This window comes from Leptodactylus fuscus, chromosome 1, assembly GCF_031893055.1.
Source record: "Leptodactylus fuscus isolate aLepFus1 chromosome 1, aLepFus1.hap2, whole genome shotgun sequence".
Taxonomy (NCBI): Eukaryota; Metazoa; Chordata; class Amphibia; order Anura; family Leptodactylidae; genus Leptodactylus; species Leptodactylus fuscus.
This window is the reverse complement of record NC_134265.1, coordinates 226,569,115-226,807,456: the sequence shown is the minus strand read 5'-3', so window position 1 is coordinate 226,807,456 and position 238,342 is coordinate 226,569,115. Positions and strand designations below refer to the sequence as shown.

The 238,342-nt window shown below is 42.1% G+C and overlaps 1 protein-coding gene across 1 annotated transcript; it reads right to left on the bottom strand.

The window, feature by feature from the left end:
- Positions 1-19,438: 19,438 nt before the first annotated feature.
- BMP2K (BMP2 inducible kinase) lies at positions 19,439-173,018 on the bottom strand. Its single transcript, XM_075284144.1, has 16 exons — positions 172,356-173,018; positions 118,675-118,793; positions 94,034-94,139; positions 85,763-85,905; positions 83,594-83,715; positions 72,377-72,458; positions 64,027-64,159; positions 60,574-60,677; positions 59,496-59,575; positions 53,686-53,846; positions 52,570-52,754; positions 48,608-48,703; positions 45,914-46,089; positions 39,836-39,996; positions 25,615-25,716; positions 19,439-20,948 (listed from the first exon to the last, which is right to left on the bottom strand). The coding sequence occupies exons 1-16, from the start codon at positions 172,525-172,527 to the stop codon at positions 19,552-19,554; spliced, it is 3,339 nt and encodes a 1,112-aa protein (XP_075140245.1). The 5' UTR covers positions 172,528-173,018; the 3' UTR covers positions 19,439-19,551.
- Between the last annotated feature and the right edge of the window lie 65,324 nt (positions 173,019-238,342).

The following is a 238,342-nucleotide window of genomic DNA, read 5'->3' as shown; positions in this document are numbered from 1 at the left end:
ACAGTTTTATGATGTGTTTTCTAACTTAATGAGAAAATGTACGGTACATTGTTGTGGCTTTTGTGGGTGGCCATAAATATGTATTGTTATACAGCAAAATGATTGCAGAACATCAGCATTTGTGTGTGTGTCTGTGTGTATTTTATTTATACAAAGCCCACAATTTTATTTTTCGTGTCATCTCATTTTCTCTCATACAGTCATAAGAAAATAAAAATATCTTTTTGATTTCCATGGTTTTACCTATCAGAAAGGGTCTTAAAGTTAGTTAAGTACAACCTCAGATACACAACAACAGATTCCACTGTTTCATTAGTTATTTACAAAAAGTGAAGCCAAAATCGAAGTCTTGTATGAAAACTAGGTACACCCCATGAATTAGTAGCTCGGAACCAACTTTCACATCAATGACTTGAAATTATTGTTTTTGTACGGTTGCCAATTTAGCTGAGATCTAGATTTTGACCAGGCTATTGTAATACTTTCAATTTTTTTTTTTCTTTTTCAGCCATGTTGTTGTAGATTTGCTGGTGTACTTGAACAAGTTTCGTCCAATACTCAGATGTTGGATAGGTAGCATCACACGGAACACTAGGTTACTTTGATATGCAGAGAAGTTCATTGTTGACTGTAAAGGGTCCAGGTCTTGTTACTGCAAAAAAAAGTTAGCACCCTTCCTCCACCCTGCTTGACAGCTGGTATGAGGTATTTGTACTGATATGCTGTATTTGGTTTTCACCAGATGTGGCGCTGTGTATTATGGCAAAACCATTTCCAATTTGGCCTTCACAGTCCAAAGAACATTGTTCCAGAAGTCTTATGGTTTGTTCAGATGCAACATTGCAAATTTAAGGCTAGGGCCCCACATTGCGGAAACGCAGTTTGTTTGTTTTTTTGTTGTTGCGGTTTTTTGATCCAACGCCAAGAATGGCTACAAGTGGAATCAGTAATATATAGAAAGCTCTTATACTTCTAACTTCTGCTCAATCTAGTCCTGGCTTTGGCTAAAAAAAAAAAAAAACGCAACAAAATCTGCAACAACAACAAAAAAAGCTGTGTTTCCGCAACGTGGGGCCTTAGCCTAAAGGGGTTTTTCTGGGGACTTGCTGTCCAGGTTCATTATGTTTTGAACCTTGGTTTTCTGTACTGGTTTTTGATAACCAGTTAGATCAGTGGTTCTCAACCTTTCTAATGCCTTGACCCCGCGATACAGTTCCTCATGTTGCGGTGACCCCATTCAGTTTGGAACACGCGTCCATAACGGCGTGCATTCCAGCTGAATAGTGCTGCTGCAGACAGTAGTGCGGCTTCTCAGTGGCTAAAGCCATCAGAAATATGTATTTTCTGATGGCTTTAGGCATACCTCGCAACTTTTGAAGATCAGAAAGAGGGAGAAAATATGTGGTGCTAATTTAGCTCCGCCCACTTTTATATTGACTCCGCCCATTCTCATTTGTTTTTCTTGTGCTCCTACACAGTATAATCCTCCTACAGTCACCCGTACAGTTTCATGTTCCCCCATCTCTGCCCAGAGCTTCATGTCCCTCCATCTCTGCCCCCAGTGTCATGCCGTCCCCCCTTTCATCTGCTCACAGTTTCGTGTCCCTCCATCTCTTTCCCCAGTGTCATGCCGTCCCCCCCCCCTTGTCTGCCCACAGTTTCATGTCCCTCCATCTCTGCCCCCAGTGTCATGCCGTCCCCCCCTTCATCTGCCCACAGTTTCATGTCGCTCCATCTCTGCCCCCAGTGTCATGCTGTCCCCCCCCTTCATCTGCCCACAGTTTCATGTCCCCCATCTCTTCCCCCAGTTTCATGTCCCCCATCTCTTCCCCAGTTTCATGTCCGCCCATCTCTGCCTCCAGTGTCAAGCCGTACCCCCCCTTCATCTGCCCCCAGTTTCATGTTACCCCATCTCTGCCCAGAGCTTCATGTCCCTCCATCTCTGCCCAGAGCTTCATGTCCCTCCATCTCTGCCCAGAGCTTCATGTCCCTCCATCTCTGCCCAGAGCTTCATGTCCCTCCATCTCTGCCCCCAGTGTCATGCCGTCCCCCCTTCATCTGCCCAGAGCTTCATGTCCCTCCATCTCTGCCCCCAGTGTCATGCCGTCCCCCCTTTCATCTGCTCACAGTTTCATGTCCCTCCATCTCTGCCCCCAGTGTCATGCCGTCCCCCCCCTTCATCTGCCCACAGTTTCATGTCGCTCCATCTCTGCCCCCAGTGTCATGCCGCCCCCCATTCATCTGCCCCTTCATTATGTTCCACCTTAATGTTTAAAAAAAAAAACACACTCACCTTCCAACGCTCCCTCGCTGCCCACTCAGTCTCGCTCACTTGTATAGTTGTAGTCGCGATGTGACGTCATCACATCGCAGCTACACATACAGAAGTCGCAACACAGCGTTAAAGCAGTAGCTGGCTGTTTCAGCTCCTGCTTTAATCGCCTGTGTTTTCAACTCATCGGCGTCCTCCGGGCGCCGATCAGTTGAAACCGGGACATACCTCCCACCGACCGGGACGGTTGGGAGGTATGTGGCAACCCCTGTGTTTTGGTCGTTCAACCCCCGCCGGGGTCGTGACCCACAGGTTGAGAACCGCTGAGTTAGATGATCAGAACCTGCACTTGGTGCCCAGTTCTTACTCATTGTGTTCAGTGATATTGTTTGTGTATATGGGAATGGCTTTACTATTACAATGGCTGTGTGCCAGCTCGCATATGCAAGTAATACCGTTGTGCACAAGGACGAGGGTGCCAGATGTTGGTCTGTGTCTGGACCAGTCTGGAAGACTGAGATTCAACACATAACAAACTCAGACAGTAAGTAAGGGTTCCTTGAAAACTACTTTAAACCATGCTGCAATATATTCTTTTTTTGGAAAGGAGATATTTTCTCCTGACAATCCTTCCAAACAAGCCATACTTTTAAAGCATAACTAAACATAAAACAACTTCTGAATTTCTGGCAGCATTTGTGTCATTTAATAAATGTCATAATACACTTTAACAGCTTTTGGTGTCTGTCCCTGCTTCTCATAGTGTACAAGCTTGTGTATAATGTAGAGAAAATAGAGTGTGGGGGGTACTTCAAACAGTTATGCCTGGCATTTTAAAACTGACAAGTATGACTTTTTTCATATGAAAGAGGAGATTATAGTTCATATTTCACTAAGGCGGTGGTTCGTAACCAGAGTTCGATCGAACCCTAGGACATATGCACGGTTCATTTTGTGTACCAGTAAAAAAAAAAAACCTCATATACCTACCATATTTTTCGGACTATAAGACGCACTTTTTTCCCCAAAATTTGGGGGGAAAAGAAGGGTGCGTCTTATAGTCTGAATGTGGCGGCTGGCATCCGCTGTAATAGAGAGGCGGAAGCCGGCAAGTGATAGACGCCGGGGCCTGAGACATCGCTGCGCTCCTCTGCCCTGCATGAAGCCAGCAGCGGGAGGAGTGATGCTACTCCGCTCCTCCGTGCCCCCGCCGCTGGCTTCATGCAGGGCAGAGGATCGTAGCGATGTCTCAGGCCCCGGCGTCTATCCCTCCCCGGCATCCGCCTCTCTAGTACAGCGGATGCCGGGTCAGTATCCGTGGCCCCTTCTCCCCCGGGGCCGGTCCCCACCGGCCCGTACCTGTAAAGTTGCAGGCCGGCTCCTGCGCGGCGATATCGCAGGAGCCGACCTGTTCGGGTGACAGCCGGGAGCCTAATGAGGCTCCCGGGCCTGTCACTGCTGTATTAGTATTGCGGCTGGGTCTATGACCAGCCGCCGTAGTACTAATATACAGAATGTCCCATAGACGGCAATACACTTGTATTGCCGTCTATGGGACTTGCGATCAAGTGACCGCAGGTTCAAGCCCCCGGGGGGGAATAAAATAGTAAAAAAAAAAAAAAAAAGCTTTAAAAATATGAAATAAAAGTTCTAAATCACCTCCTGTTTTTTTTTTCAATACAAGGTGATCTAAGCAATAGATATCCCCCAAAATGGTATAACTAAAAAGTACAGCTAGCCCCGCAAAAAAAACGCTCTATGCATCCCCGTACAGCTGCAGGGTCACCTGTCAATGTGGCCTTGCAGCTGTTGCAAAACTACAACTCCCATATATTAAATATTTTACCAGTTTTTGCTTCAAAATTTTTTTTCCCTATTTTCCTCCTCTAAAACCTAGGTGCGTCTTATAGTCCGAAAAATACGGTATGTCTTGAATTTGAAAAAAAAAAAAAATCATATTTGATTTATCACTAAAGAAGGGTTCGGTGAATGTGCATATGAAACTTTTGGGTTCAGTACCTCAAACAAGGTTAAGAACCACTGCACTAAGGATACAGTTCCACCTGTATTATCTCCAGATAATAAGAGATCTATTCAGTTGATAAGTCAGGATTCGGTGTTGCAGCTTCTGGTGTAATTTGAAAGGTGAATGTCTCGGCTTTCATATCCTACCAATATTGCAGCTATAGTTATAATAGAAACAGAGAGGACTATTTAAAAACACTGTTGGGGATTTTTTTTTTCTTTCTATGCTGCATATACTGTACTTGGGGGGATGGGGGGAGAGGATAGATAATAGATTAGCAACTGGTATAACCACCTCTAGAAAAGCAGAAATTTTGGTAGTTTGCTGATCCGGAACATTCAGGAGTGTGCTTAACCCAAAAGGGAAAAAAAGACATGATCTTAGAGAAGCAATTGTTTATATGAAAATCAAAAGCACTTTTCTATGTGGTGTAGAACCAGAGACACAGTATAATAGATTAATAAAGTATATTACAAAAATGTTCCCTGTACAATAGACTCTAAGACCTTCTAAGGACTACAGTACCCCCACCCCCGATGCGTAAAACGATGGAATGGTTTTCCTCTCAACTGTGTGTGTATATCATATATCATTATATCATATGCAATTTTATAATTGAATATGATTGCGTATATAGTTTTAAAAAGAAAAAATTGTGACTAATGAAATTGTGGTACAGATGTATCAGCTTAACATGACACAACGCATTAATGACACTGTGGCACAGAACTTTAAGGGTACGACCACATGGTACAGTCATGACACAGCCGCAGTTTGGACAAAAACTACACAGCCACTACATTGGCCATTACAATTCATTACAGACTGATTGAGAGTTTCAACTTCAAGGGATTTTCAAATTGAATTAAATAAGGCTAAATTGATGCATGAAATAAAAATAAAGATGTTTGTAATGTGAATCTTTTTTGATATTGCAGTTAGCATCTTACTAAATCCCATGTACTGGTTTGAAAATAAATGATTTTAAATTATATAATTATCAATATTTGTATAATTAATGTCATGCATAGTTTGTTGCATATTTGTGTTCTTAGGATTCCAGTCTCTTATTTCTTTATTTTTTGTAAATTAGAAGAGCTTCTATCTTCTATTAGAAGGCTGTCGGGAAGAAATTTGAGTTTGGTTGTGGAAAAAGAGGAATCAGAGTTGGTGGCTTGGCCTAATGACTCCAAAGCCATGGCCCTGTAAATGAAGATAGATCTCCTAATACAAGGAAAAATATCTTTGTACTGTGTTAGCCAGTGGATATGAAATACAAATCTCCTAATACAAAGCAGACTAGTGGCTGGGGATTGCTGCAGACAGAGTATAAGTAAATTACTTGGTGTGTCCATGTAGCTGACCTGTAGTGACTTATGGCCATGAAGTTGATGTGCAGGCTCTCTGAAGAGATTTTCACAGCGCTTATCTCCCCAAGGCTTGTCATCTTGCCTCTGATCACGGAAGCAGAAATTCAGGCATGGTAAGGTTAGACAGGGTAATTTGGAAAGGCCTCGGGTTCCTCTCCAAATTCTAGCCCATTGTAACCCTTTGCCTTTCTGCTGCAGGTTCACTCACTCCCGCATTGTTTCTGAAGATGATCATTGATAGTTCCGCACTACAGGTTCTGCAGTTACATAAGGAAGGTTAGGCAGATTTTTTATTTTTTTTTTGGAGGAGGGGGGGGGGGGAATTACGATTTCCTTGATTTCCATGACTTATTGAAAACAATAGTAGGTACATTCCAGAGAGAATTTCAAATTTCATCTCAAAATTAGCTGTCAATTGTGTTCAGTGAACATACCCTTAGGTGAAAAAAGAAAAATAAACCATTGAAATTGTCAAATTATCTTGCCCGTACTGGTTTTGAGGAAAATAAGCTATTATGATAGCAATATGGCTTTGGAGAGTATGATATAGCAATTAACTATAAACCGCTGTTAATGAATCAGTTTAATGGTATATTGCAGCAGCCTGTATCAGCCACCCCATAACAGTGTTATGACCATACCAGTACTAGACTCTTCTAATGGCTTTTCAGTGTTTTTATTTTTTTATTGTATTATATGATAGGATATTATACTGCAGCACGTCATCATTGTCGTATATTCCGAGACTTGGGATGTATACCTAGCTCCCTCAGAGCTAAAATTAGATCATATGGAAACAACATACTCCCTAAAGAAACCAAGATCACTAAAATTTAGTCTTATTCTAATATGTTAAAAACATCTCACAGCTAAACATTGAAAGGTGTGCACCTATAGCACCCACAAGTTTATAATATCTTCGTAAGCTTGGTTCACATCTGTGTTGGAGACTCCTCCACAGATTTCATCTGAAATCGTCAGAAAGAAGTCTTGCATAGGCCTTTTCTCTCGAACCCGAGAACCCATTATAGTCTATGGTGTCTGCAGGTAACTGCTTTTTTTTTTTTTTTTGCAGACTGTCCTCATACATAAAAAAAAAAAAAAAAAATCTGCCTGTGGAAAAGCTTTGATTTACAAACAAAAAAAACAACTTTGAAAATTGCTGCATGTCAATTATAACTACGTTTTTGCCACATATTTTGGCTGTGGCTCACTATGTGGGGCCTTTGCTGAAAAGAATAGGGGGTCTCAGTACCCAAAACTCCCAGATACTACCTTCATGACAGGAGATTTTTCTGCACGGTATCGTTTAACCATTAATTATATGCTGATACAATTATAAGGATTACAGATGTTCTCCTAAAATTCTTTGATGTGGCAGAGGGATCTTTATACGACTCTGTGTAGCATTTCTTTTTGTGTTGGTCATGGTAGTGGTTTTTGCCAAAGAAAATTAAGACCTTTATTTAAATTATTCAGTTTAATCTTAGGCCGCTGTTCACCTCAAAGCATGGCTCTGCAATGGTAGCAAATAAAGTAGAAATGGGCTAGTAGCAGTCAAACCAGTCCATTCCTTATGTATGTTATTAGAGGTCTAAAAATAAATATGGGCAGAGAATCTGATTTACAATAATTGTGTGTTACAATATGCAAATAATGCACGACTAGCTTGAATGGTGGAACCTCTTTTGTTTACATGTGGAAATAAAAATTGTATATTTTATATGTGCTCACTGATATGTGTCTAAAAGTATTCAACATTATTTTGTTTGTTATGGAACGACACACACTCACCATGCTTTAAGTATACCACTATTAAGCCTGGAATCTGAGATATACATGCCAGTAGCTAAAACTTCAGGTGTATTGCTAAATGGCTCATGAACTAGAGGAGAGAGTGGACTACTTCCTTAGGGTAAGTTCAGATGGAGTTTTTTTGGTCAGGATTTTGAGGCCGTATTCGCCTCAAAATGCAACCAAAAAGATGGCTCCCATTGAAATCAATGGGAGCCGCTCAGGAGTTTTTTCTTGTTCCGGCTCCTGGAAAAAGAAGTGAGATGCTCATTCTTCAGGCTGTTTAGTCTTGTGATTCAGCCTGAAGACACTCCCTACTCCAGACTAGGCCCATTCATTGGGCCTAATCTGGAGCAGAGTGCGCGGCTGGTGCAGTGCACCGACTTTCAGTCGTGGCTGCCTGGTTTCTGGGCCTCAACTTGAGGTGGCCTCAGGTTCTGGTCCAAAACACTCTGTCTGAACTTACCCTTAGGCCAGGGGTGAACCTGCCCCTCTCGCCGCCCGAAGCGAACGAGAGAAAGCCGCCCCTCCCGCTGGGGAGGGGTGGGGCTTAGCGCCATTCACAGGCATGAGAGCAGGCCTGCTCTCTGCCTGAGTGTGAGGGGGCGGGGCTTAGCACCGTTCGCAGGCAGAGAGCAGGCCTGCTCTCTGCCTGAGTGTGAGGGGAGGCTGCCGGAGCAGCGCTGCTTCAGCGGCCTCCCCAATCCACCGCTCCGTACTAAGCCAGTCCAGGACAGCTTGTCCTGGACTGGCTTAGGGGAGCAAAAATGCCGCCCTCCCTGAGGCCCTGCCATAGCGCCGCCTGAAGCGCTCGCTTCAGGTCGCCTCATGGGAGGTGCGGCACTGCCTTAGGCATTCTGAAAAATACATCCCTTTCACTGGGACTTAAGGATGAGCAAATAGTTTTAATCTTCTAGTTTAAAGTTCTATCTTGGGTGGAAGTAGAGAGGGGGGTTTGTTAGGGTTCTCCCCCCCCCCTTTTTAAATAAAAAATGTTTCTATTGATAAAGTATAAATCCTGTGTTTTTTTTCAGGCATTAATGTGAAAAAACTTGTGTAAAACTGGAGATATAGCCAATCCCCCAAATTGTCCAAGTGTTACAGCTTTAAAGAACTTTACAGCTTGTTTCCTATTAAAAGGAAGTAGATTGGAGAACATTTTTGTAATATACTTAGGGGGTGTTCACACTAGCACCGCTGTCCGCCCTTTGTGATTCCAACGAAAAGCTAGGCAAAACTGGTTTCTTAAAGCAAACAGCCGGTGTCTGTATGCAGGTTTTTTTTTTTTTTTTTGCATGAACACAGATTCCTGCATGTCCAACTTTGTGAATTGAAATGAATGGGTTTTCAAACTGACCGCCTGTAAGCCGTCCCCAAGCAGTTCTGCCTGGCTTTTTGACAGTCACAAAGGGTGGACAACGGCAATAGTGTGAACGCCTCCTTAGTTAACCTAAGATTAAATTGTACCAATAAACCAAACCAACACCAATGTAAATAACATTTAAGTGCTACAATTAAACCAAATGCATATAGTTTTTGCATTTTTTTTAAAAAAAATTTCCCCAATAAAAATATGTATTTAGAAATGTCATTTGAAAAATGACTCATTCCACACACAAAAAAAAGTATGCCTGTCAGTGGGGAAAAAAAAAAAAAAAGTTTTAAAAAAACTTTACCCTTTAATTACCATCTTCAGGAATGGTAATTTAAAATGGCTTCAACTAATCAATTTTATTCTCCGCTGTTTCCAGCGCTGTACTGATTCGCTTTGATGGGTATGCCCCACATTATTTCAATAAAACAAGTGTATTCAAGGGGAATGAAAAAGTATGTATCTTTATTTTCTAGGTGCTGTGTATGAATGTGTATACCTAGCTGATATTTTTCTAATTTATTGATCCCATTGTAGAAAGCACTGCATTTGTGACATTTGTACTAAATTTCCAAGTGTTTAATATTTTATAAATTGTAATTTAAATGTATTTCTAAAACTGTGTGCTTAATTACTGTGCAATAAATTGTATTTGATATAATTGCAGGAACTATTGATTTTCAGTGCTGCAAAACCATAATGTACACAGTATTTTTCTAAAGAAAAAGTATTGCTGTTTACAAAAATAAATAGGTCAGTTTTCCATCTTTGTATCTTATTGCTGGGATATTCCAGGACATTACATGCATGTCTAATTTTCTCTGCACAACCCCTTTAACTTAAAGTTTACCAGTGCATATGGCAGTCCATTGCATTTCTGTCTTTAGTGCAGTGGAAGTCAATAGGTACCTACACATGCCTTTTTTTTTTTTTCTTTTTTTTTTTTTTTTTTTTGTCTCCAGTATTTCATGTAGTGACAAAACTGACAGGAAAAATAAGACAGTTATTGTTCCACACTTGGAAGGTGAGAGGGGGAGACTCAAAAAAAAGAAAGAAAGAAAGAAAGAAAAAAAAGCTGCCTAGCAAGGTAGTATAGAAAAAAAAAAATCCAGTAATTCTATACCAAATTCTTCTTTGTTGATGAAGCATTGCAAGTCAAAGCTTGGGTTGTCCACTCACCTACACAAATGGGGAGAGCAGAGAATCCACTAATGGAAAAAAAAAAAAAAAATCTCTTAGGGACTTCCTGGGCCCCTCTTGCTGTGTCATTTTTGTATTCTTGTTGGGCCTGTTTTATCGGATTGTTTGTAAATGCAACCAAATTTTTTATGTAAAAAATATTCAACACCTTGGCACTACCTTGTCAGTCAGTTTTTAAGATCTGTATTTTGGGTATTGCTTCAGTTTTATGTGAAGTCATGTCAGTTGAATAAACACCCAAAACAACCCATTATAAACGGATGACAAAGTGAAGAAAAATATACGTTAAAAACAGTCATGTTTTTAATTTTCATTTTTTTCCCCACTATGTGCATATAACCTAAGCTTTATTACTAAATATAGGTTCAGGTTCCTTTGCAGAGTGCAAGGAGGGAGACTGGAAGTCTTGTTTTGCTGCCCCATCCTACTCCAGTCTATTCCTGTTTTAGTTCCATAGCATAGGGTCAATCAAGTGACCAAGAATCAGGTATCAGCAGGGAACTCAGCGGAATAGACTGATGGTATGGGCACAGCCTCAATAGAGAATACCTAGCTGCCATTATTTCTCTAACAAAGTTTTCCTTGCTTGATATTACCATGTGGGCTCCTACTTGTAAATATCCATGTAGGGAAAGGTGCGCACAACCATTAATAGGTGGAGCAGCAATTATGAGCAAGTACATTCTGTAGTTCTCATGGGTCAGTTTTTTTTTTTGCACAGTCTAGAAATGCACTAAGACCCAATGCTTAGCCTCCTGGGTACAGGGCAGGCACAATTTCAACACCAGATGGGACCCATCTGCCTCCTCCAGTTTCTCCACACTGGACCATTTTCCATCCTCAATTTTGCCAGGGCCATCTTGTCGAAAATCATAAACTTGTATGTTCTGCTCAGACCAGCATCTCCAACTGTGCCAGACCATTCTGCTGCTTCATCTCCTGAGGAAAATATGGATAAATTGGGCTATAAACAAAGTTGTCTGGCCTCTCGTTTTATTCACTAGTACAGTTGCCCTGGATGCATTAGATTTGCAGGAGTGTTTATCCTTAGGATAGGCCATCAATATTAGATCTGTGGAGGTCTGACCCCTGGGCACCCACAGGTCAACGGGACCAAGACAGCGCAGTTCACAGTATTGAAATAAATGTGGCAGCACTGCAGTACTTAACCTTGCTGCTACAGTTTGTGCGGCAAGTAAGCTGCGTGACTTGCCATATGTAAATTGGTTTGCAGTATTGTCTCGGTAATAGTGATCTATGGTGGTCCAAGGTTTTGGACCCCTGCCGATCTAATATTGATGGCTTAGCCTAAGGATAGGCCAATAATGTTAGAAACCAGATAACCCCTTTAAGAACTCATTCACGAAGTTAAAATAGAATAGGAGTCAAAAATAATCTGTCACTCCTATTAAAAGCACAGTACTCAGATATTTCAATTGGTGCCATGGATGTTGAATAGAGCAGTAATCTGCATGCAACATGGGAGCCTGAGATGCTCTGTTCTAGTGATTGATGGATGCCCCAGCAGTTTGTCCCACCTATCCACCATTTATCAACCAGCCATCAACTAAGTGACAAATGCTTTAGACCAGAATACCCTTTGAATTTTCTCTTTAAAGGGGTGTTCAAGAATAGTTATTGATGATAATATCAGATCTATGGGAATCTGACACCCTGCAGCATCACCAATCAGCATTGTATGCAGCCTCAAGTGCACAGACTGCCTGATGCAGGAGGCCCATTCTTAGAATATCATCAGTATTTACTCTTGAACAACCTCTTGATTATTTAAGAGCAGGGTTGGACTGGAATGTCTAGGGCCCACCGCCAGGGTCCCTTGAGATTAGCTGTACCAAGACACAGCGGCTAAAGGTAAAAACATAACGGGAGCCATCCTGCTCACCTGCCATACGATGTGCACCACAGCACTACTTAAACCCACTGCTACATCCTGTGTGGCAGGTGAACAGAATGGCTCCTAGAATTGTTATCATTACTTGTAGCCGCACTGTCCTGAAAAAGCTGATGTCTTCTTGTAACCTCCCAATACAGTATAGGGCATTAGTGAAGGGGACACTGAGGGGTGGAAATAGTGAAGGGGACACTGTATGAGGGGTGGAAATAGTGAAGGGGACACTGTATGGCCCATGCAGTAACCCATTTACTGGTCCCCCCACTATGGCAGCATTAGGTCAGTACTCACCTGACTGTTGTGACATCATGTGCGCCTGGAGCAGGAAGTAGCAGGAGGCATTGCAGCAGTCAGATACAGTCCTATGAAAAAGTTTGGGCACCCCTATTAATCTTAATCCTTTTTAGTTCTAAATATTTTGCTGTTTATAACAGCCATTTCAGTTTGATATATCTAATAACTGATGGACACAGTAATATTTCAGGATTGAAATGAGGTTTATTGTACTAACAGAAAATGTGCAATATGCATTAAACCAAAATTTGACCGGTACAAAAGTATGGGCACCTCAACAGAAAAGTGACATTAATATTTAGTAGATCCTCCTTTTGCAAAGATAACAGCCTCTAGTCGCTTCCTGTAACTTTTAATCAGTTCCTGGATCCTGGATAAAGGTATTTTGGACAAACAATTCAAGTTCAGTTAAGTTAGATGGTTGCCAAGCATGGACAGCCCGCTTCAAATCATCCCACAGATGTTCAATGATATTCAGGTCTGGGGACTGGGATGGCCATTCCAGAACATTGTAATTGTTCCTCTGCATGAATGCCTGAGTCGATTTGGAGCGGTGTTTTGGATCATTGTCTTGCTGAAATATCCATCCCCGGCGTAACTTCAACTTCGTCACTGATTCTTGAACATTATTCTCAAGAATCTGCTGATACTGAGTGGAATCCATGCGACTCTCAACTTTAACAAGATTCCCGATGCCGGCATTGGCCACACAGCCCCAAAGCATGATGGAACCTCCACCAAATTTTACAGTGGGTAGCATGTGTTTTTCTTGGAATGCTGTTTCTTTTTGGACGCCATGCATAACGCCTTTTTTTATAACCAAACAACTCAATTTTTGTTTCCAAAATGAAGCTGCCTTGTCCAAATGTGCTTTTTCATACCTCAGGCAACTCTATTTGTGGCGTACGTGCAGAAACGGCTTCTTTCTCATCACTCTCCCATACAGCTTCTATTTGTGCAAAGTGCGCTGTATAGTTGACCGATGCACAGTGACACCATCTGCAGCAAGATGATGCTGCAGCTCTTTGGAGGTGGTCTGTGGATTGTCCTTGACTGTTCTCACCATTCTTCTTCTCTGCCTTTCTGATATTTTTCTTGGCCTGCCACTTCTAGGCTTAACAAGAACTGTCCCTGTGGTCTTCCATTTCCTTACTATGTTCCTCACAGTGGAAACTGACAGGTTAAATCTCTGAGACAACTTTTTGTATCCTTCCCCTGAACAACTATGTTGAACAATCTTTGTTTTCAGATCATTTGAGAGTTGTTTTGAGTAGCCCATGATGCCACTCTTCAGAGGAGATTCAAATAGGAGATCAACTTGCAATTGGCCACCTTAAATACCTTTTCTTATGATTGGATACATCTGGCTATGAAGTTCAAAGCTCACTGAGGTTACAAAACCAATTTTGTGCTTCAGTAAGTCAGTAAAAAGTAGTTAGGGGAATTCAAATCAATAAAATGATAAGGGTGCCCATACTTTTGCACCGGTCAAATTTTGGTTTAATGCATATTGCACATTTTCTGTTAGTACAATAAACCTCATTTCAATCCTGAAATATTACTGTGTCCATCAGTTATTAGATATATCAAACTGAAATGGCTGTTGCAAACACCAAAATATTTAGAACAAAAAATGATTAAGATTAATAGGGGTGCCCAAACTTTTTCATAGGACTGTAAGTATTGGCTCACTGTGGCCTACAAGCCTGAGAGTGGTAGAGCAGGAAGCCTGTGGCTGTCTGCTCTACTAGTGGCAGAACCGGGTTGGTGGCGCCACTTCTCCATAGTTTTACGATCCAGTTATTAAACATCGCAAAACAGAGGAGAACCTGGCTGCATCCCTTACCTCTCCTGGCTCCTGCGCATGGCCTCTCTTCCTGTTTCAGCCTGGGCCCTGTGCGCTGGGCAGGAGTGGGGGGAGATAAGTGAAGAGCAGTGCGGGTCTGGTAGGAGACGGGGAATTTACTGCTTCCCCGGTGGGCCATTTCGACCCTGTTTAATAACAATAACTAGATTTGGGAAAGGTTCAATTATTACTACCAATTTACAGGTAGATTTGAAATTGTTTATAGTAATGAATGAGTTTAGGCTTATCTCTGCAGAATTTCTAAATATTAGACAGTTAGGGCCCCTTCACACGGAGTTTACGCTCCATGTATTCTGTACATTTTACACGTGTAAAAATACATGTGTAAAATGTAGTTAGCCGTCGAGTTCAATGGCATGTTCGTATAACGCGCGTTATACGAACATGCCATTGAACTCAATGGCTAACTACATTTTACATGTATATTTTTATACGTGTAAAATGAACAAAATGAGCGGAGCGTATACAGAATACACGGAGCATAAACTCAGTGTGAATGGGCCCTCAGCTTTGTTTTCTTCTCAGAAGAGTTAAGGAGTCTAAATATCTGACTACATTTGGCAGGACGGCAAGGCCCATCTAATTTGTATGATGTTTTCTGTCATAAATTAGAGGGAAGAAGGATGTTAGATGTCACAGGGGTGTGGCAATGGCATGTTTGCTTAGTCAAGTGTTTTATGGTGGAGTTGCCAGAAGTGGATTTAGGTTAAATTCTTACAGGTCATTCAGCATGCAAGTTATCTTATCTTTAAACTTTATTAACTTTATTAAGTATGCTGTCAATAGAAAGGAAGCCGAGATGGCACAAACTTCACCCTGAAGACCATTCATAGTTGCCTTGCACATATAGGTCCACCTTTACAATTGTGGTTACGTCTAGGCACTGGTGTAAACATGGCTCATCTTTGGTACATTTAGTTTAGGCTAAAGGGCCCACAAGACTTTAGTTGCGCCACTGACTGTATTACAGACTATTCCAGTAGGTCTGCATCAGCAAAAAAAAGTGACCCACTGATGCTCTGTCGCCCAAAGCAAGTAGAATGGCTTATAGTTGTCTGCTTTATGCCAAGATAAATAAATATATATAGAGAGGACCTTGTTACTTGTTGTAGAATCCGTGTCAGAATCCACATAGATAAAAACTAGAGATGAGCGAGTACTGTTCGGATCAGCCGATCCGAACAGCACGCTCCATAGAAATGAATGGATGCACCTGGTACTTCCGCTTTGACGTCGGCCGGCCGCTTAACCCCCCGCGTGCCAGCTATGTCCATTAATTTCTATGCGAGCATGCTGTTCGGATCGGCTGATCCAAACAGTACTCGCTCATCTCTATTAAAAACGCCTCTCTATAGAGTTCTATGAGTTCTGCTAGCTTTTTTTTTTTTTTCTTAGCGGATTTTTTTTTCCACTAGTGGGAAAAAAAAAAGCTTCCTTCAGGCGGATTCCGCCTGCAAAACCCAATGCAGTCAATGGGAGGCGGAAAATACATGTGGAATTGGCAAAAACCGCTAGCGATTTTTACAAGGTCCATACACTGTGCTGGAGGAAAAAAATAACTCCTAATTTTTCCTTGCCAAAAAACTCTTTGTGGATGGACCCTGCTAGCAGAATGCTAGTAGAAAAAGGAACCCATTGAAGTCAAATGGGAGGCTTTTTTTTCAGCACTGAATCTGAAGCGGATTCCACACCAAATTCAGTGCCATTTTTCTCTGTGTGAATGCAACCTAAGAGAGAGATTTTAACAGACCTGTTTAATAAGAGAGGTGTCAGCTCTTTATCTCTTGTAATAAATGTCTTCTATTAATACACCAGGTTTTCAATGTGTAAAATTCAAGCACCCACAATCTTTTTAGAACTATTTTATTTAAAAAAAAAAAAAAAGCAGGGTACAGTATACAATATTCTGCTTGTAATATGCCTAGTGTCACCCATTAAAACAGACATTGTACTAAATGCTATACCGTAAACACAAAAAGTCTGAGTGCCTTATTGCTATTTCCCTTTGCAAAACTTTACAATTAGAACATCTAAAACTGGACCTTCACTAGTCAGCAAATACTTTAATAGGAATACAGAAGTTGATTTCTCTATGTGTATCCTAATATGATAAAGCAATATAATCATTGTATTAGATAAATAGATTTTTTTCCCTTCAGTTATAATAAAACGTCACAAGGCTAGTGATCTAGCTATTGGTATTGACTATATTCTCTTCGATTGTGTGCATGTCCCTGGGCCATGATCGAATGACACGAACAGCAGACAAATGACATCCATGTGCTGCCTGTGCTTCCGCAGCCTCATTCATTGGGACCAGTGAGCACGGTCCGCAAAATGGACAGGAATAGGAACTGTCCTGAGTTTTGGTAACGGCTCATGGCCCCATAGACTAGACTGTGAAAATACATGGTAATGTGTTTGGGGCCATAGAAATGAATAGGTGAGAGTGCTAGCCATGAAAAAGACGGCTAGTACACTGACTGTGCACATGGTCTTGTGCTTCAGGTCTAAGTCATATTATAGTAATATGAACTTGATAATGGTCTATTGTTTCATCGAGATTGCCACATACTATGTGCAACCTGGTATAAATAGGCTATATCCCTACAAAGCTATTACAGAACAAAGCTAAATATGGCCATAGCATATATTTGTATAGTTGCCTGAACAGTGGCCATATTCTGTATACAGTCAGTCTCCACTGGTTTGTCCGATGAATGAGGTGGTGCTGAATAGTTTTTACAGGCTCCATTGAGCTTAATGGTCAAAATACACATCTAGCAGATTTCAGGAACTAAAATGTGTATTAGAGATGAGTGAACAGTAAAATATTTGAGATTCGATATTTGTTTCGAGTAGAGCCTCAATATTCGACTACTCGATCGAATATCGAATCCCATTATAGTCTATGGGAAAAAATGCTCGTTTCAGGGGAAACCACTATTCGACTAAAGGAGATTCACCAAGTCCACGAGTAGCAGGAAGAGAGTGTTTAGGAGGAGCCCTGTGCAGTTAAAGCGCACGGACCCCATTATATTTAACTGCACAGCGCTTGCAGTTGCGTTGATAAAAAGTCAGCTCCCTCGTAACCGCAAGCTGCCAGCTCTCCTGACTAGCAAGGACGAGCCTGCGGCCACTTTTAAGAAAGTTTGGCAACTTTGACACCATAAAACCAGGGTAAATACTATAATAAATCTCTCAATAAAATCAAGTGAATCTTTCTAATAAATTATTACTCTATGAATAATAGTTCATGAAGGGCAATGAAGTGGTGATGAGCTGATTTAAAGATTTTTTTAGAGGGGAGACACTGGTATTATTACTGTAAGTGATCCATTGTATAGGGATCTATGTAAACAATGAGAATGATGACAAATCTAAATCTTAAAACTATTAATCTATTTGCAGGATCCACAAGTTGGAAAACACAGATCTTATTCCACAGAAAGGATGCTGCAGTATTAGCATTGCACTCAAGTGTGTGTCACATTGTTCAGGTATCAGAAGTAAACACTGCTGCTATCATGGTACCCTGGATATTGACTAGAACATATTATGGTTTTCACATATCTTATTTACAATGATTCAATATAGACCAATGTATAAGCAGAAACCCTCCAGACAGCAACATTCCATGACTAGAAATGTCAAGATCTGTAGTGGTGTCAGCAAACTATACACAGTTTCCGTCCTTTAGTGAAAAATATACAAAGTTAGCAGTATACTAATATAAAAAAAATCAGTTTCCTTTTGGCAACATTCACGTTTTAAAGCCTCAATGTGATAACTTTACATCAATTTATGACATACTGTAGAGCTTTATGGAGCATGGCACAAATCATGGTTCATTATGACATTTTGTTAATTCTATATTCTAAGTGCTAAGTGTGGATGGTTAAAAGTGCTTAGTGAAACTTACCACATTCTATTTCCATACATTAACCTGCCCTAGAAGTTCTCTTAAAGGGAGTCTGTCAGCAGGAAAATCAGTATCAAACTAATGACAGTACCGCGCAGGGCGGGGTCTACACTTTCCAAAGATGCCTTTCTTATTCTGCCAAGCAGCTTCATTTTTGTGAAAATCAGCATTTTATTCTTCTGCAAAGTAGCTGAAAAGGGCTTTAGGGGCTTTTCTTCTCCTGCCAGGGCTGGTTAACTAGAGCAGAGAGGATATCCCCAGCAGGAAAAGAAATGCCCCTAAAGCCATTTTCAGCTAATTTGCAAAAGAATATCCCCGGGCACATGCTGTTTTATATACGGCTAGAAAGCCAGCAGTGCGCTGAATTCAGCCTTCTGTCAGCTTTCTTGTTATGTGCCCCGAGGCAAGAGATATTGGTGCAATTACCTATAACTCTTGACTGTCAGAAGGGCATTCCTGACAGTGTAGCCGGACTGTGAGGAACATTCCTCCTGACAGTACTTGTCCATAGCTCTGCACTGTCAGAGGGGGCGTTCCTTACCACCCAGCGATGACACTGAGCGGTTAGGAACACTTCCCCTAGTACTAGTCTATGGATGAGTACTGTCAGGAGGCAGGAGTAGTGTTCTTCACTGCTCAGCGTCATGGCTGCTTGGTAAGGAACAGCCCCTCTGACAGTACAGAGCTATGGACAAGTACTGTCAGGAGGGGCATTCCTAACAGCCCGGCTAGACTGTCAGGTACGCCCTTCTGACAGTCAAGAACTATCGGTAACTGCATTGATATGTCCAGTCCCGGGAAAGCCAACAGTGAGCTGAACTCAGAGCACTGTCGGCTTTCTAGCAGTACTGCGCGTGCCCGAGGATATGAAAGGTCCACTTTAAATGAAGTTGCATTGCAGTATAAGAAAGATGTCTTTGAAAAGCCACCCTAAAAGGTATTGTCATTAGTCTGATACCACTTTTCCTGCTGACTGATTCCCTTTAAACGTTCTGTCTTTGATTCTTGAAAAAGCACCACTATTATCAAAGGGCTGGTCTGGTATTGACATCTTACTTCTAATAATGGACAGCCCCTTTTGTAGATTTTACATGTCATGTACTGAAAAAGCCTAAGGGCAACTCAGCCTTCACAGTCTATTAGGATGTTTCCTCCATTTAGTGATAAACACAAAAACTACTATAAATGAATAGTGTTTTAAAAAAAGAAAAAAATCAGGTTCTGAATATGGTTTTGTATTCTGTATGTCCTGCCAACTAATAATTACACTACATCAGAATTGCAAGTAACAAGGAGGAATGTGTTCTCTTGTGAGACATATATTAAAGCTATCATATTTTTGTCATAGTATTTAAAATAAAAACAACAATAAAAATCTAAATGTTTCCAGACATTGTCTGGGTGTTAAAAATGTGCTAAATATTAAGATAATGCTTTTATGTTACTCAAGACATTTGTATAGTTAGATTTAAAAAAAGAAGTGGCATATAACATTATAAATAAGTCTCATAAAAATTGTCATCTACTGCTTAGAAGGAAAAGGGGCTGCACCAAATGGATCTAAATCCAATGGTTGTGATGGAGACTGCTGGCTTTGTTGTGTTACACTTTGTAACACAAGTTCAGTGAAAGGCACGGCACCAAAGTCATCCATTTTGGCATTATCGCTGCTAAGGTACGCTCCATGCAATGAACTCTGCCTTGGCCTGCTAGCTGCTGCTGGGTGATGATCTGCACGGTTATCTCCAAATCCATGATGTTGAGGTTGCCTCAGATCTTGAGGATGGAAGGGTTTGGCACCAAAAGGGTCCACCATGCTTTCATCCGTTTGTAAAATATTGTTACGATCTTTAACATCATTAAGGGAAATGCTAATGTTTTCCTTTGAGTCGGATATAGTAAGAAATTCATTGCTGCTCTGTGAGTCGCGTCTTGCTCCTTTTTTGTGCCGGCGGACTTTTTCCGGAGTGCGGTAATTAGGTTTGGCTGTCTTTTTTGTGCTTGATGGAGTGCCGTGGTGACGCTTTCCATTGTTGTTTGCTGGCTCCTGTTTTGTGCGTCTCTGGCGAGAGGATATTTTTTGCAGACTGCGTTGTTGCTTTACTTTTTGCTGGGTCTGGTTTCCAGTGATTTCTTCAAATGGCACTAAACCAAAAATGTCCTCCCCACTAGAAATGTTTCCTTCTTGCATTGGAAGAGGCTGAAAGGGTGAGCAACCAAAGACATCCACATTACCTGGTGAAACTGGAGACGTGACCTGGCAATCTTGCATGTCTAATTTTCGACTAAAAGGCGCTTGAGAGAATACATCAAACTCATCCTTCCTTTTTCCATCCATCATGATCGGGGCTGCTTCCTTTATGCATTGTTCTTCTGGAACTTTTTGTGTATTAAGACAATAAAATGGTATAGCCCCAAATGCATCCAGTTGTGGATTAGAGGGCTGTTTCAGGTTTTCTTTCCGAAGTCCTTTAGTGATATTATCCCTATGTTGGCTCTCTATGGCACACACTGGTTTATTTAACTTCACTTTAGAATTCTTATTTTTTGTGCGTTCATAATCTGAATCTGAACTGTGCTTTTCTTCCTCCTCTTCTTCATCTGAATCCATTAACAAAGGCCTCTGTCCAATGATTTCTGGTTCAGTATCATTGTCTTCATGGAAAATGCCTTGGTCCCCCTGTAAAGTTTCTTCATCTTCAGGATCATCATCTTCGCTGCTCTTAGGTGAAGGAGGGTCTGACTCAAAGTCGCTTTCAGAGTCTGCACCCTCTCTAGATGCCCTTTGAGAAGACTTTACCTGGACATTTTGCTGTTGCTTTTGATCTTTGAGGGACACATTTTGTTTTCCATTTGTGGCTGATATCTTGGAAATATCTTCCACACCTGCTAAAATGTCAGGTATCTTTCCAAGTGAACCTATAATAAAATAAAAAAATATTTAGAAAGGATATGACGCACAAATAATATGCAACTATATTTGTAGAAAGCAACGAACACTACTTATTCCAGGTATTTTAGAACAGACTTAAAGAATGTCTTCAATGAGCATTGTAACGGGTAAGGCCTGGTTCACATCTTCATTCAGTATTTTGTTCGGGGAGCCCGCTTTCATAATCAATGACAAAATTTACCACTGACACGAAGTACAACGTGTCACGAAAAAATAATCTCAATCACTTTGATAATTTAAAGCGTCTCAAATTTATTACCACATAAGGAGACACTTGTCAGATTTGAAAAATTAGGCCTTGTTGTTAACTTTTGGGCTGCGTCGGCAAGGGGTGAACTGCTACCATATTCCATTTTCAGTCCATAAAAAATGGTCAGGGTTTCTGAACTGTTCTTGAAGTTTCTCTTCTGATTTTCATAAATAACAGGATTTGCAAATACCACGAGCAGCACTAGCACTAGTACTTTTTAACATCTATGTTTGACAAAGGGCTAAAATAAGAGTATTGTGGGGTGGGTTTTTTTTGTTTTTTTTTTACAAATCATTGTAGTTCAAGTAGCAAATGACATCCTTGATTTCATGTGTGCAACTGAAAAAAATACGATGAAATATAAATGAAAACTAGAGTCAACATCTTCTGACAAGGAAAGGCTCTCACCACCTTCACAAGTTCAAGTCCTTGGCATCTGTTAATTGGCACAGCTACACTGATTCCAGCGCAGTTGGCATTTTTTCTCTAGCCCCCACTGTTTCCCAGTGCAGTTTGCTTTGGTGCCGGATGGGCTATTGTAATGTCAGAAGGGCAGTGTCAGGCAGGGAGGAGGGGGTATGACTCAAAGCTCCAATCAGAGGCAGCCAGTGCTGGCGCTCAGAGTCACACCCCTTGTCTGCTCCTGCCTGACACCGCCCTCCTGACAGTATAAAGCCTAAATAGCATATCAGTAACCACAAATAACAGTGTTAATAACTCAGGAACACTGGGGGTTAGAGGAAAAATTCCAACTATGCCAGAATCAGTGGAGCAGCTATTAACCAATGAGAAGAACTGGAGTTGGTCAATGTGGTGTAAGGTCCTCTTTAAATTTAGCAACTTTTTTCCCATAAATTACTATCGTTCAAGTAGCAAATGTCTTCCGCAAGTTCATATGTACGACTAAAAATCATGATGAAATATAAGTGAAAACAATTCAGACTCAACATCTGCTGCCAACGGAGGGCTTAAATTTCTCCACTTATAATCACGTCTGTAGCCTTTCAAGGACAATTGCTCATCCCTCTAGCTGCAGTCAGGGGAACATCTTTAATCATACAAGATCATCCCAATCTTCAAGGAAATGTTATGTTCTGATGTTCTTTTTCCCAACATCCGATTAAATCTGATTAATGCCTCGCAACCAGTAATTACATGCCTTCTGCTGCATCGTCATCTGGGGGGTGGGTGCAACAAGCTTTAGGTCTTCTCTCAATTGGTAACATACTGATACCATCTTTTCACAGCAATTGGCCACATGTCAGGCTCAAGGATTACTGAGACATTTCACCTAAATCTACACAATTTCTTTGAGGAATGGCAGAGAAGCATCTGCTCAACATTGCTGGAGATTTGTGGCATTGATGCTACCGTTTTCAAGACACACAAAGACTGGAAATTAAAAAATGTCTCTGAGGTTTATATTTTGTAATATAAATCTTTGATGTAGGTCAAGCATAAAATACACAAGATCATTAAGACGACTATGTTTTCAGAGGATTTTGAGCATTACGTGGTGAATTTTTACAATAGCCGACAAAATAAATGGGTTTGCAGAGGTATTTATTATCATGTTGTTTGTCACATGATAATAAATAACTGTTGGCGGAGGGGGTTCAGTATATGGAAAGACATCATTAACTCCGTATTGACTATAATGATGTGTTCTTCCTACAAGTTTTATACTAAAGCTCAGATTTTTTTTTCCTCTTATTTCGCATATTATATTTTTTTAAAAGTACAAAACATTAAAGAAATCACAACAAAAAGAAAACAGGAAAATTAAAACTGCAGATTTCTATAATATTAAAAATATTAAAAATAAAAGAAGTAATAGTAATATGGAGGTTAAAGAGACAATATAAATGCAGTGTAGACACAGGCAATAACCTGTTATTGCCCCAAACTAGGTTAAACAAGACTGTTTTAAGGATCCACATGCAACAGAGTTCAGCGAGAATCAAAGGTGGGATGCAGCTGGTTCTGCAAAAGACTTCCTGATCTACCACTTTCCATAAGAGGTATATGCCTGTACTTACCTGTTTGCTCCCCAATCTCTCCCACTCCTTCCTGAGAGACAGAGTAGGACCAAAGGGTAGACAGGTAAGTTATGAGCCTACACTTCCATATGATCTATACAGTGTCCCCTTTGCTGGTCTAGTGATGGGGCCATTATATTGTGTGGGGGCACTCATTTGGGCCATTTGGAATGTATGTGTGCAGTAATGGGACCAATACTTTTTTTGGAGGGGCATTAAAGTGAGTAGGACATTAGGGAGGAATATTATTATTATTATTAGGGGCCACTGCATGGGGGGACCAGTGAGACTGAACAGACACTGGTGGTGGACAATGGAGCGCAGGAGACCTGCAGATGCATGGTCTTTGTACAGCTGATCTGCCGCAGTCCTGGCCAGTGGCTTAACTACAGTTTTGTGGGCCTCGATACAAACTAAGCGGGGTGCCCTACCCCCATCCTTACAGCATATTCTTTATAGTGACATTTAGTGCTGCAATGGTATCTCAGATACTTGAAAGCAATACATCTATAGTACCTATAACTGTGGTTATCAAGAATATGTTGCGTGAGCAGCACAGTGCCCAGCATTGTCCTAATAGTCTAAGAGATCATATTATACTGTGTGAAGCCGTGACCCCTTCCCACTATTTGCATTGCACAGTATCTGTTTTATAATGTCATTAAGGATGGGTTCACACTAGTGCTCGGTTTCAGTCCTCAAGTGGACCCAGTGGACAGAAACCATATCTGCTTAAAAAACCTACGGAAACCCGCGGACCCCATAAACTATAATCCCATGCCCACTTTGCGTTTAAAACCGCAGTGCAAACACACTGCAATTTCCAAAATCGGCATGGTTTTGGTAATCGCAGCATGTCAATTATATCTACGGAAACACCGGCGGCTTTCCCATAGTTATAATTGTAACAGAAAGTTCGCGGAGGAAAACTCCACAAACTTTCTGTTTAAAGCGCTGCGGAAAGAACCGTGATTTTTCCCGCAGCGCTTTAGTGCTGCTGATCGTCCGGTGGGGCTTTAGCCCTAAATGGTTTTTATGGTGTTTTTTCAGTGGATTATACTATCTGTCATTTTCTGGCTTTGTCACGTCCTAATAGAATTTTACATGGGCATCTCTGGGGGGTCTTTATTAGGCCCCTGGTTGCCGAGTAAAAGTATTGGACGAAGTCCTACAGGAGGGAGCTGTCTCCCTCCAAAACCCCTTAGATGACATGGTCACTATTGACCATGGCATCTAGGGGGTTGAACATTGGGAATTGGCGGTTCGGCGATCCTGGGCATTATGAAGAGGCATTATTTTGCTGCAACTGATCTAGAAAGTGAGCTATGGTGGAATAATGGCTGTTATTAAACAACACAAACTTTGCATAAATTAATAACATACGTGATAAACTTTTTAATATAATTGATCAGACAGAAATGCGTCTTTCTGCTCTTATCAGTCCATTTTCCTGTTCCCCCATTCACTCTGAAAATACCTGCTTTATCTGTCTTGAGACAGACTGCAAGCCACATGACTCAAATTGTACATGTCTAGTGCTTCCTATCACAACCAATGCACATAATTCATAAGAGTACTGGTCAGCACTTTTTTTCATATATCCTACATGCTCCTGAAGATTTTGATGAGAACGTGAGAGTGGGCCAGTTATGGAGCAAAATCTCTGTGTGTATTGTATGGCAACTAGTCTCCACCCATCAGCTCAGGGAAAACTACAAACTCAAAATATAGCATGCAGAGACGTCACATATCTGGCCTTTAAATACGGCAGGCACTTTGAAGTTGGTATTAACCTTTCTAGACGGGCAACCAAACATTACAAAAAAAAAAAATGATGCCCAGTCCTCACCATGCCGGTATCCATGACTATGATGCCCTTATTCTTAAAGGGGAATGAGTATACAGACATGCACTAGCTTTCTTTATTCATTTCAATGGGACTGCCAGGTAAAGACAAAGTTCCGAGGTCCTACTGAAATGAACAGAGCGGAGGCGCCATTGTCTGTCCACTGCTCCATTCAGAAAGGTGAACAAAGCACCGCCATTCTAACGATTTATAAGGGTCATAAAGGTCAGACCTTCATCAATATGCAAGTTATCCCATCCTGTGGATAAGGTATAACTTGTTGATACGGGAAGACTCCTTCAGGACTCAAAGATTCATAGCTACCTAGTTTGCCCAAACATATTCCATTATAGATGTCAACAGTTGGAAAACAACAGGGATATCTTAAATTTCAGCTTGAGGTAAGAGCAATGAAGCCAATGTATTATATTACTTATGAATGAGCTCATAATATTTGTTCTAAGCATTCAGCCATTGTAGAAAACAGATGCACTTGCCTGAAGCAGTAATAAATGGAACAGAACCAAATGTATCTTCAGATTGTTTGCTTTGTGAAGCAGGAATTGTGACTGAGGATGGCCTGCACTCCTCAAGTTTATCTGCAAAGGAAAATGAAACATACAACAAAAAATAAAATAAAAGTGGAGGAATGCATGCAAGTCTGGAGAACATAAACCTAAACAAAAAAAAAAAAACTCCAAAGTTAGGGTTTCAAGTACAGAAAAGCCGTCAAAATGATACTACATCAAGAAGGAATTATGGTCAAGTAATCATTCCATGCTTATATTATACAAGGGTATCTGATGCTGAAGGCAAATGAAGGAAAGGGCACGTTTTTTCCACTTTGCTCACCAATGTGAGATTTGAGTCCATGTTGCATGTTTTTTTGCTGCTATGGAAAGTTTGCTGCTTTCTCTCTGGACTCTGTCAGCACCATCTATGTACCTGCACCCTGGGATGTATACCTGTGAACATGTACCTGCCTCCTGATGCCTGAATATGATCCTACTCCTGTACCTTGTGGCTTTACCCAGAGTACAAAATATAGGTTTACTGAGACATTCGCATGAACAAGACCTGCAGCAGGCTGCATTTAACTAACAGTCCAAATTATATACATGTAGGTTGTCAGTGGGTCATGCAGGTAACAGCCAACAATTAAAGGGATCATCCAGGGTCAGTTAAAATGGTCTACTTTTTTTTTTACTCAGAAACCATAAAATTATTGTCCATGGGCTGTGCTGTGTATTTTGGGTCTGAATTCTTAGCCTGGGTTCACATCTAGCTGGAGCTTCCATAGGAGAATATTTTGCAGAAAATGCTGAGAATCATTCGTTTTGAAACAGCAGACACTCGGTGGACCCCATTATAGTCAATGGGGTCTGCCAGTCTGAAGGTGTAATCTCTGTTGTAGCGGTCTGTCTGTCACTTCGGTTCTTCGGGCATGGAGCTACTGTAAACCTAGTGGTTAATTTATACTTTACCTTTTAAAGAGGCTCTGTAACCTTAACAGTTGCATTTCAAATTATATAAGAATTCTGGACAATTTCCCTTATATCTCTATAAAATTCCTTGAAAATATATCAATAAATTACCAACTGGGTGTTACCATCTCTTCATCAAAGGAGTGAGTCACTACAGTTAGCACAGACTGGACATTGTGCATGGACACCCCTAACTCATAGCGTCCAAGTACTCATAATTCTGGTAGGAATAACAGAGGTACAGCACAATACAGAATTACAAGAAAACAATGCTTCCCTATTAGATTATGGGAAATACAGTTATTCAGTAAAGCAGACATGTCATGTTCTCTAGAAAAGGAACACAAATTTGTTTCACTTATGCTGCATTTACTGTGGCAGTGTAAGGCTCCGTTCCCACGGAGTAACGCGCCGCTCATTCTGACACATAAACACGTGTCAAGGTGAGGCGCTTCAAAACAGATCCCATTGACTTCAATGGGTGCCGGCTTACGCGCGCTACCCATTGAATGCAATGGGAGGCTTTTTTTTTTTTTTTTTTTTTACCTATTGCTTTCAATGTGATACGCGCGTATCATACTGAAAGCAATAGGTAAAAAAAAAAAAAAAAAAGCCTCCCATTGAGTTCAATGGGTAGTGCGCTTAAGACCAAACCCATTGAAGTCAATGGGATTCTGTTTTACTGCGCTCACTCTGACTCGTGTTTACGTGTCAGAATGAGCAGGTGTGTTACTCCGTGGGAACAGAGCCTAAGGATGTAACATGCAGTTCAGTGGACTTTTCCTTATATGCTACAGTGATTGGCAAATGTCTTCCACTGTACAGTATAGGAAGAAAATTGTCAATCATAACAGAAGTACAGCTCATAAATAAGTTGCCTGTCTTTACATTATACTGCTCTCAGGATATAGCACTATCAGTACAGAGACACAGACAGAAAATGGGAAGGGATCTGATGACATAATGGGCTCAGAAAATTCTATGGTTAAGGAAAACCATATGTAGAAAATCATAAGCAACAAATGACTGTATACTGTACATAGGAAAAAAAGATTTAATCATAAATATAGATGAACATAGTTTAGGCAACAAAAACGTGCTCATTTTTGTAAATTATTAATATTTCTGTTCAAGCCATATAAAAGAAGAAATATCTATCTATCCTGCATAGATAACTTTAAAAAAAATAAATAAAAATTGCTGTGTCACTAAAGTATGAAAAATCAATTTGGGGCTGGAAAACCCCTTTATCCTCTTCAGCTGTTTTTCATTTGTACTTTGTAATGGTTCCATTTAATATTCTGTACAATGTACTGAGAAGCTGGAAAAAAAAATCCAAAAGGAGTGGAATTGGTGAAAAACTGCATTTGTGCAACATTCCTGCTAGCTTTGTTTTATGGTGTTCACTGTACAGTGCAAATTCTATTGGTGGGTAGGATTCCTCAGATACCAAATCTTTATCTCTCTCTCTCTCTCTCTCTCTCTCTCTCTCTCTCTCTCTCTCTCTCTCTCTCTCTCTCTCTCTATATATATATATATATATACAGTATATATTTAACCTCTTAAAAAGTGCAAAACTTTTCAAAAAATGAAAATTCTTGGAGTTGCTATATTCTGATACCTGTAATTTTAAAAAAATATTTTCGTGTACTGAGAATGCATAAGGCTTTTTTTTTTCTTTTTTTGCGAATGCCTAGTTTACTTTTTAGTTATACCACTTTGGGGAATCTCTGATGTTTCGCTTGCTCTTTATTGAAATTTTTATGGGAGGTGAAACAGAAAAAAAATGGCGGTTTGCCTCTTGATTTTTTTACCTTTATTTAAAATCTAGGAAAAGGGAGGGTGATGTGAATTTTCTATCTATCTATCTATCTATCTATCTATCTATCTATCTATCTATCTATCTATCTATCTATCATTAGCCCCCCTATGGTGCTTGAATCTGCAATCTTTTGATTCCAAGTTCAAAAAACTGCATTACAGTTGTAGACAAGCTTCAATAGTTATGTTCCTATGACAGGCCTGGCAGCCTTCATAAGGCTTTCAGCTGCCATAGTAACAGCATGGCTTCTGTGATCTTGCCATGTGAGAGCCATCTTGCAATGCAAATGTATGGCTGGTCCCCCCCGGGGGGACGTATTTTCACATGTCTACAACTAATAGCAATGCCCCGATCAGAGTTCACTATGATCACAGGCTTTAGCTCCCTCACTCTGAGGTAGTATTACAGCAGAGACCTGATGGCTATGGCAGCCGTTCTGCTGAATCATTTTTAAAGACCCGACATCTGTGGATGTCAGGAAGGGGTTAAGTGCATAAAATCTATATTTTATACCTTGTAATACTAAATCATCAATAAGACTTTAATTATTGGTATTAGATTTATTAGCTACTAGCGAATCCCATCCCACGGGGCAGTAAAATACGGCAATTTCCCTATAGATATAACTGAAGCAGAAATTCTGTAGAAGAAACCTCTGTGAAAAGCGCTGCAGGAAAAACCACGATGTGTTGCTGCCACGGTTTTTCTTGTAGCACTTTTTTTCTGCTGCGGGACGCTACGTAGGGCCTTACCCTAAGGTGGTTTTCTCAGAACAAACAAAAGTGGAATTCATTCAAAGACCAGAACAAAACGAAGTATCACTAGAAAGTTGTAATGGCACTTTTTCTCAGATTGGTTCCACTAATGTAGCTGACAAGAGGTAAAGTGGTGTGAACATGACAAACCTAAGCTTAGCGGACCTATCAATGCCCTACTCTACTCCCAAAGGTTAGCATAGTGGATCTGTTCGATCAAAAAAGCAACAGCAACACTTTAGGTCACCAATAAACATAGTTTTAAAGCATCCAGTTTTACCCTTGGTATTTTTTTTGTGATACCGGAGGCCCACTTTCTCAAGTTGCTTGGCATATACCCCTCCATTTTTAGTCAGTATAATTTATAAAGTAAATTGACTAAAAAAATGTAATAAAAAGGCTCAACACTCAACAAACAACAAAGGAAACATTTACATAAAAAATCCTTTTAATTTTCAGTAAAAATACAAGACAGTCACAAGTATTCTGCTTGCTATAACATATTATATTGCATTGTACTGTGCATGTCACTTAAAGCTATGGCTGATCTCATCTTTGCTGAGTGCTAACATACTCCAATACGACATTCAGTATTACAACTTTACAGCTAACAAGGCTGAGGTTACGTTTTGATATTTAGAATTTTTTTCCATTAAACCCAGTTTTTAAAATATATGCTGAAATGGAGGGGGGCAGAATTTGTCACCTTGGAAATACGCCCAGTCAACAGCTTCCTTAAAACCCTGTCTACCAGATCTAGAACTGTAAACCAAATGGAATTCTACAGACCTCTTTGGTTAATGAAACAACTTGTACTCCAGCCGCACTTTCCCAGTTTACCAAGGTCTGAACTGTTTCAGTGACCTATTCCTATAGTGTGCGTATATATATATATATATATATATATATATATATATATATATATATATACACACTCACTCACAGTACAGACCAAAAGTTTGGACACACCCTCTCATTCAAAGAGTTTTCTGTATTTATATCACTATGAAAATTGTAGATTCACACTGAAGGCATCAAAACTATGAATTAACACATGTGGAATTATATACTTAACCAAAAAGTGTGAACAACTGAAAATATGTCTTATATTCTAGGTTCCTCAAAGTAGCCACCTTTTGCTTTGATTCCTGCTTTGCACACTCTTGGCATTCTCTTGATGAGCTTCAAGAGGTAGTCACCTGAAATGGTCTTCCAACAGTCTTGAAGGAGTTCCCAGAGATGCCTAGCACTTGTTGGCCCTTTTGCCTTCACTCTGCGGTCCAGCTCACCCCAAACCATCAGTCATCTGGCGTAGCACCCCATAACTCTCCTTCTTGGTCAAATAGCCCTTACACAGCCTGGAGGTGTGTTTGGGGTCATTGTCCTGATGACAAATCTGGACTCATGAGACCTAACCACAGATTTCCACTGGTCTAATGTCCATTCCTTGTATTTTTTAGCCCAAACAAGTCTCTTCTGCTTGTTTCCTGTCCTTAGCAGTGATTTCTAGCAGCTATTTTACCATGAAGGCCTGCTGCATAAAGTTTCCTCTTAACAGTTGTTGTAGAGATGTGTCTGCTGCTAGAACTCTGTGTGGCATTGACCTGGTCTCTAATCTGAGCTGCTGTTAACCTGTGATTTCTGAGGCTGGTGACTCGGATGAACTTATCTTCCGCAGCAGAGGTGACTCTTGGTCTTCTTTGCCTGGAACGGTCCTCATGTGAGTCAGTTTCTTTGTAGCACTTGATGGTTTTTGCAACTGCACTTGGGGACACTTTCAAAGTTTCCCAATTTTTCAGACTGACTGACCTTTATTTCTTAAAGTAATGATGGCCACTCATTTTTCTTTACTTAGAATTTGTATTATGGCAAGAAAAAAGCAGCTAACAGTCTATTCAGTAGGACTATAAGCTGTGTATCCACCTGACTTCTGCACAACACAACTGATGGTCCCAACCCCATTTATAAGGTAAGAAATCCCACTTATTAAATCTGACAGGGCACACCTGTGAAGTGAAAACCATTTCTGGTGACTACCTCTTGAAGCTCATCAAGAGAATGCCAAGAGTGTGCAAAGCAGGAATCAAAGCAAAAGGTGGCTACTTGGAAGAACCTACAATACAAGACATATTTTCAGTTGTTTCACACTTTTTTGTTAAGTATATAATTCCACATGTGTTACTTCATAGTTTTGATGCCTTCAGTGTAAATATACAATTTTCATAGTCATGAAAATACAGAAAACTCTTTGAATGAGAAGATGTGTCCTTATAAAAGCATACAGCGGACAAAACAAAGAATAAGGGTAAAACACTTGTGAGATGCCTGCCTAGAGCACATTATTTGTCCTACTAGCTAAATTTGCAGCAGATTGTGTTTGCAGCCAACTAATGAGGATAACAGTTAAAGGGAATGATAGGAAAAAATTGGTTCATCTATCAATCTCAAAACCCCCACCGACAAGGAATGAGCATCTCTCACATTGAAGCTGCCCTCATTTAGAGTCAAATCTACAAACCCTCTCCTATAGTTATAGCAAAAATGGGATAGCGTCTCCAAAGGACCTAGATGCTAAAACTTATTTGGGCCTCTCCCTATAGATAAATGTAGGATAGCCCTCATTAGCATCCCATTCAGATACTGATGCTGCTTATCGCTATAGAGATTCAACCCACTCAGATGTCGCGGCAGATATCATAACACAACACGCTGTCAAAAGAGGGTTTCATGAGATGCATTCAACCCTAACAGCAGATTCCCCCATCCTGCGCTATTAGATTAGTTGATTCTAGGTCATATTGCAGGCTCTCTCATCATACTGCTATTCTCCTACTCTACGCGTTTCCCCAGCTTAATACCGCTGGTTCTTCAGGGGAAATGAAGTAAAACAAAAAAAAGCAGCAGCCTCATCGGCTGTCATATGGCAATGGCCATAATGGAACTGCCATTGCATCTCTCTAAGTAAGAGACCTAATAAATTTATGAAATGTGAATTACACAAATGTATTACAAACAATGCAAGGTAGAAGTATATGTAAATGTATTCTGTATGTAGTGCCAAGGTGAGCAGACAGTTTGAGTATCATACTCCTGCTTACCTGTTATTTAAATTGCTTGCATTGGAAAAAAAAATGACTTTTTATACTCAATGCAAAATGTTTTTCTCATTGTATTCATTGGAGGGGTCAGCACCATGGTTATAGACCTGGCCACTAGGAGGCCGAAACTAGGAATAACATAAGATGTCGGCTCTGCCTCTAGGCTATACCCTCTCCACAGACACTGTGCTAACCAGTATGTACTGCAGCAGCAGGAGAGAGACCCAAAGAAACAAAAAAGAACATGGAACCAATATCACCAACATGTCCTGAACCTGAAAACGACAGAAACAACAAGAACCTAGAAATCCCAATGAACACAACAAGAAAGGGCTTTTACGATGAGTACAAAAAACTATTTTTCTTGCTCATTTCATTGGCAGACACAGCACCATGGAATATCCTAAAGTAGTCACAGAGGGTGGGAAGTACACGGCCAAGCGAGCAACCTAGCGCACAACCACTTACAGAACAGCATGGTACTGGCAACGGCAGAAGCCACAGAATTTATGTGATAAAATTTGGTGAAAGTGTGGACAGGGGCCCAGGTGGCAGCCTTGCAGACCTGGGCGGCGGAAGCCTGATGCTGAACAGCCCAAGAGGCTCTGACAGATCGTGGAATAAGCATTCTCACAGAGGCAGCGGAATATTCTTGAGCCGATAGGCCTCCCTGATCGCAGACTGAATCCATCTGGAAATGGAAGTCTTGGTAGCAGCCAAGCCCTCAGGGAAAACAAACAAGGCGTCTGAAAGACGGAAGGGGTCAGTGGGAAACAAATAGACCCAGGCAGTGAAGGGAATGCTTGTGTGGGGTGCTTGGGGTGCCGAAGAAAAGACGATAAGATGAGGAGAGCAACAGCGCCTAAAAAGGTGCTGTTAAAAGACAGGAAGAAAAAGAAAAGGTTTTCTAAGCTGAACCAAGGTCTTCCCCTGGAGTTTCCCACTTTCAGGGGTTACTAAGAGCAAAGGAGATCTTCCTAGCACTGCCCCATGGCCAATAGGAAGGCCTAGGAGGAATCTAGAGGCACAGGAAGAGGGCAGCCTACCTGTGGCCTTGTCTCACCATCAAGACTGGGGACTAAAGTAGAAGCCACAGCCAGCGGTGGCACACCCCCTAACAAAGGTGTCAGGGGCCAGGAAAAGGCCATGACTTATTCACCTTATCCGCTATATTCATGTACTGCAGGCAGGGCAGTTGCTGATTTCAGCACCTTGCTGGAGGCCCATTGTCTCTCTCCCCCCACTTACTTACCAAATGTCTGTGTGTAGACTCACAGCTCCCTCCGCATGGAGTCTTGCACTACAGGAGATGATCGATCGTAATGGGCTGCTGCAGCCTAGTATAAGCAATTCTTGACTCGGCTCAAGGTATGTGCTGTGTTTTCTCTGTGTATGTGTGTGTACATGTTCTGTGTGTGTCTGTGTGCATACACATGTTCTTTTGTGTCTCTGTGTGTGTATACACATGTTCTGTCTTGTGTGTGTATGTATAGTAATATAGATTCCCTATGGTATCCAAACCAGAATTTCATATATATTTGCTTTGCTATGCTGTTAGTATTTACTGCAGTTTTGCATTACTTTTGTCAGGATGATCATCATTACATTGCCTAAGATTCCTGCTATATATGTAAATCATTAAGGCCAGATAAAAACTGTAATTTTAAAATGAATTGAAAACTCCTCAGCTAGATTCACATCTGCTCCAGCCTCTACATCATTTAGGTCCAGCAGGGGAGCCAAATACCGTACTTACTGATCCCCGTGTATTCCATATCATGTCCCTGTTATTGAATTCATGGAAGTCCTGACTCTGTTCAGTGGTAGCGATGTGAGACATAGGGCCCCCTGGAAGGCTGAAGGGGAAGCGGTAAGTAAGCAGCTAATGGCCTATTAAAAAAAAAAAAAAAAGGAGCAGCAGAGGCCCACCTGGCCCCCTATGGTCATGGGCCCCATAGCATCTGCTATGGCAGTATTTCCACCACTTGGGTATGCCTTATAAACTTGCCCAGGGCCCCGCTTTGGTGGACCTCACACATGATAGTGGGGTCACTGGCATTCTGGCCACTGATGAGGCAAGTGGGCCTTGGGTGACAGGTGAGATTTCAACATTTAGGACATACTGTAGATTTTGCATCAAATATCAGTTTCTCTTAATATTGCAATACCCAAAGTTGGTAAAGCACACAAACTAAAACTGCTCTGACTGCCGGTCTTTTCATTTAGCTCACCGTGTCCCTTCTTGCTATTAATTTGTAAATAGTCTGGAATAGGCATTTCACCTTTGGCTCCTAGTCACATTGTCCTCCATAAGACTGCAAACAGAACCTGCTGGCCTCTTAGCACCTGATTTTACATGTTCCAGTAGTCTGTTAGTTTAGTGCTTGCATAGTCCAACCTGCTCATATAGGGACACTTCATTTTCACAAAATAAATTGGATAATATATCTTATGTATAAAAAAAAAAATCAGAGTATACTAAATTATATATTTTACAAGTGTGTCTATCAAAACTGAGAATAAACACTAGATAAGTAATGCAATTATTTTTTGTATATAGATCGATGCATATTTGATGGTAATTCTACACCTTAGAATGCCTAAATATATTTAGTCCGATTTTATAAATATAGTAAAGTGATCAGATAAAGTATAATACAAATTGTTATTTACATTCAGTTCTATGATCAGCACTCTGCAAATATCAGATGGAAATGTGATAAGATGTAGTTTGCTGCCATCCTGTGGCTACATTAGCAAACAGCAGATCACCTAGTCCTATGCAATGCACTTTTTGTCTTACAATTAAGCTAAGACCATTACTTCTCTAGCAATGGGTGATGATTTCTTATTACTACATTTGACTTATAGAATTACATTTGATTTAATGATTAACATCACAATATTGCATGTTTATTCTGCATTTTAATTATTTATTTATGTCCACAGATGATGTGATTAAAATGAGCTGGAAATACATATAGATTATATATCATTTATATAGTGTAGATCATTTTAGATTCTTCATATTTTGTTATAGCTCAGTACAGTGTCAGTAGCTTTGTTCATAATTATTATGACGTGTGGAAATCCAACCAATAGGCCTCCCATTGATACAGACACCAAAGAGACCCAACCATGCTTTATGGGAAAAGGAATACCAAGAAAACCCTTCTGAAAACATTAAAGGGGCTTTATTATTGGGAAAAGTTATTTTTAACTAATCACATCTTTGCATAGCCTTTAGAAAGTCTATTCCACACTTTCCTTTAGTATGTAGATTGCCTCAGTGGTTTCTGAATAAGTCCATTTTTATTCATATGCTAATTAGACTGGTACACAATGCATTGTGCACCTCTTTGCTATTGTTTCCTATGCACAGGCTGATGACTCAACTTCCTGTTTGCTTCACACACATAGGAGATAAGAGAGATGAGTGCTACTGGGAACTTCCTGTGCTGGCTGGAAGCCCATTAGCATATGAATATAAACAGACTTATTCAGAAACCACTGAGGCAATCTACATACTAAAGGTAAGTGTAGAATAGCATTTCTAAAGGTTATGCAAGGATGTGATTAGCTAAAAATGACTTTTCCCAGTGATAGAGCCCCTTTAAAGGGATTATGCCACTAATAATCTCTGACCACAGGTGACAGATCTGCTGGGAAGAGCAGTGCCCAGGAGAATGGAGACCTGAAAGATTCCTGAAGGCTGCATATAAAAATAGCAGTAATGTGTGTAAGTGAATGGAGTGCTGGTCCTATATGTACACAAACACTCCATTCAGATGGAACAGTCAGGGAAGTTGAGGAGCTTCCATTCTCCTAAGTGGCACACACCCTTTAAAAGGGAGCCTAGCACTTGAACGCAGAACATCACCCCAACCCTACAGCCCTTGTGAAACAGTGCCTCAATTGCTGTGATATCGTCGTTTTTAGTCAATATGTAAAAGTGCTTTTTGGCGCAATGATGGTGTTACCACTTACTAATTCTGGAGCATTGCCCCCATTGCTCCAAACAGATCATTTGCATATTGACAAAAAATAGTGATAGCAGTGAAGGTACCAACTCACAAGGGGAAAACACTATTTAATTCAGGTTATTTAAGTCAATATGCTGGTGAGACTCCAGTTAATAGAAGTATAAATCCCTATACAGTCCTATGAAAAAGTTTGGGCACCCCTATTAATCTTAATCATTTTTAGTTCTAAATATTTTGGTGTTTGCAGCAGCCATTGCAGTTTGATATATCTAATAACTGATGGACACAGTAATATTTCAGGATTGAAATGAGGTTTATTGTACTAGCAGAAAATGTGCAATATGCATTAAACCAAAATTTGACTGGTGCAAAAGTATGGGCACCTCAACAGAAAAGTGACATTAATATTTAGTAGATCCTCCTTTTGCCTCTAGTCGCTTCCTGTAGCTTTTAATCAGTTCCTGGATCCTGGATGAAGGTATTTTGGACCATTCCTCTTTACAAAACAATTCAAGTTCAGTTAAGTTTGATGGTCGCCGAGCATGGACAGCCCGCTCTCAAATGATCTGAAAACAAAGATTGTTCAACATAGTTGTTCAGGGGAAGGATACAAAAAGTTGTCTCAGAGATTTAACCTGTCAGTTTCCACTGTGAGGAACATAGTAAGGAAATGGAAGACCACAGGGACAGTTCTTGTTAAGCCCAGAAGTGGCAGGCCAAGAAAAATATCAGAAAGGCAGAGAAGAAGAATGGTGAGAACAGTCAAGGACAATCCACAGACCACCTCCAAAGAGCTGCAGCATCATCTTGCTGCAGATGGTGTCACTGTGCATCGGTCAACAATACAGCGCACTTTGCACAAGGAGAAGCTGTATGGGAGAGTGATGAGAAAGAAGCCGTTTCTGCAAGCATGCCACATTTTGAAAGAAGGTCCTGTGGACTGATGAAACAAAGATTGAGTTGTTTTGTCATACAAAAAGGCGTTATGCATGGCGTCCAAAAAAAACAGCATTCCAAGAAAAACACTTGCTACCCACTGTAAAATTTGGTGGAGGTTCCATCATGCTTTGGGGCTGTGTGGCCAATGCCGGCACCGGGAATCTTGTTAAAGTTGAGGGTCGCATGGATTCCACTCAGTATCAGCAGATTCTTGAGAATAATGTTCAAGAATCAGTGACGAAGTTGAAGTTACGCCGGGGATGAATATTTCAGCAAGACAATGATCCAAAACACCGCTCCAAATCCTCAGGCATTCATGCAGAGGAACAATTACAATGTTCTGGAATGGCCATCCCAGTCCCCAGACCTGAATATCATTGAACATCTGTGGGATGATTTGATGCGGGCTGTCCATGCTCGGCGACCATCAAACTTAACTGAACTTGAATTGTTTTGTAAAGAGGAATGGTCCAAAATACCTTCATCCAGGATCCAGGAACTGATTAAAAGCTCCAGGAAGAGACTAGAGGCTGTTATCTTTGCAAAGGGAGGATCTACTAAATATTAATGTCACTTTTCTGTTGAGGTGCCCATACTTTTGCACCGGTCAAATTTTGGTTTAATGCATATTGCACATTTTCTGTTAGTACAATAAACCTCATTTCAATCCTGAAATATTACTGTGTCCATCAGTTATTAGATATATCAAACTGAAATGGCTGTTGCAAACACCAAAATATTTAGAACTAAAAATGATTAAGATTAATAGGGGTGCCCAAACTTTTTCATAGGGCTGTACCAATGACAGCTGCAGAAAGAAGTACAACACTTTATGGAATGGCTGTATAAAGGGTAGAGAAATTAAGAATTCTGATAATATGTAGATTAAAATCTAATTATAGGTATATATTTGTGCTAGGAACCTCCTATACAATATAATAATAAACTTTATCATTTCATTATTATATAATAACCATAATCTATAATAACCAATAACCATCCTTGATCGACATGGATAATAGATATCACTATTACTTATATATTAAAAAATAACTGCATATTGCTAATATATACCATCATATAATATTTGGTGAGAATCAGACTTCTGTAACACTTATCAATTGTAAGAATTAAGTGGTGTAACACTGTATCTTTACTAACCCTGCTCAGGTTCCCTGGCTACTCACCATGCAGAGAGCAGACACATGGCCCCATTCAAGCAGATGGGGCTCACTATATTTTCTAGCACAGCCAAGTGACTGGGAATACCGCTGTGCTAAGAAAACGTAGAAGGTTGGCAAAATAAAAATTACTAAAAAAATAAAATAACAAACAATGGAGGGATGTTATCATCTCTCCTTTCTGCACCTTATACCCCCTTTAAAGGGGCTCTGTCATTGGGAAAAGTCATTTTTAACTAAGCTCATACTTGCATAGCCATTAGAAAGGCTAGTCCACACCTACCTTTTGTATGTTAGTCGATTTAGTAGTTTTTGAATGAGCCCGTTTTTATTCATATGCTAATTAGCCTTCTCCATGCACCCGGAAGTCTCAGCGAGCACACTCTCTGCTTATGACTGTGTGAGAGCAGGGAGAGGAGTCACTATCAGCAGCAGCCTGTGCTGTACACACAGTACACAATGCTCACTGGAGTCTAATTAGCATGTAAATAAAAACAGACTCATTCAAAAACTATTGAGGCAATTAACATACAAAAGGTAGGTGTGGAATAACCTTTCTAAAGGCTACGTAAGTATGTACTTAGTTAAAAATGACTTTTCCCAATGATAGAGACCCTTTAAAAATGATCAGAATATGATGATAACCAGATATTCTGGGTACAATGGCCAGCCTTAGTGGTTTGCAATCTGTGCTTTTGCCACACCTACTGAAGAAAAGGCAAAACTGGCCAGGTAACTGGGGCTTGTGTTACAATATATTCCCTTTAAGTATCTATATATGTTATTTGTAAGCTTTGCTCATGCATCCCACTACCCAACACTTTAAGAAAAGAATTTCATGCAGTTGGTTGGGCTCTGGTTAGTGAATAGAAAGATACAGACAGACATCAAGTAAAAGGAACAGGTGCTGTTTGCTTTTGTCAGAAGCTGCTGACAATCTATAATATTTTGTGAGAGTAATTTTAATACTTCATGAGTCTAGGATGAAACTATCAGATTAGATTCTACTATATGCAAGCAATACAAACAAAACAGGAGATGAACAGATTTATTTAACATATTATGGAACACGAAAAGTGACTCTTACAGGCAGAGACATATCAGATAAACTTTGCAAACATTAACATAATGTGCAAAAGGGCCAACTCTTCTTTCAGGTATCGTCATAGGGCATCACTGGTCCGAATCAAGAAGGTAACAATGGTGTAAAAATAATAAAATAGGTAAGAGACGTTAATGTCCCTCCTTGTACAGTTCATTTATAATCAATGTCTTCTCTTAACAAGCCCTTTCCCATGTCTTTTAATCCTAATAAAGTTAGACACAATGTTGCCCTTCAGACACGTAGAAAGAAGTTGTATGTTAAACTGTGGTCCATAAGTCAGGGCAAATTCTGGCTGGGAGTTTGTGTGTCCAATATATTGTGAAGCAAATTAAGCCTTCAATGTCCCCTTACTTGATCTCAGCAGGTCAAATTCCCTGTCCAGCAACTCTTCTTCTGTTAACTTGGAGAAGTTATCATCACCAAACGGATTCCAGCCCGACATGTCCGGGGGGTTGTTGGGGTTCTGTTTTGGTAAGCTAGAAGTGGGTTCCTTCTCTGGTACACCTGCAGAGCTGAAGCATTAACATACACAGTTACAATAGAATGACAAGTTTTATTCAGAAATACAAAGTGAGAGTTCATGGATTTCAATGGCTGACTGGCATCCATAACTTATAGAAAACGCTAATTCCTCTAAACTACCCTTTCATTCAAGACTGTGAAAAGGTGGTGTGGGTTTTTTTTTTCAAAAAAACTAATAATAAATACCCACAGCTGTGTGTTATGTGTTTTAGACACTTTTAAGGTTTTACTTGAAAAGGCGGGGAGGCTTAACTGCAACTGGGCACAGTTTAAGATAAAACATCCTCTATAGCTGTGCAGAAATGATGCCACAACATATTGGTGATAAGTAAGCAAACTATTTGTAGTGTAAAAGTAGTGAAAATACTTTCTGGCCCAACTTTACGCCATTTAAGTATTAGACACGTTTAGTCAATTTGCTCCAATAGGTAGAGAAAAGTTGAACTGGTTAACAAATATCATTAATATATCCTGCGGACATAAAGAGCAGCCTCTGTGACTAGGTCATTCACATAAGGCAGCTTGTTGTAAATAGAGCCTTTATGTATGTATGTATGTATGAATTCTAAGGGCCCCTTCACATGGAGTTTACGCTCCGTGTATTCTGTCCATTTTACACGTGTAAAAATGCCCGTGTAAAATGTAGTTATTCATTGAGTTCAATGGCTATTTCGTATAAAACGCATCTTTTTGCGCACGTGCAGATGCACGCGAAAAGACGCGCATTATACGAAAAAGCCATTGAACTCAATGGCTAACTACATTTTACACGTGTATTTTTACTTGTGTAAAATGTACAGAATACACCAAGCGTAGACAGAATACACGGAGTGTAAACTCTGTGTGAAGGGGCCCTAACAGTCAGTGCTGACGTATCAGCTGCCATATTCCTCCTAGCAGCAGAGAACATACTTGAGAATAAAAGGATTGGTTATGTTCAGATTCAACAGACGGATCCTACAGACCCCAGACATCTAGAGAGTTGGGAGGCCCCCTTACATATTATCAAGAGGTTTGGCCAAGATTAATTCATTGTTTATGGACAATTTACCTGCTATTATAGTAGTTAATACTAAGAAAGGGCGGCCATGTGTAGAATGTCTTGGCAACATGTCTGATTAGGGAGTCCCAAAAAGCCTATTTTGATTTAACTCAGGAACAAGCCAATGACGATCACTTGCTAAAAGCCAAGATCCTAGCTCGCTTGAGAGTAACTCTCACTCAAAGCGGCTAAGGTGTTCCCAGTTATTTGATCTATATCTGGTGTGGAAATAGGTTCAGCCCGAGGCCTTGAATCCAGCTGAGTTTGTGGACCAAGTGGTGTTTGAGCTCTAGTTGAGTGGCTTGCCTAGAGATTTACATCACTGGGTTGCTCGGGGAAATCCCCAGTCTTTGAATCAAATGGTTGCTTTGGTTGAAAGGTATACCTCTACTCAGAACTATCTAGGTCTTTATGCAAAGTCTCAATTACTGGAACACAGAATCGAAGCTCAGTTAATATATGGAAAAAGTGGCTCTATCAACAGAAAAGGATCAGGGGAAGCTCTTCATGAAGAGAGGCTTAACGTGTCTAAGAAGACAACATCTGTTATGTTGTGTTGGGTGTACAGCCTAACCGCAGCAGAGAGGAAAGACTTCTGATAGTGACCGACTGCTTCACCCTAAGTGTGAGAAGGAACGCTCCCTGCTGCGGTTAGGGTGTACAACTAGTGGTGTAACTACTGGGGAAGCAGGGGTAGCAGCTTCCACAGGGCCCGGGACACTAGGGGCCCGGCGAGAGACGCTTCCGCTGCGTTTTTTTTTTTGTTTGTTTTTTCTTAATAGGCCGTTACCGGCTGGAGTTACTCCAGCCGGTAACGGGCCCTATTTACTTACCGATCCTGGCAGGGACAGGATCAGTAAGTGAAGCCGCAGGTCCCACAAACACAATTATTATACCGCGGGGGTCTTTTCAGACCCCCAAGTATAATGATCGGAGACCCGGGAGAGGTAAGATAACATAAAAAACTGTGTTACTTACCTCTCCGCGCTCCATACAGGCATCGGGCCTAGTTGTGTGACGTACCTGACGTCACTTGACCGGGACCTGCGTCCCAGGTCATGTGACTTCTCTGACATCATTGAAGATGGCCGACACTAAAAGGGGCAACATGGTGGCTCAGTGGTTAGCACTGCAGCCTTGCAGCGCTGGAGTGAAGGGAAGGGTTCGAATCCCGCCAGGAACAGCATCTGCAAGGAGTTTGTATGTTCTCCCCGTGTTTGTGTGGATTTCCTCCCATTCTCAAAAGACATACAATCTACATAAAAAAAAAAAAAAAAAAAAAAAAAGATGTCCGACACCACCAAGGTCTGCAGGGAAGTCGGGGATAGGTAAGTGGCAGTGTTTTTTATGTTTGTATCCCCCCTTGGTCTCCGATTATTATACTCTGGGGTCTGAATAGTATAATAATTGTTCATGGGTGTTTATTATGGGCATAATAGTGTGTGCAGGGGCCACAATGGGGCATAATACTGTGTGTGCAGGGGCCACTATGGGACATAATACTGTGTGGAGGAGCCACTGAGGGACGTAATACTGTGTTACGGGGCCACTATGGGGTACAATACTGTGTTCAAGGGCCACTATGGGGCATAATACTGTGTGCAGGGGCCACTATGGGACATAATACTGTGTGCAGTGGCCACTATGGGGCATAATACTGTGTGCAGGGGCCACTATGTGGATAATACTGTGTGCAGGGGCCACTATGGGGCATAATAGAGCACGCAGAAATGCGGGGGGAAAGGAAGGAGGGGGACCATAGTTCGAGGGGGGTCAAAAGTTCGCCATGGGGCCCCGCCATACCTAGTTATGCCACTGTGTATGACCAATGCCGGGCTAAGCGGAGTTCATTCCATGCAGAGAACTGAAAGATCCTTAAGTTGTGATATCCCTCCTACTATTTTTTTGACCTTCATTTGACCTTTGTATCTGTACCTACTATCAATGTAATGCTTTTACCCTGGAACTTTTGTATTTGTATTTTGTATTATTATTGTATTATCTATGCTGCTGTCACACACTGAATTTCCCCATGGTGGGACTATTAAGAGTTAGTTCACACAGCTTTTCCGCTGTGTGACTTTTTCAGCGCGGCTAGCCGCAACGGGATGCCGATGCACTGCATGGCATCCTGGTCCTGATTAGGCCCGAATGATTGGGCATGCTGCTCCCCCCCCTCCCCCGCTAACTGAGACAAATAGCGAGGGACTCCCATAGAAATCAATGGGAGACGTTTTTGCGTCTTTTCATACTTTGTGTGAACATACTCTTCTAAAGGATTATCTTTATCTTCTCTTCTCTTATCTGGGCCTGCCCAAAGCAGGGTTATAGATCGTGGTTGGAGGTGTCAGCTGTTGGTGTAGCGAGGTTCACACTGGGCAAAGACTTTCCTTGTTTCTGGCAGTTGTGAGATAGTATTCCAGATAACCCTAGAAAAAATACTATTCCTGGAAAAAAATTCCCTGCAGAGGGCGCCTGTCACAGCTGCCTAAAAGGAAGTGTGCACATAAGCCCCACATGAAAGATACTACCTTGGTGGTAGGCAGAATTTCACGGTCTGACTATCCGGGTGGGTCAGAACTGCATCCAGAGATACCGCTTGTAAGAATGAGTCCTGAGTGTGATGAGACTGTGCAACTTGGACTTAAGTCTAGTGAGCTAAGTGTTAAAAATATGTTGCATGTCATGGGGCCTGATGACGTTGATACACAACTGTTATGTAGTTATGTGATGAGACTAATGTAATGTCGTATTGTGAATATACAGTCCAGTCATATTAATGTGACCACGCCTACTTTTGACGTCAATGTTACATAACCAATCACAGAAGGCACGTGTCATCAGCCATCTGGGTGCACTCATCATTGTGGAAGGCACGATGGATCAGCACAAGTATGCATCTATCCTTGCAGACCATGTTCACCCCTACATGCAAATTGTTTTTCCTCAGGATGGCATCTATCAGCAGGACAATGCGACGTGTCAAAGCACGCTGTGTATGTGCATGGTTCGAGAAGCATCAGGATGAGTTTACGGTACTTCCTTGGCCAGCAAATTCCCCGGACCTGAACCCAATCGAGAATCTGTGGCACCACCATCGGGTTGTTTGCGCCATAGAGGTTCAACCACATAACCTAGCGCAGCTGGCCATGGCACTAGAATTGAGCGTGGCTCAACATCCCAGTGACCATCATCACAATATCCCCTCTCTTCCTGCACATCTTGCAGCGGTCCACTCTGCGAAAGGTGGTTATTCTGGATTTTGACAGGTGGTCACATTAATGTGACTGGACTGTGTAACTTACCTTTAACTTGTGACTATAGCATGCAGCCTGTTCAGGTATATGGTGAATGTCAACTAGCTTGTAAACCAACTGTAGCTAAAGTTAAAAAAAGGGGATTAGCTCAGGTGTGCCCCTAGAGCAGTGATGGCGAACCTTTTAGAGACAGAGTGCCCAAACTGCAACTCTAAACTCACTAATTTATCACAAAGTGCCAACATGCGAATTTAACCTTAATAATGTGCGGATGCACAATTGCGCACAATTACAGAACTGCAAATTACGGTCATGTGAATGGGGCTTTATAGAGCTTTCTGCTCCACTGTGACCACCACCCAGTACAATCTGCTGCACAGTGGCCCCCACACACTATAATCTGCTGTACAGTGACCCCCACACAGTACAATCTGCTCCACAGATGGGTGCCCAAAGAGAGGGCTCTGAGTGCCTCCTTTGGTACCCGTGCCATAGGTTCGCCATCACGGCCCTAGAGGTATATGGTATGTGTAAGCTAGGGAATAATGTTGCTTTGACTGTTACATGTGAAAAAGATGTTACAAGCATTATTGTCTGCTGAAAAGGATAAAAGGATACTGAGCAGTTATAAGTTATGTGAAATGCCTGATATGTCGAGTTGTGCAAAACACGTTTTTTCAGGAGAATGAAACTGAAGAAGAATGGGGGGGGGGAATTAGCTGAGGAGTGCCCCTCCTAGTAAGTGTGTCATGTGCTTTTGCTGATTGTAATGCAGAGTGGTGGAGAATGGTGTAAGTGCTGTTTCTGGTGAAATGAATATGGTTAGGCATGCCACCCAGATGTCTACTGTACCTATGGATGACAAGAACTTATCCGAGATGGTTGGTGGCAGGTCTGTGAGCTTGTGGTATGAGAGAGATGTCAAGTGGTGATTGTGGTCCACTTGTTATTGTGGGTGACTGTGGAGCTGAACAGAATAAATCAATAGAGGTCAATAATACTACAGCTGAGTGGTCCCCCCCGACTGTAGGCTGAGCTGTGAGGAACGCCATCCCAGTACAAGTCTTTGGAACGCACTTCTGACAGTGGGGAGATAACAGCACCAATGTCTCCACCACCGGGGCTCATACTAGGAAAGCTGACAGTGCTCTGAATTCAGCGCACTGTCAACTTTTTTACGGTATATAAAACCGCACATTCATGAGGACATGAAGGGTCGTCTTTAGAGATGAGCGAGTACTGTTCGGATCAGCCGATCTGAACAGCACGCTCCATAGAAATGAATGGATGCACCTGGTACTTCCGCTTTGACGGCGGCCGGCCGCTTAACCCCCGCGTGCCGGCTACGTCCATTCATTTCTATGCGAGCGTGCTGTTCGGATCGGCTGATCCGGACAGTACTCGCTCATCTCTAGTCGTCTTTAATGAGATATGTGTGATTTGGTCCTAATTTAGTGTGAGCATTGGGCAGATGTAAATGCAGTTCCCATGAATCCTTTCCAATGTTACCTTTTAGTATGTAATAGAAAATTACCTTTTGACTGTTTAGTCTGCTTTTACATGTGTACATTTAAAGCAATATTACAGTAAAAGCAATAAGTTACTTACATGTTAGTATTACACAGGTTTCTCATTGCTCCCAGTTGCTCTTGGTGGGGAGCAGCATATGATACTAAGGCTGGAGTGAACTCCTGAGGAGAGGTCAGATACTGAGGCGGGTGGGACTGGTGATGGAGCAGGGCTTGCTGCTGCTGCTGTAACTGAACTTGCTGATACTGGTGAACCTGGTTAGAAAAAACACATAAGCAAAACCATAAAATAAGCTATGAGTTACAGTTCTATGTTCTCTTCTTTAAAAGTATGTATTGTCTCATTTTTATTTTATTAAAAAAATGCCAGATATTTAGCACAGATTAATTTAATAATTTTTAAAGCTCAAAATCCACTGCTTTCCTTTAAGCAACTATTTCATTACATCCATCTCCAGGATCATATGTAAACAGGCTGAAACGTTGCTTTGTCTATCTTGCCACATTTATCAGATACTGATGATTATGCATCAGCTTGCTGCCTAGGTTTCAGACCACCTCTGCTATCTAACTGCAATGGCTAGGCTAATGACGTCAATCCATGTTTCCAGCTACCTTTCCTCTTCTCTTCATTGTGATTGATGGTGCTTTTTGTCAGTTCAAAGTGCATTGACCTGTTTAGCCCTAAGGCCTAAGTCAGTGCCTTTGTTAGTGCTACGTGTAAATCCAGAAATAAAAATTTGTAGTTTTGGCCTAACCTGTACATCGCACAGGCTAAGCCTGGTCAACAACTTGTCATTGAAACCAGGTGGTGTGAGGAGGACACCACCCTAAGGTTAAGGCTCCCATAGGGCATAAAGTTATTGCTCTTTTTTTCCACAGTGCATTTCACAGAAAGTCAGCAAAGTTTTCGTCTGCAGACTTTACTTTTTTTTTTTTTTTTTATAAATTCTTTTTTTGTAGTATATAAATAAATCAAACAAACAAACAAACAAACAATACAAAGACAAGCAGGCCACAACAACATGGGCCAGCAAACACAGCAAGTCTGCAGACTTTCTGTCCCTATTATACCGATATGGAAAACGCCAATGTTTCCGTATGTATAATTGACATGCTGTGATTTACAAAAACTCAACATTTTTTGAGATCGTAACATTTCCATTGTGAATATTTTTCTGCAGAATCTCATCCACCTTGCAGGTACTAGAGCCAAATCAAGGCTTTGAGAAAAAGCTGCGTTTTTCTTTTTTTTTTAACCCAAGACTGGATTTAGAAGTTGTAACTTCCCAGGTCTCTTTCCTTAGGCCAGCGGTCATGTGCGGTGATCTATGCCTAGGTCTGTCTGGAAGAAAATCTGAACAGCAGGACTAGACTGTGCTGGGAGAGAATGGAGCATCAGGAAAAGGAAAGTATGTTTTTTTTGGGGGGGGGGGGTTTCACCTTCCATGGCCTAATTTTGGACAAACACTTTAAGTTCATAGCTGTGTGAGGAGAAGCAGGGGATTTGAAGCTTTGTAACATAAGATTAAACCCATAAAATTTGACGGCCTCCCTCAACCACACCTTAGATGCCTTCCAGGCAGTGTGGTTGCCTTGGGACTCTTATTGCACTCTCCGCGGTCTGTGACTCCGTCCTCCTTTCCCTTCCCTCCCCCTTAGTTTGTTTTATTTTGCTACTGATTTGTTTATTGTTGGATTTTTTATGTTTACTTGTAGGTACCATTTTTTTTTTTAATAAAAAATTTATTAAATTTTTAAAAATTTAATAAAAACTACATTTAAAAAAAAAAAAAAAAAGATTAAACCCCAAAAATGTATGTTATAAAATATATCTTCTGAAAGAAATTGAGAGAAGGCAAGTGAGTCAAAGTAACTTATTCTTATAGATATAGTTGGCTTTCACAGACATAACTGAGGGGAAGGGACAAATTCATTACAGCCTTGTCATTTCTCTTGTCTGGGATAATGGAGTTGCTCAGATAGACAACAAATGTTAATATGATCACTAATGCCTGAAAAATTGTGACATTATATTAGAAAAAAGTGTTTGCCCTGCTTGGTCACGAATATGAGATGCTGAAAGATCACACAGTGAAGTCTAGAATAATATTCCATTGCTAAAAATCATCCCTAGTAGCTTCAGGTGTCATATCTGGTTATATCTTAAAAAACAAAGAAAAAAAAAAAAAAAAAACACAACCAAAACAGTACACAAATCAATGGGCACCTTATAATAGGCACACTAAACCTTTTTGGCCTGGAAGAGTCATTTGTGCTGCAGACTTCTCCGATCTCCTAAGGGTAGGTCCACATTACCATTAATCTAATCCATTAGCATGAGAGCAATGGACTTTAATAGGATTAGAGTGATTGATGCAGATGGAGCACCCACTCCAAATTAGACTCCAATGTAAAAAAAAAAAAAAATGAAATAAAGCTAATAAACAGCAAAAAAGCACTGATTTTCAATTCTACAATTCACACACTAAAATGCATATCTTAAACGAATGTTTAGCGGACGACTGGAGGTACACTTTAAAACATGGTGGGTGAGCATCACTAAAACCAGTGCAACTGCAAAATGGATCCCATTACCGCCAATCTGGTGGGTGCTTTCAGTTTCTGAGATTGGTTGCTATGGATTTCCACGTTTCCCTTGCACCATACTTTAATATATCCCTCGTGCATTTATGTGCTATTAAAAATAAACTTATTGTAATTTAGCAAAAGTAAAGCAACATAGTTAAGCAATGATGTTATGCGGACTTACCATAGCTGGATACTGAGGTGGGATTTGTTGTTGCTGGTATAGGGAGTGCATCAAATATTGTTGCTGTAGAAATTGCTGCTGAACTGCCTGTTGATACTGTATACAGTACAAGACATACTGGAGTTTAGGGTAGGGTTAATAGTGCACATATATAATGGAACGTGTTCAGACTCACACATATCACTATCTTCTCTTCAAACAGAAAGATATTTTTTGCTAACTAACAGAAGTATAACATATTTCCAAGTACCTGCAGGGATAACTGTAAGCATTACATATCCTTCCTTCAAGAGCTTTTCTAGGTCTCTAACATTAATTACCTTTTTTTTTTTTTTTTTTTTACAATGCCTTCTTTCCATGCCCATAGCCCATTTCCAGTGTTGTATTACCTAATGGTTATTCATAAATAGGTGGCAATGGTCAGTCTAAGTAGGAACCCCTTTTATGCTAGGTTGACACTAGCACCACCTCTCCATTGCTCTCTGGGTCTTCAATGGAAAATGGGACCATAGCCTTAAGAAGGCATAGGGACTGTTGATTGACAAATCAAACCAGTTAATCATAAAAAAAAAAAAAAAAAATAAAAAATAAATAAATGAAAAAAAAATCATACTTTAGTTACACAGCTTTAGAAAATATTGCAAGTGTTAAATCTTCTTCATAGAGTCACCAATAAACACTGCTAATTTTAAACTAAGCAGTGCTTTCTTCATATATGTATACAGACTGGAATTCCCCAATACATTCAGAATTCTGAAGGTGAGCCTTCTAATCGATTAGAGTCAGTCGGCCCATACAATCTCAGTTCTTAGAGGAAAATCAGGAAATTGCTATTCTAAGTGTTGCTAAGAGTTATTCACATCTCAGCCTTCCATGGATGAGATGGGGATAGCCCGGTCTCCTCCTCCCTGTTCAAGGGGTATTCATAAAACTCTACTAGGCGTCAACACAAAAACAACACAATCTTAGACCCGATTCACAGCTGCGTTCGGTATTCCGTTTGGAGAGTCGGCTTGGGGACCCCCCCAAATGGAATACCGAATGCATTAAAAAGTTGTGAGCAATGAAAACACACAGATCCCATAGACTATAATGGGGTCCATCTGTTTCCCGAGCTGTGTCCGCACAAATCATGCAGAGACAAAAGTGCTGCTTGTTAGGACGTGGATGTGAGTTCTAGGTGCAAATTCAAGTTTTGGTGATTTTTTTTTCAAAATAATTTGTGTCAGTCACAAACTTACATAAATGTCGATTATGGTTGTATAATCGTCAGGTCTGCTTTCAGGAAATACATAGGATTTAGGAGTACATTTTATATTTTGTGTAAACCCTATATTTTATAAGATACTTATGTACAGTGTCCATATTAGGACATCCTCAGATATCAGAGTCAAACATCAGATTAATGCTAGTTTACAGCTCTGATACCTGACTTCTGACATCTGATTTGTCTGACACCTGACTCTGACTAGTGACATCTAATACCTGACCCTGATACCTGACCCTGACACCTGACTCTGACAACTGACACCTGACTTTGATACCTGACTCTGACACCTGACCAGACTTCAGCAGCTTTATGAAGTTACCTCCCTCAGAAGCTCTGATTGGTGGAGATGCTGTCAATGACAATTACTGCAAGAGTCTCATCCAATCAGCTCTACTCCTCCTCTACTTTGTGCAGGACTTTTCTCTCTGATGATTTTTTGGTAAAATCTGCAGCAGGGTCTCCTATGGAAGATTAGTTGAGGTTCTTTGGAGCTTATTGGTGAATTTTTGTAGCGCAATGTTGTAGGTCCCGCCCCTTTACTGTGAGTCTACGCCCGTTTTTTCACAAGTTTTAAAAGTATTTAAAACACTTGATAAATGTGGTGCCCAACATGTTACAGGGTGTATTTGGTGAAAATGATACTAGAATTCTGGAGCATTTCACTTGATAAGTTTCCACCATTGTATGTGCTGGCTTGTATGTGATGTCTGAGTCTGACCTCTGAAAGAGTCACAAGTCAGGTATCAGGTCTCATCTGAGTTTCTCAGCCTGCAGCTCCTATATACACTGTATCTTCTACTCCTGCAGGGGGCTCTGTAATCCTGGCCAATCATTAGCAGGCATAGTGTATGTGCTGGCTTGTATGTGATGTCTGAGTCTGATCTATGAAGGAGTCACAAGTCAGGTATCAGGTCTCATCTGAGATTCTCAGCCTGCAGCTGCTATATACACTGTATCTTCTACTCCTGAGTGTCAGCAGGGGGCTCTGTAATCCTGGCCAATCATTGGGAGGCATAGTGTATGTGCTGGCTTGTATGTGATGCCTGAGTCTGATCTCTGACGGAGTCAGAAGTCAGGTGTCAGAGTCAGGTATCAGAGTCAGTTGTCAGGTGTCAGAGTCAGGTATCAAAGTCAGGTGTCAGTTGTCAGAGTCAGGTGTCAGAGTCAGGTATCAGAGTCAGGTGTCAGAGTCAGGTGTCAGAGTCAGGTGTCAGTTGTCAGAGTCAGGTATCAGAGTCAGGTGTCAGAGTCAGGTATCAGGGTCAGGTGTCAGGGTCAGGTATTAGATGTCACTAGTCAGAGTCAGGTGTCAGACAAATCAGATGTCAGAAGTCAGGTATCAGAGCTGTAAACTAGCATTAATCTGATGTTTGACTCTGATATCTGAGGATGTCCTAATATGGACACTGTACTTATGAAAATAATAATAATTCTGCATTCAGTTCTAGTAAATTTATGAAGATATGTGTATGCAGGGGTAGACCAAAGTGACATTTACAAAGTTTGCACATGTTGAGGTCATATGTAGAAAGTGTGGTGAATATAACTCTGCTTCAGTCACACTTCTATTCACAATATCAATTTTATGCATTTTTAATTTAAATTTTTTTTTTTTAAATAAAAATTCAATGAAAGTGCCTGTGTGTATATAAAGCTGTGTGGCAGTTTGACAGTGTGCAAGGTGTCTACTTTAAAGGGATTCAATCATTAAAAATGATTTTTCTCCCTAACACATAGGAATAGCTTTAAGAAAGGCTATTCTTCTCCTACAATTAGATGTCTTCTACGCGCCGCAGTTCTGTAGATATCCTTGTTTTTCATTGTAATGCAAATGAGTCTTCTCACAGCACTGGGGGTAGTCCCCAGTGCTCAAACAGCACTGGGGGCGTCCCCAGTGCTGTGAGAAAACTCTTCAGTGACGGCCTTTTCTTTATCTGGAACGCCCTCTCTGCTACATGTTCTTCGGATGGCTTCTTCTAGCTTTAGATGGCATGCATGCGCAGTCGGCTTTGCCATCGGGCAGAGCCGACTGCACATGCCTGTGGCCATTTTCTTGTGGCCGCTTACACAGTATGCTCGTGAGTACTATGTACACAATACTATGCTGTTTGAGCGCTGGGGACCGCCCCCAGTGCTGCAAGAAAACTAATTTGCATACTGTTGAAAACCGGGATATCTATGGAATGGCGGTGCGGAGAAGACTTCTAAAGGTAGGAGAAGAATAGCCTTTCTTAAGGCTATTCCTACATGTTATGGAGAAAAAAATTCAGTTTTACTGATTGAATCCCTTTAAATATATGACTTTGTTGGGTTAATATCAATTTTTTTTAATGTTGTAATTTAGTTTTATTTGTACATTAAAAGTGCGAAAATTGTCTTAACTACCAGAGGTGCAAAATGTCCAAAGTCTTCTGGCAGAAAGGGTTAAAGTTCTTGAAGTTCCACCTTCACAACTAGAGATGAGCGAACACTATTCTAAACAGCCGTTTCGAATAGCACGCTCCCATAGAAGTGAATAGAAGCGGCCGGCACGCAAACTTTGCCACTTAGCCCCCCACGTGCCGGTTACGTCCATTCATTTCTATGGGAAGGTGCTATTCGAAACGGCTGTTTCGAATAGTGTTCGCTCATCTCTATTCACAACCATTTTGTTGTCAGAATGAGTATGTATACACTAAACAGTAAAACAGACCTGCTTTATGTAGGCATCCTGGAGCAGTTGCTGCTGCTGCAACTGATGTAGCTGCTGTAACCTCCAGTCTCCTGGCTGAAGTTGCTGTAAAACTCTGTGCTGCTGTGAAGACTGCTGGCTATTTTCTTGGCCCAAAAGTGTGCTAGGCCCATTGCCAGGTCGTGGTGTTGCTGTATCTGTAACTGCTGCAAAGAGATATGACAAAGATTTAACGGGGTTGTGCAGTACTTTGAAAACATTGCTGCTTTGTTCTTTTCAGGAAGTGACATTGTGTCCATTGGTCACATGGCCATGCTGCAGGTCATTCATTTTAAGTGGGATGGAGATTTGGCATTGCCATGTGACCTTTACCCTATAGGAAGCCAGTGGATGGCAGAATGACACTGTATGCCATTCATCACAGACACTTGTTTATTGTACATGTCATGAGCTTTTCCCCAACATTAGAGATGAGCAAGTAGTACTCGATCGAATAGGTATTCGATCGAATACTACGGTATTCAAAATACTCGTACTCGATCAAGTACCACTCGCTATTCGAATGTAAAAGTTTGATGCAGAACCAGCATTGATTGGCTGAATGTTATACAGTCGGCCAATCAACGCTGGTTCGTCTCCTACCTTTAGAAGTCTTCTCCGTGCAGCTTCCCCACGGCGTCTTCCGGCTCTTCATTCACTCTGCCAGGCATCGGGCCTGGGCAGAGCCGACTGTGCATGTCCGCTTCTAGTACGTGCATGCGCAGTCGTCTCTGCCCAGGCCCGATGCCTGGCAGAGTGAATGAAGAGCCGGAAGATGCCGCGGGGACGCTGCACGGAGAAGACTTCTCGGAGGATCCAGCCCGACCCTCACTCGTGGACTTGGTATGTATAATTTGATTGAACGTTGCCTACCCCTGAAACGAACATTTTCCCCCCATAGACTATAATAGGGTTCAATATTCGATTAGAGTAGTCGAATATTGAGGGGCTACTCGAAACGAATATCGAACCTCGAACATTTTACTGTTCGCTCATCTCTACCCAACATTATTATAATTTTCCATTTTACTTTTAGAATTCTCCATTTTATAATGATATGATCTCAATAAAGATTTAAGAAAGAACAAATCCCCATACCATTGTGAATCTGCTGACTTGGCGCACTTTGCACTGCCATCTTAACAGGAGTTGCAGCATTTTGAATATTGAGCACCTTTGACTGGGCTGTACTGGAAAACGCCTTGGGTCTCTGTCTTGGAGCAATGGAAGTTTCCGTGGGTCCAAGTGAATCGGTTATTCTGTAACATGAAATTAGAAACACTTTGTTACATTTCATTGTAATACACGCTTTCATCTAGGGAACTGTAAAATTATTGACTAGTTGAAGAAATTTAATAAACTATAACCAGAGGAAGGCAATGGTATATAATAAAAAAACAAAAACAAACAAACAAAAAAATATAACCTCATCTCACCTGTTAAATTGCCCATCGATCCAGAGCCGTTGATTCCCTTGGGTCTTTATTTACCTGGCTACAGCGATGATGTTTCTGGAGCTGAAGCCAGGGACAGGAAGACCAAAGGGGATCAGTGGACCAATGAGTGGTTTAGGATCTTGGAAAAACCCCTTGAGCCTATATACTGGAGTACTGCCATGAATTAGATTGGATTGTCATGGTATCATTATAAGGAAACAAGGCGCTCTGAGTTGGGGGTGAACAGGGTAATGTTGGGACAACATGCTGTTTCTTCCCAGAATATTGGTATAGAAAATGCTGAGAAATGTAAACAAAAAGAAATGACCAGGAGAAATAATATTTCATTTATCTTTCCTTTCCCGCCGGAAAAGCCATATGTTCACCTCCGTCATAGTTACATTTTATATAGACCCATGCTATCTTGCAAAATGGGCCTGAACTGTGCCTCCACATGCCTCTCATTTTATACTGAACCTGTGTGTGTTGAATTAAGCACAAATCTGGCAAAAAAAACCCCATTCCATTTGATGTCTATGTGTACAGGTATACACCCATAGAAGCACTGTATACATCTATGTATGTATAGACTCCAACAGAGCCTTGTATGGTGACACATAGTCCTTCAGGTCTCCCTAGTGCTGCTATTCAGTCTATCCACCTAAACAATTCTTGTCCTCAACATTTATCTTTGTAAGCCACAAAAAAAAATTGCGTACACTAAACATAGTTTTTAAAATCTTCTAAGAATATATCAATCTAAACTTCCAAAGGTCCATTTTGTTCAGAAACAGGCATTAATCAAATCAATACTGAAATAATAGAACAAATATGTGCTGAGGAACAAAAAAAATATCCTTGTAATATGATTGAAGCAACTTTCTTTGTATGTGTAGATCAGGCTTTTATGAATAAACTATACGATATACTCATTTACTACCACAAGGTGGTGCTGTCATTCTACCTTCATATATCTAGATCTATAGCAGCGCTGACTTTTATGTATTGAACCCACTCTATAAAAATGCTCTACTTATTAACCTGTGTAAGTATTAGAACATCAGAATGGAAGAAATGTATGAAGAGGTTGCAGTTTCTACATCAATCTGTTGTATGTAGAATCACCATCTTGATAAATCTAATGGAATTTGTGTCATGTAAGATATATAGTACTTAGTAGAACATTTTAATTGTTATATATAAAATATAGATATATTAAAATGATATATTACATGAGTTCTAAATACCATCCAAGCTATATAACAGTGTTAGAAAGGGAAGCACCTTTAATACTACTACTAGTAGTCCAAGACAAGTGTCTGTAGCATTGCATGAGCATTCAGGGACTCCGTCTCTCCTTCCACTTGAAATATGCAGAGAGAAAAGTTCTGCAAGCAGGACTTTTCTCTCTGCTGATTTCGGAGAGAATAGCCTATGGGTTCTATGGGTTTACAATTTTTAACTGGATAGGGTTTGCATTTTTCGGTCCCCAAGTGAGCTCGGAGAACCTAAACTCGAACACTAGTGTGAACCTAGCATAAGACAGGTGCTAATCTACTATTATTAGTACCACTAATGGTACTATTACTACTAGTCCAATACAATTATCTGTAAACAGGTGCTCCTCTATTACTAATAATATTACTATTGGTTAGAGATGAGCGAACGGCGTTCTGCAGAGTTCATGTTCGATTGGATATCAGGCTGTTCGAGATGTTTGATTTCAGTCGAACACCACGAGGCAAACTCACTAAAAATTTGATTTCCCTCCCACCTTCTCTGGCACTTTTTTACACCAACTGCGCAGGGGAGGTGCGACAGGAACTACGACAACGTAGGATTAATCAGAAAAAGCCACTGGCTGCCGAAATCAGGTGACCTCCACTTTATATGAATGGTGGATTTCAGATTCGGTTCATATGAGACTGTGAACTATGTGACTGTGAGACAGGGATAGATGTACTGTCAGAGTTAGCTAGGAATTGCCTTTATTTAGGTAGGAATGTTACTCACACAGCTCTTTGGGGCTCTATCTTGTGGAAGCCCATTATATGCTAGCCGGGATCCCTGTCAGCTTGCATTATGCGGGAGCTGAATTTTCCCCATAGGAAAGCATTGGCCAGCGTTGATTGCCGGAGGTGTACAGAGCTCTGTCAACTCTGCTATTCCGGAGGTGTACAGAGTTCTTTCAACTCTGCTATTCCGGAGATGTAGCAGTAGTGTGCGGTCAACGCTGCTACATCTGAGATGTACAGAGCTCTTTCAACTCTGCTATTCCGGAGATGTACTAGTGCTGTGTGGTCAACGCTGCTACATCTGAGATGTACATAGCTCTGTCAACTCTGCTATATCTGAGATCAGACCACAATGGAGACTGCTGTGGACCGATCTTAGACTCCGCCTCCTCCGGCAGAACCAGTGTTGATTGGCCGAATGCTGTACACTGTACGGTATTCGGCCAATCAACGCTGCCCAATGCTTTCCTGTGGGGAAAAGTCAGCTCCCGCATTATTAGTGGCGTAATACAGGGACTTTGGTGTGTTAGATGCCCCCAGACATGCTTCCCCTGCTGTCCCAGTTGCATTCCCGAGGTGTTGTCATCATTTGCTGAGGTGTCATAGTGGACTTGGTGACCCTCCTGAGTCAAATATTGGTTTCCCCCTAAACGAGTATTTTTTCCCCATAGACTATAATGCATACCTCCCAACTTTTGAAGAACCGAAAGAGGGACAAAATGTGCGTCGCGGCAAATTTAGCCACGCCCAATTTTGTGTTGACTCCGCCCACTCGTTAATTTTTCATGTGCCCGCACACAGTATAATCCTCCTATAGTCACCCGTAAATTATATGTCCCCCCTCTATCTCTCCCCCAGTTTCATATACACCCTTCATCTGCCCCGTTTCATGTCCCTCTTCCATCTCTGCCCCCAGATTCATGTTCCACATCTCTGCCCTCAGATTCATGTCCCTCCATCTCTGCCCCCAGATTCATGTCCCTCCATCTCTGCCCCCAGTGTCATGCCGTCCTCTCCATCTCTGCCCCCAGATTCATGTCCCCACATCTCTGCCCCCAGATTCATGTCCCCACATCTCTGCCCCCAGATTCATGTCCCCACATCTCTGCCCCCAGATTCATGTCCCCACATCTCTGCCCCCAGATTCATGTCCCACATCTCTGCCCCCAGATTCATGTCCACTCCATCTCTGCCCCCAGATTCATGTCCCTCCATCTCTGCCCCCAGATTCATGTCCCACATCTCTGCCCCCAGATTCATGTCCCCCATCTCTAAACCCAGTGTCATGCCGTCCCCTCCATCTCTGCCTCCAGTGTCATGCCATCCTCTCCTTCATCTGCCCCCAGATTCACGTTCCACCTCCACATTAAACTTACCTTCTCCTCCGCTCCCTCGCCGCTCTCTGCCCGCCTCTCTCGCTGACACATGCGGCTGAAGCTGCTCGCGTGCTCGCTTCGCCGCTGCGTCTCTCTCTCGCTGATACATGCGGCTGAAGCGAGGAGCTTACCTGTGTCAGCTCCTCGCTTCGCCGCTGCCGCCGGCTCCTGGCTTGTACATCGCGTCTACAAGCCAGGAGCCGGCGGCAGCGAGGAGCTGACAAGTCAGCTCCTCGCTTCAGCCGCATGTGTCAGCGAGAGAGAGACGCAGCGGCGAAGCGAGCACGCGAGCAGCTTCAGCCGCATGTGTCAGGGAGAGAGGCACGCAGCGGCAAAGCGAGGAGCTGAACTGTGTCAGCTCCTTGCTTCAGCCGCATATGTGTTCAACTCAGATCTGCGTCCTCTGGACGCAGATCTGAGTTGAAATCGGGACATACCTCCCTCCAACCGGGACCGCGGGACATGTCACCCAAATCGTGACTGTCCCGCGGAAATCGGGACGGTTGGGAGGTATGTATAATGGGGTTCGATATTCGTTCGAACAGTCGAGTTTTGAGGGGCTAATCGAATCAAATATGGAACATTTCACTGTTCACTCATCTCTACTAAAGGTACTATTATTATTCATTTATTTGTATTTATTTATTTTTTTAAAGGGGCGTTCACACTTGCGCCCCTGTGCGTCCTGTGTGAGTCCGCCAGGTTTCTGTCCTATTTCCTAGAGAAACTGCATAGGGGACGGCTTCTCGGCGGTCAGTTTTAAAACCTATTCATTTGAATGGGTTTCAAAAGCAAACCGCCAGTGTCTGTATGGAGCCTCTCCGCAGGGGAAACAGTTTGTGATTTTACATGGACACACAGTCGGACATGCAGGACTTTGTGTCCGGTCAAAAAAACGGTTTCCCCGCAGAGAGGCTCCATATAGACACCGGCGGTTTGCTTTTGAAACCTATTCAGATGTATGGGTTTTATAACTGACCGCTGGGAAGCCGTCCCCTATGCAGTTTCTCTGGGGAATAGGACAGAAACCCAGCGGACTGACACAGGACGCACAGGGGCGCAAGTGTGAACACTCCCTTAGATGAGAAACAGGCAGTCAAGGGAGAGTGGAGAATATATGGGCAGCAAAGAGGTATGGTAGAAAGAGCTTTACCCTAATGAATTCCTGTCCTCGGTGTCCCAGATAACTAATTTGCATATCAGTAAAACAAGACTTTTGTGGGACTATGAGCATGAAAAAATAAACCGCAGATATGAGTGCCAGGCCCACATGTTTAGTTTAAAGGGGTATTTCAGATAGAACACGTTACTCTCTATCCAAAGGATAAGGGGTAAATTGCTGATCAATGGGGCTCTCAGTGTGTTTAGCACCCAAATTTTGACCAGAGGGCTAAGAAGCACTTGACTACCAATAGTGGTTCCCATTCAAGTGAATGGAGCTTAAGACCCTGTGCGAACAGGTGCTCTGGTAAAATTTTAAATAATAATTTAATAATAATTTAAATAGATGGCAGGCTAGATGGACCAGGCGGTCTTTTCCTGCCTTCAGTCTTCTATGTTGCTGTGTGCATAAATGTGGCTGTTTATGTGAAAAGGGCCCACACTGTCGATATGGAGTTCTTGGTATCATTGTAACGGTTATGGTGTAACATTGTCCGAAACAGCAAAAAATTTTTTATTGAAAGCACAATTGACATATATTTAAATAAAATTTTTGCATAAAACAAAATTGTGATTTTTTTACCCAAATATGTTTTGGACTATTTTCTCTATAATTAGTATCAACGATCTGGGCCCTTTTCACGTAAACAGCCACAAATATGTAAAACATGAGTATCTTTGTAGACTCAATGGTAAAGTGTACCACCAAAGCCCAATTCACACTGTTACTATGCCTCAGCCCTCAGTGTGTTATACAGAGATAGGGAAAGCAAGAAAAAAGGCAGGAGACTGACACCATATAATGGTATTATACCATACTACAGCACGTGAGAAACTTTAGTTTTGGGTGGTATGTCCCTTAAACAAGTGTAAAGCTTAATATTGTTTTCATTTTAACAAAGATAAAAGAAAAAGCTCACCTAGTTTTTATCTGAGTCTTTTTAGAGGCAGCCTCACTTGCAGTCAGGGGTTCTGGAAGAACTTGCGGGATTGTAGAATTCTGTAAAATAATTTTAAAAAATGCGTTCAGTACATTTATTGTGTTTTAAGGCTAAGGGTGGGTTCACACGATGTAACGTGGAGCGCAATCTGGCACATATACACGTGCCGGCACATGACGCGCTCAAAATGCTCCCATTCATTTCAATGGGAGTTAGGAACGTATACGCCGCGTTATTTTGCGCCCGTGATTTTGTGGCCGCAAAATAATGCAGTGTATACGATCCTAACTCCCATTGAAATGAATGGGAGCATTTTGAGCGCGTCATCTGCCGGCATGTGTATACATGCCAGATTGCGCTCCACGTTACATCGTGTGAACGCACCCCAAGTCTGCAGAGGTTTCCTCTGTGGATTTTCTGCTTCCATTATACCTATAGGAAAACTGCCAGCATTTGCAAAGGTATAATTGACATGCTGCAATTTCCAAAACAGAGACAGTTTTGGAAGTCACAGTGTGCTGCGATGTTTAAGCCACGTGGGGCCCTGGCCTAACTGTGGTTTTAAAATTAAAAGTTCATTATGGTTAGAATTGATGAAATCTAAATTGGCATTGCATTGGATCAATATAGATAACTTCTATCCTAAGCAACGCCGAGAGGGCACAAATACTAACTACAATCATATCGAGGGAGGGGAAGTCTCTTGGTGCTGTGCTTACAACTGGCTAATTATAGGCTGGGATCCTTCGTACTCATTTTGTTTTTTTTGTTTTTTTTCAATCATTTTCTTTTTTCCTTTAATTCAGTTTCTCTATTATACAGTGAAAAGCATGGCGGTATATGATTATTGGCTTCCTGCACTATGACTGTAAATGCTTCCTCGCCAGGTCTTCATTGTTAAATTCCTTCTAATCAAAAAAAAAAATAAAAATTAAGCTGGTCTTAAAAAAAAATATTCAGAAAATTTCACTGTACAAGATAAATGTAAACCGCTACCAAAATAAGAGAACTGCACGTTTGACAACGTATGTAAATTTTAACAATGAAACAAACTCACATATACATTGGGTACAGGACATTCTTTTTTGGCTAATTTGAAGGCAAAATGGGAAACTTGGTAGATGTCAGGTCTTCGTTCCTGGTCAGGCTCGAGCATGTACCCTGCAAGACAAATGCAAGATTACAGCACAGGTAACTAGCCATAAACAAAGTAATGGACTGTCACAATCTGTGTAGTATAAGCAAGTGCGTCATGGCTGTGCAGATAGTACAGATTATAGCAAGAACACCAAAACAAATGAAAACTATGCGATGCTGTACAAAAAAAGTCTCAAAATCTGGTTATGTCTGAAACATCACTGCTGTGACAACTTTAGAGGTTCACTAAACAATCACACTATGTTTTACATCCTGGACCTCTGTCCATTAGATGTAAGGAAGAGCAGCTGACAGCATCCTGGACCTCATCATGTCTCCTCAGTCTCTGAGCGGATAGCGTCAGCAGTAGGTCAGGTGCAGACATTGAGCACCAAGCCACGGCCTTCAAGTGTCAGCTCCTGCCCACCAGGTAACTGCTCTGCAAGTACAATCTAATTATACTATTCAACAGACTGAGCAGTATGGGGCGGGGGCAGGTTGGATTGGTTTCCTGCGTTGGGCACTATAATAATAATACCTCTCCACCCACAGGTAATAACTTTACTTATGTGTGGGCTATTAACTGTGGTGGTGTCCTTGTGTGACAGAATTATTACTTGTGATAGGGCCCCCCTCACCCAGTGTATAACATTACTTATGGGGGCTGGGCGCTATGCGGTACTATTACAATAATAGTGTGCCCCCACAGGTAGTAACATTATTTATCACATAGGTTATAATGCCCCCCCAACATAAACAATACAATAAGTCAGGAAGGGGGAGGACTATTAACCAATGTGGCAGGACCTATTACTTGTGGGGGAACTATTAGAGCCTGTTGACATGGAAGAATGAAGAGGAATTGAGGCAGACTTCCACCTCAAATTCCTCTGTATTTTCCATCATCCTTTCGCTCGCCTCAGATGAATGGGACTAACCAGTGGAATGTCTCGCACAACAGGTTCTGCGGCTGTACAGAATGCTTATGTTTTCCTCATGGAGGGAACATTGCTCAGGCAGCAGAATCGATCCCAACAACAATTATACCAAACCAGGCAAGTCTAGGCCTTTTAATAACCAGTGTGTGATGCTTAATTGCCCTATACTGGTGATGCAGAGGAAAAGAACACTTATTGCCATGTTCCTCTGTAGATAACTGGTCCCAGCAGAAATACATCCCACAAAGAGACTATTTTCATGCTCAAAATATCAGTCATACGTCAATAGGGTTCAGGTTCACCCATTTCAGTATCTATCTGATAGATCTTAGCCAGATTTAAAAATATTTTATAACCAACGCCACATGTATATACAAAAGATAAAAGTATAAGGCTACATGTAGACATAAAAGTGTTTGCTGTGAATTGTACACCATTATTGAAATGCATTAAATTAGCACTTCCGTGTTCAGTGTACCGTTCAGGGAGTCCGCTTGGGAATCCCGAGCAGCATACTGAACGCATTAAAAAGCAGTGAGCAATGAAAGCACATGGACCCCATAGATTATAACGGAGTCCGTGTGTTTTACATGTGGTGTTCGCACAAATAATGCAGAGAGGAAAGTAGTTCTTGAAGTACTTTTCTCTCCGCATGACATGTGGACACCGTGCGGAAAACACACGGACCCAATTATAATCTATGGGGTTCATGTGCTTTCATTGCTCAGTGTTTTTTAATGCGTTCTGTATTCCATTCAGGAAGGGAAGGGGCAGTCACACAGGCAGAATTTGGTCAGCATTTTGCATCAGTATTTTTACACCAAAATCAGAAGGGAAACCTTCAGAGAGAGAAAGTATGGAAAAGATTGTGCTTATTCTTTGTTCTGGACCCACTATTCACACATCTGCCCTACATTTTTTTTCTGCTCTTGGATTTGGCTCAAAAACTCTAATATAAAACCAAGACATGCGAGCAAGGCCACACTAAGACATGCATGTTTGACTCTGGTTAATAAGAAATGGAAGCGTAAATTGCAAAAAAAACTACAGTGTGTGTGTGAAACTGCCTTAACAAGGGCAAGAATTTTCAATACACTACATATTCTACTAGATCAGAGGTTCTCAAACTTATTTTGTCTACCGCCCACTTCGAGAATTAATTATTTTCTAGCGCCCCCCCAAATTTTTTTACTTTACTACATCTTAAGAATCACAATCGCAGTCATTATGTTAATAATTAAATTATGTGTGTCATGTGAAAATAAGACTTTCTGATGAGGGTAATGTAAAGAATCGAGTATTAAAAACTTGCTAATGACGCCACTCACAGTATTCACCACCACACGTACAGCACTTTACCTAGTCGCTAAATTCACTTGTTTTCGTAATATCGTCGAATGACATGACTGGCTGTGACATGATGGCGCATGCGCTTTTATATGAGGCAGCGGGCGGGCCTAGTACTTTCGAGAATGGACTAGAAACTTCTCGCTTCGCATTGGAGCTTACCGCCATCTATGGTACAGTTTGATAACTTTTGGACAGGAAATAGTTACTGTCTAGTCCCCTAGATGGCGTTACACGAGGAAACGCGCGTTAAGCGTAAAGGAGCGGTAAAGTTTGTGTTAAAAGCAAAAAAACAATTTTAAAGGGGCAGCCTCATGAAGCTTGATCTGCCTTCTAAGCTGCCTAAAAATCTTTTCTTCCTGTTTGCTCGCGTCAATTAGCCCCGCTCCAAAATTAGCGTGTAGCTCCACCCACCACATAGCGTGATCCTATAGGATGACTGAAGGGCCTGTGATGTCATCAAAAGGTCCTGTAGACTTGGATTTACCTTGTACGTAGTTTCCTAAAGGACCTGGCTCCTCTGCCCACTAGCAGCCTGCTCTATATAATAAAGCTTTATCCTAGTGAACAGAGAGACCAGGTCCTTTAGCCCAGTAGGATTTAGACTGCTTTATATAAGAAAGCAGCACTTATTCCACCCCCCCCCTCTATCTCACAGCAGGGAGCTAGGTGATGTGTATGTGATGTGTATGTGTGGTGCAGACACAGGCTGGCTCCGTACACTCAGCCCCCCCCGTCTCTCCCCCCACACAGCAGGGAGCTACGTCATGTGGCTTCCTCAGCAATGAGCAGGGGGCCAGGTGCTAGTGTCCATAATGAAGTGAATAAAGTAAGATAGTGGACAAACAAAGCAGTTTTGCTGAAGCAGTGTATTTAGGAAAAGTCTTAAATCCACATTAACAAGCAGTATAGATAGGATCCTTGTGATACCACCCCTTTAAATTAGCCATCGCCCCCCCTAAACTGCTTCAACGCCCCCCAATCTTCTCTGTGCCCTTCACTGCCCCCCTATAGGCCTCCAGCGCCCACAAGGGGGCGTTATCGCCCACTTTGAGAAAGACTGTACTAGATCAATAACAGGCACTTACTGATTAAACAATGCAACTTGTGGTCATATCGAGAATTGTCTGGTATTGTGAAACTCCCATCACAGATAGCAACTTGACTTTCTCCAAAAGGAAGGGTGAAAAAGCAAAGCTTGTATAATAAGCAGCCCAAGGCCTGAAAAATAAAATACATATACAATGATTTCTCAATAACAATGTAAAGTTACCAAAAGTACTGCTATAAATCTTCAAAAGCACACAAGGTAACAATGAGTAGCGATGCTAGGCAATGCGATGGTTATGCCAACCAGTGGCGTAACCATCGGGCGAGACCGCTCCCACATGGGTATGGGGCCTGTGGCCAGCTGGATATGGCCGGTGCTTCAGACCACCATGATAGCTATTGGGGAAAGTGGGTCCCCCCGAACAGAAACCAGAACACAGGTGTGAACCTAGAGTTACTCATAATCAGATTTGTTTTTTCGACAGCCAGAGTATCATTGCATGTTGTGGATGATGTGGATAATGCATTGATAAAAACGGATTGGCTATTTCTAGTGGGTTGCTGAGCAAACCCTGAGTGAAATCTGTTAAATCTGCTAACCCAAGTCTTAGTACTCTTCTAATTAGTATTAATACTGTCTCTACCATTTTAAAAGGAGTCTACCTCCACAAAATATCATCAAAAACCCTTATATGCTACTGTAGGTGACACTCTGAACATTTTTTTTTTGGGGGGGGGGTCCAAGTTGCTTCTGAGAAATACAACTTTTAAGTGACCTGGGTGCACTGAAGGCCTCATTTATTTTCAGATTAAGGCTAAGGTCCCACATAGCACGTCACAGCCAAAAAGCACTGTGGGGAAAACTGCGACGGAAATGCATTGTGGTTTTTCTCTGCAGAGTTTCTGCTTTAATTATACCTATATGAAAACCGCTGTGTTTCCGTAGGTATAATTAACGTGCTGGGATTTCCAAAAACGTAATGATTTTGGAAATCGCAGCATTTCCGCTATCTGCAATGTGTGGATGGGATTTACTTGATACTAAATACTTTGCAGAGTCTGTAAAACACAGAGGTTTTTGCCACGGCATTTCCACCGCAGCCTTTACTCCATGTGGGACCCCAGCCTAAAAGTTAATTTTCTCGGCAGGACAACTGCACCTTAATACAAAAGAGGTATGTACGATATGGCACCAAGTCCCCAGGATCACAGTGACAATAAGCTTTATGGTTATATTCAGAGGGGTATTACAAAAGAATACCCCTCTGTTTAGGCTCAGGCTAGGTTCACACCTGTGCATGTTGTACAATTGGAATTTTAGTCCTTGAATCTGCTTAAAAAATGTGAAGAGAGTCCTGCAAGCACTACTATTTTAAAATTTTATGTTCCCCTGAACATTTATCCCATTCCTTGCCTAAGCGTCTGTTCCATGTTTGGAAAAATATGGCTAAAACAAAGTTTGCTATGCAACCCAGTCTTTGTTAATTACTAGAGATGAGCGAGTAGTACTCGATCGAGTAAGTATTCGATCGAATACTACAGTATTCGAAATACTCGTACTCGATTAAGCACCATTCACTATTCGAATGTAAAAGTTCAATGCAGAACCAGCATTGACTGGCCGAATGCTATACAGTCGGCCAATCAACGCTGGTTCTTCTCCTACCTTTAGAAGTCTTCTCCGTGCAGCTTCCCCGCAGTGTCTTCCGGCTCTGAATTCACTCTGCCAGGCATCGGGCCTGGGCAGAGCCGACTGCGCATGTCTGCTTGTAGTGCGGGCATGCGCAGTCGGCTCTGCCAAGCCCCGATGCCTGGCAGAGTGAATTCAGACCCGGAAGATTCCGCGAGGACGCTGCAAGGAGAAGACTGCATGGAGGATCCAGCCCGACCCTCACTCGTGGACTTGGCAAGTATAATTTGATCGAACGTTGCCTACCCCTGAAACGAGCATTTTCCCCCCATAGACTATAATAAGGTTCGATATTCGATTCGAGTAGTCGAATATTGAGCGGCTATTCGAAACGAATATCGAACCTCGAACATTTTACTGTTCGCTCATCTCTATTAATTAGCCAATTTTTATTTTATTTAAAAAACAAAGGACATGTTTTCAACTCACATTTAATCAGTGAGGTGTGAATAATTACCAAAATGTAAATGCCACTAGAATACATGGACCCTTTACTGATGAAGTCACAACAGAACTCAGTTTGGTTGCCTTGAAAACAGGTTTCAGCAATAAATATGTAACAGCTGATCCATCTACAATGCCACGTGGAATCAGCCTTTGTGTTAGCAAACTTGATGGCAGGATCAGGAATCAGTCCAGCTGTACAGGGAAAAGCCGTGCCAGATCGACAAGGCTCTTAAAACAAATATTCACCATGTATGGGAAAGAACACATTGCAAAAACCCAAATAGGACTGATCTAAGAATATGTCACCTCTGATGAAATTACATAAATAAGCAGGCACTACTTAGCTGACTATGTCCAAGCTTTCCAAGGCACATTTATAAATTGGGAACAATGTATGAAAATGAAGGAATGTGACCTTTTAGTAACGTTCACTACATACTGCCATTATTCTTTTTTTTCCTGGATTGGCAAAGGGAATAACACTGGCAGCGATTTTGTTTGACTGCAAATGGCAGCACAAGATTATAATACTCTGAGATCAATAAGCAGCGATTTATAAAGAGGTGGCATTTGTACTTTTCATTTGAAGTGAAGGTCTACTTTTCATGTATATCTATTTTGAAGCAAAAAAACCCTATAGCAAAGGCTCACAGCGCTGTAATCCAAAGGAATACATTGGGGCCAGAGGTTGCAGTAAATTTTCTCCAAAAGAGTAAAAAAAACACTACTCTTACGATTTCTGAAAAGTATTCTGTAGCTACAAAGATGTATTTTTTGCCAAGCAAAAGGAATACAAAGTTTGCAGTAATGGAAATTAATCTTTTCGTCCCCTAAAGCCTTTAAGTTCTTTTATACTTAGCAATTCTCAGACCAATTATTGGGAACAGTCATCCTAATAACTGGCCCATGAAAATGTACAAGTAACGGGCAAAATACTTGTTTCTCGGCGATCGTATCATTTATGTATCATGAATAATGCTAGACTGTCAGCAGCACATTTTCCTGTGTAAGTAAGGCAATGTGCTGCCGAGAAATGCAAACCCCATGTAGTACCAATGATCTGCTTCCTTTATACAACAAACCAGTGGGCAATGATTGGGAATAAACATTTCTGAGGAACATCCATTACTGATCATTGCTGTGTAATAGGGCCCATAGCATACGGCATAATGAGGAAGGTCTCTACCAGGCAAATTCATTGGATTAAGAGAGCAATTGCAGAAATACCATTACAACAGAGCAAATAGGTATTTGAAGCTGCTGGCTTGAAGTTGTACAGAAACCTGTTATTCTATCACCAACAGTGCTCACAAGCAAAAATGAGTGAAGGGGGCCCAGACATACATGAAAACTAAATCTGAAAAAGTCTTGTTCACGGATAAGTGCCATACAGCCCTGGATGGTCCAGATGGATTGGTGGATGACCCACGGATAAGTGTCATACAGCCCTGGATGGTACAGATGGATTGGTGGATGACCACCATTTACCAACAAGGCTGCAATGTCAGCACCAGTGGTGCCGTTTTGGGCTGGAATCATAGGGAGAGAGCGTGTAGGCCCCTTTAGGGTCCCTGTAGGTGTGCACATGATCTCTTCAAAGTATATGGAGTTTATGAATGATCAAATTCTTCCATGGTACAAAACAAACCACTCTTCCTTCTGTAGTAAAATCATCTTCATGCATGACAATGTAACATCTCATGTATCAAAGACCTCATAGTCATTGTCTGCTATGGGCATAAAAGAAGAGAAACTCATGGTGTGCCCACCATTCTCTCCTGATAGGAGAAGCTTTGGAGTTTCTTAAAGCAAAAGATCTGAGTAGCTATTCTGACATCCTGCAAAGAAATTCAAGCAGAAACTATCCAAAAACTCGCAAGTTTAATATATGCAAGATGTTTTTGATTGAAATAGCTTTTAATTTGAGTGATGCTGGGTTCAGTCCGTTATCAGGTTTCCGCCTTCTGCATGCAGAAGACGGAAACCTGTCATGCAGAGTCCGGCCGTGAGCGCCGGTGAGCGTTTTATGCTCTCCACGGCGAAACCAGTTTTCTTAAACCGGACACAGAGTACTGCATGTCTGACTCTGTGTCTGGTTAAAAAAAAATGGGTTCGTCGCGGAGAGCATAAAACGCTCACCGGTGCTCACGGCGGGACACTTTTCAAACCCATTCAAATGAATGGGTGAGAAAGAGTCCTGCAGGTTTCCGTCTCCTTCCCTGTTTTGTGCAGGAAACAGAAACCTGCATAACGGAGTCCCGGGCGCAGATGTGAACGAGCCCTAAGGGTGCATGCACACTGAGTAACGCTGGGCGTGTATGAGAGCCGTACACGCCGGCATTACAGCAGACTGCCGAACACTTCCCATTCACTTCAATGGGAGAGCTCGTAACAGCGGCGTTTACGAGCGCTCCCATTGAAGTGAATGGGAAGTGTTCGGCAGCCCTGCTGTAACGCCGGCGTGTACGGCTCTCATACACGCCCGGCGTTACGTAGTGTGCATGCACCCTAACTGTGACCTCTTAATGTTATAAATTCAACAAATCACCATTTTCAGTTCTTTCTAAACTATAAAATGTTTAGAAACTGTTGTGAATAATCATTTGGAACAGTATATTTTGATTTTTAATTTGTGAAAAAAAAACGGTATCATTGGGAGTTTTGTTCAATAAAATTTGATTTATACCCTAAAAATTGAAGATTTGAACATTATACTGACTGTCATTTAAAATCAACCATTTAAGAAAAAAAGAGAAGAATATAATTTGCAGGGCTGGGGTCAGCACATGGCATAGTCGGCAGAACCTCTGGGGGCCCCCCGGCACTTGCCCACCCCAGCACTTGCCTGCCCCAGCACAGAATGCAGATCGGTGGGAGGTATGTCCCGATTTAAACTCAGATCTGCGTCCTCCGGATGCAGATCTGAGTTGAATACATACGCGACTAAAGCAAGTAGCTGTCACAGCTCAGCTCCTTGCTTTGCAGCGGTGCTCCGGCTAGTGGCTGTGTAAGTGCAATGCGATGACGTCACATCGCGCCTACAACTCTGTTAGTGACACTGCGGAGAGAGCGGCAGGGGAGTGTTGGAAGGTGAGTATACGTGTTTTTTTGTGTTAAACATTGAGGGGAACATAATGAAGGGGTCCCATGAAACTGGGGGCAGATGAAGGGGAGGGAGAACGGTATGAAACTGGCAGCAGAGATGGTGGGACATGAATCTGGGGACAGAGATGGGGGGACATGAATCTGGGGGCAGAGATGGGGGACATGAATCTGGGGGCAGAGATGGGGGGGCATGATTCTGGGGGCAGAGATGGGGGGCATGATTCTGGGGGCAGAGATGGGGGACATGATTCTGGGGGCAGAAATGGGGGGACATGATTCTGGGGGCAGAAATGGGGGGACAAGATTCTGGGGCAGAAATGGGGGGACATGATTCTGGGGGCAGAAATGGGGGGACATGATTCTGGGGGCAGAAATGGGGGGACATGAATCTGGGGACAGAAATGGGGGACCTTATTCTGGGGGCAGAGATGGGAGATATGAAACTGTGGGCAGAGATGGGGGGACATGAAACTGGGGGCAGAGATGGGGGGGACATGAAACTGTGGGCAGACATGGGGGGGACATGAATCTGGGGTAGAGATGGAGGGGGGACATATAATTGATGGGTGACTGTAGGAGGATTATACTGTGTGGGGGCACATAAAAAATGAATGATAATGGGAGTCAACATAAAAGTTGGTGGAGCTAAATTAGTGCACCGCACACTTTGTCCCTTTTTGGGTTCTTCAAAAGTTGGGAAGTATGCTGATGCCTGGCTGCCGTCAGCACCCCCCCTTCCCCTCCGCGGACTCACTCATCGCTCCAGGGCGTCTTCGCCGGCCGGATGCGTAGGTGACGCCGCCTGAAGCGGCGCACAGTGTCCCAACTCCAGCCTCCTACAAGCAAGAAGGACAGGACCGGGCTCCCTGCTGTTGAGTATTCTTCAGGGGGGAGAGGGAGGGGGGAGAGAGGGGGGGAGGGGGAGAGAGGAAGGGGGGAGAGGGGGGTATGGAATTGTCAGCTGTTTTTATTAGGGGGTTTCAGTACAGGCTGGGGAGAGCAAGAGCCTCTGCTGAGACCCTTTAATAGTGTCTCAGCAGAGAATGTGCCTAAGAAAAGTAACTACTGTTAAAGATCTAGCAAAACTTAGCATAAAATGTTTAAAATTGTTTAGAAGTTTACAACTTACAGAGAAGCAAATTTTTCAAAAGTTTCCCTGATATCTTGCACGTTCTCTATTTTGCACTAGTGTTTTTCTATGTAATATTTTTTTCTAACTAAAATACCGTATTTTACGGACTATAAGGCGCACTGGACTATAAGGCGCATTGCCCATGAGCGCCTTATAGTCCGTCTCGGTTCATATATAAGGCGCACCGGACTATAAGGCGCAGTCCGGTGCGCATTATATGTTATTGAAAGCGGCGGCAGGCAGACTTTGCCAGCGGCCGCTTAACCCCCCGCGTGCCAGCCGCTTCTATTGGAAGCGCTCGGCAGGCGAGGAGGGGCTCTATCAGCAAAATCATGCTGATAGAGCCCAACCGTAAAAGTTACATTAAACTACCCCCCCCCCCCCCCCCCCCCGTTTTAAAATAAAACCCTGAAACAGAATGTGAAACTTACCGAGCGGTGCAGGGTGGGCGGGCATTCAGGCCTCCTCTTCCTCCGATGTTCCGTCCTCCTCCTCCGGCGCTCGCTAACTGATAATGGCCTGGGCGCATGCGCAGTAGCCGTAGTAGAAGCATTATGATATTGCGCATGCGCCCAGGCCATTATCAGTTCGCGAGCGCCGGAGGAAGTGGTCAGGACATCGGAGGAAGAGGAGGCCTGAATGCCTGCCCGCCCGCCCTGCACCGCTCGGTAAGTTTCACGTTCTGTTTCAGGGTTCTGTTTCACGTCGGCGTGACAGCAGGGCTGCCGGACACTTCCCATTCATTTCTATGGGAGCCGGCATGCGAGAGCTCCCCATAGAAATGAATGGACCGCTTTTTTCCATTCATTTCTATGGGGAGCGCTCGCATGCCGGCTCCCATAGAAATGAATGGGAAGTGTCTGTCCATTCATTTCTATGGGGAGCGCTCGCATGCCGGCTCCCATAGAAATGAATGGGAAGTGTCCGGCAGCCCTGCTGTAACGCCGGCGTGTACGGCTGTGATACACGCCGGCGTTCCATAGTGTGAATGCACCCTTACGGTGCCTTTTATGTATGTATGGAAGCGGCACGCAGACTTTGCCGCCGCTTCCATCCATATATAAGGCGCACCGGACTATAAGCCGCACTTACAATTTCTGAGGAAATCGTAGGTTTTTATGTGCGCCTTATAGTCCGGAAAATACGGTATTTGGGTCTCTGTGGTACCTGCTGTTTTACTGTCGCCACATGATTTGCTCCACAAGGGGGCCGACTGAGGCTCTGTCGCCCAAGGGCCCATAAAAACCTGGAGCCGGTCCTGATAATTTGCATAATACTTTGGAAAGCAATGTTTTTGTAAGTCTATGTTTGCATGTACATTGGAGGCTACAGCTCAGAGTCAGTCTAAAACTGCAAGCATGACTTTGTAGTTTTTGCCATGACCATGACCAAACAAAAGATACCTGATGGATCCCTCAGGATCTGTTGTTACCTATCAGTAGAAAGATCTGTTTTAATGTTAGATATAATATGTCCTTGTTCGGAACAGGAGAACGGTTAAAAATAAAAAGTATGAAAGCACTCATACATGTGGACAAGGTGCAAATCTTCCCATTATATTTTTCCTCTTTGTTCTACTTTAGGTCTTGCCTAAAAATATTGATGATATAGTTACATAGTAGATGAAGATGGATGAAGACTTCAGTCCATCAATTCCAACCTGTAACCCTACAGTCCCCTAAATGTGTTGATTCAGAGGAAGGCAAAAAACACCATGAGGCTCATGCAAATTGCCCCATTTACGGGGAAAATAAATTCCTTCCTGCCTCCAATCTAGCAGTCAGTATAATATGGATCAGAATGCTGCTGTCTGAACAAGGCCTAATTCAGGTTTTATCTGTCAAAAGTGAGCAAATGATCAGAATGGCTTCTTAAAACAGTAGTTTGCAAAAGATAAAGCAAAGAAAGCTTAAAAATTAATACATCACAGGAGTATGAATGTCTTAATAAAAATAGCAGTACCTGTCAGTGCAACAAATGGCCCTCATCTATATTAATATGATCGGTTTCTTACCCATATATCAGCCTTTGTGGTAATTGGCTTTCCCCCATAAAGGTTGATCATTTCAGGCGCCCTGTATGAGAGAGTGGTGTATCTGAAAGACAGTTCAAGCAGAACCCATTATTGAAATAGAAATGACTGGGCTATATTTCTCAATTAAACCAATGGCACAGTAGCACAAACCAATTATCGGTATAATATTATTATTATTATTATTATTATAATATTATTTTTCATATTTTTTTTACTTTTAACAACACAACTTTGTCATGATTTAGTGTTCTGCCTCATACTATTGTACTTTGTGTCACACTATCTCACCATTGATGATCTCTGGTTCCTGTCAGTGTAAGGAAACATTTTCTGGCACATTAAAAACAGGCCATCGGTATAGTTTATAGACACAAGCTTTACCTGGGCAGCAGTTTTTCTGTTGTTGTGTTGTGTTATTGTGTGTAGTGTGCATACTGTCACTGCCTCTCAGCAACCACAGGTTATCTATTTCCATATCTGTTTAAAGTAAACTTTGCTTTATTTTACAAGCTAAGGGCATGTTCACACAAGACCTTCTGCGCTATCCCCATCAGACAATATTACACTAGCAGCGCAGATCTCTCTCAGGCACTAAAGTTTGCTACAGTATATTCTATAAGGTAAATGCATTCGGCTTTTTTACCTTAACTGGATACAAATTCTCAACCAACATCACAGGACCTAGCGGCATCCTACAGAGAATGAGTCAGTAACTATGGGGGGTCTCCAGTTATTTTGGCCAAAATAAGTAAGTTTCCAATCTGCATCCAAGGGTCTCCATGTCTTATGAGTCCCCAAACTAAAACTTTAACAAATTCTCAGCCGTGTAAAATATTAGCTATGAATGTTTTATTCTCTGTCTGAATAAAGACAAGGATGTTCTATTTCACTGACTACAGAAATAATGAAAATGGTGAGAAACAAGTGAAACAAAGTGTATAGGCAAGCTGCAAAAAGCTCTTGGAGCACCAGGTTTATGGCCATATAAAACCACAAGGCCATACAAAGAGACCAAATGAACATCAACCACAACATTACTCTGTATTTGCACCACAAGGTTAAGGCCACATATTGAGGAAATGCAACACTGTTTCTGTTTTATTTTTTGTCCTCATAGTTTTTTTTAGTATTTACAGTATACCCCAAGAAATTTTCAGTTCATTGTGTCCTTAATATTAGTATTGTGAGTTTAATCTGTGTTTTCTAGAGTATTTCCAAAGCAGTTGTTCCTCAGCTTTTTTTGTGCATCTTTTGTGTAACATGTAGCCATATCCTCAGGGTGGATCCACATGTGGAGAGGGCTCAGGAACTGAGCTCTCTCCACAAATGTAAAATACAGCCCGGATCTGCCACTAACTTTAAATGCCGCAGCCGCGCCATGGGCGCTGCCATCTTTGACCAATCGACACCCTCTGGATCGTCATCGGAGGGTGGCAATCAGTTGCCATGTCAGCTTGGAGCCTACTGAAGGCTCCCGGGCTTGTCATTACATCAACCGTTGGCAGTATGTAATAGACATGAATGGATTTTACTTTATGCTACTAATGTATTGCAGTGAATAGTATGAGTGATCAGAACCCCTAGGGTTAAAGGTCCTTAGGGTGTCTACATATAAAAGTAAAAGTTGAGGGAAAAAAAAAGTTTTTAAAAAGTGTAAAATAAATACTACTAAAAACACAAAAGTTCAAATCAGTTAAACAAACAATAAAATTAAAAACATACCGTATATACTCGAGTATAAGCCAAGGGGGGGGGGGGGGGGTTGGAGAGAAATGCAGCAGCTACTGAAAAATTTCAAAAATTAAAATGGTCGCAGATATCCTATATTTAGTAGACCGAACACTTTCAGACACAGGGATACCTAATGTGTATGTGTTTCACAGTCATTTTATCACAGTTAGTAATATGTCCTCGCTCTATCTGAAACTAAATCTCTCTAAGAATGAACTACTGCTGTTTCCACCATCTAATAGATCTGTCCCTGATATATCCATTGCAGTCTCAGGCCTTACTATAACTCCTAGGCAGCATGCCCGCTGCCTTGGGGTCATATTTGACGCAGACCTTTCCTTCACCCCTCATATTGAATCACTCGCACGTTCATGTCACCTCCACCTCAAAAACATCTCCAGAATACGCCCTTTCCTTACCAGAGATACACTAAAGACATTTATTGTCTCTCTGATTCATTCTCGCCTTGACTACTGTAACTCCTTACTAATCGGTCTTCCCCTCACTAAACTCTCCCCTCTGCAATCTATTCTGAATGCAGCGTCCAGGCTCATCTATCAGGCTAGACGCTACAGTGATGCCTCCGGTCTGTGCCAGTCGTTACATTAGCTGCCTATTCATTATAGAATACAATATAAACTTATCACCCTCATCCACAAGGCTCTCCATAATGCCGCACCTCCATACATTTCCTCCATCATCTCTGTCTACCGCCCAACCCGTGCTCTCCGCTCACTCAATGACCTAACACTTACATCCTCTATTATCAGAACCTCCCACGCTCGTATACAAGACTTCTCCCGAGCTGCACCACTTCTCTGGAATGCTCTACCCCGGACAATCAGATTAACTCCCAATTTCTACAGTTTCAAACGCAAACTAAAGACACATCTTTTCAGACAAGCCTATCACAATTTCTAACGTAAACCCTTCCGTACTAGAATTAGAATCCCCAAAATTTAACCTTCCTCTGTCCCCGCTCCCACATTACCCCACATGATATGATGTCTTTTCAGGCTAACTTTATTTGTCCAAGCTCCATCCACATGTTACAGGACACCACTAGTGACGGTTCATAAAGTTTTGTTTGTGTAATGACAGTAACCTCTACTACAAAATTGTCTGACCTCTGTATAAGCAATGCCGCCCCTGCTACCTCTTGTGTCACCCCCTCTACCTCATAGATGGTAAGCTCTTGCGAGCAGGGCCCTCAGTCCCATTGTGTGAAATGACGTTTTTTGTTATGTATCTGTCTGTATGTGAACCCTACAAATTGTACAGTGCTGCGGAATATGTTGGCGCTATATAAATAAAATGTATTATTATTATTTTCTACTTTATATGTATTCTAGGGAAAGGAGGGATTTAGAACTTTTTTTTTTTTTTTTAATTTATTTTTTTTAAAGCTTTTTTTCCCCCCACTATTTTATGGGAGATTCTATACATTACTATTGCGGCTGGTCATTGCTTGACTCGAAAGCTGTGGGGGGGTTCTCAGCATAAAAACTGTTGCGCTGCGTGCCTCTCTCGCTGACACATATGCGGCTGAAGCGAGGAGCTGACACAGGTCAGCTCCATTCTTCGCCGCTGAACGCCGCCTACTGGCTGTGTAGACACGATGTGATGACGTCACATCGCGTCTACAACTGTGCGCCAGTGAGGGAGAGAGGTGTGCGGAGAGCAGCGTGGGAACGTTGAAGAAGATAAGTATAATGTGTACTGTCTGAGGTGGAACGTGAAACTGGGGGCAGATGAAGGAAAGGACGGCATGACACTGGGGGCAGAGATGGAGAGGATGGCATGACACTGGGGGCAGAGATGGAGAGGACGGCATGACACTGGGGGCAGAGATGGAGAGGACGGCATGACACTGGGGGCAGAGATGGAGAGGATGGCATGACACTGGGGGCAGAGATGGAGAGGATGGCATGACACTGGGGGCAGAGATGGTGGACATGAATCTGGGGGCAGAGATGTGGAGACATGAATCTGGGGGCAGAGATGGGGGAGACATGAATCTGGGGGCAGAGATGGGGGACATGAATCTGGGGGCAGAGATGGGGGACATGAATCTGGGGGCAGAGATGGAGAGGACATGAATCTGGGGGCAGAGATGGAGAGGACATGAATCTGGGGGCAGAGATGGGGGAGACATGAATCTGGGGGAAGAGATGGGGGAGACATGAATCTGGGGGCAGAGATGGGGGACATGAATCTGGGGGCAGAGATGGAGTGGACATGAATCTGGGGGCAGAGATGGGGGACATGAATCTGGGGGCAGAGATGGAGGGACATGAATCTGGGGGCAGAGATGGAGGGACATGAATCTGGGGGCAGAGATGGGGGGACATGAATCTGGAGACAGACATGGAGGGGACATGAAACTGGGGGCAGAGATGGAGGGGGGACATGAAACTGGGGGCAGATGAAGGGTGTATATGAAGCTGGGGAGAGATAGAGGGGGGACATATAATTTACGGGTGACTGTAGGAGGATTATACTGTGTGCGGGCACATGAAAAATGAATGAGAATGGGCGGAGTCAACATAAAAGTGGGCGGGGCTAAATTTGCCGTGGCACGCAGAGTGCGCCGCACATTTTGTCCCTCTTTCGGTTCTTCAAAAGTTGGGAGGTAAGGGTACAGGGGGCAATGGAAAGATGTTAGAAGGTGGACGTGGGGGGGGGGTGATTGTTGGGGCATCGGGTGTGCGGCACTGCGGAGAGGGAACTGGGGCAATAATATATAATATATAAGTTTTTAGCTGGAGAACTACAAGGCACACAATACCTCCAAAGGTATGTGTGCTTTGTATTAATAATGATGTACTAGCATAGCAGCCTGTTTGGGGGTGGGACTTTCACTTTAAAGGAGTGTTCACATTGCGTTTTTGGCCTCCCTTGCCGGGATACGTTGGTAACCAGTCACAATCAGCTCCCCACTTATCCCTGCACGGAGAACTGCAGGCCCCCCTTTTTTTTAATGGCCAGTTCTTCGTGCAGGGATAAGTTGACAGCTGATTCTGACTGGTTACCAACATATCCTGGCAAGGGAGGCCAAAAACGCAATGAGAAAAAGCCCTGAGGATTTATTAAGAGGGCTCTTATAAATGGTGTTGGCTCTCTATAGGTGCTTTCACACATAGCAGATTTTACCTGCAAATAGAATCTGATTAAGCCTTGTAATGCTGCTAAATAAAGGGAAATGTAATACAGAATTGGTATGTCGCAAAATAAAGTAGTTTTAAAATGGCAGGGGTAGGGGGCAGACCCTTAGGCTGTATGGGGCCCCAAAATTCCTGATGGCGGCCCTGAGTGCAGTAAGGGGAAAAAAAATCAAAATAGGCAATTTTTTTATTTTTTTCAACACTTTTCCTCCTAAGAAAAAAATTCCTTGTTCTGCATAGAAAGACGCCATACCCAGCTCTATTCTTATAAATATGCAAAAGTTACAGGTATCACAATATGGCGACACATTTTTTTTTTCTATTTTAATTGCTATTAACTTTTTATTTTTTTTAAAAGTATCAAAACATTACAAATACTATATAGAAAATTGGCATCGCTGTGATTGTACTGACCCACAGAATACAGGTAACGTCATTTTAACCACACAGAGAACGCCTTAAAGAGGACCTTTCACCACTTTTGGGCACATGCAGTGTTATATACTGCCAGAAAGCCGACAGTGCGCTGAATTCAGCGCACTGTCGGCTTTCCCGATCTGTGCCCGGTGTAAAGAGCTTACGGTGCCGGTACCGTAGTGCTCTATGGTCAGAAGGGAGTTTCTGACAGTCAGTCAGAGACGTCCTTCTGCCTCGCAGCGCCTATCGCGCTGTGCTGTGGAGCAGGGAGGAACTCCCCCCTCCCGCTCCTGATAATGCTCGTCTATGGACGAGCGCTGTGAGCAGAGGGAGGGGGCGTTCCTCTCCGCTCCACAGCACAGCGCGATTGGTGCCGCGAGGCAGAAGGACGTCTCTGGCTAATGGTCAGAAACGCCCTTCTGACCACAGAGCACTACGGTACCGGCACCGTAAGCTCTTTACACCGGGCACAGATCGGGAAAGCCAACAGTGCGCTGAACTCAGCGCACTGTCGGCTTTCTGGCAGTATATAACACTGCATGTGCCCAAAAGTGGTGAAAGATCCTCTTTAAAAATTAAAACCATATGACATTGGGGCAAATTTGTTTTTTGTTTTTTTTTTTCAATTCCACCTCATTCTGAATTTTTTTTTCCAGCTTCCCAGTACATTGCACAGGATATTGAATGGTGCCATTACAAAGTACAATTTGTTTCGCAAACAATAAGCCATCATGTGACTCTGTGAACTGAAAAATGAAAAAGTTATGGCTCTTGAAACGTGGGGAGGGAAAAACAGAAATGCAAAAATGAAAATTGGCTTGATCTTTAAGGTTTTAACCTTTCAATGACTGCTGACACCACCAACTGTCTGTATACTACAAGCTGCCATTGTATTAAAAATGGCTTCCATTGGGAACATGACATTGTGGCTGCTCTCCATATGAGGAGATATAGCTGGAATCTACAGTATATGGGGAGCCTATAGCTGTGCATGGGGACACAAGTTGTAGTACTCTATAGGGGATATATGACTGGCACTATAAATGAATGACAGGTTGCTTGCACAGAAATTTGGAGCTATGACTGCATACCGTAGCTATGACTATTTGTATTCAGTAGCTAACACACTTTGGGGCTGGCAAAAGCAACTCAATAGGCAGAAGACAAATATATATCCCAGTATGGGGCAACATGGTGGATCAGTGGTTAGCACTGCAGTGCTGGAGTCCTGGGTTCAAATCTTGCCAAGGACAACAGCTGCAAGGAGTTTGTTTGTTCTCCCCATGTTTGTGTGGATTTCCTCCATCCCAGTATATATCTTAATCAAAATTGCGCCAAAAAATCTATCACATTATGTAAATGAAATACTTTGTGACAACCCGATAATTTATATTGGTGACAAAACTGAAGATACTGTACTGTTAATACTGAAATACTGCAATAGTGTTTCCATACAAAACTGTTCCAGCCAACAGACAGGCGCACTCAATGAACATTCATCAGCGTCAACATCAACATTATGTGACATGATGAAGACATGCTGACAAAGACACTGATGTCTGGCAAGGCTTAAAGAAAGCAAATGTGTTTTCAATTTTCTGCACTGCCCGAAAGAATCATTGAGAGGCCAGGCACGAAGATTTGCTGATAAAGCTACAGGACACCATTACTAAATATAGAGGGAAAAGAAAAACGAGACCTGGAAACTGCAGGTAGAGCACAAGTCACATCTGACTTGTCAGCTTGGCCTCTACTCATCTGCAAGTATGGTGTGAATGTGAAGAGGACAGTATCCACCAAATAAAAGTAGAAGGCTAGCGCCCCACATTGCGGAAGTGCAGCTTTTCTTTTTAAATTGTTGCAGATTTTGTTGCGGTTTTCTGAGCCAATGCCAGGAGTGATTGGGCAAAAAGGTAGACGTTTATGTACTGTACTTCCAATGTTTTTCCCATTCTTGGCTTTGGCTTAAAAAAACCTGTACACTGCAAAAAATCTAAGAAACCATGTGCCACAATATACATCAGCTTTTATACTGAAAGAGGTAGATGTGATATGTTCCTAGAAACATCTCTATGGAAAACAACACTGTAGTTCCAAATGGTTATTAACACACAATATAAGAATAAAAACACTATGGCTCTGTTACATTTCCATCAACTTTTACAATTTTATCAGAGGAGAATAAAAATAGAAAAAAAAGCCAAAACCTAAAAGCGCCCTATAAGGCTGCGTTCACATGGAGTAACATGCCGCTCATTCTGACACGTAAACACGTGAGAGTGAGCGCAGTAAAACAGAATCTCATTGACTTCAATGGGTTTGGTCTTACGCACGCTACACATTGAACTCAATGGGAGGCTTTGTTTTACCTATTACTTTCAATGTGATATGTGCGTATCACCTCTGCCATAGTAAACGGTTAGAGAGCAACTACAGTGATAAACATACATTTCTTATATGTGTCATTTTTATGGATTTGGAGAAAACCAATTTTGAAGTTGGTGCACTGAGGCTGGGCCTTCAGTTCCGTACTTTTGCCAGTCAGACCCTCTACCATTTCCTGCCTGCGTCACCCCGTGCAGGGAGAGCTGGTCCTCCCACTGCTACGACAACACCCATCCTACTTGAGCTGCAGTGCTCCAGAAGCTGAAGCCCCACCCCCAGTGCACCACCTGCTTCATTTACATAAGATTTCAAAGTTGTTTTTATCCAAATGTACAAAGCTGACATACATAACTAAGGTAGGTTGTTTATCACTGTAATGTGCTCTGTAATGCAGTAATGGCAGTTGAATAAGCTTTGGGGAGGTGATAGAGTCCCTTTAAAAGCGCAACTCCAGGTATAGACAATAGAGATGAGCGAGTACTGTTCGGATCAGCCGATCCGAACAGCACGCTCCATAGAAATGAATGGAAGCACCTGGTACTTCCGCTTTGACGAGCGTGCTGTTCGGATCGGCTGATCCGAACAGTACTCGCTCATCTCTAATAGACAACTTTTCATAATTGGAGTATTTTATATATACAAAACTTTAGAATATATTTTATTAAGGCGATTTGAATGCTTCACCACTTATTAAGCTCCTGCTTCATATTTCTCCATATTTAGCCTCACAAATACAACAGAGAGAGGTTGAGCAAAATCAGCCTTGAGAGTATAGTTTAGGGTATGTTCACACGGAGGTTTTTGCCTCCCATTTAATTTCAATGGCAGTCACTAGTAGTTTTTTTTCCGCTAGCGATTTTTTTCAGCTAGCGGAAAAAAAAAATGCGAGACGTCCTATCTTCACGTGGATTTCGCGACAGAGTCAGCTGCGGCGTCCGCGGCTCGAGACTCCCTCCTGATTAGGCCCATTCATCTGGGCCTAATAAGGACCGGGTTGCCGATGCACTGCATTGGCATCCTGTCTTGGCTAGCTGCGCAAAAAAGCCACGTGTGAACATACCCTGAAATGTTTATAATCAGACATTATCTAGTTATCCTTTATACATTTGTATCATGAGAATAATAAAGAGTTATTTAACACCATTTTGCTTTATTTGTACCTCTGGCAGCTTTGATGACTAATAAGATTCCAAACTTATCCTAGCGATTCTGCTCCTTCAACCAGCCAAGAAAACACCAAGTCCTATATTTATTATGTGCTTTTGTTTTGTATAGCACCGATATAGTATGCAGCACTGTACAGAAATGAAAAGGTAGAAGAATGGACAGAGGCAAGGTTGGTGAAGGTGGCCCTGACCAAGGGAGCTTGTATCCAAGTAGTAGGTAAACAGTAGAACACATAGTGTGAAATTTCTCTTTCTTTCCTTAAAGGGGAAATCCACCCAAAGCAGTGCCCAACCCTTTTCTGTGGTATTCTCTGAAATAAAATGAGTGATGTTTTGCCTAGAAAGTTGTGTCAGAGTTCAGTTACAGCAAATCTCAAGTATGATGTAATCTTCTCACGTGCGTTTAGGAGATCATTTCTTTCCTGGATTTCTCCATAAACATTTGCATTGGTGACATACTCTTACTTTGCATCACAGAGGTATTGCCAAAATCTTACAATATATCGGAACCTTGTATGCTGGGTTAGGGCAATCGTCTGAGACTCCTGGGAAGTCCCTAAGGCCTCAATGTGTAGGAATAACTACGTAGCAGTACAGACATCAATCTCATGTAGACGCCATCATTAAGTAGAACAAATAAATATTTTAGTGACTTAAAGTGAGCGCCCTTTTATTTTTGCACTGTTTTGCCAGGGGGTGTTTTGTGTACATTTTTATGATATACTCAAAAAACATTATAGCATATAAACTCAGTGGGGAGTGGGATTTTTATATCCATGAACTGTGTTTTAAACTAGTGATATCTCAGGTTCTGTTATAGCTCAAGTTCAAGTATATTAACCCCTTCCTGCCGGTGACATTTTTCAATTTTCGTTTTTGACTCCCCACCTTCCAAAGCCCATAGCTTTTTTATTTTTCGGTTCTCATATGAGGCCATATGAGGTTTTAATGTTTGCAGGACAAATTGTCCTTCATGATGCTACCATTTATTATTCTGTACAACTTAATTATAAAAAAAAAAAAAAAAAAAAATTCAGAATGGGGTGAATTTGAAGAAAAAGTGTTACAGCGCTCACTGTGCAGCCCAAATGACATGTCACCTGTATTCTATGCTTGTATACAATTCTGGGGATACCAAGTTTATATGTTGTAAGTTACATTTTGACCCCTTAAAAATGTAAAGCTTTGCAAAAAAAATTTTTTTCTAAAAGTCGCCATATTGTGACACCTTTAACTTTTCTTACATTTCTGTGTACAGGGATATATAGGGCGTCTTTTTTGCAGGGTCAGGTGGACTGTTTAGTTATACCATTTTGAGGAATGTCTATTGCTATGATTATTTTTTATTCAAATTTTTATCAGAGGCAAAACACTGAGAAGTGAAAAAACTGAGCTTTGGCACTTTTGATTTTTTTTCCCACTATGGTGTTTAATGTACAGGAAGAATATTTTTATAAGTTTGTAGACAAGGCCTTTTCAGACACAGGGATACCTAATATGTATGTGCTTCCAGTTGTCAGCTGAACAGGTCTGCTCCTGTAATCTCGGCCCACGGGAGGCAGCTTGCAACAATGAAGGCACAGGGCCGAGGGCTATTTTTTAATTTTGGGGGAGAGGTCCTGCTCTGCAATGCATACGATATAAGTGAACACTGATCGCGGGCATAAACACCAAGTTTCCACTGAGGCCACCTTCTTTAAAGGCCCACCACCCGCCGTACTGTTAGGGCGGATGTTGGGAAAGGGTTAAATGAGAATCCCAGCTTCCTTGTGATAACAAAACAAAGATTGAAGTACTAGCTATAACAGAACCTGAGATATCACTAGTTAAAGGGGGTCTATCATTGGGAAAAGCCATTTTTAACTAAGTACATACTTGCTATTTCACACATACCTTTTGTATGTAAATCGCCTCAGTAGTTTTACTTAAATATGAAAATATTTCACATTTAATGTTTTAAAATATAAAAATACATAGAAAAGACCCTTTTTAAAGTAGTCTGTCAACAGAGTGAAGCAGAGTAGAACCACAGTACAGTTAGATAGGTTAGGCTCACTGGACTGTAACATTTTTTTTTCTACATGAAAATTCATACCTCTGTTGCTATTAATTTATTTCACAATATGCAAATGAGCAATCTGGAGCACCTAGGGCAGCCCCGCTGCATCTACTACTGTGCTCCACAGTGCCCTAATATGCCCCCTCCCTTCTTTAAGTGAATGGTCTAGGGATATATGCTAAAATCTCACCTGGCTTTGACATTACATTCAGATTAGCCTAGATTTAAGTACAAGCAGTATCAGAAACATTTCAACAATTTCTCATTTACTTACTTTTTAATTTCCTCTTCTACAATGTTTACGCCATCTTTTTGGGGGTTGAGAAATCTGTTTGTTGCACTACCAAAGTCGCACAGCACATAATTCCCATTGTCATTTAACAAAATGTTCTCAACCTTAAATGGGAAGAAAAATATTGTTTATTTGACGCTGGTGGGAATGGTAATTGGTTTGCAATGAAAATTACATCCAGTGCACATAACAATGATTTTGTGGATACAATATAAAAGTAACATCACAATTAAGATCGAAAATAAATTTCTTACAAAGCAATAATTTGTTTAGAAAAAAAAATACACCATACTCCTCAACAAAATTCTTTTCTTGACAATTCATCATCAATTAAAAAGAACAGATGAGTTTCGATTTTCAATCATAAGCTGTTACATTCAGGGACAGATGCGATCTGGAGAGAGTTATAACACTATTTATAGGGCAGCAGGACTCCACTGAACCACAGTGTAAGCCATCTTTGTCAAATGCTGAAGTTGTGAAACAGTGGTGAAGTCTCTCAAGAGGAATACAGTGACTGATCCATGTTAAGGACACACGTTGCGAGCCGCAGCAAAAAAAGCACTGCAGGAAAAAACATGAAGGCACCACATTGTGATTTTTTTCCGCAGCGCTTTCCACAAAATGTCTGCAGAGGTTTGTAAAACAGCGCTGTTTTTACCTCCCGACATTCACTCTATGTGTGGGCCTAGTCTAAGGGTTACAGACTTGCTACTTTCAGTGATTTTAATACTTGAACAAAAAAATAGACCAGATAAAACTTGCTACCACATGCCTAGAAGACATTTACAGTTTACCTTTAATGGTAATTTCACAAGTGAATATAAAACATGCAGGATGTCCGGAAAGTGAGTACACAAAATGGAAGGGTGAACCTTAGCCGGTATATGAAGCGTTTTTTTATTAATGAACATGTCACCGGAAATGCACTGTTGTGGCGCTGCAGGTAGACCGAGATGTTGGTTTCCTATCCCTCGCTGTGCCATGTGAAAGGAGACACGAAGAAGAGAAAGCCCTTTAATGGGAAATCAGTTTAATCACTGTTACTTATGTAGAAGAACTGCTTAAAGTGCTCGCCGCCTGCCTCGATGCAAGCAGTGCAACACTGGGAGATAGATTGACATACCAGTTCACAGACTCCCGGCACGGTCCTCACTGCGACGAACGCAGCCTGGATGCGGTCCACGAGCACTTTGCAGATTGGCACAGGAATTGTGTACACAACGGACTTGACATGTCCACACAAGAAAAAAATCAAGTGGGGTCAAATCCGGCGAGCGAGGGGGCCACAGCACAGGTCCGCCGTGTCAGATCCACCAATTCGGCCATCGGTTGTTGATGTGTTCACAGATGATGCAGCCAAAATGGCCCATGTGAATCAATGCATGGCTTTTGTCAACAGAATGCCTGAAAGCGAATACGCTTACATTCACTGTGTCGGTCTACCTGCAGCACCGCCACGGTGCGTTTCCTGTCACTTGTCCATTAATACAAAATGCTTCATATACCGGCTAAAGTCAACCCTTTCATTTTGTGTACTTACTTTCTGGACACCCTGTATTGGTCCATTAATACTAAGGGCCTTATTCATACGTTTGCATATCAGCTACATGTGGCATCCATATTTTTCCCCAATGCCATACATCCCCATTCACTGCAATGTAGTTATTCAGAAGTTAGCTTTTTTGCATTACACCAATTAAAGTCTATAGGTCCTTGAAAAGAAACAGATGACATTTGTGTGTCATCTGTTTTTCATGGACCTCGAGACAGATAAAATATAGAAACTGAAACAAAAAAAGAAAGTTCACAAAAAACAAAAACGGAACAACCATGAAAAGCACACCATCCGTAAAAGATCAGGGTGGGGTGTCTTCCATGAATAGTCTGTGGAAGTGTGAGAGACTCAAACAGGTTTATAGAATATGCAAGGATAGAATACTTTCCTCGTGAAAACTTACAAATCACAAAACTTTTCATAAACCATCCAAGATTTGGTTGGTTGAGTCTGCTTTAAAATATTTCATTGATCATCATCAAGTATAATTCAATGAATTATGATTTATGCTTTCTATAGATCACATATCAAAACATGTGACATAAGTAACTGGTTGGGCAAAAGAGGAGATTTAAACATAAGAAAATTCTTACCTTAAGATCCCGATGTACTATTGGCGTTTTGCACTGATGAAGTCTGGCCACTGCTTCACAAGTATCACAGAATATCCTCAAAACTTCTGCCTCAGCAAATCCCGACTGCAACCTCTGATTCATTTGGTTCACAACTTGACCAGCTGGTAAAAAAAAAAAAAAAAAAGTAGACTTTTAAATACACCATTTTTGTGACAACATACCAAATGCAAAATATTACTTTATCATGTTGGTCAGACTGAATGTCTGTCATAATGATCTTTGCCTTCTTAAATCAGTATGTATTTTTTAGTTTGCATTGTAGGGATCTGTACTACTAAGGACAACTTTTACCCTCCTGATGATGTACATAAGTCCCAGTATTTTTTTATTTTTTAAAGAAATATTTCAACAGACATTGAATCAGCATAAAGTTCTAGAAGTTTTTCGCAAGGGAATACATTCCAACTATGAAATATTCAGCCGAAAGATGCTTAGTTTAACTCTTTAAAAGATCGTTGGCAGAAAGGTTGAAGGTTCCTAAGGCTCTAGTTTTTTTTAGTCAGTTCACAGACAATCGGTCAAATATAAGGACTTCTAGGCCTCTTCTATTGCAAAGTGGCCACCATTACTTCCTCTTGTTTGCATTACTTCCTGGTGCCATCAGCTATATACCATGTGGTTCCATACAGCTAACTTAATTGCTAAATATTACTGTATAATTGTAGATCGTGAGGTACCTTTAGGGCTCGTTCACACGGCAGAAAAGTTTTCCGCCGTGTGGTTTTTTTGGCGTGAGTAGCCGCAATGGGATGCTGATGCAGTACATCGGCATTCCGCTGATTAGGCCTGAGTGAATGGGCCTAAACAGGAGCATTTCTCAAGCCGCAGACGCCGCAGCTGACTAAGCCGCAGAATCCACGGCAAGATAGGTTATGTCACTTCTTTTTTTCCCGCTAGCTAGCTAGCGGGAAAAAAAGCGAGTAGCTCCCATTGAAATGATTCTGCTTCAAAATCCCCCTGCAAAAAAACTCTGTGTGAACATACCCTTAGGGCTTGTTCACATGGGGCTATGAAGGCTGATTTTGACAGCGGAATTTGCTTCAAAATCCGCCCCTTTACAATAGTGGTCTATGTAGACTGCTAGCTTTATTTTTTCTGCTAGCAGATTTTTCTGCTGGTAGAAAAAAAGAAGCGACATGACCTTTCTTCAGGCGTTTTCCATCTGAAGAAAGCAATAGAAGTCAATGGGAGGAGAAAAACGCGTTTCTTTCGGCCCATTCACTTTACGCAAGGGGAAAACAGCCTGGCGTTTTTTGAAGCATTTTTTTACAAAAAAAAAAAATAATGCTGTGTGATATGTTTTTATGCACATGTGAAGTTATTTCATCCTTTGTGACATTTATATACCGTGTATACTCGAGTATAAGCCAAATTTTTTAGCACAGTTTTTGTGCTGAAAAAGCCTCCCTCGGCTTATATTCGAGTCAGCACAGAATCTGTGAAAATGGACCTGTGGTATGGATTTTAAGCCTGTAGCATGCCAACACTATAAACTACAAAGGGGGAAATCCTGCAGTGTTTCAGTCCAGTGTGAACGTACCCTAAGGGCCCTTTTACACAAACTATTTGAGCCAAAGAATTAAGTCCATGTGTCGGATGTCTATGTAAAGTAAACTTGCAGCATGATACTAATTTATGACGTTGTAACCTTCACTACTGCCACGGCTCTACTGTCCTGTATTCACAAGACGCTGTCAGTGCAGGCCAGTAGAGCTGTGATAGGTATCATAAATCAGTACGATGCTGTAAGTTCAGTTTACAGGAGCTACGGATGGGCAGAGAAATACAGCTGACACATGGACTAAATTCTTAAGCTCAAATAGTTTGTGTAAAAGGGCCCTGAAAAAAAAAAAAGGAAGCATGTTCTATCCTGTCATGATCCATTCCTGGTGTTGGAATCAAAAACTGCATCAACAAAACCTGAACAAGTGCAGAACCACCCTTAGAAAATCATCAGCCTGCCTTGCAAATATCTTTTTTTACTACATGTGGATGGAGCAGGTGTAATACTATTAGGATATCACAAGTTTTTGTGGAATTTGATACAATTCATGTTGATGTTTGACAGTGTCCAGATAACCCCACTTCAATAGAGAAGCTGCTCTAAACTATGTTTCTTTAGCTTTAGCATCAGTCTTGTTCATACATGGCCATCTGACGGATTTTCTCAGCTCCTGTAGGAAGGAGTAGGTGGTTAGCATAACTTCCAATAGCTAGTTCATTGGCAGAGTACCTTTCTCACTGGAAGGATTTATCCAAACCACTGCACATTGTAGAGATTCAGCAACAGCACTGTCTCCCTTGAAATAAACCCCAAATTGGCCATAAACTTATCTGGCAATACTATTCTCATATTAATTGGCAGCCAAAAAAAGGTATTTAGGTCACAATTCATTTTAGATTATAGCCTGCCTTAGGTCAATTCATGTACTCTGATCTGACATCCAGTAGTCTATGTGCAGTCAAGAGTTAGTTAAAAACCTCAGAGGAATATTAAGATTGAGGACCCTTTTGTATTTACTATTATCCAATCATTCTCACAGTCTTCTAAGATACCTTACAGCTTAAATATACTGAGTGGATCTGTCATTTCAGAACTAGTTCAGTAGCCAAGATTTTAGAGCCCGTTTCCCACTTTAATATCTCTAGCTGTTGTGCTGGATCTCATCTAACTCACCTACATAAAAATGCAAAGCAGGAGCTTGTAGTAAAGTGTCTTGGGGATTCATTAAAGGAGTCTTGCACAAAAAAGGTTTTATCTCTAAAGGTGCATTTTACGTGGTCTGAAAGAGTTATGTGTGCATGGCAAAGGACGAGACAGGCATAACAAACATTCAGTACTTCACTGCTCATTGCATATAGGTGGAATGGCTTGTGTGCACAAATCATCAATCATATCATCAATTTAATGTATGACACTTTCTTATTTCATATCTATTCCACTGTGCATGTATTTAGCTGGGTCAATACTAAGTGCGTACACTGTAGGTGATGGTTGTAGCATTAATAGAGATGAGCGAACAGTGTTCTATCGAACACATGTTCGATCGGATATCAGGGTGTTCGCCATGTTCGAATCGAATCGAACACCGCGTGGTAAAGTGCGCCAAAATTCGATTCCCCTCCCACCTTCCCTGGCGCCTTTTTTGCACCAATAACAGCGCAGGGGAGGTGGGACAGGAACTACGACACTGGGGGCATTGAAAAAAATTGGAAAAAGTCATTGGCTGCCGAAATCAGGTGACCTCCATTTTAGACGAATAGTGGATTTCAAATCCGGGTCATATGAGAATGTGAACTTTGTGACTATGAGACAGGGATAGCTGTACAGGCAGGGATAGCTAGGGATAACCTTTATTTAGGGGGGAATGTTATTAAAAATAACTTTTTGGGGCTCTATCGGGTGTGTAATTGTGATTTTTGTGAGATAAACTTTTTCCCATAGGGATGCATTGGCCAGCGCTGATTGGCCGAATTCCGTACTCTGGCCAATCAGTGCTGGCCAATGCATTCTATTAGCTTGATGAAGCAGAGTGTGCACAAGGGTTCAAGCGCACCCTCGGCTCTGATGTAGCAGAGCTGAGGCTGCACAAGGGTTCAAGCGCACCCTCGGCTCTGATGTAGGAGAGCCGAGGGTGCGCTTGAACCCTTGTGCACACTCTGCTTCATCAAGCTAATAGAATGCATTGGCCAGCGCTGATTGGCCAATGCATTCTATTAGCCCGATGAAGTAGAGCTGAATGTGTGTGCTAAGCACACACATTCAGCTCTACTTCATCGGGCTAATAGAATGCATTGGCCAGCGCTGATTGGCCAGAGTACGGAATTCGGCCAATCAGCGCTGGCTCTGCTGGAGGAGGCGGAGTCTAAGATCGCTCCACACCAGTCTCCATTCAGGTCCGACCTTAGACTCCGCCTCCTCCAGCAGAGCCAGCGCTGATTGGCCGAATTCCGTACTCTGGCCAATCAGCACTGGCTAATGCATTGTATTGGCGTGATGAAGCAGTGCTGAATGTATGTGCTTAGCACACACATTCAGCTCTGCTTCATCGGGCTAATAGAATGCATTGGCCAGCGCTGATTGGCCGAATTCCGTACTCTGGCCAATCAGCACTGGCTAATGCATTGTATTGGCGTGATGAAGCAGTGCTGAATGTGTGTGCTTAGCACACACATTCAGCTCTACTTCATCGGGCTAATAGAATGCATTGGCCAGCGCTGATTGGCCAGAGTACGGAATTCGGCCAATCAGCGCTGGCTCTGCTGGAGGAGGCGGAGTCTAAGATCGCTCCACACCAGTCTCCATTCAGGTCCGACCTTAGACTCCGCCTCCTCCAGCAGAGCCAGCGCTGATTGGCCGAATTCCGTACTCTGGCCAATCAGCACTGGCTAATGCATTGTATTGGCGTGATGAAGCAGTGCTGAATGTGTGTGCTTAACACACACATTCAGCTCTACTTCATCGGGCTAATAGAATGCATTGGCCAATCAGCGCTGGCCAATGCATTCTATTAGCGTGAACTGAGTTTGCACAGGGGTTCTAGTGCACCCTCGGCTCTGCTACATCAGATTGCTACATCTGATGTAGCAGTGCCGAGTGTGCATCAGATGTGTAGTTGAACAAAACTGACTCAGCACTGCTAAGTCTCTGCATTCGCATAGGAATGCATTGGCCAGCCTTCGGCCAATCAGCGCTGGCTCTGCCGGAGGAGGCGGAGTCTAAGGTCGGACCTGAATGGAGACTGGTGTGGAGCGATCTTAGACTCCGCCTCCTCCAGCAGAGCCAGCGCTGATTGGTCGAGTTCCGTACTCTGGCCAATCAGCACTGGCCAATGCATTTCTATGGGGAAAAGTTAGCTTGCGAAAATCGCAAACTGACAGGGATTTCCATGAAATAAAGTGACTTTTATGCCCCCAGACATGCTTCCCCTGCTGTCCCAGTATCATTCCAGGGTGTTGGTATCATTTCCTGGGGTGTCATAGTGGACTTGGTGACCCTCCAGACACGAATTTGGGTTTCCCCCTTAACGAGTTTATGTTCCCCATAGACTATAATGGGGTTCGAAACCCATTCGAACACTCGAACAGTGAGCGGCTGTTCGAATCGAATTTCGAACCTCGAACATTTTAGTGTTCGCTCATCTCTAAGCATTAACATTAAGTGCCAGAAATGGACTATTAGTACAGCATATTATTTTGCCACATATTGCTTCTGCAACACATGTATTTGGGACATATTTTGGGACTGAGGTAGCTCTAAAAAAACAAAAAGTCTAGAGCTGTTAAGTAAAGTCTGTAAAGTCTGTTGAGGAGAGATGTGCAGGACACTAGCAGAACAGCAATATCACTGGTGTCCAGCACATCAAATAAAGTGCCTTACTCACAGCCAATGGTAAGCTGAGAAAGCTGAGGAGCTTTGTTATTAGTAAGGTGGCTGCAGCCAGCAGGGAGGGAGAGAGACAGCTGTGGAGGGGCCGAGGGGGATGTAGCAGCAGGAATGGCTATATTCAATGTATTTCTATATAGCACTCAGAATATCAATGGGACTACATCAATTACGGGAATTTGGGGGGAGGGAGGGGATGGCTTATCAAACTTACCTCTAACCCAAACTCCATATATAAACAATTTTATCAGAAATTTTATTCTCCTCCATTGACATAAGTGCGTTTCTTGCCCAATCCCAATTGAGTATCACAAATGCTAACACTGAAAGGCTTAATAAAATTATTGTAAGGTAAGAATTAGATAGGACTAGAGATGAGCGAACAGTAAAATATTCAATATTCGTTTCGAATAGCCCCATAATATTCGACTATTCGAACGAATATCGAACCCCATTATAGTCTACGGGGAAAAAATGCTCGTTTCAGGGGATCCCATTCTTCGTCATCAAGTCCACTATGACACCCCAGGAAATATTGACAAGACCCTGGAATGCAACTGGGACAGCAGGGGAAGCATGCCTGGGGGCATCTAACATGCCCAAGTCACTGTATTATGTTGGGATCCCTGTCAGCTTGTGATATGTGGGAGCTGACTTTTTCCCCATAGGAATGCATTGACCAGCGTTGATTAGCCAAATGCCATACAGAGTACAGCATTCAGTCAAGCAACGCTGGTTCTGCCGGAGGCTCGTCTGTGAGAAGGCAGAGTCTAAGATCAGACCAGAATGGAGACTGCTGTGGACCGCTCTTAGACTGCGCCTCCTCCGGCAGAACCAGCGTTGAATGGCCGAATGCTGTACTCTGTATGGCATTCGGCCAATCAATTCCTATGCCGAGATGTAGAGGAGCTGGCTGTGTGCTCAGCTCGGCTACTCAGGAGATGCAGCTGAGCTAAATGCACAGCCAGCACTGCTACACCGGAGTTGAAGCAGAGCTGGCCGTGCACTCAGCTTGGCTACTCCGGAGATGCAGCCAAGCTGAGCGCACGGCCAGCACTGCTACACCAGAGATGAAGCAGGGCTGGCCGTGTGCTCAGCTCAGCTACTCCGGAGATGCAGCTGAACTCAGCGCACGGCCAGCTCTGCTACACCGGAGATGAAGCAGAGCTGGCTGTGCACTCAGCTGCACACTCAGCTCTGCTGCATCTCAGATGTAGCAGAGCTGAGTGTGCGCTGAGCCCTGCTGCACACTCAGCTCTGCTGCATCTCAGATGTAGCAGTGCTGAGTGTGTGCTGAACCCTGCTGAACACTCAGCTCTGCTGCATCTCAGATGTAGCAGTGCTGAGTGTGTGCTGAACCCTGCTGCACACTCAGCTCTGCTGCATCAGAGATATAGCAGAGCTGAGTGTGCAGCAGGGTTCAGCACACACTCAGCTCTGCTACATCTGAGATGCAGCAGAGCTGAGTGTGCAGCAGGGTTCAGCGCATGGCCAGCTCTGCTTCATCTCCGGTGTAGCAGTGCTGGCCGTGCGCTCAGCTCGGCTGCATCTCCGGACTAGTCGAGCTAAGCACACAGCCAGCTCCTCTACATCTCGGCATAGGAATGCATTGACCAGAAATGATTGGCCGAATGCCATACAGAGTACAGCATTCGGCTAATCAACGCTGGTTCTGCTGGAGGAGGCAGAGTCTAAGATCGGTCCACACCAGTCTCCATTCTGGTCCAATCTTAGACTCCGCCTCCTCACAGACGAGCCTCCGGCAGAACCAGCTTTGATTGGCTGAATGCTGTACTCTGTATGGTATTCGGCCAATCAACGCTGGTCAATGCATTCCTATGGGAAAAAGTCAGCTCCCGCATATCGCAAGCTGACAGGGATCCCGACCAGATAGAGCCCCAAAGAGCTGTGTGAGTAACATTCCCACCTAAATAAAGGTAATCCCTAGCTAACCCTGGCTGTACATCTATCCCTGTCTCACAGTCATATAGTTCACAGTCTCATATGAACCGGATATTAAATCCACCATTCGTATAAATTGGAGGTCATCTGATTTAGCCAGCCAATTACTTTTTCCGATTTTTTTTCGATGCCTCCGTTGTCGTAATTCCTGTCCCACCCCCCGTGCACAGTTTTTGGTGCAAAAAAAAGCACATGGGAAGGTGGGAGGGGATACGAATTTTTAGTGTGTTTGCCTCGTGGTATTCGATTGGAATAGAATACCTCGAACAACCTGATATTCGATCGAATATATCTATTCGATCAAACAGTGTTCACTCATCTCTAAATAGGACTGTTGGCTCCCTCAAAAGTAGGAATGCACCAGAGCCAGACGCTTTATTGGCCCTTTATTCTAACAAATTCAAACACGTGTAACCACATCCTAAAGGGTGGTAACTTTCTGCCAGATATGCTTAGTGTTTTAAAGGTGATCACTAAGCTCAACAAAGAAAGTACCAACTCTACCAATTATTGACAGATCTCACCTTTAAATTTAGATATTAAGATTTTCACCTCCATATTAGCCTTACACTCAAATAGGCTTTATACCAGGGTGCCAAGCGCCGAATAATGTCTGTAAGCTAAGTAATATTGTATACGTAGCCCTATATGTAGGTATAACATTTAGTAATTTGCTCAGATGTTAAATTTACTTCTTTTGGGATGATATTTATTCTTGCTTTTCTTGACATGTCACGAGCTACATTTGTTGCTATTGCTGATATGTTATTATATGGTAATATCTTTCATTAAATACCTTTGAAACTAAAATAAAAAGGAACTGTGTGCTGCCCATATCACAGACAGCGCATGGCTTTGCATAATGGACAGTTCATGCTTACCTCTACAGTACTCCATAAGGATAAGGATCTCCCAAACATTATCACTAGCAGAGTTAATGGCACAGTCTAAATATCCAACAATATTCTTGTGGCCTGATAGCTCCTTCTGAAAAAAAATAAAATACATAATGTTTTAAAAAAATATTATAAACATCACAATAAGCATCATAAGTCACTACAAAACATACACTGGAGCGATACCAAATTGCACCATTGAGGCACAAGCAATTGTGTTCAGCTTACAAATTTTGACCTACTGTGACAGCTTGTTGTTCACACGGACATATTAGTACAGCATATTATCACATGAGGTGACAACCAGCTGAAGCAAAGATTTATTAGAATAATAGGTATTCCAGAGTTAATAACTATATTGACAGACACTAGAGCCCAGAGTGTATGAAGTCTTACGGTATGCATGGTTCTCTGCATTGTTAAAGGGATTAGATTTAAGCAAATTTGCCTAATGACATGTTGGAAAGGCTATTCTATCCCTACCTTTCTTATCTTGTATACCATGTCGTTTTTAAAATACAGACTTTATTCTTATATGCTAATTCTGTGCACAGAGGGGGTGTTCCTCCTGTGCTCCGAACACAGGACCATCATATTCAGCGTCCCACCTCCTCTGGCTGCTATGAGCCCCTTCATGTGACGTGATCCTTCTCTTCTTATCCTTCGCCGCATTAGCAACAGCACTTCTCACTACAGCACATGCAAATCGGATATCGGAATCGGATAGAATAGCCTTCCTAAAGGATATACCAACATGCCGTTAGGCAAATTTGCCTAAATCTAATGATAGAATCCCTTTAAATTGGTAGCCTCTTTCCAGCAAGTGGTGTATCTGGTACAGTAATCTTTACCATAATTTATACATAATTATTATATGAATCCTTTGTTTTCACAAAACAATGATAATATGAAAACCCGAATGTACATGGAACTCTAACAGATAAATGGGTTTGTACTTGGAGCTGCAGTATAAATTTGTACATTATATTCAATCAATAATTCTAGAAAACACACAAAATTCTAAAGCTTTTTATCTAGCTTCTATAGAAGCTGCTATACACATGGCATCATTTAACTAAAAAAAAAACAACACAAAATGCATTCTTCTTCAATGACATCAAACACCAAAGGCTAATAGTTGTTTTCCAGCCTCTAGGAATGATACAAAAATACAGGTTTCTTATGCCTGTACATGAATAGATTAAACATGAATCTAAAAAAAAAACTTACACAAAAATATGAATGTTTCCTAACAGCTTACACAAGTAGGACTCTCTTTTCATTATTAAAGGAGCTGAGGTAAGAGGTTGAAGGGATTCTATCATTAGAATCCCTTATTGAGGTAATACCACATCGGAATAGCCTTAAAGAAAAGCTATTCCTCCCCTCCCTTTATATTTCTGCTCCGCGCCGCCGTTCTGTTGATATTCCGTTTTTCCCCGGTATGTAAAGTAGTCTCCAAGACTGCACAAGTGGAACACCCCCTGTGCATAAATAGCAAAGGGGGCATCCTCTGTGCTGTCTGGAGACTCTCCAGTGACGCCTCAATCTTCTTCAGCCACGCCTCTCCACCACATCCTCTATATCGTCATCGCTGGGCCAAGCCTGCGCTCAGGATGGAAATTCTACGCATGCTCAGTCGGCTCTGCAATCGGGCTTTGGGCAGGGCTGACTACGCATGTTTATGCCGCTTACACGAGCGTTCTGTTACTTTAAGTGCCCATGGTAAAATGGCCGAAGAGACATACACAGTCAGTTCTGCCCAAAGCCCAATGACAGAACCAACTGAGCATGCGTTGGATTTCCATCCCGAGTGCAGTGTGATGACGACATGGAGGATGCAGCAGAGAGGTGTGGCTGAAGAAGATTGAGGCATTGCTGGAGAGTCTTCAGGCAGCACAGGGGACACCTTCTGTGCTGTCTGGAGACTCATTTGCGTAGCGGGAAAAAAACAGAATATCAACAGAACAGCAGCGTGATGCAAAATTATAAAGGTAGGGAACAAATATTAACTCAAAAAGGCACTCTAATGATAGAATCCCTTTAAGGAGAGTAGCAGTACAGTACATACAGCAAATTTTCCCATCTATCTAAACATGCATATAAACATCAATATTTTCTGTGTGTCTGTCGATCTTATTAGTTATGTAGTTATGAGTTCTGAATCATGCCTGACACTTCCCTTCTAAGATTACAGAGCTGAAATAGCACATCAGGCATCAAAACTAACTGTGCTTGTTGCTCAGGAATGTTGGGGGCAGTAGAAAAAATTACAGTCATCGATAGCCACATCCACCTTCATGCAACTTTGCAACCAACACAAATAATTTTTTGAAAAAAATACGCTAAAACACATATTTGCACCTAAAACTCATGTTCAATCTCAGATTCATATACAAAATACTTTTAAAATAATAGCTTATTGTGTATACAATGTGTATATATACTGTATGTACTGCAAACATCAACTACAACAAGAGCTCGGACTCCCAAAAACACGAATACAGAAGACAAGCAGGATTTTGCTGTTGTTCACTAATATGTTAAAAAGCTATACTGCACCTACCAAACTGTGACTGTGATACCAAAATCTAACTTTTTTCAGAGTACACAGCATACCGTATATAAAAACACAATTTAATAGTTCATATATACAACCACCTTCATTCAACTTTGCGGCAAACAGACTGCTAGCAAAAATTGCGCAATAATTCAAATTTGCCACTAAAGTGCGGCTCAAGAAATCCCTTTCTGCAAACATAATGTACTGTACATAAAACTGCAATATGTGAGGAGTTCATACATACCACACATGTATATATTTACAGGGGCGGGTGTTAAAGAATCGCCAAAATCGCAGAAATGTGCCATCCCATTTTGTGCATGCAAATTAAATAGGACTTTACATAAAAATGTTATTTTCCATCCCCCTATAAAAATTTTAGCCATCTATACCTTCATTTCTAGTGATAATCGTTATTACTATTATTTTAGTGTGTAACGGACATCACTAGAGACGTATTTCACTGTAGAAAGCTCAGGTATAGACAGGACAGGGATTGGGTGAAATGTAAACTTTATTTGCGACTTTATGTATATGTTGTGTAAGTGTTCGGTGCGACTTTTTTTTTTTTGGCGCTGCGACCTGGACAATGGTAAACGTCTGGGTCACAGCGCCAATAAACTTCCTGGTTATGTTCAGGAGGTATAACATAAGAATACCCCACTAGTAAAGCTCAGGGGGAATTACATTATAACTGTATATGACAATCAGAGACAAATGTATAGTATACGCTCTGATTGGCAGGAGAAGGGTTAATAGGAACAATAGAGTCCCTGCCACCCCCCTCCTGCTGTCACATACAAGATATGCAGAGAGTCAGATTGTTTCACTGTCTCTCTCTCTCTGCTGAACTGCTCGTGTCCCTCTTCCTTTCTTGTTAAAGATCGCAAATTCCTTGCTTAGACAGGAGCGGGGGGACACTTTGGAGCCCTATATCTTTTGACTGCATCAACATATCTTGATGCTTATACACAACTAAATATAGGGCAAAAATTGGCAAAGCAATATAAATAGAACACTATGCTAAAAAAGCGCACTGCCACAGAAAATGTTTAGCAAAAAATATATAAAGCTTTATTTAAATACATTTTAAAACATATATAAGACAGAAATAATGAATGGGGTGATACAACCAAACAAAACAATGAAGGCCCAAGATGGAATACTAATGGTTGATGATGAATAAATGACACTTATATTACATATATATAAGGATATGTGAAACATCCATAGTTTCTAAAGTGCATATATAACATATAGTTTTTTAAAGTGCAAATATTCTGTGAAATAACATGATACCAAGTGGTAAATTACCTATGGGTGGACCTTCATGTAATGAACGCACCCCGACGCGCGTTTCGCCACTACAGTGGCTTCGTCAGGGGGAAAAAAAGATGATGCTTTCTTGATATCTTGATGCTTTCAATTGCATTTTAAAGAGGAGGATCTCATCTTTAAAATGATATCAAGAACCCGATGATTGGATGTACAGTTTTGGAGCAATTCACTATTAAAACGCTGTCGGGAATTGAGATCTGCAGTTGGATCTCAATGCCAAATAGTGTTTTCAACAGTGAATCCCTCCAAGACTGTAAGTAAAATCATCAAGTCCCTGGTATCATTTTAAAGATGAGAGTCTCTTCTTTAAAATGCATTTTAAAGCATCAAGATATGTTGATGCAGTCCAGAGATTTCGGCATTAGTAGGGAGGACGTAGTAACTACATCCTCCGCTACTGAAGTGCCACCTTGGGAGCACGTATAGCTACGTGCCTGGCGATGAAAGGGTTAAAGGGGTTGTCCCATGAAAAGCATCCTATCTATACTGCTAGTTTATGTGGATTTAAGACTTTTCCTAAATACATTGCTTTATCAAAACTGTTTTGTTTGGCCGCTATCATAATTTATTCACTTCACTGTTGACACTGCATTTCTATGGCCACTTGGCTTATATGCTCATTTCCCAAGTGACTAGCTGCCTGCTCTCAGGGGAGGAGGGAGGGGCTGACAAGCAATGGAGCTCCTCAGATAGGGGAGGGGGGAGGTGAGAGCTCCGGGATTACTGTGCTGTCTATCTTCAGCTTTTCCACTTATCAGTCGGTTTAATTGAATTATTCTTGAGTCAATAAGTTTTCCCAGTTTTTTGTGGTAAATTTAGGGGCCTCGGCTTATATTCAGGTCGGCTTATACTCGAGTGTATATGGTATATTCTTGCTTATGAGCACTGGTGGCACACAATGTAGACATGCCATGTAATGCAGTCTCTATGTATGTAGCTTTGCAATGTGCACGAGGCCTAGGATCATTCATGTGGTCTAGACCAGGAACACAGTGCCCAGCTAAACCAGGTTCCCACTGAACTGAACTCACAAAATCATAAAGATTTAGGATACTGTGACGACTGTAGCTCTACTGTGCTGAACATACCACATCATGTAAGTATGCAGTTGTCTTGGCATCATAAACCACTATGATACTGTCAGATCAGTTCAGACAAGCTGCAGTTGGGCTGGGAAATGCGATTGTCACTCAGACCGTATTTCCCAGCCTGGACAAGGTCATGTGAACTGACCCCTGCTTACTTACATACAAAGCTTGCCTATTAGAAAAAAACACAGTTTCTGTTTAGTTAAAAGTCTTTTCACATCCTATGGACATGCTTAGCTTTCCTGATGTGTACATATAAATATGTGATGTGAAAATAGCCAAAGACCTGAAGTGCTGCAGATATATATATATATATATATATATATATATATATATATATATATATATATATAATCACTGCAGCACTTTGAATCACTTGGGGCATGTTACTAAAGAAACACGTCACCCACAAGGTACAACCCGTTAGTTACAATGGAGATTTCTAAATTAATACAATTATTACAAATTTCTAGAAAGTTCAATTTTTAGAAATTGCCTGATGCCATAACGTACACTGGCTCTTGTGTTAGTCAGACACACATTATGTGCAAGATGCATTGAAACAAGCAAAGGACCAGTAAAAAGTGGAGGAATAGAAGTAATAATTTATCATACTAAAACATTAGCCCAGAGTTTATATATTATTGTTTAATTAGGAGGTATTTAATAAATTCAGGCAGTTTTGCAGATTTTTTTCAACTAATATGCATAGTCTCATGAATGCGGTGGCCACCTAGCCACACAGTTTCTAAAGAGCACCTATGAAACAGAAAGTCTATTTTCATAGAAGAAACCAAAGGAAGAAAGCCAACCATAAACAAATGCAAACAGTGTGGTTGGATTTTACAGCGGAAAAGCAGACTAAATTAAGGAAAATTCAATTACACGATTTTGATAAAAGAAATAAAAATAATACACCTCATTCAATGCAAAATAGTTCATAAAGAAGGCAAATATATAAAAAAAAAAACTCCCACAACAACAGTAATCATTTTATTATTGTTGGGGCATAAAGTTCACATGGTTCATTGAGAATAATATAGTCAATGCAATCCATGGTGACTCTTAACAAAAAAAAAAAAAAAAAAAAAAAAAAAAAAGAAGGAACCGTGGGTTTTTGTAATTTGCCATGACCCTGTATGTGAAAACCTTCATGTTTTAAACCTTCACTCCTCCATGGTAATATGTATCATTTTAACAGCATAATAGTGAAACATTTATCTTCAGGCTGTACATATACATGTTTCTAGTAGTCATCTGTACATTTGCTGCACTGTACATGTATGTGATGACCACTTACAGCTGTTTTGCTCTCCACCCTAGTTTCACTCTCAGTATGAGTACACACTACTCTCACTTTCAGGGACGCTCTACAGAAATTAAAATAAAAACATCCAAATAAGCCCCGGAGGTTTACAGTCATCTCAAAAATCCCCTCCACAGTGTATTTGTTTAATAATTCTATAGATCAAAAAGCCATAACATTAAGAGGTGTAGTCCAGGGGCTTCAAACGCTTTTTCACCAAGGGCCACAAGTAATGGGTAATAGTTTCCTTATTATCTTCCCCCTACAGGTAACGGTACCCTTATAGGTAATAGTGGCCCCTGCACATAGGTAATTGTGTCCCAATTGTCTCCCCACTCAGGTAATAGTCTCCCCCACACATACATATTGGTTATCTCATAGGTAATAGTTCTCCTATCACATACAGTCCATGTCCTCCTGGCTACACTGTCACCTACACTATGGTACCATAAGCGGGAACTTGAAGCGGACGATAGCATGGCCTAAAAGAAATTTTAAAAAGTGCCCCTACACTGTATAATGCCCCCTTTACTGGCCCACACAGTATATTGTCTCCCTTTACTGGTCCCCACACAGCATAACACCCTTTACTATCCCCAACACATAACATAACCCATAATAAGTGGCTTTAGTAACCACTCTTAATGATAATGATCTGAGCATTAATTTCATTTCCTCCATGACAGATATTTCAGTGGATTTTTTTGGATTTGAAAAATCCAGTGGTAGGAAGATTTGCAAACAACTACTAGAGATGACTATGAAAACTTCCATCGGGCACATACCAAGAAACAGATCCCGGTGGGTCCGATCTATTGGCTTAGATGCAACTGCTCAGACCTGGTTGAATTTAAACACCATGCATCAGAAAAGACCACGAGATTCGAGGATCAGGGATACCCACATCAGATATTTTCTCGTGCATATCAAAGATCGAGAGAGACGCACAGGCAACAACTGTTGACCTCAAGAATACAATTTAAAGATAATCAACTTCACTTTGTTACTGGATACATCAATGGGATCAGCTGAGATCTTTTCTTTAAACATTTAACATTAAACCTATACTTCGGAGAAGCCCTTTTTGATGGTGAGACGGCACCGAATCTGAATGATAGATTGACTCAGAGCCACTTTACGAGAGATGTGCTTAATAGGCTCACATTCATGTGAAGATTGCAATATATATAGGGTCATGGTACCCACATTGACTTTCATCAATCCCAATTACATATATTTTTTCCCCGAATGAAAACTTAATCCACATAAAAAACGGTTACCTTAGGAAACCAACGATAGACTATAATGGAGAGAAAAGTGCTGCTTCCAGGACTTTTGCCTCTGCATATTTCATACATATAGGGGAACGGAATGGCCTGAACGCAGATGTAAACTGGGTCTTATAGGAACATAGGACTTCTTTTCTGGAACAAGTTTTTATGTTCCACTTATTGACAGAAGTGAGTTTCTCGTACACTTTAGGGTGTATGGTTCATTTGGAATATTAGACTATTTTTATTAATTTATTTAAGCACTATGACAAAATCTCACTATTAATATCCAAATATACACATATAATTAGTTTTGTAGCACTAGTGTATAGTGTTGTTACTAGAGATGAGCGAACACTAAAATGTTCGAGGTTCGAAATTCGATTCGAACAGCCGCTCAATGTTCGTGTGTTCGAACGGGTTTCGAACCCCATTATAGTCTATGGGGAACAGATACTCGTTAAGGGGGAAACCCAAATCCGTGTCTGGAGGGTCACCAAGTCCACTATGACACCCCAGGAAATGATGCCAACACCTCTGGAATGACACTGGGACAGCAGGGGAAGCATGTCTGGGGGCATCTAACACACCAAAGACCCTCTATTACCCCAACATCACAGCCTAACAACTACACACTTTACACACTCAATACCACCTCTCTGACAGTAGGAAAACACCTTGAAACATGTGTATTTGGCACTTGCAGTGAGGAGAGCTTGTCACCAGCAGTGAATTTGGCCCTTGTAGTAAGTTGAGGTTGGCACCAACATTTGTTTTGAAAATCAGGGTGGATTGAGCCTCTAACCAGCAGAGTTTGGGCAAATTCATGGTGGAGGGAGCCTCTAAACACCCCAGTTTGGGCAAATTCATGGTGGAGGAAGCCTCTAAAAACCCCAGTTTGGACCAATTCATGGTGGAGGGAGCCTCTAACCAGCCCAGTTTGGGCAAATTCATGGTGGAGGGAGCCTCTAAAAAACCCAGTTTGGACCAATTCATGGTGGAGGGAGCCTCTAACCAGCCCAGTTTGGGCAAATTCATGGTGGAGGGAGCCTCTAACCAGCCCAGTTTGGACCAATTAATGGTGGAGGGAGCCTCTAACCAGCCCAGTTTGGACCAATTAATGGTGGAGGGAGCCTCTAACCACCCCAGTTTGGACCAATTCATGGTGGAGGGAGCCTCTAAACAGCCAAGTTTGGACCAATTCATGGTGGAGGGAGCCTCTAAAAACCCCAGTTTGGACCAATTCATGGTGGAGGGAGCCTCTAACCAGCCCAGTTTGGGCAAATTCATGGTGGAGGGAGCCTCTAAACAGGCCAGTTTGGGCAAATTCATGGTGGAGGGAGCCTCTAAACAGCCCAGTTTGGGCAAATTCATGGTGGAGGGAGCCTCTAAACAGCCCAGTTTGGGCAAATTCATGGTGGAGGGAGCCTCTAACCAGCCCAGTTTGGACCAATTAATGGTGGAGGGAGCCTCTAAACAGCCAAGTTTTGGGAAATTCATGGTGGAGGGAGCCTCTAACCAGCCCAGTTTGGACCAATTAATGGTGGAGGGAGCCTCTAAACAGCCAAGTTTTGGGAAATTCATGGTGGAGGGAGCCTCTAACCAGCCCAGTTTGGACCAATTCATGGTGGAGGGAGCCTCTAAACAGCCAAGTTTGGACCAATTCATGGTGGAGGGAGCCTCTAAAAACCCCAGTTTGGACCAATTCATGGTGGAGGGAGCCTCTAACCAGCCCAGTTTGGGCAAATTCATGGTGGAGGGAGCCTCTAAACAGCCCAGTTTGGGCAAATTCATGGTGGAGGGAGCCTCTAACCAGCCCAGTTTGGACCAATTAATGGTGGAGGGAGCCGCTAAACAGCCCAGTTTGGGCAAATTCATGGTGGAGGGAGCCTCTAAACAGCCCAGTTTGGACCAATTCATGGTGGAAGGAGCCTCTAAAAAACCCAGTTTGGACCAATTCATGGTGGAGGGAGCCTCTAAACAGCCCAGTTTGGGCAAATTCATGGTGGAGGGAGCCTCTAACCAGCCCAGTTTGGACCAATTAATGGTGGAGGGAGCCTCTAAACAGCCAAGTTTTGGGAAATTCATGGTGGAGGGAGCCTCTAACCAGCCCAGTTTGGACCAATTAATGGTGGAGGGAGCCTCTAAACAGCCAAGTTTTGGGAAATTCATGGTGGAGGGAGCCTCTAACCAGCCCAGTTTGGACCAATTCATGGTGGAGGGAGCCTCTAAACAGCCAAGTTTGGACCAATTCATGGTGGAGGGAGCCTCTAAAAACCCCAGTTTGGACCAATTCATGGTGGAGGGAGCCTCTAACCAGCCCAGTTTGGGCAAATTCATGGTGGAGGGAGCCTCTAAACAGCCCAGTTTGGGCAAATTCATGGTGGAGGGAGCCTCTAACCAGCCCAGTTTGGACCAATTAATGGTGGAGGGAGCCGCTAAACAGCCCAGTTTGGGCAAATTCATGGTGGAGGGAGCCTCTAACCAGCCCAGTTTGGACCAATTAATGGTGGAGGGAGCCTCTAAACAGCCAAGTTTTGGGAAATTCATGGTGGAGGGAGCCTCTAACCAGCCCAGTTTGGACCAATTAATGGTGGAGGGAGCCTCTAAACAGCCAAGTTTTGGGAAATTCATGGTGGAGGGAGCCTCTAACCAGCCCAGTTTGGACCAATTAATGGTGGAGGGAGCCGCTAAACAGCCCAGTTTGGGCAAATTCATGGTGGAGGGAGCCTCTAAACAGCCCAGTTTGGACCAATTCATGGTGGAGGGAGCCTCTAAAAAACCCAGTTTGGACCAATTCATGGTGGAGGGAGCCTCTAAACAGCCCAGTTTGGGCAAATTCATGGTGGAGGGAGCCTCTAACCAGCAGAGTTGTGGGAAAGCAGGGTGGAGGGAGCCTCTAACCAGCAGAGTTGGTGGAAATCAGGGTGGAGGGAGCCTCTAACCAGCAGAGTTGGGGGAAATCATGTTGGAGGGAGCCTAGTATTAGCAGAATTGTGCAACGCTTATGGTGGATGAGTATGAGGATGCGGAGGAATTGGAGAGGTTGAGTACAGACATGGAGTTTCATGTTGGGGTGCTTTACACAGGTGGGCACAAAAATGAAGGCTCTATCCAGTGGTGGTTCATTTTTATCAAAGTGAGCCGGTCGGCACTCTCAGCTGACAGACGGGTGCGCTTGTCAGTGATGATGCCACCGGCTGCACTGAACACCCTCTCAGATAGGACGCTGGCGGCAGGACAGGACAGCACCTCCAAGGCATATACGGCAAGTTCAAGCCACAGGTCCAACTTCGACACCCAATACGTGTAGGGCGCAGAGGGGTCGGAGAGGACAGGGCTGTGGTCGGAAAGGTATTCCCGCAACATGCGCCTATACTTCTCAGGCCTGGTGACACTAGGACCCTCCGTGGCGGCACTTTGGCGAGGGGGTGCCATCAAGGTGTCCCAGACCTTAGACAGTGTGCCCCTCGTTTGTGTGGACCGGTGAGAACTTGGTTGCCTACTGGAGGAACTGCCCTCCCTGCCGCCAACGTCACATGCTGGAAACATCTCCATCATATTCTGCACCAATTGCCTGTGGCAAGCATTGATGCGATTGGCCCTCCCCTCTACCGGAATAAAAGACGAGATGTTGTTTTTATACCGGGGGTCAAGGATAGCAAAGATCCAGTACTGGTTGTCCTCCATGATTTTGACAATACGCTTGTCGGTTGTAAAGCACCCCAACATGAACTCAGCCATGTCTGCCACAGTGTTAGTTGGCATGACTCCTCTGGCCCCACCGGAAAGTTCAATCTCCATTTCCTCCTCATCCTCCATGTCTACCCATCCGCGCTGCAACAATGGGACGATTCGAAGTTGCCCGGAAGCCTCCTGTATCACCATCACATCATCGGACAACTCTTCTTCCTCCTCCTCCTCCTCCTCCTCCTCCTCCTCCATTAAACGCAGTGAAGCGGACAGATGTGTGGACCTACTCTCCAGCTGTGACGGATCGGATGCTATCCCTAACTCCTCTGTGTGATCTGAGTTATCCCTGATGTCAATCAGGGATTCTCTCAGAACACACAAGAGCGGGATTGTAAGGCTCACCATCGCATCCTCAGAGCTCACCCTCCTTGTGGACTCCTCAAAGACCCGTAGGATGTCACAAAGGTCTCTCATCCATGGCCACTCATGGATGTGAAACTGAGGCAGCTGACTTTGTGGCACCCTAGGGTTTTGTAGCTGGTATTCCATCAAAGGTCTCTGCTGCTCAACCACTCTATTCAACATCTGAAACGTTGAGTTCCAGCGTGTGGGGACGTCGCACAAAAGCCGGTGTTGTGGCACATGCAGGCGTTGCTGGAGAGATTTTAAGCTAGCAGCGGCTACTGTCGACTTGCGAAAGTGGGCGCACATGCGCCGCACTTTCACCAGTAGCTCTGGAACATTGGGGTAGCTCTTTAGGAAACGTTGCACCACTAGGTTGAAGACGTGGGCCAGGCATGGAACATGTTGGAGTCCGGCAAGCTCCAGAGCTGCTACCAGGTTCCGGCCGTTATCACAAACGACCATGCCTGGGCCCAGGTGCAGCGGCTCAAACCATATTGCCGTCTCATCGAGGAGGGCATCCCTCACCTCGGAGGCAGTGTGCTGTCTGTCCCCCAAGCTGATCAGCTTCAGCACAGCCTGCTGACGTCTACCAACGCCAGTGCTGCAACGTTTCCAACTCGTAGCTGGGGTCAATCTAACAGCGGAGGAGGAGGCGGTGGCGGAGGAGGAGGCGGTGGCGGAGGAGGAGGCGGTAGAGGAGGAGGAGGAGGGGGGTGTTCTTCTCGTGTCCCTGCCAGGAATGTTAGGCGGGGAGACGAGGTACACCGGGCCAGTTTGGGAAGCAGTCCCAGCCTCAACTACATTCACCCAGTGTGCCGTCAGTGAAATGTAGCGTCCCTGTCCGCATGCACTTGTCCACGCGTCGGTGGTCAAGTGGACCTTTGTGCAAAGCGCGGAACTAAGGGCCCGCCTGATGTTGAGTGACACGTGCTGGTGCAAGGCGGGGACGGCACACCGGGAGAAGTAGTGACGGCTAGGGACGGCATAGCGAGGTGCCGCAGTTGCCATCAGGTCCAGGAAGGCGGGAGTTTCAACAAGCCGGAACGCCAACATCTCCTGGGCCAGCAGTTTAGCGATGTTGGCGTTCAAGGCTTGCGCGTGTGGGTGGTTAGCAGTGTATTTCTGCCGCCGCTCCAATGTCTGAGAGATGGTGGGTTGTTGTAAAGAAACGCCTGATGGTGCCTTTGATGGTGCAGGAGAAGGAGATAAGACAGGACCAGGGGAGGATGAGGTAGAAGTCAACAAAGTGGCGGAGGCAGATGAAGTGGTGTCCTGGCTCGTCCTCTGGAGTGCATCGCCAGCACAGTCAGCAGTGGCAGTGGCAGAGGCAGAGGCAGTGGCAGAGGCAGTGGCAGTGGCGTGAACGGCAGGCGGCCTTTGTCCTGCCGTTGCTGCCTGCCACTGATTCCAGTGCTTGGATTCCAAATGACGGCGCATTGAAGTGGTGGACAGGTTGCTCTTCTCAGAGCCCCTAATCAATTTCGAGAGGCAAATTGTGCAGACAACACTATATCTGTCCTCGGCGCATTCCTTGAAAAAACTCCACACCTTCGAGAAACGTGCCCTCGAGGTGGGAGTTTTTCGGGGCTGGGTACGAACTGGAACATCTTGGGAGATTCCGGGTGTGGCCTGGCTTCGCCTAAGCTGCTGACCTCTGCCTCTGCCTCTAGCTACCCTTTTTGGTGCTGCACCTGCCTCAACATCCACACTACTTTCCCCGCTTGACATCCCCCCTGTCCAGGTCGGGTCAGTGTCCTCATCATCCACCACTTCCTCTTCCAACTCCTGTCTCATCTCCTCCTCCCGCACAATGCGCCGGTCAACTGGATGCCCTGACGGCAACTGCGTCACATCATCGTCGATGAGGGTGGGTTGCTGGTCATCCACCACCAAATCGAACGGAGATGGAGGAGACTCTAGTGTTTGAGCATCTGGACACAGATGCTCCTCTGTTAGGTTCGTGGAATCGTGACGTGGAGAGGCAGGTTGAGGGACAATGAAAGGAGCGGAGAACAGCTCTGGGGAGCAGGGACAGTTTGGGTTATTGTTCTGTAAAGCTTCGGAATTTTGGGAGGAAGGAAGACAAGACTGTTGGGTAATAGGAGGAGAGGAGGCAGAGTCTGACTGGCTGCTGGACAATGTGCTGTAAGCGTTCTCTGACAGCCATTGCAAGACCTGTTCCTGGTTCTCGGGCCTACTAAGGTTTGTACCCTGCAGTTTAGTTAATGTGGCAAGCAACCCTGGCACTGTGGAGTGGCGCAATGCTTGCTGCCCCACAGGAGTAGGCACGGGACGCCCTGTGGCTTCACTGCTACCTTGCTCCCCAGAACCATTCCCCCGACCTCGCCCACGGCCTCGTCCACGTCCCTTTCCGGGAGCCTTGCGCATTTTGAATTCCTAGTTAGAAATTGGCACTGTATACCAGTAGTAAAAATTGTGGGTGCACGTAACCCCAATATATTCTTTGAATTCCCAGTCAGACACTGGCACTATATGGCAGTAGCAAGAAATGAGGGTATTTGTATTCCCAATATATTCTTTGAATTCCCAGTCAGACAATGGCACTGTATACCAGTAGTAAAAATTGTGGGTGCACGTAACCCCAATATATTCTTTGAATTACCAGTCAGAAACTGGCACTATATGGCAGTAGCAAGAAATGAGGGTATTTGTAACCCCAATATATTCTTTGAATTCCCAGTCAGACAATGGCACTGTATACCAGTAGTAAAAATTGTGGGTGCACGTAACCCCAATATATTCTTTGAATTCCCAGTCAGACACTGGCACTATATGGCAGTAGCAAGAAATGAGGGTATTTGTATTCCCAATATACTCTTTGAATTCCCAGTCAGACAATGGCACTGTATACCAGTAGTAAAAATTGTGGGTGCACGTAACCCCAATATATTCTTTGAATTACCAGTCAGAAACTGGCACTATATGGCAGTAGCAAGAAATGAGGGTATTTATAACCCCAATATATTCTTTGAATTCCCAGTCAGACAATGGCACTGTATACCAGTAGTAAAAATTGTGGGTGCACGTAACCCCAATATATTCTTTGAATTACCAGTCAGAAACTGGCACTATATGGCAGTAGCAAGAAATGAGGGTATTTATAACCCCAATATATTCTTTGAATTCCCAGTCAGACAATGGCACTGTATACCAGTAGTAAAAATTGTGGGTGCACGTAACCACAATATATTCTTTGAATTACCAGTCAGAAACTGGCACTATATGGCAGTAGCAAGAAATGAGGGTATTTATAACCCCAATATATTCTTTGAATTCCCAGTCAGACAATGGCACTGTATACCAGTAGTAAAAATTGTGGGTGCACGTAACCCCAATATATTCTTTGAATTACCAGTCAGAAACTGGCACTATATGGCAGTAGCAAGAAATGAGGGTATTTGTATTCCCAATATATTCTTTGAATTCCCAGTCAGACACTGGCACTATATGGCAGTAGCAAGAAATGAGGGTATTTGTATTCCCAATATATTCTTTGAATTCCCAGTCAGACAATGGCACTGTATACCAGTAGTAAAAATTGTGGGTGCACGTAACCCCAATATATTCTTTGAATTACCAGTCAGAAACTGGCACTATATGGCAGTAGCAAGAAATGAGGGTATTTATAACCCCAATATATTCTTTGAATTCCCAGTCAGACAATGGCACTGTATACCAGTAGTAAAAATTGTGGGTGCACGTAACCCCAATATATTCTTTGAATTCCCAGTCAGACACTGGCACTATATGGCAGTAGCAAGAAATGAGGGTATTTGTATTCCCAATATATTCTTTGAATTCCCAGTCAGACAATGGCACTGTATACCAGTAGTAAAAATTGTGGGTGCACGTAACCCCAATATATTCTTTGAATTCCCAGTCAGACACTGGCACTATATGGCAGTAGCAAGAAATGAGGGTATTTGTATTCCCAATATACTCTTTGAATTCCCAGTCAGACAATGGCACTGTATACCAGTAGTAAAAATTGTGGGTGCACGTAACCCCAATATATTCTTTGAATTACCAGTCAGAAACTGGCACTATATGGCAGTAGCAAGAAATGAGGGTATTTATAACCCCAATATATTCTTTGAATTCCCAGTCAGACAATGGCACTGTATACCAGTAGTAAAAATTGTGGGTGCACGTAACCCCAATATATTCTTTGAATTACCAGTCAGAAACTGGCACTATATGGCAGTAGCAAGAAATGAGGGTATTTATAACCCCAATATATTCTTTGAATTCCCAGTCAGACAATGGCACTGTATACCAGTAGTAAAAATTGTGGGTGCACGTAACCCCAATATATTCTTTGAATTCCCAGTCAGACACTGGCACTATATGGCAGTAGCAAGAAATGAGGGTATTTGTATTCCCAATATATTCTTTGAATTCCCAGTCAGACAATGGCACTGTATACCAGTAGTAAAAATTGTGGGTGCACGTAACCCCAATATATTCTTTGAATTCCCAGTCAGAAACTGGCACTATATGGCAGTAGCAAGAAATGAGGGTATTTGTATTCCCAATATATTCTTTGAATTCCCAGTCAGACAATGGCACTGTATACCAGTAGTAAAAATTGTGGGTGCACGTAACCCCAATATATTCTTTGAATTACCAGTCAGAAACTGGCACTATATGGCAGTAGCAAGAAATGAGGGTATTTATAACCCCAATATATTCTTTGAATTCCCAGTCAGACAATGGCACTGTATACCAGTAGTAAAAATTGTGGGTGCACGTAACCCCAATATATTCTTTGAATTCCCAGTCAGACACTGGCACTATATGGCAGTAGCAAGAAATGAGGGTATTTGTATTCCCAATATATTCTTTGAATTCCCAGTCAGACAATGGCACTGTATACCAGTAGTAAAAATTGTGGGTGCACGTAACCCCAATATATTCTTTGAATTCCCAGTCAGAAACTGGCACTATATGGCAGTAGCAAGAAATGAGGGTATTTGTATTCCCAATATATTCTTTGAATTCCCAGTCAGACAATGGCACTGTATACCAGTAGTAAAAATTGTGGGTGCACGTAACCCCAATATATTCTTTGAATTCCCAGTCAGACACTGGCACTATATGGCAGTAGCAAGAAATGAGGGTATTTGTATTCCCAATATATTCTTTGAATTCCCAGTCAGACAATGGCACTGTATACCAGTAGTAAAAATTGTGGGTGTATATAGCCCCAATTCTATTGCTAGGGGACTTGCAGGGTATTTCTGGGGTGAAGGTGGGGGGGCACACCGTTGGAACGGGTATCGGGGTATATATCGGGTATACGGGAATACACTGACAGTGTATTCCATTCAGGATCCTGGGAAAGCTGGGTTGCGGCGATTGAGCCCGTCAGTGCCACGTTACACTGACAAGCTTCTCCCTGGAATTTAGCTCTTACAAGAGCTGTTGGTTGTCTTCTCCTTCCTATCCTAGCCTGTCCCTGCCTACCCAGAATCTAAGCCCTAGCTAGCTGGACGGAAACCTCCGTCCTCGGTGAATTGCAAGCTCAGAATGACGCGAAGCTGGGCGTCGCTGTTCTTTTAAATTAGAGGTCACATGTTTTCGGCAGCCAATGGGTTTTGCCTACTTTTTTCAACGTCACCGGTGTCGTAGTTCCTGTCCCACCTACCCTGCGCTGTTATTGGAGCAAAAAAGGCGCCAGGGAAGGTGGGAGGGGAATCGAGTAATGGCGCACTTTACCACGCGGTGTTCGATTCGATTCGAACATGCCGAACAGCCTAATATCCGATCGAACATGAGTTCGATAGAACACTGTTCGCTCATCTCTAGTTGTTACTAGGGAGGCACATATTAGATTGTACTGTTTTCACTGGGTGTTTGCTTTTTGGGATTGGATGTAGGATTTATGTGTAATAATGTTATGATTAGTATGGATATTTTATCTATTTTTGAGGTATAACAAATGATTTAAATAATTAATAATAGTAATTAATAATATATTTATTTAATTAAAAAATATATATTTAAATGTTTTTTTCCTCTCTGCTTTATCAAATACTAAATTGTATTACGGAGAGTCTATTTTTTTCCTATAGATGGAAATTGGGATTCTTTCTGAACCAAGATGGTCATCCTACAAAGAGTTTTTGGATAGTGGATTTTTTTTGAAGTAGTAGCAATGAATATACAGTAGTGATGAGCATATAGTGAGGGATGAGTAGGTTATTTGTTTATTGGGGTTGATATCTATACACATATCTGTCTTTAACCCATTTCTGACATCAGTGGTACTATCACAGCGGATGTTGGGTCTTTCAAGATGGTGGCTGCTCTGCTGCAGCACTGCCACCACAACTATCAGGTCTCCGCTGTAATGTATAGCAGAGAACCAGAGCTAATGCCCACGAAGATGTTGGCCAGGTGTAATTCATAACATTTTCTAGTGCCTAACCGGACTGGTCAGATGCACCACACACAATGTACAGTAGATATGACAAATGGTTGGTGGTAAAGCTTTGCCAACATAAAATAACAACTAACAGAAAATAACATTAGAAGTACAGATTTATTTTGGAACTTATATTATTAAAGGATATACAGTCACAAAAATTAGTATTTCTTGCTGCAAGGTATCTAGACTGAAGTAGAACAAGGTGAATCTTAGCTTGAACAAGTGATGAAGGATAAGAAACTTGCATTTTTCCACGTATAGCTGACTTTCTGTAAACTGTTTTTAGAAAATATTTGCTGATCTGACATAGCAGCTATCAACAATACGTCTGAATGACTCAAAGAGGAAGCAAGTGCATGAAAGATGAAGGCCTAGAGCTATAAATACAGTGCAATGGTAACACTGAGGTATCAGCATGAAACCCACCGTCATTCCTCTGGATAGAACAGCAAAACTATTTCTCTCAACTCAACACAAAAATAAATATTAATACATCCGACAACTATTGATTTAACACAGTGGTTCTTAACCAGGGTTCGATCGAACCCTAGGCCATATGCACGGTTCATTTTGTGTACCAGTAAAAAAAAACATATACCTATGACTTGAATTTGGAAATAAATCATATTTGATTTATCACTAAAGAAGGGTTCGGTGAATGTGCATATGAAACTGGTGGGTTCGGTACCTCAAACAAGGTTAAGAACCACTGGTTTAACAGTTAAACACAGTCAAAACTATCCAGCAAAAGAATATCCAAAATGTACATGCAACCTTGTCTGCAATGTCAACTGTGGATAAAGGGCATACAGTATACGTAAGGTTTCCAAGTGAGCCTGTGCCCATGACAGGGATGGCAAAGCCATAAGCATCAAAGCTTATAAAAGTGAATTTCCAGACTCCCCATCATTAACGCTCTTATCACCAGGGTTATACATAAAATGGATGTCTTCTAGTCCCCCATGATTTCCATATTGTGGCCAGGTATTGTACTTGCTTGCTTCTGTTTTCAGACACAAGTAGATCATCTATCCATAATAGGGGAATCATAGCTGGGTTTCCGAAAAGTGTCAGAACACAGAAAGTCCCTACATTTATGGCCACATCCACTGGCAAGCTAACAAGATAAAAGATTGTCACCTCAAAGATGGTTACAGAAAACAATCTATCATTTATGTGTGTAAATTTAAATATGGTTATGTCCAGCGGAAAACCCCTTTAAATTTGTATAGTAAATGCATTGTTTTGTATCACATGAGGCAAAAGGAAAAAATTTACATTTTCCGTTTAAATGGTAACACTGTTATTAATGGTAGTTGTGTCATGTATCATGTTATACATAGATGTGATAATATTCAGTGACTTTCAGGCTATGTGCAGTTACCAGCGATGTAAGAGATACAGACACAACTGCTTATCCTACAGTACCTCTCTTAGACCAGAGCTTGTGTCCTAGTCTAATAGTTTATAACTAGAGATGAGCGAGTAGTGTTCGATCGAGTAGGTGTTCGATCGAATACTACGGTATTCAAAATACTCGTACTCGATCGAACACTACTAGCTGTTCGAAGTTTAAGGTTCGATGGAGAACCAGCGTTGATTGGCAGAATGCTATACAGTCGGCCAATCAACTCTGGTTCTTCTCTTACCTTTAGAAGTCTTCTCCGTGCAGCTTCCCCGCAGCGTCTTCCGGCTGGAATTCACTCTGCCTAGGCATCCGGCCTAGGCAGAGCCGACTGCGCATGCGCGGGCATGCCCACACATGCGCAGTCGGCTCTGCTCAGGCGTCGGGCCGGGCAGAGCCGACCACGCATGCGCAGTCGGCTCTGCCTAGGCCCCGATGCCTAGGCAGAGTGAATTCCAGACGGAAGATGCCGCGGGGGCACTGCGCCGGGAGAAGACTTCAAGGGGAATCCAGCCCGACCGTCACTCGTGGACTTGGTAAGTATAATTTTATCGAATGTTGCGTACCCCTGAAACGAGCATTTCCCCCCATAGAGTATAATGGGGTTCTAAATCCGTTCGAACAGCCCAACAGTGGCAGTGCGGCTGTTCGAATCGGATTTTGAACCTCGGACATTTTAGTGTTCGCTCATCTCTATTTATAACCATTCCATGGGATATATGAAACTTTGAGACTCATGGAGGTCTTACATTTCAAATCACCAGAATCAGGGTCCCATGTTCTCCTAGCCACAAAACTGCAGCCACAGATAACAGAGAGCTGTACTCAACTATCTATGTAGCTGTGCGCATTAAGTAACTAAGAATTGCAGCTTATATTCCTTGGGAAAAAACAATCCAGAATGTTGGAATTCAACAGACAAGATAATTTATTATGCTAACATCCACTGAGGAGAGCGGTCATAGGCATACACATTGGATCACTGGTCAATTCAGTTGAAAAAGACCAAGTTTCATCTAAAGTGTATGGGCACATTTAGGCTGCATGCACAACGTAGAGCGGAGAGGATATGGATGACTGAATCTGTTGTTTCTGTTATGTCAGGGTCAAAACTAAAATAAATTATCAACTGAAGCTGCAAAACTTCAGAATATAGAGGTGAGAGATTCACCCTTGCATCATAAATGTAGATTTTCAATGTATATTTCACAGAAAATAGCCTTTCAATTCAATGCATCATCAGAAAATGGCCTTTTTACTTCAATAAAAAGCAACATGACTTGACATTTTTTAAATAATATGTTTAATTTGACTTGTCATTATCTTTAATTATGTAAAATATTGAAATGAGCACACAGCCAATTTGAAAACAATAGGAGTGAATGAGTGCGTTCACGTCTGCTTCTTTGATGGACAGAAATAATGGTCTGCTAAAAAATGCGACATTCTATCTTTGACCATTTTGATAAGGACTTGTAAATACACCCATAGGATTTCATGGGTATTGAAAGCAGGCATACAATAGCCATTCATATCATGTGACCATTTTTTAGTCATGTAAAAAAATTCCAGAAACGAATTCCACACTTCCGGAAACGAAGCATCACCTATACTAATCCCCCCCTTCCTTCCCGTCATATTTGCCTATTTTCAGTCTTCAGTTTTCTGGCATGAAGTGTTGGTTCCTCTGCTTCTGCTGATGCCTGCACAATACAGTTTATTGTACACTCGCCAGCAGAAGTAAAGAGCACATGCCACACTTGTGCAGAAAGTCCACAGAAGAAGATGCTGGTGGGACGAAGAAACTGATCTCCAGGACACAGAAGACAGGTAAATATGATTGGGGGGGGGGGGGAGGGATTGGGGCTGAGTTAGGTAGGTAGGTAGATAGGGCTAGTAGACCGTGGGCTATCTAGGGAAACAGGGAGGGGGTGTGAGAGAGGGAGTGAGAGGGGGCTCATGGGAGTTGTAGGCTAGGTAAGCATGTAAACAAATGCAGAGGGTGCCAAGAGCTCCCAGAGAAAGCCAGAAATCACTCAAAACCCTGCAATTATTGAGTGCAATCATTATTATTAGGTAGAATTATTAACCCATTAATAGCACTAAAATACCTTTAAAAAAAAAAAAGTTTTACCCCTTTAAAGTAAGCATTCATAAACAAAGTTAACACAAACCTTGTAACATTTTCTCTTTAGTTAAAGAAAAAGCTGTAAAGTATCACTATGGCAAAATCGCCCAAACACAGTCACCACTGCAATTTTCAAGCCGGTTGCATTACGCAGCTTATATTAATCCTAGATATTTTAAGACACATTCTTGGACTCTCTACAATTTTCACAGAATTAAGTACTATGGATTTTAACTAGCTACGGCAGAACACAACTCAACTTCAACCTTTCTGATAAAGACCTTCAAAGCTTTCACCCAGGACCAAGCATCAAAGATGAATAATTCATGTAATTTTATTTATTCTGTACTGCAATAAAAAAGGAAACCCGGGGAAGAAAGGCAGACTATTTTTAAATGTCCTTTAAATTGTGCTATTCCACGGATAGTGATGGCTAAGAGTCTTTTGTCTTTGAAGCAATGAACTTGGGAGTACTTTGCTTATGATGTTTGAGATGTAACAATCGATAGACCTTACTACAATATATTGCTTAGGTTTGTTCAGACAGTGTAGCATGTATAACTGTACACTATTAATTTATAGTAAACTGAATATGCAAGGGATTTGCCTGCTTTAGAAAACCTATGGATCCCAACCATTTGTTTCCTCCATCAATTAGTTGGAGCAGAGAGTGGTCACAAATAGAATCTAGGATGTCTGTACATTAGATAAGATGGCGCCGCTGGAGTGGCAAACTGTTACATGCAGTTCCTGCTCAACTTGAGTTTTTCTCTGCTTTTTCTTTCTTTGTCTTATCATTCTACTACTCAAGGGCATTGCACTATGAAGAACTATGTGAGGTTATGGACTTGGAACTCTATGTATTCAACATCAGGTTAAGTGGAGATCACTCCGCACAAAGAACTAAATGATCCTGAGTCTTTCTTTTTCTTCTTCGTTGCTATGACTCCTAGTATCTTTTTTTCCATCTGCTATGAGCTTCTATATGTTCTTTCTTGAAATATATTACTGTATTATCCTTGCTGCAGTCACACTGAATTTCCCCATAGTGGGACTACTAAAAGATTATCTTATTAGACTGATAACCCATTTTGCAATGCTTAATGTCTCCTGTGTTGGAACTGCAGGTAAGTATACACTTGTGACGAGTTCCTCTGCAGATTACAGTAGACCATTGGGGTTTCCTTTCCAATTTCACCCTGTATAAATTGGCTTTCTAATACTAAGAAGGCTGTTCTCTAGAACATAATTTTTATACAGGATGTCTCCTAAAAAGAGATCCAAGTTAATCGCTCAGGAAGAACGATATGATTCAATTAAATGATGCATACTTCTTACATGATCAGGCATGCGATATTTATTGGCCTTTTTTTAACTGGAAAAAAATATACTAGTTGCTCCATTTTACAACTTTACAATTGGAACTGTAGTTCTACTGTATCTGCAATAGAATCGGAAACAATTTTAAAGGGGTATTCCCACCTCACATACTCATCAGTCTTTACTGCTGTAAAATCTTCTTTCTTCCTGGTTTCTTGCATCATTTGGTGGGCGGGGTTTCACATGCATCCTGCCGTTTAGCTCCGCCCCAAATTTTGTGTGTAGCTCCGCCCACCCATATTGAACTATGAAGTACAGGCAGCAGCAACTCCATTCTGTGTTACATACAGAGACTGCCTGTCTCTGCCATAATGAAAACAACTGAATTAGTTAGCCTGACAACTGGGAGAACAGAAGAAATGAAAGCAGCTCCTCTCCTCTATCTGATAGCAGGAAGCTAGGTCACATGGTGTAGACACAGGAATAGCTAGATACATAGGCTCGCTCCCTGCACTTATCCCCTCCTCCCTCCCCCCTGAGAGCAGCAGATACATCACTTGACTCAGGAGCAGCTAGGTCAGGGCTGTGGCCACAAAGAATTGAATAAAGTAAGATAGTGGACAAACAAAGCAGTTTTGCTGAAGCAGTGTATTTAGGAAAAGTCTTACATCCACATTAACCAGCAGTATAGATAGGATCCTTGTGATGGGACAACCCCTTTAACTCCTCCAATGAGTAATCCATGCCTAATAAGGTTTGAAGCACCCATCATGGATGCTAAACAGAGGGTCAGATTGTCTAAACTGTCTCCTGTAGCTCTGACCATTTTGCCTTGCATATTTTATATTCTTCATGGTCATTGTACATTTTCTCTACCTCCCACAGTCATTGACAAAAAGATAAAAAATAACGCACCGAGGAGTAGTCAATGGAATGGAATAACATTTTCTATATGTAAATGCAATGAGAATACATGTCAGTGATTACAATATTAGACTAAGAGGACACATTTATGGGTGAAAAATGTATATTTGAAAGGAGGCTCTTATATCCTGTTGGACTGCCTTGAGCTTGGATGCAAGATGAGAAACTGTTGGGAATGATGGCACATAGGTTCTTTATGGTATCCTGTTGCACAGGTGTTACAACAGGGCCAGTACATCCTGCACACTCGTAGCCCTATAAAGCTGGTCCTATAAATGCTTGATTGATGATAAATCTGGTGACTGGGCAGGTCAAGACTTGAGGTAATTAAAAACAACCAACCATTCATGTACCCCCTTAAGTCTTTCAACTGCATTTCGACTTCAAGCACACTAGAGAGGAATGTCCAACAGTCAATGATCTGTCACTAAGAGATACACTATCCAAAAGTAGCCTCTGAGCGACTTTTTTCTGTACGCCCTCCTGTGGCAAGACTCACAATACACCTGCAATCACTTATATAACCTCCTGAGACGTAACTGCATGCTGAGTTTTCTACTACTTTTTTTGTCAATGAGTGTACAAACACAGATGTTATTATATAAGTCCGAAAAGTAGACTATCAATACTAAATCTCAATCAAAAAGGCATTTTTTTGCATTTCTGTAATTTTGTGGGGGTTTTTTGTTTGAACATTAATAAAAATTTGGGAGTAATATTAAAATGTGACTTACCATTATAGTTATTTCTCTCTTGCAAATGTTAAGGTCAGGAACATTGTTAACATACATTCTCTTCAGAGCACAACGTAATCCTCCATGAGTTCGAACAAGAAAAACAGTTGAGAAACCACCTAAAATAACAAAGGGTATAAAGATGGTCATTGGTACGTCAGCAAGTAGGGTAAAATAAATAAATCCAGTAAATATATTCATATTATATGCAATGTTTCACTGACATATAAATTTCAGGATGTGCCAAACATTTTATTCAAAGTTATCAGTAAAATATATAGAATTTGCAACATAGGTGGAAGAAAACATGTCACCTTTAAACCAACTCTTCACACACACTTTCCCTGCTGTTTAAAAACTATTCTGAAAATACAGCAAAAAAATATTTGAATAGATAAAACACAAAATGTTTTAGCTGTTCCCAGTAAAACAGACTGCAACACTAGACTGGCTATCAAAAATACTGGAATCCTGATGAAAATCTGATGGAATACATCAGATCTAAGGTAAGAGGCATGAGTATGACGTGCTTAAAGGGGTGGTCCTTTACTCCTCCATATCAATTACATTTTTTTAAATATGTAGACCAAATTTAAAAATCAAAAATTCCAGCAGAACAGCTTTGCCCAACAATCAAAGCCCAGGAAAGCTATGGGAAACCCAAAGCACTATTCACTCACCTAGGTATAATAGGAAACAGTAGAAACTCCTCTACAAGGTACAGAGATTAGGTTTGTGACTAATTTACTGATGACATAGTCTCTTTAAAGGGGCTCTATCATTGGAAAAAGTCATTTTTAACTAATCACATACTTGCATAGCCTTCAGAAAGGCTATTTCACACTTACCTTTTGTATGTAAATTGCCTCAGTAGATTTTGAATAAGTCATATGCTAATTAGCTTTTCCGTGCACCCCGGAAGTCTCTTCGTGCACTGTCTTCTGTATATACAGCACAGGCTGCTGCTGACTCCTCCTACCTGCTCTCATACACAGAACACAGCACAGAGAGGAGAGCTGCTGACAACTTCCTGTGCACCGAGGAGCCTAATTAGCATATGAATAAAACGCACTTATTCAAACACTACTGAGGTGATTTACATACAAAAGGTAGGTGTGGAATAGCATTTCTAAGGGTTAGTTCACACGTAAATAACGTGTGGCTTATTTTGGCACCGGAAAAAAAAGCTTCCTAATTAGAAAGCTTTTTTTGGAGCTTTTTTTTGTAAAAACGGCTTTAAAAAAAAAAAAAAAAAAGCCAGGCTGTTTTCCCCTCCTGTAAAGTGAATGGGCTGAAAGAAACACGTCGCTTTTTTTCCGCGCGGGTTTGCAAAAAAAAATGCAGAAAGGCAAAGACAAAGGCAGAAAACACCTGAAGAAAGGTCATGTCGCTTCTTTTTTTCTGGTAGCAGAAAAAAAAAAAGCTAGCAGTCTACAAAGACCACTATTGTAAAGGGGCTGATTTTGAAGGGAAATGTGTGAACTAGCCCTAAAGGCTATGCAAGTATGTGATTAGTTAAAAATGACTTTGCCATGATAGAGCCCCCTTAAGAAAAATCCTTCCAGATTAATATATATATATACACATATATATATATATATATATATATATATATACATATATATATATATATATATATATATATATATATATATATATATATACACATATATATATATATACATACACATACACACACAGACACACACAAACATATAGTTTTCGTATAATGAGCTTGATTTTTTACATATAACGTATTGCTTTGCATATTGCAGGGCCAAACATTATCATATGCCATGGATCAGTCAGCTGAGGTAAAACTGGGTTACTTCTTCCTCCGTACAAGAATGTCTATTCATCTCAAAGTGAGCATGTGATAAAAGAGCTGAGCGCTTATCTGTTGTGTTCCCCAACACGCTACAACTGTCCTTAGCCGCTTCACAGCATGTTTCTCTGGCAGTACATTACTTGTCAAGGAAACAAAGGACACACTGTTAGGCTCATATCACACTTCTTTGGATTTGAGAAAAGACTTTTTTTGAATTTAGCCATTCCATATACACAGAAAACCTGAATATCCAAAGAGTTACCTATGTCCTGTCTATTAGCAACAAATGAGGCCAATGATACATAGTCCGATATGTCCTGTCTATCCAAAGAGTTACCTATATCCTGTATATCCAAAGAGATACCTATACCCTGTATATCCAGAGTTACCTATGTCCTGTATATCCAAAGAGTTCCCTAAATAATAAAATAAACACACTTTTTATTTTAATATGTTGAATCACTTGTCTTCCATTGGCATTGGCACTGACAGCAGTGAATTTGTTATAAACTTACTCTCAGTACCTTCTAAAGGCAATTCTACTGTTTCCAAATATGCCTCTGTTAATCAGCTTTAGAGCCCCATTTTCATGAGAAATAGGACTTCCAAAGGGCACTTGCCCCTTTTATTAGTATGCAAATAAAGGGATAAGTGCTTTGGGGGCTTGCCTGGTCTTTAGTCTCAACTCTAGATCCCTGGGCTAAGCACTCTTCCCTCATCTGCATGTGTATATGGGCACACTGTTACAGCATCTAAGCAAGGTAGGACAAGAGCAGCAGTGCTGGGGCAACTGGGATTAAAGAGTAATTGTCATTTCTAATGTTTTCCACAACTGAATAGTTCAGATGAATATAAGAAGCTTTGAAATATTTCTTATTAGAGGAAGAGGTTTGTATCCACTTATTAGACTCCTGTCTGCTAAATTGCTTCTCCCCTCACCATAGACTTGCAGTCTGTCCACAGTAAATTGAGTAGTCAGACATCCTAAAGAAGATTACAGCAAGATATTTATCACATCACACTGCTTAGTACTGCTAAAACCTAAAGGACAACTTATACAAATACTTAGGCTGGGTTCACACTACCACTGCTGTCTGCCCCGGGGTTTCCATCATAAACCCCGGGTAAACTGGACAGGGGGCGGCTTGTTGGCGGTCAGCTTTAAAACCCATTCATTTTAATGGGTTTTTAAAGGTGACCGCCGGTATCCTTTTGCAACCTCTCCGCCTGGAAACAGGCTTCTTTTGCATGGACACAAAGCCCTGCATGTACGACTTTGTATCCATGCAAAAAAAAAACCCAAACAAACAGGTTTCCAGGTGAAGAGGCCACATACGGATACCGGAAATCACCTTTAAAAACCCATTCAAATGAGTGGGTATTAAAGCTGACCACCAGTAAGCTGTCCCCTGTCCAGTTTCCCCAGAGTTTACGAAGGAAACCCCGGGGCGGACAGCAGTGGTAGTGTGACCCCAGCATTAGGCTACATGGAAAAACAGCTGTTTTTTTTTTTTTATTATTTCAGAGTCTGTCTCTTGGCCATTGTTAACACACACTGGGTAAAAAATTTTCATGGCATGAAAAAGGTACAAATCATTTAGCAAAATGGAATTTTGTGATTCTTACCCCCTTCCTTCTCTTTTGCTCTTTGATTTCTCCCTTTACTCATACTCTTCTTCTTATCTTAATCCTATCTTTATCCCATCATTAGCCTACCTTTCTTTCTGTCTCCCACCCCCCACCCCCGTACTAACCCCCTCTTTTTGTCTCCTCTCTCCTCTTCTTATTTCCCTTCCCCTTCCTTTCCTTCCTCCTCCTTTTTTTCCCTTATCTCTCTAAATACCTACTGTTTGTAACCATTTTTAAAAATTCAATAAAACTTTTGAGGTAAAATAAATAAATAAATTGGCGTTTTGTGTAAACCCTCGCAACTGTCGTGAAAGGGGACATGGTATGGACTGGGGCACCTACCTGGTCAGATTTAGGATTATTTACGATATAAAGGATACCTGATTTCTACACCAGCTATGAGATTACACCTATTCAGCACATGTGCAGGCTCCTGCCAATAGATGCATCTGATTTATGACATTTAATAAGCTAAATATATATATATATATATATATATATATATATATATATATATATAATTAGAATGAGTTTCATGCTGTGGGGTCCTGAAGGCCTTCAATACTAAACCGCCTGCGGCTACAATGGAATGCAGAATCTAAATCGGAACGCATTCACTTTCATTGCTGTATTTCTTAAACCACACAACTGTTTGCGATATTATAGAAGATAATATGTACTGTATGCATTCATTATTTTAGGATTACACTTATTAAATAGAAGCTTACACAGAAAGGCTTTCCATACTTCAAGGATACAAGTGATAAAGACAGCAAAACACTGGACATGTCCCTTGAGGCTGTTTCATTTGTCACCGCAGCAATAAATGAATTCATGGCAAATCAAAGACATAACATTATTCAATTACAATTAATAAATCTAAAAATCCCTAATTTGTCAGAGTTCATGATGACCTTTAGCCATGATTTACTGCTTTATCCCTCTTGTGTATCAACTATTATGCATTTGATCATTGTTATTCAGCCTTAGTACTGTTTGTACTTATTGTAACGGTTCTGGCTGTTTAGTACATACAGTAACTAAATGAAGAACTGTCGCCAACTAGAAAATGCTTAAAAAGAAATTACTATTGTTATATTAAAGACATACACTATATATATATATATATATATGTCGTTATAGTCTCGAAGTTGCCAGACACTGCCCCTTTCCCACCATAGGCCTCATGATCGGCACTTTACAAAGTTAATGCGTTTGTAATATCAAAACAGTATCTCGTGGCTTTTTTAGGTACTTTGGGGAAAACTCTGCCATTTTCCCAGTTTTCCAACACTTTGGCCATGAGGGGGCAGGATTGGAGACCCAAGAGATGTATTAAGTACCCACTAGTAGTGGCTGCATGCAACTAGAACTTTATGGTTGAATGAAGAAAAACAAACTAAGTAACAGAAAAAACCATGTCTAGAATAACTTGGTATTAGGGCTGGGCAATTTATCAAAAATTACCTAAATTGATATAAATAAAGGGTGTGGCATGTAAAAAGAGGAGTGCCTTAAAATAATCTTTCATTAATTGTAATCCAATTAAAATATTCAATCAATCAGGATTTTGATTTACGGTAGGTCATAGTCACAAGCCCTTATTTTTTTTATCATGTCTTGTATCATTAATCACATATAATGGTGCAACTAAACAAAACAACTTATTTTTTAGCATCCTGTTGCCATAGACTTGCAATGTGATGACGCTCATATGGACAGAAAAATATAAGATTGTCCTGATCACAAAACCCATCCTGACTAAACGAGACAAATGGAAACTAAAGGGCACGCTTAACCCCTTGCAAATATCTGCCCTACATGTACGGCCGATGTTAGGAGACGGTCAAGCACTACATTCATAAGAAGCATTCTGTTTTACACAGCAGTAATGCCCGGCAGTGTCAATGATCACAGAACTCTGATAACGGACATTTTTAATTTTTCAGTTCACATGATGGTTTACTGTTGGCAGCGCAAATTTTACTTTGTAATGGCACCACTCAATATCCTGCGCACTGTACTGGGAAACTGGAAACACAATTGTGAATGAGCTGGAATTGGGAGAAAAAAGTGCTTTTGAACCAATTTCCTATGGGTTTGATTTTTACAGCATTCACAATGACATGTTACCTGTATTCTGTGGGTCGGTATGATCACAGCAACACCACATTTATATAGCATTTGTAATATTTTGATACCTTTTAAAAAAAAAAAAAAATGAAAAATTTTGCAAAATAGAAAAATTTCTTTCAGTCTCCATGTTCTGATATCTATAATTTTTTTTCATCTTTACAGGCATGAAGCTGGGTATGGCGTATTTTTATGTGGGACAAAATGTTGTTTTTATTGATACCGTTTTGGGAAAGGTCTGATGGTTTGATCAATTTTCTTTAGGAGGCAAAGTGTTGAAATAAAAAAAATTTAAAAAAAAGTTGCCATTTTGATTTTTTTCCCCACCATATGGGATAAATATTTTTTTATATTTTGGCAGTTTGGGAATTTTTGAGCATAGCAATACCTAAAATGTTAAATAATAATAACTATTTTTATAGACTTTTAAAAGTTTTTTTCTTTTTCTTTTATTTTCAGACCCCTTAGGGAGTCTGATACCTCATACAATACACCACAATACTAATGTACCGTACTGCAGTGTATAGCAAAATCCATTCACTAGGCTCTTGGCTGTCATGTTAACTAACTGATACATAAGTGACAGTGCCCATGACGCCTGCGCACTTTAGATGCCGTGGCCACGTTTAATCACACCATTCAAAGTGTTTACAGTCACGATCTGTTGGCATCCCCGTGTATCAACAGCCCCTCGCGCCTAATTTTGTACATGTGAATAAATCAAAATTAATAACTTTGAAGTGTCATGAAAATAAGGCAATTGATGCACTGGGGGGTGCGCTTACACCTCCCTTGGAGCACTGCTCCCATCATCTTCTGCCTGTGCAGTGGGCGTTGATTATTTTGAAGCTGGAGTCTGAGTCGGTAACTTTTTCAAACTCCCAACTCCACCAACCTGAATGTACTTTTTCTAGCCTTCAGATCCATAGTATGAATTATTAAATGGGGACTTCGAAAACGAAAAATCAAACATTCGAAAAAGACCGCAAATATATAAGATCCTTTTCACTTTCCCTTCTTTTTCTGTCTCAGCCTGTTTGTGCCAAATGACTTGCAAGACAATAAAAGGTAATGATTGTAACAGTGTGTGTAAAGGAGAAGCTGCAGATCTGACATACATGCTGACAATACACAATACTAACCCGATCCAATTTCATTTCTGTACTTGGAATGTAAATGTATGTTAAATGTGAGATAACTGAGGCGGATAAATGGAGATTTCTTATGTCACTGTAAGAAAGTTTCTTTTTTCCACTGTGACGTGGCCTTTAAGTAAACTGCAGCGTTCACAGGCCCGTCAGGAGAGGCAGCTCAGTCACTGGACGGGTCTGTGTGTTCCTTCTACAACTGGTCTAAACCAGATCACTTCCTTTGCAAGACTTCTTTTTTTTCCCTGTGAGGCAAAAATCATAGAGCAACAGTAAAATGTAACAAAGGAAATCTAAATACAAAGGGATCCACTAGTATCATTACTTTACCCATTTATATACCCTATGGAACATTCTCCAGGAGTGAAAAACTCAGAATAGTGGCAATCTAGTATGTGACCGATATATTAGAGTTGTATTATAAACACCTACTAAGATATCTATCTATCTATCTATCTATCTATCTATCTATCTCTCTATCTATCTATCTATCTATCTATCTATCTATCTATCATCTATGTACCTATCTATCTCCTATGTATCCATCTATGTATCCATCTCTCTATCCATCTCTCGCTCTATCTCTCTATCTCTCTCTAACTATCTCTCTATACACATCTTATGTCTCCATTACCTGCTTTGCTCTTTTTCATTGCTCCCTTTCACATTCAGGTAAATCACAGTTCCCTACGCACCTTCAGCTTTTCTCTATGTAAATAGTTATTCCCTATGCACACAAGACAACAGCCGGACTCACTTCTATTTACTCCTTCACCTACAGTGTAGATGGCTGGCAATGCTATCATGAGGTGCCGTCTATGTCCATATTGCACCAGTTGCTATGTTATGTAATTGGGTTCGTGACAAAGTGTATGGGGCTTCCCTCATATACACTGCACTCCTCACCTAACCTGTGACCCCTGCATTATGTAATATATATTTTGTAGGTATGAATAGGTTTGTTGACTTTGCAGCAATATTCTCACCCATAATACCGTCTGTATGCTGATGACATGATACTCTTTTGATGACTCCCTGCCCCATGCCATCACCTTGGACCCCATCCTGGTGACATTCTTATGGGGCTCCTCTACAGATCTAAATTGCAACTACAGAAATTACAAATACCTAAATCATCTGGCTGGACAAATGAAGTATCTGGGACCTTGGTTAAACTCTGGATGTCCTGCATCACCTGGATTGCACTTTGCAGACTATGCGTACCTTACCTGTTTGTGGCCTTTACTCAAGCATCCAAAGAATGTTAAAGCCAAACTACTAACAATTTATAGCTTGTAACAAAAAGAGTGCACTGCTGACAAGTATATCCCTTCTTACTCAGATATCCCTGAAGAAACCCCATTGTGGAACAGCCAGGAGCTTGAACATCTCTTCCTCCTCCAGACTTGATGTACTGGTCCTTGATGTACTGGTCCCAACCATGATTACATACTCTGCAGGATGCACGTACCCCTGCTACTCTCTCTACCCAACCTCAGGAAGTCTATTAATAACCCCGCCAAGCATCCTACAGATTTTTACAGTTATGACATGCTGTAGTGATGCAATTAGTTTCTTCTTCCCTCTCTGCCTTCCCATTGATTAGGATTATTCTTTCACGGTGTCCAAATGGAACTCATCTTCCAATGCAGAATTTTTTTTGCAATACAATTCTGAATTAACTACTGAACATATATACCATGCCACATCCAGTCAAGTAACATATGTGCTGGTGCTTTGTCACCATTAGCAATATAAACTAAATTCTTATATTCTTGTTTATACGCTCTGAACTTCAGTGCGCCTTATCCTATAGGCTATAAAGGACATTTGCTAACTGTTAAGTTTCTGCCATTTACTTTGCAAATAGTTGTTAAAAATGTGCAGCTACATGGGTTAATATTCTCACCATTTGTGGAAAAAGTCACCATCTGTTTTACATAAATTATTTTCATGTCATAAACATGTCAGAAGAGAATAATATGTAATTAAAAATCAATTAAATACAATAAATGAGTGAATGGTTTCAAGGATTTCAGTAATTTTTACGATTGGCATAGGATATACTGTACCATCATTGTCACATCTTAGAAATTTGTTCTAATGATCAGCAAAGATCACATTGGTTGGATCCTCACTAGATGATAAATCCAAGCCCTAGGTCAACAATGGTTGTTTTCCGACACAACCTCTTTATGTAACTTTATCTATTCACATTTTGTGGTTTGTTCTAAACCTTATTCAAATGTATATCTTTATTAAATGGGCTCTATCATTGGGAAACTCATTTTTAACTAAGCACATACTTGCACACCTACCTTTTGTTTGTTAATCCCCTCAGCCATTTTTGAATTAGCCCACTTTTATTCATATGCTAATTAGCCAGCAAGGAGCACCAGGGAAGCCTCACTGAGCACTGTCTGATGTGAAGATGGGGAAGGTGAGAGCAGGGAGGCTGCTGCTGCTGATAACTCGTCATTATTATTGAAAATCTACTGAGGCAATTTACATACAAAAGGTATGTGTGGAATAGCCTTCCTAAAGACTATGCATAGATGTGCTTACCTAAAAATGACTTTTCCCAATGATAGAGCCACTTTAATGCATGTGCTGCAGAAACGTCTATTCAGATGTGTGAAACCGATTTTGAATATCAGAAATCCCTGCATGAAATCTGCCATGTAAATATACCCTAAACCGCTGCTACAAGGGGTTTCTTGGATCCCTGCCATTATTGCTCACAATCACTTTCCCATTGATGATTGCATGGCCACAACTGCTCTTCCTGTATGACCGCCCGATAGTACATACATACAGTATATATGTATGTATATATGTACTACTTTGCTACAACTAACAACTAAAATCCGGGTGCCCCCTTAATTTTTTTCTGAAATTTCCCCAATGTGGGACTATTAAAGGATTATCTTATCTCTTATATGTGTGAAACAGGCAACCTTTATAATACGTTAAACATTCAACACTATACATTTACTGAACTTTACAGCATCTACAGATGTTATATGAGAGCTAGTTTTTCTAGATTGCTGAGATGTGTTCACATATACAGTACGCTCATTAAAGACAGGATATGATGAATTTAGTAAAATTGCCCAGGCTTGCTCACAGCAACACCTGCAAGTTTCTTTCATGAAGAAAGCGTGTCCAAGTGTGGAATCAAATCTGCAAAGAGTGCTTCGATTTGTATTGCCCAGCAGGGTGGCCAACTGCCTTTACCAGCAAAAACGCTATATCCTGAATTGTAATAGCATGTGAATCCACAAATATGGATATACAACAAATTACTTCCAGGTTGGGTGAATATAATTAATGGATGTTATGGAATCAAGGATTCATAAAGTAATAATAGTAATATAGATATCATTGATACTGAATTACCTGTTTGGTATATTATGTAACTATCCATGCTACAGTCAACCAATTTATCTTTCTAATTGCAATTTATAGCAATGTATTCATTACAGCAAACTGAGGTAGACAAATATATTATAAGTAATTGTTAAGTATAAGTACGGAGACTTACAAGTCATTCCTGCTCCGCTAGGGATTATGGGTAAAAAAATATGCAAATCTAGACTTGTAAGTCTCCGTACTGCCTATGTAGGCACACACTCTCCCTGATGTGGACGAGTGCCCCCATACCCTGGTCTATAGTCTCTCACTCTGCCAAATCAGTATCCCTGCGCTATGCTGAGGATGGCCCAATAGGCCGAAACAGCCCTGTCCATAGCTGGGAATCTGTTCCTTTTGGGACAGAAATACTGATTTGGCAATTAAATCCACATCATGATTAAAATAATATAATAATAATAATAATAATAATAAATTTTATTTCTATAGCGCCAACATATTCCGCAGCGCTGTACAATTTGTAGGGTTCAAATACAGACAGAACGATATATTACAAAGAAAATCATTTCACACAATGGGCCTGAGGGCCCTGCTCGCAAGAGCTTACAATCTATGAGGTAGAGGGGATGACACGAGGTAGCAGGGGCGGTATTGCTTATACAGAGGTCAGACACTTTTGTAATAGAAGTGACTGTCATTGCATAAACATAAGACTTTATGAGCCGTCGACAGTCGTGTCCTTTAATATGTGGATGGAGCTTGGACCTATGCAGTTAGCATGAGATGACATCATATCATGTGGGGAAATGTGGGAGCGGAGACAGAGGAGGGTTAAGGGTTTACGTTAGACATTGTGATAGGCCTGTCTGAACAGATGCGTCTTTAGTTTGCGTTTGAAACTGTAGAAATTGGGAGTTAATCTGATCGTCCGGGGTAGAGCATTCCAGAGAAGTGGTGCAACTCGGGAGAAGTCTTAAAAGACTTTATAACTGAGTCGTTCATGATGTTAAGGATGCTGCCCTCTATAGAGTGGTGTACAGAGTGCACTCTGTTCTCCTAATTCCATCTAGGAGAATAGATTTGCATATTTTTTTTACCCATAATCCCTAGCGGAGCAGGAATGACTTGTAAGTCTCCGTACTGCCTATGTAGGCACACACTCTCCCTGATGTGGACGAGTGTCCCCTGACCCTAGTTCTATAATAGAACGTATAATGCACTGCACTACATACTTTAGGTAGTGCAAAATATTATACAAGACCGGACACTGATATAAAAAAAATGGCCTGGGCGCATGCGGAGTAGCATGCGGCTTCTACTACGGCTACTGCGCAGGCGCCCAGGCCATTTTTTTTTTTTATCTGCGCAGGCGCCCAGGCCATTTTTTTTTTTTTATCAGCGTCAGTTCGCGAGCGCCGGAGGACGACGGGGCCGGAGGACATCGGAGGAAGAAGAGGCGTGGATGAAGAAGAAGACACACCCTGAATGCCCGCCCAGCGTGCACGATGCGTAAGTAAATAACATTCTTTTTTAGGGTTTTATTTTAAAACTGGGGGTAATTTAATATAACATTTACAGTGCCTGAATAGCCTTTGTAAAGGCTATTCACGCATATGTGGGGCTCTATCAGCATGATTTTGCTGATAGAGCCCCTTTAATAAAAATATATATATATATATATATAAAAACATTCCAGAAACATTGAGTATTGTTCATCCATAATGACACGAACAATACAAAAAAATGTAATGCTTTTACTGCATTACAGGACTGATGCAATTTTATTGACCCAGTCAATACATGTATCAGGTATTTAACCTCAGGGTGCACAGCACAAAATTTATATCATAAAAACAAAATTGCTGTTCTTCTCTATTCCTTCCCAGAAAGAATACATTTATATGCCATAAATAATGCCATTAAATACTACAGCTTATTCCACAAAAATACACAAACCTTCATATGATTAAAATAAAGTTATAGTTCTTGGTATGAAATGACAGAAAACACAATAAATGGTTTGGTCATTAAGACATAACACATTCTACAAATGTTAGGATCATTGGTTAAATGCTATTCTACTGGGAAAAGAATGATGTTTTTGTCCATGGAGTAATGGTAAGATATTTATTATTTTTTCCTTCTTTTTAATCTGGTTATCCTTTCCTCTTAAGTCAGACCATACTTAAAAGTGTTCTCCCCATTTTCTGTTCATCAGGCAGGCTTTCATGTAATCTTGGAAGTTTCCCTTTAATTACAGTGTGTAAATACACTAAATACGGAAAGTAGACTTCAGAAACTAGCGCGCCTCTCACGACATGATAACCCTCAGTACAAGTAAATTATAAAGTAAAGCATATACATTTTTATAAATGGATCTGTATAAAAGACACCCAAACTTACAAAGGAACATTCATGTGGTTTTAGCATCTATAACCAAAAAGCTCCATCCACTTTAACTAAAAATAAGGTCTGTAATTCTGGAACTGCAAGGTTTCTGAAGAAAAGCTGCTCGTGTTCATAAGCATCGCTCATTAAGTTTAAGAGAGACATATAGTTAATGGAAGAAAGTTTCAACTGATTATTCTGTGCATTTAATTTTATATTTTTATGGACTTTGTTTACTGTATAGTCACTAAGGAAAATGCTGTGTCCTTCTGAAAGGGATGGACTCTACAGCCTAAAAATAAAATTGTAATTTTTTCATAATAACGCTAAATGAAACATGCGCAAAAACCATCACAACAATCCCTTTCTTCATCTCATGCTTACTTTTCATCCAATTTTGCCTCATATTACAATAAAGCATGAAAATATATAAAACAAATATATGTGTTCTAGGAGTTCAGTCATTTCACCTCTTCCCTCGTCTGTGTTTCGGCTCCTGGAAAAAAGAAGTGACATGCTCATTCTTTCAGGCGGATTTGCCTCGCGACATCCGCCTGAAGACACATGGAGAATATTCCTGTTTCTTGATGGAAAGTACCAAACAAGAAATACAGAACAGAGTAAGAGATGCCACTTCGAAATTTTCAAACTCTTGAAGATCTCCCTTTAAGATTTCAATTTCTTCAGCACTATGTTAAAGATGAAGTAAACTAGGGCAAAATAAGTTGTCGTATGAGGAAGAGCACCCAGGGATGCTTCTGCCTAATGCCACTCCTCCATCACCCATCGAACAAAAGATCTTAGATTTCATAGGAGATAGCTTGAATTTTCTCTTCAGTGGCTTTGTAAGCTTAATACAAGATTGCAACTTTATTATTACAATGCTTTTTACATGTATTTCTCTCGTAGGAAGAAACAGATATACCCTTGTCCATATATGGGCTAAAATCAAATTAGAAAACCCAATGTAACCACTCGAACAAATGATCTTGTTATTGAGCTAATCTACCAAGATATATGATAAAACAACACGGCTAACACAACATAATTTCATTGAATCTTAATTTATCTGATTTCATTTTTGCAATATTATCATGTATATAAATCAGGCCCAACTTGCACACACAGCAGACACAAAGACAATGTGAATCTACAGACATGCTTCAATTAATTATACTCGCTGCTTATTTCCTAGCAGGCTAATGCTATAATGAAACTTTAATTAAGACCAGAATCCCATCATTGTAGTCAATCTCATTACCTAGGACAGCGTTAACACTTAAAAGAAAAGTACAAAAGAAATCATGGAGATGTTGTAGCTATCAATGATCGCGGCATTATCCTCACATATTTAAAGTTGCCCATATATATATATATGAAATGATTGTTTTTTCTCCCTGACGCCATTGTAAATGTGCACGATCAGCCAAGTGCCCATTGACAAAGGTTTATTCCCTGTGGGAACAAAGGATCAGACATGTTGAAATTTAATAACATTTAGAGAAAGTCAAGACAGGAAGCCCTATACACTAAAAGGGGCGTTTTAGCTGAAATTTATCCAATGAGAGACAACGGCCAATTTTTGTTTTGTTAGGTCATGAGATGTGCTGATATCTTCACTGAAAGAAAGCAAAGGAACAGAGTAAAAAGCAGATGATATCGCTACCAATCGTCCATTATCAAACCCCTTCTATTAGCCAGGACACAGAGAGACGCTAGTAAGAGTTGTGTGACCACTCACAACCTGATGTTAGGCTGCTATAATACCTGGCTATTAGCTGGTCATTCAGAATCCACGTCTACAAGGAATTATCCATATTTCAAAGGTATTGGAAAAATAGGCTGTAGTCTCCATTCAAAAATTGGTTTAAGCTGTCCGACATCGATTCATTTAGGAATTACAAAATGTAGGAAATATTTATGTTCTGTTTTACTTTCTTATCATGCTTATATCCTGCTCACAAACATGGCACAGCATCTATCACACTCAAGGGTTCAGTATACTTTACTGCCAAAGTCAAGATCTAATGAAGTGCTTAGGGTCTGACCTGTGATGTAAGCCATGTGCTAACCAGAGAAGGCAATGACTTTACTTCCATAGCATTTTAAGAGATATCACAGCTTTGTAACTTGTGTAGTGCTTTACTGCATGGAATATAAAAAAATTTTGAAGCACTTTTGAAAATAATCTTAACTGGAAAAATCACACAAACCTCACAAATTTCTGTCTACAGCACCCAATAAGCCCACTGTGTCTTCATGGTTACAGACCACAAACAAACCATGTGTAGTTTAATCTTACGGCCATACTCGCTTACATTTGCCTCTACTTGTTTCTCGATCTAGTAAGGCGACACTAAGACTACATGCAGATGACTGACATTTTCCAAAGCCATCCAAGGAGCACCCGTTTTCACAGATCCATCATACATTTGAATGTAGAGAAACAGCCAAAGCAAGACATGACATTGTTGACACGACTGTCAAAATATCGGTCATGTGAATAGCCCCCTTTAACTGACAATGAAATGAATGCTGCTGTGTGACGCCCATGTGAATATAGCCAAAGAATCTATTCCACAAGTTTGAAAAAGGTGCGGTTTAGCGTATGTAATGGCAGGACACCGCAGTCTGAATTTTGATATATAGTCTCCTCTACTTTATGTATATCCATAGCTCTGAAGAAACATTTTCTAGCAGGTATGGAAGGGTTAGTGGTTAACTGTGATCTACCAGTGCCTGCCAAATTGTTCACTTGGACAGAAGGAGCAATAAAAGCTTTCATTTTGTTGACATTCTGTTAATTTTTACTTAGAACCTGATATTACTAAACTGCCCGTTTTATCATTTGTATTTTCAGCGCTCACTCCTGTGAAATAAAACTGGTTGCAGTCAGTTGTGCCTGCTGGCAAATGACTCAGTTCCTGTTAACCAATCTACTTTTGTAGACCACAAGATTCTTACATCTGAAAGCTACATAATATGCTATGTGCACATCATCCCAAGTAAGACGCACCACCATATACCACGCAAAGATTTTCTTTATTGCTAACTGGAAAAGTAAATTAGTGAGCTAGCCCCATGACACATAAAAGCTGGGATTAAACCACTTTGAAATGTAATCTCCTGATTTTGCGAACTTTCTTCAAAACCCTCCATGACACGTAAGTGGATTTGATTTCAAGGCCTTTGGCGAAATAAAAAGGCATTGAGAAAAGTTAGCCGAGAGGACTTTCATTAGTTTTAATTGCAGTAAACACTATAATATACTGAGCACCACTTACAACCAAAATCCTGGTGTGCTAAACTGATCTATTATTAAAGCCATCATAAAAAGTAATGGTATTGTATTCGCTGTCCAATAAAATTTCTAAATGCCTTCAAATATATATAGAAAAAGGCAGAAGCCTCCTTTATTACTAGTTCAGTATACTCGAATATTCAAGAAATTGAAAAAAGTAAAAATAAAATAAAGATGGAATGTCTTCATTTAAACTATACCAAAAAAAAAAAGCAGCAATGCCCAGAGGAACTACAGCAATGTTTCCAGTTATTGTGAAATTACAACTCGAGGGTATGCTATATCAGCAAGCCAGACGTTGTAGGCTGCACGCTGTGAGGGTGCTATGTCCAGCAAACACCCACAACCCTCTTAAAATGTCCTACATCTGGTTTTAAAACTGGAGATTATCCAGGTGGGACAAACAGATGTTGGAATTTATTAAAGCAGATATACACCCCATAATCTAAAAAACAAAAACAAAAAACAAACAAACAAAAAAAAACCCCAGAAACATTATTTTCCAAGATAAGTTAAAAGTTCATGGTTGGGTCTGCTAGTCTGCAGTAACTTTCTAGTCACGCGGCAGCAAAGGCCATTCAAGTTCAGTGGTGAATGGTCTATAATGTAGTGTCATGACTGCCACCACATTATACACTCATGAGCCCCTATAACATCACATTCTAAAGCCATAGGCATTGACATGGAGTTGGCCTTCTCTTTTGCACCTAAAATAACTTCCACTTCTGTGAAGCTTTCTATAAGATTTTGGAATGGAAAATTGTGAGGCTGGACACCAATACTGGAACCAGACAACTTCTTCAGCAATCTCCTTTCCAGTTTAACAGTTTGGTAAAAAAGACGTTCCCTAATCTGTTCCCATAAAGTTGGAAGCCTACAAACATCCAAAATGTGTTGGTATGCTGAAGCATTAGGATTTCCCTGCACTGGAACTATGAACCTAAGCCAACCACTGAAAAACAACCCCATAGCACTACCCCTCTTCCACCTAAATTTATACTTGGCACAATGTAGTCAGATGGGTAATATTTTTCTTGGATTCATCAAACCCAGACTTGACAGAAAAGCACAAACTTGTTTCTGATATGGGGCTTACACCAGCAGTGCCAAACCATTTTTTTCCACCATGGATTTCCAAAATAATGTACAAAATAAGACAATTTTCCCCATGGCCTGGGTGGGGGTTGTGTCTTGTAAAAGTGACCTCATAGTCAAAGGATCTTTAAGTTTTAGAGTACAGGAGCAGCAGAGCCGAGGAAGGTAGCGCTGTACAATATACAGATTCATATAATCTCCCGCCAGTCTGAGTAGACAGTTCTTGCACATTCATTGAGCCTTTAGAGTCTGCATATGGCAGCTCATAGCCAGACACCAAGTGACCAGAGAGGCTTTGTATGAACCACAGGGGAACTCTGCAACAACGGCCAACACACGTCTGTATGTCTGTTGTTCTATAATTATAGAATGTCATTCTGATATTACTTATTATTAAACAGTAGACCTTCAATTGTCTGCAGGTCTACTGGACAGTGCATATGTTGGGGCAGGCTGTGCTATTTATATAGATGTTGGCAGATCTGGTCTAGGTCAGTCTGCACTCCCCGCTCTGTATAAATACACACACACACACACACACACACACAAGTCCTCTCCTGGTGGCGACTGCACACGCTGGTCATTTTGTGGCCCAACACCAGATGATCCAAGGCTTAGTACTGGTCCAAGGCCTGGTAATAAAAGATTTCTGCTTTCCATTATTACATCCAATACATGGAATTGTGGCTAGTGATATAGTGTTTACAGGCAACTGTTCGGCCATGAAAACCCAAGAAGCTCCTGGCAGAAGTTTTGTTTTTTTTTTGCTAATGTTAATAACGAGAAATGATTTGCAGTAATTGTAGATGAGGAGGTTCGCCTATTAATGTTTAATGTCAGGCACACAGCTTCTTCCAACAACTGAAATAATAGTTACATAGTAACCCTAAGAGGAAACATATATGCTGTGCAAGACAGGAAGCATCATCCAGCTTCAGGAAGTGAGGGCTATCTGTGACATGACATTCAGCCGCTTCAATTGTTAATGATAGTTAATGATACTGATGGAAGAAAAAAGAGAACGTGAGACACTTTTCTGGTAAAATTTCATGGAAAACACCCTTTTCTGGTACAACATAGGATCTAATACACTACAAAATGTGAGTACTTTCTGTGTGGTCCTTAATAAACATCCATTATACAGATCTGGAATCCAGTGGAATGGTGGAATTACAATATACTACTATTGGCTTGGAGACTGCTTTGTAAAATATTAGGAAACCATAATAAACCATAATAGCAGCCATCCTAAAAAATACAAATGGACCTATAGCCTCTCTGCACTTTACGCTATATTCACATGGCCATGCTGGTGAATGTACATCCAAAGGTAATCGTTTTCATGGATATCTTCATATAAAATGGAGTTATACAATACATAGGCACATTCAGGGAACACAGACTCCATTATGACCATATTATGGCTTTACAAAGATCACTCCTCCTACATTTCTTCCCTGTCTCCAGAGGGTGGTGAGAAGGGGGAGGCTGATTATGATCATGATGATGCCGAGGTGCTCAAGCAACAGTTAGAAGGCTTCCCGTGCTCGGTGCTGGCAATTTGCATATCACTAGAGATGAGCGAGTACTGTTCGGATCAGCCGATCCGAACAGCACGCTCCATAGAAATGAATGGAAGCACCTGGTACTTCCGCTTGGACGTAGCTGGCACGCTTAACCCCCCGCGTGCCGGCTACGTCCATTCATTTCTATGCGAGCGTGCTGTTCGGATCGGCTGATCCGAACAGTACTCGCTCATCTCTGCATATCACTAAAATCGGGATAATTGAAAAACACCATCACCGATGATAGAATAAAAGGTATCTGTGGAATTGCCTATCTAAAGGCTATGCAAAGATATGTTTAGTTAAAAATGTATATTGCAAATGATAGATTCCCTTTAAGCAATCTGAAAGATTCCTTACAAAAAAAAAAAAAAATAATCAGCAAGTGCTATTATATCCATTGGTCTCAAACCCTTGAATGGGACAATAAAGTCTTCTATGGAAACTGACCATATAGCCATGCTCCTGTTTTAGTATTATACAATGTGCTGGGTCTGACATTAAATTTGAAGGCATACTACGATTTGGCACGGAACGAGAGAAATGAGTATGGCGGTGTAAGAGATACTCAGAAGACTGGTTGGTTTTTTTTGTTTTCTTTTTAAATCAGCACCCCAAGTTGATGGTGCTATCTATCTAGTGACCAGTTCCCCTTAAGCAGTATCATTAAATATCTGCCAGATCTGGTCACATTCACAAAAGACAGATCCACAACATTTCAATGACTGCCTGGTCCAATCATTTGCAGTTAACCAGACCCAAAGATGGCATACCTGTCAATTCCACAGTTTCTGGTAATGATTACATACAAAAGTGTTGTATAGCCTGTGTATGTGTGTGTACGTGTGTCTCTATACACACACACACATATATATATATATATATATATATATATATATATATATATATATATATATATACACACACAGATAGATACACACACATATATACACACACACTTGACAAAAAGCACACATCTAACATTCTCATAGAATACATTGATTCAGCTTTTGCAATTGCTCTTTTCCTTCCATCTGTGATGTGCAACTTGACAGATAATGAAATATTAGTCATTTACATGAGAAGATTTCCTTTGTTTTGTAGCAAGCCATATGAATGGTTTGGGAAGTCCCAGCTGTTTCCTGAGACCACTACCACTCCTCCACACCGTGGCGGCTATTGCTGCAAAAATCACAAGGCTCCAGAAAGCTTTCATGTACTGCCTGTGAAAAATAACTCTGTCAGCATCAGTTTAGAAACAAGAAAAGAAGCAACTCAAAAGAACTTTCTAGTAGGAACTTCAGGGTTCTGCCCTGTAAAACAGCATTCTCAAGACAAGAAGCAAGGAAGGCTTACTAGCGTACTGTCTTCTTACTTGATCCTTTTCTGCTCTAAATAATTCAAAAAGATAATATACAAAAAATACATACATTTATAATATATAGTTTAAAAAAATATATACTTTATTCCTGCCAGTATTCATTGAATTTCCCTCTCCTAACAAACAAGGAGTTTTGGGATGAGATGTGTAAAATGCTTTCTGTTGACTAGGAGGCAACTTGCTGTAACAGAAACCTCACAGTTCTCACTTTCCAGTATAAGGAAAGGCTAAGCCAGAATCTGTCAGCCAGCAGTCACTGATGGCAAAACTCCTACAAAAATAAAGACATCCACAGGAAGGTCAGAAATTAAGATCAGTCAAGAACTATGTTAAATCAGACTACATGAGTTGTCTCACCATTATGCTATGGGAAGTAAAGGCCACTCAGATTAATAGCCATTCATGTAATTACGGATAGCTTGAGTCCACCAAACCCGGCGCCAATTTGGCTTATCGAGAGCGTTCCTGGGAGGGGGTCCTAGCTCTAGGTTTGCACTAATAGAACATACAGACTTCCCTTTTATCACCTCCATCATCTTCAACTCTTTGCATCCTTAATAGGTGATTCTCCACTGATTCAAGTGCTGGTGTCATTTTTCTCTAGCTCCCACTATTATCAAATAATCATTTTTGTTAGTTTCAATGTCAAAAATACTGGAACCTCCCACCTGACACTAGAGAGCCTAATTAGCATATTAGATGTTGAAACTAACTGAAGTAATTGCATGGGAATGGCAATGGCTAAAAATTAAATTCCAGCTGTGGTGGAATCAGCAGAGCGACATCTATAAAATTATGCAAAAAATGTTTGCAGAGGATCTGTCAGTTTATTTATGACACCTAGTTGTAAAAAAGTTTTGTAATCTTGCTAACTGGACCATTGGAAAGGGATGCACACTCTTATGGCCAAAGGTGGCCTGTCTTGGGGACAGAATCTCCTGAATGAACACAAGTCTATGCTGCATAGTGCACCTCTTCTGTAATATAAACTGGTTACCTGGTTATAGCCATGAGAAAAATGGCAATCGAAACATCATATTTCTATGTTATTCTGTAAAATTATCAAACCTCATTCCTGTTTGTAATGTTTTCAGTTAGAAGTACAGTAATAAGAGGTCCATCTGAGGTGCATCTGATGGTCAGTCTACTTATATCTGAGGCCTGGTTCACATCTGCATTCAGTATTCCATTCAGGGAGTCTGCATGGGGATCCCCTCTAACGGAATACCAAACGCATCAAAAAGCAGTAAGCAATGGAAACACACGGACCCCATAGACTGTAATGAGGTCCATGTGTTTTTCATGCGGTGTCCGCATGAATCATACAGAGAAAAGTACTTCAAGAATTACTTTCCTCTCTGCATGATTTGTGTAGACACCGTGCAGAAAACACACGGACCCCATTATAGTCTATGGGTCTGTGTGCTTTCATTGCTCACCGCTTTTTTATGGGTTCGGTATTCTGTTCCGGGGGGAAGGGGTCTCCCCGAACAGAATACCGAACGCAGGTAAAAACCAAGCCTATGCCCAGCTATAGCCTCCTCTCTAGAGTGAAGACCACTAGTTGCAGTTTGTTTGAAAGTGAAAGTGAGTCTACCACCACCAATATCACTTCCAACATTCTTTTATTCCATATCCGAATGAGCTGCTTCGTGCACCCATCATATGGCCAAACATGTCTGAAGCATTTTCACAACCCATGCGTCAAGTCTTGAGCTCCGGCAGGTATAGCCAGACCCTGGGTGCACCAAACAGCTTCTATGGATATGAAATAATATCTGAACTTCTTAGCATAAAGACTGTACTTTGCCACAAGAAAGATATGTGCAGTATGTGAGTAACAGCCCTACAACAGCACTTAAGTGGTTTCAAAGTGGTTTTGGTTCGGGAAGACTCCCTTTAATATATGCTGGAAGGCCATTCATTTAGATGAGGAATGCGTGAATAAGATACAAAACAAGTGAAATAAAAAAAGACTGCATTTTTTATCCACCCTATGCGCATTACAGCTTTTCCTTTGCAAAGGAAACACAGAAACACATAAGCGCAAACATTAATTCAATTGTGTTATTTCGTCTAGCCCAAATGGAAACTAGTAGAAAAGTGACAGATGGGGTTTAACTATGTTGTCTTGTTCTGCCAGACTGCCAGACTGTTATGGCATGTGAGAAGTCAGTTTGCTCAATAACTGCCACTTGGAAAAAAAATATGCTGACACACTATGCAATCCAGTACTAAGAAAAAGGAAGGTAGAAGAACTAATTGGCTCTGGCTGTGCCAAGATAACAGAATTATAAAGGCGATAGTTTAACAGAGCACACTTTGTATTATTCAAAGCCCGCAACGTAAAGACGTATGATATAAAAGACTGCAGGTTATACAGAAAATAAATAAACACAGTCCTTTATACCAGGACCTTGCAAAGATCATCTATGCTAACAGGCTCAGAGTGCGAGTTGCTGTTAGTGGACGGCCACTAGCAGTTTCCAATACCAAAGGCTGATAGAAGAGATAGATGATCTGTGAAGGGTTGGGGGTGTCGGGCCTCAATTAGGTCATCAGTATCAAAATCCGATTTGAGGCCAGACAAGTCCTTTAGGGCTCAACTTTTTGAAATAGCAACAAAATATATGGTGTATATATGCAATGAACACAATCATAATTTGTAAAATTTTGTTGTACAGGTGTAGTAAATAGAGATGAGCGAACAGTGTTCTATCGAACACATGTTCGATCAGATATCAGGGTGTTCGCCATGTTCGAATCGAACACCGCGTGGTAAAGTGCGCCAAAATTCGATTCCCCTCCCACCTTCCCTGGCGCCTTTTTTGCACCAATAACAGCGCAGGGGAGGTGGGACAGGAACTACGACACCGGGGGCATTGAAAAAAATTGGAAAAAGTCATTGGCTACCGAAATCAGGTGACCTCCATTTTAGACGAATAGTGGATTTCAAATCCGGGTCATATGAGAATGTGAACTTTGTGACTATGAGACAGGGATAGCTGTACAGGCAGGGATAGCTAGGGATAGCTAGCTCTATCGGGTGTGTAATTATGATTTTTGTGAGATAAACTTTTTCCCATAGGGATTCATTGGCCAGCGCTGATTGGCCGAATTCCGTACTCTGGCCAATCAGTGCTGGCCAATGCATTCTATTAGCTTGATGAAGCAGAGTGTGCACAAGGGTTCAAGCGCACCCTCGGCTCTGATGTAGCAGAGCCGAGGCTGCACAAGGGTTCAAGCGCACCCTCGGCTCTGATGTAGGAGAGCCGAGGGTGCACTTGAACCCTTGTGCACCCTCGGCTCTGCTACATCAGAGCCGAGGGTGCGCTTGAACCCTTGCGCACACTCTGCTTCATCAAGCTAATAGAATGCATTGGCCAGCGCTGATTGGCCAATGCATTCTATTAGCCCGATGAAGTAGAGCTGAATGTGTGTGCTAAGCACACACATTCAGCTCTACTTCATCGGGCTAATAGAATGCATTGGCCAGCGCTGATTGGCCAGAGTACGGAATTCGGCCAATCAGCGCTGGCTCTGCTGGAGGAGGCGGAGTCTAAGATCGCTCCACACCAGTCTCCATTCAGGTCCGACCTTAGACTCCGCCTCCTCCAGCAGAGCCAGCGCTGATTGGCCGAATTCCGTACTCTGGCCAATCAGCACTGGCTAATGCATTGTATTGGCGTGATGAAGCAGTGCTGAATGTGTGTGCTTAGCACACACATTCAGCTCTACTTCATCGGGCTAATAGAATGCATTGGCCAATCAGCGCTGGCCAATGCATTCTATTAGCGTGAACTGAGTTTGCACAGGGGTTCTAGTGCACCCTCGGCTCTGCTACATCAGATTGCTACATCTGATGTAGCAGTGCCGAGTGTGCATCAGATGTGTAGTTGAGCAAAACTGACTCAGCACTGCTAAGTCTCTGCATTCGCATAGGAATGCATTGGCCAGCCTTCGGCCAATCAGCGCTGGCTCTGCCGGAGGAGGCGGAGTCTAAGGTCGGACCTGAATGGAGACTGGTGTGGAGCGATCTTAGACTCCGCCTCCTCCAGCAGAGCCAGCGCTGATTGGTCGAGTTCCGTACTCTGGCCAATCAGCACTGGCCAATGCATTTCTATGGGGAAAAGTTAGCTTGCGAAAATCGCAAACTGACAGGGATTTCCATGAAATAAAGTGACTTTTATGCCCCCAGACATGCTTCCCCTGCTGTCCCAGTGTCATTCCAGGGTGTTGGTATCATTTCCTGGGGTGTCATAGTGGACTTGGTGACCCTCCAGACACGAATTTGGGTTTCCCCCTTAACGAGTTTATGTTCCCCATAGACTATAATGGGGTTCGAAACCCATTCGAACACTCGAACAGTGAGCGGCTGTTCGAATCGAATTTCGAACCTCGAACATTTTAGTGTTCGCTCATCTCTAGTAGTAAAAGTACCATCTCCTACATGAAAAAGGTTTACCCCATAATTTATTATTTATTTCCGATAGGGAAAAAAAAAAATTAAAATAGGCTCAGAACGAGTTTAAGAAAAAATAAAAATTAAGCAGTACTCATCTCCCTCATTTGCCACTGCTCTCATTTAGAAGCTTACTGGGTTTCTTCCAGACTCTACTGTGTGGTCCCATCTCAGCCCAATCAGCCAGTCACTGGCCACAATGGTAACGCACCGAAGCTAGTAACTAGAAGTAGAGACCAGAGACGCACTGAAACACAAATTGTTTTTAATCTATTGTGTTTATAAAAAAAAAAAAAAGTGCCTACAGGAAAAACCCCTCAAGTCAATAAGACATTGCACCAGGGCCACATAAATAGGAACTAGCAATATAAACCTACAGAAGCATACAGTACAGGGAGTGATCAAATCTTGGCATGCTCGGATCCTCCTTATGAGCCTATATCTACTATGCAATACTATATGTCAGACCACTACTGATTCCAGGGGTTTTCGAATGTAAGGCTGAGCTGACTTCACTTGCAAAACAGGATATCTTTATGACAATCCCTTAATTTATGTACACCAGTAAGGTCACAGCTCTGAAATCCCACTAAGGGGGCCTCTTGGAGACAACCATGATAAAACCCCTCTGATTATCAAACTGGTCCTTTTAACCGGTGCCTGAAAGCTACAGATATGAGGAGCGTCTCTGGCTCTAGTGCACTCCATTGCTGTGACCAATGGTTTTCATCAAGTACCATGTAACGCATTCATTCACTCTACAGGTAAATCAATCATCTTAGCCAGATGGGTTTAGCAGTTGGTTTCCCGCCTGGGAAAAAATAAATAAAAACAGGTTACGAGCGAATCTGTGAAGAAGAAAGAAAAAAGAGAAAAAAAAGAAAAAATGGGATAACTATTCAATGGAAAAAGTATCCGTTACCAAAAAGTGAATCAAGGCTTGTGATCTCTATATAAAAGTAAATTCCGTTTCAAATTTTTTTTTTTTTTTTTTAATGTTATTTTACATTTTATATTTTGTTCTGTAATCTGACCAGGTTTGCCTTTTTAACAAGGTGGGCCATATGCTTGGGCGCAAAACCCAGGACAGGTCATTTTCCTGTCAGCCATTGTAATCCATTCGTGGAAGTCTATGCATACAAGGAGAACACAAACAAGCATGCAGATACCATCCTTGTATCATCCATACTGTTCAGGGTACACATTTGTATGCATGCAGAATTAAAATAAATAAATAAGTAAAATGTGATCACTAAGGGGGCATTCACACCGAGTAAAGTGGTACCAATTCTGCCACAATAACTCGCGGCAGAATCAGCGCTGATAAAAAGACTCCCATTGACTTCAATGGATTCCGTTTTCCGCATGGAACACATTGAAATCAATGGGAGGCTTTTTAACCCATTGTTTTCAATGTGTCCCACGCAGAAAGCGGAACCTATTGAAGTCAATAAGAGTCTTTTTATCAGCGCTACTTTACTCTGTGTGAATGCCCCCCAAGGGTATGTTCACATGGCAGAAAATGGATTCCGCGTGTGAACATGCCACGCGGCTAGCCACGACGGAATGCCGATGCAGTGCACCGGCATCCTGTCGCGGAATTCTGCTCTATATTAGGTCCAAATAAATGGGCCTAATCAAGAGGGGGTCTCACGCTGTGGACACCGCGGCTTAGGCAGCCATGGAATCCGCGGGAAGAAGGGGCATGTCGCTTCTTTTTTCCACTAATAGTTAGCGGAAAAAAGAAGCGAGCGGCTCCCATTGAACTCAATGTTTAGCCTACATAGGTTTTGGTTGTGGATAGAAATGCCATAAAGTTAGAGCGATAAATCCACTGATCGGTCTCTAGTGATTTGAAGTCTGGACTTCAATATACAATTAGCAAGTTGTTTAGCCATTTTTTTTTATTATTTTTTTTTGCTTGTAAAAAGCAGAATCTTTTTCAATAGTTTCATTGCAAGCTTTTTAATTATGTATTACATTTGGAAAAAAAAAATACACTTTTTTTTTTTTTTTTATTACCAACAGAAAAGCACATAGGAAAAAAATAGAAAATACTGCACTGAAACATCACTGACCAAAAAAATTACACCAAAAAGCCAAAGATTTCAGGGGAACATATTACAAAGTGTTCAGCATTGTGTTTATAGTAAGTGGACCCAGCCTTAGAAAGTGCCAAGTCATTGCAATAGATAGGACACCCTGAGAAAACCTCTATCATTTATTATAAAAAAAACAAATGGACAAAATATTATAGCCTTCAGTCTTGCAGTATGCCAGATAGCTGGCCTTGGGGAGAAAAAGACAAAAAAAAAAAAAAAAAAAAAAAAAAAAAAAAACAGATGAGGCATAACACTGGAAGAAACCGTGAACAAACCACTGAAAATACCACTCACTATCCAATGACCAGAACTTAAAGCTAAAAAATAAAAAAAAATAAAAAAAAAATAGCAGCAATAGAAAAGAAAATCTGCATATTGTAGAATTCCCATTTAAAAATTGGTATTTTCTGCAACAGCTGATGCTGAATAAACATTTGGTTGCCAGAATCCTGATCATGCGTACAGAGGCCTGCTGTGTACAAAGTGCCCACTATGAAAGAACTATTCTATTAGTGAATGGCATAGAAAAGGTTCTTTCAATCTGTACCCAGCACGAAAAGAAATTCCCAAACATCTGAATCACAAGTCATTTTTATCAATGGAGAGGCAACCAACATACTGATGTGTCTATAACAAAATGTTCTGAACTCATAATAACAATACAAATAAACATCACACAGGCTGTGCACTGGGGGGGGGGCACCGATTCTGCCAAAAAACGCCAAACAGAAGGCCCACAGACCTCACAATATGTTACAGTATAGACTCTGCGGGGCATATATACTACATGGAGAAAAGTAATGGGACAAACCTCTGAATCACTGAATTTTGAAGTTTTGTTCCATCCCATTGCCACAGGTATAGAAAATCCAGCATCTAGCCATGCAGCTTGTCTTTACCAACATTTGTGAAAGAATGGGTCATTCTAAGGAGCTCATGAATTTAAAGCACGGTACTATAATAGGGTGCCACCACGCAACAAGTCACTTTGTAAAAGGTCTTCCCTCCTAAAAATTCTGAAGCATTTAGGAACCATCGTAACTCAACCACAAAGAGGCAGACCATGTAATTTAACAGAGTTGAGCTACCAAGTGCTGAGGCGCAAAGTGCGGAGAAGTCACCAATGTCCTGCTGAGAAAATAAAAGGTTATCACCCACCTTATGTTATAACCTTCTTTGGGCCATATTTTTTGAAGTGGTAAACAGAGCTAAAAACATTTAAAAAAGTGTAATTTACCTCTCCAGGGCTCCGATGTAACGCTGATGTCGGGGAGCGCTGAGAACGGTGATTGGGCATCAGCAGGTCACATATAGACACAGACGTAACAACGCTGCTTGACCTGTGTGGCCCAATCACAAGCCTCAGTGGTCACACAGTGTTGTGACATCAGTAAGAAGACTCATACACAACAGGGGGTTATGCTGGAGGCCAGGAAAGGTAAGTAATACTAAAATGCTCGATCACGATTTTGGTTTAGGTCAAAACCCAGTCCTATCATAGCACATATTGTACTTTGTGACAGCACCTCTAAGTTTGGTGGAGGAGAGATAATGCTATAGGGTTGTTTTCTCAGGGTTTGGTACTTTAGTTTCAGTGAAGGAAAATCTTAATGCTTCAGCATACCAATACATTTTAGACAATCGCACGCTTCCAACTTTGTCTGAACAGTTTGGGAAACGTCCTTTACTGCCTGACTGTGCCCTAGTACACAAAGGAAGGCCTATAAAAGCAGTTGTAACAAGGGTTAACATCAAAAGTTTCCAATGTGTTCACATTTACTATTCACCAGAGAATATGAACATCTAACAATACCGCAATACTCCCTGTGAAACAGAAGACTCTGACAGCAAACAGCCTGAGAACAGTTTGACAGGAGGTAGCCCCTAAGGGAAGGTTTTCCTTGTTTGATCAGCAGAAAGCAGCAAAAGCCAGTTTTGCAAGTATGGCTGGATCAGATCTGTGTCTGGATGTCTTAGCTATATGTAGCCTGAATGATCACTGCAGAAAAGCTTTTATTTCAGACTTATATTTGAGGGGAAAACAACAAGGCGGGTAAATGAATGCTGACAGGGGTGTGACTGAAGTCTATGGAGGTGGTTTCTCTACTAACCCTTTCATCGCCAGGCACGTATGCTATACGTGCTCCCAAGGTGGCACTTCAGTAGCGGAGGACGTAGTTACTACGTCCTCCCTACTAATGCCGATATCTCTGGACTGCATCAACATATCTTGATGCTTTAAAATGCATTTTAAAGAAGAGACTCATCTTTAAAATGATACCAGGAACTTGATGATTTTACTTACAGTTTTGTAGTGATTCACTGTTGAAAACACTATTTGGCATTGAGATCCAACTGCAGATCTCAATTCCCGACAGCATTTCAACAGTGAATCGCTCCAAAACTGTATATCCAATCATTGAGTTCTTGATATCATTTTAAAGATGGGATTCTCCTCTTTAAAATACAATTGACAGCATCAAGATATGTTGATGGAGTCCAAAGATATAGAGCTCCAAAGTGTCGCCCCCCCCTCCTGTCTAAGCAAGCAATTTGCGATCTAACAAGGAAGGAAGAGGGACACTGAGCAGTGCAGCAGAGAGAGAGAGACACAGAAACGATCTCACTCTCTGCATAACTTGTATGTGACAGCAGGAGGGGGGTGGCAGGGACTCTATTGTCCCTATTAACCCTTCTCCTGCCAATCAGAGCGTATACTATACATTTGTCTCTGATTGTCACATACAGTTATAATGTAATTCCCCCCTGAGCTTTACTAGTGGGGTATTCTTATGTAATACCTCCTGAACATAACCAGGAAGTTTATTGGCGCTGTGACGCAGACGTTTACCATTGTCCAGGTCGCAGCGCCAAAAAAAAAAAAGTCGCACCAAACACTTACACAACATATACATAAAGTCGCAAATAAAGTTTACATTTCACCCAATCCCTGTCCTGTCTATACCTGAGCTTTCTACAGTGAAATACGTCTCTAGTGATGTCCGTTACACACTAAAATAATAGTAATAACGATTATCACTAGAGATGAACGTATAGATTGCTAAAATTTTTATAGGGGGATGGAAAATAACATTTTTATGTAAAGTCCTATTTAATTTACATGCACAAAACGGGATGGCGCATTTCTGCGATTTTGACGATTCTTTAACACCCGCCCCTGTAAATATATACATGTGTGGTATGTATGAACTCCTCACATATTGCAGTTTTATGTACAGTACATTATGTTTGCAGAAAGGGATTTCTTGAGCCGCACTTTAGTGGCAAATTTGATTTTTTGCGCAATTTTTGCTAGCAATCAATGTTTGCCGCAAAGTTGAATGAAGGTGCTTGTATATATAAACTATTAAATTGTGTTTTTAAATACGGTATGCTGTGTACTCTGAAAAAAGTTAGATTTTGGTATCACAGTCACAGTTTGGTAGGTGCAGTATAGCTTTTTAACATATTAGTGAACAACAGCAAAATCCTGATTGTCTTCTGTATTCGTGTTTTTGGGAGTCCGAGCTCTTGTTGTAGTTGATGTTTGCGGTACATATAGTATATTTACACATTGTATACACCGTAAGCTATTATTTTAAAAGTATTTTGTATATGAATCTGAGATTGAACATGAGTTTTAGGTGCAAAAATGTGTTTTAGCGTATTTTTTCAAAAAATTATTTGTGTTGGTCACAAAGTTGCATGAAGGTGGATGTGGCTATCGATGACCCATTAAGACATTTGTAATCTTCAGGTTGTCTACTTTCAAAAAATATATAGGGTTTAGGGGTTCACTTACTTTTCATGGTGTGTAATCCCTACATTTTATAGGATGATACTTTTTTAACATTTCCAGCTTCAAAGCAGATTTTTGTTCCTTCCAGTTCTAGCGATTTTCTGAAGACACGTGCATGCGGGTTCAGGCCATAGTGATATGTATGAACTCTGCACATGTTGAACTCTTATTTTTAGGAGGTTTGGTGCATTTAATTTTTTGTTTGGTTTCCGCTTTTAACAACTAATATACATTTATTTGCATTTTTTCATAAAACATTCACTTTAAATCAAAATTGCATGAAGGTGCCTGTTCGTATAAAGTACCAAGTGGCATTCTGACAATGCTGCAGGTGTCTACTTTAAGAAAATATATAGGTATGGGGGGGTTGGATGCTTTTTTAATGTTGCAATTTAGGTTTGATTTGTCCATCTCAAAACTGTGAAAATTGCTCTGGCTACTGGAGGTGCAAAATTTCCAGAGACCCTTGGCAGCGAAAAGGTTAAGGTATACCAATGTTATGTGTCCTATCAGCGAGCCACTAAAATGAGCTGGCCATGTATAACAAGTATGTGGATGCAAATATTTGGCCACAATTCACAAAAATCAGCTTTCAAGGAAAGCTTTTCAAGGGAATATATATATATATATATATTTATATATATATATATATATATATATATATATATATATATATATATATATATATATTATCTGATTTGTTCTACTTTGCGCCATGAAGAAGGAAGAAGTTACCGGGCACACCATACTGCACTATAACTGGTGACTCTTCAAAACCAATTAGAAGAAACGGTGTGGTTTAGCAGAAAGGATGTGACCATATTAAGTTTAAGGGACAGAACATCTACACCTATTCTTTTTCGGGCTTAAAGCCAAGCTAAACTTGTGCATTTCACTCAGGCGATCTTCAGTGTAAGACTGACATTGCGAAAAATCAGAGTACCAAGATACAGTAATGGTGCTAAAAAAGCAAAGTAACATGAAGGCTGGAAGATCACTAGAACCCCATTCGCTCTAGCAGTTGATGATCGCGTTCCTAAATCACAAACAGATGAACATTTTTTTTAACATATCTCTATAATATGTCAAAAGTTTTACATAACAGAACGTTACACTTTTACCAACACTAGGCCATCGATTTCAGATCAGCGCGGTCACTTGGACGCCAAGCAGTCTCGGGATTACGTGAATTTTACTGTATATTAATAGATAGACCTTTCTTACAAAAAAAAAAGAACTGACCATTCTCAGGTTACTAAAGAATCCAGGGAAAAGGTCACTGAGAGAAATCACCATTTATAACAATCTAAAAGTAACACCATGAAAAACAAAACAAAACAAAAAAATGTATATAGCAGCATTATATATAACTTGAAAGCTAGCAGTAAGTCGAGTGATGTAAGAATATTAAGTCCTTGGAGTTTACATCCGTCTATGTGATATATAAGAGGACATTTAATAGAAAACATCATAGATGTATGACTAGTCTGAGATAAGCTTTTGCAATGTAGTATTGTATTAAACATAAAAACATTTAACAAGCCAAGTCCAAACATGTCGTGCTGACTAATATTCCATATGGTATCACACTGGATATCCTACAGTACATTATGTAATCAGCTATACAACAATGAAAGCATCTTGGTTTCCCTTCCTCCCACAATACTAGGACCATTTTACTTTAGGACTGTGAGAATGTTCTATAAAAGAACAAGAAATTCAAGGATTTCAATAAGCTACAGGCCCTAAAAAAATATAGATTTTTGGGTTTGTTTTTTGTTTTTTGTTTTTTAAACTGTGGACAAGCTTCAATTTGTTGTTTAAGGAAAATATATTCCCTAGCTATATATGATAAATAGTCCGTAGTTAGTAGAGATGAGTGAACAGTAAAATGTTCAAGATTCGATATTTGTTTCGAGTAGCCCCTCAATATTCGACTACTCGAATCGAATATCGAATCCTATTATAGTCTATGGGGGGAAAATGCTCATTTCAGGGGTAGGCAACGTTCAATCAAATTACACTTACCAAGTCCATGAGTGAGGGTCGGGCTGGATCCTCCGAGAAGTCTTCTCCGTGCAGCGTCGCCCGCGGCGTCTTCCGGCTCTGAATTCACTCTGCCAGGCATCGGGGCTTGGCAGAGACGACTGCGCATGCCCGCACTACAAGCGGGTATGCGCAGTCGGCTCTGCCCAGGCCCGATGCCTGGCAGAGTGAATTCAGAGCCGGAAGATGCCGCGGGGACGCTGCACTGAGAAGACTTCTAAAGGTAGGAGAAGAACCAGCGTTGATTTGCCGACTGTATAGCATTCAGCCAATCAATGCTGGTTCTGCATCTAACTTTTCCATTCGAATAGCGAGTGGTACTCGATCGATTACGAGTATTTCGCATACCGTAGTATTTGATCGAATACCGCAGTATTCAATTGAATACCTACTCGATCGCATACTACTCGCTCATCTCTAGTAGTTAGTCCATGACAGGAGTCAGTTTCCTCTTGGCAATACGTATAGAAAACCTATAAATGCCTATAAAAACAATTAAAACATGCAGGCACAAATGGCACGTTTCCATTGCTATTGCTACCATTGCCTTCCTAGCTCATAGGGATAGAGCTGGATAAATCCTAAGTGAGAGTACAATACATAAGCCCTTGCACTCATATAAATTAAAGGTGATCTCTAAACAAATAAAAAAACACTACACATACTTACAAAGTTCTTTTCCATCTAGTCTTTACTGTATTCTATGTGTTTGAGAAACAGTCTGTGCTCCAAAGCTGTTCTTACCACTTTAATTGGGAATATTAAGTTTTGCAGATAAGCCTTGTGTTCATCCATCAACCACATGTAAACAATTATACACTAGCAATTTTATGTCCACACACCCATGTTAGATACTGGCTTACAGCTATTATTATGACTCTCCTATATACATTCACACTCAACCTAGCTCAAGTTTCCAATGGGGAGGAGATAAATAAGCTAATACAGACACCACTAATAGTGATATATCTTATATGATCTTCTTTCTCACATCTCCATTGGGGAAGAGTCCGGACAACCCCTTACACAATAGAAAGAGTTGCCCAACTATATAGTGTATATGACCACCATTAGTCTTTTCACCTCTGTACATTTTAGCTGTTCACTCCCTGTTGCTATTGCAACTCCATCTTTATATACCAACAAGCTCAGGAAGGAACAGGAGAAGTGGAGGTGGGAGTGGGAGGTCTCTCTTCACAGGTTCTACATCTTTACACACATCTTTCCCTACCCATACACTGCATAAAGAGGAGTCTGCAGCTTCTCATAGCTCAAAGTGGCAAGCTTGTCTCCTAGGAGAGTGTATCTACTTTTGACTAGCTGCTTGAGTTATTGCTGATTGAAGATTAGTCATAGACTGCAAACAGTTTTTATATTTGTGCTCAAATTTCTCCTTTTCTGTATCAGGGATCTTCTTAGCCAATCATAACCTAGATTTGGAGTCCAATATTAATATTTGTAATTATCCTCTATATTATGTTCATTTGGGCTTTTCCCAGCTATTTGTTTGCTATTTTTCAGTTACTTCTGGCAGAATTACATGTCAAGAAACCAACATAAGTAATAATGGATGGGGAGAAGGGGAGCAAGTTGCTCTGTACTGTTCACGCACCTAGCCCCAACGAGACATGCAGAATATGCTGCAGCCTTTAAGGGGCTATTAGCAGCAGAAAAGCTTATAGGATACCATTTATGAAGGCTTATACAGCCAAAGAACACATTGCTCAACAACACTCTGCAGATATTTCAATTTTTTATGAAAGCTCAGATACCCTGCAATAAAGACAACTACATTTTTGACAAAAAAAGACATGGACCACAAATCCCAATATTATACTGTACAGTGATCTATGAGTCTCAACAAAAATGAACACAACGTTATACAGGTGCATGAGTCACTTCACTGTGACCTCTGTACAATGAGTCCTTGCGCAATTAGTTACAGCACCCCACTGCGAGCATCACAACACAGTGTCCATGGGGAAGTGCCCCACGTGTGAACACTTCCGCGCTGCTAGCCAGAACCAGATGATTGGTGCAAGGTCTGGAAGTCAGACATCCACCAATTGGACCCACTGTGGTGATATACAGTATATTATGACCTATCCTGTGAACAAGTTAATGATATTTTAAAAAATAAAACTTAACTTTTGTTTCAGTGGTCTAGCTGATATATTTTGGCTCCTGTGACAATGGGAAAAACTGCAGTTCACAACTGAAAAAATATTGAGTGACAAGCCCTGTGGTGACGGTCATGGCAGATATTTAAGCTATTATTCAATTTCCCCAGAAACAGATAAAACTACTTAACAGCTCAAAATAAATTTGGACCACGTCCAATGACAAGAATTGTTTTTTTAAAGATATGTTCTTTATGCTTGCATGTACAAAAAAGAAATGACCAAGCACCTATCAGTCATATGTACAGAGCTTGCACAGAAGCTTTTGTTTTCCTGTTGGAAAGTTTTTCTTAACTTCCTGATTATGAAATGGACTTAAACTGCTGATGTACAAGAAAAATAAAGAAAAGCTGCCTTCACAAAATATATTTAAAGCCAAACATCCTTGTTCTTACTGTTTCAGCCTGAAGGCATGACAATAGCAAATATCTGTGCAAACCAATATCCGGATGCGGACAAAAAAAAAAATAGCTTTCAGCAAAACAAATGCTTTGCAAATGGGTAAAGTGAAGTTCATATGATATGTACAATAGGTTGGAAGGATTATAATACAAAGCTTGGGATGCAGAAAACCTGAAATGACCAAATTTGGCAAATGTTTAGCTAGATCTGCACGAAGCAAAGACAATTAAGATTCTGCAAAGATAGCTTAGAGCGAAAGACTTGGATGAATTTAAATCATAGAAACTTCTGCTTAATCTTCTTAAAAAGAAACGTACTGGAAGCCAGCAAAGAACGCAGATCACTGCAGGGGTATTCCATACATAGAGCCTTCTTTCATGTCACATTGGTACTGTACGAATGAGTGATAACCTCATATTTTACAAATGCTCTGCAATCCTCCCAGTTGCTAATTATTTCTAGCCCAACTCTCTGGGTGGGTGGAAAATGAAAGTGGGAATTAAATGATATCATGCACATGAACACGACCGGATTTTTATGCTTGAAATATGAACCAGTGATTACACCTCTCGCTTCCTTATTCATGACTCGCATCTCCTACCAAAAGAGGTTTAGACAGGAAAGGAGATACAAAACTTGCTTACATCCACAGTACCCAGTACAGAAACTTCTGACACGTAGTACGTGATATACTTTATAATATCAGATTGGCGCGAGTGGAAGGAAAATTCATAAAGTAGATATGTGTATATTGTTTTGCTTTTTGTATGATGGTCGTCTGTGTTCCTGTCAAAAACAAGACAGATCTGGGAAAATTTGGTTGGAAAGTTGTTTTTATTGCCATCCGTTTTCAGCTAAAGAAATCGTAATAAACTATGGCCATATATACAGATGTCTTTTGGTAAAGCTGAGGACCACATTTCAGGTCAATATGGTTGAGGCTAAACAAAAGTTACCAATATAAAGGGGCTGTCTTATGACCCCAGTTCCCCATGTTATGATGACATATGGATGTCATAGGCCTGGTTCACATCTGTGTTCGGTATTCCATTCAGGGAGTCCGCTTGGTGACATCCAGAACGGAATACTGAACGCATTGACAAGCCACCGCTTACGAAAGTACACAGACCCCATAGACAATAATGGGGTCCATGTGTTTTCCGTGCGGTGCCCGCACAAATCATGCAGAGAGGAACGTAGTTCATGAAGTACTTTCCTCTCCGCATTTTCTGTGGAAAACACACGGACCCCATAGTCTCTTGGGTCCATGTGCTTTCATAAGCTCACCACTTGTCAATGTGTTTGGTATTCCGTTCGGGAAGGGGGTCCCTAAGCGGACTCCCTTAACGGAATACCAAACACAGATGTGAATCAAGCCTTAGAACAAGAGCCTCAAGCTCTGGACACATATCTAATAAACAGGACAATTAGAGCAATTAACATTAATATAGAAAAACAACTACCACTTCAGAAGATACCACTCAGAGAATCAGCCTTTCCAGGTGACCTTGCATTAGAGGGGAGGCTTTTTAATGTTGCTTTGCTTTTTTCTGTTTGTACGTTTTATAGAGAAAGGTTTGTGTTTTTGACAGATTGTGCATCTCACACGACATGCAGGGAGGGCTTGTTCAGAAGAAGGTGTGGTTTACACTAAACTCTGAGCTAGAAATTGTGCCAAAATTTTGGAAGTTGCTCCAAAATTTCATCCATCATACCTACATTTTTTTTTCAGAAAATAAGAAAATAAGTGGTGAAATGTTAGACTAGACAGTCTAAAAGTGCACCAGATTTTGAACTAGAACTAGACACTATTGGAAATCTGATGGTAAAATTAGGGGCCTCGGCTTATATTCTGGTCGGCTTATACTCGAGTATATACAGTAAGTTTCTGCATTCATGGTCGTACCTACTGGTAACTGTTCAAGACAAAAACTGTCAATTTTGTGTTTGTTGTACTGGTATACAATGTATACACTTGAATGTATTTAGTATCAGGACACCAAATAATGGTATATTTATCTGATGAATAAAAAGCAATGGACAGAATAGTCATCATGGAAAAATGGTATCATATATATTTGCATGCATTCATCTTTCAGTGTCACTATCCTAGCATCCAGGTGTCAGTCTGGTATGTTTACACAGAGTTTTTGCAGGGTGAATTTGAGGCAGAATTTGCCTTTAAAAATGAAAATACCTCCAAACTTTCCCAATCATTTCAATGGGAATCAGGAGCAGATTTTTTTTCCTGTAGTTGACTTTTCAGCTACAGGAAAAAAAATGAAGTGACATGAGCCACCTTGAAGATGATTCCACCTTGCATACCCCATTGAAATTAATGGGTGGCAGAAAAAAATTCTAGCTTTAGTATCAGTTTTTAGAGAGTTTTATGTTTTGTTTTTTTAAGGCCGGGTTCACACGGAGTTACGTGCCGCGAGATTTGGCACGTAGACGCCGCGTGACCCTTTGCGTGCCGTACACGCTCCCATTCATTTCAATGGGAGCGGGGAGCGTATGCGCCGCGCTAGTTTGCGGCCGTGAATAAATGCACGGCCGCAAACTAGCGCGGCGCATACGCTCCCCGCTCCCATTGAAATGAATGGGAGCGTGTACGGCACGCAAAGGGTCACGCGGCGTCTACGTGCCAAATCTCGCGGCACGTAACTCCGTGTGAACCCGGCCTAACACACAAACACTAGTTTGTCTCCCATTCATTTCAATGGGTTTTACAAGGAAGAACCCCTTTGAAGCTCGTTCCTAACGTTTCTGTCTCCCATTGAAATGAATGGAGAGTCAGAAGGAGCTTTTTCAGGCAATTTCTGCCTCAAAAATCTTCTTGAAAAAAAACTCTGTGAATTTACCAGAGTTTCTTTAGTTATCCTATACCTGCTGTAAAAGTGACAGGTCTTGCTGTTGCTTTCTTTCTAGCAAAACCCTAACCATACCCCCGCAGAACCCGAGTTTGGAAACACCATCCTAATACCGTTTGCACATGACCGGCCGTGAATTAAAGGCATGGGGACACATGGATGTCACCCGTGTGCCACCCATCCGCCGTGCTTCCGTGGCCCCTTTCATGAAATGAATAGGAGCCACAGAAGCAGGGCCGCAAAATAGGACAGGAATAGGAACGGTTCTAAATTTTGCAGCCTGGACAGACGACCTGCTCACGGTCATGTGTATGGGCCCATAGAAATGAATGGGTCAGTGTACTACCTGGGAGAAAAAACAGATAGTACGCTGTATCTCGGCCACAGTTGTCTGCAAGAGGCCTTAAATGTAATCTACCTTGCAGTCACTTGTGAAAGAAATGCAGAAATGAAACCATGTAAAGGCTTTTCAGGACTTGCATTTCACTTAGAAACCTACAAATGGCTGCAGCAGTTGTATAAGATTACTTAGGCTTGTAAGTGTGCGATGTAAAGAGGTCTTTGCCGTTTGACGACAGCACAAATGATTTCCCATTAGTTCCGATGTTGTCCCTGCTATGAATTAGTAATGCGATTATAAAACAGACAGAAAAAAGTGCTTGCACTGGACAACAATATAACCGCTTATCTCGGGACTGGAGGCATGAGTCTGTCTCCATACAGGAATGCCATGGTTTGGAGTGACGTCACAATCTCAATGTTTATTTCACAGAGTACTTTTTATCAACAGAGATTCTGAAAAAATATAGAATCCAAACAAACATGTTGAGCGAGGACACACAAATTCATATTGCATAATTATACAATGTATCATCTGAACATAGCTTCAAGGCAAGGATTATTAAAAGAGAAGAAAAAAAAAAAAAAAAAGATTTTTCCCCGACCTAATGTGAAAATAAATACAGCTATGTAGCAAAGAAAAGTAAAACATATACTATAGGTATGCTTAAAATATTAAAAGCTTCAAATGCAAGACAAAGTTTCTCTAAAAGAAGTTCTGTAATCCATGATTGACTGGAGTCGACTGCAAACACCAACCTTATTGTGTAATGTAGCATCCCCTTTGGGTAATTGACATCCAACCATTCGCTTCAAGCTGAATTCCTCTGAGTGCAGGTGGCTTATAAAACACCTGCACTAGCTACAAGGAGACTGTGTGACCTGAGTACCATGCTCATTACCTGAAGACGCCCAGTGAGGATGACTTGGCATCTTGTAGGCAGACAACTGCTACATAATGCTGCAGGGGGAGGACTACATTTGCACCTTATTTACCTTCACTTTTTATTCATCAGCCTGGTAAACTGTTAACTGCAAATCATTAATTCAACAGATATTGAGAGCCATTATGTAGTAGTACCCTAGGCCAGTGTTTACCAACGTTTTCAAGCCAAGCAACCCTAATGCAAAAAGTTCCAGCCAAGGGAATTGTGGTGTCCATAATGTGGAAAATCCTGCTCCTGATCTCAAGTGGAGGAAAACAAATGGTGTTCATAGCACGCAAAGCAAATCCTTTTAATTACGGGGGTAACTGTGGCAGACACACACTAAAAGTTCTGAGGTCTTTTAGCTTTCCACCAGCTTTTTAATAATCACATGATCGATCAGAAGCCATCATCTTATTCCGTTTCTGTAGGGGAGAGCTGTCCCCTTAACCCTGACCCAATGTCTTCTGATGCCTGCATTTGCTTTGCAGACACTGAGCTTTATTATTTGAAGCTGGTGGATGGTTTGGGTGGCACTTAGCAGTCACTAAATCTGCCAGGTCCAAAGTGCTGTGTCCTGTGTGGTATATATCTGGACCACAAGTTGAAAACCACTGCACATAGCTTCCTGGACTCTCTGCAACGAAGGAACAAAACACCCTCAGCAGAACATCAAGTGGTACAGGAATTGTCTTTTCATAAGCGACACGAAATCTTTCTAGATGTTCAGTGGGGCAGATTTATTATGCATTGTATACCAATATTTATTATACTCTATTCTCTGGCCTACAAGGCATAAAAAAAAATAAATCATAATTTTGGTAAGGGACCATGGCAAGGGCATGCAGGAGCTGGAGTCATTGGGCCACTTCACACCCCTGCTGTGCCTTTGGGTGTAAGTGATGCAGGAAATCTACGCCAGCTAGGAGCTGAAACACATTTCCCTCCAGGCTCATGGCCTGGCGGGGGGAGCACCTTATTTATGAAAGGCATGTGGCTACTCAAAAATGAGGCACCCCCTTCCACCAACAATGGGGTTAAGAAATCTGACAATGAGTTTAAATAGTGAGTTTTCAGGAGATGTGCTTCTGATGCATTTCTACACATCCCACAAAATTACATTATACAAAACACACGGGAAGAGCTCTTTAAATGAGGTCTGTATTTCTGTGTCTGTTGATGGTCCAGATAGCGCATAAAGAATTATATGTAAATGGTATTTGTTTAACAGTAGACTTTGCAACTCCGCAATATCATGTAAAATTCTCTACCTTTTTAGCTAAAGTATCCATAGCTTCTAGTGTCAAGTGGTGTTGCCACTTCACACACGAAATTGCATAACCCAAATTCCTAAGCAAGAATTTTCTTATGTATATAGCGATATTTACTATTAAAGGAAACAGCTTATTCATTATGTTCATCTACATATCTCCCCATTATTCTGTGCAGAGGATTGTACAAGTAGCACTATGCAGAACCTGTCATGTTCATAACTCCCACAGGGGTCCTACAGTATTTCTCACATTTCTTTACTATGTATAACTAGTAGTATGGATACAGTATATAGCTTACAGGCACATCAGCAAGACAGGGTTCTGGTAAAATTATTTTGTATTTGTAATGACCATCAAAAAAAATAACCAATAAAAAAAAAATGGTGCTAGCATAGCAATGCTTTGGAACCTCTGCCTGACAACCCTTTATTTATTAAAAAAAAAAAAAAAAAAGTGTACTATGACAATCAGACTTTACCGAATGATTTCAAGAAGGACTTACCAGCAAGATCCATTTGGTCACACAGTGTTATTCTAGTTGTCAAGTTTATGTAAAATAGAAATCCAGTAGTTAAGAAAATTCTTAAAGGGGCTCTGTCATTGGGAAAAGTCATTTTTAACTAATCACATCCCTTGCATAGGCTTTAGAAAGTCTATTCCACACCTACCTTTAGTATGTACATTGCCTCAGTGATTTCTGAATAAGTCCGTTTTTATTCATATGCTAATTATACTGGTGCACGATACATAGTGCACTCCTCTTTGCTATTGTTTCCTATGCACAGGCTGATGATGATGATGATGATGACTCAGCTTCCTGTTTGCACACACACATAGGAGATAATAGTAGGGACGAGTGCTGCTGGGAACTTCCTGTGCTGGCTGGAAGCTCATTAGCATATGAATAAAAACGGACTTATTCAGAACCTACTGAGGAAATTTACATACTAGGTAGGTGTGGAATAGAATCTAAAAGCTATACAATGATGTGATTAGTTAAAAATGACTTTTCCCAGTGATAGAGCCGCTATAAAACAGTTGTCCTACTAATAAATATTAAAATTCTCTGGTAGAAAAACTTTCAAATTACTCCTTTGTCTAGCTGTTGCTGTTATTCTCTTTATGCGACCCATGGTGTTCATGTGACTACCTCTCCAAATATTCCCCCAAAGTATCCAGTGCCTGTACACACAAAGTCCTTAATTCCACCACTTAGTTCCTTTTTTCAGATCCTTTTTGTATACAGACAAGTGTAAGAAAAGTGTATTCTACTTCTTTTTGGGACAGCCTGGATATCGTTTTTTTTTTTCACGGACACAAAGTCCTACATGTAGGACTTTGTGTCCGTGCAAAAAAAAAAACAAAAAAAAACAACACAGTTTCAGGTGGAGAGGTCGCATACGGACATGGCGGTCACCTTTAAAAACCCATTTAAACGAATAAGTTTTAAGGCTGACTGTCGGCAAGCCGTCCCCTGTTCAGTTTCCCTGCGGTTTACGACGGAATCCCCAGGGCGGTCAGCAGTGGTAGTGTGAACCCAGCCTTATAGAACAAGAGAAGCAGGATGATGTACAAGTTTGTAGGGAAAACAAATTGCATAACTTATATTTAGTCATTGAAATCTTTGTCCTTTCTCAGCTATAAAGTCAAGGAGATGGCCCTCTCAGTTATTGACAGCTATCTCTGTACGCACATAGAAGGGAAGCTGTCAGCCAATGATTGCTATAAAATGATTAGGTTATCCATAGAACAGAGATGTTAATAGATAAAATATAAATTATACTGAATCTTTCCCCATAAACCTATACATCATTCTGCTCAGCTACTCCTGCTGTATAACATGCTACCTGCAGATTGCACTGCATTATCTTGGTGATCGGTTCCCTTTAAATATAGAACTGTAATATTTATTTGTGGAACAACATTCTTAAAAGCTTTAACAGATAGCTCTGCATACAATAAATCTCTTACAAAAGTGGCCTTCTTGCCTGCAGCAAGCAAAGTTTGACTGTCATATTCTGAAAAGCACAGGGGAAATTAAACATGTCTGATCGCTCGCTATAGGTAACAAGGTCACTGGAGGCACATAGACATAGTAATCGCCTTTCACACTGCCATGTGATGACACTGCTCATTTAAGACTGTGATGCCATCCATATTACTGCAGGTGAACCCCTGAAAATCCTTCCACTTTTGGGAAGTCTCTAATATCATTCTCGCATCAAAACATTTACAGTAATACATTCAATAATTTTACTTCTGTACTATAATTTTGTTCAGATATGTATACTGCTTTTTAAACCATCACCTTCTCTACTTTAAGTAATAGATCTTGTTGTTGCCATGTAATGGGGAACCCCGTTTAAAGGTCTCAAGAAACCCTAGGGTTGTGAAATATTGATCTCAGATGTTAGGTATATCATAGTTGGCAAAATGATCCTACATATTTAAAGGGGTTGCCTGGGATAACTGGAAATCCCTACACTAATCTAAACATCATTCCCCCTCCTACTTTCTAAATAACAATCAAAAATGTATAGTTACCCATATTCCGCGGGCAGTCATGTGACCTCACCAGACACATTTTCTGATTGTCTGGAGACGATCTGTTTCACCATTTATGGAAACGTATCATCACTACTACTTTACCCCACCCCATGATACTTACCTTCGATGCTTCTTCCTGGGGAACGACTACTCCTTCATTTCTGATTCTGCAGGCACACTCTCTTCTCCAAGTGCTGTTCTGCGCACTGCTGCCAATAATTCACCTCTTCTGCGCAGCTTCCACGCATGTGCAGTAGTGGATCATTGCTGCAGAGAACAAAGCAGCGCTGGAGAAGAGACCGTGCCTGCAAAATCAGTAAAAAAGGAGGAGCCATCCGCCCAGGAAGAGGCATGGAAGTTAAGTATATAATGGGGTCGGGAGTTGGGCTGAGTAGGTAAGGGTGGGATAGCTAGAGACACGGGGCGGGGAGGGTGTATGGGAGGGAGAGAGGAAGGGGGGGTAAGGTGAAAGGGGCTAGTGCGGCAATTACATAGCAGGAAGCTGAACCAAGGAAACAATTGCAGGAGATACCAGGAGCTCCCAAAGACACCCAGAAATCACTCACAACATGGCTAAAGGTATATGGGTGCATTTATTAACCCATTAATAGCACTAACAGATTATTTTTTTTTTAAACATTTTTTGCCCTTAAAGTCCTGCACCTAGCATGCCTAGAAAATGCCCACATACCACCCACATAGTAAATTGAAATAAATCCCACCAATTCATAGAATATTTGGACACACCTACTTCACAGAACTGTTGACAACCATGATATGTACGATACCGGTCAAAAGCATGGACAACCTTTTGTTCTTTTTTTTACAATTATTTTCTACATTTTATATTTACATTAAAGACCTAAAGAACATGAAGGAACACATATGGAAATAAGAAGTAGATAAAAAAATAAAATAAATAAACATGTTCTTCAAAGTAGTCCCCTTTTGCCTTAATTACAGTTTTGCAAACTCTTGGCATTCTCCCAATCAGCTTCCTGTTTAATATCTTTATTAATGGTTTACAAAGCAGGGTGTCTATATTTGCAGATGATACTAAACTTTGTAGGGTAATTAATAATGAGGAGGATAGTAGACTATTACAAGGGGATCTAAGGAAACTGGAAGCATGGGCGTAGACTTGGCAAATGAAGTTTAATTTTGACAAATGTAAGGTGATGCACTTTGGTCAACGTAATAAAATGTATGATTATGTACTTAATAGTAAATTACTGGGTGAGACTGCCAATGAAAAAGACTTGAGGATTTTGGTGGAGAGTAAGCTTACCTTTAATGACCAGTGTCAGGCAGCTGCTGCCAAGGCAAATAAAATTTGGGGTGCATCAAAAGAGGAATAGATTCTCATGACAAGGACATAGTTATGCCTGTATACAAATCACTGGTATGGCCACACTTAGAATATTGTGCGCAATTTTGGGCCCTCAATATACAAGAAAGACACAATCGAACTATAAGAAAAAATGTCTTTGTACCGTGTTAGCAAGTGGATATGTTAAAAAAGGTATCAACTACTGAGGATTTCTCTCAAAAAATTACAATCGAACTAGAAAGACTGCAAAGAAGGGAACTGAAATGATTAGGGGAATGGGTGGACTGGAGTACCACGATAGATTAACAAACTTGGGGTTATTCAGTTTAGAGAAAAGACGTCTACGGGGAGATCTAATAACAATGTACAAATACATGAAGGGACAATACAAAGAACTTTCTAAGGATCTTTTTACTCCTAGGCCAGTGACAAGGGGACATCCCCTATGTCTGGAGGAGAGAAAGTTTCACTAACAACATAGAAGGGGATTAACAGCAAGGCTATGGAACTCTCTGCCCCAGGAAGTGGTGATGGTGGATTCATTGAACAAGTTCAAAGAGGGTCTGGATGAGCATATTACAGTTATGGATTCTAGATTTTAAGGACACCATGATCAAGGATTTTTATACTGACTGCCAGATTGGAGTCAGGAAGGAATTTTTTTCCCCGAAAATGGGACAATTGGCATAAGCGTCATGGTTTTGGGGGTTTTTTGCCTTCCTCTGGATCAACACTGTAGGGGATTTTAGGGTTATAGGTTGGACTTGATGGACTGTTGTCTTCATCCATACTCATCTACTATGTAACTATGAGGTAGTTATCTAGAATGGTTTTCCACAAGCTTGAAGGAGTTTTTAAAGGTGTTGATCAGTTGTTAACCGATTCTGCTATTGTCAGCACATCCTAAACCATCTAATTTGGGTTTAGGTTCGGTGATTGGAGGCCAAGCCATCTGGCAAAACACTTCATCACCACTCTTCTTGATCAGATGGTTCTGGAGGTGTGTTTGAGGGTCAATGTCCTGGTGAAAATCAAAAGAATGGTCCCACTAAGAACAAACCCCATAGGAGGACATGTTGCCGCAGAAATGCACCAACAATGTCATCAGCAAAGCACCCCCACACAATCACACTACGTCCCTTCACATTTCACAGTGGGAACCATACATGTAGAAACCAAAGAAACCATTGACTCATCATTTTTGCATCTCACAAAGACATAACATTTAGAATCATATCTCAAATCAGACCAAATAAAAGATTTCCACTAGTCTAATTTACATTCCTTATGTTTCTTGGCCCAAATAATTATCTTCTTTGTGTTGCAGTTCTTCAGTAGTGGCTTCTTTGCAGTAATCGACCATGAAGGATTGATTCTCATAGTCTCCTCTGAACAGCTGATGTTGAGATGTGCCTTGAACTTGATCTCTGTGAAGCATTTACGTGGGCTCTAATCTGAAGTGCTGTTAATATGCAGACTCTGAGGTGGGTAACTCTAATGAATTTATCTTCTGCAGTAGAGGTAACTCTGGGTCTTCTTTTCTTGGGTCAGTCCTCATGAAAGGCAGTTTCATCATAGAATTGATTGGTTTTCATGACTATACTTATACGTTTTTGAAATTTACCACACAAATCAACTCTCGACAAGGCATATCTGTTAACTGAAAACCATTCCTGGTGAATGCCTCATGAAACTGATGGAGACAATGCCAATAGTGTGCAAAACTATCAGCAGAGAAAAAGGAGGATACTTTTACAAATCTAAAATCTAAAACATATTCTGGTTTGTCTAACACTTTTTTAAAATACTGCTTACTTCCATATATGTTCTTTTATAGTCTTCATTATTAATTTTACAATGTTTGCGTCAGTAATGATGTGGGGTGGCATTTCTTTGAAGGGCCGCACAGCCATGTGCTCGCCAGAGGTAGCCTGACTGTCATTAGGTATCGAGATGAGATCCTCAGACTCCTTGTGAGACCATATGCTCCTGTTCCATCGGGAAGGGGTTAATAGGAGCACTGCAGATACCCTATATTCAGCCAGGCTGAATTCCAAGTGGGGGGGAAAAACTCAGTCCTCAAGCTCAGGGAAAGGGCAGACAGACAACCAAAACACCCCCTCCCCAGCCCCCAGCAACTATTGCAGCCAAAAACTCAGACCAATTAAATTTTACAAATTTTCCAGTAGCTGCTGCATTTCCCTCCTAGGCTTATACTCGAGTCAATAAGTTTTGCCAGTTTTTTGTGGTAAAATTAGGGGCCTCGGCTTATACTCGAGTATATACGGTAATAAAAATTTACAGTACATGTGTTCACCTTTCTTGAAAATGGATTCTTGCCTATAGCAACTATTTTAGACATTATTTTCATTGTTTTAGCATACACTAGATGTACAAAAGCTGGACTCTATCGTAACAGGTTAACAATCTATCACTGCCGTGTGAGCTACTGTACAAGTAAACAAAATGGGCAGCCGCTATATATCTTTTGTTTGCATAAGTGTTATGCAATGACCTTTGTGCATACAAAAAAAAAAAAAAATCTATGTACTGCAAGAAGATGTAAGCAATCCAAGTCAAGTTGGACAATCTTCTGTTCTGTATGCATAGTAAATGCTCTTGGGTCTGGTGTCTCCTAATATGAGGATATAGTCTGCATGGTCAGCTAACATCCTAACAACTGACAAATTATATGAGTTGCTGTCTCGTCGTTCATTGCACAAGTGTAGGGGATTCTATCAGCTGAACTCAGTTAATAGATTAAGGTCTTAGAGATAACCTTACACTATTGAGGCAGCCCCCCCTACTTTTTCTGCCTATATGTAAGCGAACTTAGGAGAGTAAACTGTTGGTGTGGTGTTTAGACTGTTGGTGTGAAGTAGAACATACCTAGTGAGGTTAATATTGGATATATGTTTTTGCATCTAATGCATCCTCCTGTATACACATCTATTTTTTATTTGTCGATCATCATTCTCTTTTGAGTTGTTTTATTTGATATCAATTTTATGAGCAATATTAGTAAAAAAAAAAAAGTTAAGTTTTAGGAGTTCCTTCAGTTTGATTTTTTCCTAAACTTTTGCATGTTTTGAACGCCAAATGTGATTATCAACTTGCCTTTAATTTATTTGACTTAGATCTATCAAATATACTCTATAAAGGAGATGGCAGGTTTTCTCGATGGGGATGTAGACAGGGAAAAATGGCCAAATCCAGCTCAACCAATTTTTAGTTCTTAGCATCTGTTAATAGCTTCCACTCTACTAACTCCACAGTAATTAGCAGGGTTTTTTTTATCTAAGCAACAAGTGCAATTAGTTTTGGTGTCTGAAAAGTTATTTCAGCTCTGTAATGTCAGAAGGGCAGTGTCAGGCAGGGGGGTGTAATTAAGCGCTCCAGTCAGAGGCAGCCAGTGTCAGAGCTCAGAATCACACTTCATACCTGCTCCTGCCTGATAGGCCTGACACCGCCCTCCTGACAGTATAGAGTCTAAATAATGTATCAGGCACCAAAATCAACAGCATTGATTGATCAGGAACGGTGCCAGAATCAGTGAAGCATATGTAAATTGCTATTATTTGATGTAAAGAGTTGGACGTTAGAGATGAGCGAACACTGTTCGGATCAGCCGATCCGAACAGCACGCACCCATAGAAATGAATGGAAGCACCTGTGACGCCGCCCGGCCGCCGGCAAAGTCAGCGTCACAGGTGCTTCCATTCATTTCTATGGGTGCGTGCTGTTTGGATCGGCTGATCCGAACAGTGTTTGCTCATCTCTATTGGACATGTTGAAGGTGGTGAAAGTTCTTCTTTGAAGAGGTTTTCCATGAACACAACCACTTTTAATTTGTAGACAATTAAAAGTTAACTATTTTTGTCAATATTAAATATTTTTCAGCATTTTATAGATTTTATCTAAACATCTTGATGATGACCACCTCACTAACCCTATCAGTATCAGTTGCAAGAAACTAATCAAAGTTAAAAGGGTTTTCCTACAAATGCAATTTATCCCTTATCCACAGAATCAAGAGAACAAGGGTGGCTTGTCCGAATAGAGCCACATCATTCATTTTAAAGAGTCTACTGGAACAGCCAAGCACTGAACTTCTGCTATGTCCAGCTATGTATTTGTAAGTAAAATTCCTTTAATAAGAATTGCCTTGTGAAGGAAACCACTGTCCATATTAAGTCCCCTTCCTATGAACCAGAACAGAAAACCCCCTCTGAAAAAGCAGTGCCCTCTATGGCAGACTATGGTCCATAGATGCATTACATGGTGGGCCATTAATTTAAGTGATTAGAATTGACTACTTCATTTCTCCTGCAGACTTAGGCTAGAGCTACACAAGGACTTTGGCTGCACTTGTGTTATGAGACCAAAGATCACGGCGTCGCCCTGGGATTCCTTCACTAACATATATGAATTTATTTGCGTTATGACTCTAAGAATGCTGGTACAGTGACTCCTAGTCACCAAAAAAAAACAAAAAAAAAAAAAACTAAAGAGAACTTCTCAATGTTTTTGCAAATCAGAGACACAGTTGCAGCACCGTCAGGAGTCACGGGGGGGGGGGGGGGGGCATGACAAGCTCAAGTCACATGACAGTAGTTTCTGCCAAAGTAATTTTGCATCTCTAGCCTCATAGTTTTCTTTCATTTACTATCAACTCCTGATATTGACAATGCATCAGCAACTGCACAAAACTAACGTGAGCGATATCTGATGTCTGACTGAAGGAATAGGTTTCCATAAGTTACAAGGTTTTCACAATGACAAAGAATACTGGTTCTCTACAATAGGACATATGATTGGTGACAGATGTTCAATAAGAAAGTGAAAAAGTATCCAAGGGCTTTCCATCTTTGCAATCCTGATGGTCTATCTTAAGAATAGGCTATCAATATTAGATCTGCAGGGGTCCGACAGCCAAATGGCCATAACCTTCATGCTTCATAGCTGAGGGAAATACAAAAGTGGTTCCGTACAGCCCTGTTATATTTCCACTTTTTATTTCTTGGTGTATTTTTTTGATCTATAAGATGCAAGAAAAATAAAAACAGATAGTAAAAACATAACATTTCTTCTCCCATCAAAGAAATCATGGTTATCCAATTTGTAAATTTTTTTTTTTTTTTTTTACGTAGGTCAGAAAAGGATCTTCCCTGATGGAACTTATTATTATGACCATTTACATGTATCCATTATCATCTTACACTATTGGTCACATCATCCTTAAATTTGCTTCAAAGAGACCAAGCCTAATTCTTTCATGATATATGGTCAGATCACAAATATTCTATTTCTGGATGAGGTTATAGTAGCCAACAAACACATGGATATGCTACTGGGAAACGTGGGCCCACAGGATCTGAAGTCAAAGCCAGACTTATTTATTGATATTTGTTGAACCAAATTAACTATAAGTTTCCATCATGGAGTCATCATTGTTAAGATAAATACATAGAATCAAACCAGACCAGTAAAGAGCTGGTGTGGCCACTGTCACTAGTGGACAGGATGCGCAAACTTAATTGGGAGTGGGATACCAAGGTTTGCTGTTTAAAACCATATTTACCATGTCTTCAGAAGGAAATAGAATATATAGTCAGGCTAGGTTTACATCTGCATTGGAGACTCCGCGACAAATTCAGTCTAAAATCGGTGTAGTGAAAAGTCCTGCACAGACACCTGTCAGACCCCATTATAGTCTATGGGGTCTGTGTGTGTCCACGGGATAACCGCTTTCCAGGCTCTCCATCTTTTGGGTCCCCATGTGGACCCAAACAATGTAAAGACAAACACACGTGTGAACCTAGCATCGGGTAGGTGAAAAATCCCCAGATGTTCCTGTAAAACGTCTAAGATATAGTACAAGAAGACAATTCCAATGATTTGGAAACTTCTGTGTTATTTCCTAGAAAATGGATAAGAGAAGTGACAGACTGGCAACCTTACCAAATATACTCAAGGCTCCTAATTTCACAGTAATATAATACTATTACATGTAGTTTTGTACTTGTATAATCAGATTTATAGGAAGAAAACAAATATCAATACAAGTTACTCCAATTTGCTAAGAAACAAAAAGCTGCAAGATTGGAATGATGATGTCTTCAACATAATATGGATCTTTATGAAGTGTACCTTCTAAATGTGGCACTAAGGAAGCATAGAAAGAAAGTTACATTGCATTCACCGGACCCCTGCTTCATGCCCTGCCACTGTATAAATTTACTTGTGGATTCTTCAAAACTACTACACAAATACCCATAAGTACCACACAACTGAAATCAGAGGGCCAGACACTAGACAGAGAGGGCATTGTAAAGATAGGCAGGTTCCCTTTAATTAATTGGATTTGTGCACAATGCTCGCTCTGCAAATAGTGTGAGGAGGGGTGTAACTACCGCTGCTGATTTTTTTTTTTTAATAGACTGTTACCTGATGGAGTAACCCCAGAAGGTAACAGGCCCTATTTACTTACCGATCCTGGCTCCTGCTCACAGACGCTGGTGCTTCCCCTTCTGAGGAGGCAGCTGTGAGCAGGAACCGGGATCGGTAAGTGAGGCCGTGGGCCCACGAACCCCACATACACTATCATTATGCTCGGGGAGGGAGGTCTTTTCAGAAACATGATCAACTGGGGCATGTCAAAAGTTCACAACGGGGCCCCGCCATTACTAGTTACGCCACTGGTTGTGAGGTTCTTTCTACGACTGTACCAACCAGCTTGGGCCAAGGTCTCTAATCTCAATGTCAGGCCCATAGGAAACAGTTATTAGAGATGCACTTTATACTAGATTTATAGCTATTCTCAACTCTACTAACCAGTTTAGTGCTGGACTGGATGCCAGAAAATCCAATAAATCAACAGTACAAAACTTGAATGTTGGCAGCCTGGTGAAGACAGTAAAGCAATTAATAAGACATACACACCAGGGCTATGGAGTCACAAAAAAAAAAAAAAAAAAGTTACTTTTTTCAACTAAGGCTTGCTTCACATCTGCACACAGGTTTCTGTTCAAGGGGTCGCTTGGGGACCCCCCCGAATAGAAACCTAACTCACATAAAAAATGGTTACTTTAGGAAACTCGCAGACGTCATAGACTAGAAGGGCTAGTTCACATGGGGGAAGATGGCAGCCGATGTTGACACGAAATCCACCTCAAAATCCGTTGCCAAAAATGGCTCCCATTGACTTCAATGGGAGCCGCTTGCTTCTTTTTTAAGCGAGCTGTCCTATCTTGCCGCGGATTCCACAGCTGAATCAGCCGCAGCGTCTGCGGCGCAAGGCTCCATCCCATTCATTTGGGCCTAATCCATCGTAGAACGCCAATGCGCTTGAAAAGGGCGAAAAATGCAGAGAGAAAAGTGCTGCTTGCTCAGAGGGGAACAGAATCCCCGTATGGAGTGACAAGCGCAGATGTGAACAGAGCATCAGGCTTATAAATGAAATTATATAATATTATTTATTATATTATGTGATTATTGGTATTGTATACGTAATGAGATACATGATTTGTTACTTATTTACTACTTTCATAGAAATTCAATCACTTGCTTTTTTCCTGAATTAGAACTTTACTTCTGACTCAAAAATACAAAAGATAAATGCTACATCAGACTCAAGTTGTAGATCCGATATGGTTGCATCGGACAAAACCCCGACAGCAAGGGGTCAACAATGTTCAAACATTCACAAAAAAAGTATGTCCAGCAACCATTGAATAAAATATAACTTTTACTTTATCAAAAAATAGAAAGGAAACATCTTACATGCTCCAGGAACAAGACAGAAGAAAAAATATCAGCTTACGCGTTTTGGGACATGTTGTTGCGTTCCTTAGTCATAGCATAGCCATAGTCATAGCATATACTTCTGACTGACCATGAGCAATGTCAGCCATTTATTAAGGAGTCAGTCTGTGAGCATAAAGAGTAGTCAGAGTTGGTGGATTGGCCTACTGAAAAAACAGCCCTAGTATATATTTTTAAGTTACTGTGCAGACTTCATACAGGCACTGTGTCATAGGTTTTTGCACATCATGACAACTATTACTTTTTTGGGATTAACAGAAATTCCCCTTCCTATAAAAAATGGCACACCACAGGAAAACACTTTAAAGGGAATCTCCAAAATAAAGATTTTTTGGGGCAACACTGAATTTACCATTTGACTATAGGGGTTTTCTGGCTGATGACCCATCCCAAGGGTAGGTCATTAAGATGAGATCTGCGGTGGTCTGACACCTGGTCCCTGCTGCTCTGGCTGGCGCCAATGCTGCAACCCATCTATACAGGGGACAAAGTCACAAGAACTTGAATGAATGCAAAGCTGCAGTACTCTGACATAGCTGCTATACAGGGGACGGGGCTTTCTGCTTCCGGCTCAGTCCCTCGTATAGCTTTAGGAATTGGAGGTTGACCAGAACAACTGTTCGATGTGAGGTCCATGTGATGGATGCCCACCAATCAGATAATACCGTATCCTGAGGATAGCTCCTTTGGATTAAAATTGGCTCAGGGACTAGAAAACCACTTTAGGCAAAGACCTTTTCTTGTCCGTTTTTTTTTGTTTTTGTTTTTTTGAGCCAAAGCTAAGAATTTCTACAAAAGGAATGGGAAATACTAGGAAGAATTTATACTTCTACCTTCTGCTCAATCCGTTCCTGGCTTCGGGTTAAACAACTGCAACAAAAAAGGATGCATTTCTGCAACGTGGAGCCTCACACTTAGGCCCTGTGTTGCAGAAAAGCTCCATTTTTTTAAGCTGTTGTTCTTTGTAAGTAAATACACTATGTTGAATATGTATGAAGACTGGCATTATCGATTCCGGTCTTCACAACTCCAACTCTAGCAACGGTTGTGTCTCATATATGTTGAGGAGCATCCTCTGACCAACTGTGTGCCAGGAGGGAAATGTACCGCTCCGGTGAGTGAATGTAGCCTAAGAGATACAATATTTATGACAAACAATACTTCAAGACTAAACAGGCCTTGCCATTAGGCATGCTGACGCTTAATATAAAAGGACAAAATGTAAGGAAGTAGCACTGTAATATCTAGTTCTTAAGAAAGACTGTAGATATTCTAGCCTGAATGTTGATCTCCATGCATTTTGTAAATAGGTATACAATAATATAATAAGGATCTGCATACTGTAAGTCAACAGGGAGTCCATACTGATTCAATGCACAACGTTCAGAAGAAATCCCAATCTGTCGCCCACCGAGGTCCCTGAAGCCAGTAGGACATTCATACTTACTTTACATAAGCATATAGTATATACATAAGTTTACCTAAACATATAAGTTTCTGTCTTGCAGAGGATATGGCGGAAATGTGAGGAATGAGTTTTACTGTAGTTTCTGCTGTATGTGTCAACATGTCTCCAGCAATATTCCAATACAATGTAAGGAGTACACTCCCTGTCCATTGCACAATCACAAAGTGGGACAGGGTTCCTTTACTAGACTGGATCTTGGAAGGAGCACATGAAAACTGTGTGTGGATGGAAAGACAAATACATAGACAGATACAGACGTACAGATAAGTTACCTTCTGCCACCAGCTCTTCCACAGTGACCTGGTGACGTCCAACGGTGAACCCTCTGCCAACAGTCACCCCTCCAGTGACAAAATTTCCAGATGATCCTGTACCAAGGCTTGGACCACCACCACCTCCTCCTCCACCACTCTCTGATTTGGGCATCCTAGAAAACTTCTTCATGGTGTCTTCACCTTCTCCAGCACCAGCAGGCAACAACACAGCAGCACTACTGGCACCACAATTGGCAGAGTAAGAGCTGCCTGGCACACTCCGCAAATACCACCAATCAGCAGGCTGTCACATACACACAAAGGCTGCTAGGCACACAGCTGCGACCCCACCGATAGACAAATCACAGTGACTTCCAGTGAGGGCACTGCCTCCATCCACAATGTCTAGGTAATGCAGGAGAGCAGCACACTGCACCAGCAGCATGCCAAGCACAATCACCAGCCACTCACTCACTCACATCTGGGAGCTAGGGCACCCCATGCTCTGCCATCTGTCACACACGGGCTGTAGGTGTGCCCTCAATCTGCCCGCAGCCTTATGCCCCGGATGCCTCACTACTAGTGCTTGTTGTCGCTGCTTTCTCTGGCTGTTGAACTGCTGGAAACGGAAGAGGAGAATCCGAAGTTCATCCATTCAGAGGCCAAAAACCTCCTCCTCCTCCTCCTCCTCCTGCTGCTGCTGCTGCTGCTAGTGCCAGCTCCTCCCCGGGCCCGCCCAGGAAACTGACAGGAGGGAGGGAAGGAGGGGAGAGGGGCAAGCACCCATACTCTACCTCACTGTGCTGACGAAGGCTCCTTCTTCACACACGTTCTGATTCTTAAGAAATGGATATTGTCTTTTCCTGACTCAGTGATAAAGCAGAACCTTAGTCAGAATAATAAGAGAGGAGAAGGAAGCTGCAAGCAGCCTACAGCAAACACTACTAGTGTGGAATGGGTAGAAAGTATGGTACAAAGGGTTAAATGACCTCTGAACTTGCAGTCCTCTAAAGAGAAAAGTTCTCTTACTATTCCCTGGTCCAAAAATACTGTTATGTAAGTGATCTGAATGAGAAACTGGGGTTAGGTGGCTTTAGACATTAATGCCACATTGCCAGCATACAGATACAGATGATGGCGTCCTGAGAAAGTGTTTCTGGGCATATTGTAGCCACATGACAAGATGTGTTTTCATTTGTGGTCCTGGACCACACACAATTTTCAGGTTTTTTGTATTTGCAGTTTTGAGGGCTATAGAATTTTATCATTTGCATTATTTAACTAATTTCTGTGTCTTTTTTCAGTGACACATAGGGCTTTAGTTTTATGTTGTTTTTATTTTTGCATGTATTTTTTATTTTCTTTATACCCAAGAAAATATAAACAAAATAGGAGAGAAATCATGTCCGTTTTTCACTTTTCATTTTTTTGTTATTGAAGAGCAGTGCAAATAGTGTAGTGGAGAGACTGATTTCCCTGGTAAGGGCGGGTTCACAACAGCGCCCGATCTCTGTTTTGTAGGTTTCCGTTTCCTGCCCGAGAATGTGGACAGGAGACGGAAACCGGCAGGCAATTTGCAAGCCCGTTCATTTGAATGAGTTTGCAAAGTGTGCGCCCGTGAGTGTCTTCTGCTCTCCGCGGCGAAACCATTTCTTTTTAACCAGACACAAAGTTGGATATGCAGGACTTTGTGTCCGGTTAAAAAAAAAAAAAACGCCTTTTCCGTGTAGAGCAGAAGACACTTACGGGCGCTCATCAGCGGACATTGAATGCCAGGTTTCCGTTTCCTATCGGCAGTTGATGGAAACCTCAAAACGGAGATCGGGTACTGGTGTGAACCCGCCCTAACTGGGGCTGGTATATTTAGCCCCAGTTGCAGGAAGAACACAGCCTCCTTCCCATAACTGTAGAGCTGATCTGGATCCTGTAACACCCAGCAGCTCGTACAGACTCTCATCCCGGTGGATCACGTTACCGCTGGGTCAGAGGGCAGCTGCATCATGGTGGCTCCATAGCTGTGTATACAGCAATCGGGAAGGCAAGGACAGTAATAAACCTTCCCTGCCTTCTCTACGGGAGCTTCGGCTGAAGTTACATCTGGCTCCCCATTTCAGCAGCTGCACGATTTTGAGCAGCTGCTGAAAACTGCTTGGATGTACCGGTACATTCTTACAGATTTAGACAACCACTCACTGGATGTAAAAACCCAATAGGTGGTCTGGAAGTGGTTAAAAGGGTTAAACAAGCTTGGTCCACTGATACCACAATCTGCATCAAATCTTGGCAACATCAAAGTGATTCTGGGCATGTAAAACTGTATATCTGGGTATAACTGGTACTTATTCATGCCTTACATGTTACTAAGGATTTCTCATAAGCCCAGTAGTTAAATTGATTATATAGTAAAGATAGTCACTAGTCAGCAAGTAATAACACATGAGAGATGCTCAACTAGCAATTCCTTATATAGGCAAATAGCAACAAATCCTACAGAAATGAATATATAGATTAATCTACATATTCATTTTCAGAAAGTGGTATGTATTGCTTAGTTGGTAACTACTACATAGGGAAAGTCCTCAACTAGCAATTTTTCATATAATATCAAAGCAACAAACCTTCAGAAGGGATATAGATATATGAATAAATATAACATGGCATTAACAGCTATTCAGTAAGTACATCTATTGGACAACTCTTCAACTAGAATTGCATTTTGCTGAGTTTTCCTCTGCGGGTTTTCTTCCCATATTAAACCTATAGAGAAAACGTGAGCATTTCTGCAGATATAATTGACATGCTGCGATTTTCTAAAACATGGGCATCTTGGAAAATGCAGCTTTTCCGTGGTTTTTTTTTTTCTGCAGTGTGTGGATGGAATTAGCTAGAATCTCATTCACTTTGCAGAAATTTTAAAACACAGGTTTTTTGTGTGATTCATATATTGGACATCTCCGTCTGTATGTTGGCTGTGTGAGAACAGTCGCTAAAGTACATAAATAGTACAAAAAGGCCATTTACTGTTTTCCTATCTATGTGATATCAGTGGCCTAAAGTTATTTGCCCTTACTTCTTCAGGCTGGGGCCCCACAAGGTGAAAATGGAGCATTCCAACCACAGCGGAAACACCGTGGCAAAAAAACACTGCGGCAAAAAAATGCTGTACCTGCAAAGTGGACAGGATTCTGGCTAATCCCATCCACACATTGCAGAAAAAAAAGCTGCAGCCAAAAAGCTGCATATACAAAAAACCCTTGCACTCTTCCCACTTTTTTAATAACCAGAACCACTTTGGGCCAGCTTGGATTCAGCAAAGCAATCACAGCGCAGTTATCATTTATCAAGAGCAGAGAACAAAATGAAACATACGCTGTGATTGGTTGCTATGAGTAACAAAACCTATTTTCCTTTTGCACCTGTTCATGAATCTCCTCTTGTGTGTTGACAGGAGAACAATTGCCCGAGTTTATGTAACCTTTTGTACACACCTAATACTGTCAAGGTGGTTTTCAGCTATAAACTGGATGTGACTGACATCTCTCTCATGTTGTCACGCGGTGAGTGGACTGTGAGGGAGAAGTCAGTCATGTCAAGGAGGTGTTATTAAGGAGGGGTACCGGTAACTTCACTTTGCTGTAACAGAAAGATTACTGAAGGGCAGCAATGTAAGGCCTCATTCACATCTGCGTCGGTAATCCGTTGGGGGGAATCCACATGGGGACTCCCCCCAATGGACTACCGAACGCATTTGCAAGTGGTGTGCAGTGAAAACACACAGATCCCCATAGACTATAATGGGGTCCGTGTGCTTGCCGCGAGATCTCAGCAGGGAACATGCAGACAGGAAAGCACTTCACAATCTACTTTTCTGTCTGCATGAGTCATGCAGAGATCTCGCAGCAAGCACTCGGACCCCATTATAGTCTATGAGGTTCATGTGCTTTCACTGTGCACCGCTTGCAAATCCGAGCGGATTCCCAAACGCAGATGTGAACCAAGGGTAAGGGTGAGTTCTTCATCCTGCACATGACAGGCCTGTTTATGTCAGAAAACCCACCTGACAGGTTACCTTTAAAATCAGTAAAGAGTCTCTGTCTAATCATTTTAAAGAGGACCTTGAATGTCCTTGGGCACATGCGGTTTTATATGCCACTAGAAAGCCAACAGTACGCTGAATACTGTGCACTGTCGGCTTTCCCGTTATGTGCCCCGGGCAAGAGACTTCAGTGCAGTTTCTGACAGTCTAGCTGGGCTGTGAGGAACGCCCCTCCTGAGAACTTCCCTTCTGACTGTGAAGAGATACCAGTACCCGCACCAATATCTCTTCACCCGGGGCACATAACGAGAAAGCTGACAGTGCACTGAATTCAGCGCACTGTTAGCTTTCTAACGGAATATAAAACCGTGTGTGTGTGTTAATGCCAGTTTTTATGCTTAGAACCACTTTGGGTTAGGCCACAGCAAGCTGAATTTTATTTTACATATTTTATCAGGGTAGATCATAATGATGACAAAATGGATTGTGCCCTGAGGCCCAAGGCTGCAAAGGGGTCCAGTGGCAAGTATGTGACCATTTGCCCTAATTATAAACGAACCCCATAATCAACTATATCAGCATCGGGGGATCTACTGGAGGTGAGGAAAGTCATTGAGGTTTATATGCGTAGGGCGACCCATGGGAGATTTATCTTGCGAATATTCACAGGGTTCACCTGGCATTTTTGTTTGGCCTGAACCAAAACTTCTATTGAGTAGAACTGTTTGTTATATTTACTCACCTCCCCTGCAAGATCTGCAAGAAAATCCGCTGCTTTTCCACAATGTAGATTCTTATCCTTAATTCTGTTTCTAGGCTGCTTTTAATTTATATACATCAGAGAATGAGGATTGTTCTTCAATATAAATTGCCAAGAAAACCCCTATAAGCTAAGGCCCCATGGGCCAGAAATGCCGTGCTAAAGCGCTGTGGGAACAACCGTGGCAGGAACGCATTGCGGTTCTTCCCGCAGCGCTTTGCTGCAATTTCCAAAATCACACCAGTTTTGGAAATCGCGGCATGTCCGCACTGCGGTTTTTCTCGCAAAGTGGGCATGTGATTCACGCAAATCCCATCCACTTTGTAGTTACTGCAAGCGCTTTTCCTACGGCGGAAAACTCGCGTCAACTTGCGGCGTTTCCGGTGATGAGGTAGTCTGCAATCGGACCAATAGGTATATTGAATGGAGGCCAAATTAGGTGTAGTCCCGGGCTGTCGAGTAATGCATTTAACACAGAGACAAGCTGAGTCTGGGCAGAAGCATTCTTTATTGTACAGATCATACCTTCTTATACCCACCGAAGTGGGCGTACATTTTTGATTAAACATATGAATAAGCATTCTCAATCTACATGTATCAAATAGTTAATTAGATGCATTTCCAAATTATATGACAGTTAAAGCCCCACAGTGCGGAAATGCAGCTTTTTTTGTTGCAGATTTTGTTGTGGTTTTTTAGCCAAAACCAAGCATGTTTACAAAAGGAATGGGAAATATATACTTCTTCCGTCTGCTCAATCCACTCCCGGCTTTGGCTCAAAAAAACGCAACAAAATCTGCAACAAAAAAAAAGCTGCATTTCCGCAACATGGGGCCTTAGCGTTAGACTAAGGCCCTACGTTGCGGAAGCGCAGCTTTTGCTGTGCTTTTTGGAGCCAACTTTAAGAATGCCTACAAAAGGAATGGGAAATATATAGGAAGTACTTGTATTTCTGCCTTTTGCTCATTCCACTCCAGGCCTTGGCGCAAAAAAACGCAGCAAAATCTGCAACAAAACAACCGTGTTTCTGCAACGTGGGACCTCAGGCTGGGGCCCCACATTGTGAAACCACAGCATTTTGGCCCAATCCTATCTACACATTGCCAAAAAAAAAAATCTGCTGTGGAAAAACTCCATTTTCAAAAAGACTTGTGTTTGTAAATCGCAGCATGTTATTTACAGCTACGAAAATACTGGCGTTTTCCGCATGGGTATAATAAGGGCAGAAAGTCTGCAGGAGAAAACTCTGCAAAGAAAACCGCTGCATAAAAAAAATGTGAAGCATTTCCGCCATGTTTTTTTTCCTGCAGCGTTTTTCTTACTACGCTTTGCTACGTGGGGCCTTAGCCTCAATGAAGTTCTCTTTGATAAAGGGGTCATTCCAAAACCAGCAAATAGTCCATCTTGTGGCCTCCCAGTTTGGATCCTTGAGGGTCTGGCTTTAAAAAAAATATGCCAAGGTGGTACCTCTACAAGAGGCCTGATTTCAGGTATCTAGCTCAAAAATATATGGTCAAATGGTCTGAGGCTCAAGATAGACAGATTTCACCTTGATAATGCAAAGTATTTTGTCCTGTGTGGCTAAGTAACTTTCCAGGAAACCCAATATAAACTACTTATGCATTGGTACCACACCCCTGCCTTGCTCCATTCCCTTAAAGGGGTTGGTCACTTTCAGACCAGTATTGAGAGACAAATGTTATGGTTTGCATAATAAAAAGTTGTGCAGTTTTTCAATATACTTTCTGTATCAATTCCTCACAGGTTTCTAGATCTCTGCTTGCTGTCAGTCATTCTGCTTACCTCTAGTGGATAAAAGTCTGATCATGGTCATGTGATTTACGGTCCATGGTCATGTGATGTGCACACAGGTGCTGCTTGTTATAGTCACAGAACAGTAATCAGACATCTGCCTGGTAATCAGCTGTGCACCTGTGTACTCATCACATGACCATGGACCGTAAATCACATGACCATGGACCGTAAATCACATGACCATGGTCAGAGTTTTACCCACTAGAAGTAACAGAATGAATGACTGAATGGATTATCTGAATGATTTCCTCTATCATAAAGTGGAGGCCTTTGGTATTGTGCGGTCATCTTGGGATGTGCATTGTAGCTTACACGATCTCTGATTCCTCCCCCTCCCGCCTTCCCTCTTCAAAGTGTCGTTCCCCCTCCCCCCTTACTTTCTGCGTTACTGGTTGACAAATCTGATTTCCTATAGTTGGGCAAACTGATCACATGTTTTGGTGTAACGCCTATTTGTTTTTCCTTCTTGTTCCTCATTTTGTTATTGTGTATTTTATAAAATTTCCAATAACAATGACAAAAAATGAAGGGCTTATGCCTTGAAAAGTATTTCTCCTCTATCCATAGTTGGGGGGCTGACTGCAGAGACCCCCATCGATCCCATGAACGCAGTGTCATCTCCCCTCATTTTGCATTTAGTCTGACCACAGCCAGACTGAATGTAGGCATGACTGCAGGTGGATGGCACTCTCATTCTCTTTAGTGGTATTCAGACACACAGAATAGAAGTGTACACTAACTAAGCACAGAACATAACTACAGTACACTGGTAATATACTGGTGACGGGGCATGCTAGCTAACAGTTGGTACGGTAGCTCATAGTAACCAATCAAACTACAACTCTATCATCATTGGGATGGAAGATTGAAATATGAAATGGGTTATGTGACTAGTGTTGAATGACAATACTGAAGGAGTTTTATTTTTACACCTTCCCACCAATGGCATTTTTTGACTCCCCTCCTTCTAAACCCCATAACTTTTTTATTTTTCCTCTCCCAGAGCCATATGAGGTCTTAATCTTTGCAGGACAAATTTTTCTTCACGATGCCATCATTAATTATTCTGTATAATGTAGTGGGAAGCAGGAAAAAAATTCAGAATGGGGTGGATTTGAAGAAAAAATGCATTTCTGCGACTTTCTTACGGGCTTCGGTTTTACGGCGTTCACTGTGCAGCCAAAATGACATGTCCCCTGTATTCTATGTTTTGGTACGATTCCGGGGTACCAAATTTATATGGTTTTATTTACGTTTTAACCCCTTAAAAAAAATCCAAAACTGTGTTAAAAAATAAATTTTCTAAAAGTCGCCATATTCTGACAGCCATAACTTTTTATACGTCCCTGTATGGGGATGCATAGGGCGTCTTTTTTTGCGGGGCCGGGTGTACGTTTTAGTTCTACCATTTTCGGGAAATTCTATTGCTTTGATCATTTTTATTCAAATTTTTATCAGAATCAAAACAGTGAAAAATGGTGGTTTGGCACTTTTGACTATTTTTCCCGCTACAGCATTTACCGTACAGGAAAAATATATTTATAGATTTGTAGAGCGGGCGATTTCGGACACGGGGATACCTAACATGTATGTATTTCACAGTATTTTATATGTGTTCTAGGGAAAGGGGGGTGATTTGAATTTTTAATACTTTTTTAAAAATGTTATGTTTTTTACTTTAAAAAAAAAATAAAAATTTTTTTTTTGCATTTATTAGACCCCCCTAGGGGGTCTTGAACCCCAGGGGATCTGATCACTAATGCAATGCATTACAATGCTAATGTATTGTAATGCATTGCAAAATATCGCACTTCTATTTCAGGCTATGTAGCATAGCCTGCTATAGAAGCAATGTAATGATAAGCTGGAAAGCCTTCACAAGGCTCGCAGCTGTCATAGTAACGTGATGTCAGCCCTGGAGCTTACTCCGGGTGTTGGCGATCACCAGGAAAATGATGGCGCCCACGCGCCGCCGGGAAAATGGCGCCTCAGTCAGCTTTGATTGAGGTGCCGGAAGAGTTAATGCCTCCGATCCGGTCCAGGGACCGATCGGAGACATTAGCGCTGGTTGTCTACTGCGTAAAGCAGTAGACACCCAGCGGCTATGGCGGCCGCCCGTCTCCCGGGCGGTTCCCATAGTTACACACCCGGCATGCATCGTACTAGTACGGCGGATGTCGGGAAAGGGTTAAAGGGGTTGATAGGGATAGATTAAAAATGAATACCTAAACTAACCCCCCCCCTTCCCCCCCAGCTAACTTCTAATCAACATCATTAAAAAAAAAAAATCTATATTCACCTGGGGCAATCATGTGACTGCCCCAGGCACATTTTCTGATGATCCGGTGATGTTCCCTTTCCGCATTTCTGGAAATGAAGCATCACCAATACTTTCCCCCAACCCTCTCCCCCATCATACTTACCTATCTTCAGTTTCTGGTATGAAGCGTCATTTCCTCCGCTTTTGCTGGCGCCTGCACAATAGAGCTTCATGGTACACTCTCTGGCAGAAGTGAAGAACGCAATCCACAGAAGAAGATGCCGGTGGGAATGAGGAAACTAATCTTCAGGACACAGAAGACATGTAAGTATGATTGGGGCTGAGTTAGGTAGGTAGGGCTAGCAGTCCATGGGCTAGCTAGGGAAACTGGGAGGGGGTGTGAGAGAGGGAGTGAGAGGGAGATCATGGGAGTTGTAGGCTAAAACAGCAGGAAGCTAGAGAAGCATGTAAACAAGTGCAGAGGATGCCAGGAGCTCCCAGAAAAAGACAGAAATCAATCAAAACACTGCTAAAGGTATTTGAATGCTAAAGATATTTAAAAAATATTTTTAAAAAAGGTCTGTTAGTGCTAACAATCAATGGTTTAATAAGTGAACCCGAATACCTTCAGCAGTGTTTTGAGTGATTTCTGGCGTCCTGGTGTCCTCTGTATTTGTTTATGCGGGTAGCTTCCTGCTGTCTTAGCCTACAACTACTATGATACATTGAAGTTCACTCAGATCCCCCTCTCTCGTCCTCCCTCACAACCTCTTCTGTTTCCCTAGCTAGCTTGTGGACTACTAGCCCTACCTACATAACTAACTAACTCAGTTCCCCAATACCCTCCCCACCCCATCATACTTACCTGTCTTCTTGTCCTTGAGATCACTTTTGTCAGTGTCGCTGTCTCCTCTTGTGACTGGACCTGTGTAATAGTGTTGTTCTATTTCGCATGAATGGGAAGCCCGCTGCTTGTCTTAGTTTCTGTTACCAATACATGTGTATTAGTATGTTACTACATTTCTGTCTGCTGACAATCATTTTTCTCAACCAGCTCAGCGAGTGATTGTATGTTCACAGTAGCTAGGCAATTGTTTGCCCTCATAACAAACAACATACAGCACATCACAGTTACCAACCATCCATAAGTTCCCGAACAATCATTATAAATAGGGGACTTTTTCCAAATTCTATGAAAAAAATGGATGAGTTCATGGTTTTCTTTGAAGCTGGAGAAACTTTTGTGACTTTTTCAAATCTGCAAAGTCCTTGCCATGCCCTACGTGTTTCTCCATAGTGACATAGATCTTCAGGGTCTACATTTCTTTGTAGCATCTGCTGGCCGCTGCTGAACCACTAATGTATGTGCTGCTCTTCTCTGTGGACAATAGTGGTAATATCTGGTCCAGAAATATATATTTGAGTGTCGTCGGTGTAGCAATTGTATTGAAATCTGTGAGATTCTATGAGTTGACCAAGGCTGAGGGTGTAAACAGAGAACAGGAGGGGTTACAGGACAGAACCTTGGGGGACACCTACAGAAAAGGGGTGCAGCGAGAAAGTAGTGTATAAGTGGGAGACGATGAATGTGCGGGTGGTGAGGTATGAGGAGATCCAGGAGAGAGCCAAGTCTGTGATGCCGAGGAGTGATAGAGTTTGTCACAAGAGGGAATGGCTGACTGTGAAAGGTGAAGGAAAGGTCTAGGAGGAAGAGGACAGAGTAGTGATGCTTGGATTTGGCAGTTAAAAGTTTGTTCATGACTTTGGTTAGTGCAGTTTTTCTGGAGTGATGGGGTCTGAAGTCTGACTGCAATCTGTCAGAGAGTAAGCTGGACGAGAGATAGGAGGATAATTCAGAGTGGACGTGTTGTTCAAGCAATTATGAGGCATACGACAGCAGTGAGATGGAACCATAGTTGGCTGAAGAGGACGAGTTGAGAGATGGTTTAAGGATAGGTCTGACATTGGCATGTTTGAAGGTTGAAGATAAGGTTGAATAGATGTGTTAGGGCAGGAGCAAAGATTTCAGTGAGGTTGGGGATGAGGTACGACTGGATCAGGTCAAGCGTGCAGTAGGTGAGGTGGTATTTTGAAATTACAGTGGAGAACTTTTCGTCAGAGATGGTGGAAAAACAGGGTAAGGCCTCGTTCACATCTGCGTCGGTAATCCGTTCGGGGAGTCCACATGGGGACCCCCCCGAACGGACTACCGAACGGTTTTGCAAGTGGTGTGCAGTGAAAGCACACGGATCCCCATAGACTATAATGGGATCTGTGTGCTTGCCGCAAGTTCTCAGCAGGGAACATGCGGACAGGAAAGTACTTCACAATCTACTTTCCTGTCCGCATGAGTCGTGCGGAGATCTCGCGGCAAGTACACGGACCCCATTATAGTCTATGGGGTCTGTGTACTGTACTTTCACTGCACACCGCTTGCAAATGCATTTGGTAGTCTGTTCGGGTAGGTCCCCATGCGGACTCTCCGAACGGATTACCAAACGCAGATGTGAACCAAGGGTAAGGATGAAGAACACAAACCTTTGAGGGTGTGAATTTTGTTTTTGAAATAAGAGGCAAAGTCTTCTGCTGAGATAAGTGTTGTTGGAGGGTACAGGAGGTCAGAGAAGGGAGTTGAAGGTAGTGAATAGCTGGGGTTGTGGGATAGGAACGATATGAATGTCTATAAGCACATAGTTTTTAATTGCAATAATGCCCAGCACATGTTTTTATGCCGTTCACTTGTGCACTAACAATCTGTAAGCCAGGTTGAGTTTACACGGCACTTTTTTAATGAAGAGTTGCACACGGATTTTAGTGAGTAATACGTAGCACATGTTACTATGCATCTTACCTGTATGCTAACAGCCAATATGCCAGAGGTTTGTTAGCATACAATGGTTGTTAGCATATAGACAGGGGCGTAACTATCATAGAGGCAGCGGAGGCGGCTACCACAGGCCCCGGGCCATTAGGGGGCCCGGTGACAGCCGCTACCGCTGCGTTTTTTTTAAATAGGCCGTTACGGGCCCTATTCACTTGCTGATCCTGGCTGGGCCGGGATTGGCAAGTGACACCACAGGCCCCACAAAGACTATCATTATACTCGGGGGTCTTTGCAGACCCCCGAGTATAATGATCGGCGGACCGGAGAGGTAAGAAACATAAAAAACTGTTACTTACCTCTCCACGATCCTGCCAGGCCTCCGTCCTACTTTGTCTGACGTCTCTGATGTCACATGAACCCGGCATGCTTCCCGGGGCATGTGACGTCTGACGTCATTAAAGAAGGACGTGTGCGGCGGTCAACAGCATAGGAGCCGGGGACAGGTAAGCAACAGTGGGTTTTTTAAATGTTTTTATTCCCCAGGTCTTCGATTATTATACTCTGGGGTCTGAAAAGACCCCAGAGTATAATAATTGTTTATGAGTGTCCACAGAGGGACATAATAGTGTGTGCAGGGGACACTATAGGGGATAATACTGTGTGCAGGGGCCACTATTGCTGTTAATACTGTGTGCAGGGGACACTATTGGGGATAAAACTGTGTTCAGGGGCCACTATGGGGGATAATACTGTGTGCAGGGGCCACTATGGGGGATAATACTGTATGCAGGGGACACTATGGGGGATAATACTGTGTGCAGGGGCCACTATGGGGGATAATACTGTGTGCAGGGGACACTATTGGGGATAATACTGTTTGCAGGTGATACTATTGGGGATAATACTGTGTGCAGGGGACACTATTGGGGATAATACTGTGTGCAGGGGACACTATTGGGGATAATACTGTGTGCAGGGGACACTATTGGGGATAATACTGTGTGCAGGGGTCACTATGGGGGATAATACTGTGTGCAGGGGCCAATATGGGGGATAATACTGTGTGCAGGGGCCACTAAGGGACATAATACTGTGTGCAGGGCTTACTAAGGGACATAATAGAGTGCGGAGGAGGGGGTCGGTTGAGGTCTTCAGCGTCAGTCGGGATGGGGGGGGGCCATGTCAAAAGTTTGCCACGGGGCCCCGCCATTCCTAGTTACGCCACTGCATATACAAGTGGGGCAAAAAAGTATTTAGTCAGTCACCAATAGTGCAAATTCCACCACTTAAAAAGATGAGAGGTGTCTGTAATTTACATCATAGGTAGACCTCAACTATGAGAGACAAAATGAGAAAACAAATCCAGAAAATCACATTGTCTGATTTTGTAAGAATTTATTTGCAAATTATGGTGGAAAATAAGTATTTGGTCACCTACAAACAATCAAGATTTCTGGTTCTCACAGACCTGTTGTAAGACACTGACCTGGATAGGTGACGGCTGAGTGCAAGTCCTGGAACGTGGACGGGAACAGGTTGGGAAACTTTCCCTATAAGAACCCCTGACTGAACCTGCCTAGCGTCAGATTAACGTCCTTACAAGGGCGCCCCTCACAGGAACCTAAATAGATTCCCTATAATAACCCTACCAGTGGGCTGAGATGTAAATGAAACGGCAGGTAACAGAGAACAATAGCTGTATAGAGTTCAAGCTAGACCAGTAGTAGGTATAGGTAAGAAGTAGAATGCTGAAATAAACAAGAAGACGAAGCAGGCAAGGAACAGGAAGGGAAAACAAATATTAAGAGTTAGTAGCAAGTGTACAAGTATACAGAACCTGGAAATACCAAAGTATATAGAACCTATAGCAGGCAAATGAAGATGGGTGAGTGGAGTTAAATAGGAACTGGGAAACAACCCCACCCATCACAGATGGGAATGACTGGCCAGACAGCCTGCCAGTCAAGCCGACACCAAGGAGGCAACTTAACCCCTTAGTGTACTAAACACGGCCAGAGGAATCACTGACACGCCTCCGGGGCATGCGCCGCCTGGCAGGGAAGCCATGGCGTCCGCGAATCCTGACAGTACCCCCCCCCCCCCTTGAGGAGGGACCTCCGGACCTCCCGGCTTGGTGGGATAGGAGTGATGAAATTCTTCCACCAATCTGGGAGCGTGAAGATCTCTGGCAGTAACCCAAACTCGTTCCTCTGGGCCATATCCTTTCCAATGTACAAGATATTGGAGAGAATTCTGCACTTTGCGAGAATCAATAATTCGCTCCACCTCAAACTCCAACTCTCCTTGAACGACCACTGGTTGAGGTGGAGAACGAGCAACTACAGCGGGAATATACTTCTTTAATAAGGATTTATGAAAAACCGGATGAATACGGAGAGAACTAGGGAGTAACAACCTAAATGACACGGGATTGATTATTTCAGTGATGGGATATGGACCAATGAATCGTGGGGCGAACTTTGCTGACGGTACACAAAGGCGGAGGTTTTTAGTTGATAGCCACACTTTATCACCAACAGCATAATCTGGTCCAGGGCGGCGCTTTTTGTTGGCATATTTTACCTGTTTGAGTTGGGATTCCTTTAGAGTTTCTAAACTCGCCGCCCAAATCGTGCGCAAAATATTAGCAATGTCTTTCACTGAAGAGAAGGCTGATTCATTACCAGTTCCAGAGGAGTATCTGGGGTGAAAACCGTAATTACAGTAGAAGGGGGATAGACGTGTCGAAGCACTAACATGATTATTGAGAGCGAACTCAGCCATAGGCAAATAACCACTCCACTTTTCTTGACACTCAGAGACAAAGCACCTAAGATATTGTTCTAGTGACTGATTAAGTCTCTCAGTCTGCCCATTAGTTTCTGGGTGAAAAGCTGAGGAAAAGGACAGCGAGATACCCAACTTGTGGCAGAATGCTTTCCAGAATTTCGACACGAACTGTACCCCTCTGTCTGACACTATGTTTGAGGGAATACCATGAAGACGTAAGACATGGCGGATAAACAACCCTGCAAGATATTTAGCTGTGGGTAATTTCTTTAACGCTATAAGATGACACATTTTAGTAAAACGATCCACCACCACCCAGATTACGGACTTCCCCTTGGAGAGGGGAAGGTCTGTGACAAAATCCATTGATAAATGGGACCAAGGTCTGCTGGGTAAAGGGAGTGGATGCAATAGTCCTGCTGGGAGCTCTCGGGGAACCTTTGCCCTAGCACAGGTTTCACAGGCTTGTACAAACCCCTTGACATCACGTTGCCAGGACGGCCACCAATAGGTGCAAGACAACAAATAACCAGTGCCGGCAATGCCCGGGTGACCAGCTAGTACTGAGGAGTGGACCTCCTCCAGAACTTTCAAGCGAAGGTGACCCGGGACAAAGAGCTTACCGGATGGCAAGGCATCAGGGGCGGACCCCTGTGCATCCGTAAGAGCAGACATCAGATCTGGAGTCAGGGTTGCGACAACTACCCCAGGAGAGAGGACATTTTCAGGTTCTTCATTTGGGATTCTACAAATTCCAAAACTCCTGGACAAGGCATCGGCCTTAATATTTTTAGACCCTGGACGATAGGTAACTATAAAATTAAATCTGGTGAAGAACAGCGCCCACCGCACCTGACGGGTATAGGTAAGAAGTAGAATGCTGAAATAAACAAGAAGACGAAGCAGGCAAGCAACAGGAAGGGAAAACAAATATTAAGAGTTAGTAGCAAGTGTACAAGTATACAGAACCTGGAAATACCAAAGTATATAGAACCTATAGCAGGCAAATGAAGATGGGTGAGTGGAGTTAAATAGGAACTGGGAAACAACCCCACCCATCACAGATGGGAATGACTGGCCAGACAGCCTGCCAGTCAAGCCGACACCAAGGAGGCAACTTAACCCCTTAGTGTACTAAACACGGCCAGAGGAATCACTGACACGCCTCCGGGGCATGCGCCGCCTGGCAGGGAAGCCATGGCGTCCGCGAATCCTGACACCTGTAACTTCTTCTTTAAGAGTCTCCTCTTTCCTCCACTCATTACCTGTAGTAATGGCACCTGTTTAAACTTGTTATCAGTATAAAAAGACACCTGTGCACACCCTCAAACAGTCAGACTCCAAACTCCACTATGGTGAAGACCAAAGAGCTGTCAAAGGACACCAGAAACAAAATTGTAGCCCTGCACCAGGCTGGGAAGACTGAATCTGCAATAGGCAACCAGCTTGGATTGAAGAAATCAACTGTGGGAGCAATAATTAGAAAATGGAAGACATACAAGACCACTGATAATCTCCCTCGATCTGGGGCTCCACGCAAAATCTCACCCTGTGGGGTCAAAATTATCACAAGAACGGTGAGCAAAAATCCCAGAACCACGCGGGGGGACCTAGTGAATGAACTGCAGAGAGCTGGGACCAATGTTACAAAGCCTACCATCAGTAACACACTACGCCGCCAGGGACTCAGATCCTGCAGTGCCAGACGTGTCCCACTGCTTAAGCCAGTACATGTCCGGGCCCGTCTGAAGTTTGCTAGAGAGCATTTGGATGATCCAGAAGAGTATTGGGAGAATGTCCTATGGTCTGATGAAACCAAACTGGAACTGTTTGGTAGAAACACAACTTTTCGTGTTTGGAGGAAAAAGAATACTGAGTTGCATCCATCAAACACCATACCTACTGTAAAGCATGGGGGTGGAAACATCATGCTTTGGGGCTGTTTCTCTGCAAAGGGGCCAGGACGACTGATCTGGGTACATGAAAGAATGAATGGGGCCATGTATCGTGAGATTTTGAGTCCAAACCTCCTTCCATCAGCAAGGGCATTGAAGATGAAACGTGGCTGGGTCTTTCAACATGACAATGATCCAAAGCACACCGCCAGGGCAATGAAGGAGTGGCTTTGTGAGAAGCATTTCAAGGTCCTGGAGTGGCCTAGCCAGTCTCCAGATCTCAACCCTATAGAAAACCTTTGGAGGGAGTTGAAAGTCCGTGTTGCCAAGCGACAGCCCCAAAACATCACTGCTCTAGAGGAGATCTGCATGGAGGAATGGGCAAACATACCAACAACAGTGTGTGCCAACCTTGTGAAGACTTACAGAAAACGTTTGACCTCTGTCATTGCCAACAAAGGATATATAACAAAGTATTGAGATGAAATTTTGCTACTGACCAAATACTTATTTTCCACCATAATTTGCAAATAAATTCTTACAAAATCAGACAATGTGATTTTCTGGATTTGTTTTCTCATTTTGTGTCTCATAGTTGAGGTCTACCTATGATGTAAATTACAGACGCCTCTCATCTTTTTAAGTGGTGGAACTTGCACTATTGGTGACTGACTAAATACTTTTTTGCCCCACTGTAGATGAGACACATAATAACATGTGCTACTCATTACTTCAATTAAAAAGCGACTCCACTAACACTCTTAGTGTAAGTAAGTTAAATCCGCAAATGGTCCGCAATTGTGGGTTCTCAATTGCGGACCATTTGCGTACACATTGTATTCAGCCTCTTACATCAGTGGATATTTTATCCATGGTGTGTCATGCCATGACCGGTGTCCGCACTGAATACCACAGGTCCGCAAAGTCACGGACATCACGGCACGGACTGCCCCATAGAACTCTATGGGCGAGTTCTATGATGCGGATATACACTGAAGATACATCAGTGTATATCCACAACTGAAGCCGGAAGTATGGAAGCGGGCAGGAGAGATAGAGAGAGACGGCAGCCGAGGAGCCAGAAGAGAGGCGTCACTGGAGCAGAAGAGAACCGCAAAAAAACGGATGCACACAGAGCCTTGCGGATGCACTTTGCAGATGGACACGGACGTCTGCGGAATGACCTTTAGAGTGAAAATAGTGTTGCTGATCAGCAAATTGCGGACCGCAAAAACCACTACAGACCAGCCTAAGGCCAGGGCCGTTTTTGGCAATAGCAGAAATGCTTTGGCAAAAAACACTGAGTTTTACAGCACCTGCAAAGTGGCTTCTGGCTAATCACATCACATATTTCAGAAAAAAATCTGCAACGGAAAAGCTGCAATTTGAAAAAATGCTTTCAATTTTAAAAATCACAACATTTCTATTATATTTATGAAAACACTGGCGTTTTCCATATAGGTATAATAGGGGTAGAAAGTCCGCAGAGGAAAATTCTGAGGATCTTCTGTGGAAAAACGCTGAGAAAAAATGCAAAGCTTTTCTGCAGCATTTTTCTTTTGCAACAATTCGATGCCTTAAGCCCCCGTATAAATGGTAGGTGTGCTATCCAGGTTTTTCCCGAGATAGCACACTGACCCAATCATTTCTATGGGCCCAGGCACACAAAGTGTGTACGGGCCAACGCTTCGGGTCGCAGAATATGGAATTTTGTGGTCCTATTTCTGCAGCTCCTATTCATTCAATAAAAGGGGCCGCGGAAGCACAGCCAGTGCACAGGCATCACACGGATGACATTCGTGTGTCCCCCATGCTCCACCCATGCCTTTCATTAACAGCAGCCAGATAATGGGGGGGGGGTTTACTTATTTATTAACTCCGCCTTTTATTTTTTTGCAGTTTCACTTTTTTTTCTCCACTTTTTTGGTAGTGGATATATATTAAATAGGCAAAGTTTCTACCTCGGTCATTCTTCAAATAAAAATACTTTATAAACAGGGTTCTTCAAAAGACCAGAAGACTTACACTCTCTTACAACTCACCAAATGATGAGAGAGACCACAAGACAAGAGAAAAGCAGAAGGTCTAAATCAGGGGTAGGGAACCTTCGCCTCTCCAGCTGCTGTGAAAATACAGCTCCCATCATGCTCCATTCACTTCCATAGGAGTTCCAAGAACAGCAGAGCAAGTATGCATGCTGGAAGTTGTAGTTTTGCAACAGCTGGAAAGCCATATGGACCAATATGGATTCTGTTTTTTAATGGCGAATGTGAGAGGTTTGTATACATTGTAGGTGTGGTTGTAAATTACATTGACAAAGAGAAGGTGTGATTAGTATAATTAACGTACCATGATTGGGTATACAATTGTCACATACTGTAAGTTTCAGCACTTAACTATTGGAAAAGGCTAGAAGAAGTTTCATCCCATTATACAGTAGATAACAGTTATCTACAAGGAGGGGATGAGCTCTGGGCAGGGAGACAGGCACAATCTGGTATTCTTTATATAGTAGCAGTCTCCCCACCTAGTGCTGAAGTCCCTGTATGGAACTAAATGTAATTGCAGAAAAAAAAATATTTACAGTAATATGTTAAGTATGAAATAAATAAATAAAAGGCATTTTACAAATGTTTTCAAAAAAAACAATAATAAAAAAATCAGCCATATGTGGTGTTGATGCATCCATAACAACCCATAGTATAAAAATAGAATATTATTTATCCCGCTCGGTTAATGTAAAAAACAACAACAAATTTACTTTATATTTTTTTTTATTATATTACTTCCAAAAAGATAAATATAAAAAATTATCAAAAAGCCACATATAACTTATAATGGTACAAGTGTAAACAGAGACCTAGGCAGCAGAAAAGCATAAATATGTTGAGGTGTAAATGTTTTACATTGTAAGAACACTTTGACAATCTAAATATTTTCCGTCTACCATTGGTACAATTAAATACTATAGGGGAAACATTTATTAAGACCATTCTTTCATACATTGGTCTTAGGGCGAGTTCAAACATGCCCTTGGTCTCCGCTTTGTGGGTTTCAGTCTTCTGCCCAATAAATTGGACAGGAGACGGAAACCTGGCAGTGTCCGCCTGTGAGCGCCCATGAGCGTCTTCTGGTCTCTGCGGCGAAACTGATTTTTTTTTTTAACCAGACACAAAGTCCTGCATGTCCGATTTTGTGTCCAGTTAAAAAAACGGTTTCTCCGCGGAGACCGCAAAACGCTCACAGGCGGACACTTTGCAAACCCGTTAAAATGAATGGGTTTGAAAAGTGACTGCCGGTTTCCGTCTCCTGTCCATTTTCTCGGGCAGAAGACGGAAACCTGGGATGAGAGTCTGTATGAGCTGCTGGGTGCTACAGGATCCAGACCAGCTCTACAGTTTATGGGAAGGAGGCTGTGTTCTTCCTGCAACTGGGGCTAAATATACCAGCCCCAGCTAGGGCGGGTTCACACCAGCACCCGATCTCCGTTTTGAGGTTTCCATCTTCTGCCGACAGGAGACGGAAACCCGGCGTTCATTGTTTGTCGGTGAGCGCCCGTGAGTGTCTTCTGCTCTCCGCGGCAAAACCGTTTTTTTTTTTTTTTTTTTTAACCAGACACAAAGTCCTGCATGTCCGACTTTGTGTCCAGTTAAAAAAAACTTTTTCGTTGTGGAGAGGCAGAAGACGATCACAGGCGGTCACTTTGCAAACCCATTCAAGTGAATTGGTTTGAAAACTGACTGCCGGTTTCATTCTCCTGTCCAGTTTCCCGGGAAGAAGACGGAAACCTGCAAAGCAGAGATCGGGCACTGTTTGGGGCTAGTTACTCTTTTTCAGAAAGCAGTGTAAGTGGCAAGAAAGCATATAAATGGGTGCAAATTTTTTTGCAAATCTGGTATGCATGAATATTGGACCATTTTTTTACAATTTCAATTTTATGAAGGTGCCTTTGTCTGCCTAAATCTATTCAACATTAGACATGATTAGTAAATCTGGACCAATTTGTAAATCTGGCCAGGGGCGTAACTACCGTGGTAGCAGCAGTAGCAGCTGCCACAGGGCCCGGGCCATTAGGGGGCCCGGTGACAGCCGCTACTGCTGCGTTTTTTTTTTTTTTAAAAGTCCGTTACGGGCCCCATTCACTTGCCGATCCTGGCTGGGCCGGGATCGGCAAGTGACACTGCGGGGCCCACAGAGGCTATCATTATACTCGGGGGTCTTTGCAGACCCCCGAGTATAATGATCGGCGCACCGGGAGGGGTAAGGTAACATAAAAAACAGTGTTACTTACCTCTCCGCGATCCTGCCAGGCCTCCGTCATTCGTGTCTGACGTCACATGACCCAGGCCAGCTTCCCGGGTCATGTGACGTCTGACGTCATTAAAGCTGGACAAGAGCGGACAGGACAGCCGACAGGAATAGGTAAGCAACTGTCTCTGTTCTTTTAATGGTTTTAATCCCCCGGGTCTCCGATTATTATACTCTGGGGTCTTTTCAGACCCCAGAGTATAATAAATGTTTATAGGTGTCCACAGTGGGACATATGGGGACACTATGGGGGATAATACTGTGTGTGCAGGGGCACTATAGGGGTTAATACTGTGTGTACATTGGACACTATAGGGGTTAATAATACTGTGTGCATTGGACACTATAGGGGTTAATAATACTGTGTGCATTGGACACTATAGGGGTTAATACTGTGTGTGCATTGGACACTATAGGGGTTAATACTGTGTGTGCATTGGACACTATAGGGGTTAATACTGTGTGTGCATTGGACACTATAGGGGTTAATAATACTGTGTGTGCAGGGGACACTAGGGGTAAATACTGTGTGTGCAGGGGACACTATGGGGGATAATACTGTGTGCATTGGACACTATAGGGGTTAATACTGTGTGCATTGGACACTATAGGGGTTAATACTGTGTGTGCAGGGGACACTATTGGGAATAATACTGTGTGCAGGGCTTACTAAGGGACATAATAGAGTGCGGAGGAGGGGGTCAGTCGAGGTCTTCGGCATTGGTTTGGGGAGGGGGGGCCCCATGTCAAAAGTTCGCCACGGGGCCCCGCCATTCCTAGTTACGCCACTGAATCTGGCCTAAGAGGCTTCCGATGTACTTCATGGTGATGGTAGTTTCCCAGGTGCTTCCAATCGTGAGGAGTCATCTTCTGTCCTGAGCCCAGTGATGGTGGTCAGAAAGGACCCTGATGGAAAGCAAAGGAATGACTCAGGAGTCAGCAGATGAAGAAACTTTACTGAGATAATATTAACAGATGCAGCTTCCTGGATGGGGGTATTTGTACAACAGAAGTTCCACTGTGGGTAATGGTCCTGAGCCTGGTAAAGGTTGCTTCACAGAGGCCCAATAATAGATAATAAGTCCAGTGCCTGATAGCTCCACTCTAATTATAATATACCTGCCTCTACCACTTGATATATAGGGGCTGATATGACTAAGTCCCTCTTGTACTCCTGTCTACCTGTGTAATGCAGGATTCATACTGTGTAGCCCTGATAAACCTCAGCTTCTCCTCCAACTCAGCACTTTATTCCCTTTCAAGGGAATGTCAGCAAGTTCTTCCCTGTCTCATCACCTGCAGCAGTGGTGATGCTGGGCAATGGCTCCGTTAACCACCCTCCACACTACTCTCAGGGGCTGCAGCGTTCTCTCTCAGTAGGGTCAACCTAACCTCACTGAGGACTCAGCTAGTCTAACTGCTATGTTCTGAGGGCTCAGAGTCTCCTGCCCTAGCCCCAGCCAATGGTTGGTTAGGTTGATCCAAGCTGTCCTACAAGTTAATGGTGTACCTCTCTGCGGTGGAATTACTCCTAAAATGGGGAAACAACAAGGAAACATCAAAACATATATAAAAAGTGGCACATAACACAACAAAACAATTTCCCTGTCGCCCCACCAGTACAATACAGGTTATTTTCTGCCCCTGTGTGCTGGTAGGACAGGCGGAATTTTTAATTAGCCAAATTATTTACACATGGCTGGCCCCTATAAGAGGGCACAGAGATCCTCCCCCCGTGTGTTTTTTTCTATCCTGTGTGACCAGACAGGTGGTGAGGTGGCCTGTGGCCTCCTGTAGGGGTTGGAAGAAGGCGTCTGTTAACCCTTCTTCTTTCCCTTTTCTTTCTTTTTGAGAGAAAGATTTAGGTTTTGTCTTACCTGCTCTGCAGGGTGTCTGATGGTTCAGCTGTGCACAGCTCATTCACTGCCCGGTAAGGTAAGCTGAGTCCTAGCTTTCCTCTGTATTTATTGCAAACTAAAAGCACTGATATTTTTTGCTATGGGCACTCTGTCAACTTCCTTCCATTGTGTTTTGTCAGCTCCAGTGCACACTTATCTGTGCCGCAGTGTAGCGTGGAATCTATTGTGGCCTGTGCGTGCCTGTCTGTGTTACAGTCACAGGCATGGAAATTGTGTGGGCGCTTTCAGCTTTCCCTTTATGCTTAGTGCATAGTCTGAGCACTTATGTCTATTGCAATGGCCTGTATGTGTCTGTCTGTGTTACAGTCACAGGCATGGAAATTGTGTGGGAGTTTTCAGCTTTCCCTTTATGCTTAGTGCATAGTCTGAGCACTTATGTCGATTGCTATGGCTTGTGCGCACCTGTCTGGCCGGGCTTCGCCCGCTGCCCTAAAGCACAGCTAATGTGAACAGTATCCTGTGAGATGGCAGTGAGTTTCTTCCAGCAACTCCCACAGCTCAGGTGAGGTAAGCTGAAGGTGCACCAAGGCTACTTTTGTGAGTGAGCATGTCCCTTAAAAGAAAAAAAAAAAGAGTTTTTTTGTTTTAGTCAGACTTTTATGTTGAGTGCACCGTGTCTACCCGAAGGCTAGATCTGCCTGCTGCCATCTGAGGCATCTGTGGGCTGCCTGCCACTTGCCTACTAACACCTACTGTGTCGGCTTGACTACCTGGCTCATCTCATTGTTGCCTTCTTGGGCAGCCATCTGCAGCATCTGCCTGACTCGGCTGCTGGTCTTCTAGAGGTGTCTACCTGCCTTGAGTACCTGCTACCTCTACTCCTGTAGGAGCATCATGAGCAGAAGCATCTTGCTGGTGCAGATTATAGACCCTCTACAAGGAGGTGGTTTGGTGAGTACGGATCCGGAATAAAAGTGAAAGTATCTCCTCACTTCTGGTAGACATCCGTACTTCTGTGTGTCAGCTCGCAAAGAAGCCATGCCCTGAAAGGCTTTCCCTGTCTCTCCCCTCTATGGAGAGGCTCCAGGTGGGTAACTCAGAAGCGTCTGATAATGAATCTATTTATTCCAGCAGACCTCTCTTTTATTATGACCAGACTACGAGGCTGCTGAAGTCCATCCGGTCTACAGTTGACCAGGATGTTGACGGGGAAGCCTCCAAGTCCACCTCTGGGGGGCACATTACCTTCCATGCGGACGCATCTCTGGCCAGCATCATGCATCAGCAATGGAAACAACCTGAGAAGGGACAATTCCTCTACAAGAGTCTTCAGGTCCCTGTTCCCCATGGACCCATCACAATGGGACAAGTGGGGGCCTCCCCCGAAGGTGGACCTCGCGGTGGCTAAACTTTCATATCAGACTGTAGTCCCCTTAGAAGATGGCTCGAATCTTCAGGACCTCCTGGATCGCAAAGCGGACTCCAACCTAAACAAGGTGCATTCTGTCAGTTCAGCTCAGGCCTCAGTGGCCATAGCCTCAACTGCTGTGTCTGATTATCTGCGGACCCGTCTTTCTCAACTTGAACGGGACATAGACTCCGGAGTACCTCGTGATGACATGTTAGCTTCCATGGGTAACCTTCACAGAGCAGTGGACTACATCTCGGAGTCTTCCAGACAACAGTTAAAGCTCGCCTCCAAATCCATGGCTATGTCTACGGCCGCCATGTGGCCTCTATGGCTAAAACTCTGGAGAGCTGATCTTGCCTGAAAATTTACGCTCTGCTCCCTTCCCTTTGAGCCTGGGAAGGTATTCGGCTGAGGGCTGGATGACCTCATGGAAGGTCTAGCTTAGGGCAAAGGGAAATCCCTGCCGCAAGCCTCCAGAGGAAGGAGACCTCCCCCTCCTAAGGGTCGAGGGTCAACATCTGGCCTTAGCCGCCAGCAACAACAGCGTTCTAGATACCGTTCTAGAGGCGCGGGTCATGGTAATCCAGGGATGACCCCAAAAAGAAGCCTGAATTTTGATGGGGCGCCGCTCTCTGTGGCCATAATTCATGTTGGAGGACGTCTTTTCCATTTTTCAGCGGCATGGAGAACCCACATAGAAGATCTTTGGGTTCTATAGGTGGTAGAACGCGGTTACTCTATAGAGTTTGATCATCTACCTCCCGACCGGTTTGTCATCACCTGGCTTCTTCCTTTTGTTCAGCAAGCCATCCTGGAAGCTTCAGTTGCGGAGTATACTGCAAAAGGGGCTCTAGAAAGGGTTCCTCCCTCAGACTTCGGTCTGGGGGTTTAGTCTCCAGTCTTCCTAGTTCCAAAACTTTCAGGAGACTGGAGAATGATTATCGATCTAAGGTACCTCAACCGATACATAAAACGAAAATCTTTCCAGATGGAGTCTGTAGACTAACATCTTTTCTACATCTTTTCCCCTAGTGTTTTAACCTGGCAATATGTACTTTCCTTAACCAACCTGTCATTTATGTTGATCTTTTCATCATTGTGTTCCCTATAGTGTATCATTGAGGCTTGCTGGCACTTGTAACTTCACGGTTCCCCTATTATATATGTTTTTTCATGTGATGTTTTCATATGTATCCGTATGAGATTTTTATTTTTTTTACTAATAAAATTGATGTTTTATATTTTTTGATATGGTTGTATGTTTATTCTGTTCCTGAGTTAGATCCCATATCTGATTATGTATCATTGGCCTCATTTGTTGCTAATATTTAGAGTGGAGTAAAAAATCTTCAGACTTTTTAAACATGTGTGGCATCTCAGAAAAGGGCATATCTAAAATGTACTCCGATGTGCTAAAAATGCACCAAAATTATGTTGTAAAATTCTGACTCATAAGCCAACTAAAAGATGGTATAATCCAGTGGCATAACAAGATTCCTACCTCCATACTGCTACTGAACAAATCACTAATACCATCATGCGTGGCCCAAATATTGCTGTGTTCCTCAAAAAATACTGCCATACAAACAACTCCCCTAAACAATACTGCTAGATAGTGCTTCTCCAAAAATAGTGCCCCAAATTTTTCCCAGACATTAGTTGTTCCCTAGGTTGTTATAGTACACCACACAATAAAAGTATCCCTTTTTGTATCCCATACTTTAATGAGTTTATGCCCACAAATGGTAATTATGCTCCTGTTAGGTCCCACACACTAATTAATAATGCCTACTAGAGATGAGCGAACAGTAAAATGTTCGAGATTCGATAATCGTTTCGAGTAGCCCCTCAATATTCGAATACTCGAATTGAATATAGAACCGTATTATAGTCTATGGGGGGAAAATACTCGTTTCAGGGGTATGCAACGTTCGATCAAATTATACTTACCAAGTCCACGAGTGAGGGTCGGGATGGATCCTCCGAGCAGTCTTCTCCTTGCAGCGTCCCCGCGACGTCTTCCGGCTCTTCATTCACTCTGCCAGGCATCGGGCCTGGGCAGAGCCGACTGCGCATGCCTGCACTACAAGCGGACATGTGCAGTCAGCTCTGCCCAGGCCCGATGCCTGGCAGAGTGAATGAAGAGCCGGAAGACGCCGCAGGGAAGCTGCACGGAGAAGACTTCTAAAGGTAGGAGAAGAACCAGCATTGATTGGCTGACTGTATAGCATTCGGCCAATCAATGCTGGTTCTGCATCGAACTTTTACGTTCGAACAGCGAGTGGTACTCGATCGAGTACGAGTATTTCGAATACCTACTCGATCGACTACTACTCGCTCATCTCTAATGCCTACCACTATTCCTACTAATATTATAAATGTTTGTGTGTTTGGATGTTTGTTCCTCAATCACACAAAAATGGCTAGACGGATTTGGATGATATTCGGCACATAGATGGATTGTAACCTTGATTAAAATATAGGCTACTTTTTATCCCGATAAATATAAATAATACAGCAAGGGAGAGCTATAGTTTGTTAATCCAGATATTGGTTCCCACACTAATTGCAACAGATCATCCTATTAGTCAGCAAAAGCACTGATGCAAAGATAAAACATAACATTTATTTCTTATAGTTAAAATTAGATCCCTAAAAAGCTCAAATGTAGTTTACACTTGAGGACATAACAACAGGTAGTCAAGTACAAAGGCTATGCCGGGTATGGACAAATTCAGATCTCACCCATAGAGCGATGTCCAACCGTCTGTCACAAGGTAGAAATTTGAACGGTCTTACAGGGATCAGTTGGCAGGAGAAATCATGGTGTAGAGAGTTCAGCAGAAAATGTCTTTCCTATAGTAGGTCTCACACTGACCCTCAATCCCCAAATTGCTCCTGCCCTGACAAGGGCAGTCCACAGCTGCCCCTATATGTCCCTGGTACAAAAAATCCCCAGTCCCACCACTTTTTATCCCGGTAAATGACATGGCTTCACGACTGTTATGAATTTTTGTTCACATACTATATTACACTGCTCTTATCTAAGCTTCTGAGAAAGCCAGGGCTGTTATCTCTTTGTGTAAACACACGCTAACCCTCAGTGTTCATGCATTTGCATATTATCTGATCTGCTCCAGGCACTGATAACAAACTGGCATGGGCAAGCACTTTTAAGCCAAATTGGCAGTTTACCAATTTTCAACATGCCTGGAAAAAGAAAACTAATTTGTCGCAAACAACGAGAGTTATGAAGGTAGCCAGAAGTCAGAGTTCTCCTCAATCACAGCTGACGGCGATCATCGATGCCAACTACATGCTCATTATATGGTGTCCCAGCGAGCTGCTGAGATACCGAAACAATCACGGGCACAGCTCTAGGAATGACTTCAGCGGCAGACCAGCTTGACAGCTCCCAAAACGCCAGGGCAGGCGGATCATCAACGCCAACAACACGCTCATTATATGACGTTCCAGCTGAGCGCAATCAGTGTCCTCAGGTAGTGAACCGGGGACGTCACAGGTAGTATATAATAGGAAAACACGCTAAAATATTGCATAATAAAAATAGATTACATAGTGTATTATTCAAGACTATTGCAATAATGGCCCACATTTACTTATTGTCAAACCGTGTAAACTAAGCCAGGCAGTCTGAAAATACACCAGATTTATTACAGTTGTTAATGTTGCATGAAAAATCTGGAACATTTTCAGTGTGCTGCTCATTCTGGCAATACAAGCTGTGCACCACATATTAGAGAAGATTATTTAGATTGGCATATTGTATGCCAGTCTTAATAAAAGCTATAACTGGCTCACGGAATGTGTCATTTATGAGGAGGCTCTGGCCTTATTAAAAATCAGGCACATGTCCAAAATGGAGGTCTAGTTAGTAATAATTTGGTTAGCCAGTTAGTTATAATCAATCACATTTGCACAATATTGCAAGCGAAGTGCGAACTGTGGGTTGTGGTTCACATTTGTGCATGAAAGAGCCTTGCACCAAATATGTATGACAATATCATTCCTCTATGCCAGAAAACCTGTGCTCGGGTTTCCATTGTTCAGGTCCGCCAGAGGATCCGAACAGCCGAAACCCAATCTGCTTAACCACTTCCGGACCACCCATTGGGTATATACGTCCAGAAGGTGGTTGCCAGTACCAGTACATCCAAGCAGAACTCAGCAGCTGCAAGAAATCGTGCAGCTACTGAAATGGGGAGTAGGCTCTAACTTCAGCAGAGCTCTCAGAGAGAAGGCAGGGAAGGTTTATTAGCTTCCCTGCCTTCTTGATCGCTGTGTACACAGCGCTCAATGAGCACTGTATACACAGTTATGGCCACCATGATGCAGCCGCCCTCTGACCCGGTGGTCACATGATCCACCAGAATCAGCATGTTACAAGACCCGCTGGGTCCTGCAGGACCCAGATCAGTTCTATAAGTCTTAAAACAGCATCCAGGGGACTGTATTCCTCCTGCAACTGGGGCTAAATGTACCAGCCCCAATTGAAGGGGAAATCAGGCTCCTTAAGAAAGAAAAAGTGATCAGGTGCCCTCAAAGGTATCTTATGACCTTATGGGGACACCATGTAAAAATAAAATAAAAATAAATTTTAAAAAATCAATAAAATAATACGCCAAAAAACACTGTTATTAACAATTATAGCCCCACCCCCAACGACACCATACAAAATAAAAATTACTGTAACTGAGAGGAAAAACTATTTTATTAAGTTTTTTAATAGCACTTTGTGTTCTTAAATAAAAAAAGAAAAACAAAAGTGAAACCCAGACCAATTTCCCTCCTATTTTGTTTATATTTTCCCGGATATAAAAAAAATTAAAACACATGCAAAGATAAAAACAACATAAAAATAAAGTCCTATGTGTCACAAAAAAAACCACGCAGAAATTAGTTGAATAACGCATATGATAAAAATGTTACAGCCCTCAAAACCGTATATACGAAAAAAAAAAAAAAAATCTGTCTGGTTCTGGACCACAAATTGACCCAGTACTGAAGTGGTTAAAAAGCGGTTACCCGTGGAAACCCGCAGACCCCATAGACCATGGTTTACACCTGAAAAATGCTGCTCAGCCCAACCCACAACCCCATTTTATAATATACTTAGCTACCTGTGAGACGTTGCGCTCTCTTCTCCATTGCTGCGCTGTTCTCTGCAGCGATGATTCACCTCTACTGTGCATGTGGAAGCTGTGCAGTAGAGGTGGATTATTAGCAGCAGTGCACAGAGAAGCTCTTAGAGAAGAGTGCGCACAGATAGAATCATTAAAGAGGGAGAAGCGTGGAGGGTAAGTATAATGGGGTGGATGGGGGGGGGGTAGTAATAGTGACGATCCGTTTCTGGAAATGGGGAAAAGAATCGTCACCAGATAACCAGAAAATGTCCCTGGGGTGATCACATGACTGCTACGGGGTATGGGTAAATATATATTTTTGAATAATTATGTTATTTAGAAAGTAGGAGGGGGGAGGGTATTTAGTTTAGTGTAAGGATTTCCAGTCATCCCGGATAACCCCTTTAAGCATATCATACATAACATATAGAATGTTTAATTGCTTGAGAAAAATACATTATGTGATCACAGCTGTCCAGACGGTAACAGCTGCTAAATACTCAGCAATAGTTCAAAGTCTGAGCTTTTCTTTTTCCATAGAGGTCAACACAGATGTTAGATTGGAAATTCCTCTGTGCTGCCTATGGAGATTTGTCATAAATTCTGTAAATGCATTCTAAATATGTGTGGAAATGTTGCAGTTGGCAAGCAATAAGTAATAGAGCAAAAAAAAATAAAAAATCAACACATCTGTACCAGTTTTCTGGTGATGCATCATCGGTGCGTGGCCCTCTCTTGCGCCAAAGATGTGACACATCCCACGTTCTGTGCCTTGCTCGCTACTTTCTGTGAATGTGGAAGGAGTGGGTCAGAGAGTAGGATGGGGATGCCTTGGCCCAACATATTTATTAGAATTCACAACACTTTTCTGGTCTGAGTAATACAGGAAATCTAAGGCAGTTTCTGACTAGTGTAGATTTCCCTTCTGGCAAATGGATAACAGAGAACATTATTCCAGAAAGTCTAAAAAAAAAAAAAACTTCAACTATCAACTTCAGTAGTTGATACCTTTTTTAATGGCTAATGATGATGGTAGATTACAACGGTTCGAAGCTCTCGTTGCAATCTACCATCATTATTAGTTAACCATTGTCAGGGTCTGGGGTGGCATAGACACCAAAAGACCAGATTCTTTAGTCCAAAAACAAAGGTAGAGTTTAGTTTCACTCAAAAAGGTAGTGCAGCAACAAAAGGAAACAATACAAAAATAAATACCTGCCCGGCTAGGCTCTAACTAAACATAGAATAGGTTACCTCACCTAGAATCACAGAAATCAAAAGCCAGTAGAATCTTTCAGGACACAGCTCCAAAAATATGACCTCTCTCTTTCAATCTTCAGCCAAGCTCTGCCAAAGTGTTGCTGCTGGAGCAACTTCTTAAGCCTCCTTGACGAGGAGACTCTCTGCAGCTGAGTCACTGTCGGAACATCCCCAAAGTGTGGACTGGAGGGGGGTGGAATGACAGGTCCCACTACTAACCTACCTGTCATTCCTAAAAATCCAGCCCAATACTGAGCATTTACCAAAATGCTCAGCAGAGCAGATGAGTTTTCTCATCTCACCAACCTGAATAGTCTGGGTGAGATGTACACCCCCTCCAATACCTGACCAGCTATCGGCTTACACCATTATAAAAGGTATCAACTACTGAAGACTCAAGTTTTTTGTTTTTTTTATATTTCCTACCCACTGGCTAACACAGTATAAAAACAAACATTTTCCTTATCCAGAAAGTCTGACATTTATCCAGGTATTCATGGGTAATCTTTTCTCTTGCCCTGATTACCCTTCAGAATGACAAAGGTCTTTTTTTGCACCTTCAGCTATCTTTTGTCCATTGTTATCAGAGCCGTTTTAACCATAGGGCCAACAGTGCACTTACATCGGGCCCTATGGTAACAGGGGCCCCCTTTGGACAGTGGGACAGTCTTATTCGTGCTGTCCCAATGTCCAGAGCAATGTATCCAATCTACCCCAACTCATCGGCACTCTCTGGACACCAATGAGTTAAAGCCAGTGATGAATTAGGATGCCATCTGCTTCCTGCTTCATGCTTCCTGCTTCCAGTTGCTTTATTTGCTCCCACTGTCATGGGAGCAGGAGTAGTAGTCACGATGTAGTGACGTCACTTACATCATGCCTTTTACTCTTTAAGACTCTAGGACCAGAGAGAGGAGTGAACGGGGGAATGGGGAAAGGTGAGTGTTAAGGTTTGTTTTATTTTCTTTGATATATACAGTGGGGAACACAAAACTGTGGCGGCAACATGGGGGGACATACTTCCCTCTCCCACTCCCTCCCCTTCCCTCTCACTTCCTCACACCCCCTCCCTGTTTCTCTAGCCTGCCCACTACTAGCCTTTCCTAACTAACTCCGCCCCCCCATCATACTTATCTGTCTTCAGGTCTGGATATTCTGGGCACGGGAGATCACTTCCTTCTGTGGGGCCAGCTACTCCTTCTCTTGACGTCTGCCAGCTGTATTGCGCAGGGGTGGGAGGCCGGCAGATGTCAAGAAGAGGAGGAGCCAGCCCCCCAGAAGGAAGTGATCTCCCATGCCCAGAAGATCCAGACCTGAAGAAAGGTAAGTCTGATTGGTGGGGTGAGGTGGAGTTAGTATTGGTGACGTTCCGTTTCTGGAAATGGAGAAGCAGAACAACACTTGAAAATATGAAAATGTGCCTGGAGCGTTCATATGACCGCCCCATGATCTGGGCAAATATTCATTTTGTGTAAAGTAAGTAAGTTAGAAGTTGAGCGGAGGGTGGATGTTTAGCTTAGTGTAAAAGTATAATTTTATCCTGGACAACCCTTTTAAAGAGTAGCCTTCCAGGGAGAATGGAAGTTGTGTGAAATCTTCTCTGCTATAAGATCTTCTAATCAGTAAAACGTCTGATGTTCAGCTGTGCGACAATCTTTATACAGGACTTGTTTCGGGAAGCTAAACACTATCCATATGTTGCTTTTGACCCCTCTTTACGAGCCAGAACAGAGAATACTCAGTAAGCTGCCTCTGTTGTTATTACCAGGGGTTAGAGAAAACTGAGCCATCTTTGCATTTAAATCCCTTCCCAGAATTGCAGCTATCTATAACCTGGTTTCTCTTGCATATTTATTATAATTCACACATAATAAATAGCATAATAATTCACGTTTCTATTCCTGTGTACTGGTAGGACAGATAACACTTCATTTAAAGAATGAAATACGGACATACAACATATCTTATAACTTGGGAAAGAAACCTCCCACCAACTGTGTTACTTCTGTCCTGAGTAGTTGGACAGTGGCTGGGGAAATCTCTTTCCTTTGTCTTCACTCTAATTTTTTGTATTTATATTTGTAGAATTTTAGAGTTGTTTTTTTCTCTCTTGTTATGTAGAATACTTGTGGAAAAGCTGGCTGCTTTTTTTTTTTTTTTCTTTCGGAACTGTAATTTTTATTTTTTTTTACTACAAAATATACAACAATAAAGAAGTTACATAAGTAATGCTAACAATACAAGAAAAAACCTAAAACAGTCACGGCGTTTCATGACCGTACACAACAACTAACATATTAAAAGGAACAAACAAAGGACATCAGACAAAACCTGGTAAAGAAACGAAAAGGGGGGGGGGGGGGACAATGGAAACACAGGTGAGCAAGAGAGAGAGGGAAAGTCAAAAACCATGTGTGACACAGTAAGCATCCCAGGACGACCAGATGGAATTGAAGTCCTCCACTGTATGGTTTAGTGTGGCTGTCATATACTCGAGGCCGCGCACATCCTTTAGACGTGCAATCAATTCAGACCTGGGAGGGGGAAGCACGTTCTTCCAATGACATGGAATATGGGTTTTTGCTGTAGTACACAAATATAAAAACAAACGAGAGGTCTTTTTGCCCAGTTGCCTGGGAGGGAGATTAAGCAAATAGACCATTGGGTCTAATGGGACACCCCGGACAAAAAGACCTTCTGTAATAAGTTGTAGCTGGCTACTTTTTTGTTTTTATTTTTGGTATGCAGTTTGGTCTTCTTTTTCGGTCTTGGAGTGTTCATTTCATTTGGGTGAAAATAATGTCATTTTCGAGGTGATGCCTTCCATCTCCTTGGTCGTCTTTTGATGTGGCATCGTTGAGGGAAGGTTGGCTTCTCTGACGACGTTAGTGACACTGCGATGGATGTTGCCTTCCAGAGACTTGCCTTTTTTTCTTTACTCTGATTGTCTGAGGTCACCTCTTGAAGTCCCCTCTCTCTGGTCCTTCTACTTAAAGGAGTTGTCCAAGCAAAAATGGACAACCCACTTAATTTTTAAATCAGCCAGGAGCAGTGAAAAAAAAAATGGAAAAAAATCATACTCACCTTTCTTCATTTCGCCAGAGGCACTTCCCTGCTGCGCATCTCTGCAGAATTTTGGCATTTTCATTAACCCTGTGCGGGCCTGGACGGGCGGGAGGCAGAACTAAGTTAACTCCCTATGTATACTGGACTACTGAAACAACAGAGTCTGAGGAAGGTCGAAAAATAGACCGAAAGTACTCACTCATTCGCTACAATAAATTATCTTGAACACAGTTTTCGTGTGGAGCTCTATTACTTACCACCTTTCTACGATGCTCCAGTGCCTCCCAGGATGGTCCAGTCTTCTCAGTCATTGTTGGCGTATGGCGAAAGTCCCAGCCGCAAGTGACCGTTGCAAAGGGCATGCAGTGTTGCTACCTGTGACATCACAGGTCCCTTCCTGAGGCCTGCAGAGGCTACTGATTGGCTTCAATGAAACTCAAAAAAGAGACCTATGAAAAGGCACTGGAACAGAAGGACTGGACCACACTGGGAGGACACCAGAGCATCAGGGACAGGTGAGTATGACTTCCACTTCCTTTGGCATATTTAAAATTTTAAAAAATTGCCTGGAAACCTCTTTAAGCATCTCTCTGTCTCTCTACTGGCTCTTGGTTGACTACAGAGCCTTTATGTATTTCTTTAGTGTTTCATATTGTCAAAGAATATACATTTTCTCTAATTATTTAGTGACCTGTGCTTGGCTTAAGGTAATTATTTAATCTTTTTTATTTCATTTTTTAAAGAGGTTTTTTTTTTAAAAAAAAAAAATTTAACCTCTATTTCCTTAGATGTCATCAACAGGTTCCGGTGGTGGCCATTCTACAGCAAGGAATTCAGTTTCTAAGTGTGGACATTTGACTTGCATGGACTGTGATATTCCCCTTCCTGATGGCTATGAGTACAACAGATGTCACTAGTGCTGTCCTGATCCCTCCGAAGATACAATCTATCAGAGATGTTGTAGTCTGGGTAAAGTAGTAAGTACAAGTCACTGTCAAGGAGATAAAAGACTCCATTGTCCAGCTTATGAAGAAACGGAGACATCTGTAGGGCCAAATTAGATTGGTTGTCCTTTCAGATGAGAATTTATGAGTTCTGAATGAGACAGTTTCCTGCACGGATTATAATCAGGAGGAAGATATTAGGAAAGCATTGTTTGCCATAGAGAAGATCCAGAAGCTAATCAGGTCTGTCCGGTCAGGTGACCAGGATGTTGATAATGGGGAAGTTCCAGAATCCACCTGTAGGAGGCCTATGGCCTTCAAAGTGAATATTTTGCTTGAAAATTCTATAATGACTGAACTGAAGCATCCTAAGGAAGGCCCTCTTGGAAATCTAAGACACTATTCCCTTTTAAGGTACAACAGTATGGGGGGACCATGACGTAAGGTAAACTTGGCTTTTGCAAAATTATCCAGATGTACTGAAGTACATTCTGAGGATCACTTTAATCTACAAGACCCCGTGGATAAACATGCTTAGTGCTCACTAAGGAAATGCTACTCTTCAATGTTGACTCAGTGCTCTGGTGGAGTTGTTTCTAACAAAGTAGCTAAAAAGCTCAATAAAGATCTCTTGCAGCTCTAGTAGGATATAGATTGTGGTATTCCCAGAAATGACGCGTTATTGTCTATGAAATCTGGTGGTCGTTTTTCTTTTTTCTTACATAGATTTATCTACTCTTCCTCAAGACAAATTTGATAAGACCGGTTTTGTTCCTTACAACAGGTAGGGAGTTTATGAGAACTCTGTGTTGGAATACCTGCAGAGACTTACTCTGGAGGAAATTCCAGTCCTCCAAGGGGCTCAGGTATTTCTCCATTCTCCAGTTTTCCTTGTTCCAAAACCATTGGGGCTAGAGAATGATGATTTACTTCATAAGGAAGCATTGGCTTCAGGCTTGTTAGGTGCCTGAGCCTCAGTGGACCCCTTTCTCGTGAAGTTTTAGTGTGTTCCTGTAAAAGGCGCAGCAGATAAAACACCTGAAATAGGGTGGTTTTGCTGTATCACACCCACTGGAATTGTTATAGGTCTTCCAAAATGTTCAACCTTTGCATCATAAAAAATGAAAACTGTAGATTGGACCCGCAGCAATAGTTGGTGTGGTGTGGTGTGGGTTTAAACCTGCTGAGCTTTTGGTAGATAAGATTTATAGAATAACAGTGCTGCTACTGTAGATGGTAGCAGGTTATCTGATGGTGAGTCTGCAGCATAACAGTATAATGGCCCCCTTATCCCCCATACAGTATAAGAGGCCCTCATACACCCCCACATAGAATAATGGCCCCCTTTTTTCACACGCAGTATAATGGCCTCTTTTGCACTGACATAAAGCTTAATGGCCTACTTTTCCCCCCACATACTGTATAATGTCCCCAGGGCCGGCTCCAGGTTTTATGGGCTCTTGGGCGACAGAGCCTCAGTGGGCCCCCTTGTGGAGGAGGCGGGAGTCGGGACACTGCGTGCCGCTACAGGCGGACGAAGCGAGTGACGTCACGCAGGAACATGGCGTCACATACCTCACAAGCTTTGAAGAGCAGAAAGAGGGACAAAATGTGCGGCGCGCACGGTGGCAAATTTAGCTCTGCCCACTTTTATGTTGACTCCGCCCATTCTCATTCATTTTTCATGTGCCCCCACACAGTATAATCCTCCAACAGTCACCTGTAAATTATATGCCCCCCTCCCTCTCTCCCCCAGTTTCATATACACCCTTCCTCTACCCCAGTTTCATGTCCCCCCTCCACCTGTGCCCAGTTTCATGCTGTTTTCCCCCCTTCATCTGCCCCAGTCTCATGCCGTTCTCCCCCTCTTCATCTGCCCCAGTGTCATGCCATTCTCCCCCCTTTCATCTGCCCCAGTGTCATGCTGATCCCCCCCTTCATCTGCCCCAGTGTCATGCTGATCCCCCCCTTCATCTGCCCCAGTGTCATGCTGATCCCCCCTTCATCTGCCCCAGTGTCATGCCGTTCTCCCCCCCCATCTTCCCCAGTGTCATGCCGTTCTCCCCCCTTCATCTTCCCCAGTGTCATGCCGTTCCCCCCCTTTATCTGCCCCAGTGTCATGCCGTTCCCCCCCTTCATCTGCCCCAGTATCATGCTGATCCCCCCCTTCATCTGCCCCAGTGTCATGCCGTTCTCTCCCCCATCTTCCCCAGTGTCATGCCGTTCTCCCCCCCTTCATCTTCCCCAGTGTCATGCCGTTCCCCCCCCTTTATCTGCCCCAGTGTCATGCCGTTCCCCCCCCTTCATCTTCCCCAGTGTCATGCTGTTCTCCCCCCCTTCATTTGCCCCCAGTATCATGGGCCCCTTTCATTATGTTCCACCTTAATGTTTAACACAAAACAAACACTTACAATGACCTTCCAACGCTCGCCCGCCGCTCCCTCCGCTCTCACTCCACTCACATAGTTGTAGGCCCGATGTGACGTCATCACATCGCGCCTACAAATGCAGAAGCCGGACCGCAGTGTTAAAGCAGGAGCTGAGCTGTGAAAGATCCTGCTTTAATCGCCCGATGGACGCCGATGAGCTGAAATTGGGACAGGCAAATGCTGGGGCGGGCAAGTGCCGGGGGGCCCCCAGAGGCTTTGTGGCCCCGGCACTTGCCCGACTATGCCGTGCACTAACGCCGGCCCTGAATGTCCTCATTATGCTCGCACATATGGTATAATGAGCCTATTCTGCCTCCGCACAATATTATGGCTCCATTTTCTTCCCATACATCTCAATTGCTCCTATTGCCCCCTAAAAACATCATGTAACCTCTGCTTCATAAACCTGATGAGCTCATAGTGCATACAGAGCTCATCATTACTCACAGCTCACTTATCCCCAGACTCTTTACCCCATGCCACATAACCATGTGAGAGTTGAAGCAAAGAAGGGGTGCTGTGTGCCGTAAGTAATATAGAATTTTGTAAGTACTTCATGCTCCTGGGCCCATTACAAGGCCATGACTGTTGCCATCTACTGTATATTAACAGAAGTGCTCTATGCCAACTGTTGGCTCTATTAGGAAGAAGAGAATCCATCAATAACTATCGGTAGAGGGAGGTATGTGCTGGGTCATGTCAACATCTGCAAATTCAGTTCCTTGGGGGCTATGGCATCAATGTCCTCTGCAGAAGGAGGTTCTTAAAATCTGCAATCACAGCCCCAATTGACTGGGCAAGAAAATCTCCCTGTCTCAGATCTTTCTGTCAAATGGTAAATCCATCTGAAAGATAGGATATCCACAGTTTAACCTTGGTGGGCCCTGTTGACCACAGATACATCCTATAACATTCTCACCATCCGTGCTTTGGCATCATCCTCCGGCCACATGCTGTGGCGCAGGAGGCATGTCTGACTATGATTCCTTCCTTTGGGTTCTTAACTTCTTGTATTGTCTTAACAGTGTCCTATTTCCTCACCTCTGTAATTGATTTTCCACAAGATCTATCCCCTTCACCTTGGTTTCCCTCGCTCTTCTAATAATTAATTTTAGCCTTACCTGTGTGATTGACAATTTATCGTCCTATTGAGTATTGGGTGGGTTCTTCATCCTTATTTATTGTTTTTTTCACATTCACATTGACGGTTGCTATTTCCTTGTGCATGCTGACTATTTTCTCTTGCTGTTTGATACCTGTATTCATATTCCTGACCTCTGGCTTTACCTTTGACTACTCTCTCTATTCCAATTCTGCAATTCTGTATTGCATTGCTTGACTGTTACCAATCCCTTGGTTAGTTGACCTCCCTTTTGCTCTTGTTTGTCCTGTCTGGGTTCTGTGTCATCACCTATATCTAGGAAGGGTTTTGCTGCCAAGTTGTCGTCTGGTGCCTAGAACAGTTCAGGCAAGTAGGCAAGAACGGGAAGGGGGGGGGGTCAGCTTAGGGCTCACTGTCTTGTCGTGCCCCTCCCCCAGGGTTCACCAGCAGCTACTGCGGAATTGCTACTCTAACAATCCCCTTACACATCCCTTTTAGGATGTGGAGCCTACTTAGACTAATACCAAATCTAGGGAACATGTAATGTCCATGAGAGGAGGATGTTTCCTATCCTGAGGGAACTCAGGGCTTTGTTACTAACACTCCTCCTTTGCTTCACCCAACTCATTCATTTAGACAACATGATGACTGTCCTTTGCATCAACAAGCAGTGAGGCACGTGATCTTAACCCCTTCTCAGGGGAATGGGAATTATCCTAGCATGGTCGGAGAAGAACTTCTTCCATCTTTCTTTTTGCATAGCAATGTAATTAGAGACAAGATGAGTCATGGTCACTCTTTTATCAGATCTTTCATCAGATCCCCCTAAAATGGGGCGATTTAGAAGTAGACCGCATGACAAAAACAGCAAAGCTCAATGCTAAGGTGGAAAGGCTCTGGTCTGTGTCAGAGAGAAAGGGTAATTATTTTATCTTTTTTTTGTCTTAATTTTTTAACCACTTCTGGACCACCAATAGACTATATACGTCCGAAAGTGGCTGTCTTCATGATGCTGTTCCGCTCTGACCTGGCAATCACGTAATCCTCCAGGATCAGAGGCTATAAGAGCTACTGGGTCCCACAGGACCCAGATCAGCATTATCATTATGGGCAAGAGGCTATATTCCTCCCGTAACTGGGGCTAAATGTATCAGTCCCAGTTACAGGGGAAATCAGCTTTCCCCCACCAAAAAAAAAAAAGTGATCAGATATCCCCAAAGGTTTATTATGACCTTATGAGAATATAATGTAAAAAAAATAAATACATAAAATGAACAGAAAAGTTAAAAAAAAATGAAAGTAAAATAATTTAAAAAAGAAATAAATAATATGCCAATAACACATCCTTTTTAGAGGTTCCAACCATACTCCCAACGACGCAATATAAAATAAAAATTAACGTAATGAAGAGGAGAAACTATTTTAACATTTTTGTTAGTAACACTTTGTGTTAGGAAATAAAAAAAATGAAAAGTGAAAAACAGACACGTGGTCGTAATTAGTGATTTAGAGCTATCTCAATAGGCACAGTCATTGTTGGGACTGCCCACTGGACTTGATTACTCCTTCCAAGCATAGAAGGAATAAATAACAGATTGTGCCAAGTCTTTTACCATAAAACATATATATATATATATATATATATATATATATATATATATATATATATATATGTATATGAAGAGCTCAACGGAAAAATGGCCTAAGTCCACATTTTGTCATATTTCAAATTATTACCTAGAAAGCTTCTTTGTACCTCGTTCTATGCATTGGGTTTACAAGGTACCTAGGATTAATGACCTAAGTCCATATATTTCAATGCAGAAGAATTTACATTCAATGGAATAATGGCCTAAGTCCAATACAAACTTACTTACTTCACTCTCGTTGGTCATTTTTTCATTGAAATCGTGACTTCCGGTCTGTTGTTTATATTAGTGTAAAAACTTTGTCTTATTGTTTAAAAGGCTCTAAATCGACTTTTGCACATATTTAGCGCCGAAAAGGGAGGCAGGTAATTATTATTCTTCATCGTTTAATAATAGTAGTAATTAATTAATAATATTAAATAAATAATATTTATACATGAAGCTGCAATTTTTTTAATAAATAATACAATTTATGATTAGGATTAACGGTGTTCATTAGCTGATTACATTGGATAGATATATTCCACAATAATGCCCGTTTGCTTTAGGCTAAAACTTTAAATTTCGTTTTTCTCACAATATTGATTTTTGGACTTAGGCCATTTTTCCGTTGAGCTCTTCATATATATATATATATATATATATATATATATATATATATATATATGCTCAGTTCACCCTGCTGTATGACATGGTGCCTGCAGATGAGACTGCTTTTTTATGGTGACCGATTCCCATTAAGTGGTGATAGGTAGACTTTCAGCTATTATCACTTCCACTTCCTTGTACACAATAAAAACTAGGATTGTAGGAAAACCTATGTCCTACAAAGGTTAAATTACTGAATTTAGGACAATAGCAGGTTACCAGAAAGAGGATGTGTAGATGAAAGAAAGACAGGAACTCAACACTATTATGATTAGCATCCTGATGTACATTGATTTCCTGGAGTGTGGGGTGTTGCCGATTTCAAACAGAACATAAAAATTTACTTAATGTAATGAAAATTATCTTAATTTTAGGACATTTATTTTATAACTGTCTAGCAATGTGAATTGTTGGACTTTACAGAAACTCTCCTACCTTGTATACTAGGTCTGCAGCATGTGAATTGATCATATTCTGTGTGTGATGCAAATTTGAATGTAAATGTAAAATGTACACCTAACACATTTTTCCTCTGCCTATCTACAGGATGTGGATAGATAACAATGATATTGCCTCTAGGGGCTGTGTTACTTATTGTGATAAGAGTTGGATCAAATGTTACAGTCGTTGAATAAACTGGACTTGGTGAGACCAGATTTCACTTTACATAGGCTGCCAGAATTACATAATCTAAACGTTCCATGACAACATGACACGGTCATCAGCAGAAAGTAAGAGAGGCCAGCAGGAGGCAATGCTGGAGTATAGAGAAGTGAGTTAAAGAGGTATTCCCACGTTGCATACTCACCAGTCTTCACTGTTGTAAAATCTTCTTTCTTCCTGGTTTCTTGCATCATTTGGTGGGCGGGGTTTCACATGCAACCTGCCATTTAGCTCCACCCCCAAATTAGTGTGTAGCTCCGCCCACCCATATTGGACTATGACGTACAGGCAGCAGCAACTCCATTCTTTGTTACATACAGAGACTGCCAGTCTCTGCCATAATGAACACAATTGAATTAGCTAGCCTGATAACTGGCAGAACAGAAGAAATGCAAGCAACTCCTCTCCCCTATCTGAAAGCAGGAAGGTCACGTACTGTAGACACAGGAATAGCTAGATACACAGGCTCGCTCCCATGCACTTAGCCCCTCCTCCCTCCCCCCTGACAGCAGGCAGATACATCACTTGACTTTTGAGCAGATAAGTCAAGGGCTGTGTCAACAATGAATTGAATAAAGTAAGATAGTGGACAAACAAAGCAGCTTTGCTGAAGCAATGTATTTAGGAAAAGTCTTACATTCACATTAACAAGCAGTATAGATAGGATCCTTGTGATGGGACAACCCCTTTAAGTTGTCCAGTAACTGGATGGCTAGCAATGGCTGGAACTGGGAGAGGTTACTTTAGCGCACATCAGTTTTCCTGTTCCATGAGCATGTGGACTCCTCTTCAGTAGAATCCCCCTTTTGTCATGGAGACAGTACTGGAATCAGAAAGATTTTCAGTGTCTTGATAAGACAATACATGGAGAAATTCATTAGAGTGAGGCACTATAGTACTAGGACAATGGGAACAGATTTATGAATCTGTCTACGCCAGAAAACTTTCTTCTGCTAAATGTGAACCACAACCCCCATTTCGTACCTCACTTGCCATATTGTGTCAATGGAATGAGTTGCAATAGTGACACCTTGGCACCACAGATTCATTGGGGTACATTTCAATTCTTGTGGTGATACCTCTTCATAAATCTCTTTTACCCTGTTGGGGCCCCTATTGAGACTGGTGTACATCAATAATAATTCTTCCAAACTGCGGAGGCAACATGTATGCTAGGAGTATTAGTAGTGAAAACACCACTTGTCATGGTGGTTTTTTGACTCAACCAATTTCTCCAGCTCTTGCCAATTTGTGACATCACCGGCATCCAGTTGCGGCACTCCGCTCCGGATTAGGCCCAAATGAATGGACCTAGTCGGGAGGGAGTGTCTTCAGGCAGATATCCGAGGCTGAAGCGGCCGCAGAATCTGCCTGAAGAATGAGCATGTCTCTTTTTTTTTCCGGGAGCTGGAACAGACTAATGCGAGCCACATTTTTGGTCAGAATTTTGAGGCGGAGCTGACAAACTCCCTTTAACCAGCAGGCAAGGTGGCGAGCAGTGGCGTAACTAGGAATGGCGGGGTCCATGGCGAACTTTTGACATGCCCCCCCTTTCTGACTGAAACCAAAGACCTTGACCGACCGACCCCCCGCCGCATTCCTGCGCGCTCTATTATGCCCCATAGTGGCCCCAGTACACAGTATTATGCCCCATAGTGTCCCCAGTACACAGTAGTATGTCTCATAGTGGTCCCTGCACACAGTATTATGCCCCATAGTAGCCCCTGCACACAGTATTATGCCCCATAGTGGCCTCTGCACACAGTATTATGCCCCATATTGGCCCCATTACACAGTATTATGCCCCATAGTGGCCCCAGTACACAGTAGTATGTCCCATAGTAGCCCCTGAACACAGTATTATGCCCCATAGTGGCCCCAGTACACAGTAGTATGTCCCATAGTGGCCCCTGCACACAGTATTATGCCCCATAGTAGCCCCTGCACACAGTATTGTACCCCATAGTGGCCCCTGCACACACTATTATGCCCCATAATGAACATCCATGAACAATTATTATACTCTGGGGTCTTTTCAGACCCCAGAGTATAATAATCGGAGACCCGGGGGAAGGGGGGGGGATACAAACATAAAAAACAGTGTTACTTATCCCCGGCTCCGCTGCAGTCTTCGGTGTTTTCGGCCAACTTTAATGATGTACTGCCGTTACATGACACAGGACGCAGGCGCCGGTCATGTGACATCAGGAGCGTCACACAACTAGGCCCGAAGCCTAAGTAAGTAACACGTGTTCCTTTACCTTTCCGGGGCCTCCAATCATTATACTCACGGGTCTGAAAAGACCACCGAGTATAATAATAGAGCTTGTGGGGCCTGCGGCGTTACTTACCGATCCCAGCCCCTTCCAGGATTGGTAAGTAAATAGGGCCCGTTACCAGCTTGAGTAACTCCAGCCGGTAACAGCCTATTAAGAAAAGAAAAAAACGACAGCGGTCCCGAGCCCTGTGGCAGCTGGCCCCGGGGAGGGCGGCATTTTTACTTACCTAAGCCAGTCCAGGACAAGCTGTCCTGGACTGGCTTAGCGTCACCGTCACCGAGCGGTGCTGCTCCAGCGGCCTCCCCACACGCTCAGGCAGAGAGCAGGTCCTCTAACGCCGCTCCACCACGCCCCCTTCGCTCCGCCCCGCCCCCTCCTCCCGGGCGGCAAAAAAGGTAGGTTCACCCATGCTGCTACCCCTGCTACTCCGGTAGTTACGCCACTGGTGGCGAGGCTATTCCACTGGCACCAGAGAGAAGAATCATGGAACCAGTAGGGCTGTGGTTGCTAAGAGGAGCCTTTCACTGAATCAAGGAAAGCTGCGTCATGTTGCCCTGCAACCTAACACAGCTGTTGCTGTGATTGGCATTGCAGTCTGCCAGAATGTGAGAATCAAGAAATGATATCCATCCCCTTTGGTCCCTTCCCCAAAGGAGTTTTGGGAACCTTGAGATAATGCGTCAAGTGAAGTTCCTTGATAAGATGCAAAACCTTAATATCCACTTATAAATTTAAATGTTTTCTTCTGAACCGCATACCTCCTACAGATTACATAACAGATTTTCCCACATAGTTTCTTATACTTAAGAATTTGCGTGATTCCAAAATCTGCAGAAGATTCAAGAGTAAATGCAGAATAGAGTAATCATACAGATTTCTGGTGTTAAAAAAAAAAATTACAAATGAGAGATTTTGCCATTTTGAGTTTATTTTTGCAAAAATTTGCCATGTTTAGCATTCTTACACCAATCACTCCACTTTTGAAACGTGGGTAAAAATGTTTGCATAGTGAACCTATCTAGTTGTCTGTACTTTTGATTGATCAACTGTGACTTTTTAACTCCTTCCCACTGTGGGCATTATTCGATTTTTGTTTTTGATTTCCCCTCCCCCCTTCCAAACCCCATACCCCTTTTATTTTTTTCTCTCTCAGAGCCGTATGAGGTCTTAGTGTTTGCGGGACAAATTTCTCTTCATGATGCTACTATGAATTATTCTGTAAAATGTACTAGGAACCTGGAAAAAAAAATCAGAATGGGGTGGATTTGAAGAAAAACTGCATTTGTGCGACTTTCTTACGAGCTTCGTTTTTACAGCGTTCACTGTACAGCCAAAATGACATGTCACCTATATTCTATGTTTTGATGCGATTCTAATGATACCAAATTGATGTGTTTATTTCCCTTTTAAACCCTTAAAGGGATTCTACCACTAAAACACATTTTTTTCTAGTTAACACGTCGGAATAGCTTTTGAAAAGGCTATTCGTCTCCTACTTGTGGAAGTGCTCTCCGCCGCGCCGTTCGTTCAAAATACCGGTTTGTACTGGTATGCTAATTAGTTCTCTCGCAGCAATGGGGGCGTCCCCATCGCAGGAGCAGCGATGGGGGCGTCCCCATTGCAGCTCGAAAACCGACCGCAGCGCCGCCTCTATGGTCTTCTGTATCCTCCCCTTGCTTCTTCAGCGTCTGTCGGACGCCTGCGCAGTACGCTCTGTTCGGCGAAGATTGCCGAACGTACTGCGCATGCGCGAAATTGCGGTGCCCGCACTATGGCTGGGACCGCAATTTTGCGCATGCGCAGTACGTTCGGCAATCTTCGCCGAACAGAGCGTACTGCGCAGGCGTCCGACAGACGCTGAAGAAGCAAGGGGAGGACACCGAAGACCAGAGAGGCGGCGCTGTGGTCGGTTTTCGAGCTACAATGGGGACGCCCCCATCGCTGCTCCTGCGATGGGGACGCCCCCATCGCTGCGAGAGAACTAATTAGCATACCGGTACAAACCGGTATTTTGAACGAACGGCGCGGTGGAGAGCACTTCCACAGGTAGGAGACGAATAGCCTTTTTAAAGGCTATTCCGACGTGTTAACTAGAAAAAAAATGTGTTTTAGTGGTAGAATCCCTTTAACAAAAATCCAAAACTGACCAAAAAATTTTTTCTAAAAGTTGCCATATTCTGACACCTGTAACTTTTTTAATACTTTCGTGTACAGGGATGCATAGGGCGTCTTTTTTTGTGGGGCTGGTGTACTTTTTAGTTCTACCATTTTGGGAAATTGCTATTGCTTTGATAACTTTTTATTAAAATTTTTATCAGAGGCAATTCAGTGAAAAAACTGCAGTTTGGCACTTTTGACTTTTTTTTTTTTTTTAGCATTTACTGTATTGGATTTTTTTTAAAATAGATTTGTAGAATGGGTGTTTTCAGGCACAGCAATATCTAATGTGTATGTGTTTCACAGTATTTAAGTACTTTTATATGTGTTCTAGGGAAAGGGGGTAATTTGAATTTTTAATGCTTTTATTTTATTTATTTATTTTTCTATTTATTAGACCCCCTGTTCTGGTAAGGGCTAGTTCACACGGGGACATGGACGCTGATTTTGACAGCAGATTTTGCGGCCAAATCAGCGTCCATACAATGTCCACACTATGAGAACTGCTCCCGCCGCGACCATCGCGGTCGCGGCGTTCACCTCCGCTGTCAGCTCAAATGAATGAGCCGACATGGAGGGCGCTGCGGCTGGGCGGAAGCCGCGGCTCATCGCGAGCGGCTTCCGCCCGAAAGATAGGTCATGTCGCTTCTTTTTCTGCTAGCGAGCTAGCAGAAAAAAAAAAGCGAGCAGTTCACATAGGGATACATTGTATGGACGCTGATTTGGCCGCGAAATCCGCTGTCAAAATCAGCGTCCATGTCCCCGTGTGAACTAGCCCTAACACCTACTGCCCCCTCTTTACAGATGATACCTCCTTCTACACGTCATTGTGCCTTAAATGGTCACTAACTTTTCAGACAACTTAGTCTCATTTCATTAATCATGTGATTGTGAACCCAAATATAATTTAGTTAAAAATGTGTCTGATTTCTCCCTGATTACCTTCTCTAAAGTTCTTTCCACTAATGGTCTCCCTTCTAGCTAATTTGCAGTTACCACTTGTTGCTAGCCAAGATCTGCCCATAGATACATCAGAAAAGCAAGGGAGGATCACAGTGAGTGGCTGGGGGAAGTTGTGTTCTCTCTTTACATAGTGAATGCAGATGGGAGGGGCTGATTCTTCTCACACATGTCTGGAAACTGTTGCTCTATGCGAAAGTATGAACATTTTGCAAATCTCACAGCTTACCATGTAAGAAAAATGTCTTCTATGTACTTGTGTCTACTTCTGGCTGCTTGTGTGATTATAGATTGGATATTATTCACAGACATCAAGCAGCTTACCTGACTGTCCTCATAGATCATAGCTCCCAACCATCCCGCATTTAGCGGGAAAGTCCCGCTTTCATACCCCAGTCCCGCGGTCCCGTGCAGCTCCCTGCATGTCCTACTATGTCCCTTTAATCTTTTACTGAACAACCTTTCCTCCGATCACCGCCTGCTCTCATAACAGATAAAAGGCTGTGGTGATCAGAGGAATGCTTCACTATTGTTCAAGGACCTTGTGTGACATCACACGGTCACGTTATTAGGTGGGCATGTCAGTGCCCCATGCAGTGAAGAGATATGTGTAAGGTACTGAGTGGGGGGGATGTGAGATGCAGGGGAGGACATGAAACTGGGGTTAGATGGAGGGGTAGACAGAGGGGGGATATGAAACTGAGGGTAAAGATGGAGTGGGGGACATGAAATGGGGCAGATGGAGGGTGGCACTTAAACTGGGGACAACTGGAGGGGACATCAAACCATGGAGGTAGCTGTAGTTGGACCTGTCTGCCTCTAGTTGCCCCCAGTTTAATGTCACCCTCCAGCTACCCCTACGGTCTAATGTCTGCTTCTAGCTGCCCGAGTTTAATGACCCTCTCTAGTTACCCCCAGTTTCATGTCCCGCTCCAACTGCCATTAATTTATTGTCCCCCTCCAACTACCCCCACTGCTAATGTCCTCCTCCAGCTGCTCCAGTTTCATGTCCCCTCTAGTTTCCCCCAGTTTAAACTGGGGCACCAGGAGAGGGACTTAATACTGTGGGGCAGTTGGAAGGGAACATTATAATGTGGGGACATATAATGTACGCTAACTGTAGGATGATTATACTGTGTGGGGGCACATGGAAAATGAATGAGAATGGGTGGAGTCAACAAAAAGTGGGTGGAGCTAAATTTGCTGCTGCCATAATATGATTATTAGTAGCTGAAAAACTTATTGGACATGTATGAAAGCTTATGCAGTCTTAGAACAGACTGTCATAGAACAGATGATGGAACCGAAGAAAATAAGATATCCAGCGCCAGAAAGATTTTTTAAAAATTAAAACTTCACTTTTACTTCTTAATAAATAAAAAGATTACAAAAATGGATCCACTGAGTAATACAAAGATAGTAGCTTACGCGTTTCGGGGCTTCATAGTATGCCCCTTACTCATAGCTTACTAATTACCAACTGAACCCACATTATATAGCTAGTTAGATCCTCCCACATTTGATTTCAATTTAACCCTAGACATGCTATACATATAAGGACATGTAAAGTTCACACAATACAAGGAACAATGATCAAGAAGCATAAGAGATGCAATTGTCACATTTGTATAATACAAATTGTATTAGGAAACATTGAGGAAACATAATATAAACTCACCAAGACCTGTCTCAAGTTGTGAAAGTCTATCCAAGTCTGCGTATATCGCTCCAGGCCCGCCGCACGTCTAGCGAAACAGTCTCGCGATACTGGATCACATGGAACATCACATGACGTGCAGCGGGCTAAATTCAAACGCGAGTGTAGTATAATTTTTCAGGTGGATGAAAATGATTTAAAACCTGACTCCAATTCTGATAATATCTCTGACATGGAGTCAAACGAGTTTACAGGTTTAAAATTTAATGAGCAAGTTGCTCTTATTCAATTAATGGATTTGACTTATCATAATGAGGTTAACCCCGTTAAGGATACACATACAACCCATGTTACAACTCACAATCCCTCCTATTACCCCTTGAAGTCACGTAGTCCTGCTTTCAATTTATTTCAGAACAATGTAGAAAGAGATCTAAATTCTCTTAAGGATTCCTTGATCTCTAAGAAAGTACATCGCAATTTAACTAAGGAGGAATCTTTGTCATTAAAACAACTTAAGGATAACAAAAATATAATAATTAAAATGTCGGACAAAGGGGGGAAGGTGGTGGTATTGAAATCAGGAGACTATAGGGAGTCTTGTTTATCCCTATTGAATGACAACAAAACGTATAGGAAGTTGGAAGGAGACCCTACAGTTGCTTTCAGCGTTGGAGGCTTTGATTTCTGAGGGTGTAAATATTGGGGTCATTCCGGAGTCAAAAAGTCAATACCTTATAAACAAATCCCCCACAATACCAATCTTTCACGGGTTGCCCAAAACACATAAACAGATTTTCCCACTTCCTCTGCGTCCAATTATCGCAGGCATTAACTCCTTCAGTGAAAAACTAGGAGGGTGGCTTGATGCGTTGCTTCAACCATTGGTCAGTAAAATCCCAGGTTTTATAAAGGACTCGAAACAACTCCTTAAAACATTTTCTGATTTTTCCTGGGACTCATCCCACTCGTGGGTGACATGTGATATCACTTCACTTTATTCCAGTATTCCCCATGACCAAGCGGTGGCGGCGTTGGCATATCATTTATATCGTTTCAGCACTTACACACCTGAACTTTGTGAATTTATTTTACAGGTCACAGATTTTTTATTAAAACACAATTATTTCATGTTTGATTCACATTTTTATTTACAGGTTTGTGGGGCCCCTATGGGGTCCCCTTTTTCCCCCTCACTCGCCAATATCTATATGGCGCGGTGGGAGGAGCTTTTCATTTTTTCATCCTCTAATCCATTTTTTTCTTATTTGCATTGGTATGGGCGCTACATCGACGATGTCCTCATTGTTTGGAGGGGCGATGTAGCGCCCATACCAATGTTTTTGGATTATATCAATTCTAATAATTTTAATTTATTTTTTACCCACGGTTCTCATTCCAACAGGATTTGTTTTTTGGATTTAGAGCTTGTGGGCGACGCTGCCACCGCTTTGGTGCAAACATCTTTGTACCGCAAGTCCACTTCAGGCAATACCACATTACTGGCTTCTAGTTGTCATCCATTCCACACTATTAAATCGGTGCCGGTAGGGGAATTGATCCGCACCAAAAGAGCTTGTTCAGATGATGCGTCTTTTCAAAAACAATCACACATAACATTAAACAGATTAAGGGATCGACAGTATCCTGCATGGACTCTCAAAAGAGCAGAACGGATGGTTTCTAATAGAGATCGTAATCTATTGTTAGAGGACAAAACCATTCCAAATAGGAATGGCAAATCCCTATTATATTTTTCAACACCATATAGTCCCCAGTATAACCAAGTAGTTCAGGTTATCAAAAGAAACTTACCGATTCTAGAGACTGATCCGGTTGTTAAAAACATCTTACAGACGGGTGTCAGATTTGTTCCGAGTAGAGGTAGATCACTGGCGGATCACCTCTCCCCGAGTTTATACAGTTCGCATGATGAGCAGGAATCTACATGGTTGAAAACCGCAGGTTTTTACAAATGTGCATCCAGTAGATGTACTGCATGCAAATATAGTAAAAAAACTAAAACTTTTGGTCCATCTACTAACAAAACTCTGTTTGATATTAGGGATTTCTTAAATTGTAACAGCATGTATGTTGTTTATGTCATCGAATGCACTTTATGTGACCTGCTCTATGTGGGTTGTACAATCCGCCAGGTCAAAATTAGAATATCTGAACACCTGTCGGATTGTTCAAAAGACGCATCGGATAACATCTCTAATGCATCTAGACATTTTGCAACTTGTCACAATGGTGATAAATCATCTTTTCAGTTCTATGCGATCCAACACGTCCCCATGCCCAAGAGAGGAGGTGATCGCAGAAAGCTCCTTCTAAAGAGGGAAGCTTTCTGGATCTGGAAACTAAACACTAGGACACCGGTGGGATTGAATATTAGGCAGGATTTGGCTTTAATTTATTGATGGGTTCATAGTCTGTTCATCGGCCTTTTTTCTTTTTGTGTTTGTTTTCTGTCTGTGTCAATTATACTACACTCGCGTTTGAATTTAGCCCGCTGCACGTCATGTGATGTTCCATGTGATCCAGTATCGCGAGACTGTTTCGCTAGACGTGCGGCGGGCCTGGAGCGATATACGCAGACTTGGATAGACTTTCACAACTTGAGACAGGTCTTGGTGAGTTTATATTATGTTTCCTCAATGTTTCCTAATACAATTTGTATTATACAAATGCGACAATTGCATCTCTTATGCTTCTTGATCATTGTTCCTTGTATTGTGTGAACTTTACATGTCCTTATATGTATAGCATGTCTAGGGTTAAATTGAAATCAAATGTGGGAGGATCTAACTAGCTATATAATGTGGGTTCAGTTGGTAATTAGTAAGCTATGAGTAAGGGGCATACTATGAAGCCCCGAAACGCGTAAGCTACTATCTTTGTATTACTCAGTGGATCCATTTTTGTAATCTTTTTATTTATTATGAAGTAAAAGTGAAGTTTTAATTTTTAAAAAATCTTTCTGGCGCTGGATATCTTATTTTCTTCGGTTCCATCATCGTGCATTTGTATCCTCTCCAGTCGGGGATTTATCCGCAGCAGCCTTCAATCAAGTATGTTTCCATTCCTTTCTATTTAAAGGGGTTTGAGCGGTTCTTTTGTTATATCGTCATAGAACAGACTCATGTCCTCTTTAACCCATTAGTGACTGACATATAGGCATTCTTTGTCGGTCGCTAATGGGCCATATTCTGCTTCAATTGACTTTCTACTTTACTTGCGATGGAATAATGCTTTGTCTCTGGTACGCTTGTGAGCGGATGTCCAGTTGTATCCTTACAGCCAAGCAACTACTCCTAACTGCTGAGTTCAGTGGTTTGCCTTAGATGCTGCGATTAATAGTGTCAGCCCTCACAATTACCTTAACAAAAAATATGGGTCTTTGAAAGGAAACCTTTTTTTTTTTTTTTTTTTTTTTGCAAGAGTAGTAAAACTTAAATTAAAAAAAAAAAAAAACACTATAAAAATTCGGTATCAATTTAATTGTAAATACATTTATCAGGTTATTTAAGCTGTAGAGTGAATGGTTTAAAATTTATAGCATAAAAAGGAAAAGGCAAAGTTGCTTGGTATTTGATGATGAAAAAAATAGCCTGGTCATCACTATAGTATGTATTTTTTATGTATTTTAAAAATTGCATATGCATGTCACATTTTTTGTTAGCAGGTATGTCATTGGCCATACTCAATGAAGACTGGGAAACACTGACATCTAGTGGATGAGCACCATACGAAATATGTAGCTACACATGCACATTTAAAATGTATTGTAAGATTAATGCTTGCCAAGGTGGAAGAAAAACTTGCAAGTATAGCCCACCAAGAAAATCATTTTGCTCATGGGGGCACCTTTGGCAGTCACACACCAAAACTTCTGAGGATCTTTAATCTTCCAACCAGCTTTTCACTCATAAGATCATACCCTGTCTACCAATAAGTATTTGGACACCCATGCAAATGAAGATGATATCTGCGGTGTCACGCTTTCCGCCGTTAAATATCGTGTAGGAAACAGAATTGGCATTAGTCGCATGCAAGATACCACAAAGTGCAGAGTTGTTTCGAGAAAGGGGTAATTGTGAGGTACCACAGAAATAGTCGATCCTTAAGGGACATAGCAAGTGAACTGAATTACTCAAAATTGAACAGTGACCTATATGATTATGAAGTGGAAGGTGAATGGTTATTGTCAGAATGTGCCCTGAGTTGGCAAAACCCCGAAACTGGGAGATAGAGACCGACGGGTGCTGGCCAGAGAAATTCGGAAGAACTGCAACCAACCGATGGCTCACATACACCAGGAGTTTTAACAGGCATCTGGTAGTATTGTGTCAATCAATACCATCTGTAAGGTAGCGCATCTGCTGGGTTCTACCAATTATTGAATATGAATAAATGTTGTTTTTCTATTCTACCACAAGTGTCCAAATACTTATTGGTAGACCGTGTATATCTCCCATATGCCCTCTGCCAGAGGTGGCGACAGCCAAGATAGGCAACGCCTTTCTTTCTGATCACTCACCCATCACATGATGTTAAACTCCTTCTTCTTATCACCCCCAACTCCTGGAGACTTAACAAGTTGATGTTGCTTGAAACTCATTGCCTGCAAGATCCCAAACAAGCCATACTTCACTTTGGCCTGGATCACACTCTAGACACCATCTTTCCCTCCCATCCAATGGGAGGGTTTGAAACACGTCCTCAGAGTTATCCTATTTAAACATGGAGCCAGATTTAAAACAGATGTCAGCCTTAAACTTCATTCACTCCTTCAGTCACTTGACACCTTAGAGGTGCAGTATAAACAGTCCATCCAACTTGACACCCTATCTGCCTGGGCAACAACCTGTCTTGAAATTAGGTTTCTCCTTGAGGACAAGCAACAGAAACTCCCCCAACTGGGACAGAGCTCCATTTATGAATAAAAAGCGGGTCGTCGTTTGACAGGTGCAGTCCGTGAAAGACTCTCTGTCTGCTACATTATGTTCATTTAAGGCCCCTATGGTACTCTCTCACACTGGACATAACCTCAGCCTTCTGCAACTACTATGATTCCATTTACAACTTTCGCCCGCCTTACACCTCCATTCAGACACCCAGCTCCCCACTTACCCTCTCTCAGAATGTTGCTGAAACAGCTCTCCCTCGCTCTTAAAGCTGATGATTCCGCCCAACTAGATTCTCCTTTCATCATACAAGAATGGGATCTAGGGATCTCCAGTCAGCTGTCAGGCAAAAACCCTGATCCAGGTGGCTTCAATGCACATTTCTTTAGAGGCTTACAATCTGACTCTCTCTCCTCCTGTCAAAAATCTTTTGTTTCTTCATGTACAGGTCATCGTCACGGTATTGCCTAGAGAAGGCAAGGATTCACAAATTTGTCCCAGTATAGACCCATCTCCCTGATCAATATTAGTGCCAAATTATTTGCCAAATTGATCAACAATAGACTAGGAAGGTACATGAGACATCTGATACATCTCGACCAAGAGACAACATCCTGAAGATCCATCATGCCCAACACTCTCAGACCTCAATTATGGTGAGCTCCTTGAACGCTGAGAAGGCCTAACAATCCACAATGGCACCCATCAAGGCTGCCCCCTTTCTCTGATTTTTTTATGCCCTGGTAATGGAGCATCTACTGGTAGCCATTAGATGCAACCCAGATATCCTGTGGGATACAGTTAGAAATCTACACCTTAAAATATTGGCCTTGGTGGATGATCTCCTGCTCTTTATAACCCATCCACTAATGACACTCCATCCTCTACTCCATTAAATCGCCACATACAGCTATTATAGCAACTATAAAATTAATTTCTCCAAAAGTACTGCACTCAATATCTCCCTGTTTTTCTAGACTGTCAAGCATGTCTTCTTCACATTCCCTTCCCCTACATAGATCTCTGGTAGTGATGTGGCACCTACTGAGCAATCTATTTCTCATAGAGCAGTCAGATACTGTGAGTGTGATACATGATGATGTGTTAGAAAAAAGCAGGGAAGATGATGATGACATTGACAATGATTATTCTCTTGGGGATAGAACCTGGCAATTGGGTCAGAATGACAAGTAGACATCAGATGAAGTGGTGATAGCAACGATTCCAGAAATTGCAAGGACCCACCATCCAAAAAACCTGCTCGGGACAGACCTAGGAAAACCTCAAAGGGTGGAGGTATGGCAGACATGTTTCCACTGCTTCTGGTAGCAGCCAATACCCATGGTCAAACAATACATTTGTGACAAAGTCAAAATCTGCAAGCGGAAAGTTAGCGTGTACGTGCAGGATCAAATGTAGGAACAAGATCTCTACTAAGTCACATAAAATAATGAATAAATTACCTATATATTGTATTTTGTGGGAAAGGTGGTTTTCCTACATTTTAAGCATATATTCATGAATTTTAAGATGGATTTTCTAGAGATTCAGAGCAATTATAACTAAGTATGAGTAAAAATATAAGTAATAATAAAATTACATAATTATACTTATTCTCAACCAGAATCCTCGGCTTGAGGTGGCTGAGTTATGGAGATAAAGTTGTTGGATTGATGCCTAACTGGACGTCCCTTCAAGACCAAAGCTTTGAATCTTATATAGTGGGAGACTACTCCCCCCTTTGGATGCTGCACAGTTTATAGTCTACAGTTGTTGAGTAAAGTTTAGCCTGGTTTAAAGAGGACCTTTCACCACTTTTGGGCACATTCAGTGTTATATACTGCCAGAAAGCCGACAGTGCGCTGAATTCAGCGCACTGTCGGCTTTCCCGATCTGTGCCCGATGTAAAGAGCTTACGGTGCCGGTACCGTAGTGCTCTATGGTCAGAAGGGCGTTTCTGACAGTCAGTCAGAGACGTCCTTCTGCCTCGCGGCGCCTATCGCGCTGTACTGTGGAGCAGGGAGGAACGCCCCCTCCCTCTCCTGATAATACTCGTCTATGGACGAGCTGTGTGAGCAGAGGGAGGGGGCGTTCCTCCCTGCTCCACAGCACAGCGCGATAGGCGCCGCGAGGCAGAAGGACGTCTCTGACTGTCAGAAACGCCCTTCTGACCATAGAGCACTACGGTACCGGCACCGTAAGCTCTTTACACCGGGCACAGATCGGGAAAGCCGACAGTGCGCTGAAATCAGCGCACTGTCGGCTTTCTGGCAGTATATAACACTGCATGTGCCCAAAAGTGGTGAAAGGTCCTCTTTAACAGCACTGCTGCTTCCTGAGTCATTCCTGAACCACAATCAATGCCCTTCCAAATACCATCACACTGCCTAAGGAAAAGAGAGGACCCCTCTCCAACTGGAAGAGCTCTGGATGAACTATTACCATCACCATCTGGCAGCACAGCAGGCCTCTCTCATCAGTGTCTGGCCTAGGAGCTGATTTGGGGAGATTGGTTGAGGGCGCTCAGTCTATCCAGTGGCCTCCAATACTGATCTGTCATGGAATCAGAAAAAATGACCTGAAAAAGTAAAAGAATAATGGCTGCACCTTCCATTTACATCCATAATCATTTATAGTAATGTTAAAATCAAGACAGAAAATGAGAGAAAGGATTCATTTTTGTTTTTAACATTAGAGTGAATGGTGACAGATGCCAATAAAAGGTGCTCCATCTGCATTCTTCATTCAATCACATATTCTGTCTATTGCTCTAATCCTATGGCAGATCCAAACAATGAACAATATAGCACTAGTGTGAATCAAGCCTAAGGCTAGATGCATATGAAAGCGCTGCAAAACAGCCATGAAAAGCATATATTTTTTCATGGCTCTCTTGCACTTAAGGGTCACCTATTTTCATGGATCCCCAAAATAACGTGTGACTAGCCCACATTCACAGGCTAGCATTAGAATACATTCATTAGACTACATAATGTAATGCTTACTCCTATCATTAATGCCCTTGAGAGACAAAGAGGTTAAAAGGTTGTACATGAATCATTAGAGGTTTTGTCTTCATGATTTGTTATTGTAGATGGTCTTGTGTGCTGAATTGTCCTGATTAATTCCAGTTCTTCTGGACTTAAAAGAGTGAGCTAAATATGGCTGCTCCAAGCACTTTCAAAACTCACTCAGAATTCTGAATAAATAGCAATAATTGGAATCAAAACTTTGTATATATATATATATGCATATATATGTATGTTTATGAGTTTGTGGGTTTGTGTGTTTGGATGTTTGTATGTTTGTTCCTCAATCACAGCCAAACGACTGAATGGATTTTGGGGAAATTTCACACACACACACACACACACACACACACACACACACACACACACACACACACACACACACACACATTTGCCAGGAAAAGGTAGTAGGCTACTTTAAATTTGGGTCACTCACCCCAAATCGCCACCGTGACCCTCCAAACAATCCTCTGGGCTCGGCTGTAGAAGCTGGCATTCTGTAAGCGCTGGTCTGTGCAAGCACCTCCTATTGGTGCATGGCAGCTGTGGGCGGGCTATGGAGCCAGGTCTGTGGCACCATAGGTTGAGGCCTCAATGTGGGCGTGCCGATTCAGCAGTGAGACAGAGAACAACATGGCGGCCACCACCCATAAGGAACCCGGAGCCGCAGCTATGCCAGGCTGCCACACACATCGCGGAGGAGGCTGCTGCACCCGACCCGAAAGATACAGGTCAGTGCAGCGGGGGGTGTCTGCCAGGGAGAGGGTGTCCTGGGCGGGGGAGGGGGGGGCGGGGGTAGGGGATGTCCCCCGGTCGGTGTCCCCAGCTTCAGTTCTCCCCGTGTAGTAACACTCACCTTGGTCCCCTTCGCTCCTGTGTGTGCTGGCTGACTGCATACACTTCGCGGTCGGCTGCCTGTGTGTCCGATATTAAGCACAGCAAGCTGCGGCGTCTTGTTGCTATGACGCCGGAGCTCACTCTGCTACATAGACAACACACAGGCAACAGCACGAGAAGTCTATCCAGGCAGCCAGCACACACAGGAGCACAGGAAAGAGATACAGGTGAGTGGGACTACACGGGGGCCGCTGTGGGTGGGGGGGGATGAAGCTGGGGGCAGAGATGGGGGGACATGAGACTGGGGGGCAGAGATGGGGGGAAGAAACTGGGGGTAGAGATGGGGGGGACATGAAGCTGGGGGCAGAGATGGGGGAAGAAACTGGGGGCAGAGATGGGGGGGCGCATGAAGCTGGGGGCAGAGATGGGGGACATGAGACTGGGGGGCAGAGATAGGGGGGAAGAAACTGGGGGCAGAGATGGGGGGGCATGAAGCTGGGGGCAGAGATGGGGGGACATGAGACTGGGGGGCAGAGATAGGGGGGAAACTGTGGGCAGAGATGGGGGGCAAGAAACTGGGGGCAGATGAAGTGAACTGGGGGCAGAGAAGGGGGGGACATGAAGCTGGGGCAGAGATGGGGGAAGAAACTGGGAGCAGAGATGGGGGGGACAAGATACTGGGGGCACCGATAGGGGGACAAGAAATATAAAACTCAAAGCAATCTCAATACTAGATAAAAAACAAAGATACCCGCAAAAACTCAAAGCACCAACTAAGTATCAATGTATAAATAACACAAAAAATTCTTTTGATTTTAAATCTAAATTTATTGTTACAAAAATGTTTTTAATTGTAAAAAATGGTAGCCCCCTGAAGAAGCAGGGGCGAAACGGTCCATCGGGGCTCAGAGTGGAGGTCGCAGCTGGTGAGCAGTGGTTTATGTATATGCTTCACATTTTGTCCTATGTAGGTTGGCTTATGTAATACTGGCATGTGTGTGTAACTTTACATTGGTTCTGTTACCTTATATGCTCTTACTATATAGTGGTGATGGGGGTATGATCTTTGCAATGCTACAGATATTTTTCAATTAAGTGCCCTGATCTTGTGATATTGTGGGCAATAGGAGCCTATTTACATTTATATATACAAAATACTGGGCCTCTCTATACACACATTTATTGTGGCTGTTCTCATCCCCTACACCACTAGCAGATTATGCACCTGCTGGAGCTGCTCAGTCCAGTGCGACCTCCACTCTTGTTGTTTGACATCTGGTGTTTTTAAATGTTTTTATGTGTTTGTGTTTTCCTGATACCAATATTTTTTACAATTAAAAACATTTTTGTAACAATAAATTTAGATTTAAAATCAAAAGAATTTTTTGTGTTATTTATACATTGATACTTAGTTGGTGCCTTGGACAAGAAATATAAGCGGTTCGGCGCCACCGCTAACCCGCAGACGAAGTCACGGGTAGCTGCTAGTGTATATATATATATATATATATATATATATATATATATATATATACCCCCATGGGAAAGGGAGGTATAAAATGCTGGTCTTCACAATCCTTGCTCTGCTTGAGTATGCATCTAATTTCTAATAAAGTGTCAAGTCTGAGAACATGAATCAAGTTTCATATACTTTATATTGTATGTTGTGTATTGAAATACTATTTTCCCTTGCCTACTAAGTGCTGATAGTTCTGAGACAAAGAAAGGAATTTCCAAGATGGGGCTTGATTCCTGTTTGGCACACCCTGTAACAGAATTCCACAGACTGGAGCAAGGAGGTATCTGGCTGGACATTGAAGTTTGGAGCCAATGGGAGATGGACAGCAGCTCAGGAATGCCAAGGAGGCAGTAACCCCCTCCTTTCTTTGTTTCTAAAGTGTGTGGACTTTCAATAAAGAGCCAGTAATGCTGAGCTGACCTAAGGGGCGAAAGAGCATCTGGCTGGCATTGAAACGGAACTTAGTGTCTGTCTCATTTTTAGCAAATGTGCACAAATATGCTCATTAATTTGGACTGACTGATTGATCCATGATATAGTCAATTTTGACCACAACAAAAGTAAGTGTATATTTTGCCAGGCTATGGGCCTATGCTAAAATCTATGCCTGGTTATAGATAGTTTAGATTTCTGATATCAATTACACAAGAAGACTGACCTAAATAATTGTGAATATGATGGGGGCCTTGCCCTCTTTCAAGAAAATAAAGAGGGTGTAGTATGAACCACTATATGCAACAACTTTGGGTGCAAATGGCATTTAAAGGGGGCTCTATCACTAGAGTTTCGTGTTTTTAGCTAAAGATATGCCTGAATAGCCTTTTAAAAGGCAATTCAGGTGCTGCTAATCGTTTGTAGAAAGACCTTCCCGTTTTTATTCATTACTGTGGAAATCGATATGCAAATAAGCTCCAGGGTGCACGGTGGGTGTTCCGTGCACCCCCTTGCATCATACTTTCTGAACATGCTACTGCGCATGCTCCAGCGCCAGCTCGAAATGTTCTCTATGGGAAAATGGCGCTGGGGCATGCGCAGTAGCGCGCCGCAGGGAGTGCTACTGTGCACGTGTGTGATGAGGGCTTGGAGGCAGCGGTGGGCGTCCAGAAGGTATGATGCAAGGGGGTGCACGGGTACCCTGGAGCTGATTTGCATATCGATTTCTACAGTAATTAACAAAAACAGGGGGGTCTTTCTACAAACGATTAGCAGCACCTGAATAGCCTTTTTAAAGGCTATTCAGGCATATCTTTAGCTAAAAACAGAAAAATCTAGTGATAGAGCCCCTTTAAAAAGTTGCAAATCCCTGATTTGTGACTTTTTAATGCCAGAAAGTTGGCATACTTTGTTAATCTCCCCCAGCGTGTCACAATGAATGATGTGTAAGCATGTTAGAAAAGTGGTGCTTGTGTGTCATATGTATAGGGTATACATAGTTTTCCTGGAAAGTCAGTTGAATCATAAAAGAGGCAGTTTCTTAGCCTGTTGCTTGTTCTATAAGAATGCAGCTACAAACAGATTTTTTTATACACGCAATCCACCTGCTACTTTTTCATCCTACACCTTTCAGCTTATATATGTGGCTTGTATATCACTCTGTGCAATGTCCTTTTGATATGTGACTGATAGTTAAAGGGGTTGTTCCATCTCAAGGATCCTATCTATATTGGTGGCTTATGTAAATTGAAGACTTTTCCTAAATATATTGCTTTAGAAATTCTGCTTTGTCCTCCTGCTATGAGACCTTATTTCTACCATTGTTTACACAGCGTTGCTATAACCATGTACCTGTGAGATAGGACAAGTGACATCACTTATTCACTGCTCTTGCCAAAAGGACAATCCGTTCAGCTAATTGAAGTTTGCTGGAGTCTGTTATCTCTCTATGTAAACACACAGATAACACTGAGTTGGTTCTGTACAAGCATCTGCATATTATCTGATCTGCACAAGTGTTGTGAGATGAAAGTGAGATGAAAAGTTTGCAGGAAGACTGCAGGAACACTGAGATGGGAAAACCCCTTTAACATAAACTGTAGCTCTACGAATAGTCTGAGACATGTGTCATGTAGAATACTGCACACAGAATTCAGGTGTTCAATACTCTGAGGGCAAGTTCACATGTGCGTTTGGGTTTCCATTCGAAGAGTCCACTTGGGGACCCCCCCGAATGGAAACCTATACACATTAAAAAGCTGTTACCTGGGAAACCAACGGACCCTATAGACTATAATGGGGTCCGTGTGGTTTTCACTCAGTTTCCACATGAAACATGCAGAGAGAAAAGTCCTGCAAGCAGCACTATTCTCTCCGCATGATTCGTGTGGAAACTGAGCGGAAACCACACGAACCCCATTATAGTCTATGGGGTCCGTGTGGTTTCCTTAGGTAACTGTTTTTCAATATGTATAGGTTTTCATTCGGGGAGTCCCCAAGCGGACTACCCGAATGCAGATGTGAGCCGGGTCTGATACTGCTAAGTTTTTCTTTCAGGCTAAGGCCTCACATGTATTTTTACTGCAGCTGTTTCATTTTTCTGTTGTGTTTTTTCTCTGCTTATTTCCTTCCCTTGTTAAATCTATAGGGAAAATGCTTGCTATCCCACAGCTAAAATTAACATACTGCTTAGACCAAAAGTCCTTTAGGGGTTTAACTTTCGTGGGACGTAGGTGAGGTATCAGGTCAGCCGGATAAGCTTTGGACGGAGATGGTGCAAGGGTCGCCTTATGAAGGCACCATGCTTCACAAGGGCCCTGTAGCAGGTAGTCAAAGGTTTTCGAACATATGGTACGAAGTCCAGACTTCCAGAGTATGTTCTTCAGGTTTGGGCCATGTTCGAATTCAACTAGTGCATATAGTAGTGAGTCTTTCAGTGGGGCATTCATGGCTAACCAGCAGTTTAAGAGATTAGCAACGGTGAACCGGTCACATCAGAGACTTTTCAGGTTTGGTTCCCGGAATTGGCCTTATCTCCTCTACACCATGCGCACTTCCGATGGACCGTTTCCTCTATCCCTCAACTGCGCAAACTCCGCAGACCACTAACTCTTTTTGAAAACCAAATCCTTTCCGAATCATACTCCTCGAGACGACTTGCGAAATGTAAAGCTTCCCTACTTTCTGGCTTACCTGATCATACTCCAACATTTATCACCTCGTGGGAGAAAGAATTACAACTCACTCTCGATGCCGAGAATGTCGATTCCATCCTTTCAAACTCCCATGGCTTCACGACTTCCTCAAAACTCCAGGAGCTACACTATAAAACTCTGACTAGATGGTACAGAACTCCTTCATGGCTCCACACTCACAAACTTTCAGACACTGATGTATGCTGGAGATGTTTAGCGGAACCAGGCACGCAACTACACATTTGGTGGACCTGCCCGTTGATACAGCCTTATTGGCGACAAATTCAAGGTCTAATTAACGATATTGCATCCAACCGGATTGTGCTTACTCCAGCATTGGTACTGCTTTCCCTTCTGCAACCAGAGTTCTCTCCGAACAAACTGGACTTATCTACCCATCTCATAGAGGCAGCGAAGTCTCTAAGAGACTCTCGGCGACCATCAAACTTAACTGAACTTGAATTGTTTTGTAAAGAGGAATGGTCCAAAATACCTTCATCCAGGATCCAGGAACTGATTAAAAGCTACAAGAAGCGACTAGAGGCAAAAGGAGGATCTACTAAATATTAATGTCACTTTTCTGTTGAGGTGCCCATACTTTTGCACCGGTCAAATTTTGGTTTAAGGCATATTGCACATTTTCTGTTAGTACAATAAACCTCATTTCAATCCTGAAATATTACTGTGTCCATCAGTTATTAGATATATCAAACTGAAATGGCTGTTGCAAACACCAAAATATTTAGAACTAAAAATGATTAAGATTAATAGGGGTGCCCAAACTTTTTCATAGGACTGTAGTTATACATAATACTGGTTATGGTAATAGGTTAAACTTAATACTGTGCAGATCCACAATTGCAGACAGTTATGGACCCACAAATTACAGTCATGTGAATGGGGCTTTACAGAGCTTTCAATAATACATACAACTTTGTACTGAAATGTAAAGCTCTCAGCATTTAGTACTTTGAGCAATTAATGTTCACTATTTACATCGCACAGGATCTGTTTTATAGTGACCGTGCAATGTTATTACAGCCTGTACTAATATCTGCTATAATATAGATACTGTGTGATATAAATAGTGAGGGGACCCCAGACAGTATTATATGCTCCACAGTGCCCTACCTACAGTATTATATGCTCCATAGTAGCCCCCTACAGGATTATATGCTCCACAGTGGCAACCACACACACAGTATGATATGCTTATCAATAAGCCCCCCAGTATTATATGCTCCTCAGTACGCATCCCCCCAGTATTGTATGCTCCTCAGTACCCCCACACAGTATTATATGCTCCTCAGTATGCATCTCCCCCTGCATTATATGCTCCTCAGTACCCCCCTCCCAGTATTATATGCTCCTCAGTATGCATCCCCCCAGTATTGTATGCTCCTCAGTACCCCCACACAGTATTATATGCTCCTCAGTACGCATCTCCCCCTGCATTATATGCTCCTCAGTACCCCCCAGTATTATATGCTCCTCAGTACGCATCCCCCCAGTATTGTATGCTCCTCAGTACCCCCACACAGTATTATATGCTCCTCAGTATGCATCTCCCCCTGCATTATATGCTCCTCAGTACCCCCCTCCCAGTATTATATGCTCCTCAGTATGCATCCCCCCAGTATTGTATGCTCCTCAGTACCCCCACACAGTATTATATGCTCCTCAGTATGCATCTCCCCCTGCATTATATGCTCCTCAGTACCCCCCAGTATTATATGCTCCTCAGTACCCCCCACACACAGTATTATATGCTCCTCAGTACGCCCCACACACTGTGTGGAGGATGTCAGCTTGTGTAACCTCCATTCTGTAATTGAGACATGTCTCACAACCACCATGTGCTCACAGACTCCATTTTGGATTTTAAGACCATGCGGTCCTACCTGCAGCCATTTTATAACTCACCTTTTGTTCAGAGAACTCACAACCCCCATTCAGCCCTCAGGGGGGAGAGACCTCTCTCCTGTTTCTTATCCAATAGACATGCATCAGGACTATTATTACAACTTCTCCACCAATCATGTTATGCTAATTATCTTAGCCAAACCTGTTCCTGTGTATGCAATATGTTATATACTGCTTCATTGTCATCATTAAAGCAGAACCAGCATTTACATCACAGCTGAGTGTAATTTGTGCGTGTCTCTAGCATATGTTAATATGTCTTTAACAATTTGGCCTTCAATACGGTGATACTTCGGCGCTCACAACTGTATTATATGCTCCTCAGTATGCCTCCCCCACACAGTATTATATGCTCCTCAGTATGTCTCCCTCCCACACGCAGTATTATATGCTCCTCAGTCCACATCCTCCCAGTATTATATGCTCTTCAGTATGACTGACACACTCATACAGTCATACTTACCCATGAAGAGCCGCCAGCGTCCACCTCCTTTTGACTGTGGGCACTGTTGACTCACATCATCATGGGTAGAGGTCAACTCTGCAGTCAGTGTAGGCTGCGATTGGGCAATCTGTGGCCAAAACTGGCAGTTTTCAGCTGTATGCGCATTTGCACATTCAACTGAAGGCAGCGATCGCTCATCAACGGGGAATCCTGTACCAGATTCCTCGTTAGTGAACGATCCGGGCGACTGCACACGTGCCAGCATAGAGGGCTCTGCGTGCCCTCTCTGGCATGCGTGTCATAGGTTCACCATCATGGCCCTAGGTTGTTCGCAAATAGGACATGGTCTATATTTTGTGGCACAGACTCACGGCCTGCACACTGATTTATGGAAATCACAGTCATGTGCATGTGCCCGTAGAAATGAACATGACATGACATAATTTTTCAAGACTTTCTTGGTAATACTGTAATTGAATACAAGACCACCTTCTGAAATATCAATACATTGTATATTTAAAAATTACTAGGTCTACTTAGTCTGCAAGAAGTGTCTTTTCATCAAATAATTGAAATCATTGTTGCTTAGCAAAAGTATTCTACATGACATCCTTTCCTGCAGACTTCTGTATAATTTTTTGAGGCAGCATTTATTCTCTGGTTTCTTTGATACAGAGGTTGCAATGAATACAGAATCCTGGAGTCTGCCATGGCGTAAATGTGACTCTTTCATATGCTAATGATAGAATACTGTGCATTCAAAGGCTCTTAAATCCAAATGTGCAAATGTGTATTTGTGCACAGATGTAAAATAATTTAATCTTCTGGACAGGTTGTTGTAGTCAATTGTGACACCCATGACAAGCTCCAGATAGATTGAGGCAAATCTGTTTCTTAAGAAGCACCTGGAACTGATTATTTTAAGGCTTAAAGACCCACATTGTAGAAACATAGCATTTTTGGTGCAGAATTTGCTGCACTTTTTTGAACAAAAGCCTAGAATGGCTACAAACGGAATGGGAAATACTGTACATCCTAGTAATATTATAACGGTGAAAGTTTTTGAGTTTGGATGTTTGTGGGTTTGTGTGTTTGGATGTTTGTTCCTCAATCACAGCCAAACGACTGAATGGATTTTGGGGAAGTTTCACACACACACACACACATATTTGCCAGGAAAAGGTAGTAAATTTGGGTCACTCACCCCAAATCGCCACCGTGACCCTCCAAACAATCCTCTGGGCTCGGCTGTAGAAGCTGGCATTCTGCAAGCGCTGGTCTGTGCAAGCACCTCCTATTGGTGCATGGTAGGCTGTGGGCGGGCTCTGGAGCCAGGGATGCGGCACCATAGCTTGGGGCTGAAGGTAAGCGTGCCAATTCAGCAGGGAAACACTAAGGAAGATGGCGGCAGCCCACATGGTCCCGACGCCACAGCTGTCCCAGCCCACCTACACAGCTCTCGGACGGAGGAGGCTGCTGCACCCGACATACTACAGGTAAGCGCAGCGGGTACAGGGGGTTGGAGTGTCCCGGGGGGGGGGAGGGGGTGTCCCGGTGGGGGGGGGCAACCACATTCCCCAGCTTCATTGGCCCCAGTGTAGTTCAACTCACCTTGCCACACTCCCCCGACACGCTCTCCGCTCGCTGCACAAAGGTGTCCGGTATTCAGGTATTCGGCAATGCACTCTATGCTACCAGCGCCTGGATTGCAGTCTAACTGCCTAGGCTGCAATACAAGCTCACACCTGACAGGCCAGGGAGGCAGAGCGAGGCTCCGGCTGTCATAGCAACCTGACTCCCTCGCTCTGCCTCCTATATGCCGCACACAGCCAGACGCCCGACACTGATGAACAGCAAGCGAGCGGAGAGAGCAGCGGTGGAGCGTGACGAGGTAAGTCCAACTACACTCGGGACAATGTAGGGGGGTCCTGAGGCTGGGAGCAGAGATGGGGGGGGGGGCTGAGGCTGGGAGAAGAGATTGGGGGGGGCCTGAGGCTGGGAGCAAAGATGGGGGGGGAAGGGAAGGGGCCTGAGGCTGGGAGCAGAGATGGGGGGGGGGCCTGAGGCTGGGAGCAGAGATGGGGGAGAAGGGGGCCTGAGGCTGGGAGCAGAGATAGGAGGGGAAGGGGGCCTGAGGCTGGGAGCAGAGATGGGGGGGGGGGAAGCAACTAGAGGCAGAGATGGGGGGCATGAAACTGGGGGCAGACATGGGAGAACAAGAAATATAAGCGGTTCGGCGTCACCGCCAACCCCCGGACGAAGTCGCAAGTAACTGCTAGTAGTATATAAGATAGGTTT

Excerpts from the sequence above, each read along its gene's own strand:
- BMP2K (XM_075284144.1), bottom strand. The coding sequence starts at position 172,527 with ATGAAGAAGTTTTCTAGGATGCCCAAATCAGAGAGTGGTGGAGGAGGA. Across the intron at positions 85,906-94,033 it reads CCTTATGGAGTACTGTAGAG|CTGGTCAAGTTGTGAACCAA; the intron begins GTAAGCATGAAC and ends TTTTTTTACCAG. Across the intron at positions 60,678-64,026 it reads CAAGTTGCATTGTTTAATCA|GGTACATGCTCGAGCCTGAC; the intron begins GTAAGTGCCTGT and ends TTTGTCTTGCAG.